General features: G+C 37.9%; 3 protein-coding genes across 7 annotated transcripts in view; 2 read left to right on the plus strand and 1 right to left on the minus strand.

Annotated features, from left to right (window-relative positions):
- Window positions 1-15,603: 15,603 nt before the first annotated feature.
- On the minus strand, window positions 15,604-138,641 carry PDGFC (platelet derived growth factor C). The gene is made up of 6 exons (XM_071431948.1): window positions 137,989-138,641; window positions 68,691-68,886; window positions 49,256-49,436; window positions 23,523-23,730; window positions 17,907-18,124; window positions 15,604-17,252 (listed from the first exon to the last, which is right to left on the minus strand). The coding sequence occupies exons 1-6, from the start codon at window positions 138,104-138,106 to the stop codon at window positions 17,136-17,138; spliced, it is 1,038 nt and encodes a 345-aa protein (XP_071288049.1). The 5' UTR covers window positions 138,107-138,641; the 3' UTR covers window positions 15,604-17,135.
- Window positions 138,642-181,896: 43,255 nt separating this feature from the next.
- GLRB (glycine receptor beta) lies at window positions 181,897-228,315 on the plus strand. Of its 2 annotated transcripts, none has more exons than XM_071431954.1 (10): window positions 181,897-182,045; window positions 183,486-183,639; window positions 194,750-194,856; window positions 197,386-197,453; window positions 203,948-204,177; window positions 207,449-207,531; window positions 210,185-210,325; window positions 213,591-213,743; window positions 216,079-216,371; window positions 225,649-228,315. In XM_071431954.1, the coding sequence occupies exons 2-10, from the start codon at window positions 183,518-183,520 to the stop codon at window positions 225,943-225,945; spliced, it is 1,494 nt and encodes a 497-aa protein (XP_071288055.1). In that variant the 5' UTR covers window positions 181,897-182,045; window positions 183,486-183,517; the 3' UTR covers window positions 225,946-228,315. The 2 variants fall into 2 exon arrangements, with proteins under 2 accessions (XP_071288055.1, XP_071288054.1); XM_071431953.1 differs by having other exon boundaries at window positions 182,009-182,167.
- A 17,098-nt stretch (window positions 228,316-245,413) lies between these two features.
- Window positions 245,414-288,358, plus strand: part of GRIA2 (glutamate ionotropic receptor AMPA type subunit 2) — an 88,400-nt gene continuing 45,455 nt past the window's right edge. For all 4 annotated transcript variants that reach the window (XR_011679956.1, XM_071431952.1, XM_071431951.1 and 1 more), the window contains exons 1-3: window positions 245,414-245,548; window positions 245,871-246,011; window positions 285,729-285,968. Coding sequence is in view for 3 of the 4 variants with exons in the window: in XM_071431952.1 (XP_071288053.1) it covers window positions 245,461-245,548; window positions 245,871-246,011; window positions 285,729-285,968 (469 nt within the window). In the remaining variant the exon portion in view is untranslated. The remainder of the gene's footprint in view (window positions 245,549-245,870; window positions 246,012-285,728; window positions 285,969-288,358) is intronic.

The raw sequence follows: 288,358 nt of genomic DNA on the forward strand, positions 1-288,358 counted from the left end.
TAAAATTTGTCCTATGTTTTACTGTAATTGAACATTTCTCTCAGTTTCCTTGAGGTATCAATCTCCTCTGTCCCCTCAACTCATTATTTTCTGTTCCAAAGAAGGCAAACATAAATAGAAAGAAAATCTGCCATATGCATTATTCAGTCAGCTTCCTGTGTTATTTTTCCCTTGAAGTGGTTCACTGAAATATGCTCCACAGGGCATATGAGGGTTATAGCACCTAGTCAAAGGAAGGAATACATTTCATAATAACTATTATTTCTTTCCTGAACTTCCCACTGTGAGCTTTCTTCACCTGAAATAGTTTGCATGTCTAGATTCTATCTTTTTAGTTTGATTGCCTATAAATTTCCTGAAATGCAGACAGATGAACAATCAGCCTTGAGAAACCTGACACTATGGCACTTGGACAGACCACAGATACAAGACATCAGTGACAGTCTCTGAAGAGGGTGGTCTTCAGTAGCTTGAAGGGTACCATTATAATATCCCTGTATTTATTAACAAACTGAATACATCAATTGGAGACACTGTGTGACCTTCAAGCTTTAGCACACATTAAACCAAGACTACATATTTTACTACTGCTCCCTGAAATTTCAGGAGTACCATATTAGCAGTTGAAATAGAGAATGGGCACAAATGCCCATGGAAATTTACTTACTGGATATTTTGATGGTTATTATTTCTTCACAGGGCAATCCTATCATTCATGTTACTTATGGTGCACTTTCATTGTTCTGTGCCTGTGCACATAAATGGGAAAGGGATGTGTATTATGGGATGGTGAAAGGAATACTGTACTTGCCAATTTGAACATGAGCAACTCAGTGAGCTAAAGATGGCCTGCATGTACCACTCATAAATTGTCAGCTGTCTGTTCCTAATTAAATACAGCCAGCTCTCACAGCTTGGCTTGACCTGCTTCAGTATCAGACCACTCATTTAAACATCTACACCTTCTTCCCTCTACTTCTATCCTAAGTGGAAAAGAATGTTATTTATAGCTCAATACTTCCTAAGCCATTTCCTGGAATAACTGCTAAAAAGGAGATGCTGGGAAGTAAATGCAGCAAGCAGACTTCTCATTGAAGAGAGAAATTTATTATGGTCTTACTCATGACAGTAATTTGTTCCACTGTCACCCAGTGCTGCATTTAGCATCAGACCTCCCCTTGTCTCCTGCTAGGGTTGTCACCACAGCCATAACATACTTTTGGGTCCATTAAAGAACATCCAACAGTTGCTCGGACTTAACATCTTCTCTTGTCCACTTGATATATCTGATTCCATGTAGATGTTTGAATAACTTCAAGGACACCCAATACTTTCAGAAGAAGAGTTGGAGTTTTTGTGATTTATACATCTAAAATTCACAGTTTCTTAACAGAAATTGCATACATAACTAAATACCCATACAAGAACATTAAAACCTGTCTTTCTGGACCTTTCTGCTGCTGTTTGTGAGATGCCTGAGGACTTATTCACATTTTTTTGGTGAAGATTCGGGTTATTTTATAGAAATGTGTGTATATACAATACAATACAACCTCTCCTATAGCTGGCTCCAGTCTGACAATCAAAATGAACCCACAGAATAATATGAGGGAATCAAAATATTCTGTTCAGTCTCTTTCCTGTAATGCAAAGTATAGCATATTTTTTATATGTTCATTAATGTCTCCTATGATTTTCTGCAACTGCAGACAAGATAAGAATTAGTTACTTCTAGCAGTGACTGATACATAACATAAGGAATTAAAGCTGTACATGGGGCTAATGTGTGGGAGTTGCTTTTACACACAGTGAAATTCTTTGGGGTTGAAAATGCATATGAACCCCTCAACAAGATGGTGCACTGTGATTTATATAAGAAAGACAGCTTGCACATCTCACCTATTGGACTCAGAAAATTATAAAATATTAAAAAACATCACGCATTTGTGAGATGGATCAAAAGGTGCTATTCAGAGAAGGCTGTTGTATCTTTTTTTCCCAGATAACTAACAATAAGATGATATCAAATTGATTTTCTTTTCCAAACAAAGACAGCTTCGAACAAATCAAGTTACACTGAAGTCCCTCTGTCTGGAGAAAAGGAAAACATTCCTGAAAAAAAAAGTAACACTCCAAATCATACACTACTTTTAAGTAATAACTGTGAGGAATCTTCTGTGATAGTCTAGTAATTCTTGACTTCATTTGCTTTCCAGAGACTCCATAGTCTATAAAAGGACTGGAAATTCTTATAATGAATACTATAATAGAATTTATTATGCCAGCAGAATGAAGCCTCTGTCAACACTTCCATTATAAAGTATTGGTTTTAAGAGTTTGTAACTTATCTCTATAAACACCACATGCCCCACTGTATAAGTCAAACTATTATTTTCCCACAACGTAAAATTATTGCAATGATATCACCAATTTTAACTGAACAAAGGTCTCAATTAAAAAAGATGAAAAATAGAACATAACCTTATTACTTTATCAATAAAGTGTTTATCTTTGAAACAGTATGTCTGAATTTTAAAACATTCAACATTGGTTTATAATTGGGGTAACTGGACTGGGGATAGGAAACAGCTTTTCTATTGTCAGTGAGCGTAAGTGTAAAATATGAAGCACTGAATACATTCCATTTGCCGTAATTTTCACTTTTTACCACTCATTCTTTTGTCAATATTATGGGTTTCTGTTTGCATGAAACTGCCAACATGACAGGAATGACAACATAGCAAATTAATAAAAAATATGTGCATAAACACAAGAATGAAAGAAGACAAAGCTAATGTCATATTAAAGGTAAGAGCTGAAACAGACACATGCAACCAGGGATGTTTTCACTCTAAATGCAAAGTCTAGCCTATGAATGCACAAATAAGGAAAGACATGCATATGTATAGAAAGAAATAGCACTTGTAATTTTGAATCATTAATGCTATACCACAGAGATTTTCAACAATCCAGTGCCAATCTGGAACCACATGTTATATTTAAACTGAATGTTTTCGTCCTTTTTTAAAAGTACATTAATTTAGATACTAAGCCTCAAATTTTGTATTCTTGCTGATGAGTTTTTACATTTGTAGCTGCCAAAAGAAGTATAAATTTGGATCTCTTTCAATCTCAAAGGAGTGAGAAAGAAGAAAAAGTTCTTCAGTAAATCATTTGAACACCATAAGATGTTTTAGGTTAGAGAGAAGCATTTGCTTCTTTTTATGTATATAAAGAAGACTAAGAAGTATAAAATTCTCCCAGTTACATCAAAAATGGTCCCTAAAAACAGGATAAATACCATTACCAAATCCACCCAGAAATTAAAATTATGTTAGTGATATACTGAGCATGGATTTCTGATCTGTTGCATACATGGTAAAGGCATCTGACCTGATGAAAACAAATTTATTTCAATCATATTTATGCTCAGATGTCCAAATTTTTATCCATAGAAAGTAAAATGATTTCCATATTACCCTTCAAGCTATAGGTGATAAGAAAAAGCTGCAAGGAAGACAGGATCACTGAAAAAACAACTATTCCTGAATTCCTGGCTTTTCAAGCAATTCACACTTTAATTAAATTTAATTTGCCAGGCTAGAGTGTGTCCGAAGCAGTGCAGGCAAACACCAACCCACAAACTGTGGAATCCATTGCAACCTTAAAAGGGTGCAACACTAGTTCTGCTGGTATGGGAACAAAGTTGCACTAATGAAGATATGGTAAAAAATCCAATCAAAGCAAAAAGGTACCACGCTTCTATTTTAATGCATGTCTGGGTTACTGTGAGAAAGCGGGAGTTTCCAAATTATGAATGCTGCATGCAGCATCTCAGCACCTCATGAAATAATTGCCTGGGGAAATCACTGTCCTCCCCTTACACAGCAATTCAATTACTTGACAAAAACTGCACTTCCATTTCGCTTTCATTCTGTCTTCCCCTGGGTTCATCTACGTGGTGTTATTCCAAACCAACTTATAACAAATAAAGTTGCATTTAGCATGGCAATTCCATATTCAGAATTAAAAGTGCCTTGTAAAAAGAAGGTACCACCACCTACATTCAACAGGGTAAACTAAGGAAAGGACAGGGAGATGCTCAGCAATTCACCAAGATCAGCAATTCACCAGGCACCAAGAACATAATTCTGATTTCCAGTCTGAAAGGTTACCAGCTCAAAGGCAGAGAAGGAGATGATGTTATTACATTAAACCTGGAAGCACAATCTTTGCTTATAAAAGCACAGAATCTGTAGTTCAGAATCACAGTCTCAATTTCTCTGTTTTCTTGTAATGGAAGACATGTTTAGTGCTCTGGTCTGGAAAAAAGAGAACCTTTATCATGCAAACTGAAAGGGCAATTCATTACTATGAAATCTGCCAGTTCATTAAATGTGTTTATGGAATATCACAAGAGAGATAATAGGCACACAGTTTAGAATGTGTCTTTGCCATCAAAGAAAATTTGATTTTAAAATCGCTTGGAGCTCATAACAATCTAACTCCAACCTTGGCAGAGAGTACATTAGGCAAAAATCAGCATTCATTTGGACAATTTTTCCTTTTTCATGCTAGTAAGTAAAAAAGATTTCCATTAAGAAAATATTGTGACAAATATTCATACTTGTAGCCTTACAGCATTTGTGCACATTCATTCATTTGTGAAGGAGCTATACAGGTGTATGGTGTGATCTGCTGTACACAGCCTGTGTGTTTAGGTATTTACCTTCACTCCTGCTTCAACAGGGCCCTCCTGCTCCATACACTGTGCAGACAGAAGACCATACAGAAAACATACAGACTGTTTGATGGGCCCCTGTCCACTTCTTAAAATGAAGAAAATATGATGGTTTCAATATCTGCATATCAATATAAAGAAAAAATGTCAATATAAAGAGATAGCAAAAGCATTAAAAAAAATGGAGAAGGGAGGTCTCCAGCCTAGCTCCCCAGCTGAAGGGTGCATGGTAATAGGACTAAAATTTCACTTTGCTTCAGAGGTGTCATGCACCAGAGGTGAGGATGCACATGGGTCAGGCAGCTCTGTAAAACACACAGCCCTTCCCTCAGATATTCCCCAAAGTGCCTTTGTGCCTGCCCAGAAGGAAAGAGGGCAGGAACAAAGTTGCACTAATGAAGTGCAACTATTGAACTAGTGAACAAACACTATTTGTGTTTGTTATTGGGCAAATTAATCCCTAGTTGGACGTCTGATACAACTAACTTGACAGTCACTAAATTAACAGGCAACATATTTGGAAATAGTTTTAAGCTCTCAGGTTTTTCTGAAAGGACTAAACATGTTAGGGGGAAAAAAAAGTATACATAAAAAAGTTTTCTAACTTTAGGTAGAAAGCTGAATATCCCACTGCAAATAAAAAAAATGTTTTTAAAGATCTCTTGTAGAGTGAATGTGTCATGTTATTTTTCCATGCTTCCCACATGAAGCAATTTATTTCACCCATGGGAAACACAGGAAAATATATTTCACAGTACGTACCTCCGGTAAACAATTTTGCTGGAGCTCCAGTAAAAAGAAAAGTTTGAAATGGCAGAAAATTAAACATAATACCTCCAATTACTGAAAATACTGTACCTACAGTAAAAATGAAATCAAGCACAATAGGCTGAGAGAACACCAAGGAACTTCATACAGCAAACAGAAGACTTAGCTTTCAAAGTAAAGATATTTTTGATTGCACAGTGGGAGGAAATTTCTAAGAGATGTATCCAAGCTACTTTTTTTTAATTGATTTCCCACTTTCTAGATTTGAGTCTCAAAGTACTCATGTCACTTAAATATAAATTGCAGCAGCTCATTCCAGCTCTAAAGGTTTAGGATTTGGTGAAATAAATGCTAATAGACTGAAGCCAAAGATTACATGCCCAAATAATTAGGAAATAGCTAATATATTTAAACATTTCTTTTTTCTGTTTAGAACTAAATATTAGCCAGTTGCTTAGCCATAGTAAACCTAAATCACAGGCCTGATCCTAATTTTTTATGCATATTGAATGCTTTAATCAAATTCTCAGCCTCTTGAAGTCTTCCTCAGCCATGTGCAACCACAACCTAGCTCTTTCCATTACAGTCTCCAATGGCTTTTCAGCAAACAGCAGAAAACCTCTCCAAATCCTTACCCCTCTTTGCAATGTTTCCCTCTGTGCTTTGCAGAAAATAGGCAAACACAACATGCAATAGGAGCAGCTGAGCATTTGGCTCACCACTGGCAACTGCAGCTCAAATCAATGATATACTCTTATGGCAGAATGTCAAAGAGAACAAGGCATCCAATGAGAGGAAAAGGACTGGAAAACATTCTGACAAAAGTTTTGTCTCTTACTACTTGACAAAGTAATGACAACCAGACAGAACCTTGGGAGATGAGTTTCCTTCTACAGCCTGAGAGAAGCCACACCTCACAACACATCCAAAGAAACATCACCCAGAGCAGCACATTTCATACCCAGCTGTGAAGGAATGGCAAATCTCTCCCAGTACAGCATACCCTCTGCCTAGATGCTTTCTGCCCCTGATGGCACACCCTTGCAAAGCCAGTCAGGAGTTTTCCTGCCTTTGTGGCCTTGGAGAAGACATTTACATAGGCACCAGTGACATCCCTTCAGCCTACTGGAGTCAAGGTGCCCATTAACAGGTCTCTGTCATGCTTGTCTTTGGCATCCTGCACTTCCAGGCAGACTCAAAGCAGTGGAAAACACAACTCACCTTCCTGCAATGGAGATAGACACACCATCCCTTCAGAGCTCTTCAAACAATGAACACCACCAGTTCCCAAACACAACAGCTTCCTTTGTAAACACCATCCTTTGCCTTGTGCTTAGTTTCTTCAGTCTTCCTACACCCCAGTCTCTTTTCAAAGATTAGTTTCTGATGCCATTTTTCTTTGTTCAAAGGGGAGATTTTGAAAAGCAGTAATAAAGTCAAACTACAACCCACTGCCTTTCAAGAGATGCTTACCTTATATTTGTGTCTGTAAAGGGTTCCTCTGACTCTTCCATTTTTCATCTGTAGAGATACTAAGGTTTTGAGATTTTTTTTTGGGCATGGACTAGCTACTCTTACTAATTCTATTGCTTAACTACACTGATGCTGATCTCAAACATCCAAGAAAGACTGTTTCTACTTTCTGAGGCCCATTAGCACAGCTTATAGGCAGGAAGAATATGCACAGGCTTAGGTAGTTCTGATGCACTGCTTGCGATGCAGAAGGATGTGTGCAAAAAGAATATATGAAAGCAAATAAAGTTAAATATTAGATTACAAGATTTCTATTTTAATCTTGTTACATTTTCCTATGAGAGGGAAGAAAATTTAAGTTTTAAGAGACAAACCAGTCCTAGCTCAGGAATCTTTCTGCCAACAGAGAATGGTGTCTCAAGCCATCTTCTTGAAGCTTAAAAATAAATCTGTAGTTGACCTCTTCTCCTACATTTGAATAAGATTCCTGTAATGATCTCACTGTTTAAAACTGTTCCAAAGGTCACAAAGAAGTTTTCACTCCAGCTGTCACTCAGAGTGACCTCTGAGGATTCTGCAAGGGCAGCCAAAATTCTAAAATCCATTAAGGTTTCTTTAAAAAGTTGTGAACTGTGCTACCATATTTAAGGCAATAATTTTAACCCACCACACAAAGTGCTTTTACATGACCGGTTGTGGTTAGTATAGCAGTGATATATTAATTCATGTACTCTTATGGAGTAAATTATTTATATAGAGAACCTTGTTCACTGCTTTCACATCGGAAAGAATGCTGTCTTTACTGATCTAAATGCCACCTTGAGCATGGGCAAGGGGAACAGCAGCATTGTTGTGAAATTGTTTTTTCACATTCCCATTGGGCAAAAAGAATTTTTAACTATTAGGATAGTTTAACTAGCTCTTCATTTTTTTCCCCTTCCAGGAAGGCTAGGATGATGTCATTTGCCTTTATATATTCTCCCAAAGTAAATCAAGGACAATTCAACTTTGAAGAAGTTCATCCTTTCCACTGTTTACTCCTGGGGGTGCTGGTCCCCAGCCCTGCATCCTGTGGGTATTTACATAGTGGCCTATCTGTGAGTTGATGGTTATCATCATCCTGTGTGGCACCATTCCTGGCATTGCTGCCCCTGGACAACATGCCATAAAATTGCTCTGATGTCATTTCCCAAATGAATAGAAACTCACATTCTCCATTTGCTCCTGTGAGGTACCTTTTGTCAGGGCAAAGTACTGCTAGCAAGTACGAGGGGAAAATGTCTATGTTTTTATGTGCTACATAAAGCAAAACCAAAACACAGAGAAACTGTTAAGTAAGAAATTTGGTAAGAGTTCAAAGGCTATTGCTTATATAAGAAACTTGATCTTACTTGAAAAATAAAGGTGTGATTTCACACAGGATATTGGCCTAGATATAGGCCATTTCCTATCACATAACGTACTATTATTTCACATCCTTATCTTCAGTTTTTATCTTGAAAGCAATGATTAACAAAGCAGATATAAACTCTTAGAAGCTTTTTCGGGGAGAAACTGAAGAATTTATCAGATCATAAACATTACAAGGCAATTTGATGCCTAGGTATATCCTTTATGGCATAAGAAAGTACTTGACTCTCTTCTTATTAATTCTTTGCTCTATGATGAGTTGAATATCTCAGTGTTAAGATGAAGATTTAATTTTTGTAGAAATTATATGTGTGCTACTCACAGAAAGGCTGATGTTGGAAAGGACCCCTGGAAATCATATGGTTCCAGTCCTTTGGTCAAAGTGGGCCACCTACAGCCCGTTGGCCACATACGTGTCCAGGTGGCTTTTGAATATCTACAAGCAAGGAGACTCCAAAATCTCCCTGTGAGATTACTGAAAACTGTGTGAGTTAGTGAAAACTCTGCCAGTGCTGTGTTACCCTCACAATGAGAAAGCCTTTCCTGATGTTCAGAGGGAAACTCCTGCTTTTCAGTTTGTGTCCATTGCCTCTGGTTCTGTCAATTACTGGGCAATGCTGAAGAGAACTTTCCTTTCAGTAATTTGTACAAATTGATGAATCCTCCTCAAGCCTTTTCCTTTTCAGGCTGCACATTCACACCTCTCTGAGCCTTTTTTCATACAGGAATTTCTCCAGTCCCTTATTATCTTAGTGGACTTCAGCTGCACTCTACCCAGTATGTCCATGTCCCTCTTGTCCCAGGGAGCCCAGAATTGGACACAGCACTCCAGGTGTGCCCTCAGCTGTGCTGAGTAGAGAGGAAGGCTTGGCTCCCTTGCCCTGCTGGCAACATTCTTCCTAATGCAGCCCAGGACACTGTTAGCCTTCTTTGCCACAGGTGCACGTTGCTGGCTCATGTTCGACTTGGTCTCCACCAGGAAGGACCTTCAGATCCTGTTGTTCAAAGCAGTTTTCCAGCTGGGTGGCTCCCAGCATACATTGGTGCCTAGAGTTGTTCCTGTCCAGATGCAGGACTTTGCACTTCACTTTGCTGAACTTCATGAGGTTCCTGTAGTCTTTCTCCAGCCTGTCAAAGACCCTCTGCAGAGCAGCACAACCCTCTGGTGCATCAGCCACTCTTCCCAGTTAGGAGTCATCTACAAATTTGCTGAGGGTGCACTCACTCTGCCCCAACGTCCAGAGCATCGATGAAGATGCTGAACAGGACTGGACTCACTACTGACCCTGGGGCCCACATACTGCTCTCCCAATGGAGTTTCTTCTGGCCTGACCACTTGTCCAGTGTTCAATCCGCCTCACTGCCAGCTCATCCAGCCCACACTTCATTAGCTTCTCTAACATAGCTGTCTAATTTAGTTTCTTTGATTGAATGGCATAAATCCTTATTTTTACAAGTAGGAAAAAAGCTACATTACTTTGGTATTAACATGCAACACTGATAAACTACTGGAAATGTACAGTTGCCAAGGTGGCTGAAAGGAATTGCTCACAGTCACAGATTGTGATTTAGGCCATCATTTTGTCTCTTTGTTTGAGATGTTAACACAGCATCTCTATTTAGCAATGGCTATGCTTTAAAGGTTGCCTCCAATACTTCTTGAACTATTGCCAGCAATAGTCAAAATTTCAGCACCAAAATTTCCTAATATTTTAATTTACCTGAAAGTGATGGAAAAAAAAGAATATTCCAAATGTATTAGAAAAGATTGTTCAACCTGAGTGATGCCTTGAGTACAATAAAATGTACAGTAGAAATATATATACTAACAATGCTTTGCAAAAGAACATTTAGTAACCTTTTTCTACCCTTCCTGAAACTAATTAGTCGGTATGACACTTTCATTACTTTTATTGAACACTTCACAGTGCATACAAGAATTGCATTGCATCTCCTGTGTAAAAGAGTTACTTCAAGATCCCACTGCCTTTTTCGTAGTGAAACAGCTAATCTGTTCCTTTGGAACCTGTTCTGCCCAGGAAATCAAGTTTAAGACACTTATGATAACCATTTTCTGTGAGGCAGAACCTGTGCTGAATTTCAGCACACTGTGATTGTCGGGTTCGGCTGTCTGTCTCTGCCCCGACACGGGTAGAGTGGTTCTTGGGTGGCACGCGATGCAAAGGACGAGTCTGGACTCTTCAGCTTTTCGGTCTTCAGGTTGTTTATTATTTCTTATCTACAAAATTTTCTGTCTGCCCAACAGAGGTCTGATCTGCAAGCAGTCACAGGCACTCTCTGACTACCCACGGGGCAGTCATGTCTTTTTATACTAAAATCTACGTACACAATATTTACCTTTATTTCTCAATGTTTTTCACCCATGTTGGCAAGTGCACCTTCACCAGAAACCAATCCCCAAGTGCCAACATCATCACAGGAGATGGAGGACAAGAAGAAGAAAGAAGAAGGACGAGACACGCCCTGATCTCTCCATCTTGTCTCCATAACCCCCCTGTACCAAAAACTTTAAAGTTTATATCTCACCCTCTAAATGTGTCTCTTTTACACCTTTTACTCTAAAGTGATTCTCTTGTCCTCAAACTCTTGTTACTTCTGTGGATGGATCAAAATCAAGCCACTAAACACTCTTGGCAACATTCCAGGATTTTCGAGACCCCCAAGGGTTCTCCTGGCATCTCTGGACATCGGGAACGATGTGCTGAGATCCCACATGTGATCACATAGTGCAAAAGACACATTCACTTATTTAAATAGGCTGTGTTTTACAGCTCCTCCTGAGGATTTTATGGGCTGTAATTCATACTCTGGCTAAAGGAGACCTAAACTGATGATCTATGGAATTTGGAAAACATAGCATACTTTCAAGTATGCTTTCATCAATGATCACCATGAATAGAGACAAGAATGCTGAACTAGATGAGCACTTGGTCTAAGGCAACACAGGCCTTTCGCTTGTTTTCTTATTAATAAGAAAATGAACTCAATCCTAGTTCTGCATAACCAACAACCAGTTTTCTAAGTGGAAGCCAGCCTGTCACCAAGGACCACATGCAAACCATATCCCACATATATGTACAGACTGCTTCCCCAAGAGCCAGATGCCATAAAATTTTCAGGAAAGCATGTACTTTCAGCCAGGAGGAGGTTGTTTCTGACCATATCAGAAATTTGTGCTTAAGCTCCAAGATTTAACTACACAACATAACACAGAGTAAGATTCTTGTTATATTTATTTGCTTAAGACTCTGGATGAAAAAGATTTTATAGCTCAAATATGCTTTGTCTTTCAGCACTTACCTTCAACATGAGACATGAAAAGTAACTAAAGCAAGTCACAGGTAAACAGACTTATTTTTGAGTATTTTCTTGGTGGGGCATATCCTTTCTGGAGAACAGTGGTGGAATTGTGTTAATTTGAATTCCATACACGCTTCAGCTAGTCTGCTGTGACTTTTCTATTATGTGAAGGCACCAAAAAAGCCAATTCCTGCCTGACACCTCCTCTCTGCAAGTATACCAAAAGTCTGCTTAGCCTTCAAGCATAAAGATGCTACATGGTTCCCAGGTAACTGATTTCTCCTCACTGAAAAGTGTACTGGTCACAATAAAAGAGATGCCACCCTGAAGGCTGAAAGAATCAGGGGGTCCAGCCTTTTAAAACCTGGGGAAATAGAGACTTATGTGTTTACTGCTTTTGAAGGTAATCACTCAATTTATGACAAAAGAATACAGAATTAAAAAACTAGCAACAAGGGTGAAAAGCAGCCTCTGTTCCAAAATTGCAGAAAACCTCTAAAAGAGTGAAATCAAAGTTCAAAACATTTTCTTCTTCTCAGTCTCTAAATGAAGCCTTTTGAACAAGGTAGTGAAGTTCATTTTACTATCTTTTGAGTCTCAAAGTTTCTAATTGTTCTGATCACTGTGTGATGCTGTTTTTCCAAATAATCCTAAACATTATGGCCTTCACTCTTAAATAAGTTTTAGTTTCATGTCTGGGACAAGACCCACCCCACAGATGTGTGAAGCAGGACAAAGATAAATGAGTTTTCTTCCCAACCTTGCTAATTTAATGGGATTCTGCACAGTGAAAGGAAAGCAAGTTTACTGAGATGTGGTTTATCACTCACCCTAAACAGGAGACACACCAGATCCAAGCTGGCTTGGATCTGTCTTCATTGAAGCAGAATCTGAAGAAGGCAATAAAGGCTTGAGTCAAACTGGCACTTCTGTCTTTACTTCATTAGGCAAAAAAAAGCTGCCCAGATCAGATACATAGAAAGCCATTCCAGACTCAGAACTCCTTAAGACTCTTGGAGAAAGCAATGTTTTGTTCAGAAAACAGGCCTGTGTATGAAGTATTCCCATTGATGAACCTTACACATCTAACAGAGCTGCCTCAGCTGGGAGGGCCAGGCTTTGCCTCTGTACTTGATGAAGACAGACCAGCTCAATGAAGGCTGACACAGAGCAAGATTCAGGGCAGGAATATAGCTTATGTACTATCACAATTGCAAAAAAAGCTACCATCTTTCTCCCATGATTGAGCTGTAAACTTATCCTTATTACAACAGTCTGGGAGAATTCTAGTGAAGCAACAGGCAAACTGTCTTCTCAGAGAAGTTTGTCCAATTTATGCTGAATTAAGCAGCCATTTTTTTACAATGTGATTTTGGCAGATAAACAAAACCACTGTTCTTTGGTTTCAAATGTGCATGAAAGGGCTTTTAAAGGCAAATTGATAAAGCATCCCATGCAAAAAGTGATAAAAAGAGCAATCTTACTGAAAGAAATTTAAATATCATATCACAGAGTCAGAAAAGTTGGTCTACTTAGCTTCAGCACCTGGTTTGAACAAGAATCATGCAACCATGATTCTTCAGCATTTCTGCAGGATGTTTGTGAGAAAGCCTTGAACAGCAGCACTATTATTATATATTCGGAAGCCAAACAGAAATGTTTACAATGTAAATGTCAATGTAAATTTTTATAATTTTTATTTTCAGAATTTGAGTAAACAAAATGAGACTATTTAAGCAGATAGCATCTGAATTGCAAAATTTTAAGAATTTCAATGCAGTTCTTTGTTAGAAAGGAAATCAAGGTAACAGCTTGCATTAGCTGATGCACTAGCTAATAAAAACCAAATCTTTGTGTTTCTGTCTATCTTTTTTTCTCCACACACTCTATTCTCTCATCCACATTTTTTTTCCTCCTATTCTGCTGAAAAGGAGCTGTAAGCCTGTTCAACCAGGCAGACACAGAGCAAAAACACTTAAGAGCCAAGAGATGTGCAGTTAACGCCCTTGGTGAGTAAAGATTTGCTGCTTCTCCATGACTCCCATGCTGGCCACAGCTGACAGGAGGGTTCCAGGAATGTGAGTATCTACAGAATCCATAAAAACAAGGCTCAACATCAGTCATCAGCTCCCCCACCTATTCCTCTGGGGGAAACAATTACTTTTGACTGAAGACATTTATTGGGCATAGGATAAAACTTACAAAATCCAGACTGTGCTATTTGGATTTTGTCTGTTTACAGGAGCTACTTTATTCTACTTGGTTGTTTCTACTGTTCAGACTCATTAGAAACAGCCATTATTGCCAAACCCTGATGCTCACATTGATGCAATTCAGGAATTCATGGCTTAAAATACACAGTAACATTTTAAAAAAATCTCCACTAAGATGTAACATCAAAACTTGCAACTTCTATTCCACATTAGAAAAGGCTTACTACCTACTTATGTCAATCTATTTCCACACATCCTTGGCATTCAGCTGCCATTACCTGTAGCTGTGAAAGGCACTGTTAGCAGCTTGTTAGTAATTCACTATTGATATCTTCAGTCAGTTTTTACCACAACTTTTGCTTAGAAGCCACCCACAGCCAGGAGCAGCTGCTCTGCCTGGCAGGACCCGGGATGCAGCACCAAGCAGGAGAACTGCACTCTTCACTGCTCCCCTCAGCTGGTGCCTTTCCCACATCTCCTCCTGGAGGAGAAATGAGCCTCTCCAGACTCTCTCAGCTAGGGAGGAGGTGCAGTACCAAATCTCCTGAATGTCTGAGGAGAGGTGGAAAAACCTGGCACAAGTAGCAAGAAGACAAAGCCTGAGCATGGAGAAAAGGGGGAAGTACAGAGCTCAATGATGCCTCACAAGAGGGTGGCAAACAGAAATGGTGTGAAGGCAATACAAGGAGCAAAGGGGAAAGGAGCTCAAATACAGGTCCAAAGCAAGTAGCTGGGGAGGAAACTGGTTCAAGGAACTGGCAAGGAAGAAAGTGAGACAGAGGGGGTCAATAGGAAAAAAACTACTTGTGACATTTGGAAAACACTACTCTCCACATCCCACATGGTCCCAGAAACTCCCCATTACTCTGCTGCCACCAAATACCTACCTCAAAATTCATGACCAGCCTTTTTCTCCTAGCAAGTCTACAGAGAGGATGAGACCTCCTGCATTTCCTACAGCAGAATCTTCTGTAATGGAATTACATTTTTTTGATTCCTCTGCTGAATTATGATGCCAGAGGCTATGATTTCTGTCTTTACCTTGACCTGCTGTTCAAAAACTCTTTAAATTAAAAAAAAAAAAAAAAACAAAAAAGGGACAACATTAATGCAAAGACATCCCCAACATCCCTGCAAAACACTTCTGGTCAAAGACTCAAAACTCAAGTAAATAATGTTTCTTTGGGACCATAATTCTGTATTCTGATACAGGGTTAATATTCAGACTGGAAAATTATATGTCACATTTACACCAGAAATTTTTCTTACTGTGTAGGTGTTTGAGGGTGGGGACAAAATAAGAAGCCACCTGAATATTTTCCAGAATTGGTATCAGAAACTCATAATAACTTGCAAAAAACCCAAATTTTCATCAGAATTCATTTTCACTATGGAAACAATAACAGAAGATGCAATTTCAATCTGATGGCTTCACATCCCACACAATTTTGAACATTTTGACTGTTTCTACAAATAGCATCATATTAATTCCTTTCCTTTTTTTTTCCCTTGTGTATTTACAGTAATGCAGAATTATTAAAGCAAGTGGAAGTCTTGGCAACAGAAGACTTTTGTTTTCAGAGCTGACTTTCAAAGTGGTAAGGAGAAAATCACCATCCTATCTTTTCCCATTAAATTGTATACTGACAGGTACAAATATGCAACCACACTGAAACATTTATTCTCCCAAAATTAGCATTATTACTTTATTTTGTGATTCATTACAATCTGAAAATCCAATAGTCAAAAAAATAAACTAGGCATAATGTTAAAGCATTTTACAAGCAAAATACTTTACTGTTTCTGTTTCAATTTGCATGGGGTGGGATAAGTGTATGGGTTAAAGAATAAAACATACAGAAGAACAATACCATAGAGTTCATCAAACTGCTCTGCAGAGTGTTACATTCCTGTGAGTGAACAGTACTTAAGCAGCTGTTTCTGTCAATGGAAAACCATACACTTCATCATTGACAGGACTGCCTTCCCATGACCACGATGAATCATGACGGCTGCAAGCCACTGGTTTCTTTTCTTACATTGTAGGTCATTCTCCTTTAAAGAAATTAAAGAGTTAAACAAGCCAGAATGCATCCATCTATGCTCATTTCTTTTCTACCTGAACAAAGGACAGTATGGAGAGAGGGAATTTTTAAAGTCAACTTTTGAAACTGGTTATAGTAACCTCTGTCTCTCATATTTTTAGGCTCATGGAGCTAGCAAGCTTAGAACTTCATCCATATATCTTTGTCTACTATTACTGTGCATCCAGGTAAAAAAACCTGTAGTTTTCACTTTGTAGAAACAAACTGCAAAGAGATCATGCTTCTTTCCCACTGTAGTCACATTTCTGTTCCTCCAACTGTATAAGTCTGGCTTTAAAGTCTCACAAAACTAAAAAATAGTTGATCTAGGTTGTAATAAAAAAAAAGAATATTAAATACCTTTGGTAAAAATAGATATATTTAACAAGTTTAGAAAAGCAAATAGTTATATCGTCAAAAGGAGAGTATAAAAATGTACACGATAAAAAATAACAAACACACAAAAAAAATCATCAGCCATAGTAGTAAGAATAAAGGCACTGATCTTTTCAATGTTTGCTTCCTTAGCTCACATTATTGTCCAGTCTTCCTTCTAAAAGGCAGGAGCTTTACTAGAGCATATGGAAAAATCCAGTCCTTCCTACCAGCATTAGACAAATTAAATTTAATTCAGAAAAAGACAGTCTGATTTAACCCAAGTTTATACAACAGAGAACGCTTTGATTTAGAGTACGTAGGAGTAGCTGAACACAAAGATTTCAGGTGTTTTCAACCAGAGGCCAGATGTACTCGAGCTGTAGAAATGAGACAGCCAGCAGGATCAAGTCTCCATGATGTCAGCCTTCTAAATCTATTTTCTACTCCTAAATTATTAATCCATGTATTGCCAAGAAAATTGTGGGGAACAACAACAATACATATATTTTAAATCCCTCATTGATGCCTTTCTCCCATCCTTCCACTGGGCCTCCAAACAGAGCTGTCACACAACATATAATCCCAGTTTGGCTTCTCCTCTTTTTAGAGCTCACTGTAAATCTTCAAGATGGAAGATCCCCAAAGCAAACAACTGAGATTACAGAAGGAGATAATGCACAAGCCCCATAATAGAATCAGCCATTGATTGAATGTGCTTTGAAAGAAAACAGCACAATTATATCATGTTTATCCTTCAGTATTCCTTTTGCACACACAGTCACACTCCTCGTGGTGTTCCAAGGGTACATCTGTCAATGATTTATGCAATCCCCGGACACCAATCCTTGGCTTCAGCTGAAGAACCTGAAGGAGAAGAAGCCAAGCATCAAGAAAACAGCAAGTGCTTCATCAAATACCTAGATTATGAGCTAGATTGCACTGGAAACCCACTGGATGACAGGAAGCGTATTAAAACTGAATGTCTTCTTTAATTCTACCCACTCATTACTATTTTTGCTTTTACCTCAAGCCATTTACAAAATTGATTAAATCATGTTGAACATGATTAAATCATGTTGCTTTGCCAAAGAAGAGTCTTTCAATTTCAGATTTCTACTTAATTTTATTTAAGAGCAAACAGTAGAGTTAACCCAATTAGAAAATTCTATAATAAACAATTTTAGCTATAAATTTACAGCAATGGAAATGAACAAATATTTGTTTCTTCATAAAGTCAATATCTACCACTAGAGAAAGAACAAAAGGTATGGCTGTGATATGTCTGAACTGCACCAGCAAATACCTCAGAAATTAATAGTTACACAGAAAAGTATATTAATAAGAAAGATTTTACCTTTTTCAATGTAATACCTAATTAAAATGCTAAAAAATTATTTACTAAAAGTGCAATACATAAAATATTAAAATATTAATGGCGGTGCATTCATTTTATTAAAAATAAATGCCCTGATTGTCTTTCAGTTTTTCCAAACATGTAAATGTAAAAACAGTGCATACCTCGTGGTATTTTTTGGTGACTTTTGTTGGCACACACTGGCAGTCGTTGCAGCTCTGCTGACAGCAGGCACAGTTTCCACCACAGCGCTTCACCAGCAGACACAGCGGCCAGAAGATGGTGTCCGTTCTCTTGAGCTCCTCGCGCAGTGACACCGAGAAGTTGCGCGGGGTGCAGCTGTACAGCCGTGCCTCCTCCTTCAGGAGGTTCAGATCCACCACTGCAAACAGACAGAGAAAATTGTGCTCCTCTCATCTGCAATCCAAGCTCCTTTGTGGCAGATCAACTTCAGCGGTGCAGAACCCATGGGGAAGGTTCCCTTTTGTGTAGGCCCAGCACAGTTCCATGAACACCATGAAACTCAAATGGAATGATTGCTGCACAGTGATATTCACCCATTATTTTATAACTCTGGCAAAGTTGGTTCCATTTAAAGCAAGATTTGGCTGCTATGTTCCAGTACACGTTTTATCAAATCAACCCTAATGGAAGTCACTTTGTTCACACCAATACTCTGAGCTCCAGTGTTGTTATTCTACAGTCATTTTGGATTTGGAGAAACACACACAGAGCTATTAAGAATCCTGCACAATTTCAAAGATATTTTCAATTCACTTGCAATAAAGCACTCAAACTTCTTGTTGCAATTTCAATTATTGCTTCTTTGCTAGGGCATTGTAATTATAAGAAGAATGAAACCATTCATATCTAAGCAGAAGTCTTCTGGACTAAGAACTTCAAGGAGTTGTCATCATCAGGGAATTCTGCACTGAATAAATAACTGCACAAGATTGTATATCTATGTAACTATTAGTAGGTTCCATTTTCTCTTCCCTCTCCATAGCAGCATATATAGGAATTTCTGTTGTTCCACTAGGTTTCACTTTCTCTTGATGTGTCTTAAATAAAAGTTCGTCCTTGTAAGGAACTAACTTGAAGTGCAGGTTAAAGATATTAATATTTGGAACCAATTTCCCTATAAACTGGTTCCACTGTATCATACTAAAGTTTCACTATGTCAATGATTGAACAGCAAGGTTAATGAAAAGATCTGAAAGAACAAGCTCCTTTATGTTCATCTTAGCTGCATAGTCAAGAGCTAACAAGTCTGGAAATAAGCGGTTGAAATTCGGAAAAAAATAATAAGACTGGGGGGAAAAAAAAGTGAGAAGCAATGGAAATTGAATTTATTTCAGAAAAGTCAGACTATAGTGATCATGATCTAGGATCTTTTTTCTGAATTGTTTTTCTCAACACTCACCATTAAGGAACAGAAGTGATGTCTAATTCACAGGGATACTACTCTCTCTAGCAAAAAACCCAAAAGATAAAGAGAAAATGAAAACACTATGATAACATGGCTATTGAGATGAGTGAAACAGAGGCCCCGAATAAAGTGATAAAGACATTTAACCAAGTGGTTTTAAGCTAAATCAAGAGAAAATTAGGGGGTGGGGAAGAACCCCAGTGCATTAATATAGCTTAAAAATATTTTAATGTCATCTATTCATGAATCAAAATAAATACAATAAAGCTAAAATAAGTTTCTGGTCTGAATCACCCTCTACAGAAATATCTTTTTTCCCTCTTTACTATGTAAAGAGCCTTAAGAGGTCATCAAGAAGAACTTCAGCCTATCAAGGCAAGATAATTCTTCCTAATTCTATTTAAACACATAAGACATTAAAAAAATTTGGAAGCTGGATTTCTTTAGCAGAAATGCTCAGTGGTACTCTCCAAGGAGCAGATCTTTGGGAAGGAATTTCAATCCATGTTCCTTCAAACATTTCTTTTGCAGTCATATCCATATACTGGCATCCATAAGTAAGGATTTATTGTTGTGAAAGGTCAGTTAAACACACTGAAGCCTTTTCTTTGCTTGCACTCACAGTGAATGCCAAGCTGGGGAACTTCATTCCACCACTATCAGGTTAACATAGGCTCCTAAATAAACAAACTGAATTTTAAGAGGGAGGAGTGTGTAATAACTCCAATAATGTTACTGATAGGACACCGGCCTGCCTCCCACACTGCAAGAGCATTCCTTGGAGAAAGTTGAGGAGAGAGCGGAGGAAAAGAGAGACAAAACTTCCGGGGGAGAGATTCACTGTGAAAAACCAGAAATTATTTAAGCCCTTCTGATCAGCTAATAGCTCTAGGCTGAGTCACTTAAAAGGTGGATGTGTCTACCTCCATTAATCAAGGACTGTAGACAGGAATGGAGTATTTCTTTCTTCTGTAATGTTTTCAAACATGCAATAAGTGAGCTGTCTGAGTGAGGATAAAATGCCTGAAGCACACTGTGAGAAGTGCTAGTTCTGCTAATACTTTCTCCTGGAAGATTGTTTCTGCAGAGACTGATATGCTTGGTGCAGTGAATTTGAAGGAGCTAATCTTAAGTGCTGCTCAGCTCTTCACCATGGGATACTGAAAGTGAAAGTGAGCACTGACACCCCTTCCAGCAGGCCCACAGAGCAGTGGGAGAGAGATTCTTGTGTGGTGATGTCCTTCTCCATTGCCTTCTGCCTTCTGGCAGCAGCAGAGGAATGCATCAATTTCCCTACCTACAGCTAGCTGTACTTGTAGAGAAAAGGGCAATGCACTAAAATAAACAGCATGTTACTCACTTTGTCACAAAAAAAATTAATTTGAACTCAACCCCTCAGACCTGCAGACATTAATTTGAAAAGGGTTCTGTTGGAGAACACACAGTCAGCTCTTAGGAAATATCTTTCAGGGTGCTGTACTGTTACAACAGGCTTCAGGAGAGATGAACAAATGTCATGTTTGATCTCCATGTTTTAAAATGTACTAAGGTATATTGCTATAATACCTCACAATGAACCCTTGCCCTATCTTATGTAATTCAATTTCATTAAAAGGTCTGTGGCAAATTTATCTAGTGCTTATATAATCACTTCTTTGAAGTGTGTGAATGAAGCTGTTATTTTTTCAAAGAGTAGCTGTCTGTTCAAAATTTATTTTAACACACTGTGGGCACGAAACTAGATGAGAGAATGTATATATTCCCTTAAAAGTGTTTACTTAACCACAATAAAAGGTTATGTGGATTTCCCAAGTGCACTGAGTTACAGTACCTGTTATAATGTGAACATTTAAACACTCCTTCAACTTGGCTTCTACTCATGTATCATGTTTGACACAACATGACACAACAGTCAAGGCTCTTTTGTCTAGCACTAGCTCAGGAGGAGTGAAGGCTCTGCAGTAGCGCATAAATGGGAAACACTAAAATAAAAATAAGTGAAGGATAAAAAATCTAGATTGCAGGTAGGCCTACAGTAAAGTGCATTTCAAGAGCGTGCTGACACTGGCACACACAACTGAACTAATCCATGTTCACAGCAGCCTGAAATTACTTGTGTTATGCAACTGGCAATGCAATTTTCTGGCATCTTCTGGATGTGCATCGAGTACCACAGGAAAACTTCTTTCCCAAAACATTTTTCCAGCTGGGTTCTGCTCTCAAAGTCAATGAAACAAATTAAATTCCTGTTGGGGCACTTGTGTGTGAGCACAGATAGCAGCAGAATGGTTTTCATTCCTAAGCACTTTGGAGATGTTCCTGGGAATATAAGTTTCTTACTGGCTTCTACAATAGGAGCTGTTACAAAATCTCAAGGAAGACGTGGGGTATAAATAAAAAAAAAAAAAAGTGACATAACTGTACAAAACCCACAACTGCTAAGGACTACGTTTTCGCTGGGACTATTTTTTTCCTCCTTAAGGACATTTCAGAATATGATCTAAAGATTACATATAGATTTCAGTGGGAAGTGATGGAATAATTTTTTTTGCACAGCAAAATATATTTTCTTTTTATGCATGTTTAATGGCATGAAAGAATCTGTGACTATATTTCGACATCAAAGCCTCTGAACTTGGTTCTTCTCTTCTGACTAGAAGTTTATGGAAGCATTTTATCCAGAGAAAACATCAGAGACAGAAGTTCTCTGGATTTTAGGTTGTCTAAATATAGTTTTTCATACCAATTATTATGTAGGACTAGAGGATATTTCTCTACATAAAGTAAGATACACTTTTAATAACTTGTTTATGATAATGGGACAGGAATTTAACTTTTACACTGAAACACTGTAAAAATGAAACTGATCTAATAATGAATCAAAGAGTTTAAATAAACAAAAAAATTTCAGGATATGCCCTTCTCACAAACATTTCTTAAAAAAGTTTTGAAATACAGCAAACATTCTGCTTGAGAGAATATCAATATGGGAATAAAAAAGAATAAAAAGTTTTTGCTTTTCCTATCTATTGAATAGTGTTATGTCATTTCAACTGGACATATTTTCCACCTCAGGCTATTATATTACAGACTCAGTAATGCAGTCTGAGGGTGGTCTCTAAGACAAATGTGGCAATACCATGATATGTTTATTCAGTGAAAAAAATCTATTTCACCATCTAATTAGAAGTCTTTAAAAGATTTACTCTGATAGTTTCCTTCTAAGATATGTCTTGCAGGGAGTTTCTTTTGTCAATATAGATGTTATCCAACACCTGCATTTTGTTTTTCTCCCACTTACTGTGTGCTTATGGCATGCATTTGGCAAATACTAAATCTCTTTAATTAAGGAAGCGTTAAATGACTATCTGAGAGCTTTTAAAGATGTTTCCTCCTCTTTGGCTCATAATTTAGCTGCTCTTTGCACAGCTATAGCAATACAGATAGGGCACAAAGGCTGATTTCTGGGCTCTGATCTAAGAATTAACTGTCAAACCCTTAAATTTGAGCTGTGCAAAGTCCTACTTCCTCCCTTTTCTTGCTGTTTAGATGATAACCTTCTAGTTTACATCCACCAGCAGGGAAGTCTGTTCAGCTAGGCTCATATGTTTTCATTTTCATGCCGTATGGTGGGCAAGGAAGGTGGCACTGCCTTCACACTATCCATGTTTACCCATAAACATGAAGTAGTGGGTAGCATCTGGAGGGGATGTGGCAGGAAATTCAGGAGTGTCAGATGTAGAAGGAAGAAAATGAGTTGCTGATCAATAGATCTACAAATTTTGAAAACACAGTCTACTTAACTTCTGATGAAGTTGACAACTGCATGATCAACCCAGACATGGACACATGGTATTCCCTAAGGTGTCATCAAAGAGAAACATTTAGGTATTGCTCTCAATTCATTTAATGTAGAGACTGGAAAAATTTTAGGGAAATAAACAATCACTCACATAATACAGTAAGTATAAGATATTACCTACCTCAAATTAAAATAAAGTTTTTGCCCTCCATAAAAAAAGAAACCCACGAATTACAAATATGTTACTCCATCAAGATGCCCTGCTACTTTAGGGAAATAAAGATCTCCCAGGTTCCCTACAGCAAAGTGCTGTGTTTGCTTTTTTTTTAATTCCACTTTGCTGCCCTATCCTGCTAAATTCCTTTGAGTTTAGCTATTTCCCTTTTTCAAATAATACAATGGTGAGGGCAGTGAACAACAATGGAACCTGCTCTCTTTTTAACGTATTGCTTTCTTCGAACCAAAAATCAAGGCGAAGAACGCTCTTAATTCTTTGTCAAGAAATCATACCCACAGCAAGCTGCAAGGCCAGACAGAAGAGTAAATTACCTCTTGACTTCCTCCCATGAATGTATGCTTTCCCAAGAAGTTGCCACGTTGGCCTGTACAAATCTTCCAAATCCAGCTGCCACCGCTCTGGTTCGAGATAGCGGATAAGGTCTTCCACAGTGCTGAACCCAGCAACGGCGTTGTTTAACACATCCAAGGGCAAGGCTGATGGGGGCAGCAGGGATGGGCTGGGTGCTTCTGTGTGGTGCTGCAATCAAACCCAAGAGAAGAGCACCAGTCAGAGGGTTAATGGAGCTGGCTCTGACAAAGTGCGGTACTTTACCCAGTTACGTATCTGGGAAAGTTTATGAGTGGATAGCTTGTTTCCAAAGTACAGTTTATCTAATAAGACAAATGACAAGAGTCAAAAAGTACCTAATTATTCTTTAGCAATAATTGTAAACAAACTTCCACTGCAGAGTTCGCCTACTTCTTATATTTCCAGCCTTGCAGCTAGCATGCCACTATACCTGTCCTTCGAACATGTTCACTGAGTGATGGATGGGACTTCAGAAACAGAACAAAGGGTGATTTAAAAATATGGCCCCATTTACAGGCATTTCCAAAACCCCTCTAGAAATCTGAAACATTTCACATTCTGCTTCTCCTCAGAAACTTAGCCACAATCTTTGCCTTCTTGTCCTTCAATGCAAAATATTAATATACCCCAGTACAAAGACAGCAAATATTCTTGCTGTCATCTATAAATAAAAAAAAGAACCAGTTGTGTTTCATATAGTGCTAAGAATTATGTTTCTGGTTAAACAATAATGAACAGTGTATTAACAACATCTGGCATAACTAAAATTATTTCTCCCTTACAAAGAGAAAAAATGTTCCAAATGAAATCAAAAGTATTTAAACGTTGAAATTGAGTCCTGACAAAGTACTTTACCACAGCACAAATCTCACTGACAAGCTCAGTGGACAGGAATACTTAGTCACAGACAATTCAAGCAAAGTGAGGCATCTGTTTCTGTTCACTCTACAATCTGTTTTAAAACTATTATTTATATTTTCAAAACAATAAAAAATGGCAGGAAGGTAAGCCTTAGTAGGAAGCTGCTTCTGAAGCACCTGAAGTTTAGACTTTAGGCTTTTCTGTGCAGACATTACTACAGACATTATGGCCACAGTAATGCATCAGAGCAATTCATGGGGACCATGTAAGAAAGATGAAGAAAAATTTGAACATGCTGCTGATTTAGGGGATGGAGAAGACAAGAATATGTGTTTATATAGATATCTATATTTAAAAATCCTCATACCACTTAGTGTCAAATTGGCACTGTCAGTACTGTAATGTGAACTGTGTATATACTATATTTTTTTCCATCTATGATGTCAGATCAATGGTAGAGTGGTCATTTACCTTTTCAAAATGATCAGGGAAATTGATGAGAAATGTAGCAGTTATGCTGGAAAAGAAGATTTAGTGCAACACTCAGCAGAAGTTTTCTAAAATATAGACTCCTGTGGTAGCTGCACCCCATACCAATAATAATAATATTTTTTTCTGTCCTCTAAATTCTATTAAATATGCAGTTTTGGTTTCAGCTAAATGTGTGGTTGAAAGAGCAGCAAATGGGAATAACCACCATGGCCTTCCTATTTTGTGGTTGAAGGCTTTCTCTACAGCTTCAAAAAATACAGCCACTAGAAGGATTTGTGCTGCTTTTTAACTGGAAGTCTTACAAAAATAATACAAAACATAGATTATGTGTTCTGCTACTGTTAATTTTACAATATTTTCATCTTGCTAATCATTTCCATTAGACTTGGTGAAACAGTTGTTTCCCATCCTGGATGAATGTGGTTTTCAAAATATTAAAATATTTCTTCTTCTCTTTGCTCTACTGCCTGCATTAAAAATAGCAGTGTGTTGATCCATCTATTCCATTATGATAATAAAGCAACAGATTCTGTTCTATAATTTAAATGGCTGGTGTTACCAAAATATGTTACTTAACAAGGTACAGAAGAGTGCCGTGACACTGCAATTCAGATGGTCAAAAATATAAACATTCCAAAATTTTTCTTCCTGTTTTTCTCCACAATGCTGTAACAGCCACATTTCCTGGTTTGAAGGTGCAGGGTTTTACTAACCTTTGTTTATGAAAAACAAAATCAATGGTAGAACTTATAACTGAAGTAAAAAAAAAATTCTTCTCTTTTGTTTTCAGCTGAAGCATTTACTTCAGTGTCTTACTTCTGCTACGATTTTTGTTGCCAGAGAAACAGGTGGATTCCTGAAGAAAATGTATTGATCTAGAATCTATTTCCATATTGACAGCTTACAACATCCACACTAAAAAATACATATGTAGGAAGTAATCCTACTTCCTACATGCAGTTTATAGCATCCTAGATTCAATAGGCATTTGCCTGAGTTAAAATGTTGTGAGGATATGGTGAATCATTGCACTTAATGGGAACACAATTAAAATTGCCATCACTTTCTAGTCATTATCACAGCAGCCCAAAACAGAAAAAGAATTTGAAATAGCAAAATCATACAGCTTTCAATGTTTTAGAATAAAGTCATTAGGATCTCAGGATTAAGAATGTTTTTTTCAATAATCTTTAATGTTAGTCAATTTATATGACAATTAAAATGTACCAAAGATTAAAGATGATTGATATCATAGAGCTGTATATTGAATTTGTGACATAATAACCTTTTTGAAATCTCAATTCAATAAACTGTTCAAGATAAATGCTACTTCTAATTATACTTTACATTGTTTTTACTTGGGAGTGGATACTAATTATTTTATAATTTAAATCTTTTGGACACAACATCCAGGACAGCATAAGTGGTACTCCTTCCAGTGACTAAAACTATATACTGGAATTCTATACAATTTATAATTTCACTTGGCTTTCTCAAAGTTTTGCCATCTGTAGGCAGAGTTTACACATGCAAAAAGGTTTTACTTGCAGAGCTGAAAGCAGAAATGACTTGATGCAAGAAATTAAAACTCGACTTCATGGATGGTACACACCTTTTAGAATAAGCAAATGTGGAACTTCAGCATAACTCTGAAAATAACATCATAGCTGCACCTCAGAAATGCCGAAATGCTTCCTACCTGAAGCTTTCAGTCACTTTATAGTAGGTCTATCACTCCTGTTGCAATGTAACCTATATTTCTCTAGGCAGTCCTACCTGGATCTGGATGCCCCACTCCACCTGCATGGCTGACACTCACTGGTGATCTCAAGGCATTCCCTGTGCTGTGCCACAACACCAGCAGCCAGAGGGTGTCAGAGAGAGCAATGCCATTTCACAGCAGAATGGTGCTGGGAAAGCCTCCCAGGGGGACCACTGATGATCTCTAGCTGTTTTGCTGCTCAACATTGATGGAGATAATGACCTGATAATGAAGCAGCCATCTATCAAGTGGACATTTATTCTATAGATGGCATCACCTAATTTACTCCACAGAAATTTCTCATGTCTCCCCTAACAGGTCGCCTAAAAATAATCAACATTTGATTTAATATATATTTATTTATCTGACTGGGGAGATACAACCCAAGACCGCAGACACTTCTGCTGTCCAAATATAGCAGCTATCCAAAATATCTTTCCTGATGGAAACCATTTTCTGAGAAGTGATGTTCTCCACACTCTGCTATAATAAATACTAATTGACAGTAAACACTTATTCTGTCATAGCAACACATTCTCAACTCATGCCAATGTTTTAGGTTTGAGATCACCTTTCTTATTTTTTTTTTCCCTGAGCATGAATAATTTCTGTCAAGATAGATTTGACAAATGCATCAAGTTCTCTCTATGATTCCTCTAGTAAAAAAAAAAAAAAACAAACATGCTGTGGTTTGTTTCTGTTTTTCTGCCCAGGAAACAATTGCAAATTGCTTTAATAAGCATAAATATGCTTAGAACCAAGATAGAGACAAACAGTTGCATAGTTACTGTTAGTTAAAATGATTCAGGATGAAAACCAGAGCAGAAAACATTGAACTTCTGCTGGCCTGTACAACAGCCAAGAATGACAACTGGTGTTGGATCAAACAGAATTTTCTTCAGGTTTGTTTATGTTGTATTTCTGTATGTGCACTTAGCTCTATCAAAACAAATACCACCCAGAAATCCCCAAATTGTTTACAAACATACAAGACAGGCCAGTAGACCCATTTAGGCAACAGTTAAAGATATAGGCTTGGGAAAAACAATGGAAATAGTACAGACATGTCACAAGACCATCTAGCCCAGAACATCACACATAACAGTGCCCAGAAAAAATTCTAGTCCCCAGAAAAAATTTAGGGACTAAAATGCATCTTAGAGTGCTCACAATGTTAGTTGTGCCCTATTAAAGGAATCAAAATTACTCCATCTAGCCTCTTTCTCAAAGGGAAAAGAGTAGGACACTATTGTAAGTAGAATAAGAAGTCAATCCTCAGTGAAGCAGCAGATTTGAACAAAAGCTTCAACAAACAAATTTAAAATTATCTAGTTGAAGTTAAAGCCTAAAGTATTATTTAGTATGCAGCCTAACATGAAGAACTATGATTAATTTCTTGTTCTGACACATATTTCTTGTGTTATCTGAGCACAGTATTTAGGTCAAACCTTCATAATGTAAAGCATCTGGAGGTAGTATCTCCTTGCTACGCCAGCATGACTGTGTATGTGGCTGAATAATAAACAAGAGGCAAACTTCTGAAAAAGAAGAATATACCTGCAACAGCAAAGCCATCACAACTGAAAGCACAGCAGCTGCTAACACAAATACACAGTTTTAGATTCACTCTGCCACCAGGAATTTCACAGCACACAGGTTTGTAACCTTATCAAATTTGTAAAATGAACATAAAGGCAATTCCTTGACCTCACAAATTCTGTGAGAGGATGAATAGAACCAATTTTTGTTAGATACTCATTATTGGTTTACCTGAAGAATACAGAAGTGTGTTAGACAGATACCAGGTATAAATTTGGATACGAGACTGGATATTAGAACCTTTCCTGTCCTTTCCTGTTTGCCACTTTCTGTCTGTTCTTTCCTTGCACTCTACCTGCTCCAAGGATAAACAATTCAGAACACAACAGCACTGACCTACAATCTACACAAGGTCAGCTCTTAATAGCTCTATTATGACCTAAGAAAAGCCTTTCTTATGCTCCTGGTTCTCAGGATAAGAGTACTAACACCCTAAAGGTACTAACACTACCCTCTTCCAGTTAAAAAAGAGGCAAAAAATACTAATGCTAGATTGCTGCCGCCAGGAGTAAGGAATTTCACGTTTAATAACACAAGCACTAAGTTAAGACTGGAAAAACAATAACAAGTGAGTCAAATACTTGGCATGACAGGACACTTACAAGTACTGAATACTATGTCTAAAATAATTATCTCCCCACAAAAGAAATCCCCACTTTTTCTTTTTGCTTTCTTGTCTTGAAGAAAATATTGTCAAGCAGTTTCTGAGTTATGACCCAATCATCAGTTGGCACAGTTCAAAGAAAATAATAAACATCAGTGTAGTTTAATCAAACTAGAAGGGACTCTAAAAAAGCCTCAAAGGAATCTAGTCTCCACTGAAACACAACTGGGATCTGTAATTTGAAAGAAATAACATTTCTCTTAATGAAACATCTGTAGATTTTGTAGGGTTTTTTTTTTTTTTAATTATTATACAGGAACACTCCAAGTCCTGCTCAGATTTAAAGATATGCTTTTGAAATCTATAGTACATGCACATTCTTGTAACACGCACTAAGAACCTGTTTTCTTCCTTTATAATCACAGGTAACCCTCCTAATAGCATCATTAGAATCTCTGAGAGAAAGCAGATCTCCAACTCTTTCGAGTTTGCCCTGAGGACACAAATTTCTCCACATAACAATAGCTCTTTGTTTTCTCCCAGAAGTACATGCAGTAATAGGTGTGAAGAGCCTCTAGAAATCCTGACCTGCCTGAAAAAGCACGCACTTTTAATTGCTTGCATCTAAGCAGTACAAAGGAAAAAGCACTAGTGAAAGTCTCTCATTTATAAAGACATCTTCTCTGTGCAACATTAACGAACACTGCTAAGAAAGTGTTAGTCCTGTTCAAGCTTTCAAGCTTCAAGGCAGAAGTAAGTGAGATAATCTGTAGTTGGGCCTGTGTGCAAATAACCAAGTTGAGAAATCAAGCTCCAGGATCCTCTTCTTATGCCTTATGCAAAAGAAATGAAAAAAAAAAAAAAAAAAAAAAAAAAAAAAAAAAAAAAGAAGAAGCCACAGAGGCAGATAATCAATTTAGGTTGCCAAAACCCAGAATAAGGTGAGGATGTTTACTGAACATGGTACAGATGGAACTCAGGAAGGCTGCCACAGCTCCCATCCACTGCAGCACCTTTTCCTGCTTTGGATTAAGTTACTGTCACAGCAGCAAGGGTGGCTGCATGAGAGACATCACCCTGGAGATGCTGAGCAGATAAGTCTGGTGAAATAAGATGCAGTGGCACTGAGTTAAACATCCCTCTCTTTCAGCTGGCCTCCTTTCAGGGATGCAACCTCTGTCAGTCAAGTGACACACAGGTAAGAGGGTACCAGCCCTCCTCAATTTAATGCTTCTGCAAATGAGAACCACACTGCAGGATGTCAGCACCCCTCTTTCCTGGGCCTCCAGCTCTCTGCCTTTCACAGGCTCCCCAAATTTTCTGTTTCTATAGAGTGCTACAACCTCTTATCAAAAGCTTGTTCAGGCTCTCTTCATGTGTGTGCAGAGTTTTCCTTTCATCTCACTGAGGACCTCATTTGCTGAGTATCTAAGCATACCCTTGCACCAATTTACACCTTAAAGCCAGAGATGGCTTCCCAAACTCTACATCCATATTTTTGCTACTGCAGTTTGAGGATTGCTTTCTGAATAGTGTGTAACCTCTACTCTCCATAACCACCAACAGGAGGAACATCACAGAGATCACAAGGGAAAATGAACACATTTGCTCCTTTCTGGTTTTGCCTGTCACAGGTGGGAATAAAAGAATAAAGATGTGCAAAAGTAGCAGTGGATAACAGTCTTATAGCTTAACCAACAGCATAACACTACCTCAGGCTAAATTTTTGAGATAAAATGTTTTTTGAAAATGTTGAAATATTCCCTTAAACAGAGTTTCTGTGCACTTCACAGAGAAGGCCTGGAATTCTAACTGTGCTGGAAACAATTGCAAGATGCTCCCAAGGAAGCTAGCAGCATGAAAATAGCACAGGATGTCACTAATCATCAGTGTTCCTCTGGCAAATTGCAGCTTTTCCCTGAAGTCTATGCACACTGACACCTTTTGAAATAGACAGTACAGGTGTGAGAGACAGAGCTGACACATTTAGAGTTAGCTCATTAACTCTCAGAGGATGCCATCAATTGCAATAAGCTCTGGAACCTATTTTCAAAAAACCTTTCTGGATTGGTTAGTTATCATAAATATCTCTAATAATGTATGTGTACATAAATGGTTGTGTTTATATATGCATAAAATACAGCTTGATTTTTCTGTGATCACATGTATCAGTAATAAAACACACTAATTCATTTTAAAGGCAAAAAGCAGAAAACTGACGATTAGCCCTGTATTGTATGGGAAAACTTATTGTCAATACACTTCACCATGATAGTGTTAGAGGTTTCTATTCCTAGGAGATATATACACAGACACAACTATATTTCTTGGATGCAGTTGCAGGTCATTGATTTTTTTTCAGTGCATCTGGTAAGACTCATTGAAGCAGCACATGCTACTTCATGAGTATTTCATAGGCACTACAAAACTACCTGCCTCTCCTTTACTGGAAGTATTTGTTTTTTTAAAAATGACCCAGTGATTCTTGTATTCTTTTGGGTAAGAACTTTCATTCACTCATTTATTCTTTCAGCTAGTTAAGGAGAGAAGAATTGTATAAACAACTCTGCTTGAAAGCTGTGTTGCCAGCATCTTTGGCAACTCCAGAGATCTCAGGCCATGAAGCATACAACCCCTGCAAGCCCCAGAATCCAGAAACCTGGCAGATTCAGCCAGATACCTGCAATGGAAATCAAATTCTGATGCCTTTTCTTCTACCTTTCTAATTGGTTTTTAAATTGCATTTGCCTGCATTAGGAATCTGTGGACATGGTAGTGAACAGGATTCTAGATAGAAGACTCAAAGAAATGTGAGACATCTCTTGACTTGGACACATTTTGACCCAGCAGGCAAAGACCCAGCCTGACTATTCTGAAAGCAGGACCTGATGAAGTTGAAATTCACTGAGTTGAACAGGAAGCATTTAAAAGCAAACAGCCTGTGATAATCATATAGAACAAGTTATGGCATAGATTATCTCCAAGACAAGAAACTTCAAAGTCAAATCAGTATGTCAGTTTGAATCTCAAGTTACTTCCTGAAATAATTTGTCTTTTTTTATCATTTTCAATTTACCGTAGATATACAAACTAATTTTAGGTTTATTATCCCAGAGTCAGGGTTCCTATTAAGCATACTTGTGGCAGAGTGACATATAAACCATAAATACCTCCAAAATCTTGATTTTTAGTGAGAACTCTCTGCTTTTTTATACATTTCTCTCTTTTAAATGAGACTTTAAAAGAAAATTTAGAGTGAGCTTTCCCCATACCATACAATTATATATATATGCCATAAGAAAAAGACTATGTATCCTAGTAACAACTGCTAAATATTTTGATTTCTGAACCTCAGAGTAACTTTCATTATAACATTTTCAAAACAAATTTATGAAATGCATTCAAAACTATCTGGCTTTTCCTGTCCCATGCATAAGCACATGGGAGGACCATAACTGCAACTTTAAAAAGCTATAACCCAGTAGATCATGTTATATCTTGTACAATTTAAATGTACAATAAAAATATTTAGTCTAATTCAGACCATGGGCAATACTAACATCTATATACACATTTCAAAGGGTATGAAGTGGGTTTGTGTGTTTATACAGATAAAGTACCTGCTGAAAATGACTGAAAGTAGACTGCATGTAGACAAAATGAAGTACCAAAATAATTTACTGAAGTATAGTTTCTCTCATCACAATCTCATAAAATCTTTCTTTGGAGAAAGATACTGTCATGTGCTTGCAGCAAGGTGCTAAAACAGGCAAATCCCCCAGTGTCTGAGAAATCATAACCTTCATGTCTGATAGCATTTTCTTTTTTATATTCACAGGACTGTCCTAAACAAATTAGCAGCTGCAGTGAATCCTTACAATGTGTGGAACGTGTGAGGGAACGTGCAGGACAGGTGGTCAGCTGTTCACATCTCATGGGACTGCTGCTGATTGCTGCAGGTTAAGTTTTGGAAACACGAAATATTTTCCTAAGTAGTTACTCTGTCCTCCCTGTCTTAGTGCCTTCCTTTCAACTCTCCCTTATTAACTACTCATCACACATTTAAGGACATTTAAAGTTCATTCCCTGCTTAATCTAGCTCATTGTTAAGAGATCATTGCAGTCTTGTACCCATTTGCAGAGCAGAACTCTCTATTGATTGCTTGCTGACTTTTCAAAAAAATGGGATATTTTCTCCTCATACTGCTCTCACTGAGGAGTTAAAGGAGAACTCTACAGAGACCCTTCCAAAACTACATCAATATTTCATTGCTTGATGACTAACTGAATATACCCACAATTAACTTTTGATGTTTCAACCCCAAGCTCTTAAGGTAGCTTCATTTTTGTTTTGCTTGAACTGACCTTGTGATTAAAGCAGTAGGGTATTTAATGACTGTTTTAAACAGTAGTGACATCACTCTGCACTAAAATATTCCTTCATGGACATTCAAATGCATGAGTTGACAGCTAAATAAGAAGTGTTTTTTCCAAATGCTGCTATAAATAAACCCTTTACCTTCATTTTGTGAATATAAAGTTAAATGTAATTTTCTAGGTTGTCCTGTTTTGATTAATGTTGTATTATGCCTGCGATTCCCTTCTAGAAGGGAAACCTTATCAAGATTTATATATCAAATACTGGGAACAAGAAAGAGAATATCTCTTCTCAATATTCACAATGATATCCTCACATCTTTTTTTACAGCTTATATTTATTGTACAGAGACCCTGGCTCCAAGATTTAGCTGAACTTTTGCAGAATAGGATTCCACCAAAGCTTAGCTTCTTTCCCTGACACTCGGATACTATGCAAGTCCAGTATACATACCTGAAGGCTGAATTGTGGAACCTGAATTATGCTTACAATATGAAATTATCATCAAAAAGGAGGAATAACATTGTAGTTGAACTGACAGCAAATAAAGTGCCCAAGTGAATCAATGCAAAGGAGATTCCTGCAATCAGATGGCAGTGAGCATGTAGTCTTATGAATGTTTGCTCAGATCTTAATGCAAATGGGGTTACTGTGACTATTAATCACTACATTTATAGACACACCTAAAATTCAAGCAGGAAAAAGTTGTGGATGCTATACTTATGATTTACAGTAGCCTTTTTTAAGTTTTCTGTACACAAAGCTCTAGTTTAGTTGACTGACAGTAGCTGATAAGGAATAAACAGCCAACATAAGTGCAGCTGTTCTGAATAGAAAAAAAGTTTTTGTACATTCTTCTGCGACAGGGGACATGACCAGCCATAGTTAGAGGACACCATGTCTGCAAACCTTTTCTAAAATTACTCATTTTACTCAAAACAAATATAACAGCTTAATCAAATTAAACAACAGTAAGAGTTTGGAGTCAGTGAATGAACTGCTCTTTAAGTTCCCTCTAGGAACTTCCTTACTGGAAATGGGTAGGTGTTCTTAAGAAAATATTTACTTATCCCAGTATGCTCACAGGAGGTTCATCAAACATTAAACACCAGGAATAAGCATTTGTTACAACTGGAAAGTGTATTTGTGAAAGACAATGAAAATTATTTCTACACCGAAGACTATTTTAATTTGATCCTTCAGTATACATGTTAAATTGCATTCCACAACAGCTTTCTGTTCATTTCATATCACAATAAAATGAACACACCCAACATTCCTGTACAGCAGACATTGCAAATCAGAGCTTGTCCTGCCTTGAAGGTATAAAGTCCTTGAACAAAGCATTACTTTGCAGGGAAAGAACCTCATCTCTGTCCTAATATATCCATTCTCAGTGTCATCAAACATTTCATGTTACCTTATTATACTTTGATATGTATTACACAAGTAATGTGATTGCACAACAAAAGTCAAGATTAATTGGGATAGTATGCTTAATAAGAGAAATTGAAGAAAAAGTATTTTAAAATCCCTTGCATTTAGGAGTAAAATATTAAAAGCATAATATACAAAATCACAAGTAGAGTCTGAAGCAGAATAAACAGTGTTACAGAGGAGACCTAAGCCTGAAGAGGTGATGGGATTCTGTTCTAAAAAATCAAATCTCATTCATACATTTTCAGAATAACATCATAAAAACAGATATTGAGCTGCTTGAGAGGTCTCAGCTGAAATACAGTGTTCAGATTTATCTCCAGCACTTGTGAGATACAGGCAGAGAGAAACAGGATATTCACATGAAAGAGCAAGATGAAAACAAAAGAATGAACCATGATAAAAGATTAAGTGATACAACTTTCTTTCATCAGAAAGGAGATAACAAACATGCAAAAGAGCATCAGATGATCAGCTGTTCCCTAGTCCATCAATGACAAGAATTATTTATGTTAAGTGTTTGAAAAAAGTTTTACACAATGTAAAAGTGTGCAACAGATGACATGGGGAATCTCTGAAATCTTCATCCCTGGACTTCAGGAACAGCACTAAAATCTAGCAAGAATGAGCTTAGTGTATCTGCTCCCCCTTAGAGCAGGACAATTGCTCAGAAAAGGTCCAGTCCCACTGAGTTCTCTTCCAGCCTTGCATCTCTGGGACTGTATTGCACAGCATCTACCCGGTGACCTTGATCTTTCTGGAAGAGCCATGAAATTATGCTGAGGGACATGCTGAATTTTAGAAAGTAATTAATTCTAAATAATTTTAAAATCTCTTTGGACTAACTGAGCCAGAAGCTCTTCTGAATACATAACCAAACACTTTTTTCCCTCAGCTACTCTGTCCATTTGTACATTTTAACCCTTTGGATTTAGAAAACTAATGGTACATATAAAAATAATAATTGCATGCCAGTATGCCTAAATATAGAATATATGGTAGAAAAATGCATTCTTTTTTTAGCTGAATGTCAAACCATAAACCTTTAACTAAAATGAGAGTGAAACTACTTCAGTTTTGGACTTTAATTTAGCTACTATCTCTTGAAGAAAATTAGGGAGTCACAGGTTTTTTATTAAAAGTTGGTTCCCCGGGAGTAGCAGAAGTTCCTTTGGCAGGATTATTTACAATTTCTTTGAAACCTCAAAATAGTATGTAATATAACACACTTGAGAAGATGGTTTTAGTATCAGCTGTAAAATAAAAGTAGCTGCATTTCTGCCATGCTCTACTTTTTCAAAGCCATTTAAAATTGATCCTTCAAAGACAGTTTGAAAGCAGAGTGTTTCATTCTATTTCTAATAGTCTCCCATGAAATTTGGTGCTGCTTACAGCATGAACAAATCCATTAAAATAGAATGAGGTTGAATTTTAAGGCACCACTATAAACAACTGCCTCAGCCTGATTCTTGGTGTTATTAAAAATGAAATAAATCTTTGAAACAGTCAAATTAATTTTAGTATAATGAATAAATACACATTTTCCTTTGTACATGCAATTCCTTTTTAGCCATTTCCTTGACAAAAAAGGAAAAGAAGGAAATACGACCTCTGCCAAGTAATAAACTCATAGTATTAACAAATCCAATATTTTGGAGAGAAAATCCATTCTCTTGAGGACTGATAATTAATCAGCTGTCTTCCTTTAAGCCTGATATCTTCAGTTATAACAACGTCACTGTCCACAGATGTGACCAAATTCTCTCTAATTAATCTGATGGTTAACTAGATCAAGTATCTTGATATGGATGGATGGATAATAGATAGACAGATAGATACCCAGACAGACATACAATTATATTCAGTTGGGCCTGCTATCACATCATGGGTATAGGTACTGTTTTTAACAGAAATGATAGGAAATTATGCTGCTTTATGTCCACAACCAGGCCAATAATCTTCCTTGTAGCATTTTAAACAAGTCTATTCAGGCATCAGTTGTGGTGCCAGTCCTGCCACCAGGCTGTTCATAGCAGTGACACTGACTGAAAGGGATGTCCCCATGTGCACAGACCTTCATCTGGTTTTCTCCTTTCACACTGCTCTGGTTTTGCACGATCACTCTGCTGCAAAGCTACCAAGTCAAAGCACCTGCCCAGGAAAGGAAGTGCTGCACATTGACACTGCACCAACCATAACCCATTTATGAACTGCTGCTCTCTGCTGTGCCTTTTGAAAGAGGTGAAGGTTTTCTTCAACTTTGTATTTCAAAAACATAACTTTAGAAGAGTTGCAAAGCCTTTTAAAGAGGCACCTTTCATTCTATTATCCTTATGTACCCTTTTTAACAGCCATTTGAAAAATTAGTATTTATGCTCTGAAGCATACTTTTCTGCTTGTATACGTGCTTAAAATATCCCTGTGTCTCTTATTTTTCCATTCACTGATTCAGCAATACTGTCAATTTCTGATGATTTAATGTAGAATATATGGAGCTAATTACAGAACACGACATCAAAAACTGTGGTTTTCCAAACTTTAGTTAATTGTGGTTTCACAAGCTGCTATTCAATGCAATCTAGGAAGTGGTTAGATGTAGGGCTTATTATCAGTCTAAGTAAAAAGTCAAAGTGTGAGGCACTGGTTGCACCTGAATTTTCCATGCTCATAAGAAATATGACTTTCTGTGAACTGCTGACATTGTGGGGTTCAACACAGAGAAAACAGTGACTTGCTCCCTTAGCTTACAGGACTGAAAGATACTGGCTAGCCACAAGTTTACCTTTTGACTAAGTCAGAAAATCTATTTCACAGCCATATCAGTGAAAATGCCCTTCTGCATCCCCAACAAAGCACCATCTCACAAACAAGCCAAACAAGAAGATAATTTAAGATTATATTAAAAAGGCATTATTTACAAGCAATGATCACTGAATACATATTGTGGTATGTTGTTTGTTTTTTCCAGGGCATGATGGACACTGCAAGAAGAGGGCAAAAAAAAATGAGAGGGGAGCGGGGGGGGAGGGAAGCAACTTTACAAGGAAAACACCAGTCAAGAACAGTCATTGAAGAGATCTGCATGGCTAATTCTGGTAGGATTTCTCCCACCTGCCCTAAACAGTGAAGCCCTGTGAGATCATCTATTTGTTTAAATAAGGATAAAAACACATTCTGAAGGTTATCAATACCAAAAATGAAACATAATTGAGATGTTCTGCATGAATTACACTTACAAAGCAACGTTAAACAAGTTGAGTAAAATGACTGTGGTGACTGCCATGCTTTGCTGAAGAAAGACTCAGTCTTGTATTTGGAGAAACTATTTTCTGTTTCTGTAAATGTTTATACATTTGAGATACCTAATTGCTGAAAAGATAGTATTACCATGTTCTTAGCCTTCTTTCATTATTTACTATTTAATTTGAAGCTATTTTGCATCTCTCAGATTATCTGTGCAGTCCCAGTGGACAAACAATGATTTGAATGAACAAATTAGGATGCCAGAGCACTAACCACTTGGGGAATGGGAGGGAAGACAAATTGTCATTTCAGGTACATCACCAGAAACGTAATGTAAATTGCCTGAATTTAGATGAGCATAAATTCCCTTTGTAAGGCTATATTTCAGTTAAGAAGTCAGAAGAGGACACTTTGCTATTTAACAATTCAGGTTATATTCTCTTCTCAAACAATATACTAGTATTAGATATGAGTTACCTTAGCAACTATTATGTTTTCAGAGAATTCTGAGAAACTAGGATGCCTCAGTAGGCAGCTAAAACACTGACAACTTTCTTCTTGTTTATCTCCTACAGTTCAGCTTCTCTCAAAGAAAATTAAACCAATTTTTTGGGATAACCACTTTAATCTCAGAATGAAAGCATCAATACTGTTTTTAACCTGATTAGCATAAAAGTTTAATTCTTCCAAGCAATCTTTACTTCATTACTGAATCTGGTCCATGGTGTATATAATTCACTTAATTAGGAGATTAGAAGAATACATAGATGTTGGGCAGAATATTAATCTCAGTGTAATAAATATGTATAGGGAAACAGTTATTTGTCAATAAGTATAAATTAATATATACTTTAAAAAAATTAAAACCCCACCAAAATCTATTTAGGATTGAATAATGTGACCATTATTGTGATGGTGTGGTCATTGTTTTTCAGACTCACAATACCCAATAGTTCCTGTTAAAGGCAATGGGAACTGCATGTTTAAAAATCTGTCACCAGCCAGACTGTAAATAACAAAAAAACTAGAATCAAAATTCCAAAGATTTCAAGCCTATAAGTTGGAAAGTATATGATTCTTATTGAAATTTCAGTAGTGTTGCCTATGAATAGAAATAATATTAAAATCTCATGGAATAATAAATTCAAGTTGGTGCTTTGTTAAAATAACTTTAAAATACGTTTATTCACCTGATAAAGCCCGCAGGAATACCATTTGTAAACAAAATGACCTAACCATGACAATTTGGCTCTATAGCAATTGCCAGTTATCACCCCTTGGGTAACTTGACTATTGTTTTCACTTTCTCCTCTGAACCTCAATACTTGGCAGAAACAAGCTGCCATCCTTTTCCTGCAGAAAGAAAAATAGTGGAAATTGCAGGAAGCCATGGCCCATGGCAGACTCTAACTGGGGACAGAACACTGAGCATGACAAAGTCAGAGCAGGGTATAAGAGGTCTAAACTGAAAAATTCCCATGCTGTACCCCATGCAAGATGTGTTGCTTCCTCCTTCTCTTGGGGGATTCTCTAATTGCTTCATTACTGATTCTCTAATTGCTCAATTAGAAGATTACCTTTGTAAGTATTTAACTAAGGACAATGGAGAAGTCTTTCAAAAGTAATTGTACTCTTATAATTTATTAGGGAATCAAATTCAGAGAAAAAGGTGTTATTAAATCACTTTTCTCTGGTTTCAGATTTTCATTATGACTACACCTTAATATTTTGTTAGTCTTTGAAATATGAACCACAAAATTTAGGCCAGTTCTATCTATAAAGTATCCATTAGCATTTTTGTATAGCACTGGGTTAGTAAATTGTCTTTGTATGACTTGTTTAATGATGCTCCTTAGATGGGCACAAGTGTTTCAAAATTATCAACAACTTATTTGAAGTGGCCTGCACAGTAAAGTTGGTCCTGTTCACACTTTGATACCTTTTAATGGATTGATTTTCAAAATACCTTTGTGATTTCTAAGTTTCAGGTGATGAAATATCAAACTTTATAATGGAAATTTTAAGATTTTTTTTTTCCTCTTTAACAGCAAGTGTCTTTCTCAATTTAAAGAATTGAAACATTTTCTGAAAAATTTTAGTTGTCTTTGTACTCTTAACTTGACCATTTATCTTTGATTTTTGGTGAAAAGCTGAGCTATATTCCGAAGTTTTTATACCAGTAAACAGTTTCAAAACACTCTTATGAACCTAAATTCCACATTAATTTTGCATTAAAGATATACTGCTGTTTAAGGCACCAAATTGAAAAGGGTTTTTTTCCTACATGAAAGGTGCCTATGACTTTATTAAGCAGAAAGGCAATTAAAAGTAAAAAGTAAAGTAAAGTAAATACAGTATTTTAAGATATATATATATTGACAGAGTGCAAACAGGAGCAGATCAATGACAGAACTTAGTTAAACTAAAAGACAAGCATTCCAAGCCAAAAAGGCATTACACAGATGAGTTAAGAGCAGGAAGTATTTTATTACTAACTTTTGATTACCCAGAACACGTCACATTGAAAAGCCCAAAGACAAATATGCACACACAAATCAGAAGAGTTCAGCAGATCAGAATGATTTTAGAAGATAAGCAAGGGCAACCCTATTAACAGCTTATATATTAAAAGCTTACACATATGTGGCTAACTGTCCTTCCAGTTAGAAAGTTAAAAGTTATTTTTAATAGGAAATATAGATGATGACCCCTCAAGAAATACAGATGATGACTGAGAGGGTTTGATGATTTGGCTCAACTAAGTTATTTTACTCTCCATGGCTACTTAGTTGTTTTGGTTCTGTCAGTCAGAAGGGAAATTCAGGGTTGGTTGCACAGCTAGCAAAAATTAGTTTTCAAATATATTTTAAATTTAGGGGTTTTCAAGCTTCAGAGACAGTGGCCTTTTAAACACTCACATGCAGACACAGTAAGAAAAACAGTGAAAATAAAACACTTGAACATTCAAATTCAAGAATTGCATTTACTATGCCAGCAATTCACTAAAATATGAAGATAGTGATTTCTAAAAAAAATTCCTTAGCACTGCAACTGTCTTTTTAAAGATGGTCATGATTTCTAAAGGGTGCTTGTCATACTATTAGAAGACTATTTAGAATAAGAGATGTCTACTGACAAACTCTGAAGCCCAGTGCTACCAAAAGACACCAGAGCTAGACTCTGAACAGTAAATCACCGTATTGATTGAATTATTGACACTACACTGAAAATCCCCTATCTTCCTAACACACTCAGATGAGAGCAAGAAGTGCTATAAGGCATGTCAGGGTGGAGTTATTAAGTTATTAGAGAGTTCCCCCAAGAAACCCTTTTGCAGCTGAAAGGGAAAGGCTATTAGAATCCACCAACATCCACAGTGCCTGTAGGATTATATGCAGAATTTCTTGGAAAGGCTGGGCCATCTGCTTTTACACCTCCACCTTTCAAGTGCCTTTAAACCTGGTCTTTCGTGCATTAAAGCACGCCCTTCAACATGAAGCGTTCTATTCCTCCTCCTAAATGACCTTTACTTTTTTTTTCCCTGTGATTTATTGCTCAGCTCAAAAGCAGAGTGAAATTAATAGTCAGGCCTCTGGAAATGTTTTTGGTCAAACAAACTGCCTTCCATCGCAACATGCTAGGTTCTTTAAATTTAGTTTTGTTTTTAAACAATTACAGTTCCTCAACAACATCAGCCAGCTAGGAGCAAACATGGAAGCAGCCTTCCTGAATTCCTTGGCTACTACCCTAGCCTGAGATAATTGCAAGAACAGATGTGACAGCTTTGTGATTTCCTAGACTTTCCCACGAAAACAAAACTGAAAGCTTTTCAACAACAATCCTGGCTTCTTCAGCCAAACCTTTCATCACCATCATTAAAAAGGTTTTGAGCACTTATAGAAGCTAACAAATGACAGCTCATAATCCCCATCTGTAACACCAGAGGCCAGGTACTGCAAAGAAAAGACAGGTGCAAATTTTGGTATTCCCATAGTGCTTATTAACTACCCCTTTTTAGAAAGAAAAGGATTTGTCTTAACACCACTACCAATATCCCACATTAATCTTCCCACAAACAAACTCTTACCCTGAAGCTACTATACAGTGTTATTACTCTGTCAAGAATTCTCCTGAATTTAAAGAGGTGCCTCTACCAACCTGTGGAGCTAGATTGTGCTGTAAGCCATCTACAGAAGCTACCCCACAGGTGAGTTTATCTCAAATGTCTAGAGCTGCCCCCTTCAGAGCTCTAGGATGTGAAAGTTAAATAAAATAAAATAAATTGAGAAGTTGCACTCTTCTATACCAACTTCTTTAAATTCATTTCTCTCTTGCCTTTTTCTATCAGAATTGTAGTAAGAAAATTCAGCACAGTACACACCACCACAGTTACTGCCTGTTTTGCTGGGGTGAGGCAATGGATAGGACTGTGGCATGACTAAGACATTTATATTGAATAGGGACAGAACAGGAATGCACCTAAATGGCATAACTAAAAACTATGGTGGTGCCTGAAACCTAGTATCAAATGTACATTTGCTTACCTTTTTTTCAGTTAGCAACCATGTCAGACACAATGTCTCAATGTGATTTGGAAAAAAAAAGAAATCAGGACTGTGCCAGTTACACAGGGGTTTACTTTAAGAATGGGATAGAATCACTTTGCTTTGGAATTTGTAGAGAAGCCATCACCATGCTTTCTCAAAAATGTTGATCCTGAAAATTGGAGAAGGGATAGTCAACTAGGTGATTTTGGAATACTTAAAGTATAAAAAATTATGTATTGCTAAAAAAACTTTGGGGAAGAGGAAGATGGTGTTGGGAGTTGTTTATGTTTTTTGTTTGGGCTTTTTTGGGATACTTTTTGTGTGTGGACATTTTGTTGTCTTATTTTTGTTCAGGGTTTTTGGAGGGAGGATGGTTTAGGTTTTTTTAAACCAAACATATCAAGTGAAAAGTAGCTTATAAAATATTTAGCAAAGGATTAAATAAAAAATTACCAATAATTGATACACTGCATTCTTTAGGATAGATATGATCAATTACATTGAACAAATAAACTTGAACCATGACTACAGAATAATCTTGCAAGACTAAAGGAACATTTGAACATCATTGTGAAATATTTCTGTGAAGTAGCATTCAAAGCTCCAATTTCATGACATCATTGAGTTTACAGCTGAAGAGTGGCATTTTTATCTATATACAGATTGCTCTGAAGTCACAGCCTTGCTTAAAGTTTTTTTTTTTTTTGTTTGAGGACCCTCATATAAAACTTATAAATTTTTGAAAACAGCAGAGCACACCACATTAAAATTTACACTAGAACGCTACAAACAAGTAAATGATAGACCACGTAAAACTCATTTCCAAGTTAAATATGCATACATAAACTTCTCTGCTGAAATGCTATGAGGCACTAATAAAGTTTTCAAATACTAAAAAAGAGTCCCTGACAATATAAATATTCATTACTAAATGGCAATTTAATAGAAGCCTTTGGGTAATTTACAGAGAATGAAGAAAAGGGATTGTCTCATGTATTTGAAATACTTTTCCAATACATTTTCTAAACTTTTCACTTTTTAGGGTATTTAATTGTTTCCACTGAATCATTCTATGATCTGCTTTCATCTGGGAGGAGAGGGTTAATATGTGATCAAAGACATTATTTGGGACAAGGAGCAATAAAGGTTGCCTGCTTATCCTTGACAGATGCATTACCCCATCTCTTGTAATAATTTCTGCTTGAAACAAGTTGACAGAGAGTGATCTAACTTGAACATAATGCTCTAGACAACTAAAAGGAGAGTGGTTTTCATGAGTTCTCATCCATGTCACTTGTTGTCATTGCTCCTCAATACTTTATTTCAAAAAAATGCTCCCACACTCAAAAGTGAAAGAGTTTTAAGACATATTAATGTTCCATTAAAAAACCACTTTGATATTTGCTGAACACTCCTGAATTTTTCAGGAAGAAAACCTGTACAGAATTTTTTGTAAAGAACAAAACATCAAAGCATGACATTTGTGATGATGCAATTGCATTTAATTTTGAAATTACTGCTAGTTATTTAGAAATAAGGAAATTAGCTGATTTTTCATCTCTTGCCTCAGTGATACAGGATGTGATATTCAATAAATTTCCCAAATCTATGAACTTAAATCTTAGTCAAATATATGATAAATTTGTAAAAAGGTTTAATCCAAGGAATCGAAATTACTTTCCCACAAACAATGAAACAATTTGTGATTCTTTTCAGCCTCAGCCACTGTAAGACTAACATCACAGAAAAATATGAAACAAATGGTTTATACCTTATGTCCTACATGAGAAACTGCATTCAGATTTTGGCTAAAGGGAAAGGAACCTTGTCCTTCAAAGAACAAAACTTGCTATCAGATAAGTATACTCATTCTGTTTAAGAACTAAATGTCAACACCAAAATGGTTCAAAATGTCCCTCTTCCTTTTAGAGTCTCAGAAAATCCTCACTGACACCTCAGATTGTGAAGGTGAAGGATACACTACTATGGACTTTGGTGCAGGTCCATAATCTTGCTAGATTCCTGTCTAACCTTGTCTCTCTGCAAGTCTGCTTCACACACACAGATCTTTAAACTTTTTATGATGTCTGTGGGACAGAATGAGATATGGTCACAGGAAAAAAAGGCATTATGATTTAATTAGACAGTATATTTCAGAGGTTCTTTTGCCTCCAAGTTTTTTTCCCCCATCACTCATTTTACTCCCATGGATAATAGCCACTCTCAGATTGTACTTTTTTCATTTTTTTTTCTTAATTGAAACATTTCACTCTCACCTATGTATTTTGGGGTAATATTTAATGTCTCATCTAAGAAATTATCTCATCTAAGATGTTAAGCAAAAATTTAATCCAAAGTGGAATCTCCAAGAAAGAATTCATTCGAAAACATCTTTGATTTACAATGAATTTTTGCCACACAAAAGAAAATTAATACATGGAATTTGCACACTGGAGCATCTTTAGTAGCCTGTTCAATTATCTAGACTGAGGTTTCACTCTACCTAATCAGTGGAAACTCTGAACACAGAGGTTTTGTTTTAGAGTCCTTCCCACCACATGAAGGGTTTTCACAGTTTTTCCCTACATGCAGAATTTCAAATTGCTACACAACACTCATCCACTCCCCCCATTCTTCCTACCACCTTGGCTTAACCCTGAAATAATTTTATTTCTAAAACCTTTTGACCACTTCTAAAGAGAGTGCAGAAAAAACCTTATTTAGGAGATAAATCATGTTCTTTATGATATTTTTGGATGGATTTCCAGTTATTGCAGGCACAGTTGAGCATCTCTTGGGCTTCAGCACAAACACATGAGAAACACACCTGATTGCTGTAAAACCTGTAGACTTGTGAGAGAAGTGTAATTAGGCTATGAGCTTTCCTCTCTGTTCTAGTTTTATGCACTTTTTCTATTAGTATTTTAATTTATTTGCCTGTTTCAATCAACAAGCTAAATTAAAAAGGTTCCACAAAAAAAATGTAATACGCTCAATCTTTAAAGAGCAAAGCTTAGCCAACTTGGATGAAATAAGGGAAGTATAATTACATAGTTCTAAAAAGAGCATCATTTTAACTTGCATTACTGCTACAAGCACAGGCAATACTAGCAAAATACCTGCATCAAAAGGGGAAAAAAAGAAAAGCAATCCAAACCAGACCACTCTCTTGGATTGACACCCATGTAGCCAAACAGGTACTGCACTGAAATCCCAAACCACCCAAAGTCACTTTTAAGTCAGGTCAGGCTTTAGACAGCTTCTTGGAGTTTCATCTTTGCTTGCATAAAAGAGGGTTAAGTCTGTTCTTTTCAAAGATCTTTGGCATGATCTTTGATGACAAATGACATGCTACCATATGCCAAAAAAGAAGGGGAATACAGTCACCCCCAGCTTCAACTTTAACTGGAGCTGCTTTGTTCTGAGTGCCCTGAATAATTAATAACTACTTTGGCAATCAGTCATGCATTCCTTAATGGCACCTCAGGCATCAAGTATCCCATTCACCCGCTCCCCAACTAACAATGGACTTTATTACATCAAGTTTTCTCTGCCAAACTTGTAACTGACATAGTTTAAACTAAACAAGTCACTAGGAAGACTGAGGCCCAAATGTATATTTTAAGAGTTTATAAGATTTCCCCCAATTTCATGTGGCTGCTATACAAAGCAAGTGAGAAGAGGAAAAGAAATGAGATATGGATTGTTTTTGCAATAAAGTTCTAGGAGGGTTTAGGTGGCACAGTGCTGCCAAAATCATGACTTTTAATAAATGGATAGCTGGTCAAAACTGAGAACCACCACCAGGCAGCCTTTACTGAATAAAGCAGCTCACCAGTAAGCACAGAGTAAGTGACAGGGCAGAGCATGAAAGAGTGACTGAGAATAACAGCTGTGCTGAAAGGAGCACAATAATTTTGGAATAACATAAACTATGTTTGCTTAATAGGAATGAACTTTTTCAACACTTACTTCCACTTCACGCATCGCAGACAAAATTAACTTGTAACTATAAAATAGAGGAAAGAAAGTGGGAGCAAGACCAGAATTACAAAAAGTTCCAGATGCAGCCAGGATAGTCAATTTAAAATGGAAATTAAAATTAAGATCTAATTAATTAAAATCTGAAGACAAGCATTGTGTTTTTCTTGGGGAACATTCTGCATGTATACAGTATCTGCAATGCTTTTATTCAGTGTCTTCCAATCCCACATCAAACCTCTTTAGAGATGATGTTGGATCCACTGACATTGGAATGGCTGTGAGTCCTTTCTTTAGAGAAATAAAGTATCAGATCAATAAGCATTCTCCTACTACTCATCATGTGAGAAGTTGGTTTGAAATATAATATACAAAGTGAAAAAAAATTAAACTAAAAAAATTATATATATATATATATATACACACACACACAATAAATTACAGCAGATCTAAACAAAGCCATTTCTCTTGCTCTTTAAAAGACCTGAAAATGTGTCCAGTGCCCCTCTCCGTGTGTGGCCTTCAAATACAGAAACAAGCTTGCACTGTTTTATTTCAGTTTTGCTTCATTTCTCCCCAAACAATCTCTCACTTCTAGTCTACCAGGAATCTCCCCCTTCCTACTACTTGTCAAAAAAAAGAGGAAAAAAAAATTAACTGTTTAGGACCAATTCATTGAACTGAATCTCTTAGTGAATTGCAAGAATCATTTAAAATTTAAGCTCATTCCTATAGGTGACCTCTTTTTTGTGGAGATGTGGGAGGGGGGCTGTAAATTTTATTTTCTCTTGAAAAGCTGGATAAGATAACGTTATAGCTGTAAAGCAAGCTACTCTGTTTTTGGCATGGGTTTTCAATTGCTTTAGGTACAAGAAGAAGGTTTAATCCTGGAACTAAACAATATCTATTTAATTTAAAATCTGCTGTCTGAAATGTGTAATTGTATTCTGCATGTCTGAAACGTGCAATTGTGTTTTGCATTCTGAAAAAAATCCATATTTTTTGTTGAAAATGATCACAGCTCTTTTAGTGGTAAATATAGAAAATAACTGATAAGAAGTAGCTATACTGCACATTTAGGGACTCATTCCAAATTCTTATGACAGCAAGTGGGCTGCTCTTGCCCCTTGCACGTGTTAGGTATAACTATTTTGAACATTAAACCATTTTTTTTGTGAGTGCTGGTAATTTAAACTTTCTAACTGTTTTTCCCCATCAAATATGAAGGAATAAACTCAGTCTATTTGTACAGCATGACACAAAAATAATTATACATATACTCCTATTTTCAGGTGCCTTTGTTTAATCGCTTCCACAGAAATAGGATCACACATGAGTTAGATAGATACACAGCAGGTAGGGTGTAACACTAGAGCTGTGACAATGGAATTTGGCACCAGCCTCACAAATAGATGTATTTGTTGCTTTTCTTTTATAATTTTCTAAAAGAAAACACACTTATTACATTCTGCCCTTGGGTGCACTGATGTTTAAACCTGGCCTCATTTCAAGTTTGGAGACTGAAATTTTATTTAAAGTTTACCACTATCAGGTCATAACAGTCTACTAACAGAAGTTATTCTAACTCATAAAAGAGTGAAATATGCAGATCAAACCTTTAGTCACTCCAGAAGTAGTTCTTCCTTAGGCACAAGTAGTTAAAAATATTTATAGAAAAACAACACACACAAATATATATATATATATACACACACAAACATTGCACCCCCACTACACTACACTGACACCATCATCAGCATGCTAAATATATTCTTCTCAATAACTCAAATTTTGCCAATGAGGAGAAGGAGCAAAAATAGCAGAAAAATAAAGCCAGCCAAGTGTATTCTGAGTGAAGCACTATTCAGTGGGGTTACAACATGGATTCTTTTGATCAGGTTTTTTTTTGACCTTGGAGATGTTTTCCACCAACCATATACCACAGACCACGAGACTACTAAGGAGATTGAAAGTGAATTATGAGGAATTTAACAAAAAATAGTCCTTACTCTCTTTAAATATGGAATACCTACTTAAAAAAAAAATAACCTCCTGTTATCCTCCATTTTAATGTTTCAGGACATTATCTCACCCTTAAGATTCCGTAAATATTTTTTTGTCTTTCATTTCATTAAAATAGGAACAGAAAACTGTTGACATTGAAATTAGTCACATTTAGACAATGATCAGTTTAATATCTGTGACTTACAAGCTTTAAGCAACATTCAAGAGAAGTCCAAAGTACAGATTACAAGGAAAATAGGAAAATGCAGTGAAAAATGAATATTATGGATTGTCTGCTTTGTCTCTATAATAAAATTACCTAGAATCATAAGAACTCTTCTGTTTGGGAACTAGGTATAATCATCAGATTGAGTATGTCTAACAGCAGCTGACTAATAAGAACATTAATCTCCTCAGTTTCTTTTTTGTAACTTCCCAATTCCCTTTCAACATCACACTACTGATTCATAAATTGATCTGTCTTCTTCTCAAGGCTGGAATTCTTTTTTTTCCCCACAGCACAGTATTAGGAATGCAAACATTTTACTGAATTTTCCACACAACCGAGCCCACAACTTCCTAGTTCAAAGCCATCCAAAAAGAACCACAGGAACACTCAGTTAAAAACAGAAACAAAATGTACAATTCAGGAAGACAGATTGCACACTGCTATTATTATTAAGAAATAAACAGTAATTAACCTTACCCTATTAAAATATTCTTTTGAGCTACTACTTCAAAGATTTTGTATCCTGAAATGCTTCGATCTGCAACACGTTACTTACTGGCATAAGAAGTGTATAATGGATGCAGAATCCAGGTTCAGAAGGAAAATATTCATCAGACACAAATCTTATTCTGATCTGGTTTCCTTTGGAGATTTGTCTGCTTGGCACAGTACTGGAACCACACCAGCGTCCTAAAACTGTGCCATCACTAGGCTCTTCAACTTCTACAAAGTCATACCTGAAAAGAAAATAAAATATTTATTTACTGACAAAAAATTCTATAAACTTCCTAATTTAACCAATAAACTGACTCTGCAATTTTTTATTTTTTTAAATGCTAAAAGTACGCAGCCAGCTATTTTAAACTTAGCTCCCAAGTTGCTACTGATTTACATACATAATAAAATCATGCAGTGAGGTTAAGAAAATAAAAGCAGTTAGCATTTTGAAGAGACCCAAGTGTATGGTTTTGCTTCTTGTACAGAAAGCAATTACCACATGTGTGACAGGGCAGAATAAAATCAGAGAAGAAAAAAGGCTGTAATTGCCTGAGTGGCACAGTAATTCGTGCTGCAATGTCACCAGCACTACCCTGCATGCCACCAGGGAAAGTTCAGGGGGTTTTTGGTACTGAAAACCTGCTTTCCTGGAATATCAGAGGTGAATAACTTCCTAAAGGTTAAGTTAGGGCTTAGAGAAACTTGGAAGAAATTGATGCATATCCCAAGAAGACATTTGTTGAGCAAAGACATAGACCTCACTGCATGTGAGAAAGAATATTTTGGAAATATTGACAAGAAACACATGGGTAGGGAACCTTGAGAGAATGAAACATATTAAGTTTGATTTAGTTTCATTGCTTTTAACATGTGGTGTATGTATCCCTGGGGATTGGTGAACAACTTCAACCAGATCCATGGATGGTAACTAAGACATGCCAGTCAACCATCAATAAGCTTCAGTGTGCCATACAAAAGCCCTCGTTTTCACTGGAAACGTTTAGTGGGTTCCCAAGTCATAAAACCATGGAAAGCCACTGCTCTAGAAGGTACATCTGGTTTCAGTGCTTTAACCTGCTTCATGTCAGCTCCCCAGCCGCCCACTGACAGATTAAACACTGAGCATTTCAGCTGCATTTTCCCTGCTCCAGCTTGAGTCCCCAGTGGCAGCACAGCCCGGTGGGTTGGGAAGGTGAGTGTGTGCTGGTTAAAGCAGGGCAAGCACTCAGCTGTTTTCAGTTCCAGCTTCCCCAGCCAAGTTTTTACTTTTAAACCACAATTTGTATCCTAAGCATGAGCATAACAAACCTCTGAGAAAGGTTTGAGGTTTCTGATATTTTTATGTCCTCTTGCATGTGCAGTCATATATTAAATACATCTCACATAAATCTAAATTCGTAAATAGCAGAGTCCTTTTCAAGGGTACAAATGGTCCTACCTCTGATGACAACAAAGGCTCATATTTTAAAAAACATGCACACAAACACTCTCTACCAAATATGCCAAGCTATAGTTAATGTGAAAATTATTACCTCATAAACATTTTCTACTAAATATTTTTCTGGATTTTTTTTTTTCAGTAAATCTAATCTTTATAATGATTCCCAGTTCCCTAGTTAGACAGCAGGCAATAAATTCTTGTGTTGCATGCTTGTGCAAGACTGACTAGCACATTTATTATCTCCATTTAAAGGACCACTATATTTTCCACTTAATTAAAAATGAATGCAATGAATATGCTCATTAACTGTGTTCAAAATCCATTACTGCCATGTACCACAGTTTTAAATCTTTGTTGAACTTATGATACTAATTACTTTATCATTATCTTTTTTCCCCCCAAACACAAACTAATTCCTTTACCAGATCCACCAGTGTTTTTACTTTATGATCAAGTATACAACTTATTACAAAGGCAATGTGTACATTAATTGTACTAAGGCCTCAGGGCTCAATACATTTATCAAATTTATTTGGAGTGCTGAGGTTTTTTTCTTTTCAAGATCAGCTTTTGAAATTTCTAAAGATAACCTTTTTATTTTTCAGTTAAGGATATGAAATAATTACCTACCTTCCTGATTTTTAAAGAGTGAAATAAGCTAATATTTACATTTATTGACTTAGGTTTAAGCTGTTGAGGGGAGTCAGGGGGCTTAGTGCCTCTACATAACTTGCAGTACTTTTTATTGCACTCTTTGGTCTTCTGGTACACCTGAAGTAAAAGAGAAACTCAAATTCCACAGTTTAAATCCTAGACCCTTCAAATAAAAGCTAATTAATTCCATTAATAGAGAGGTAAACTTAAGGGAAATAAGTATCCTGAAAAACCAAATAAAATTCAGCTTGGATAATGACATTTTTAGCCAATAACTTTATTCCTGTCAGTTATCTAGGCTAAATGTGCTACAAGAGCCTGCTAAAAAGCCTTCTGTGAGACTAAAATTCCTCTCATCACACATCTGGATTCATGTCTGAACTTTCTGTAAAAATAACACAACAAAGCTGTTCAGATGCTTCAGCATTTACATTATTGCGCTTCATAATTTTGCAGCTGATGTCACGGGGCTAAGGAGGAGCAGGGACAATAGCACAGCCATGGAAAATTATTTCTCCATCAAGAGAAGCTTGTACTTGAAACACAAGAGAACTAGGATAAATAACCAAGAACTGAGATGCCATTTTATAACTGGGATGAAATAAGGAAATGTTAAAATGCATGTTGAACTTACCAACGCAAAAACCTTCTTTTCTTTGCAGTATGCAAAGGAGCAAACACAAGCCTCTTTCAAAATGGCTAAAGAAATGCTCTGGTGCTGTATCTGTAATATTTTTTAAATATTGCTAAGTAAAAGTTATGGCAAAAAGGCAGTCCAGTCTCCTTTCCTGGGACTCAAGATGCTCTGGCCTTTAGGCATGATGCCTTCAATGCCTTCCGTTGTACCTGTTGCAGACGTTCTACTGCCCTCCCCTAAGGCCTGGGTGCCTGGAACATGGATTGAATCAACAACCTGAGCAAAGACAATTTACTGGAAAGGAGCAAGGAAGTAACATAAGCAGCTCAAAGCTTCAACAACTTTCCAACCAGGAAATGTTTTTTTCCAAGAGTGTATGTTTTCCTCTCCTTTCTTTATGTTTTTTCTGTGGTTTATACTGTCATTTCCTAAACATATTCTGACAGGCTGTTTATCTTGGCTTGAAGTTTTGTGACCTTTCTATGGCTTCTCTCTGCCTCCAGAATTCCACAAATATATCAAAAAACGTAAGAAGCAAAAATCCACCAGGTAAAACCATTTTTCATATCAGTGGTGTTGGACCTTTTCATGTGTATACAGCTGCATACTAGACAAAACTCTAGAAAGCCCATTAACACAGTTTGTGACAGGTGAAATTTATTCTTCCTTCCCCTTTTGATCAAAACAAGTTTCTTTTTCTTTAGTTAAGAAACAAGAAGTTGTTAACAATCCCTATTGATTTTTTTTATAGCATTTTGTGGGGCAATATAATATTTCCATTACAACTTGTTTTAAAGCACATAGAATTCTGAGGTTTTCCTGGTTGGCATAGCACACCCACCTGCAGACCCAAAACATCCAAGGTCCTCTGGCAGTTCACCAGACAAACAGTTGTAAAATAGCACTGAAATGGTTTGGACAGCTTCAATTTTGGAAACACTGGAAATTATTAAAAACTGTCATAATGAAAATACAACTTTGGTATTTTACTAATAAGAATTTTAGCACCATCATTCTAAAGAAAACTATACTTCCTTCTTTCACCTCTATTTGAAATAATTTTAATTTCTGCTATTGCAATATTTATATTTGCTGTGAAACAATAGTCTTGGTTTCCATCATTTGGCACAACTGTGCTTTTGTATAGACAGAAGTGTGAGGTACTGGTGGTACCTTACATAGTCTTCACTTCTTAGATCACTTTCAAATCACACCTGTAAGTAACAATATAGCTTTTTGTAAAGTAAACATATCTGCCTATAGAGGAAACCAAGGCCAAACATTTAGCTCAACAACATTTTTTTCAAAGCTTGGCAGATTCACGTTTATCTGAGTGGAAAAGGGAACAGTGAAGCATGACAGAGGCACTCAGATCCATGGTACCTGATTGCAGCTTTTTTATTCCCTGGAGGCCAATATACAGCAAAGATGTGTGACAGGACAAGAGAAATGAAGAGTTTATGAGAAAGGGTAGAGGGAAAATAGGAGGACCTCAAGAAGGAAGAAAAGCACAGAGTAGCATGCTGGATTTCAGAGAAAAATCTATTCCAGGTAAGCAACAAGCCTACAGACATAGCAATACAGTTGTAAAAAGAAAAGCATACTTCATCATCCATTCAACAGATGGAGAACTTTCTTTTTTTAATACAAATTCTATCCCTCTCACTGAGACAAAATTACATTTTCCTCAAAGACAAAAGCACAGACCCAAAAGACGTATCACGCGAGATTCAAACCAAGTGACACAAAATTTAAGTCATTGGTAATAATGAAACTGCAGGTACTTGGCACTACTTTTCAGATTATGTAACATGAAATTTTAACTCGGGTATTATTTTTTGTTGTCTTATATATCAAGAGTTCTATTATCATTATAGTGGAAGGATTCCATATCACCAGAGTTTCATACATCCTCGATATTTCTCATAGGCAGCTCCTCTAAGCACTGACTGTTCCTGGTCCTTGCAGTAGTCATCTGACTCCAGATCCCACCATTCCAATCTTTTATACCACTTGTTCTTATTGGCTACAGATGTGGCCTGTTAACATTAGGCCTGCTCCTAGTCTTTAGTGATTGGTCCGGCTGCAACTCACTGGGGGCTAAGATTACATTCTATACCACCTTCATTTACCCATACCGTAGCCCCCTACAATTTTTTTTCTTGACAATGTGACCAGGTCAGGCAGCACAACCACCTAATGCTCAAGTTTGTAAGCCTCAGAGGAGCTATTTAATTCCATTGCCTTTCATATGCATTAATTTACACCACACTCTTCTCCATTTGCTGCCAGACAGAAATATCTATATTAATGTCAGACTGGTCTGTTCGGTCCAGTCCCCCATTCAGTGCAGTAGATACAAGATTCCTGGAATTGACAACCACTAGCAGTGCACATTGGTAAAAGTTAGCTATAAATAATGTCACTTGCCAGATAGGCAGCAGAGAAAAACAGATTTCCTGGAGGGACAGAAGGGAGATTGCACCTTGACTTAAATGGTGGTGGCTCTGTGACAGCACCAGAAAATACTCCATACAGGGTAAAAGTTCAGTAAAATTATACTGCTCAATATCACCAGAAATATTTAACTGGGGCTGCTTTGAGTGACACTAAAGCCAGGATACCGGAACAAAACATTTTTCAAAAACTAGCCAATACCAAATTTTAATTATTTTAAATATTCCCTCTGGATTTTTTTTTCTGATATCAATTTCCAAACAAAGTTATCCAGAGTCATTTGACTGCAGCTCCTGAGGCTCACAACGTAGGTGATTTACCCCTAAGACTCACCCTCTAGAAGGACTTGGCAGTGTCTTCTCCTGCAATAGGAAACTCCTTTGGATATCATTACAGATCATCCAACAATTAAAAAAAAAACTTACAGTCTATGATTTCTGTCATGAAATCATCATGCTTGATGTTTTAACATATAAACAGAGAAAAAATGATGGAACACCAGTGATTTGATGAGAAATAAATTTCCATAGTAGTTTCTGTATTTGCTGATCTTACACACACTGTGTCATAACAGTCACTGGAAAGAAACAACAAACCCAGATATAATCCAAATAAATAACTGATGAGGTCAGTTTTTGTACTTAGAAAATGATGTTTAATTATATACAAACATCACATCTAGCAGTAGACATCACTTCCAGCCAACGAATGAGCATAAAACCCCCAAGTATCCTGGCATGTCTACATTTTCCATGAAATAAAGATACTCAAGGTATAAACAGAGAACATTTCTAACTGCCATTCCCCAAATATGGATTGTAGTTTCTCTGCCAACCTACTTTGAATACATCTATTTTAGAATATGCAGTACTGCACATTAGGAACTGCCTTATGGAAACACAGATTCATTCACAAATGTTACATGGTTGCCATGGTTCTCCCTGTTTAATCTTTTCTCACACTGATTAATAACAGCCTGAGGCTTCTAACACAACCACACAGCTCTCTCTGTATTTCTACCTTGTTATTTAGAATACATGGGGGGAAAAAAAAGTTTAATCCTTAGATTTCAATTCTCTTTCATTCATTGCAAGCCACTTTGATCATAAATATACACTTAACCACACTACAAGTGGAAAGGAAAAACAAGACAGAGTTAAAGCCCCCAAATTCTACTCTTCAAACATTAAAACCCTTTTTATTAAAAGGATGCACTGATTGTTTGATTTGGAGAAATTACCTGCTGCATTACCACACTCTAGTCTACCAGAAAATATATTTTCCATTTTCTGTGGGTCAGTACCATGTGAACGTGAGAAATACACATTTTGCAAAGCAGCTTTTGTCCCTTGGTGAATGCATTTTGGCACTGCATGCAAAAATAAGAAACTCAAAGAAATGTGTCTCTTTTCCTAAAATCTCCCACTTATATCAAAAGTTTGCTTCAGTGCCAATTAATAAACTGTATTGCTGAAAACATTTCCCTGATGACTTGGAAGCTGACACACAACTTTATCTAGGAAATAAATCCTCATGATTGATATCTAGGCGCACTGATAAACACTTATGTTCCCCAACCATGAGCACATGAATATCCCATAGCCTCTGAAAGTGACATCTGCCTTGTGGGGACAAAGGGTCAAGAATGCAAACCTGCAAACTAGGTACATTTGTAAGGGTACTTCAGGCTCTGAAACAAAATCAATTCTAGCTTGTTCAAACTGCAAGCTTTCAACTATTTAAGCATATATTACACTACTGATATGGATTAAGCACATAAACAAGTAATTTCAGGAATACAGAACCACAGAATTCAGCCTGTGCTACAAACTAATTTATACCCATACAACTTCTATTCATACAGCATTTCAAGCATTTGAATAAGTACCTTATAGAAAGAGACAGTATAATCCTACAGATCAGAATTGGAGGTAAGAAAAGAACATGGTTTCCCAAACTCTTTCTTTTAAAACACCGATTGTCAAATTTCTTAGAAGCTACTTACACTTATCTTCATTGTATTACAGAATGGCAGTATTCCCAATGCCAGTCAGAAATATGTTTAGCTTTTTTTAAACACAGATTAAATTTGGTCCAAAAATGGCCTTTAATGAGTACAACAGACATATAAACCAAATAATGGCATTTCATACCATCACTATTACTTTATATCAAAGAAGAATTTGGGAAAAAGGGTGAACTTGGAAAAAATATACACATACGAATAAGCCCGCAAATGATGCTACAGTCCATGTACTTACTTTGGCCCTTATCTTTAAATACAAAGAATTAAGTTCTGTGTAGATGAAGATCCCAAGGATTTCCAACACTCACTGTTAATATGCTACACTTACCTTTTTCCTATCTGACTACAGATTCTCCTGTAGTCTTATAAAATACAGTGTTGTAGTGCGTTTTTATACTTTGTAATACTTTGAAGTAGTTTTGTTTTGTATCCCCATATTTTTCCCAAATGGTTTATCCCAGACTGTACCCCCCTCCCTTTACCTGTGTTATCCCTCTCCTGGGATGAGATCATCCCCAAACCCCCACCCTGGCTCTCTGTCAATCACTCAGCATCCCATCCCCTCCATCCAGAAGTTTCGGTCCAGGTTGTCGAGTGATGAGCCAGAGGCCAGGGGTCAGCCCCCCAAGCCTTGTCCCATACGCTGTCCTATATGTCTATCCCCCAGTACCCATCCCTTAGGGTCACTCATTGGTGGGTAAAATGTTATCTGCTTTTGGTTTCCACCTCCCTTTAAATGTAACCTTGGCACATCTCCCGGGGCTCTCGGCAGGAGGCCCCTGAGGTGCAGGAGCTCCTTTGGGATCCTAATAAAACCTTGGATTAACCCCTGCTAAGAGTCGGCCCTTTCTCTTCTACCGATGTCTCTGGTGTCTCTTGTGCTGCACAGGCGCCCAGCCCAGGTGCCCTCAGCACCCTCGGGGCACACACAGACAGTGTCTCCCTGCCAGCCCAGGTGCCCTCAGCACCCTCGGGGCACACACAGACAGTGTCTCCCTGCTGTCAGCCCAGGTGCCCTCAGTACCCTCGGGGCACACACAGACAGTGTCTCCCTGCCAGCCCAGGTGCCCTCAGCACCCTCAGGGCACACACAGACAGTGTCTCCCTGCCAGCCCAGGTGCCCTCAGTACCCTCGGGGCACACACAGACAGTGTCTCCCTGCTGTCAGCCCAGGTGCCCTCAGCACCCTCGGGGCACACACAGACAGTGTCTCCCCGCTGTCGGCCGTGTCGGGGCTGCCCCCCGGTGTCTGCCAACTCGGGACTGGCCCAGGGTTCCTGAGAGGCTCCCAGAGGGACCGAGACAATACAGTAAATAAAAAAGATTTTCCACAAAATTAGAAGTTACTTGGACAGGTTATTTTTCAAGGACTAAAGATGAGTAACATTACAAGAAACCCTTTCCTGTACCATTTCACCTCCAACTGTCTACTTTGTGCTATTCACTGGGCCTCCTTAGTATTCTGCACCAGTTACGAACTAAATAATAACACACACAACAAAAAATGGTAATTGGACAAAGTATTTTACTGTTTTGTACAGCAGTGCTTCTATTATTTGCTTTGTCTTCTGCTATGCAAGATATTACCTGCATTATAATTATTATTATTATTATTATGTTACATTAAAACATTTTGTGGAAATGAACACCAAAGTTCAGGGTGTCCTGCTGCACTGGACACTACACTCTCCAAAGCACTTTTGCCTTCATAAAGATGCAGCTGCTGTCTCTCCTCACAGAGTGAATCAGCTTAATAAGTATCCTTATTACTGTATACAGTACTTCACATTCCAGATTTTGGAGAACTAAATGCCTCACCAAACTTTTCCCAGGACTCCTCTGTAAAGTCTGGTATATTTTATCTTGGGAATTACAGCAATCATAATAAATCACATTTTCCTACTGTACGGATCAACATTTTGTAGAAGACCAAAAACTCTAATGGACCTTAGAGTTCCCATTTAGAGCCAAGGCTGTAAAGCACTATTTCTAAGCCACTGTAATAGTTCTTCCTCTAGTCACACTATTCACAGTGGTCAATGCATCTGTTCCAGCTTCTGTGAATCCACAAACACATATTATGCCATTGTTTTTCAAGCAGCATTAGAAATATTTATTCTAGTATCCCAACGAGTCATTTCTTCTTTATGCACTCTCCAAGACATTCCAGGATATAAATCCTGGAATGCAGGAATGGCTCCATTCAATGAAGTGCAAACTACTGGCTAAGCAATATTCAAAAGTATAGTTTTTGGTGAAAAAAACCATAAGGAGCATAAGGGGCATTTTTATCAATGTGAAGATTCTGCCAGGGCAGTGCAGGCTGCTTCCCTTCCCCTCCAGCAGCCTCTGATATTAGAACACCATTACATGCCTGGCTAAGTTCCTCACATTCCCTTCCCCTCCTCCTGCCTACTTCAGGGGAGGCTGGGGCTCTATCTATGTTCATTTAAATGAAAATACCTTTATTTTCCTTAGCTCACAATAACATATGGCCTCTTGGCAGCTACACCTGCACACAGGACAACCAATCCAGGACAGAGCAGTTGTCACAAAGTCCGATATCCCGCTTCAGGACAGGCTAGTAATTGCTACTTAAATAGAAGGTGAAAAAACCCTGTAATGTTACAGACCAGTCTGCATGAGCGAGAAAAAAATGTATTCCCAATCCTAGCAGGAGATCACTTTTCACCTAAGGAGTGTAAGAAGTTTGCTCTCACTTCAGTTTTACTAGTTAGAAATTGATGGTCAAAGAATTATGCAAATCTATTTTCAGTCCAGCCACAGTATATGAATCAAAGCCTAGCCTGAAGAGAAATGTCTTAATAATTGGCGCAAAAGTGCTGGTCTCCCTCTTCACATGCTACTTCAGAAAATGAGATGATCTAGTAATTTTATCTTATAAAACCCCTATAATACTCCCATATGACCACCTAATATTTTTTACAATAATGCATCTTTCTTTCCACAGTTTCTGATGCACATGCATCTTCTCAGACGTCCTGGTGATCAGACTGATGTAAATTGCATTACATTTTACATCTACTTTATCCTAATGGAGCATCATTGAGTGCAAGACTGGATTTGTTACTAACTTGTCTGGCTGAAAATATTTGCTGGTAACGCTGACTACAATTGCATGTGAAAAACATACTTTGTTAAAATGTTGATTATACACTTAAAGAAGCAAGGACAGTGTTTAGGAAGAGAGCAAGTGGAGAAAGGTAAAAGGAAAAGCTGCCCAATAGGTGAAGAAACACACTGTCCATCTAGGAACAGGAGAGTTGGAATGTCTGCTATTCCTGTTTAATCCTGCTTATACACTTGATGGTGAGTCTAATATTGTAACTGTACTTAGACTTTCAGTAATCAGAAAACATCAGGAAGGGAGTGTATGCTATGCTTAAACTGACATATTTAGACACTACATGGGCTAACTTTAGATTATTTTGCTGGTCCTGACTCTGCAGCTTGCAGAGTCTCATCATCAGGGGCTAAACTGAGCCTCAGCAGAAACCACAGGTGGCTACAGGGTCTGTCTGTGTCCCTGAGCTCAGGTGGTGGTGGCTCACAGTATGTTCTTCTGCCCCTGCAAATAGAGATTTCCTTCTGTATTTTAATTAGTGGAAGGGTGAGAGCAGGAGAACTCCATCAATAACAACTGCTGCCAAACACCTTAGAAAGAAGCAAGACCCATCAGTTCCACATTCAAAGAAAATAATTTCAGTCTCCACCATTAGAAACACTGCCAACAACGGTAACATAAAACAATTTCAGAAGCAATAAATTAGGATTAGGGTCATTTACAAAAATATTTTGATAGAGGGGGCACAGTTTACTTTATTCAAACAGCTTGCTTGAGATTGAAAGGACCAGGAAGAAATTTTAAGAAGCCTAAATTTTTTTTAAGTCAATGACTGTAGTCTCTGGTGTGAAAAAGGAGTAAGGGATTATGTCAACTGCCACTTATCAGCAATCATTCTCCTACACAGTCATCCAGGCTGTGAAAACAGGCATCAAATTACTGCCAAAATAATATCTATTATAGTGTCCTCTAGAAACAGTGGATACTAAAAATGAATGCTGCATTTACAGAAATTAAGGGGAAAAAAAGTGGGTGGTGAGAATGCAGTCTCTAGGTTTGTGCAGAGTGCCCTTCTGATCACCTGTGCTCTGCTGTCCTCCCATTCCACCCAGAGAAGCATCTCTCTCACTTTTCCTTTCTTATGTTCTGTGCTGATTTGCTTAGAGAATACAGTTTTGCAGCTTTAAGCCCTTTCTGTACAGTAGAAGAGTTTACTCTTGTTGAAGCCTCAGAAATGTGTGTTACAGAGTAGCCTCAGTTATAATCACTCTGAGCTTTGCTTTCCTGATTTGATTTTATCCTCTTTTATTGCCTGTGATATCTGCTTTGTCACACTTATAAATCCCTTATCATGAGATAAGCAGCTTTTAATAAGCAGTAGAGAACCCAAAATAAAGGATATTCTTCTGGATACTGTACACACCTCTGCCACACTGGAAACAGTGGACAGCAGCTAAACCAAAAGTATGGGACCAGCTGAAAGATGAGTTAATATTTGAACTATGTGGAATGTTTTTTCTGGAATCATGCAATATCCAAAAGGAAGGTATTTCTAAAAAAACCACAAATAAGCCAAACCACCAAAACCCAACAACAAAACAACAACAATAAAGTCCCACTATAGTTCTGATCAATGAATTCAGAATAGAGAAGAAACAGATCCAGATATTTTTTTTATGAAAAAAAAAAAATCCACTCTTTTTTTTCTTTAAAACACTAAGAAAGCAGGAAGCATGAGTTTGTTGGATTCTTCATTAGAATTCTATTCATTAAACTGAAATAATATTGTTACATTGCAACTCACATGAGAGAAATAACTTTTGTAGTATAAAACTATTTTCTTTACATATAAAAGAAGAACTTTTAGATAATCAGAGGACTCTGCTCCTAAATCAATATAACTTCTAACAAATTTTGATCCCCATCCCCATTCTTATCCATTTAGCATCCAAACTTCTCTTGCACTGGCACTACTTTTTAGTTCTCTTGCAAATGGATCAAACAATTAAAAATCAAAACCATAAAAAACCACTCCACAAACATCAGAAGAAATTACTCCATCAGCCTATATTGACACAAGTTTTACGTAATTTTCTACACACTGTTCCTAAAATGCCACCTTTCTGCCACTGATAAAACATCAATGCTGCTACAAAGGACTTCAGATTAAATTAGGTACTTCATGCTAATTCTCTGCCATCAGTATTTCAATAAAACCAAGGCACTTGAATGCTAGAACTCATCCCAACCATTTAAATTATATGTCCCCCTTTCAGACTTTGAATAAAAATGATTAACAAGTTATTTATGTGTTGGGAAAAAAATTAAATATTTTGTATTGAGGAATGAGAGTTCATATGCTTTTTATAACCCTGTATATTACTGAATCATTCATTTCCAAATGGATCTGAGTCACAGAACAGAGTTATAATAAATTTTAACTCAGTTATTTTTGCAGAAGTTACAGCCAATTATGAGACACTTCAGTATGACTTATATGTAGAGTCACCTAAACAGAGCCCAGCCCACCCACATGTCAAATCTCACAGAATTACAGAATGTTCTGAGTTGGAAGAGACCCACAAAGGTCATAGAGTCCAACTCCTGGCCCTGCACAGGATCATCCCTAAGAGTCACATCCTGTGCCCACGTGCATTGTCCAAACACTTACTGAGCTCTGCCAGGCTGGTGCTGTGACCACTTCCCTGGGGAGCTGCTCCAGTGCCTGATCACCCTCTGGGTGAGGAACCTTTTCCTGATATCCAACCTAAACCTTCCCTGACACAACTTCAGGCCATCCCCTTGGGTCCCATGGTTGGTCACCACAGAGAGAGATCAGTGTCTGCACCCCTTCTGCTCACGAGGTAGTTGTAACTGCAATGAGGTCTCCTCTTCTCCAGGCTGAACAGGCCAAGTGACCTCAGCAGCTCCGCACACAGCTTCCCCTCCAGAGCCTTCCCCATCCTTATGGCCCTCTTCTGGACACTCACTAATAGCTTTTTTATTTTTTTTTTAATTTTATATTGTGGCACCCAAAACTGCCACGATGTTCAAGGTGAGGTTGCCCCAGAGCAGAGCAGAGCAGGACAATCCCCTCCTTTGCCCAGCTGGTGATGCTGTGCCTGATGCCCCCCAGGACAGGGCTGGCCCTCCTGGCTGCCAGGGCACTGCTGACTCAGGTTTAACTTCAACCAGCATCCCCAGCTCCCTTTCCATGGCACTGCTCTCCAGCATCTCAATCCCCAGTCTGTCTGTACATCCAGAGTTGCCACACCTCAGGTGCAGAATCCAGCACTTGCCCTTGTTGAACATCAAATCATTGGAGATTATCTCATAAAAAAGCAGGTAGTTAAAATTGAACATACTGTAATTCTAAGGCAACAGCTGTAAGAAAAGAGTTTTAAGGGTTAGTCTTCACTATAACTTTCATATCTGCTTTCAGGATTCTGTGGGTTTTGGTACTCAGTGTTTTGGAGGTTTTCCCAGTTTGAAGCCTTAAAATTTCTGGGGACTCTTTTCTGAATTCTCAAATAAAGGTGGCAGCAGCAACCCTTTCACTTTCAGAAATATGTGAGGAAGCAGTAAAAATCCCAGCAGCCCAGCTACTTAGCAACATGAGTCACCATGAACATTGCATCAATTCCACTTTAAATAGAGAGTTCACTTAAAGGTCCTTATCCAGTTATTCAAAGCCAACTTGAACTTTGTACTTTGGAGATAACTTCACCCTCTGTAACCACAGTCAATGAGAAGAATTTTAACACTGATAGTAAAGTCAGCCCATCAATTGTGTCCAGAAAACAATTTTCTTGGGAACTAGATTTTGATAAGGAACTTGTTGCCCTTAAAAGCCCCAGAAGTAATAATTGCTTTATGTGAAGAGTTATATTTCTTTCACAAATCTGTGCTTGATATTGGTGTGGTCTTCACACATACACCAACATTGACTCTACAATGCACCAAGGTAGAACAAGAAAAACAACCTGCCCTAGGGGGCAGGGTGTGGGATGGAGTTTCTTCTGAATAGATGCTGATGCTGATATTATCCTTTCATGCATGCACTCTCTTGATGCTGCAAGGTGCTTCCATACAAAGGAGCAAAACAGAAGCAAATTTTTTTTACTGAAGCATTAGAAAGTCACTGTTACACATCCATATTTTACTCCACATATTAGACACTGTAATAATAACAAGAAACAAAGTTCCATATGGTGCAAGTAACTCATTGTGTCTTATATTACACAGAAAGCTCTGTTTGGAAAATTACATTAAAAATGTTTAGTCTTTTTATTGTGTTTACTGTAAATTATCACTGTCTAGCATTAATTTGAAACAAATTATGCAAAAAAAAAGGTAAAAAACACTGCTAAGCAAACATTTTCCTTCTTCACAGGCACAGAAGAAAGACAGTGTGTGTATGTTTCCTCTTTAATACACCTTTTTCCGTGTTGTCAGACTAAGTCAAATCTTCTAATTCTTTAATTATTATAAACAATTTCCTAACAACACATTCATTAGGAACCTATATGACTGTTGAAGCAGTCTGTATTACAGCTTCTACCACAGAATCTTGATGTTCCATGAATAGAAGGCAATAACTCAGTCACAACAGATGTGCAGTGAAGGAAAGCAGCCTAAGGATACACAGAAAGGGGAGGTCGTGAATTTAATACATGTGGCACTGAATAATAAAGCATCATCCCAAGAATCCTCAGAGGAAGAATATTCCCAGGATTAAAAAATTAAGTATTGAATTTGACAGGAAGAGGAAAACCAAGTCATACAGATTTTACCCTATGTTAGCACTGATGGCTGCCTTCAGCTTAACTAATTTGCTGCAGGAAAAAGTTCCACAAATTACACATATCAAGCAGACAAGCTTTTAAGTCTCCTTCAAAACATTGTAGGTTAATGCTTTACTTATACATGTAAATGAACAGACTCACATCTGCAGCTGCTAAATGCCTCCCTTCCCCCTAAACTATAGTTGATAATTTAAATTACTAGAGGGCTAAAGAGAGTTGGAAATTAGTGTAACCATCCTAAAATGAAGATGTTGCTAAAATGGTATTTATTATTCTACTAGCAGTTAGTTCCACAGCCTTTTACTTGTGCATTTTATTCTTATCACCTTATCTACAGTAATTGCACTTGGGATTTGTGACACATTTCTGTGTTTTATTATATCTAATAAAATTCAGACTGTAATCATCAGATGATTAGAAAGAACAGCTGCAACCACTACTCAGATGAACAACTAGAGCCACTCCATGCACAGGGAGAGAGCAAGTTTGAGACATGCTCCTGATGGAAGAAAGATTCTTTCCTCTCCCTTTCCTATTCGTGCCTTGCACTGTAATGCTCCAACCAACTCACATCATCAGACTTCCCTTCAAGGTCAAGTGTAATATCTGTGCTCTCGCTGGAAGAAAGCTAAATCTATGTCTTCCTGTCACAGAGGAGTTAATCATAAAGCTGTTATCACTTCATGTTCTTATTGACAGAAAGTAACGAATTTGAACAACAAGCAACAGCTGAGCAGAAGTCAGTTTTTGGTCAAGAAGAGTTATGGCAGCTCCCTGGCAATAGGAGCTGTCTGGCACAGGAGTCTAATGGCTTTATGATTAAAACAGGATTGAGGGGATACGAGCATGAAAATAATGACCTGTCATATCAGCTACCATATCAACAGCAGAAAAACTGTATTTTCATTTCAGGAGAAAGGGCAGGCATACGCAATCCAAATTCTCAATGCCTCTGCTAGAAATTCACTGCCACTTTTATCATGTAAACAGTACTGCACAGAACACCCAAGAGTTACATCCTTCTCCTTTTTGTTTGGCTGGTTTGAAGGGGGATTTTTTTGCTTGTAACATTTTTCTTTTGCAAGTCACAACTGAAATTATTGTAATATTGTAGAGATTTATATATCCCTACTGTCAACCAATGACCTACACCTCTTCTAGACACATGTATGGATCTAGTTTCCAAAAATAAGTGGAGTTTGTTGTAGTTCCCTTTGGAAAGGACACAGTGGGATTCTTAACATTTTGTCCATAGGAAGGATGAAGTGCAGATGAAGTAGAACTATTGTGATAAAAAAAAAAAAAAAACAAAAATCAAAAAACATTGACTATTTTTAAAGGAATGAAAACATAATGTGCCTGAATTTCAAGTACATCACCATTGTAAACCGGTATAAAAATCACCTGGTTAAATACAGGCAAAATACCAGAATTTTATTCTAAAAACCCTATAATTTAAATTTACACAGCAATCATACTTAAGACTGCTGAGGATTAGCAGAATGCACTTTAGTGCACTTTAATACAGATGAGGCTGAGTCAGAAGGGCTGGCATTAACAGAATTTTTTGTAAAGCAAATTTGCTACATTAGTAAATACTAGAAGTTGAATTGCAAGTAAAAAGTGAGTGGGAAAAAAAAAAAAGCCATGCAGGATCACTTTGATTTGCATTTAGGAAAATATTTGAAGTAGAGCCTAGACTGGTACCTGCAAAAGTCTGTAAAATGTGATATTTGCTCTAGATTAAAAGACTTCACTGAATAGCCTGAAATGTCAGAACTGACTTTGAAGAAATCCAAGGTCAGGTAGAGAAAAAAACTTGCCATAGCTTCAGGATACATCTATGACATTTTTTAGTCACCACTACTATTTTATTCCTGTTATAGAACTATATTAAGCAAAAAGCACTTGTAACAACTGGATATGCTTGAGTTTCATTTTTCTCCAAATTATGAGCAATATTTGAATTATGAGATGTAAAAACTGCTAATTATCTTAAGCTGATATACTCCAGAACATTCTCTCATTGGCTCTATGAGCTGACACCACAAGGCACCACAGTCTGCAGAGATGATGGAGAAAGTTCTGGCATTACCCAGAATGAGCAGCTTAAGAAACAGGTGAGAGAGAGACTGAAAACTGTGACAATGACCACAGCTGGTAAGTCATGATGTTGTCTCATACACTACAGAAGGGAGAAAATGATATCCTGATACACACTGTACGCTGCATAGAAAGTCTAATGTTTCCTGGCTGCAGTTTTTACTTAGTTTCAGTCATATGTCAGAGCCAAAGGTATAGAATTATAAGAGATTAAACTTCATGATGTTTCATTCTGTCCTTTGTCATATAAACTTGCTTTTGGAGAAATGGTTGAGCACTCTACATCAACAGCACTGATTTGTGTGTTTCAAGATGGCAGAAACACAGTATAGTAATAAATATGTGAGATATAGTCAATAAAAAAAACCCTTAGTTTTTCTACAGAAAGTATTGGAAGAAGTATAAATAATAACTCATAAAGAGATATTACTCAGGTGACTGGTAACTTATTTGACCTGTGTAGAATTATTTTACATATTTAATCTGTCTCTTAGTGATTTCCTCAACTTGTTAGTTATTTATACTCCCTTTACATCAAACAAGGCGCAATTTCTCTTCCTTTACTGAACTTGCTATTGAAATTAAAGTTCAGAGGAATCCTAGAGTTAAAATCAAAAATATAAATTTTTTCCAGAGAGAAATATATCTCTCCTTTTAATCTTCCAAGCCCAAAAGCCCAGCATTTTTTCAGCAGGACACATATCAGGAATTGCAGTCATACAACTTCCTGGTATCCCTGCACAAATATGGGCATGATAAGATTCTGAGTGACTTGCTACTGTTTCTTAATTTGTCAGTCCTTTTGTATTTAGCATTTGTTTACTTTAAATAAATCTACTCACAATTAAAATACTATTCTAGTTATTATAAAATATTTTAACTTATCTTCTCTTTTTGCAAGTGGATGAATGAGTCACCCTACCTGGATTTTCTTTTACTTGCCACTTCACTCTGCCATATGCAAAGAAAAGAAAAAGCAAGCTAAGTTTTTACTTGAAGAAAAGACTTAATGTGCAAAGGGAGTGCACTCATTCAAGCAAACCTATGTTTATAGTTGTTAGTATAGTACTGATATGGCCTTGGTAATTACTTCCTTTAGAATTATGAGAAAAAGATATTTATCTATCTGTTATAAACACCTTCTCACAAACTAAGGAAAAGTGCAAAAATAACCTCTAAAAAATTCAAATTTGTTATTAAAAGTTGATACATGTAAAACCAATGGAATAACAGTTAATTAGAAAAACTGAAAACAAGAATCAAGTCAAATGTGTGTATGATGCACACAAAAATAAAAAACAAACCAGAAAAACAAAAACAACCCAAAAAATTACTTTGAAACAAAAATCTTGCGTGAAGTACTTCTCCAGGAAGACATCAAAGGAGAAAATGCCATTTAAATAACATACTTTATTTAATTTACTGAAGAGTCCAGACAATGTACCACTATTCACACATCAGGACTTTTTATGATGTGTTGCTGAGATGTCAGACAAATATAGGATACAAGAGTTTAGGGTCTCTCCTCTTTCGCCCTCCCACAGGAAATATCATTCCTACTGCCTCACAAAGCATCCAAAACTTTATCAACCACATGGCTTGGTTCAGAACTACATCTGTGCTGATGCCTGTTATGTCACAACTGTTTCTCTCCCAAATTACAAAGCTTTCAGCTGAGAATCCTGGAAGGAAACAAGTCCTACAGAAACCTTTGCCAGTGACCGAGCATGCAGATGCTTATTGAAGTCAGGAGAAAAACAGTACCCCTGAAGAATGTCAATTAGCACAGTACTTTATGTGCTGTTTTTCATAGATAACTTGACAACTTAAGGCCATTAAAATATTGTAGAGTAGTGTGTGGGGGTGTCTTAAGCAGCGGTGTAGTACTTTTTGTCATGACCTTAATTCTGCTTCAGGTAACTTACTCACCAGAATTTATTCTGTAAAAATTAGACATTCATCATTCTAACACTCTGTCAATAATATTTTCCCAGATGTCAAAACTTTCACTTGAGAGGGAGATTAAATATATCGCATTTTTGTGTTGTAATATATCTATGGCCTAGATACTGAATGCAGAAGTAAAAATGGGAGCACCACAGAGCTTTCAAGCATGAAAACCTCCCCTAGCACTATAAAAGAAAATAATAAACCAATACTTGAAAAAATCCATTTTATACATAAATTAACATGCAAGTGTCGATTTTGCAAAACTCAAACAATATTTTTCTTTTCTCCAGTCACATCCTTTCAGAACTTCCTAAGTAAAAGGGAAAGTAACTTACTTGCAAATGTCATCTTCTGGGTCCTCAAGCCCAAATCTTTCATCAAAAGTAAGTTGTATCCATACGTTTTCATCAAGTGCTACCAATCTCCACACTAGCACAGTGTTGCGTGGGTATGTGTGTGGAAACTTGGGGCTGTGAATACTCCCATTAGTAGTCACAGTAATTATCTTCTCATGGTGAGGGTCCTGCACACCTACAGGAAGGACAGAAAACAAAGGCATCAATACTCATTCCTTCTCCTTTTCCCAAAGTATCAGTACAGTATGCACAGATAAAGACGTTTTTGTCTTGTTTGTTTTTCTTCATCTGGCAAGAAGTTCTGCTTGAAAAGTCATATAATAACAATAAGACAAGAGTTTTTCTAAAACCTGTATGCTGTCAAATTGGTACTTCAGTCAGTAAATTATAGGAATTCTCAGAGGTAGCTATTAATAAATTTTGTAACAAAATAAGGTCATAATTTTATACTGGAGATTTTATATTACTTTCTTTTCAGCTATTCATTGGGTTTTTTTCAGTTAGACATTTTACCTTATTTTTCTGACTTTCTTTATAAACAGCATTCTCATGAACATTCATTTGAATTTATAAAAGGCATACATACTTCAATCTACTATGAAAATACACACTGCAATTGTATACCTCAATATAGCCATATATAAGGGTTGACAGCTAAATGAATGTAGTGCAAGAAAAGAAGGCTACAGACACACACTGCTATTTTAAAAGAATTAATCTATAATTAAATATAATTTAAAGTGTGATGAACTTTTGCCTTCTATTATTCTGGACTTGTGCCTTGTACTTTTGGTATGAAAATGGCAAATTTTCTTTTAAGTAGAATAGCTGCTTATATCGAGCTAATGGAGTGTGGTCTTGCCAACATCCACATACACTTGCAAAGGACTGACTGCATGTAATGCAGTAATAAGAAAAAAAGGCAAGAAACCAGAATTCCTAATTTAGATACTTCATTGGGTTTTTGTTAACTGAGTCACAAACATTTTTGTATAATGTACAGTCTGTCAGCTGAGAGCTGCTTGCTAAACACAGGAGCCAACAATAATAAAAATTACTTTCCCAGAGATTAGTGCACCAGAGTGCTATTTCCAAAGCATTCAAAGGACCACCATTTCAGATAAACATGTCAAAGTGTGGTATCTGATGACATTATACTTAGTGGTACTTTTTGTTCTTAAAAACATAAACAGAATTAAAAAACATTATATATTTCACAACATATTAAAAAGTGTTTTCTTTTGCATCATCAGGGCACTGATAATAACAGCACTGCAAGTAAGGACTGTAAATAGTCCAGTATCATGAATGAGAAGTCAATAAAAAAGGGGAAAGGAATGAAGACATATCTATTATTTAGTGAACTTCATCTCCAGTACCTTCAAGCTCCTCCATTTGTAATCGAAAAATATCTATTTGCTTTATACACAACAGTGTTACATGAACATATCAAATTTACACACACACCACTTATTCCATTTCAAATATTTGCTTTCACACAGTGGAATTTCTTCTCTTACAAAAGAATTATTTTGTATGACTACAAAGACAAGTAATTGCTGTCACTGGAGAAGGAAGCTTGTTATTTCTCTTCAGATAAGCTGCAATATTCCTTTTTATCTGCTCTACAAAATTTTTACCAGTGTACTTCAAAACTCTAGCTTTTTTCTACTGAGTTCATGCATGGTCTGAAAATTGCTTTTGAGTAGACTGAAAATAACAGCTACCTGTGCATGGTTAAAATGAGACTATGGTTTTTGATCTTTGGGGAATGACTTTGCTATTCCCAGCTTTATTTTAGGTATAAATCAGTCCAAGTTACACTAAAAAGGCAGTAACAAGCTCACTCAGATTTACAGCAGTCAGCTGCAGAATTCCAAATCTATATACATTGCTGTTGTGGGCTCTCTGCCTTTCTATGAACAACCATGCTCATCCTGATGACCCTCCACTGTTAAAAAAAAAAAAGAAAAAAAAAGAAAAAAATTATTACTGTAGAAACAGCATTGAAAAACTCTGAAGCATCAGTTTAGGTGAGGATTGAGGTAGACAAGGCACCATCTCAGCCAGGAAACAACTGGGAAATGGGGACCGACAAGGACCAGAACAATGCATTTGCATCTTCAGTAAAAAGCTTCAGCAGACGATGAGCAACTGAGATCAGCTTCAGGAGAAAGTCCTGGAAATGAGTCAAAGTAGACAGGAAAAATCCCTGAGCTGACCTAGAGATACGACACGGTTACACGGTTATTAGGAAAGGACGGCACACACTTAACACAGCCTGAAGTTGAAGAATGAGTCGCTGCAGTCGTCTTTGAAGTGGTACAAGATGCTATCACCAGATTTATACATCCATCAGTGCAGAAAGTCTGCCCCTGAAATTACAAGATTCCAGGCATTCTGAAAGCACGGCAGTGCCTAACCCTTCCACCCATGTAGTAATGCAGATGAAAAACCACAGTATCACCAAACAGATCAGTAGATGCCACTGTAAACTGAAATTAAACCCACCGACTAGACAAGCTCATTCCTGCCTACTTCAAAGTAAGTCTCTTCCCCCATGGGCACAACACATTTCACAAAGATCAGCACTGACACTTTTTAAATATAGCAAATACCTCTTTCTTAGTACATTGTAATCTCTACATTTTAGCAAGGGTCATGGTTAAAACTCAGACAAATTGCATGCAGTTCAGGAGACAGAAGAGGAACTGCAGAAGAAGAGAGGAGCACCATGGGTGGAATAATGACCTCAGCACTGATTCACTTAAAGGGCCACACAGTACTGGAAAAATTAGTTTTTAAATCCTTTTGTTAAAACTACACTTTTTCCACAACAGGACAACTTATCACAGTTGCTAATCAATAGTACTGCTAATCACACAGTCTTAATATGTATTATTTGGTTAATTTCATCCGATAGCCCTAAATTATGAAAAACAACTTTTAGGCCCTCAGTAAGAACATTAGCTCATGGGTGGTTATCACTGCTTAAAAAAAATAAAGCCAAATCCAAACATAAAAAAGCCTGAACTCCAAATATTTACCAATAAATATTAGAAATTTTTCAGATATACAGAAATGTTGCAGTTTGTGAATCTTCTCTTTTAAAACTGAGAAACAAAATGTTCCAGTAACTATTTGGTCATTACCACAGAACTTGAGTGGGAAACAGGGTTTTTTTAATTAATTGAAAGGCTTTCCAGACAGCATTCCCATATAATTTTTACAACACACCCATCTGTACAGAAACTGAGATTTTGTAAAAGAAATTCTTTAAAATTTAACATAACATGCTATTTCTTCCTCTTTCACCAGAATCTCAAGAAGCACTAAGCCTGCATTCAAAAGCAGTAACTCAAGCCATGCAGGGGTACCTCTTTCTGTCCTGTCTCTGATTCAGTTGCCTCCAGGCACTTCTTAGCTATTATTTGAATACAACAGTCAAAAGAAATTTAACTCTTTTTGCCAGGCACAAAAGAAAAACTGGAAAATCATCTGTTACTGGCAGAAATTGAAGACCAATACCTCTGTTCTATATTGTATGCACATAAAAAGGCTATCAGGGCAAAGTCACTCAAAGCCATACAAATGCTGCTATGCAGAGACCTCTGGAGACCCCCAGTCCCAGCTCCTGCTTAGGTCACAGCTCCTGCTCACACCAGAGCAGCTCAGTCATTGGAGGGTTGGCATTTTCTAGACAATGCTCAAAGCCCCTCACACATGGAAACTCCACAGTGCCTTGGGATAACTTGTTCCATTGCTGCACTGCCTCTCTAGGTAAGATGTTTTTTCCTAATATTAAATTTGATCCTCTCAAGCTGCAATTTCTTAGTCATGATTCTTTTGTTGGTTTGTGGGACTTTTTTGTTTAGTTGTTTTGGTTTTTTTGGGGAGGTAAAGGTTGGGTTTTTGGATTTTTTGGTTATTTTTTGTTGTCTTTTTTCTTGTTGGGGTTTTTTGTTTGGTTCTGGGATTTTTTGATGTTGCTGGTTTTGGTGGTTTTTTGGGTTTTATTTGTTTTGTTTTGGGTTTGTTTTTTTTTTTTTTTTTTTTTGTTGCCTTTTGGGTTTTTTTCAGGATTCATTCTGGTATTACCAGGAAGAGTTTAACTTGTCCATCCCTTGCAACTGCTCTTCAGGCAATTGGGGGCCTGCTATGGCTGCCTCACAACCTTCTCTTCTCCTCAGACAAAACAAGCCCAGACTCCTCACTGTCCATCACTGCCTGCCACCAGCCAGCTGAGCCTTCAAGCCTGGTCATCCAGCCAGTGTTCAACCTAACTAAGCAAGCAGTCTACTCTTTCCAAACTTTTGCTCAAGTTGCACAAGAAATGGTTTTGAAGATCACAGGGTTTGCTTTCATCATCAACTTTTCCAGTTGATGATGACTAAGAAAAAGAAAAGTTAATACTGACTTGCTATATCTCCCAAGAGAGCTTCCCTAAGCAGTGTGGTCTGCAGCTTTTCTGGGATACATTTCTTGAGTTGGATCTTCTGTGAATTTTCCATTTTCACTTGCTTCTATGATACAGCTACCTATTTTTTAAGTCTTGACATGATTCTTCAAGTATTAGCAAGAAATTAGAAAGAGAGATGAACACTACCCACAGTACACACACATGCATGATCTGTCAACATCACAGCATGATAAATTAAACCTCTAACTAGAAATCTGATCATTTGCAGTTACACGTTACCCCAAATTAGAAAATTTAAGAAATGCAATTTATAAAGTATCATATGGATATAAAGTAACAAAGTAGGAACATGTAAGATAAATATTACATTTTGTTTACATTACTCCTCCCTCTGACACATACTTAACTCACACACTTGGAAAGATGTGAAAACATTCTAGTTCACACAACTCAAGATGAATGTATAGAAGAACAGTATTTGCTTTTTTTAAATCCTACAATTTAACCTATTCCTTTTTTCTTCAGTTACTATTTTGAGTTCAAACTTGTACTGTTACCTTAGGCACTGAATATCATACACTATTTGACTGCTGGCTAAAGATCTTTCTGCCTTTCACATTATGTTAAAGACTGAACACAGATGAAGTGAGCAGAGAAGAAAAAGTTCTCTAACTGATCTTCAGGAACCCTCAGTTTTGGCAGCTGGCCCAACGGGGAAGGACAAAAGGAAGAAAAAGAAAGGGAGGACAGAGGAGTGGAGGGGGGGGAAGACATCAATGGGTGACAGAGCATGGAACTGCAGTAACAGATTTACTAAAGTTTCCACACAGCTGTGTTATTTAATGTCCTGCAGAAGATAATAATGACTAATCAGAAAGTAACAAACCTTTTTTGATTCCAAATTGCATCAAGAAACAGAAGTGAATTTATACTTTTAAGCTCATACTTTATAACCTTCAAGTATTCTGCCAGCACTTTGCCTCGTACTCTGGCTTCTGCTCAAAGAAGAGAACAGCAATTAAACAGGGGTGGTTTTTTGGTGGGGTTTTCTTGGTAGGTTTTTTTTTGGTTGGTTGGTTGGTTGGTTGGCTGGTTGTTGTTGTGGGTTTTTCTTTTTTCCTGCACAGTAAATCTCCTTGCATTAAAAGTAACCTCTTTTGAGATCTGTTTTCGGACCAAATTCTTTTGGAAGGCAGTCTTGGTCCTGAACTTCTCAATATCTTTTAAAACTAGATAAATACTACATTTTAGCCAAGATAAAGAATTCCTACTGCTAAATATTAGATGAGGTAACTTTTTGCTGTTATCACATGCTCAAAGATGTAATTATGGTAGAGTGTTTCAATAAGCATTTATTCCAATGTCCACAGGTAAAGTCTTGGCTACATTGGCATCAATATTAAAGCCCCTGCTGACTTGAATATGAAAGGAATTCCATCTATGTTAAATATATAAACCTGTTAGAATTTTTTCATAGTGGACTGATAATAATATGATCTGCTTTCTTTATCCTGAAAAAAATAGGATTATTATGAATTGCATATTCATAAGACACATAGACCGGTCATTCAAAAATTACGAAAGTAGTCTGTAATACAAAAATTAGCAGTTAAAGTTATTGTAAACATCCTTCTTTTCTCTTATGGATAAAATAAATACCAAGCTCATCCTTTTGATTTTTTTTTTTTTGCTTTTTTTCTTGTTTCAGTGGTTTTTTGTCTAGTAAAATTATTATGCAGTAACCATCACAGAACAGTCTCTAGTCAAGGATTTCTCCCTGTCTCTGTCCTCTAGCTTGAGTGACCGGAGTCGTCTTAGACAGAAGAAGCATCACTTAAGGAAAGAAAATTCTGGCCTCTTCCTAAGACCAATGCTATTAATATATTTATCAAAATAATCCACAATTACGATTTTTTATTTCTGGAGGTGCAAAGCTATAAAAAGAAAAGGATATCAAATGTCCAACAGAAAGTGTTTTAGAAGTTTTAAAGGCATATATTATAGTTACTTTCATTCCTTTTCTCTTTTTTTTTTTTTTTTACTTTGAATGATTTACAATTCATTTACATTTGTGGTCTCTGAATGTCAAAGCAGTACCTGAAAGTGTGATAAAAAAACAGAGCCACAACAAAATGAATGGAGAAAGGGTGGAAAAGAGAGAAAGAGAGGAGAAGAAGAGGGAAACAAGGTAAAAACCATCATTCTGAGTAGATCACTCCCCCTACTATGACAAGGACTGGCAGATAGTAAACAGCTCTATGATCAACAATATGCAGGGCAGACAACAAATGTAATCAGCCTAAATACCTGGCCTTCACTCTTCAACATATGAGCTCTTCATGACTTCATCTTCCTGCAACAAGACCACTCTTGACATTTTTCTTTTCTGCTATATTTCAGAGCATCAATCTGCTACATAATTTTTTTATATTTTCCTATTTTCTCTTGCCCTAAAGAAAGGGGAAGCATTTTAGGTAATCTCCACTCAAAAGTCCCTCTCTGCAAAATGATTTCAATTGAAAACTGTTGAAGCAGAAGCAAACCATAACAGTATGCAGGGACAGTTCCTTTTTCCAGCTTCATCTCATGGAAGGCTAGAACATCAGGTTCAGTCTCCTTTAATAATGAACAGGTAAAATGGGTGGTCCTGAATGGTAACAAAACTCAGGAAGGAAAAGGCTTTTGAAAACTACCCACTTTAGTTTTAACTTTTAACTTAACACTTTGTTTTAACAAAAATGGCATGGGATAGAAGGAACTGCAAATCTCCTTGGAAAAGTACAACTTGCTCTACATGAAAAATCTCAGTAGAAAAGACCTGCAGGAACATTTAATGCTGAGAGGGACTAGGAAGCAAACACAAACAGTTAACCAGGAAACCAGGAAAAGGTTTGCTCAGCTGGAGATATTTACATCTACTAAGAGATAACAAAGTTATTTATTTAGTTTATAAAGAAGAGGAAAAAAAAGTATTTTTAAACTCTCACGTGTTTGGGAGGTTTGGGTGAAGAAATATTAGTCCTTTCAAATCTGTAATCTTTCCAGTTCTGTTACTAAAAATAATTGTTTCTTTTTTTCCTATGGGAACTGATTTAGAAAAGTTTTGAAAAACATAATTTAATTCTGACATGTAAACAAACATCAACAGGAAGTACAACTATAAATAGTATCTACAGCAACAACAGAAACACGAGTGAATATGAAAATAATCACATATAAATGTTCGAGCCCAGTGCTTCCAATTTGTTTTCAATTTTATTACGACAGTGCTTAGAAGCTACATCCAAAATTAGCTTTGTTAGTACTGGAGACCACACACATGCCCACACAGAATCAGCCAGCCTGTCTTGGAAAGCTGTACATACCAGTCGAGATAGGATGGGACAGGGAAACAGAGCAGTACTTCCCTGATTTTCCAGACTGTGCAAGGCACAGAGTGGTTACAAGTGCAAGAAGATAACTTCAACAAAACAGTGAAATGAACCTGGATTTCCTTTCATCTCTGTTAAAAGCATTAGTTTCAATGCCATATATTAAAACCTGCTTGTAGCTCATTTCTTAATACTAGCTATGGCTCTTCATGTGCTTTTAAATTCATGTGATTCATGTCCTTTATAGAAAAAAATCTTTAAAAATTCTTTAAAATCCAAATAATTTGAAACTTGCACTTCTTGATCTTAAGTCAGACTTTGCTGAAAAGCAAGGCTTAATTTTATTATGCCCCTTTTCTTTATGGTGCCTTCAGTTTATATTGTGCAGCACTTGTTAAGAGCAGATACTAGTAAACATTTGGGAAAAAGATTATCCATGGTCCATGTGGAATTCAGTCTGAATAAATAGACTCTATGGATACGGAATGTGTTAAACAGCTCTCTCTCATTTTAGGTATTATTCAGAATGAAAAAAATAATCCTAGACTGATCATGTTTCAATAGGTGGAAAGATTAAAAAAGAAAAGATAAAACTACCACCCTAATCTTTAGAAACACCAGCCCTGATATGCTTTGGTTTGCTGTTTACATTGTTTTGCTATTTGTATGGATTTTATCTTTTTAATTCTTTACACAGTGGAGTATGTTATAAATACAGCAATTCATTTATGAAGATCATCAGTAATAGTCCAAGTTATGAAAAAAAAAGTGCTACCCAGTACCATATTGAAAAGCATTACTGTAAATACTTTTAGCCAGAAAACTACAGTGATGAAGTCCTGTAAGAGGAGACATAAAAGGAAACCAGAGCTTGAAGGGTTTGTGCACTACAAATGAAGGCAGGAATGCAGCACATGTAGGGCTAGTTTTACCTAGTTTACTCTTGCTAGTTTAGCAAGAGTAACTATAAGAATGAAGCCCATGTGGCATTCAGTTCACTATCAAAAATGCAGAGGGTCCTAAGCAAAACTCTTAGTACAGAAGTGACATTGCTACTGGAAACTCTAAAAACCAGCTGATAAGTCCCAGGCTTATCTCACGTACACACAATATGTATCTCCAGCATATTATTGTGTTAAAAAGGCAAGAGAAACAAAGAAAATATTATAAAGAAATCATTTGGCATCTCTTTATCTATTTTTTGAACTAGACTACACTATACTTCCAAATTCAGAGACACAAAAATGTTACATCTTTAATGTCCATTTAAGCAAAAAAATATTTTATCTGGTGTTAGCCTGTTAAAACAGAGCTTTTGGAACAATATTCTGTCTTCATCTTATTAAAATTTGATTCCTAGAAGATGATTTCACAAGAAGCAGTCATGTATTATCAATACAGATCTGCAGAGATTAATGCAATGCAACTGTTATTGAACTGGAAGAACTTCAGGCAGACAGAACTCAGTAAAAATCAAAATTGAAACATTCATTCCTGATGTCTTTGAAAGGAAGGTTAAATCATGCAACACTTAACAGTATTTGCATGTGTGGAAGAAATTGAGAAAGGAAGCACAAATCCAGGTACAGCAGACAGTCTGTTGATCAGCAAGGACAAAATGGGAAAGTTTTGTAGAGTATAAAAATACCATATGGAGAACTAATACTTTTTACAACCCTGTTATCATGCATCTCTGGTCCTGCTGGTTATTGAACTCAAGAATACGTGAAAACCAGAATCTGCCTTTATAGACAGGCCACAATGACAAGAATCTGATATTTAGACAAATTGATGAGAATTTTCCTAGGACAGAAAGATTTTCTAGTTTCAGGGAGAGAACTCTTGCCATTCTCTCTAAATAAGTAAAACACTTTTCCTTTTCAGGTAATTGCAAGTGGTACGAGCCTAACTGGTCATTCAGTCCTTACTCTGCAGGGAAGACAGATGAACAATAACATCACATTTCCAAACAATTTATCCTTATTTTCCTGTGACCTTTGCATTTTTCCAAAGACCATAAAGGCATAATGGAGTATCAATAAGAGACCTGTATTCCATAGGCTAGTGGGTATAAAATACCAAAGGCACATGGTATTTTATGTAAAAAACACTTCAAAAAGACCCTTTTGCTAATCTAGTATAGCAAGTGTCTTTAAGGAGGACTGACAGCAGGGCCCAAGCCCCATCAGTCACAATTTATGCCACTGAAAAGATTATATGCAGTGCTGCAGTCTTCTGAAGCATATTGATACACTGATTTAGGCATTACTCCCCAGAGCTGCAAACGTCCACCTATTTCCCATGTTAATTTATGATTTTATTTGTTCACAAATAATTTGGGATTTTTTTCACACAATAAAACTTTCTGTACTGACAGACACAGACTCCCTGGAAAGCACTGCATTTGACCTGAGGCCGTGGAACAGGCTTCCAAAATTGATTGATAGCACTGGGATTACAGGTGTGTAGTTGGTTAGAAGTGTGTAATATCACAGGGTGGAAACAATCCTCTCAAGTGCCTTCAATCCCAACCTCAACAGAGGTAGATAAAGGAAGCTGGAAACAGGCAGAAACCCATCCGTCCACCAATAAATAAGACCTGCTTTCCTGATAATTTATCCTAGGTGAACAGTAAACTAGGTTAGGATACTTAATGAAAACCACTTTACAATCTCTTCACTCACATTTGGAAGGGGCTTTGGATGCCAGTTTGTAATGCCATTAGAACTCCTTGGGGAGAAAGGTAGAACTATTTATTTCACAGGCAAAGAAGCACACTTTTTAAGAGCAGTTTGGACAAGTTGAATTCAAAGTTCACATCATATCACATGAGTCTCAAGACAAGATGGAAATTAAATTCCAGAACTCTGTTTACCAAAGAGAAGGTAAATAGAAATAATTTTCCCATAGTTACACTTGGAGTCACTACAGAATGATTCAAGTGTTAATCCCTGTGCTGTAATGGTAAGAGTTATTTATATTTTAAAATAGAAGAAAACAATAGTAATTTCAATTAAATGAAATTGTGCCTTATATTAATGCACTGCATTTTTCCAGGGCATAGCAGCAAGTTACTATATGAAAGAGAACAGCTTTTGTAAAGATTCACATCTCAATGCATGCTTCATTTATAATTTTATGCCTAAGAATTCCAATGCATCTCCAACAGAAGGTATTTATCAACAGCTTCAACACTAATAGGTGAAACTAGCAATTCAACTGCAAGACAAACAAGATAGGAATATCAAGCCCTCAAGCTTACGCCTTCACGTAAATTAGTAGGAACAAAACAATTAATACATGCTTAATCTAATCCAGCACTACAATTAAGGGGATGTCTGAATCACTTGGTGATAAATGCTCTGCAGTAACTAAACATATATATATTACACATGATGGCTGAAGAAGAAAGTCAATATTTCTCATATCTAATCAGTTTCCCTCTGCAGAATTTTAGCAATATCAGTGTCTACAGACTTTGATGGTCCATAATGTTGTTTACTCAGTCCACCATACCATTGCATGAAAAAGAATTACATACAATGCTTAAGATGAATCTGAAGATTGTTAATTAATAGCTTATTGAAATTTTTATCCATGCTAATATTTTTTTCTTATTTCTAGGCATGTTAGCAGAAGTCTATTTTATTAAAAATAGCACAGTTAAAAAAAATAATAAGTAGAAAGGTCCAAAGTGCTATGGCAGATGTTTTGTTTGAAATTGAAATCTTGAAGTTAAGATTATAATATGCCACAGGTAAAGTATTATCTGCACATCAAAGCATCACTGCTATAAAGAAAAATGAAGCACCAGATGCCAAGTGTTGACTACCTCCACTATGAAGCTGAAAAAGAACCAAAGACTGCTGAATGAAAATCAACTGAGAATGTTTAGGATTTGCAGGTAGGTGAGGGTGGTCTTGTTGCTTCAGTTCCTGGTTGTTTTAGAGTTTTTTGAAACAGCATATTAACATGTTTTAAATTTTTCAGGTCTTCTGTAAAAGCAGAAAAGTTACATTATCACATTAGCTAATCTGACTTGATGATTGCTGATTTCACTCTTTTAAGACTCCTTACTCACTGACTCAATTTGAGGAAAGTAATTGATTTATCTTTAGCTGGTTGCAATTTAAATTAACACCATTTGTTTTTTTAGTCTCCAGATAAAGAAGTTTTCTTCTGATAACATTATTCCTTCAGATTCCTTTAAAACATGGGCATCATATACCATTTCTTTTAAGATGCTCAAAAAAGCAAGGGTCAAGAATTATTTCTTTTAATCTAGAGATGTCTTAAGTTCACCTCACTCTAGGTTGAGGTCTTCAGAAGAAGCAGAAAGAGGAGGATTGGTATTTAATGGTATCATCTATTTGCATAGAACTGAATGCAACTGAAATACTTGATTTCACAGCAAGTTTAGGAGATTCTCTGCAATGAGGAAAGTTTTCAAAATAACTTTTAAGTTGAGGTGTTACTGTTCAAAGAATAGTGCAGGACCATGAGCACTAAAAACCCACTTTAAAACATGTCTTCTCTTTTAAACCTAACAAATACAGACTTGCTAACAGATATACATTCCTTCATAGGGTACTAACTTTATTCTGGTTTCAAATTCATTATTTTGTATATTTTAAAGAGAATTAAAGCTCGCTCTATTAAAAGTAATTAGACTAATTCCTTTTAGATTATCAGCAGGATACACCCAATACAAAGACCTGATGGTTTTAATTATTATTTTAAAAAAATACCTATGTACAGAACTTTCACCTAAACTATTTAAACATTCTTATATGAAGAGCAGGATGACTTATGAATCATCCATTATTATGAATTATGACATGCATACATACACAGGCATTTACGGAAGAACTGGTGAAAAAATATAAATTCTTCCATCACTTAAAACTATTTGTTACTTCACAGTTCAGCAGAAGTAGTTATGTGATGTCTTTTCAGATTTAATGCTGTTGTTAAAAAAAAAAAAAGAGTTTTCTTGGATGGGGATCTCATCCTAATCTTTTAATTTTTAATGGTATGTCTAATTACTGCTAAGTGCACTTCTGGAAGTAACATCAAATCTACTTGTAAGACCCAGGGAGTTAACAGCACAAGGGAAAGTGAGAAAATAATTAAAAGGAGTAACAACAAAATAAGTCATCATCTCATTTTGAAATCGGCCAAATCTGATGAAGGCTAAAGTGATCACATACTCTCAGCTCATGGGAATGCACATTTGCCTCTGGAAGATTCTTGTTGTACCAAATTGGAAGAGGAGAGCAGAAATTGTTTCTGCTATCTTTGAAGCTGCAGGCCTAAAACTCATAAAGATGAAAGTCTTTGTGCCCACTTCAGAAGGGATGGATGTGAAATATATCAAATATCAGAGGCATTAATGAAGTCAACAGTGCTAACAGCTGAATTAAAACAAGTCCATACCATTAGAATCATTACTAGCAGAAAGAAAAATTAAGGGTAGAAATTAAAAATGTGCCAGATTCAGACTAGCACAGTTCCAGGGATTTTTCAAATTACAGGCCAAGGATGTCCTCGGATCAGAACTAACCAGTCTTGGAAGGGAAAGGTCAAAAAAAAGAAAGCTCCAGTTCAACAGAGACTTTGAGAGATGTTAAACAGACGTTAAGAGTAACAAAAAGAACAGGGGAAAAAAATCTCACCACCAGCATCAGAAGTGTTTCCACACATCAGGAGAACAGAAAGTGCCCTCTTCTCCTCTCACAAGCTGGATTTCCCATTGGCTCCATTATTCTGCCCCAGCTTCCTGCAGCTGTGAGCATCCCCACAGCGGGGCCCTTCCGTGGGGTGCAGGGGGTGATGCCAGTCCCAGGACAGCCCCGCTCCTGCTGCTTCCTCTGCCATCCTCACTGCAGTCAGGCCTGGCACCAGCTGCATCCAGGGCAATTGTGGCTTTGAGGCAGTTCACATGTCTTAGCAGCACCACCTATGCACAACATCAGAGAGCCACTAATATCTTATAGCCACTGGTCAGTAACCACTGGCCAATACCTTCCTTTTCACACTCTGGTAGAGAGCAATGCCTTTAAGTTTGCTGGCTGGAGCTAACAGAAGCCCTCCTTGATACAGGCATCCATTCCCATGAGCCCAGAGTGTTTCAGCTGTTCAGGGTGCAGTTTTCCACACCATTATCATCTCACGTACTAAAAGAATGGTATTTCACTGTGAGAGAAGAGATAGAAGAATGAAGATGTATTGGGGTATTCCAGACATTTGCACTACTGATAAGGTTTCCTTTAGGAGACTTCCTACAAGGACTGGAAGTTTCCACAAGGGTCTGCATTTGCACTTTGTCCAGTGTTGCTTATTAACCTCACTACTCCTAGAGACTGGTCTAGGAAAATGTTAGGCAAAAGTTCAATTGAAACAAAGTAACCTTAGTAAATTAAAAATAGTATAGATTAATAAAGGGTCTAGAAGCACAGTTTCTTTCTTTATTTTGGCAATTCTTCATATACAACTGCCTCCAACCGCCAACAGCTGGAAGACTGGGTTTTCATTCTGTTTCCTAGTACATCCTGCAGACGACAATAAACCCACTCTATCCATTTGCAAAACCACTTGCTTTCCTTGTGGCTGCTGTTAAAATTCAAGCTGATAACAAAACCATCCTCCTCCTCAAGGAGACAGCATTCCCCAGCACACACCCCTCAAGCACTAACACCTGGTGCAGAATGGGATTACTAGGGATCAGAAGTTGGCAAGTCTGGGTATCTACTCACAGCTAAGCCCAAAGCCATTCACAAACACAATATTCGGGGTCTCACTGAAGACATTTAGCTATAGCTATTCTTGTTTTCAATTCTAATAATTCCCTTCACAGAACAACATGTTTTGTTAGTGTTACTAAAAAGAGTACCACATAAATTTTGAACAAAGTCAATGCTTTTCAGCAATTCCCAATTAAATGTCCCAAGGACTTGTTTAATTCATCCCCTAAAGCTTTTACAGTTACTGTATGAAGAGGAAAGCAAAAGCTACTTCCTTTTGTGTTATAAATTTCTATTTAATAATATTTATTCTAATTCTGGTTACAAGCCAAAATAATTGTGCATCATTGTGAAAAAGCAGGAGTTAAAATAACAATTATAAATTAACAAAAGCAACTAATGATAAATACTTACTGTGCTTGTCTACTCATGGAGATAAATCCTGAAAGATGATGAGAACCCCATCCCCTTTTCCAACAGAGCATGTAATTATCTTTTCACCCAGCTCATATTACCAACCAGTCTGGGCTGGAAGACCAGTCTTATATTGCTAACATAATAAAATCTTACACCTTTAGTACAATGGAATTTATCCTAAGTCAAAGCAAAAAAACCCAAAACCTGAAAACATTTACTGACTTCCAAAGCTAAAGAAAACAGCTTATTTTCTTTAAGTGCACTAAACAGTTCACTGTTAATGTCTAGATTTTAGTACTACCTTAACATGAGAACACAAGAACTTCATTTCATCCTCCTTTACCACTATCATTTATTTCTGTCATTACTGGGGAGTCAAAGCAGGTAGAATTTTGCTTTTTTTCCCTTTAAATTCCGAGTACTGTACCACTATTAATACCTAAATGTTTAAATTAGTCATAGTCATTTGATGACACAATCTACTGGAATCCTTCTCTTCTCTTTCCCTCTTTTATTCCATGTACATTACAGCTGGTAACGTGGATGAAATCCAGATGTTATGTAAAACAGCTGCAAATATGTGCTTCTATTTAAGCCTCCAGTACTTTTACTCATATACAGAAAATGCTTATACACTCAATGTCTGTGAGATCACTTCACTGGAAAAAAAAAATTAAGTCAGCTGCTATGCCTTGTTAACTGAAGTCAAAAAGAACCCTCAGCCAAACTCAGTTCTTAAAGCTGAATACCACTTAGCTGATCAACTTATTCATTCAATGACAAAGCATACTATTTTGTGTAAAATTTCTGTCCACTTTTTTCCCCCATAAGCTCACTATTCATCCCATTTTATTTTTTATTTTCATCCACATGTACATAACAGCACTACATTAAAGCTGATTACCTGTTCTCTTCCAAGGTTTGCCAAAGTTTTATCTGAATCTGCAGTCCTAGTTCATTAAGGCAAATGAAAGCTCTTATTTTTCTCCCATTTGTTGTTTTAACATAGAATCATATTGTTTCTATTCATAACACACTTTATAGGTAAATTAAGTGAGGAAGGAAATATAGATTAATCACAGCAAAAAAAAACAAATAAAAAACCCAATAAATTTCCAGTTCTAATACATGCATAGAATAATACCACATTAAGAACCATTTAGAGAGGAAAAAAGAAAGAAGATGACATTGATGAATTTTATTTTAATCTGAAGTAAATATCAGATTTGTGAAGTTCAATGTGAAATTATAAAATATCAGTGTTTGTATACTTGCAAATATATCAGCAAGAAAAGAAGGGCCATGGAGAATCTCCATTTTTATGGATGCATGGGGAAACATAATGAAAAAGGATAAAGAACATGTAATTGTTAGTCATCATGCCAGACTGTTTCCCAAGACTGGCCTCTTTAACAAGGAAAGGACAGAAAGCAACCAGGAAACATTTTCTGCCTTTTACTATGCAGAACCCAATAAAATACTTGGGCCAAAGTAAGATATATTATTTTTATTTATCCATGCATACATACACACACAAAAACACCCTATGCACAATTCTAAATTATCATGTTTGTGAGGAGGCCTGTGGATATTTTCTCTGTAAGCACAGAGTTCTGTCTAAATAGCTCAGAAAGGATCACCTACCTGCCTGTGGCACACTTGGCCCCCAGATGAAATTCTGAGTGAGGTATCATGCAGGGACTCTGAACAACAAAGCAGCTAGATGCCCAAGTCTATATCACAAATTCCCAATTTTTAATGCAGAGTGATCTTGCAGAATTTTAGCATAAGTATGCAGCTGAGCATAGTCTGAGACAGCTGAATAATAAAGAGGGGAGCATAAACTCGAGGAATGGTGAACCAGTTGCCCTGTGTGAGGCTACAGAGAAGTTCTGAATCCCAGAACTGGTCTAAGTTTAAGGAACAAACTGTCCAAACCATTTTTACAAATGCAGTCCTGCAGTATCCTTCTGCAAGATCAGATAGTGCATTCAAGAAAACTTTAATAGGTTACCATCTCCTGACTAGTGAGTATCTAAGACAAAGTGAATAAAGATAAACAATGTGCGTCACAACAGAGAGAGCAGTTCAACAGCCAGGGCAGCAAACACCAACAAACACCTTCCCCATTTCCACATGTTGCCATGCAGTAGTTCTGTGCACAAAAACCTCAGATGTAATCTCTCTCAAGTTTTTTCCTTTTTTTTCCTTTGTCAGATCATAATTTTACTGCATTTGTTTGCGTTTGGAACAGTAGATTGCAAAGGTTTTCCAATTGGAAAACTATTTCATGGATAATGAGAGCTCTCAATTTTGCCACTACAGTACTGACTGACAACATGGCTGGTTATAGACAGGATTTTTATTGTTATTGTTAGCTATTATTATTATTATTATTATTATTATTGTATTTTACACTGAAATGTAGGTGAGATTATCAAAATGGCCACCTGCTTAGTTTAGGGAGTAATAGTTTACTGACTATTGTATTCAGAAAATAAATGTAGAAGCGTGAAAATGTAACACAAAATTCCTAAGATTCTGAATTCATGATTGTTCACCAGTTTGAACTGGGAAAAAGCAACTTGCAATTTAATTCTATATTATCCTACACTTTTTGGTTCTCGGTTTTTTTGAACAAAATACCATTTTTACAAGACATAATTCAGTATCAACTGCAGTCAGTCACTGACAGTAGTGGGTGAAACTTTTCAATACATTAATTTTTAATAAAAGGCCTTTCTTCTCCCTGAATTATACTCTTTCATATCCCATTACTCATACTTTCCATTTCCATTTCCAAAAGCAGGAGTTTAAATTTCTTACTTAACAAAGATGAAGCTTTACTCTTTCTCCTTATTTTAGTGTTTATGATTTACATCTCCTTTCAATTTTGAAAAAGGTTGAAGTGAATGAGATGGGGAAAAAAGTCAGTTGGAAAAAGAACTCTTTGCTTTCTCTTATGGGGAAAAATAATTTAGAAAATGTTTTCACCACACATTTTTTATTCTTCCTTTCCCATCAAATGAATAGGAAAATAAGTATAAATATTTTAATTAGTAATTAACAACTTTTACAAATTGAAACATTTCTGGTTTGTAAGGCCACAGTTTTAAAAATTAAGCTTAAAACTAATTTTCTATTTTCCACTGACATGTGCAAACTAAGTTTCATACATGGGAAGAAACCATGGAAAGCACGGATGTTCTAATTTATGAAAAGAAGTTAAAGGCTTTGTAAAATTTACCCAAATTACACAGAAAACATGAGAGTTCTACTACCCTACTTTTTGCAGAGTAACTCTATTTTCCAAAATAAGACCTCCCTCAAGTAGCTTTCCATTGTTTTAGCAGATTCATTTAAGCTACTTTCATCTCTCTTAAAAGATAAACATCTAGTCAATAGCAGAATATAGATCAAAAAGCCTTTGCCTTCAAAGGCAAACAACTTCAAATTATGGCTCATAAAAGAATAACACTCCAAGTTTATTCACTGCATCTCTGTTTCAGAAAGGTGGTTTAGGTATTCTTCCTACAAGTTCACCTTCTTTTCTCCTTCTACATAACTACCCTCATCACTAGTTAGTCGAAAAATGCAGTGAAACCAAAGTATTCCTGGGACTTGGAAAAATCAGGATGGAGGATTACTACACACATACAGGTGTACAGGTGTTTAATAATTCCTAATTTAAATTAGCACTCCCTGGCTGCTTCTGCAGCCACCAAAAAGGTGCTGGGAGTGCTTTTTGATCAGATACTAAGATGAAACATTTCCATACCAGCTGCCTCCCTCCAGAAGGCCATGTGTGTAGTTAGGAAGCAGGCAAGCTAAACAAACTATTTTTGCAGCTTATTCTTGCAGCTGCCCTCATTCTCTTAATACAGCTGTGCAAGACATGAAAAGTCTACGTCATAATTAACTACTATGTTTTCACTTTTCATCTCCTCTATAAAAGGCATGTAATCAGTCACTTTTATGCTGAACCTCCTAATATATATCAGTATAATTACTGCTATAGTATTTAAACAAAACTTAACAAGTGCAATTTAGTCAGAACCATGGTGGAACTTACAGTGTTAACTACTGGCTGCTGCTAGTGACAAATTACTCTCAGTAGATACTTTATACAGTAAATGTCCTTTCTCTTTTGGCTGCATTACTATCAGATAATGAGATTACTTGTGCTTTTTGGGTTTTGTTTTTTTTGTTTATTTAAATAACTCCCAGGAGAAAAACTCCTAAAATTTCAAGATTAAGTATAGGATTATAAGATCACGTCCTGTACTGCTTTGGTGCTGTTCCTATACTCTAACAAGGATAGTTTGGCAGGATTGTAACATTCTGCTGTTACCTAATTTTCTGTCAGACCTATTTTTACCTATTTTTATAGGTAAAAATTAATTATTTTTGATATAGCTGTATTATATAAATATACTTTTTTTTTAAAGTCTGTTTAAAATATCTGAGAGCTTTTCCAGTCTAAATATTTATTCTCACTACTACTTTTGAGGTCTCCAGTTTCTGTAGTCACTCTCACAACTTTCACCAAGGTCTCACTGATGCACAGTCAGCTTCTGTCATCTCCCTGGGGATTACTCTCAGACTAACACATTCTTCACAATGATTAAATCCAGTGGGATGGGCTCCTCAGGAACATCAGACGGTCTGAATTAGCAGCATCTTCAAAGAAAAAAGGTCTTCAGAGTAAAATTACTTTTTCAGACTACATCTACCCGAAGCCCAGCATAAGTCTAACAAAATTAGATAAAAAAATCTGTGTTCACAAATGGCAAGAGCCAATCTTTGTCTCACAGAACCCAAGCTGCAGTCAGGAACATTATTATAAGCACACTTGCCATCTGTACTCAAATGCTAATGGCACAACTGGATTGACTGTATATGGACAGAAATGGTCTCAGAAAGATTTGGATTACAAAACAGATAAAATATAACAGATGTGCCCATCAGCAGGCAGGCTGGCATTCGCTCTGCAGCAGCTGAAGCTTCCAAGAGTAAGCATACTGGAGTAATTCATCTCTTTCAAGCTTTCAAGTCACAAAAAGCACAAGTTCAAAAGTACCCTAAATACATAAGAGAAGAAAAAAAAGAAAAAAGTAAAAAAGATGACTTGTTCCTTGAACCATGGATTGATTATAAACAAGCTCTAGCTCCAAGCCCTGTAGTGCTGTTCTGCTCTGGATCCAGCCTCAGCCAAGCCATTCTGCAATTCCTGAGTGCGCCTCAGCTCCCTGGTGTGACAGGCATAGCAGCTCCCTGCCCACAGGGACTCTGGGCGCACCAGAAATGGGGTGAGAGGAGTAAACACCACGGTGCAAACCTGCAACAAGCACTCTGGCACTGCCCACTTGACCCAAGCAGGTTCCAGCACAGCAATGCCCACAGTCCCAGTGCATCCATGCTGAGCAGCAGGCTGGAGAGCAAAGCAGAGTGTTTGGGGGAGCTCTCCCCCATGGCGAGGGCACTGCCTAGAGCTGGCTAAGGAGGGCACAGATTGCACCAGCACACAGCCAGCTTTGGGCTCCTGCTTCAGCTGAAGGTCAGCACCACACACTTTTAGTGGCATCTAAGGGCCACCTTCCTCATGGGAAATTGGAGATGTCTGAAAATCTTGGGAAAATCTCTTCGGGCTAGGAACTGATCCGTTTCCTAAATCCCATGCAAGTTTGTTAAGGGAAAGGGAAGGGAACAGCCAGCATCTCTTCGTGTAATCTTGCTGCTAAATTACCAAAGCCAGTGACAGATTTACACCAAAATTTTTTTGACAGTATGTTCAGATGGTGTTCCACTTTCAAAGACCATAATTTATTGTGTATGTCACCATGTTCAAGGGGGGAAAAATTTAAAAATCCATCTTTTAATATTTGCCAAGCTTCCACCAGACTGGCAGGCACATCTGACAGTTTTATCCTACTTTACTACTTTTGGAAAAAAAATGCAACACATAGAAGTACTGTTTCCAAACTGAAAGACAGAATTTTGGAAGAATCCCAACTTTTTTCCACTCCACTGATCTGAAAATGACATAATGACCTGATGAAGTCAACTGCCATATACTTCTGAGGCAGACTTCAGGAGCTCCAGATGGCATTATTCAGAAGTTCTTATAACACTCATCCTACCGGCTGGCTCAACAGCATTAAAAAATTGTTATTTTCCATATGAAATCCTACTTCTGACCACAGTAATATTTCCACAACAAAAAGGATACCTGCTTAGAGATGACATAAGGCAGATTGGAGTTTGTCTAATATATCTCCGGCCTTCAAATAAAATCAGTATGTCATTAGATGGCATCATTAGTTAACATTAAAATTATTATTGTATCTATATTAAAATTCTAAACAAGTACACAATTGAAAATCAGATGTTAAAGATCATACACATTCCAACCTTGTCTTGCCAGTTCCAATTCTGGAAAATTCAAGTTCTCAGATGATTCAGGTTGGTGCCAGCATTGCTTTCAGTTTTTTATAAGAACACTTTATTATACCTCTATAAAGGATTCTCCAAAGGTTATCAGAAGTACTGTCTGGAGAGGACCTGAATGTCAGAGTCTAAAGTCAGAATTCAAGTACTATAGAAATTGGCATTAAAAGCAGCACAGGTCTCAGTTTTCAAGACATAACCAAGCTGGTGTTAATATCTTATTATGAGGTATTTTCAAAGTTTTTCTTCTCTCTTCTCAATACCAAATGAAATATCAGCATAATTCACTTTGCTGGAAGTGAAACTGGGCTGGCAAATGGCTGGCGAGGTAAAGGAGCTTCAGCATGTGATTTTATGTGGTTTTCTTATGAGATCTGGTCATTTACTCAGGAAAAAAGTTGAAGACTAAGAGCTAATAATGCTGTTGGCTACTACGACTCCATCCCAAGGACTGATGTCCTGCTGGACATTATCTTTGAGAATCAATACATAATTATGCAGAATAAGAATGCAAGTGATTTACAAGAGTAATCATCTAGCAGTTATTTTTAAATGAACCTGTTAGGCAAAAAGAAAGGCTAATGACAATACTCTGTCTGTGAAATAGTTCACCTCCTATTCCTCTTTCTCTTCCCCCTTCCACTTGAATGAAAATTTTTGTTTGACCTTCCAGCAATTCTACTCTCATGGCTACAAAATCTGCTTCATTTCAACATTCCTAACTTCTCTTTGTTCAGATCTCGAGTGGCCATTTGTGAAACAGCAGAGATCAACAGTACAGATGAGAATTAGCAAAGTGAACAACATGAAAATATCTCCTTGCACATGGTCTCCAGGAGGCCGCACGTGAACACAACTGCCACTCCCCAGAGGGACCAGTGGGACACGAGGCAGATTGCACTTCCATCAGCAGCCCAACATCAGACCCTTCAGAGGAAAATCAGAGGTGTAACCACTCCACTACAAGACAATGGTGACAAGGAGACCAAAACACCAACACAGAGCAGTTTGAGAAAAAGTATTCCTGGAGATATTTCACCTTTTTATATGAAATACCCAACAAAGAAAGGTACTGAAATAAATGAATACTGAAGGCATGCAGCAGCTAGGGTAGTCTGGTATTTAGTAAGGGATCCTCATTTGCAGGTCTTATTTTTCTGAAGTCAGCATAAGCAAAAAGTAGTGCAAGTTTTTTTCTTTGAAGATTATTCTGTTCTTTTAATTTTGATCATTCTGAAATAAGAAAACACTGTTGCAATACCTTGGTATGTTAATGGTGACCTTAATAAGGTATTTACGTGAACTGTAAATTTACAAAGTCTTTCAAACAAACAAACAAAAACCCACATCAATGAGACATATTTCTCCCTGTAAAACAGCTTATTATTTACAACCTCAATTTTGAAAACACTTATTCATGTACTCAATGTTAAAGACGGCTGTTAGTACCGCAAAGGTCAGTGGAATCATGCAAGTAAATTTAGATCTTCACAAAAAGCAGGCACATAAATGAATAAAGTGGTTTCAATGGAAATTATTGTTTTGATAGAATTTATGTAGAAACCTTTATTTTTTATTATTTTTAGATGACATTTATAAGAGTGACTTAGGTCAGAAGTGGTTTCCCTAAAGACTCATAACTAGCAAAATCCAGAAAATGAAGGGCTGGTATTTGAGGGGCTTGAGAGGGATAATTTGTTACTTGTTCGGGGGGTTTTTTAGTTGGTTTTTTTTTTTTAATTTAAAGACAACCATGTGGTCCCTCAAGAAACAGTGCTGAAACTATCATTGCTGATCTATTAGTGAATTTTTTAAATAGACCAGAGCAGGCAGGGGCAGCCACTGATAAGGTGGTGGCTCTGCAAGGAATGTCCTGGGCATCGTGGTGGGCAGCAAAAATGAACAAGTGAGCACCCTTGCAGCAACAAGGGCCAAACACCCACCTGGCTGCACCTGAGGGTGGGACTGCTCAAAGTGCTCCTGTGTTTGCAGCAAGTGATAAAGGAGGAAAGACTGAAGGACCTGGGTTTGTTAAGCTTGGAGAAAAGAAAGGAAAGGATGCATCTCATAGCAGTCATCCACAACCTAAACAAGGCTCATGGAGGTGTAACCTGGGACACGAGTAACAGGACAAAAGCCAGTGGTGGCCAGCTACAGGAAGACAAGGTCTGGCAGAACATGGGAACAATGAGGATTCTCAGAAAGCTGTCAAGCATTGTGACAGGTAGCCATGAAGGCTGTGAATCTTCATCCTTAGAGAATTTGAAAATTCAGCTGCATAAGATCCTGAGCTACCCCATCTAACTTCCCCTTGATGCAAGAAGGAGGCTGGACAAGGTGACCTGCAGAGTTCCCCAGCTAAAACTTCAGAAAAACTGGTATGGAACAGCTTCATTATGCTTCAGTAAAGCTGGAACACAGTCAAATTGCAAGACCAAAGCCTACAAACGAACTTGTTAAATCTATTACATAGTGATTTCTTTAAACTCCAAATACTCCAAACAAAGAACCTCAAGCATGATCACACCTGAAGTCTGTTCTTGGTCTACATTCTGCAGCACATCTTAGCTGCATGCAGACACAGGCTGGCTCCTGACAAACTCAGTGCTCCAGGCACAGGCACAAAGACTGCAGCAGTTGATGGTCAAGTGAACTTTAAGTCACATCAGGTATTTCTCATGTACTTCTTTAACTACCTAGAACACTGAGGGTAACCCAGAACACAAAAAGAACCTTCAGAAATTTCATTTTTGCATGTGTGTAGAACTACCAGGAAAGATATGTTTAAAATAATCTTTAACATAGTTAAAGATTAACATAGAGCTTATAGAGATTGACATTATTCCTGAGAACTTTCAATAGGTTTCAACTTCAAATTATATAATTTCCTTATACAACATAATACAACAAAAAGCAGAACTCCTTGATAAGTTTTATGCTATCCTAAAATACTAAGATAACTTCACTACAAAAAGAAAACATATTTTTAACAGGTGATTCTAAACCCCACAGGAAATCCAAGTAGTGAATTCCAAAAGCCAAGGTACCAAAAAGATCATGTTCCATGGGTACCAATCACTCCATCCTTATCAGCAATATTAAGACGTAGTTGCTGCATATTAACAGAAAACACATGCCTAGGTATTAATGTATACACTAGCAACTATCAAATGTAATTTCTTTCCAGGAACAAAGGTTCCAACTTCTCACTCTACAGGCAGATTGAAGAGAACACAAATAATTTTCTGATGTATGCAACAACATTATGTACATTAAAAAAAAAAAGACAAAAATCTCACAATTTGCGCCCATACTAAAAGCAATCTGCCAGAATCATTATGTGTTCGTGAGAGAAATTTTACATCTTTAATAGAGCTGCAGTTATCATAAAACCTCATGTCCAGTTTTGGAAAAAAAATCCACAACTTCATTTGGGGAAAAGCAATAATTAAAAAAAAACAAGTAAACAAAAATTTAGGGCTACTTTCTTTCAAAAATTCAAATCAAATTCTTCTTCCCTCTCTATTTTAGAACCCTATGCAGTGATAATTTTTTTCATGTTTTGGAACTAAATTAAGGATAGGAAGGTTCTTTTGCTAAATCTATATATATATATTAATATTTATATACATACACACATATATTTATATATACACACAATATATATGAACATATTTAGATATTTACATATTACATATATATGTACATATACATTAATATGTATGTGTATATATATATATATATATATATATATATATATATATAAAGTAACTATACCTGTCCACTTAAGAAAAGCAGGCACTGCTTATGCTATGTTAAAGACAGTGGAATGACTTTCCCTGCATTAATAGCATTTTGCTTAATTGTTGGTGTCCTTAATTTTGCACAAACAGGATTTACAATAGGACCAAATATTGAAAAAGGTAGAAAGAGATGTAATAGTAAGAAAACTTCTAAAACTGCAAGTACAACACAGTTCTTCCCATTTAAGATGATATTTCATGCAGCAACATGCAGGAATGTCCTGCAAGTCAGTAAGTAAAGTTCCCTGTAATAGTAAAGAAACAGACAAAACACTCATTATTGAAAAAGCAACAGCTTTCAAATCTGCTTCAGAAGCTGAAATAGGTAGCAAAAAACTTAAACACAGGGAGGTAAAAGAAGAGTAAGAAAACGTTTCCCATGGAATTTCTCCTTTAAAATCTCTAGAATATATTCCTGGAATTTCACACACAGGCTTTGCTATGCACATTAAATATAAAAGTGAACAGAAGCCTCATGATTAAACCTCACAGAATTTTTAATTAACCAATATTCTGTGATTCAGAATTATGACCAGTTCTGTCAACCAACACACTCATCAGTGTCAAAAACTGCAAGTTGCAAGAAATAAGTGTTCCTTGCACCAGCAATGTCCTACAGCATGTTGCTTAAAAATGAAAAAGGCACATTCATGAAGCATTTACAGCAAGGACAAAGAGGAAAAGCTCCACATTGTATGGATTTCATAAATCAATGTGCTTTAGAAATATTTCAGTGAAACAAAAGAACAAATGAAAAAAATTGGTTCCACCAATTACCAGCCAAAAAACTTGTACCTACACAAAAATACTAAAACATTTCCTAAATAGGGATACAGTAGGACTCCAGAAGAGATAAATTTCCGTCACTTGGCCTTATCTACCACTGGACCAGTTCCACCCAAAAGAACAACTATGTGACTGATTTTATTTTTAACATGTAATGTGATCTAATGATCTTTTTCTTTACTTTTAAGCTATTGTATTTTTGTACTCACTCAACACATGTCTTTTGCATTTAACTGGGCCTGAGTACAAAAATGGATCATTTCTCTGCATCCAAAAGCATATAAGAGGAGACAGAATAGCTCCATTTCTCTCTTTCCTCATTAGGTATGCCACTTTTTGAGCTGAAATGACACAGGGGGAATCTTAATTTGCATAAGCTGTCATCATTCTAGGCTCAAATTTTTGTTGAAAATTTGGAAAGTGACATTACAGGGCAGATAATAGCTTATTTCATATGGCCTCTAGCAATGACCAAAGTGTCTGTGCAATTTAGTAGATTCTAAGTGAAAAATCCACAAAACTCAACTGTTCAATCAGTGTCTTGAACTTACCTTGTCTCTCTCATTCCATTTATCTTATTCCCTCCAATCACTGATACAGTATCTAATTTTACACCTACCACCATAAGTATTTACTGCCATAAATTGTCACAGCATGATAAATTGTAAAGTAATTGTATACTGCCACAAACTTTATGACTCTCTAGGCAATGTTAGGAAAGATCAGTAAATGAGTGATCACGAGACTCATCAAAGGCACTGAAAATACATAAAACTGGACTGGAGAAAGATGAAAATGGCTATAATAATATTGAGTAACAAAGATTCTCTTTGCTAATTCTGAGGATTTTATATTGATGGTGGCTTGGGAAGTCCTTGAGATTTGCCATATTAAATTAAATCCTGTGCAATCCCAACCAGAAATTCAATCACTCCTTGGACTCGTCTCTTTTCCTACACTATGCCCAGCTAGATGGCAGTAAAGCAGATTTATAGAATAAAAACAAACTGTTATTATTTCTTCCTGACTCTTGTTTTCTTCTGATTATCTTCTGAAAGCTTTGTAATAGAGCCAAAGGTAATTTATAGCCAAATTTAAATGAAGTGAATAACAAGCAACTGCAAAGTATTAGATTTCTTTACAGGGTAGCACTCCAAAGAGCAGACAAAACAAGCTGGCCTAGGGAGGCAGGAATAGTAAATTATGCTTCATTAAACACATGAAGGCTTTAATTCTGTTCAATAAGCTTTTGTTAAATTTCTGCTTCCTTGAAATTAAAATGGTCATAAAAAAGGAAAAGCGAGGTAACTTTAAAGGACTGTAGCAGGAAGGCATCTGTTGTCCCACAGACATTCAGTGCATTCATACTCTATTAGTTAAAGGGCTGAGAAAAGTGATGGAAGTGCCAGCACTACAAGCTATAGAGCTCTTCAAGCTGGCCTTCAGTCGGATGGTCAATGGAAGTTAATGATTCTTCCTTTGAGCATACTGCTCCAAAATTCCTGGCATCAGAACAGCAAAAAAACCCAAAACCATTTCCACCAAATTTTATGCCATGAATGACTGAAGAAATGAACCCACACATCCCTACAGTAGTCTACAAAAAAATTAATATTGTCCACTTTTAATGCATATGTATGGCAAACAAAGGAATTTGCAAAATCGCTGCTACAGTGCTTCAGCCATTCTCACTCAAGGTAAAGATGAAGTTTCAAGGATATTTACTCCTTCTCTCACCCTTTACAGCATCACCATTTGCTATTCCACAAGTGAGATTTGTTAGATTAATACATATTTTCAGTAGCTTCACATTCCTTCCCAATTAGGCACAAAAAGCATTCATTTATACTTCATGTGCAATCAGATTGACAAATAAGACAGGAGAAAAAAACCCCACACATACAGAAAAAAAAGTCAAAACAACAACACAAATGCAAAGAATGGGGTTTTTTTTCCTCTGAAGGGCCACAGTAGATCAGTCACTTGTAAGGTGGAAGTGACACAAATTTTGCAGAGCAGGGCAAGGCAAACACCACAGGAACACCAAATTGTCAGGTAAGCACATGGCAAGGTTTGTGTCCTTCAAGTATTTCCATTTCCTTAGGATAAGATTGGCATATAGAATGGACAGGCTTCTGTCATAGCACAAGGTTCACAGAAAAAGGTGAGTGAGGAGAGGTCCAGTCACTGAGCAGCTGCAGGTATAGGAGGCTCAAAAAAACAAAGAATGCAATTCTTTACAAAAATGCATGAATAACCTGTAAACATCTTTACCACAGAGTCCTGTGGGTGCTGAAAATATACACAGAGTGAAGCAGACAGAAGGCTGGACATGTTAACAGAATAGAAGTTCACTATGCACACAAACTGCCTCTGATTCATGAGCTATAGCCTGGGAAAGAATTCATACATGGTTTATGTTTATTCTCTTTCATATTTACTGATCTGTTTACCTTTAGCCAATTCTCAGACAGGGCATATACAGGCCTCTGAACATGCCTATGCTCATGTTTGTTTTTTTTTTTTTTAAAAAGCAAGTTATGCATGTATTTGTAGATTTTTCTTTTGATTTCTCCCAATATTTCATATTTCCATAATAATAAAAAAGATTATCCTGTGTGACAGACTAATGTAATGGCTAAGAATGGCATTGATTTTTACACTGATAATTACTTTAGATCAAATTGTATTTAAAGAGTATCTTGTCCTTATTCAGTAAAATTTGGCACAATAACATGGGAAGGTTCACAAAAATAAAAATTACTGGGTTAATAAATAATGTCTTCTAAACTGCATCACTATTAGACAAAGTGATTTAACCATGTTGCAGCTCTTCCACAAACATCAGTCTACTTGAGAATTGCAAAAATATCTTGTTTGCCCAACCTGTGCATTATTTTTTTTTAAAAACAACTATAGAATCATAGATAAGTTTGAGTTAGAAAAGACCTCCAAAATCATCCAGTTCCAACCCCTGTGCCGTGGGCAGAGACACCTTCAACCAGATCAGGTGGCTCAGAGCCCCATCCAGCCTGGCCTTGAACACTGACAGGGATGGGGCAGCCACAGCTACTCTGAGGAACCTGTTTCAGTGCCTCAACATTAACAGCCAAGAATTTCTTCCTTATTCTAATCTAAACCGACTCTCAGTTTAAAGCCATTCCCCCCTGCCCTATCACCACACACCCTTGTGAAAAGTCCCTCTCCAGCTTTCCTGTAGGCTCCCTTCAGGCCCTGAAAGGCTGCAATAAGGCCACGCTGGAGCCTCCTCTTCTCCAGGCTGAATGGCCCCAGCTCTCTCTGTCTCCACAGAGGAGAGGTGCTCCAGTCCTCTGATCATCTTGGTGATCCTTGGGGTCACACTGACAGATCCATTTCCTTCCTGTGCTGAGGACTCCAGAGCTGGATGCACTGCTCCAATGGGAAATGAATGATAAATGCAATAAAGTAACTGAAATATTTAAACCACAAAAAATTACTATGTTGCTATCAATAATAAAACAAAGAATTTGTGATACTCTGCAGCTTGGCCTACCAAACACGCATAACCAGATACTCTTCAACACTCCAAAAGAGTATTTTGAAAGAAACATCTTTCAATATAAACTTTCTAACATGAACATTGCATGTTTTAATAGCTGAGGAGGGCTCATCTCTCATACTTTGATGAATACTCCTAATAGTAAGAAACCTTTGTAAAATATGAGAGTTGGAACCACTTCTTCCAGACTTCTCCCTTTCAGGAAGAAATAAGGTACCTTGCATTTAAGGCTGCCTCATATGCCAAAGAAGGCATGCAATTATTGCTAAATTTTATATAGAATACAATATTTAGAAGGTCAAGGAACTAGGTTTTTTTCGTGTGTGAGAAAGGAGATCAGGAACAGTAAAGAAATAACTGTTTGGTCCTATTTTTACCCAGACAGGCCAGACATTGTGCCTTTTCCTTTCCAGCTTGATGAAGATAACTAAGTACGTATTTTTTGCTGCCTATGGTGAAAAAACCACATTACTTAATCAACGCAAAATCACATTCAGTGTTGACAAGATATTGAGATACAATTTACAAATAAAATGCAATACACATGACTGGCTTTCTTCACTGACATTTAGCTGCCATATATGAAAAGGGCCTGAGAACAAACTAGAGAAATTGTAGGCTAAGAAACATCTGCTTAAAGAATCACTTTATTTATAGCCTATTAATTTTAGGCAGATGTCCCCAAATCAATATTTATAGTATTTTTAACCAAGAGTTGTTTAAAATAAATTATTTGATTCAAAACCTATTAAAAATAAATCCCACAAGGTTGCAACCTCTGCAGTTTCATTACTGCAGCAGTAACCATTGATGGCAGTGTGAGGAATGCAGGTGGTGAAGAAGAGTGCAGACGGAAATACAGCCCTTCAGAGAGTTTGCCTCAAATCTATTTCAAGCTTTGAAGATAAGAGTATTTCATTTCTCCTCCAAATGGGGGAAGGGGGACAACAAACAGTCTTAACTCTTCTCTTTCAACAAGTGTTTGACTAATAGGGGCAGTGGTCTCCTGTGCAAACAATATTTGAGCCTGGGTTCAAAGTATTCTCAGGAATACATGGGCTCCTTTTATTAAGGACAGACCAGGTCTGCTCTGTAGTTAAGCACACAGAGCCCTGTATCAGCTTCTCAAAAAGGCAATCTAACCCATGCAGAAAAATCCTGGTCCTGAGATTCCTGGATAAAGCTGTACAGGGCAGAAAAAAAGCCCTTGTAAGTCTACTGAAGTGCACCATAGAATCACATCACTTTAAAACAAAACAAAGACCCCCAAAACTTTTCTGCCATCCAACTACACTTAACTCTGCCAACATGCATGGGGAGTTGTGCTTTCTCAGCTTTAATTTTCTCCTTAAAAGGAGATTTTGCCTCAAAGGACATTATCTCCACATTCCCCAAGAAGTCACCAGAAGAAACCAGAGCAAAATGTTATTTTGGATGTTAATCTATTATTTTACTTTCTAATTTAAACAGTTATAAGAAGCGCCAAGTTCAGATTTGGTTTACATGCATTGCATGCTATTTAACATAAACATCTTCTTTACATCCAGTGAGGACTGCCATGTCATTTTCAAATGCATCAAATGGTCACACTGACCACAAAGAGCCTAAACTTAGCCTAAACTACTGAAGTCCTCCTTTCCAATGTAGTAATGACCACATTACCACACTCTCTTTGAGCAGCAAGCTTGTCCATCTCAGACACTTCTAATTAGAGGACAAAACTAAGCTGCTGTCTAAATTTAACAAGGAAGGCTAGAGCTGGGGATCATAATTCTGGTCTCAAGGACATTCCAGTCATGTCCACTGCCTTTAGCCAGAATCCACAACTCTCACATCCTCCAGCTAAGTCAGTAACACAATTTTAGAAAGCTCTGTCTCCTCTGTCTGCAAGGCACCATTCTGCAGAAAAAACCGTTCTCATCAGCTCTGAGACAAGCCATAGGAAGCCAAGTCACTAGAACTCCTATCTGCAATTTTCCTTGTCATCCCCAATTATCTGTAAATTCCTGAGAGAATCCCTGCAGAAGGAGTTCTCAAGAAGTGTGATTTGCTCTACCCACCACATACACACATATAATTCAGAAAACATTGAATGGGAAGCATTGAGTTTCCTTCCCCACCCCCTTTATCCTCAGATACAGCAAAATATGGACAGAACTTAAAAAAAAAAAAAAAAATTGTCCCCAAAAAAAGCAAATAGTGGCAATCCCTGCATCTTACTTCAGATGATTTGCAACCTACCTGAAAGGCAGAATTTCTCAGAAACATTTGTTAGTGGGTAATGCTAAAACACTGAGCTTATGCCCTATCAGCACAATTTGTGATATACAACTGTTAAGAACCATGGCCTAATTGCCACTGTATCACTCACCACATAGCAGACAATGTATTACATAAAAAGAAAAAAAGAATTTATATCACAGAGCTTTCCAGAATAAGAAATAAAGAGCATGTCTGCAAAACATGTAGGTCTCAACAAAAAACAAATATGCTTGAAAAAGACTGACTGCATGAGTCAGGCAGGGCACTTGAAACATGGTTGTTACAGACAAATCAAAGACCAGAAACATAGTCTCACCAGAAGATTCAGAGTTGGATTATCCATTTTGAACTATGTACCATCACAAAGTTCTCAATTCACTACCTTTTAAACTGCTTGTTTCCACACTGTCTTCTTGATCTGCTTATAGCCCAGAATCATTTTGTTATCAGTCACATTGTTTATCAATATGATTTCATCTACATTTTAATAAATGCCCCTCAAAATATGCAATTTTGCAAGAGAAAGGTGTATTATTCATTTGTATTAAAAGAAAAAGTTGCCAAGAATTAGAATCACAAGTATGTTAAGAGAGAGTAAAAATTTTCCTTACATTTTTTTGTTTAAAAGTCTTACCTTTATTTTTCAAAATATTTTTTTTAAATTCTACATATTCTAAAATAGAAGGAGCCATTCACAATAACCCAGGTTTTGCCCAAACTGGACACAACCATAACACACTTCTAAATGGAAAAGGTAAGAAGCAAGGTAAATTTCCTGAACTGAATTGCATTATAATTAAACAAGGTGAGAAGTTGTGAGAAAAATATTGGAAAGACAGATTGATTTATATTTATTAAAGCCTGAGAGGAGGACAAAGGTTGTTCTTTGAAGTTTTAGGGAGGCAGGTATCATTTCAATGTTGACTTCAATAACTCCTGCTTTGCAATTAGAAGTCATATTTCTCACAAGTCAGTCTTAGCATATCTGAGCGTTTTACTGATAAAAGGTAGGATAACCTGAAATCATTCAAATTAAATTTGAATGGTCCACTGAACCCTTAATGATGTCTAATCCCTTCCTTTCTGAGATTGTGGAAAAGGCTGTTGAAAGGACTATCTTCAAACAAGCCTGAGAAGCTTCTTAAGCCTCAAAGAGATTCAAACAAGCCAGTGAGCAGATCCAATGTACAACCAGGAAAAACTGCAGTGAAAAAACCTACCTGAAGCTCGTATAAAACAGAATAAAATATGTCATGAATATTAAACAGTGTCGTTCACACACATTTCAAACAGTTATTTTACAAAATTTCCCCCGTGCAACATCTTCATAATTATTAATTAGTATAACCACAATCTGAACATCTGGTATAAGTATCAAAAATTCTTTTGGATTGCAGACCTTTGGGATAATTTTGATGACTACTATGTCAAATAGTCACCAAACCCTCTTACTTCAAGTCACAATTATCTTGGCATTAGTTATTTACCTGCTTGTTTAGAAAACTTCACACTTCAAAAATAGAAAACCATTAATTTGTAGATGGATTAGAATCCAAGATTTTGTTTGTGTATGGAGCATAAGCAATAAGCTAAACACAGCTTTAAAGGCCAAAATTTTCTCCACCAGTTAACAGCTCATGAGACTAAAAAGCACAGAACTAAATTAATCCAACATATGTGTTTTTCTACTTAGTAGTGTTACACGATAGCATCCAAGAAACTCCTGTTTTATGTTCTTGGAGAGGCATTTAAAGGCAGCATTGCACAAAAGAAGAAAATACTGTTATTCCCTCTGCATATTTGGGGGCTGAAATAATAAACACAAGAGAATATATTCCAATATTCCAAATTACCAGGAACTCAACTATTCCTGAAAAGAAAAAAAAAAAAAAGAAGCAGAAGAAACAAATATTGATATATTGATGGTTGCTATTATAGTTGCAATGAAGTTTCCTAGAAAGGAATTTTCATTAGGATACTGACACAAATCCCTTTACTGAAAGCTTCAGCTTACTTAGCAGACACTAAGAGAATCATCTTATACTTCAGGTAATTAAATTCTAATTCATATCTACCTACCTGAGCTTTTTAGGGTAACTCTATTACTTAGTTCACTCTTTTTAAAGGATTGTGCTTTTAATAATGTTCTACATGCAGTAATGAATATATTTATAATTTTTATTTTTTGCTATCGGAAAAATGGCCAATTCTAGTCAGATTTTAAACATGCAGTGATTTATCCTATGACTTTTGAAAATGTGTTTGTGTAAATCACCTCAGTTACTGCTGAACTTTCTCAAGATAAATATATTATTGACACTTCAAAAATTGCTGAAATCATTTTACAGGCTAGAAAATGGGACTGTCACTAGCCACTTTCTCTAGGGGAATACACTGGCGTAATTTTAGCATAATTACATTCAATAAGCAGCTCAAATACACCTTACATTTGGTTTTCAGTGCCATGTGGAGAAAGGTTGGATGCACATCAGTGCATTCTCCTTGCTGCCAGTTTCCCTAGAAAAGACAATGTCCAGCTTGCTCAGATCATGCCCAGCAATATCAGCTGGTGACTACTGCAATAGCAGCAACCACGACAACAGGTACATCTCACATTACTTTTGTGAAAATTTGATGATTTACCATGAATAAGGGATGAATACCAAAAGCAGCAGCAGAGTATATGCATGTTCTAACTAACTGTGGTTTTAACATTCAGAGTGACATGAGCTTAAAGCAAAAATATAATAGCAATTCTTTCATAGTGCCCTAGGGACCAAGGCCTCAACAGACATGATTTTACTACTAGAAAAGCTGTTGATTCTTCAGATATTGAGCTTGCTGCTGTTGATTTTCCTTTTTTTTTAATATTATTTTTAATATTTGGTCATTCTACAACATCTTTCATTAGACTCTAAAAGGGATGCTTAAACAGATGCTCAGCTTCCAGTACTGCTTACACTGTACATGGAAATACCATTCTGAACTGTGTTTAATATGAGATATAGTTCAGATTTTCCTCACTCTAGGAAGAAAATGCTTAAAACATCCACCTTAGAACAGATTCTGCAACGCTGCTGCTCAAAGAACTCAGAGTGACTGTGTACAGGTTTGCATTCATGAAAGACCATCCTCCCACTCTGCATTTCAAAATGTTACACCAATGTGGAAAGCTAGGCAATTTCAACTGTTAGTGGGAATCTCAAGAGAATAATATAAATCACTAATCTCTCAGATGACACACCCCCATCCTGCTATTAAATCCTCAAATAGTTACCAGCAGCTTCACCAGAAGCAGCAATTGATAAAAAGGGAAAGCTGATATAAAGCCATGGAATTTACAGTGGGAATAAATTCTCTCTGTTAAGTCATGTTACAATCTTCATTTTAAATCACTCTTGAAAAAAATGGCATTCACAATTTTCACCATCAGCTTACTATTTGTTTAAATTATTTTAAAAGAATTTTATTGGAGCAGGACTTCCTAAACTTTCAAAGAATAGGAGACAACCGTGAGAAAATGGATAATTTTCCCCTTTTAAACATATGTTTGTGTAAGCTTTTCTTAAGGGAGTTGTTTGCAACTCCCTTAGTTCTCCTACTGCAGCTCCCCAGGAACTTTCAACAGTCAACCCCTGCAATGCTGATCCAAGGGGTTAAACCAAAGCTTACACTGGAGAACTGAAGAGAGAATTGTCTGTTGTGCCTCTCGCTGCCTCAGGAGCAATTCTGAGCAGCACACATGGGAGGAGAAAACAGCATTATAGGAACAAACATGCACGTGGGGATGCTCAAAGCTTTCACAGAGCTGCTGCTGTGGAGTTTGAAAAAATACATGCAGTTTTATTTGGCAGTCTTGTGAGTGGAATGGAACCTGCATCTCCAACCCATCACTTGACAACCTCAGCTCTTCCCAGGTGCACTCAGCAAATGAGCAGGACAATTTGTCACTTTTTTCTAGCTGCTGTACACTGACAGCATGAACTGCATTTGTTTAAGAGGTCTCAAGTTCTCTAGGCCTTTTTAAATAGCTGTGGATTATTCTGCAGACTTAGAAGGTGAAGTGCCAAGTATTAATACATCATTATATTTTGAGATAAAGACAACTGAACTTGTCCCTCTGCAAGTTCAGATGGCAGAACAGCAGCTGCCCTCCTTTTTTTTTTTCAGGCAAAATGGAAACAAGGAGAAAAAGCAGGAGAAAAGCATGTGTGGCTGCAAATTTCTCCAGTAAATAGATTTTCCACTTCACTTGGAAAACTACCACATAATTTCATGTATTTTTTCAATCTGCATTTTATCCCTCATAATAATGTCTCATTTTTTTTCTTTCTTCCTGTCTGTCTAGCTACCATTTCTTCTCACACCCACCTAAATAAATTTCCTTTTTGCCCAGAACTGAAGCAATTTCAATTGTTCTAAGGTTTATTACATTTGCCTTAGGTATTGCTTAGCTAAAATACACATATTCAGCTCATAATTTGCTATAAATAACTCTGCAACTTTCCTTTGAGCTTTATCCAAGTCATAACAGCATCTAGCTCCAAAACTAATCTCACTGGAGTCCCATACTTTAGATGAGGGAAGTTACAACTGCCCAGCATCTCTGCAAGTTGAAAAAGTCTCTCTTTGCTACCACGTGGCTTCACAGTCCTCTCTGGCACCACTGTTTTCACTAGTTCTTCCTTGGATTAAATTTCTGTGCTCCAGTGCTATCAAAGTGATCTTTTCATCTATATTTATTGCTTGGTTCTTGGCTATCAGGTAGTCATTTTTCTTTATCTGTCTATGAAAAAATATTCAGAGAAATTCTTCACTTTTGATTCTACTCTAAGTATTGCTTTTGTGGTCTTCGCAGTTTGCAGCACACGTTTTCCACCTCTTTTTCTGATAACAATACCAGGAAACCATAATGCAATCTTACCACTGTGCTTCAGCCTTACCCTTCTCAGATCTAAGTGAAGTCAGCACTTCTGAATTTGAATTCCCTCCTAATTTGATATTGCATGTAGTAAACTCAGCAGCAAACATCTACTCTATTTCATTATGTGCCTATTCACCTCCTTCATACTTTTCATCTCCCTCTGGTCTGTTAAAGGAATTTCAGAGATCAAAAAAACAAAAATAAACCAAAAAAAATCTTGAGTTGGATTGATTTATCAAAAAGATCATGCAACCTAAAAAGAACAAGCTGAGGCATCAAATTCCTTACTTCTATAAAAATAAGCTACTTTTTAACCACTAAAAGTCACAATGGTAGAATACTCAACACAGAGACACAGAACATCCAGTCACAGAGATGGTGAGGAGCTGTGTGACTAAAAATAATTTTTCAACTGCTCTATACCACAATGAGAGTTAAGGATCCATCCTAAAAGTCATCATGGGTAAGCCTCAAAAAAGCTCAAATTTAAGGTAGAGGCTCTGAGGGTTTATGTGGACACTTGACATTTAAAACTCAAGAATCCACAGCACACACAAGAAAAAAATGTATTTTTTTCTCTTTTTCCCAATTTGCATTCTCTCTTCCAATCCACTGTCTAAAACTAATTGAAACTTTTAAAGAGTATGAATTTGTGGGGATGTTTGACTTATCCTTCCATTATAGACCCACTGCAAAATAAAGCAAAAATGCATGCAGCATGGCTTTAGGGCTGAGCACTACTTCAATGCTCACAGTTTTAAAACTCTGTATTTAAAACAGCTGGATGTGACACTTAGTGCTATGGTCTAGTTGACAAGGTGGTGACCAGTCAAGGGTGGAACTTACCCTTAGAGGTTTTTTTCCAACCTACATGATTCTGTGATTGCTTCTTCATAAGAAGCCTACACAGAATTTCTTGTTATACATATTGTATGAACATATAGCAATAACATGACACTCTTAATAGGAGTTACTGCTTTGAAAGAAAATTCATCCTATGGAAAAATAACTTTCCTTAAGGAAGACTTTAGATATAAATGTACCTCCAAATATATATATTTTTTTATATGTGTGTATATATACATATATATACACGTATGTAATATCTCCCAAATCCATCTTTTGCATATAAATGCTTCAGCAAAAGGTTTTGCCCTAGTAAACTAGATGATTAATTTACATTAGATGAACATTGGAGCCTTTCAAGACTAAAAACATACATGAATGGATGCTTACTCTGAGGTAACATTTTGCCAAAATCTACGATTGGGACATGGAAGATACAATCTTTAATACCTCAGAAGCTTGCTCAAGTCTCCACATTCTTCTACTGCAGTCAAGTACTACTTCATTATCAACTGTCCTATTGTTGTTACTTTTGTAATCTCTAAATTGTGGACCTAACCCATGGAAAGAAAAATAATTATTAACATAGTAGAGAAAAGCCAAATCACACAATCCCCTCACAGTGTGGTCATTCACAGGGTTTCCAAAAGAAAAAAAAGGTTGTTAAAATAATGTGAGCACTGGAAAAAAGCAGCTAACCTCACAAGAAATATCACTGCTACTTCAGGTGTGTTTCCCAGTATCCCATATTCCCAGAGATGTCCAAAAAAAATGCAGATCAATTAAAATGTTTTCAAAAAACAACTGTGCCTCAAACAGCAGCCATGAAAGGAAGGAAGCTTAAATTTGCCATGGCACACAATGCAAACTACACAAGCACATTTCCCCCTCACACCAAGTATATCTAGGAAAGATACAGATACATCAGAATAGCAGGTGGTCTGCATTAGGGAAACTTTACAGATACGTTGCAGTGCCAAAAAGCCACATTTTCTTACTATTGAGAATAACTGGTTTGTACTTGATATTCTGAGAAAATTATAAACTATATTCTGCTTTAGAAATCTGTGTTATACAGAAAACCTCTGTATGTCCTACAACACAGAGTAAATAACATTGTTTAAAAATATCAAATATAATATTAATAAAGTAACTGATGCACATGTCAAATCAGTCATAGTTCTTAATTGGTATTTAATTTCTGAAAAAAGGTCTAAATAGAAGAGAAAAAGCAGGCTTAATAGTATTTGTAATATGAAGACATTGAAATATTAAACAATGTCTAAAATGTCTTTTTAGCACAGCAGTCTATTTCATCTTCTCAAAACCATCCCTGAAAATGGGCTGCTGTGCAGTACAGCAACATATCTGCTTTTTCCAGATAAAATTTTTTGACCTACAGTAATCACAGGTTGAGTGACACCGAATTATTTCAATCAATTGCAATTTTTTCCTAGTCATCCCAGTTTATCCAGTATTTTGCCTTTCCCAAGAAGATGTATTTATCATCTTCTGCATCTGTGCTTCTTTATCTCCCATTTATTTCATTTTGCCATTCCTCCACAGTAAAGGAACTGAAATCTCTTTTCTCATGCTCCTGATTAGTTCTTACATTCCTTTCCAAATCAGTTTCTCACATATTCCTTATCTGTCTATATCCTTCCATACAGGAAGCCATAGGGACCAAACTCAAACACCACAGCACCGCTTGCTAACACATTTTTATCTAGAAAAATTTCTGTGAATTCAGCCTAAATCATTTTAAGCACTTTGGGATTCAGAACCAAACCTCTGGTAAGCAACCTCATAAATTCTCCAAGTGACCATGCTACTGTGCACCAACACTGCCCAGTATATTACTCGAGAAAAGTAATTTATGGGGTGAAGGGGTGAAGACAAAGATATCCTCCAAATCCTGTGCTATTGGCTGTTGGAAAAGAGTAATGAGCAGCTGGAACAAGGGTGGATGAAAATACAGTGTTATGGAGAAACAGAACACATTATTCTGCAGCTTAACACTGCACCTCTGACCAAGCTAAGGGGGAGCACCACAGGCACACCTGGCTGCTGAAGCAGAGTGAGAGAACCCTCTGTTTGCAGGAGGAGAGCACAGAGCTGGAGCTAAGCTGAAACGCTTATCTACAGGACTCCACATTTATGCAGAGATTAAATCCATTACTTCAGAGCACTCAACCACTGCATCTCCTGGGGGGCCTGGTACTGAAACGTGTGTGGTGGGTCCCTGCTGTGGGAACAGCTGATTACTGGGGTCAAAGAAGTCACCTCCAACACACTGAACAAGAGAACTGAGCACCACTGCCTATCTAAGGCTACCCAACACATGCACAGATTAAATGCCAACTTTATCCTTTTAGCTTTGTTTAACAAAAAAAGACCCCTTAGGATTTTTGAGGGGAAAGTGTTTTCAAGAAACATATTCTTTGTTTCCTGAGGTGTACACAAGCAGGGACTCCTTGCTCAGAGCAATGTTCTGAGGCCTAAAGAAGTGTAAGGAGGATCACTGGTTCTCTGGGGCCAAGCAGAAGATTCCCAGTGATTTCAGCAGGCACCAAGGTGTATTTTCTATGTCCACAACCACTGTACACAGCTGACAAGGATTTATTTATTTATTTATTATTTGTTTTTTTAATTACTAGTCTGAAGTTACTTGTGGTTTAAAAAAAACCCAAACAAAAACCCCACAACTAACCAAAAAACTGGGTCTTCCATAGGTGTAAGGTAGGAAAGAAAATGCTTCACATCCAGTGAAGCAGTTTCTCAGACCAACACATTCACATGCTACTACATCTTTCAGTAAAAGAATTAACTCCAATTTCACATGAACATGTGAACTAATACATGAAATGCAGGCTAAGATCAAGAAGGGTATATGTTTCAATAGTCAGGAGTTTACCATTAATACAATAGTCAAGTATACAGATTCCAAATCTTTTTATCCTTAGTGGAAGATATAGTACAGGCACTGTTACAGTGAGTGACACTGAAATTATCACATGTATTCATTTCAGGAGAAAGCAAAATCATTACAAAAAATAATAAAGAAAAACAAAGCACTGCCACTATGTCCTTGCAACAAGCCTGAAACTCTGTCACCAGGTTTAACTCTAATATGGCCAAAAAAAAAGAAGCTTTAAAGCAGGATACTCATGCCATGTTTTATTCTGCAAGGGTCACGAGGATGCTGTTTGTTCACTGCAGGTTTCTGAGACAGCAAGGCTAAGCCAGGTGTCCCACACACTGCTTCTGGCCTTTGTCAGGGGAAGTCTTCAAAAAGGGCTCCTGAGGAGCTAGAGCAGCTACAAAAGCACCAGCTCAAAAAAGAAAAATACCCATTATTATACCTGTAGTACTTTGCAGATTTTATGTCACAGACACTAATTAGGGGACTGATACTTCTCAGGGCATCTAATAGAGCCTGAAAATTAACAAGTCCATTGGGATGATTATCTGACAATGAAGCAGGTATTCTGAGGTCATTAGGATGATTTTCATGCAGTTAAAGCATCCTCACAGAACCCATAGGTAATGTAGCTGCAGCCACTACACAGAGTGGAAGAACTGATCACTGCAGCTATTGGCAAGAAAATCAGCTTTACATATAATACCTAGCAGACCTGTAACTCTTTTTTTTGCTTCCTGTGGCTAATGAGACTACTTGTGTCAGGTCAGACACAGCCACAGAGCTACAGGATTTATCCAGGTAAATGCTGGAAATGCTGCTTTGTGACTGCAGCAATCTCACCCAAGCACAGTAGAGGACAAAGAAAAAAAACAAAACCCTACCCTTTTATTTCCTGGGAAAGAGCCATCTCTATGTTTTCCACATCATATCAGTATGGGATCTAAATCCTAAGTAATGGAGTACATAATGCAACAATGGCACTTCAGTGAAAGCTGAGATTAATACTGACATATAAAAATTTAAAACCAGTTCAAAATATTCTTAACAAACCTTTCACTATTCTGCTGGATTTTGTGGGTTTGGTGTCCTTTTTTTCCCTTAAAAAAAAGGCTCAGTAAGCCTTCTCATATATTAGCTTTTAGGAAAAATGTTTATGGGATTCAATGTTTGCTGTCCAGTGTGAAGTTTTGAATAGCACAATGTTAAGATGATAAATGTGTGACTAATTCATGGATTATTTAAATAGCATGCACAATATTACACGGACACCGCTCAGATTTCTAGAGCTAAAGATTTGCCCATGTTCCTTCAGTAAATTCCTGCTTTTACAGGGATAGAGATTAGTATTTTGTAACCAATCTGGAATGGAATGGTTTACAATATTTAATTTCAAAAGGCTTGCTAGTTTTGCATTAACAAACATACAGAACCAAAGATTCAACCATATGCATAAATATAGGCATCCCAAAATTTGTAGCACCTTGTACATAACCTTTCACTTCACCACATTTATTTCTAAAAACTAAGTTTGATTCTAGACAAGTTCAAAGGTTTTCCTTCAAAATCATCATCTAAGCACCAAGTTTTGCTGTTACAGCATTCCACATGAAAATATTTCATACACATATGTTCAAATGCATATTTCATATGCTTTTTATATATATAAACATGTATATCAACACATATCCTCAAGGAAAAAAAAATCCAGTCCTTCTGTTATGACATTTTTGCCCAAAACCCAAGTTGTATTCATAGTAACAAACTAAAAAATAGCTTTTTTTTTTTTTCAGGTCAATTGAAAAACACACACTTTGGAGTGTTTGATTTTATTTTTGGTTGGGCATTAGCTTAAAAACTAATCTGTATCTCTCAACACCCACTGGAGTCAGGCAACTGCAACAGTGCCTCTGGATGGGCCAACAATCAAAACAAGAAGCTGTGCATAAAACAAAGTAGCAAGATCTTTCACTGTTGCCAGTTTCATGGACTTTCAGAGTCTGCAACTACTATTTTTGATGTTTCATTCATCCACCCTATTCCACACTGCAAGACCATTCCATCAGCACAGTTTCTTAATTTCCCATTATTTTTAGCACATATGAAGAACAGTTTTCAGAATGTGTCTATTTAAAAAAAAATATTATACTTCATGACAGCAAAAAGTAGAAACACAAAATATCAGATTTTAAATTCATGAGCCACAGAATACACATATTATAAATGTGTCCCATGCATTCACTTTGTACAGTTGCTTTAATTAGTAACACGCTTAACATATCTCCACAAGTAATTTTTTTTTTTCCTTTTAAGCCAGCAAAGCTATGGGCTGGAAGCAGAACTCCGTCAGCCACTGGTCACATGATCCTGAGGACTGTTCAACAAACTTTACCCCCAAAAATAATATGTAAAGTAAACTATCCCCATTACTAAGGGGTAAACAGGAAAGATTGATGAACCAATTTGCCAGATACCTTAGAAACATAGAACTCATGGGAAAATTTTTGCTGCTGACTGATCTTGTATCCCATGCGTATCCCAGAATGTTTTACAAGTTACATATAATTTATTGCTCTCTTGCATAAATCCTGTGTAAGGGTTTCTAAGCAAGATCAGTCCTAAATGTAAAAACCAGCATTATTCAGGCAGTCTCTTTATATTGGTCAAGCAACTACTTTTATAGTCTGACAGGACCACCTGTGTGAGCTTAAGTAATAAAAGTTGCACTAAAAAAGGGAAAAAGAAAAATAGGAAGCATGAAGGGACAGGACAGACACAAGAGGAAAGATGAGAGTTCTAAGATTTATTTTGTAGATGCAAAAACATTGTACAATTTGTAAACAGCTCTACTTATTTAGTGGTTTCTCACCAAAGCAAGAGATAGTGTTTCAGGACTCCAGCCACACTGCAAAGCCTACTAACTTAGAAAAGGTAACAGTCAAGTCAACAGGAAGCACCAAACATAACAATTCAGTTGTATTCACTTTCCTGTGGAGAAAAAGAAACTCACTCCATTCTTAACATCACACCTTTTAAGATAGGCAGGTGTTCTGTTCTGAACTGTTTCTTCACTTCCCACCCGACCTGGTAGGGTAGGCGTGACCTCACAGAGCACAGCAGACAAGATGTCTTCTAGATTCCCAGATCTAGAACATAACCACAATTTACCAGCTTAGCAATAACATGTGAAGACTGATCCTATGAGCTCTTAGCCAGACATTTCACTGGGACTGACTCCATAGGCTTTGAATGATCCCACTAGCTGTGTAAAGCTGTCTTCAGGAGATCAGAGGCTGGTCCTGCCAAGAAATGCATGCCCAACAGGGTTTCCTTCCTCTTTTATTACAGAGGAGATCAAAGACTGAACAGAACAGTGCTGCACTGCTTCACATGCAGGGGGACAACATTCACCTTTCTCTCATGCCAACTCAGTATTTTAATGCTGACAGCATGTCTTAGATGATAAATTCAAAAGCTTTTAAATTCTACACCTATCTCTCTGGTTTAACTTCTCCTCAATTTAAAGCAAAATAACTCTCCTTTTATGGTATGATACAATGGGTTTCTGCAATAGATGGCTTCCATAAGAATTCAGATATAATGGCCTTCATCAAGCTGATTATGTGAAAATTCATTTTTTTCCATATACTTGCCAAGAAATTAGAATTTTGTGGACATTGAAAATCTACATATGCTCCAGTACTTAATAGGACCACCATAGTAACAGTCTACTTTTCTACTTACAAAACAGACCAAACAAGACAACAGTGTTGGTACAAACTTGTATGTTGAAAAAAAAAAAAAAAGAAAAGGCCCATGTGAAATATCTCAGACGTCAGTGATATTTGCATCAAAGAAACCTCAACAACATGAAAGCAACAACTGGAAATTGAAGCTACCCATCACCTTTATGAGAAGCTGCAAAACCCTCTTATTTATATATACACTGAGCTTTCAAAATTTGTAGCAACTAAATTCAGTTTTAAGTTGGGATAACACTATGACAGTCAACCTTAACCTTGAGTTCAGCTGAACTGGTTGCATTTCTAACATCACATTAAGTACAAAATTAGAATCTCAAAAGCCACAATTCAGAACTGCCTCAGTTAACTTTCCTCCCACTTAGATGGGCCAAGAATGCTTTTATTTTTTTAGAATAAAAACAGAAAAGACACCAAGTCACAACATTCAAAGTATTCATTTTATAGGTCTGTCCACCAGCTGCTATGAATACTGAAATTGATAAGGTATAATACTGTTTATTCACATTTAAATTTGTGAGTTTACAAGACTCGCACTCAATATTACATTATGTTCATACAACAGAAAAATAAGACTACATTTGTTGCTTTATCTCCACTAGATCTCTAAACAAGAGGATTTCATTATTTTGCATTCAAATCTATAATACCTTTTTTAAAAAGTATCAATAAAGCCTAATAAGTACAGAACAATTATTTCACACTCTCACAGTATCATCCGACTATGATAAATACTCGATTTCATAGATTTGTTTTGCTTGCTTGTTTCCAGAAACCAAAGCTGTATCAAATTCTCTTGTAAATTTGATGAGTTCTTGAAACTTGAAATACCTGAGTCTTTGAAGATATTAAAATACTTCAAGGATTAAGCTTTAATTATATTTATTACCTGTTATGCAGGCAAAATTCTCTAAGTTTTGTATTTTAGCTTTACTCTTAATAAAGCACAAAAGGTCAGCTGCAAAACAGATTTCTGGAAATCTCACAGTCAATGGGCCTCAAGTTACACTTCACTGTAGGCTTTATGCAAACAAGAAGGGGGGAAAAAGAGGCTAGAGGGGGAGAGAATAATGGTGAAATGAAGTCTAGAAGCTGAAGTGACTGACAATCTCTGAATAGAGTACATTATTTCTATTTTCTTATGTTTGTATTTAGCAAATGGAATAAAATGAAAACAAATGCATCTCACCAACAGCAGTACTTACTATCTACTGATATTGAAATGTGGATTATCAAAGACTAATGTTTAAAATACTACAAACCTATCAATGTGACTGCATTTTCATAAGATCCTTGAAAACTGAGATCTTAAAACCATGTTTTGCAGATCTGTGATTTTTTTCCCTCACTACAGACTATTCTTTCCGCAGATTAGCATTCATTTATAGAACAACCTAAATCAAAAGTGTAAATTTTACTTTTACCAAAAATAATGCCAGAAAAATGCATGTGCTTTGTTTTTTGGGGTGATAGGGTATGTTCATTGGTTTTGTTTGCTGATTGGCTTGGGTTTTTCAAAAAAAATGAAACTATCAATTTTTATAAGGACCATATAAAAATCATACATTCAAAGTATGAAAATGTGAAAGGAGAGTTACAAGAAAAGAAAAAAATCTCACAAGCACTGGAGCACTGTCATACTTAAACATTTGGCACATGGTCTGGTTTCCAAACAAATCTGAAAACCTGTATTAGGATCCTGGAAAGAAAAACTTTAAATAAAGAACAACAAACCACACACTCATCCCAGTTCAAATCAGTATGTGTACCATGAAAAGACTTAAAGCAGACTCAAGGGAAAAAAAAAACACCATAGTGGGAAGAAGATGTGCTTTTTGGGAGTTTTGCTTTGAAAGAAGCCCCTCTTCTCTCAAAGACATCAGTGCTCCACTCAAAGCTGATCTACTCAGATCTGCAAGTCAAAAATTCCTCCTGAAAGTCTTAAAGTATTTAAGGACTATTTAAGTCATATTTTAATTCTACTCAGTCAGAGATGTGTTCAAATTTATGAAATTATATACTCCTGAAGGGATCCTGAAATGCCATGCTACAACTTTTCTCCAGGAAAAACAGACAAAGGGTTTGAAATCCCTCTGATAAAGGAAAAGTCCTTTATCTGTCTCATCATGTGCTAAGCTTGAGCAAAGAACATCAGATTTCTTTACAGCAAGAAAGAGGCATTACCATTGTAGCTTTCTAAGAGCACACGTATTTAAATGTGAATAAAGTACAGACTAATACTTAATTAAAAGCCAGCTGGAAAGTTCAGCAAAAAAATGTCATCTACATTTGGAGACAGCTGATATGATGAAAAATCATCAGCTCAGCTTACCAGGAGCAGAGTATTTCTGGATATACACTGGAGCCAAGCTTTTTGGGTAGTCAGCAACTACTAACAAGAGTATCAAGACACATTAGCTTTTTTCTACTCTCCCATCTCACCAGCAAAGATAGGACAGTCCTTTTGTGATGGCATAGAGGATATGCACAAATGACAATAATTACCTAGGCCAGAACTGCTGGACAAAAATCCTGGAAAACCTTGAGACTGAAGTAACCCTTCCAGCCAAGGTCAAATACCTTAAAATACAACAAAAACTTACCTTTCCTCATGCCTATTCTGTAAACTGCAGGCACTTTAACAACAGAAGACAAAGAAAATGCCACCATCAATTACTTCAGCTTTGAATTATGTCAGCTCCAAAATATTCTTGTGTTTCATTACAATTTTAATAAATGAACAACCTTAGTCCTGAACTTGAGCAGTAACTGAGGATACTATTACAAATATAAAATTGGCAATAAAATCAACTTTAGCTGAGTCTAACTTAGTAATACCACACTCAGTGTCACATTCCCTGCCTCATCAGTGTAAAAACAGGACTTCCATTTTCCTGTCCAAAACCTTTAAAATCCTATTTTCATACAATTTTTCTGCATCCCATTATAAACCCCACACATAGTAAGAGAAAAAGCCCACCCACACCACAAAAACCCAAACCAATCACTATCTGGTGGGAATGCAGAAGAGGTTGACTCTAAACAGACAAAACTGAAAGGAACTGTGAAAGCAGAGGATGCAACAGCTTCACAGTTTTGACCTTTAGAAGGACCCAGCTTTTCAGCAAACATGAATTCTTTTGTATTGGAGGTGAAATGGCAAATATTTCCTGTTATTAAGGAAGGTTTTGGATTACCTTCTCCTCACTCAAATACAAGACTTCTGATAGCTAACCACAATGACAATAAAAAGACTGTTAAGACTATCCTGAAGCTGTACTTAAAAGCAGATCACATTTCTATGGGGAAGAACAATAACACTGCATACATGGCCATCACAAAAATTGCATTAAGCTTTTTTGATGGCGCAAACCATTCTAGGGCTCTGACAGCTAGGAATTATTCCTCTCCTAATTTCAGATATAAAACCAACAACCATGGAACATAAAAACTAATGACCTGCTGCTTTAAAGGTGAGGATATCTGAAAATAAAGACCGAAATTTAACCCTTTGGTGCCATCACAACCACAGCTCCCACAAATATCCCAGGCTTACAAATATAGCTTTCCTGTCAGCTTAGATTGGAAAGAGCCACCAGAATTTTTTAACAAGGCTTTGAATCACAGAAAGGTTTTGTCTTTGGCACTTTTCATTGATGATTCCACAACTGCAGAGTTTTGTTCCTTTATTCCCTCCATACCATGTTTTCAGCTTCAATGGTAATAGAGGATGCTATCTGGTTTGCTATCATTCAAAGCAAGAGGTAGCCTTTAAGCAACCAAACAAATTTTTGTGTAGTTCAGTGCAAAACCTGATGTTGATGCTACATGCACAGAGTCCATTAAAAAAACCAATGATAAGACGCAGAACAACATGGCTCTTCAGTTTAATATGAAATCTGATACTTTACATGGGTAGTCAGGTTCAAATTACTATTTTGTAGCCAAATTTGAGTATGCAGTTATAAGGCTGTTACATCAAAACACCTTATTTGATCATACCTTTACAGTTTAACTACCACTAGTCACTAAAGCAGAAGAAATAGGTCTGAATCTACAAGATACTTCTCACTCTGACCCCAATCTAGCAATGCACTGAAGCAGCAGCTGATCTTTCAGCACAGAGTCCCTCTGAAGAGGTTCCTGCTCAGGATCAAAGAACTCACATCATATCTAACACAGGAGAATCAGCTCCTCTCCAGAAAGTCATGCATGAGATTCACACCTGAAACATGAATCGGCTCCATGATACTGAGTATGGTTAACTGATGAACAAGTTTAATGTGCAATCACAGGAAAGAGAGGTCAATAAGACCTTTGAGAAGTCACCTAGGTCATGCCTTCAGCAATGACATCACTAACCAACATCAACTACAAAAATCACACAAGGAGAAAATAAGCCACACCATATGATACCAATAACAACCATAGGCAGCTAGAAATAGGAAAACAGCACAAAGGTAATTAAACTGGTATGAGGAAGCAAGAGAAACAAAAACTAAAGAAGACAGGAAAATAAAAAGACAGTGTCCTGGTTTCTAGAGTAATACTTCATAGAAAACATAGTCTAGCCTAACATCAAAAGGCAGCTTTAACTCAAAAATTTGTGGATTAGTTATTTGTAACTCCAGCTAATTGCACATGGCATGCCCTGTGAATCGAGAGATAATTAAACACATTAAGTGACAACAATTGAATTCTAAGAATACACTTGATCCCCTTGAGGCCCAATTTTCTCTGTTTTAATCCTGCTCACTTATTTCCACTTAAATAATAGCTTTGCTTGCCTCTGGCTGAGCAAAGTTCAGGATTACACCACTAATTAACTAGTGGCACTGGGATTTCTAGGCCTACACAAAGTAGTGAAGACTTTAGTTGAGCAAGCGCCCTAGAAACTCTGCTATGCCACTGATTTTTACTTCTTTGGAACAGGAATTACTTTCTTGGTTCATCTGTGGTAGGTTACATATTTTCAAAGATTACATAGCACCAGTCAATGCAAGAACACGACCTTGGAGAGAAAGCTCCCTATATTATGAAAGCCTCTGCAAAGTAATCTTAATTGTATGAATTTCTACTTGTATGGACTGATTCTGAGAACTTACACACAGCCCACTTGCAAATTTTTAAGCCAAATTCTTCATGAATGTCTCCACTGACTGCAAATTTAGATCTCTATGAACTTAATGGCAGCAAATCTGCCTTTGCAGAATGGTATGACCAAAGGAGCCTAAATTAAAGGGAACTGGCTATTACAAGCAATTCATCTTTTCTGAGTAGAAAAAAACCCTGAGCTTCCCAAGGACTTTATCTTGATATGAAGCTGAATATTTAAAACACCTAAACCCACTGTAATTGAAAATACCTTCTTAGCACATATGACACATACATTATTACAATGTTCAGCTTGTTGTCATTAAAATGTTCAGCTTGTTGTCATTTTACTTTGACCTAATTGAACAGTCCTGAAATAAAAAACACTTCTATGGTAACTCTCACATCTCGCTGTACAAAGATACACATGGTACAATGCATCTTTGGGAAACTGAGTGGGAATTTTGAAACCTACTCCTTTTAGTATTCAAAAGTGATTACTGTTCTTCCTGTAGGCATTTTTTCCAGAAGGTACCAAAGGGTTTTTTTCTGATTAAACTGAAGACAACAAGTAACCACTTTTAAGAAAATCTATTTAAAACTTTTTAGTATAAAAGCTAGAGTGGAGTACTGTGTGCATCATGGCATAAGAACTAAAAAACTGTTTCAATAGCTAAAAAAACCTCTAGCTCTTGTAGCATATTTCAAGTGTTTTCAACTGTCCTATAGCTTCAGACTATTTACAGTTTCCAAAACAGCTGATGGAAAATTAAACCCCACCTGGACACATTTTGTAGGGCATATTACAGGTTCCCTAAAACACTTTACCATTTCACATAAAAGAAACAACATATTTATTATGCTCTCTGCAGCTAAATTACTACACAAGTAAATTATTTTATTTGTGCCTTCTCAAGACAATGATACTTTTTGACAGTGACATTTAAGTGTGCTGCATTCATCTTACAGAGCTGGAGATCACTCAAATGGAATCAAAATCTCTTTGATAGGTGAAATAGGCCTGCAAGCAACTACTATTTTTGAAATATTTCCATTTCATCAAGGAGAATTTGTGTTCGTTTGTGAGGTGTTTTTCCCCTAGGAATATTATTGCTAGGTACTATTGTTCCATTATGATCAACTGACTCTGAGTATCTAGAAAGAGTTTTAGGTATTTTAAAAAGATATTATCAACTGAATCTCTTGATAAATAGACATTTTGAAAAGAGGACACACAGTCATGAGAGCTTGATTTAAGTGCTATTTTTATAAGTAAACCTGAATGAGGCAAATTAGGTCAGCAAAAAACATCAATTGCAAAACCTATCTGTTTATCTTAAAGTATTTTACTTCTGGAAAAAAGAAAAATATTACTCTTTTTTTGGCCTTTAATCCCCCAAACTTCTTTATTTAAAGTGAAGTTTACAAAGTATTAGCAGTAAGTTTCTGCACTGCATACTTGGAAATGTGTAGTTCTCTGGGCAGCTCACAGACAGAGGGAAACACCCCTTCCTGACCATAAAAGGTCCGAGTGCCTGTTCTCAAGTGGAAAATGTGTGGGATCTTATTTACAAACGTATAAATACATGCCATTCCTTTGCGCTCACAGGCACACTTGAAAGTGAGCCAGAAAAGGAAGTACTAGCAATCTGAGATTTCTATTACATTTTGTCTGGCAGGGTACCACTTCAGCCTGTATTTTCATAAATGTCTAATTATTGCAGTGAATAAAGTCAGAAAATATTGCCCAAATATGAATCGTGGTTTTCAGTCTGTGCTCCAAACATCTATTTCTCCTCATTCCTCCCCCAACACCTTTACACCCACCTAAGGCAGAGTCAGGAGACCTGGGAAAAGGCTCAAGAGATCAATACTGGATCCAGCAGCAAGGAAGAAATGAATCTCACAGCAAGCAGCTTTTCCCTTGGGAAGGGTTTGCAGCAGACAAGAGCCCCTGGCAAGCAGCGTGGCACTGGCACCGTCCCCAGGGACACCAGGCCCTGCTCTTAGCACTGCCCACCAAGGACCAGGCTTGGTTCACTACAGGCTTCACTACACAGGGTCATCCAAATTTCAGCAGAGCATGCATTAGGCTGTTGATGATTGCAGAATTCGTTCATTCTCCCAAAATCCATAGGAGAGAAAAAACCAAAACAAATAATAGTTCAATTGCTAGTCTCTCTCTAAATATAAAAGGCAATCCTGAAAATTATTCTTCTAAATTATCTCAAAATAAATTACAAATAATTTTCCAGTGTAAATTTAAAGGTGACTTTCAATTTGACAATTTAAACAAAATAGTGCCATGTCATTTTTTAGAACTGCAAATTTTAAAAATACTACTAGAAAATAAGTACCTAATTCTTATCTTGTCATCTCTACCTGATGAGGTTAGGGAGGATTATCATCTGAGTAGGTGTTATTTATTCCATGCATAAGAACTGGAACTTCAGAGCACAGAACAAATCAGACGTACGCAAGTTCTCTAATAATTTACTTTTCTAAATATATTTTTAATTTTGGTTGCAGTCAAAAACCCCTTTCCTAAATGCAGAATGGCATTCAAATGTTGACTCAAGTGAAAATTGAAAGACAGTTAGGTGAAGCATCTGGTATTCTAAAGTATGTTTTTCTTCATGTAAGAGACCCTAGAAAATATTCTGTTTAAAGAGGAAGGGGGAGTGGAAATCAATCACTATTCACACACAAGGTATACAAAGGTGGGGCTACCTCATGAGAGAAACTCAATAGTAAACAAATAAAATTCAAGTCTAAAATAGGGCAAGGAACAGGATGGGAGACCAGCAACTCCTTTGCAATATCTTAACATCACTGGCCACACTGAAGAACCAGCTTACCCCCAGGGGCAAGTTCTCCTTCAAACTAGGATCTAAAATTATCAGCAAGGACTAAAAAAACCCCAAACCCTTAAGTCTCTGCTTTTCATAGGCAGAGGCATAATGGAGGAATAGATTCTGGTCATGAAGATTTACAAATGAAAAAAATGTCTATGGGAAGAAAACCAAGGCCAAAACAAACAGAACACCACTTGACACTACAACCTAACACTAGGAAAGAACACTTGAGAAAGTTTACTTTCCATTTTTACAGTCACTACCTGATTTACAGCATCTTTTATCCATATTAACAATGATATACTTGAAGTGGAACATTGAAATGTCTTGATCCTGTGAAATTTATAGCTTTGACTCACAGCAGTCTCTATCACTTCCAGATCTGAGTGCAACACAAAGCAATTTCTGAGCATCTTTCCCATGTGCAGAGCTGCTGTCTGTCCTGCTGGAACAGGATTACATGTCTGAGAGGAAAACCTGAATATTAGGAACTTGAGGCAAAAGCATGGAAAACTAGAGAAAACACTATTACTGTGTAAATCTAGAGTCTTCTCATATCTTGAATACTGCTTCCCAGTATCTTTTGTACTTGAAATACCAGAAGATACATGCTTTATGTGCATTTTTGCACATACACATGCATATTTGCTACAAGCAAACACATAAACACCATGCAGGAGAACAAGGATTGGAGCAGCTAGTAGCTGAGGTTCACAATAGCTGGTCAAATCCAAAAATCATAGGCAAAACCAAAAAGCAAGATGATACTGAATAAAATGATCCAACAGTGTGCATGAAACAACCAAAATAAGATATTTGCCAGTTATGTGGTTAAACTTTCTCACTAGAAACTGTAAATAGAAAAGATTTTCAAGATGTAAAAAATCCCTTGGGCTACCAAACACCCAAATTCTGCTTGCAATTTATACAAATTTCTGACTCCTACAACACTGGAAGGCAGGAGAATAGTCCAGGGAATCATTGTTACATTCCTTACTGGGTATTGTGAAGCAAAACACACTGAGCCAACTATACCTTTAATTTGGCCTGGAATAGCTCCTATTACCTTCTAGAACTTTCTCAGGGAATTGCCTTGGTACACTGGTTTCATTACTAGTGCTTTCTTCTAATCTACAGTCTTGAGATCACAGCATTATACCTAACCTTATCTCTTCCTTTTGGCCTCATTACCATTTGATGATATTCAAAATTCACATATTATTCCATATCTTTAATTACCTTGCCTTGCCTACCTTTAATAAAATTGTTTCATCTCAAATACAAAGCACTTCTTTTTGAGTACAATCAACAATATTTTTTCTTAAATTCTCCTCAGCCTAATATTAATTATAAAAGCTACCTACCACTAAGTTTTACTTCTTTAAAAATATCCATATTTACAAGGTAAACTGATAATTTTTATTTAATTTTTTTCTTGGTAAAGAGGAGTCATGTCTGAGTGTACTTTGCAATTTTTTTCTGCCCATGATTCTGTTCCATTTCTCTTCTCCTTCTCAAATATTTTAGTTCTGTTTCAAGCCCTGATTCCTACAATCTCCCCAAGGTAAAAATGGAATTTAACAGATCTACTATTTAGTCACATCTTCCATGTAAATATCTCAAAAAAATACTAAAAACGGATCCAAAGTTGTATAAAGGTGGGCAACAGAACAGCAACTGCATTCTTAACAGATGCAAATGGTAGATAAGAACCTCAAAGTATTTAATAAAAGGTTGCTCTAATTACAGACATTATTGTAGAGCAAGAAAATTTAGTGTTTACAAAGGAATTTATGGGGACCAAAAGCAATTCTCCAATTTCATTTTGGTCAAACAGTGTGCTAACCTGCAGCAAGTGATAGGGGATATCAGTCACTGTCTCAACCCTCCAGCATGAATGGGGAAAGGCAAAAACATAACAAACCAAGCAACAAAATCCTCACAAACAATTAAAGAAGAGCCTTCATGTCCCCTCCAGTACCAACAAAGATGGAAGACCAGCACATCTAAGATGGAAAACCCTCTTCATCTAACACTCTGTATTTCTCTGAAAGCCCACTCAGGTAGTAGCTAAACCTAATTTCAACTAAGGTACAAGAACAGAAGCTCAGCCTTGTGTTTTCAACTGCTAACTGCTCATGCTTTGTTACTACACGAGTGATGCCATCATACCAAGAAATACAACAGTGTTACACACAGAGACCGTCATTAAATGAAGTCCCTGGCAACATTTTTGCCTCAAGGCAGTAATAGAAAGGTTTTCACGATCCTGGAAGATTTCTGCAAGTGCTTCAACAAAGTTGTTGACACTACCTTAGGCCTAATACGCAGCTACAGCTTGAAAAGTTTATATTTAAATCGCATATGAATACAACTGTTGGAGGTGGCATCTTCATCATTAGATAACCCTCTAAAGAGAGATCAAGATGTTAAAATTCTAAAGCAAATTATGAGAAAGCTATGAAAAGAAAGCAGAATTATTCATAACCTCAGAAATTAACAACATAGAAATATTTACCTTAAAAAAGACAAGTAACTATCTGAAGCTATTTAGAGAGTTATTTTCTGGAAATCCTTTTGAATGTAATGTTGCTTATTTGAACTGGTATTTGTAAATAGAGGTTTGATGGAGTAGGGAAAATATTGCACCTAGAACCAATGTACAAGTTACTCTATCAATAAATGAATAAAATTCAGAGAAGCTGAATTACATGCAGAAGGCTTCAGTTGTGGAGCTGAAGAAAATTTCAGAGCAGGAAAAATTTTGAGAACAAGGGTACCCACCTTAAAAACAAGACACAGACCTTTCATTTTCAGAGAATGAAAGTAGTTTCTTTGAATTAGAGTTTGTTTGCTTACAGACATTCTTAAAATCTGTATAGTATTACTACTTTTTAAACACAGAATTTATGGAACTGCAAAAGATAACATCTTAGCAGCATCTCCTCCTCTACTGAAGAGAAAGCATTTATTCCCATTACCTGGCTAAAAGCCATCAGTATCTTTCATGGAAAAGATCTAGAGAAAAATTATTTACCAGACATAGTATTTTAGTGGGTGCCCTTTTTTTTTAAACCATCTTTCTTATGGTGCTTCTCTACTGTTTGCTACCAAAGGTAGCAGTAACATAAACATCTTGGTCCTTTGAGCAAACAATCCCATTGTGTTTATGGGGCATTCTTTGTTATCAAGTCATCTTGAACAGAAGAACTGATGACTTTTTGTTTTGCTCAGTCTTCAGGAACTGCACCCCAGAGAACCCCAGTAGGATGCAAGATCTTTCCTTCTAGCCCCTTCTAACTGTGACAAAACAGATGCCAGCTGAGCACTCAATGCCCAATGCCCACCATTATAATTCTTAATTCTGCTAAAGGTGGTTCCAGAGGCTCCAGGGCTGTTCACAGGCAGAGAAATTACTAAAGCTCCTCTTCCTGCTGTTTTCCCCATCCATATATAAATACACATTTCTGATCAAAATGTTTTTGCCAGGTGCAAGATGCTGACCTTTCTAATCAAAAAGGAACCCTCTCACCACTGTCTGGTTTGCACACTTTTTCCTTAGGGCTCAGTTTATTTTAAAAAAACTTCCAAAACACACACATCCACAAATACCAAAAAAAAAAAAAAAAACCAGAAGAAGGGAAGAAGGGAAGCCTTGGATGCAATTTTATTTATTCTCAGAAACATTTCAGGCATTATGAAATCATTTGTTTAAAAAAGTGTCAGGAATAACAAAAAAAAAAAAAAAGGTTGCAGTGAATCTATATTGGCACCAAGGTACCACTGAGCAGTTTGTTACATTCTATCCTCTGGCTTTCAGGATCAAGTTCCCTGTAGCAGCATAAGCACATGCCAGAAAAGTAAATATATTGATAATTTTCAGAGAGACCTATGATTTCCTAATTGCCATGAGGCTTCATTTTCTAAATGCTTTGGTCTTGATTTTTAGAAGTATTATAATTTCCTCTTGTTTAAAATAATGACAAGTATTGGTACAAAGCCATTCCTGAAAGCCACACTTACTGGCCACACAGAAGACAAGCAATTTGAAAGGCCATGTCTGATCTCTTAATTTTGGTGCACCAGAAAAAAAACCACAGGAAAATAGAGATTGCTCATGTTATGAATCCAATATTGATAAAAAGCCTAAGCATCTGCTACTTTATTTGTAGTTCATCAGACATATAAATGCTTACATGACACTGAAAAATGTTTTAGCATGAAAAAATTGTAACAGCTGAAAAAAAGTTTCTCTCTTCACTCCCTGGGATATGAGCCTTGATGACCTACATGTTTAAAGCACCACCACCATACCCACCCTATGTTTTGGGGAACAGTCCATTAAAAAGAGCTGCCATTAATGCTGAGGACAAACCAAGCCAGTATATTGCAGTGTTTATCAACTGATCACTGTCTTTGCTGTTTACAGCTTCATGTCCTATACCAGTAAAAAAATCTTCCAAACTCCTCTTTTAAATACCTCTACCTGATGGAAGAATCAGGTGATAACAATCTAGAAGTATCAAACAGGTTCCTCATGCACAACAGGATGAAAAAAATAATTAACCTCATTCAGTAATCATCAAAGAAGAGCTGCAATGATGGAGCCCTTTTGTTCATTCTTCTACTACAGAAAGGAAAAAAAGATACAGAGAAAAACAATTTCCATGCAGTGTTGTCCCAGCATCTTGGTTTCTTCTCTTGTTAACTTTCATTACAGACTTCTGTCACAGTTTTGTCTTTACCTCTTGACATATACCATTTCCTTATGCTTTAAGGCACTTGATGTTGTTCAACTATTCTGCAAACTGCAAAATAGAGCATTTCTCCCTTGCCACAAAGGCAGAAGCATGGGGGTTTTGTTACAGTTTTTATCAAATTTTTAACAAGAGCACAGATATTCATATCTGTCCATTAGCATTTTTTACTGTAAATGGAGTAGAAATCCTGTTGTTCAGCATACAGCTTGGATTAGCTTACTGAGTATAAGAGAGCTATAAAAGAAAGTAAAACTTAAAATATGAAAGCATGACTAGCTTTTATCTTTCTAATACTATTTTACATAAATAAACTTTATTACACTTTAACCATTATTAGTTGGGATTTTTTTCAGATAAGAAGTAATTCAGATGCAGTAAATGATTTTTATAGCTAGACAGGCACAGCCACCATAGCAAACATGAACACAATTGCTGAGTTTTATTTCGCATTTAATGGACACAATCAAAAATCTGAAAAAGTCATCAAGATGTTTCCCTTTTCCAGGCTTTGAATTAAAGACAAGGTCTTGATCTTGCAAACTTGCATCATGTAATTTTTTCATTCTAACTAGATCAAATCACTTGAAACTTCAATGGAATTCCTCATTCAAGGTCAAGCTGTTTTGTGTATCTTAGGGAACAACTCCACAATACATCTTTGCATCTTTTACATCTATCCAATCCAAAGTACTGTCAGTGGGGAAGTTCAGGTATTAGAGTTAGTCAGCTGGTAACACACTATTTATATAAAAAATAATATACACATAATAAATTGCTAGTAGATATAATAGCATACTTTATAGCAATTAGCAACTTTAGAACTGCTTTTATATTAAGGATTTGACTAAAGCAGGGACAGAAATTAGTATTTTTGATAACAGCTTGCTTTTATTTAAGTATGTTACAAGCTATCTTTTAGAGTATACTTTGAGCTTGAAAGTAGTGAATATTCAGCAAAACAATGGAAAGGAAAAATGCAACTGAGAAAAACCAGCTACCTCTGAAAATAATTATATTTTAGTTGACTCCGAAGTCTTAAATCAGCCAAGGGATTGCAGTAGAGACAGCAATAAAAAATTGTTTTTAATAAATTAGTTATTAATAAACATGAGCATGCACTTGAAAAATTAAAAAAAAAAAACCACTAAAAAAGCCAAACAAAAAAACTCCTACCTATTAAAAAGTTCTTTTTGAAGATCCTAGAGTAGGGCTAAGGAATCAGGACCGAGAAACCAATAGTGCCTACATTCTGCACTCAGTAGCAACATCTGGGTACACACAAATTCCAAAACCAGATGCTGTGAACCCTCTGCAGCCACACATTATCCCTCTGTGGAGCAGAGAGTTCAATGGGCAGCTTGGCTGGGGCTGATGATACACATGTTCAACAGCCACTATTGCCTGGAATTAAATTATTTTAAGAACCGTTGACATGCAGAACAACAGAGAAGATTCCATTCTTCCCAAACCCAAAAACATGAAAATAAAATGTAAATATTTTCATGTTACCCAGCATTAGTTGATCTCCATGTAAACATAAAAGATTACTATTTAAACTCTACATCATTTATTGAATGTTTTAGGACCTATTAACACACTGATAGCCCACCTTAAATTCATTCAAAATACTTTTAGCTCCAATATTCATCATTGCTTGCCCAAGCCAACTTAAAACAAGAGGTTCCCGGATTCCTGCTTTCTTTCAAACTACAGAGTTTTCATTTCATTTCTTTTAATTATGTTGAAAGCAATAACAATTTGGAAACATTTCACTGCTACTTCATTGGGTATTACCCCTACACCAACCTCCACACGCATCTTGACAAATGAGGCCCCTCAGAGTTTTGTAAGATTCTTGCTGATAAGGCAGGCACACGCTTTAGAAACATGCTTATCTTTCTACTTGACAACCATACAAAACCATCTTTTTCCCCACAAGCAATATGAAAATTTTGCAAATCGGGTAGGTATTTAAGCAACAGAGCTCTCTTTACTGTCATACTCTGCCGAGGTGTGGCATTCTTGAGGTGTTAGGTAATATCAAAGACAATCTCAGTAGTCTCTCTCCAAATGAAAATTATCGAACTCAAACTCTATGCCAGAACTACACACATACCAGTTCTTGCAGGTACTGAGAACAGGTATAGAATAAAGATTCCCAAGGAAGAAACAAAAGGAAAAATAGGCTGTTCACAGCCTCTTAGGCCAATTTTTAGAAAGGCTCTTTTGCAGATAGATAAGGATTGCTGAAAGACTCAAATGACACAAATTCAATCTCCATTTCAAAAGGAACTCAAGGCTGCATTAGCACTATGGGCAAGTACTTTGGGACTTCTCATAAGTACTCATACAGCAAGTACTGTGAGAAATATAGTGAATGCTTAGCAGAAATTTTTAGAGTATTTAAAGTTTTAGACTCCATTCTGCCTACAAAAAATGCAGAGCACCTTGGGCCTGGGATTTTTGAATGGCACAAAGAAAGCAAGGCTATCAAGAGTCTTTAGCCATATTTTAAAATAATAGGCAAGGTCAAATCCAGTTGTTTAATATCCTTTTATAGAGATCATGTTTGTTTTGGAGCCATTACTTGTTAGCTGCCAGTTAAGAGGTTTTACCTCCCTTTCAGATCCATTATACTTTCACAAGCAACAGAAATGTTGGTAGGTATGAACCTCCCTGTGTAACAACAGACCGACTAAGTAGTAAGACTAAGTAGATGGAAGCCTTAAAATAGTAAGATATTTACTTTTGAAACACGAATTGTCAATAATATACATATAAACCTTTTACACTTGACACTGTCTGATGCAACATTAATTCAAATCACTTTCTGAAGGACTTCTTCAAATGCTGCATAACCACACATACACATTTTCCAGGTAAGAGCTGTTAGTGTCGCAGGTACATTATCAAGCACAAAAGAGATACATCAACAGTTCATTATTTAGCACTGTACATACACATAGGGAGCTTCACTCCAGACTTGTGCTTAGCAAAGTTATGCTGAAATGATCTGCAGATTTGAGTGCATGAAGAGTTATGAAAGATAACTGAAGTTGCTTTGGGAGTCAGAGAGCAAGCTCATCTCATGAGAAGCACCCCACAATAGCTTGCACCAATATCCCTCCCCCAAATGTGAGAAAATAGTCCATCCTTAGGCTTGTATTTATATCAAAACAAATAAATGACCCACAGAATGCATCTTCAATTGTAGTTATCACATTTTTCACTCCTCTCCAACAAGTGATAAAATCAGAAGGGCCTTGTGAGGTGACACACCATGGATAAGATATTCAGTGCTTCAATGAGATACGACACACGTTTCTGTGACTAACACAGCTTAGCTTGGATCACAGTCACTGCTGTTCTGGGCAAACCTATTTATACTGACAGAGCAGAGAGCCAAAATGGTTGCTTTGTAATTAGTTCAGGCATGTTTGAATCCAGAAGGGAAACTCTTTTAGTTGATTTTCCCTGGGAATACTACAAAGTTCCACTACAGCTTCACAGCGTAACCATGAAGATTAAGAAAGGCTCCCCATTCACCTAGAAAAAATAACAAATCACAGTACTGAATTGTTCTCCTACATCTTGGCTTTACTCTGAATGCACTGAAATGTTTGAAAACACTTTTTCTGAAAATTTGTCATCTGCAGTGTCAAAGGCATTCCTGACAGAAAAAGAAAATCTTGTTTAGGGCAAAATTCAGTCAAAAGGACTGTAAAAACCTAATCCACACCTTTGAATTTGGACTGAATATCCATCACTTAAACATCTTGTAAATGACCCAATTTGTTTACATGGCTCTGTAGCTTTTTATGACTTTTCCATAAAGAAGTTATTACATCCATTCCTTTTATTTTGTTTTAGAGCATTTGAATGAGCCCCAGAACCACAAGCAAGTGAAACAGATTCTCTGCAGATGGAAGTGGCCTCATATAACTCTCCACTACCGGTGGAATAGTTAGAACAACACTTCCAGTTTGGAAATGCCATACCTTCACACACAGCAAAAGAATTTCCTGAGCCATACGTCTTTTTTAATGTTTAACTATTGCATAAAGTGAGTGCTGGTTTCCTTGTCAATCCAAGGAGGAACTCAGAGCCCCTAGGACTGATGCTTTGGATTGTTTGGAACAAGGGTGAGCACAGCTGGGTGGTTACGCAGAGAATTACACTGGGGGAGAAAAAGTAATGAAATAGAAAATATAATCAAACTTAGATATTCCAGCTGCTATCATACAATAGCTCATCCAATGAAGCTCCCTAGATAACAGTTTAGTAAAAGACTGGGCAACTGAGTTTTGTGAAAAAGATTAACTAAAGATAACAACTGAAACAAGTGATACTGCGCATTTATTCAGAAATAAGTACCTCTTCCAGCAAGGTCACTTTCCACTTCAAGTGCTTCTAAACAAATAATGCTGAAAAGAGGCATGGAGAAATTAGGAGCTACAGATTGACAGGGAAGGTGTGCTAAGAGCATCTCCAAAATCATTTTTCCAGTGTAAACTACTCTTCAAACATGACACTCCCTAGTATTTTACACACACAGAAACTTACAACTTTGCTGATATGTGCCAAGCTGAATAATGGTTTGAAGATGTACAATATTGAAACTATGAAAAGGGCACCACTCTTTTACCTTTTACTGTTTGAACCTAGTTTGAAACCCATTTATCAGATTACAGGACCAATTCCCTAATTAACTGCAGCATTTAACTCCTTGCCCCCCCACCCACCTTCTTACATGATTTATTGCCAATTCATAATAAGAATACTACAGCAGCAGCAATGTAAAAATGAATTAACTGTACAGAAAACACAAGCAGCATTGTTTCCTCTTCCCAAGACAACCTTTGCTTTTTCTGAGACAGACAGATTAAGGTTCCAATAAAAGACAGATATGGGTGATAAGGAATCCAGTAGCCAAAATTATCACTGGCTATGCCAGATATGTGCTGAAACTAGGAAGACCTCCCCTGCTTTCCTTTAGTAGTACTGTTGTATCCAGGGAACATATTAGCATAGGTACCCAATCAACAGCACTGCTCATCTAGGAACACCAAGCCCTAAAAAATTAAAACCAAAGATTTTTAATTCCAGCCATAATGCATGACCAAAGGAATGCCCCGGCCCGCCTGCCTTTAGCAAGCTTTGTTCAGGATCAGTGGTACCCTCCACTTCATGGGGAGAAATCAGCACAACAGTGATCAAACTAAGCCATGCCTGCATGCTGTTTTAATGCAGTTAATAACCAGTTTTAACTAATTCAATGAGAAATTTCAGTGTTTTGGGCTTTTAGGGAGGTAGGAACAGAAGTGACCTTCAGCCTAGAAGAATCTCCTTAAAACACCCATGTTTATAATGATACCTTGAATGAATTTACCACAAAATGGCAAGTTTAATGAATAATTTATGAGGATTAATTCACTAAAAGGCACATTGCCGAAGGAAAAAAAGAAGATGTTATTGATTATTCCCTTGTAAATCTCATTCTCAGTAGTACAAAAGGAGGCCACTTCATGGAAAATAACCTTTGAAAATTTTCTTATTTTGTTTCCCTTTCTGCCTGTACTGTATTAAGGGGAGTTAAATTGATATCCTCTTTCCCCAGCTCCAAACACCTGCATGTAAAAATGGCAGAAAGAAAATAAAATTCTGAAAACAAAAGCAGCAACCATCACTGTGAAGGTCCTCACTGCAGAGTTAACCTGCATAGTCTTAAATTGGCTGAGAGAGAGAATGAGAATAATAATCCAGTGGCTCAAAGAGACTTAGCTAAACAGCTGAGGAGTTCTTTTAACATCAGCTGCAGCCAGCTCACATGAGGGTCTGGTCAGCAAAGGTGAGAGCACGTTGCCATGGCTTGGGGGTGGCAGACACGCACAGCACTTGTGGCAAGAGGCCAAGCAGGCTCTGAGCCCAGGGCAAACATGAGGTCATGCCTATGCAGGGAGAACACCAAAGTCCAACACTGAGGGCATGCTCAGCAAAGATGGAATAGCTGGAAGAAAACTAATTAAGATCAGAAAAAAACCAGCACTTGCAAACCCTAATGCAGAAGGCTTGCAGGAGATTGAGGAATTAGCTGGGCTTTCTCCTTTGTTTATACTAGTTTTTTAATAGTTCTTATACTCTGTGTGTAAGACTTTCTCCCAGAGCATCCAGAACACTGCCTTTTGTCACCCAGCCAAACAACTGCTGTGGAAACTGAATAAGTCATGGAAATGTAGTGAATTATTATTGTACACGTGCTTTGTAAAGATGAGATATCTTCACACACAAGAAGACTGCTTGGTATGCTGTAGAATCATTAAAATAAACACAAATAGCCCAATGTAACACTGAAGATTTCTTTGAAAAATCTCAGTAGAATGATGCCAAAAAGAGGTGATCAGAAGACAGATGAATCCTAAGGCTAGGACGGACAGAGTCAGGAACAAATTTTCCAGGCATTGTCACCTTAAAATAACATCCTACAGTCTAAGAAAGCCCCTTCAAAACACCAATTGATATTTTAGCTTCACAATAACACATTACGAATTTTCACTTACCTACTTAAATAAAAGTATTTCACATTCAAACACAAGCTGAAAAAGTTCTTCCCAAAAGGGAATGACAGGGCTGAGAAAGTCTTAACATGCAATTCATTTCTCAGAAACTCTGAAATAACAAAGCACTCATACAGATACTTAAGTACCACTAAAATAACTATGTTTCTATGTGTAAGCTCTGTTTCCTTTCTGTTCCAGTAACTTTTTCTAAATCACACTGGTTTCTACTAAAAGACTACATGTGTACAGGCCAATTCTTAAGGCGCTTACACACCAAGAAGCGTATTTCCCATGGTGTGCTCTTTGGGACTAAAAAGCAAAGGCAGGGCTCTCTCTCAAAGCTAAGAGCTATCTACAAAGCAATTGAAGAGGCTCATTTCCCAATAAGGGAAGTGGGCTTGCTCAGCACATCCTCTTTCTAGTAACCAGGAACTGCCAGACATAGCAAAAACCAAAAGCAGCAACCACCCAACAGAGACAGAAACCCCCAAAACCGCTGCTATAATTCACAACCCCTGCTGTATGATGTAAACCAGTACTTTGCTATTACATGTCAACTATGTAAATATTAAGACTCAAAGGGTCTGGAAAAAGCTCTAAGATATAAAAGACATTATGTTTATGGGAAGACAAAGTTGAACATAAGCTCTTTGGCAATACAGCTGTCCCCTACTCAAGGTATGCCTCGTGTTTCTTCTCCATTATAAAACTCTGACTGACAGACAAACTAAAAAGCCCCCAAACAACATGACATAAAGCTTTGAAGTCCAATCTACAAACTTAATAAGAACTAGTTAATGCAAAAATAAGATTTTACACTAAATTCCATTCAATAATTTATTTAACACTAAATTCCATTCCAGCCCTAAAGAAATATATGGACAGGTTGGAATGACTACATATTTGGGACAAGGCGTAAAAAGTCTGTGCTTTTAAAACCCTTATTTTACCTAACAGTAGAAACTGAGAGAAGCAACAGGCCTAAGGAGAAGTCCCAAGCATCACTCTGCTGAATGGGAAACAATATGCCAGAAGTCAACTACAAACACAAAAAAACCCGTTTTAAAAACTTTCTTCCTCTGCAATTTGTTGTTATGTTGAACAGCTTCTCTAATTTGCCACAATCTTCTGCTTAAAGTCACAAGAGGATGTGCTGTAACTCATTACTTTCCAGGAAAACAGCTTTAAAACATTTCAAAACAAGCCTTGGACTAGGCAGAAATAACTTTGACTCGAAAAAAATTGCATCGCTATCAAGCTTCCCTTTAGATGACACATAGAATAATAGATGATATCTATTATTCTTCCTTATCTTCTCAAAACTATGATATCTATTATTCTTCCTTATCTTCTCAAAACTAAGACAATTTTTGCCAGCCAGCAGTAGTCAATAGGCTGTGCTGGCACTCTTCACTTCAACATGAGCCAGTGGAAATGGCATCAAACCATGACAAAGTATCTTCTGTTGTAAGAGAAAATTTTGCAATCAAATTTTATTTCTGCTTTCAAGCAAAAGGCAATACAGCTGTTACCTGGATATCCAAGTGATGCAGCACATTACACTCCTGTCTGTAAGGATTCAATGTGCTGCATCACTTGGACATCCAGACATTTTCCTGATGTTCGGCCCAAGTTAAAGGAACTTAATCAGAATCCCTTTTTTGTGATGCTGTCCCGCTCCCTGGATTAACTGGGAGCTCTCTTTGGACACAGACAAATCAGGGAATCCTCTCTGTGGTTCAGAGTAGGTGTGGCAGGCCACACACACATCGAGGTGATGAGAAAATCTTCCTCTGGCACTTCAGCTACTCACTCAGTTCCAGCTGCATCCACCAACTTTTCCCAAGGATGGCCTGAAATATGCAAGTTTCAAACTCTGTCTCAAGGACACACTTTTGGGTTTGGTTTTTTTAAGCTACATGAATCTTTCCCATTTCAGAAGATTTAAGAAATAGATTATGAAGTGTTCAGTTCGTGAAACTTATTATTAGAGGTTTCCATTCATGTGAAGGAAGAAGAAAACCAACTTAATTCCTTTTGAGATCTGTGAAAAGACAGATCATGACTGACACATTACCTGTGCTGCAGAATTTGCAGAAATGAAGTGCTTCAGTTTTCTAAGATGTTCTTCACCAATTCTGTTTACTGCAGTTCATTCATACTTGGAACTGACTGCAGGAAAATCAGTCCTGGTGAGTTTCTAACTGACCTCAGGTTCTCGGCCTGCTGAAGTCATTCAGTACCACACTTGAAATGTACACACCACATAAAATGTACACATTATTGCTTATGGCATCCAACAGTAGTTTTTACATTATTTTCTATAGATACATTCATATTTCTCATAGAAAACATAACAGCTGATAGTTTAGCAAAATTACTTTAAACATTTATTGCACCTTGTTCTAAGGCAGCCAAGAAAATAGATTCTCCTGCCATCTCATGTTGTAATCAAATCCAGATTAAGCTAATAACATCACATAAGCAGGTGCACTCAAGACTAACAGGGTTAAGTCACTAGAATTAAGTCATTCACAGTACTCAACCTACCAACAGCCCCCTCAGACATTTCTGAAGCTACAGAAACACCATGAAATACTATGTCAAAAGTAGATAGAAATGAAGAAACTAGAAGTTAACCATCCAATTAATCAAATTCAATATAAGACATTCAGTTTTGTGATTTAAAAGAAACTGAGCATTCAAGTTTTCTTGATTCTTTGCTTCAATATGGAAAATTTGTGATAAATACCTCGAAGAGCCATAAGAGAAACGATAAAGCCACCTAAGTATGAAAAACATTTCAAAGCACAATCTAACAAAGAATTGTAGAAATGAAATCCACCCAGATAAACGGGAGCCCTCACTACATGCACCATTTACTACTACTTTACTTTCCAGAAAACTGTTGCATAAACTTCTTTGATCCTCCAGATGATTATTTACTCAGTGGAATAAAATAAAAACATTAAATATAAATAAGAGTTTTTCACAGGAATCACATAAAATCCCTTGCTGTCAGGCAGAGTTACAAATAAAACCTGTTAAAAGAAAATCTCACTATAACAGAGGGCAGGCAAATAAAAACATGGAGGTAGTTTTTAGTGGTTTCAAATGGAGCTACACTGGCCCCACAACAACCAACACAGTGAATTTCCAGGAGGTACCAGCGAAACACTGTGTTCTAAAATATTTAATTTACAATTGCAAAAAATATTTATACTAGGAAATTGCTTCCCAAAATAATATTCACTATGCAGCAAAACTAAGAGAGCTTCTTATGCAATCCATTAGTAAATGAGTCAAAATGCAATTTTGAAGTTAATATAATTCAGCTATTAAATAAGTAAATATTAGTTAATCCTTAAGCACATGCTTCATCCTTTGAAACACAAGTAGTCCCACTGAATTAATAACTGGTCACAGGCATCTTCAGCATCACCTTGAAGCAACAGCTATAGCACCCTTGTGTGCAGCTGAGTAACACTGTAATCCATTCCACTGCAAAACTTCTTGGCCACTTAGCAGTTTTACAAGTTGAGGACAGATTTTTATTTGTAGACTGTGTGGGTAAAAAAATCTCCCTTTCTCCTGACCAGAGATTATTTGGCACATGAACAGCAATATCTCATTCTCATACTCCAGGGAGTTTTAACCTGCCTCTAGCTAAAAGCTATACAATCTTTAGATTGCAGCAGAGTGTAAAAATCACTCTAATTAAATCAAGTAAGAACTGGTTGGACTAGTGTTACTGATCCCCCAAATAATTAAAATCAGTTAAAAAAAGTCAGAGGTTGGTACTTAGCTATACCTAAACTTGTGCTAATTTTTTTAAGTTTTGCAATTCAACAACTGTAAAGCAAACTTAAAGTAAGCTACAAGAGGAATCTGGACAGTTCTGAGTATAAACTAGCACATAATACAGTTTCAGGGCACTTTTTTTTTCAATAAAATTTCCCCTGGCTTTGCAGTTGTTCTAAGTTGTTCTAAGACATAGTGAGTGTATCTTAGAGCATGCCAAATTTCATTGCAAATCAGTTGAAGCCTGACTTAAGGCAGCTGCATTTCTGATATATGTAAACAGAATCTAGCTTGCACTGTCACATATACTTACACCTATTTACACCACTTTTGCTTCCGTGCTGTGTGATCTACTTTTTACACTGTTGTGCTCCCATTGTTGCACCCTGGAGGCCTTTCAGGGCCCAGCTGCATTATCCTGGAATCCTGGAACAAACCTTTTAGAGGAGACTGACAGCATAGCAGGTTTCTTGCCAGTCCTGACAAAGTTAAAGCAAAGCAATGACAATACTCTGAGTGTTGATAAGCTCCATATGCACACCATGCAAATTTAAGAGAAGGCAGCATAACAGCACGACACATTGGTATATAATTGCCAAGCCCATTTTGTCACAAACTGGTGCCCTAAAGCCTCTAAACACCAGGTAGGATAGGAAGGGGGAGAAAGTAAGTGATTTCTCACACAGAGCAGATAATTTCCTGTACTGTGCACAAAGTCTGATTGGTTTCCTGTCAGAATAGCCCGGTCTCTAAGTCTTTTGATCACTTTCCTCTGGCCCTTCACAGTTGCTCTGATTAGAGATTGATCCCCACACTGCTCTTTGATCAGCAGCTCCGGCAGTCTGCAGGTGCCATATATCATCACATTAACAGGCCACAGCAGTATTAATCTCCCCCTTTTAAATTTGTTAGTGCACTGCATATTCTACCCACTCAAAGAACACTCGCAGAGGTCTCTGAAACTTTGCTTCTATTAGAAGATATAACATAGAATACTTTTATCTAGGGAGTCCCAAGTTCAAAGTTGAGAGAATTGAATTAGCCTTGAATCTGCGTTTCTGCTTTATTTCATTACAGTTCAGAGAGTTTTGAGAGCTCCCAGCTTGGCCTTTTGTGTTGGTTTGTGCCCAGGGAGAAAGCTTGTTCTAGCTGACATGCTAAGTACTAAATTTTTCAAACACACCGCCCCCCGCCCCGTACATTAAACACCAGGGTTTCCACGAATGTATGCAAACAGCCTTAATTTCAGATATTCTACAGTAAGTGTGGTTTCATGCAGTATATAACGTTACAGTTTGTAAAGTATTCTTAAAAATGACTTCATAATAGCAGATCAAGAGGAAAGGCGCTTAAAAATCTGAATAATGTAAATCATATGGAGTTCAGAGGCTAAGCAAATTACACACCCCGAAGCTGCCCTTGCTGTATGAAAGGAGTCTTTCTCCAGCTCTGCGCAGCCCCAGCCCAGGGGAACTTGCATTTGAGAGTTTTCTAAACATTTCAGGTACACTTGAAAGTTGAAAGTAATTCTCATTTCCTATGCAGGATTAGCTCGTTTCCAGCCCGTACAAAACACCACTCATTCACGCGCAGACACAAAAACCCACCCCCAGAGAGCGAAGCATTTGGGGTACAAAGGTGCGCGGGTCTTTGCTGGGTTTAGCTTGCTGTTTTTCAGTTTGTTTGGTTTTTTAGCAGGGCGAGGCGGCGGACGGGAAGGGGACACGTTTTGCACCTCAAGCACCGCAGAAGAGGGAGCCGCCGGGCTCCCCCCGCGGCCGCCGAGCCGCTGCCCTTTCACCCGGAGCCGGCGGGCAGAGCCGCGCTGCCCCCGCGCCCACCGCCCCGAGGGGGAGAGGAGCCGGGAGGAGAGGAGCCGAGCGGGGTGCTCCGCTCCGCTCCGCGCCGGCCGGGCGCCCGCCCCCGCCCTGCCCCGGGCTGCGCAGCGGCGGGCGCTGCGGCTCCTTACCGTTCTGCTCCTTGGCGCCGGAGAAGGCGAACTTGCTGCTGAGATCGGACTCGGCGACGGCCCCCTGCCTCCGGCCGGCCAGGGCAGATGTCAGCAGGAGCAGCCCGAGGAGGAGCATTGGGCCGGCGGGGCGAGGGGCTCCGGCACAGCAGGCACTGGCGGCGCGGCACCGAGGCCCGGGCGTCTCTCAGCAGCGCCCGGCGCGGGCTGCGCCGCTGGGGAGAAGGCAGCACTGAGCCTGCTCTGGCAGCGGAGAATTGCAGGGTAGTTTCCACATAATCCCATCCAAAACTTTTTCCTAGAGCCCTTTTCTGTGTCTCCAGGTTTTGTTTTCCTTTGGCTTTTTTTTTCCCCCCTCTCTCTTAAAAAGAAAAAAAAAAAAAAAAAAAGAAAAAAAGGATCAAAGGAAAATCTGGACCCAGACCAACTTCCCAAGGACTAAACAATCCGTGGCCGCGGCGGACGGGGGTCGGCGGAGCCGGGGCCGGTGCGGGGCCGGCGCGGAGGAGCGCGCACCTGTCAGGCGGCAGCGGGGGCGGGCGGGGGGCGGGCAGCCCGCGCTCTCGCTCCAGCGCTGCCCTCCTCGCCCGCAGCTCGGCACCAGCGCTGCCAGCCCGGGCCCTGCCTGCCGGCTCCCCCTCCCTCTCTCTCTCTCTCCCTCCCACGCCCGCCGTCCCATCACGGCGAGGGCGGCACCTGGCGCGGCCGTTTACGCCCCGGGAAGTTGTCGGTGGGAAGAAGGAGGCCGGCGGGCGGCCCCCGCCGCTGCCCCCTCTGCAGCGGCCAAGTGGCGGCGCAACAGGTGCTGGGGAGGGAACCGGGGGAGGGGGGCTCCTCCTGCCCCGTGTGCCCCACCAAGGGGGCTCCCTCCGCCGTCCCCCCAGCAGGACCTGAGGTCACCACCGCGGTCCGGACTCAGTTTGTGTGTTTGGCAATCAGGGCGAGATGCTGACTTACCCGTATTTGTTCACTAGGATGTTATTATGGTAATTGGGTTTGTGCTTGAAAACTTGGTGCTTGGTTAAACATTTCGTCTAAAGGATGCCTTTGGTAGTGGGAACTAAAACACTGAGAGGGGGGTTTTAAAAGTCTCTGAATACTTCTTTTTTTTTTTTTTTCTTTGCTTCTTTGGGTTTGTTTGTTTTGGGTTTTTTGTACTAGAAGTTGTTTTGGTTACCCTGAACTGGGACATCTAACAGTTACATAAGCAGATGGAAACATAGGTTCAACTCTTTGTAACTGTCTCTGGCTTGTTGCATGCCTTGTGGTACTGCAACAAGCCAGGGACAGTTACAAAGTAAAGTTACTGCAGTAAAGCAGATAGGATTGGGTTCCTTTTTGCTGTTTCACCAGAAACCAGAAGTGAGATTATGTTAGGGAGTATTCCCTGTTAATGTTGGTGAGGACTAAAAGGACTGATGATGTTCAGCACTCATATACATCTTTGCTAGAGATGGCATTTCTAGTTTGCTACAGGACTGGAAATGTGGCTATATGGCGGGTCTGGGTAACAACACTGAATGCTAACTGGATATCAGGAGGGCAAAAGAAATAATTTAAACAAATCTCGTTTTTTGATTGAGAAGTTTTGGGAGAGTTTCTTAAATTTTTGACTTCAGCCCCCGTAGTTCTAAGGTTGTTTTGGGGATGAATGGGGGACCTATACAGCCATATATATATTTTTTTGGAGGGCTATATAACCATGATATGCTCAAGACATACAAGAGAGAAACTGAGTCTGCATTGCCAGAATCTCGAGCACACACTACATAAATTTCTTATCCTTTGACCCAGCTCTTTCCATTATATAACTGAGCTGATTCCTTGCCTCAGCCAAAGTAACCCTTGAGACAGTGATAAACAACCCCTCTGTTCCTAATAAGTGACATATTTCCAGTAGCAACTGAAAGCTGTCCAGCCAAGCTGGGCTGTCTTCTGAGAAGCAGACTTGGAGCATACTGTAAATAGCAACCCTTCACTTACAGAGCGTGAAGACAGAAATGTACTGCACAAGGCAGACTGTGCAGTTACTTTTATTATTGTTATCCTTATAATTTTTTTGGCTTCACTGTTGTTATTTTAAAATGGAAATAAAAATAACATGTCCAACTTTCTAGGTCTCCTACCCTGATGATTACAAGCAGTGTCTTGGGGTTTTTTAAATTGAATAAATGAAGTATTACACTGTAGCTTAACCTTCATTGCCTGAGGATTTTGTGGGATTCTTTTTGTATTTTGGAGAACTGATGGCAAGTTCACTCTGAAAAACATGGACCTAATGTCTTATGTTGTGTACATGAAAAATAAACTATCCATTGAAAAATCTAGGCTGCATCAGACCAGGGTTTCTGGAGGTGCTGGAGCATGCCCAGAGAAGGGCAGTGGAGCTGGGGAAGGATCTGGCACACAACCCTTATGAGGAGTGGCTGAGAGATGTAGGGTTGTTTGGCCTGGAGAAAAGGAAGCTCGGGGGAAAGACTCTATTGCACTCTTCAGCTGCTTGAAAAGGAGGCTATAACAGGGTAGGGATTGGTCTCTTCTCCCAAGTAAAAGCAACAGGACAAGGTGAAACAGCATCAAGTTAGGTCAGGGGACGTTTAGATTGGATATTAGGAAAAACCTCTTCACAGAAAGGGTTCTGAAGCATTGGAAAAAGCTGCCTGGAGAAGTGGTGATTCCTGAAAGTGCCTAAAAGATATGTAGATATCACATAGGAAGATGGTTTAGTGGTGGACTTGGCAGTGCTGGATTTGTAGTTGTACTTGTTCATTTTGGTATTTTCCAGCCTAAATGATTCCACAATTCTGTCCTGGCTCAGGCTTTCCAAAGGAAAATGCAAGAACCCACATAGTGGATGAATATGGAATAACACTGCCTAGGGTGGAAGCTTCCATTCTAAACCTCCTGTAATTAAAGGTCAGGGTATATTTTGATCATTGAGGCTTTACTACTCTAAAAAATGCTTTTGTTGCAAATTCCACGCAAAATATCATGTGAGATAATCTCTATCCTTAAATATGTCCAATCTTCTCTGAAATTCATGCTAAGCATTTATCACCAGCTATGTTTATTTTTAATGTTATTGCTCTCCAGTTTCATCAGGTATATCTATGTGCTTGGGTTATGAAAATAAATTATTTATGTTTGCCTCCTTTAACCTCTTCATCTCCTGTGTAACAGCTGCATCACATCCTTTCCCAGATTGGCATTTTTACTGTGGTTTTCACATGAAACCTCTATACTTCTAAGGCCTCTCAAGTGCCATCTGTTTTTGTTGTGTTTTATTTGGGGTGGGACAAACAGAACACAACATTCCAAGTGAAGGCCTAATCTAATATCATATAGTGAATGAAAATATAATGTTTCATTGTATATAGTATCTGTTGTTCATACCTTTAAGTTTTTATATGATATACTCATGTAATAACCCATGGAAGTATTGGCATTAAAAAAGTGAATGTCTAGGTAATTGTGACATATTAATGCATATGTAATTCAGATAACTCCTGCCACTGCATATTGTGTTGCCCATACTGAATTTCACTGGGGACCAAAGTGCCAATGCAGCTAAGAGTTCTGGTGACTCAATTCTGGTGACCCAGTAAAAATTTCTCTGGATATCATTTTTTAATACATACATTATAAATATTTTTAACTACATAGGAGCTTTATGTTCCTAATTTTTCTCCATTATTAGAATTGCACTTTAGTTTTTGTCTTATTATCAGTCACCTCACCATAACTCATCTCAAAATTATTTAGTCAACACTGTAGTCTTTCAAAGACTTTTTTTCCCCTAAATGTTTTGTAATGTAGTCTATAAAGTGTGCCTCAAGTATTTTTAAACTTAAATATTTAAACAGATTTTTCTCTGTAAATTGGGATATTCAAATTGTCTGAGATGCCAACTTTATTCTGTAGAATAGTCTCACTGATTTGACATATTTTCAGATTGTTTTATGACTCTGTTTTTTATGATCCTCATTGAGAACTATCTTTGAAGGAGTAATTCTTTTACTTGAATAAAATTTGAACTATCTGGATTATCCCACAGGAATTTATTGTGTTGAGACTTAGCCACCATAGAAGGCAACAGAAATTTGGCCTGTTAGGATATCAGAGACTTACTGTGATGCTGTATAGCCTTCCTGAACTATAAATATCCTTGTAATGAAAAGGCATTCTCTGTGATTATTATTAACTGAAAGGGTTGCTATTAAAACATACATTCATCACACAATCTTCAAAACCTTCGCTTATATCAGCAAATATTTCCCCACACCAAAGTAAAAACAATATGATCACAGTGCCAACAGATGTGGACAGTCACAGACACGTGCTCCACACCTTGTTCCTTCATCACTTTGCAAGGAGAAAGGCTCCCCATTCTTTTGGAAGTGGGCTGGAACTGGCAAGGTGCACAGATGTTCACTGACTTCCCTTTATGGTTTGAGCTGATGCCAAGAGATATGGGCTGCTTTCAGGGAAATCTAAATATGCCAAGTTAGTTCTGTGAGGAAGTGTACTATTTCCTTTTCCTAATATGCTGTTTTAGACTTTTTTCCCCTCCAAAAGCTTTGCAATGACATAAGCATTTCTCTCATGAGAAGGAATAGGATGACAAATACAGTGTTTGGGGGGAAAATAGCAAAAGGTTGAGATACAAACCCATTTTTAGGCATGATGAACTAAAGGAAAATATTTCTGGAGATGTATAACTCCAGAAATGCAGTAACTTCTACCAAATTCATTCTCACAAGAGTGAGACATGAATGTACAGACATTTATGTACCTTTGCAAGACTGCAACCCACTGTTGGGAAAAAGAAGATGGATTGATTCACATTTCTCTCCAAAGCTTGTTTCACTGCTAAATAAAAATAGGAAAAAGAATTAATTAATACATATGCACTTAGAATATATTCCCATATATTCTAAATGTACCTGTATAATCCTTGTAAGCTCATACTAAAGGCAAAACAGTATCTAGCAAAATTTAGAATATAATTTAGAACTAATAAATATCTGCTCATCCAGACACACAGGCAAGTGTCCACTTTTGTGAAAAGTGCTCCTGAATTCAGTGTAGTTGAATTACTTACTGGTATAAAGTAAGTAATTTAACATTAATTACTTACTGGTATAAAAGGGCTGAGCTTTAAATGCTTATGTTCATATTATGGAATTATTTTTAATTATTAAATTAGTTATTAAATATTATGTTTTGTTAAAATCTTTTTATGAATGAGTGATAAATATGAAAATAGAAATGGCATTACATACATTGATTGCCTTTTAGAAAAACAATAATAAAATTTTCTACTCTCATGATCACTGAGCAATTGGAAAAGAGGCATTTGTACAAATAAACATGACTCTTCTAATCTTATTTATGAGGTGCAAAGGCTCTGCATGGAATTGAATCATACCTGTGTTAGAAAGTACTGCTGTAAATAAGGTAATGATAAATTTTAGTGGTTTAGTCTTATCTGTTCCTACTGAATTTGTAAATGAGCTGAAGATTTGTTGTCCCATTTCCATGCTTCATTCGAAAATATAATAAAGAAAAATGTGAAGTCCAAAGAGGCTTCAATTCTATTGATGCTTGTGTGGTATGGACTGCTCAGACATGAACAGAGGAGAAGGAACTCCAAACATAGTCTGGTCACCTACAAATAAGCCTTTGAAAACAGATTTCTAAGCATATTAGTGTTATTCTGCTCAATGGTGCATAGCTTAATAAATTTTCAAAATGTCTCAAACATTTGGGATCAAAGTCCTCATTGTACTTTTGTGTGGTTTCCACTTATAAGCATTGTTTTAGAGCAGTCACATATAAGAATTCCAATGATTCAGTCAATTACATAGACATATATAGTCCAAGTTACAATGCAACTTTATGTAGGCTGTGGGAGCTACACCAGGAGACAAGGACAGAGGCCCACTAGAGGTCTCCCAAACTGTGTGAAAGAACACTACCCACTTCTGGCACCTGCTAGCTCAGTTGGGTCTTGATGGGCTTCCAAAGTCAGCATGTAAAATGTGGGATGTGGAGGTCACTTTTGCCATGTAACATGTTTGCTAAACTTCAATATGGACTAAACCCAGCCTGAAAGCATCAGGCCCATGTTGGTCTGAAAGTCAGTGTTTCCCCATGGGATACGTAGGAGTGTTCTGGGTGTGAAGGTGTCTCTCTCAAAGCATTCACTTTCCTCTGTATGCTTTCAGGGTAGACGTTCCTGTGATTTTACACCCCTGTTCAGATGTACCTCAGTATTCAAATGGCTTGTGCTCTTAGGCACATGCTTGAGCAAGTGCATAAGGACTTGACCAAGACAACAGGCTTGCTCAGGTACTCATGAATGTTTGACTGTTTATGACTATGTGTGTGATGACTTTGGTTATTTATGTCAGAAGTAAGCTTTCTGTCTCCTTTTCAATCAGATGGCATCACTTATTGATCACTAACATCTTTGGTTCTATCAACATGCACGGAATCCTGTCATGATCAATACTGAAGATGGCCTGTCTCTTTAGAGCTGTGTCAGCTATTGAATTCTGCATAACTATTGGTCTTCCTTCTTGTCTTCCTCTCACTGAGCATTGCAAGATACAGATATGCAATCAGAATACAAATTCTGGTTAGTACTTTAAGCGTTACTAACCACTGCTATTTGAAAAAATAGTATGTGTCATGTAGTAATAAAGTCACATTGCTATGTCCAGGCTCAGTAAAATTAAGGGTAAACTGTATTATTCAAAACACATATAAACCGATTATTTCAAACACTGATAAAACCCACTTATAGCATTACAAGATTTTTTTTTTTATACTGAAATAATTCTAAGCTATTTATATATATATATTCAATGGCTTTGAAACTGCTCTTCAGAAAAAATGAAACTCAGCTGAGAGTATTTGTGGCACAGCAGCATAATTTTGCTACCAATATTTGCAATTTATCTAGAACTTAACAGCCTGAATGCAGATTGTCTATCAAACAGTTATACTACATCTGTCACATTTATTTGCATGGAAATTTATATCTATTGAGTTTGAAACAGAAAAATGACATGTCTTGATTTACTCTATGTTGCAGGAATTTTATGTTTATAATATTTAGAATAGTATTAATACCAAGAATTTTGGTTGTTGAGCATGTTTAATTGAACCAGATTTTTTTTGAATAACTGTTGCACTTCAGCTTTAGTCTTCTAGTACTTCAGTCCAGACAGAGCAGGAGTAATGCTGAGACAATTACAAAGCTATGAGCCTTCATTGAAGCACTAAGTCAGCTGAAGAGGACAGGAATTGTATTGACAACATCAGCTTCCAAACAGCATTGTTTAAAGGCTGCATTGAGGTTACAGTTTAATTGGTTAATGAGATCCATCTAAGAAGATATGGAAAACAAATCCAAGTCCATAGGTTAGAGAACATTAGGAATCTAACAGGAGTAGAGGAATAAAGGTGAACTGAAGAGCAGGAACAACCACTCAGGAATGATGAGGCACTGGAGCAAAATTTCTGCTACATATGGAGTGCCTGTCTTCCCTAACCCTGATTTGCCACTTTACATTTCCTCTCATTTGTCCTTTCCCTGTCTCTTCCCTGGTCTTCCTCTCTTTCACCTCCTCCCTTTCATCCTTCTCAATTAATTAGTTACTACTTCTACTGCACTCATTATTTAATTAAAGTCTTGTCCTCCTAATCTTCTCTCTCCGCTCTTGATTTAAGTCCTATCTTTCTTAATCCACCTCCTTTCCTTCATAGCTGGTCCACTGATACTCTCTAGCACTCAGATTTGTTTCTTCTTTGTAGTTTGCCCGGTTTTATTTCCTGTCAATCTCAAGGCCAGATTTGCTTACCACAGCAAATATTTTTATCCCCATTTTCATCTCACAGAAGGATTTACCACAGCTTTACTGAGGCCTTCATTGCATTGATTTGTTCAACATGGGCTAGTGGAGTGAATCAATTGGTGCTGCAGATCCAGCACCAGCACCATGGATATGTTGAAGATCTTTCAATATGCTTCCATAAGAAAATTCTAATTCTGCAAGACAGCTATGAGATGATAATCAGTGGTAAGATATGTCTCAGAAGGTGTCTTTCTTCTCAAAACTAAATTCCAGTGTAAATGACCTGCTATTCTATCTTTCCCAACTCTCATGACACCTTTCTGAGGTCCCTCTTATTTTAACTTGCAGTACATACATCTCCTTATTGATGGAGTGTCTCTGCCTCTGAACAGCTTCCCTGTTCCATGCTGCACAGAGTCAACTGGAGAGAACATGTTCTAACAATTCACCTGAATCTAGGCTTGGCATCATCCACAGCAGCACACCAGAGTGTTATTTAGGCTATCTGGAGCTTTTCCAGAGAAGAGGGGAAGAGCTTCCAAGGAACTGATCTGTAATACTTAAGAATATACAGATCAGATGCAAAGTTTAATTTTCCAAGTTTCTTAAAATTTATTAATTTATGTTAAAAAAAGAAAAAAAAAGCATCAGGCCCATGTTCAAAGTAGTTAATATCACTTCCTAAAACATTAACTCATCAGAAACTTTAAAAAATAGCTTTAACATGGGAGACATACAAAATCACAAACTCTGAGTTTCTCATCAGTTGCTTCATTCACAGAACTATCTAAGCTATTTTGGCAGAAATAAAGTTCAAAATGGAACATGAAGGCTTTAATCCCATGTATTTTTCCAAAGTCAGAAATAGTAAGAGTCTTTTAAAATATCAGGTCACTTTAGTAAAAAGCAACTGTCTCTATATTTTCAGATTTTTTTAAAAGATCTCATTTAACCCCTTCATTCAATAATATGTTTTAAAAGCAGACATAGATTCTACAATTTTTTTTCCATAAGATAAAATGTTATTGTGAAGGGCTGAGCAGCTTAATGCTACCAAATTTTTTTCTACCCCTTCCTACATAAATATAGGTAGAATTTCTTCATATTATAAATATATTAATCTGAGATAGTGAAGAGCGGTTAAATTATTACTTAGCTATACTGCAAAAGAACACAGAGTAAAGCCTACTTCAGTTTTATTATTTCAAATCATACATTGTTTTTTGTATCTGGAAATCCAGGTAATTCTGCAGCAACTGGACTGCCAGCTGGACAAGAGTATGAAGAATATACAAATGATGCATTATTCATACCAATATATTCTCATTGTTATTTTCTTGCCAATTCACTGAATGGAAATACACTACAAAGGAAAATAATTGTAAAGCTTTTTCCAGTAATTTTTCAAAGCCATCCCGCGACGATTCACTGGTGTTCATGTCATCCAGTTAAGAATGCACAATATTCCAGAGTATTGCCAACATTTTTCTTTATTGATCACACACTAGCATCAGTCTCTCATTCCCATAGCACCATAAAAACTGAGAACTTCAGCTTCACAGCCATGTGGATCACAGATCATCCCATAAAATATGTTTAGGTTGACAGTAGGTCTTTGAACCACAGATTTCATATTATGTTTCTAATACTGTTGTATGTTGTGCCCTGTCACAATCCATTTTGAAAAGAATACCACTCCATTAATATTGAAATTTATATAAAATACTCTTTTCTCCTTAGACTATGTGTCTAGTTAGGTATTTAGAGTGGATTTGTGGACGTAAATATTGTCATTCCCTAGTGCTCCTTCAGCATGCTAGTTACTGTCAATAGCCCAAAATTTAACATTGGCTAAAGGAAATAGAGGAGCTGAAGCTGCTGAGGTTTTCAGCATCATTTTGGGTGGAGCTCAGTACCTCTCAGGATCATGCCTTCCTTCAGAAAGCACATCAGCAATGCCCAGAATGAATAGTGTGAATAGGGTTGGACCTGAAGAAGCTCTTAATCAATGCAAAATATGAATGTTATTACAAGGACATATTTTGAAAGAGTAAACAAATTTTGAGATGATAGTTCCTTATTTACACAAGGGCTCCTGATCTAAATGGATTTGTAGGACCAGATTCCTAGTCCTCACCCACTATACTATTGGACATGAGCCTAAAAACTCTTCTGCACGAGGAGTCCTGTCACACACATAGAAAGAGTAAGCCTGTTCATGCCTGAATAAAGCAAATATGACTTGATCCTTTGTAGCTCAACACATTTCTGCTCAATCCTGTGAACCACTGAACTGAGTAATCTTAATTCCATTATATTCATTAAAAAATCAAAAACAAAGCTAAGAAAGAGTGCTCAGTCCCTCATGTAATTGGAAATTAATGAGAAAGATAGTTCAATAGTGGGTTCCCTGCATTCAATTCAGCTGTCCTGTTTACAGCCTGATGAATGGATTTTGATCTTTTTTGATGCAGGAAATAATGAAAGCTCTATTTTCAGTGCCACACCTGGTCATGACCAGCTAAGTCATACTGAAGCAAAATGATCTCTAAGAGAGGGTAAAGCTACAGAAACTGAGTTATTACCTCTTTGATTGTCCAGTTCGTGTTCCCCTCCTCAGTTTTCAGGAGTCTGGCATATCTATTATTTTCCACCCATTCCATAATTAATCGCTTGTGTACTTACTGCTACCTACAAAAATATTTTGTCACATAAAATTAGTTGTTATGGTTGTATATTTCAAGCAGAAAATTTTTGTGTGCAGTAAGTTTTAACAAGTGATTATAGTAATAGCTTTGTTATGCCTGTTGAATATCTTATGAAAGGAGAAGGAATTTTACTTTGGCAAAGACAGCAGATGATGGCCAGTAGACTGTCCTTTTTTTTCTTCTGGTCTAATACAGCAGAATTCTGCTTATGGACAGATAAATCAATTCTGGTTTTGTAGTGGAGGCTAGTTTTTATTTTAAGGGCATTATAAATATGGACCATACTTATTTTTTCAGCAATTTCCTGGAAAGCTGTTTGTGAGAATCATTCCATCAAGCTGGGACTACTCTAGCCACTGAAAGATGATCATTCAGTCACCATGCCCCTTCATTCCACAAACTATGAGCAGACAAATATCCTTGTACTCACAAATACCAAGCTATTGTAAATGTACTTTTGACATCTGCAGTTTTAGTTAAGACTAATATATGGCTTTAGGTAATTTAGAGAAATTAATGCTAATTGAATAGATGAGAAGAATGTTATTCATTGCACAAACTAATTCAAAACTGCAAATGCAGTTATCAGATGGAAGTCAGATTTGTCCTATCAGTTAATTCTTATATGAATATTATGGCATTAAGAATAGCTGCTACATGTTGAGACAGTGGAAAACTCTAAATGCTTTTTACATTCCTGTTCCATTTCTTTTTCCAAGGTTGTTAGCTTTGATTTGTAGTTCTTTATCTTATACTGAGTGAATTTTTTTCATGCAGGACCAAGTGCATTAATAGCTTAGGGCAATATTATGAGTTGTTTTAGGTAAATCTGCCCATAGAACAATGTTTACAGCTGCTAAATAATACCATTTTGGTTCTCAAGGTTATTAAATCAGGTTCTAACTTGTAAAACACTACTAAAGGAAAATAAATAATATAATAAACTATATAATATTTTGGAAATTAATGAGTTTAAGATTCTGTCAAGTATCCAGTGTATAAAATAAACATTCATGGCTCACTTTGCAGATGTGAACTTGTTCATTTTACTGTATAGCAGAGTACAACATCCAGAAGGAAAAAAGAAAAAAAAATCCCAAAGCCTTCCAGCAACACATTCCCTTTTCTGTAGTCACTCATCACTCATCTCTGGTATATCAGGGACAGAAAGCAAAGGGAGTAAAGTATAGGAATCATCAAGTGACATCTGACATTTATTCAATGGAACTGCTGAAACAGCTACAAAAAATGAAAGCAGAATGGAAAATTTCCCTACAGAGAAATCACTATGGGGATTAAGTAAGGTCTAACCGATTTGCATGCAAAGTTGTGCTAGCATGATCGTGCTACTTTTTGAATGTCAGCTTGTGTATTTTTGCAGTGCTGCATTCTGCCTTCAGGAGGTATCAGTCCTCTCAAAGAGCTAGAGATTTTTCATCTGGCGCAGCTCAACTTAAATCCAGCCTAGTCTTGTTCCTGCCCATGACAGGTTTGTCTGGATCCTCAGTTTGACAGCACCATTGTGGGGCAGTCCACAGGCCCCCCTGGTACGTGGCAGCACTGTGTGGGCAGGTAGCAGCTTATTTGCAACCAACTTAATCAACACAACTTTTTGTAGCATTATGATATTATCTAAAATTCTGGGGAAAATAGACTTGGGCCAACTCAGCACTTTGCTTGAGATGGAAACCATTCCTGCACTGAGACCACTGTGCTCATAGGATGTACCTGGTAATTTGTGTAGCTGACTTTCTTGGCTCTAATTTAGGCTTTCCTATATGATGCTCTGTTAACAGGATTTTAGAATAATACATTTTGTACGTTTGATTGTAAGTTTACTTTACTATCACCTAAGTTATCCTTTAGAATACTTATATTCCAGCCTACTGAATTCTCCTGATATTCACACCAGCTGAAAAATAAATGCTTCTGCAGATATGGAAAAGTCTTTGTTAGTACAGCATCAAAAGTGAAAACTATGCTCTTTCTATTCCCAAAGTAACTGAGGAGACTGGCAAGCAGCAGCAACTAAAAATAACCATCTAAATCTTACTGACTGGTGCCCAACCCAAGAAACTTGTCTCAAGGGAATTTCAATATTTTTGTGAATTTTGCTTAAGCCTGGACTAATAGAGGAGATTTATAAAACTGGAAAAAGCAAGTGGTTATGGTTCTACCTTGATGGGAGTAGGATATAAAATAATCATTGCCACATCATGGCCTGTGGCAAATTAAAGTCTGAAGTTATCTGTAAATCTTGAGTTCCTTAAAAAGGGGATGAATGTGAAGTTAGAATGATCCAAGTCAGAAGAAATGTGTTAGCTTGACTTTGATAAATTAATAGAGAACTGAGGGTGATTATATTTTTATCCGTTAATTGAAATCATTCAGCACTGTTTATGGCAGGAAGGATTTGATGCCTTTTTATTTTTTAGTAAGAATACATACTTTGTTGCTAAAAGTAATAGTGTTGATAGTGTTGATGTAAAATGCCTCATAGAAATTTGTGTATGATGTGGTACAACATAACATCTTGATTAAAAGACTGGAATGTAAAATCAACAAGGAATGGAAGGAAGAGCTGTTTGGAGCCCTAGGGGCTGAAGGCAAGAACAGTATCTCAGAGTAAGTTCTCATTATTCTGAATCTTCATGATTCAGCTCAGAAAAGCAATGCTACATGATGCCATTTAAAATCTCAGCCAGGACACATGATCCAAACTGACCAAAGGGATATTCCAGACCAAATGGCATCATGCTCAGTATATAAAGGTGGGGAAGATGAAGGAGGGGAAGATTTGGAGTGATGACATTCATCTTCCCAAGTCACTGTCACAGGTGATGCGGCTCTGCTCTCCTAGAGACAGCTGAACAGGGAAGCAGTGAATTTATTCCTAGTTTTGCTCTGCTTGTGTCCATGACTTCTGCTTTTCCCTAATAAACTGTCTGTATATCTCAACCCATGAGTTCTCTCGCTTTTGTTCTTCCAATTCTCTCCCCAGTCCCATTGGTGGGAGAGTGAGCAAGGGGAGCTGTGGGGGATTTGGTGGCTGGCTGGCATTAAACCACGACACTGGTGGTAAAGACCACCAGAGGACAGAACATCTAAATAAGGTGTTGTAATTCTCAATTCTGTTACACATCTTCTAAAAATAGTGCTTTCTTTGATTGCCAGGTCATTTTAAGTTACATCACAATGTGACCATGGAGATCAGACATCATGTACTTATTAAAGCTGACATCTGAAGGCTTTTCCAAAAATAAATTCTCCCTTTGCAGAGAGGATTTCTCAATCACCTTAATCTTCTGCAGTATTTGAGGATAAAGAGACTCTCCAATTACTGGAAAATTTCCAAAAGGATGTCTGGAAAATTGCGAAATAAAGACCTATATGTGAATCATCAACTGGCCATTCATTTATGAGATTGTCCTATCATACATTCTAGCTGAGGACTGAAAGAAACAGACACTGCATTATTCAACTTTCAGGTTCTATGTCTCCATGTATTAGATCCTTTCCTGATACATCAGGAGGTGTTCTTCTACCATGTGAATCACCCATAAAGGATGTGCCTGCCCCATAGGGAATCCCCTCCACTGCTGGCTCAGTCGTTTGAGTACTTAGGAAACAGAAAATCTATGTTTAATTACCTTTTCAACCTGATGGTGACCTAATCACACCTATCCCTCTGAGAGACTTTGCGGAAAGAGATGTTCTCTAAGTGACCTGGTTAAGTGAGGTTTGTGTTCAGGAGCAGATCCCAGTTTCACTGGATGACAGGAAGAAAGCATTGGTCCCTAAGTCTAGCTAATATTGCTTAGTGTGGGTGGGGCAATACTGAACCTTTACTTGAATATTTCTTGTTAGAATTTAGTGGAAACTACAAACACCAAACTAGGATTTTCCAACTCTGTTTTCTCTTTTCAGTACTGTAACAAGTAGATAATAGAATCATGGTTGTTATTTGGGGTTTTTTTCTCTCTCTTCTAATCTTGTATCGTTTGCACAGTAATATTTATTCAACAGGAAAGGCTTTAGATATTTCTGTTGTTTTTTACTGGAAAGGACTCATATTTTGTGTATAGAATGGGAATTCCAGGAAACTGTTCTATGTACTCTGCTCCAGTTTTGCTAAAGAAACACTTAATCTCCTGAATGTTCTGGAAGCCTGGGAATCTTCCCAGTCCTCATTGATTCTGAACAGAAACAGAACACTGGGCATCTAAAGAAATTCAAGGGCTCATAAAAGGAGATAACAGCAAGTTTAGGTGCTGCTAGTGTGTACATTAAAGCTACATGGTTTTGTTTTCTTTAGTTGTACTAGAAGGTAGAGTCACAAGTTGTGGTATTGGACAGAGGCAGAGAAAAGGGCTTCATTAATCATTCAAGCTAATGAGTATTTAATTAGCTGAATTATGTTTATAAAACTGGGTAAGTAACTTCATCGTTTCTCAAATGTGGAAGCTGATACATAAGGAAAATAAGGACATGTTTTAATATAAGTGTTCTCTGGTCCTAGCTCAAATCAGAAGGCCAAATGTATTTTTCCCTGCTTTTTCTGGTCAGGCTTTTAGTGAATATTAAATAATTAAATTATACAGTGAAGTTTGCCAAGAGGCACAAAAATTACTACCTAGAAGAGACTTCCTGCACCATTGACAGTTCCCATACCCGATAGCTTAGTTTTAGAATTGTTTTCCTAGAACATTGCCTACAGTATTCCAAATGAGATTTCCACTTGCTTTAATACTTCTTCATCACTGCTTGAAATACTAAATATAGTTGGAAAACACTAGTCCTCAATGCCAGTAATGTATTCCAATCTTTTCTACATTGGAAATCCTAATAGGCATAATTCTTACAGTTTCTTCCATAGCAGAAATTCTTAGTAGCATCTTTTTCTCTGAGTTTAAATTAATATTATTTTCCATTTCACTATTTTTTTACTAAACCTCATAATCATTCCTTGTGTATAATAAGCTATTCTCCCATTTCTTCATGATTGTCCTCATCTTCAATGTCAGAAAATTTTGCTAACACGAAGTCATTAAGGAAATAAACATCACTTAAGGGAAAGACAAATTAAAAATCTAAATGGAACACACCTCCAAAGTTAGTTTAAGACAGTGTAGAACAAATAATTATCTCTTTAACCTTTTGCTTTCATCAGAATATATTCCAATTGTGGGGTGGATTTAATGAGGGTGGTTACAACCAAATCTTGGAATCTTGAAATAAGCTACATATAATTAATATTCCAGAAGATCCATGCTGCTGTGTGCTTCTTGTTTGGGGAAAAAACCAAACGGAAAAACAACAGCTTAAACCAGATTATTATTATTTATTATTATTATTATGTAAAAATCCCACTTGTAACTCCAAATACAGAAAAAGAAAAAATTGTTGGTTCTTAATAGTAAGCAAAACTGAGTTAGAAAAAAGTCTGGAAAAGTAGTGTCATAACTAATGCATGATACAGTCATTCTTAAAAAACCAAGCCAGTAATGAACTCATCTGCCAAACTAACAGCTCACTGCTTATGCTACTAAAAAGTTGTTTCAGGGAAAACTGAAAGAAGCAGAGGGAAAAGTTCTGAGGGACCTTTTTTTTTTTTTTTCTTTTTAAGGAAGGTGCAAATGGGATTTAGGTACTTAACTTTCATTTAAGATGGGTTAATATTTCTCACCCAAACGAATCAATTTTTCCTAACTTCTTTATGATGTAACTATATACACTTTACTGAACTTTAATCAAGCAGGTAGAGTTAATTGAGTTCCTACAGGGCTTCCAGGCAGGCAGATTGGCAGCAGCAATAGCTATCCCTGATGTTTTCACTAGGAGTTTGGGTTCTTGTGGCCCAGAGATCTGAAGCAGATCTGGCCAGGCTGTGTTTATGTGCTGCAGAGCCACATCTATTAACATCTTAGCTTGAAAGAGGGAAGTGGAAAGCTGTGTCTCACCAATGCAGGCAGGTTACATTGCAAAACAGTGCCAGCTTGGGTTCGCCTGCAGTTTTCATCTGCAGCAGGTCAGGAGCAGCTCTGCATTAGGGTTCAGCCTCTCTGCCTGTGTGGAACTGAGGGGTGGGTGGGCACCTTAGGAGAAAGAGACTCTGTTACCTCTGCCTGTAAGCAGCCATTCTGAAAGCTCAATCCTACATGTGGGCTCAGCCAAGGTACAAAAAGTGGAGGGAGTGCAACTGGCTCGCCACACATGGTGTTCACTCAAACACTGCAAATGCAGTTTCTAGTAGGGAACTTTCCTGGAATTTCTAGTTGCAGGTCCCTGGAATGACATTAAAGTTACAAAATATTGGAATTTCCCAGTTTTACTCACAGTATGAGTCAAAAGCAGATTCCAGTTTCAAATTGCAGTTTGAAAGAAACCCCTTTTGCAGGAATTGTTAGTAAGAGATAACTTTCCACCCCACAGCCCCTAGAATGTCAGTAAATAAAAATGCTACGCAGAGACATAGAGCTTAGAGAGAGTTAGGGTCTCATCATTGGCATCTACATGGTGTATTTTGACAAAGCTCAGCCTTGAAATGGCATTGTTTCGTGTAAGATAAATCTCCATTTCTTCTCTTGATGTTTTCAATGCTTCTTATTTCTCTAAACTAAAAGAGGTTTTTGTTTGGTTTGGTTTGGTTTGGTTTGGACAGGATAATGTGAAATACAACACATACCTCCACAGAATATGTAATTTAAGCTTATTTGACAACATTGTGAGGTAATGTGTTTGAGGATGTAACCTGCATTTCTACACCTGTTCTCATCACACACCCTCACGCTTATTTCAGAATGACTAAAAGCAAAAGATAAATACACAGATAAATAGATAGATAGATAGATAGATAGATACATATGTCCAGAACTAAATTTGCTTAATAATGCTTATCTATCTCTGCTCTTAAAAGCTTTTTTTTGCCTTTTTTCCTTCTTATTAAACATATCTAGGTTTCCATTTCCTTTTGAACTGAGATCCAAGTTAGTACCAGAGCTGCAAACAGAATACATAAATCCTATACATTGTTTCTGTGGTGCTGTAGCCAGAAAAAAAAAAAATTGTAATTGATTAAACAGAAAGAGCATATGTTGGTAATCACATCACTTAAACTCTGAAATCTAAACAATAAGGCTACAAGGATATACTTTAAATAAAATACTTTAAAAATATTTTCTGTGTTCCTCTCTCTCATTGAGACCTTTCCTAAGTTCTTTTAAAGATTGCAGACAAGAGACAATAATTGGATTTCCAGACCTGTCTTTATTACTTGAACTATAAAGAGAGGTCCAGAATGAATGGTCTAACTTTTTGCCAGAATGGATTCATAACTTATATGAGCTGACTCTGGTTTTGCTCATCTAGGAAAAGGGCCCTATCACATTTATGCATTTAGAGGAAGTCTGCTGCTCAGTCTTTGGAGATGTAACAAGCAAATTACTAGTTTTAATTGCATACTGATCTGCAACATTTATGTAGATGCTCATTCTAAAACTAAAGCAAAAAAAACCCCGCCAAATCAAAACCAGAAAAGGAGAAAGAGAATCAAACAAGAATTAATAACTTTTTAAAGTGTTTAATTTTTTTGTTGTTGTTGTTTTTTACATTATGTCTTCCTAAGCTAGAAATTTTATCTGCAAAAGCATACTCAGTTTGAAATTCTGGTACATTATTTTTGTAGCAGAAATCTGTCTTGTTCATTTTCCATCAGAGATTTCTTGAGTTATTCCTAAGAGCTAGGAATTCATTTTGCACAGAAAACACCAGTTCCATTAAAAAAAAAAATTAAAAGGATGAAGAAGTATTTTTTTATGTATACAAAATAAATTACTTTCTTAGATTTCCAGTAGACTTGACTGATACATATAAGTGATTTTTAACAATGCACTGCTGAATGTTACATGTTCCTTCCTGTATTGAGAACAAAGCACCTTTTCAGACTGAGCTTGTAATCCTCACTCAGGGAGTTTCCACTATCTCTGCTCTAGTCCCTGACCCTCAAGGGGAATGGCTCTGATATTTCCATGATTCTGTAGAGCTGGACACCTGAATGGACTCCAAAATATGTCAGTGAAGTGCTATGTCAGTGGCTTCACATTCAAACTCTTTGCTAATATGGGAATTTCCCAATTCAGCCTCTCATCAGATCCTACTGACTGAAGCTGAGTGGTATTTTTAGTTCAGACATCATGATTAGAGCATGAAGCAGAAATATCTCCCTGTTTAAAGTGTTAGTAAATATGATTATACCGTTAAACTAATTCTATACATCCAATAGGTGTCAGAGGAAAATCTAATTTACTCTCTTAAATTGGTCTGTTATATTAACCAGATGAACATGCAGACAGAGCAGTAAATGTATGTTTTAATTCTGATTGCACTGGGGGATACATCTTCATAGCATTTGGTGCCAACTTTATATGACTGGAAATAACCTCTGAAATTATGGATGGGCATAATATTGTTTTCAAATCTTTTTTTTTATGCCTTCTTTATACCTTTTTTCATATCCACCCCTAGATTAGAAATATATTTTTTAACCCTGGAAAGCCTTAGGAAAGACATACTCTAATTGTGGCAGTGAAATGTGGCATAAATGCTGGACAAATAATGAAAGGTTTTCAAAGGTTTCTAGCCCACATCAATTTGATGGTCTTCGACTAATTCAAGTAAGCTTCAAACAAACCTCCTTTTTCAAATTAAATGTAAACTTCAAACCTCCTTAGAATTGCCTGGAAAAAATATCCTGGAAATTATTACTGCATGAACTTCTATGTGATGGTATTATTTGCATCGACCAATATCTAGGGAAAGGACTTTTAATCTTCTTTGCTCCAAATCAAATGTAACTACATTGAATGAATTGCACTCACAACAACTTGAAGTTAGCATGGTAGGTTAAAAATATCTTAAGACTTCCTTCCTTTTTCCACCCATAGCTATGAACCTGATTATAGTGTCCTTAAATCCTGTCTGAATCTCTGCTAATTTTGCCAAAAGTACTGATTATGAAGCAATATTAAACACTCTTTATATCTAAGAAGCTGTTAAATATGGACACAGTTATGTGCTGACCCCTTGGTGAAAGAATATGGCCATATAGAAAATGTAAGATGTTATCAAAACTTAAAAACCAATGCACTAAAACAGAGGTGGCAATAATTATTTTTTTCTTTCTTGAAAATTACTAGAAAATGCATTTTCTTTTCTTTGGAATGTGTCTGAATGATGTCTGTGAATTAATTGTGCTGGGAAAGAGAAACTTGACTGGGATATGACAATCTTCAGATAGTTTACCTAATTTAAAAATAAATTTATAAGCTATCTTGATGATGCCTTTCATCCTCTCTCAATCTAGTTTCATTTTTAATCTCTTTCCTATTTTTCAACTTCACCAGGTGAAGAGTCTCTTTGCATTATGGAATAATTTAGACTACCCAGAATGAATGTTTCTGGGGACAGCTGTAGACAGGTTCACCAGCAGAAACAAACACTGCCGACCATAAGGGGTTTGGTATCAGATCTTAGCTCCAGTGGCCTGTTTTTAGTTGTTCAAAAAGAAGATTCTATTCCAAAAAGAAATTAATGAAAAAGAAGGATGTTAGTGACTCAGCAGATATTAACATTCCTTATAGGAATTCCTGGCTAACGAAACTGAACCTGTTCAGCCTTTGTCATGCCCTTGAACTGAAAGAAAAAAGGAGAGGGACATGTATCAGTACAAAGCCTTGCATTTCTAATACCAGGCCTGAGCTGAAATTCTCTAAGCAAGAACAGGTTTTTTTATATGAGAGAATGATTATGAGTCCTCAGCTCCCATACTGGCATTTGTTCTTCTCTATTTAAGACAATTTTATTCTTTCTGCAGTGTTTTATTGTACTCTGTCAGGTTTTTTTAATTCAAATCCTCAAAGGGTCTCGAGTCTGCAACAGAATACTGTAAAACTACAAAAAATTAATTCCCTGACTAATTAAAACTTCTGCAGGGAATATTTTACCTCATTATAGAATAAGGCTTGCTATTCAGTCTATCACTGTTAAAAGAAAGCCCTGGTCTTTCCCTGATTCATTGCTCCCTATTCAAACCAGGACTGTTCTTTTTGGAATTAACTGAATTTTTGTCCTCCCTTGCTTCTTCAGAGATCACCCTTGAACAAATCTCCCCAAGCAAGAGGCCTGTGTGACAGCAACCTGGAACTGACCCCTGAATGAAATGACATTTAAAATTAAATTATGTATTTGTTTACAGAAATGTTGCCTGACTAAACACCTTAGGACTGCCAAGGTTCTCCTGCATTGCTAAAATGATTTTAGAAAAATTCTGCTTGCTCCTGCTCATTCATGTCCAGTCTGTTCTACCTGGAAATCCCTCCATGACCTCCTGCAGCCAGTGCTGCCCCTCTGATTTTGTCACTTCCTTCATCTGTCAAGGATGCCCTGGTTCAGAACAAACACACAAGGGAGATATCATAGCACAGGAAGGAGCATGGCTGCTGGTGACAGACATGGCACCAGAGGAATCTTTGTGGCCCTTGGCAACAGTCACTTCCAGCCAGGAAAACAATTTTTTCTTCCTTCATCTTACAACTCCCAGCTTTCAGGGCAGGAATTTCATTATACTTTTCATGGGAGGAAAAGCTACAGAAAAATGCCTGTGGCAGGTAGACAGGAAGATTGCTATAGGGTGTCAAAGCAGAAGAAACAAAAAAAAAAAAAAAAACACCTTAAGGTTTCCAGGAAAACAAAAATTTTTCAAAGAGTGTTTTACAAAGCAGCATCTATTCTAGCTCACTCAGCACTGTCAGGGTTGATGACTCTGCAGCCATCCCTGCTGTCAGGAGAGAAATGAGAAGTCAGAAAGAGCCACTATGTCTATTGTGAAACACCAGGAATAAATTGCTTTGTATTTTGAAACCACAATGTCAAATAATGTTTCAATGAAAATTTAGAAAAAGTGAGTGGAAGGCTTGCTCCTCATAAGTAATCTAGTAATCTAATTAAAGTCTTCTAAGCATACCTAACAGTTTGTAACTGTTAAACCCAGTGGGAATCAGGACAGGACATGTACTTTAATAGAAATGCAACATCAGACTTCAGTTTGGTCTGAAAGCTTCTCATAGGGTCTAGCCTGACATTTATCTTAATTAATCTTTTCTGTCCTTACAAACACCATAACTTTTCTCTCATCAAAATAATAGGCAGCAAACTTGAAACAAAAGGGGAAAAAATGAAACACAAGAGCAATTGGGAACATTTTGTTGAAAGTATTTCTGCACTTGCTCGTATATGGCTTTGAGCAGGGAGCCAAGAGCAGGACTGATGCTTTTTCACATCAGCATTCTCAGAGATAAGCCTCTGGAGCAGAAGGAAGTTCTGCATCATGCTCTCTCAGCTTTCCATCAAGCCCACTAGAGGCTCTTGTGTAATCCTTCCAAAAACCTCCTAAAATAGAAAAAGACAAAACAAAAGATACTTGGTCTTCATTAGACCTTCAGTACAGTATGATGGTGCATTTTCTATCCCATTCCTATACAACATGGTGGAGAACTCTTCCATGACTGCAAGTCTATAAGCCTCTGCTGAAAGAAAATAATGCTCTTGTAGATATTTTTGGGTAACAAGCACTTCTAATGGCAAGTTTTATTTTATAAACTTTTTCTTTTGTAAAGTCAGATTTCAGTTGGTTGAGTTGATAGTCTTGAAATCTTGAAATCAGAACATGTGAGTTGCCAGTTTTCATTAAAAAATGGGAAAACTTCCAAAAGTAATTTACATATTTTAACCTAAAGGTAACTTCTCTCTCTTGTTCCATATAGACACTGTACCTCATAAGACCTAGGTCTGAAATTATAGATATAATTATATATCTATATATTATGTGTATATATATGTATATGTGTGTGTATATATATATATGTATACATATGTATATGTGTGTATATATATATATATATATAATAACGTTCCTTAAAGCACAGAAGATAGACTGTACGAGCTGTCCAAGTTTCTATGCAAACAAAAATATAACAGCAACATTTTTAAGATGGGAGCCCAACTTTATCATTTAATCCTTAACAGTCCTCTGGACAATTCTTTGTTAATTTCTGTCTCTCCTTGAAATCTGAATCACTAACTATAGCTAGGAGTGAGATGGGGATGTGTTTCTCACAGACTCATAGTACAGCCTAAAACTGATGTGTATGTGAACTGGTTCATGTAAGCAATCCCATCAAAGTCACTACTGAGGACAGGAATATGCTAACAGCAGTAAATGCATAGCAAAGGTATTTTCACAAAATACCTTCCCTTTCTGATTTGAATGCACTTACTAAAAGTGCGCTTCATGCTTTTACATAGAGAATCACTGTTACAAGTTAAAATAGTCACAATTGTAAATATATTACTCAGTTAGAGAAGGAATAGTCATGACCCAAACTTTCATGAAGAAATAACATTTTCAGTCTGAAATCTTACTCCTACTTTATACCCTTGAGTTTCTCTGAAGCCCGTACTTAAAATAAAAATAATAAAAAAAATGCATTGCAACACCTTTTCTTCCAATACAGAAAAAACAAATATTCAAAAAATATCTGAATATTCTTTCAAGGTGATAGTCTAAAGAGGTAGTTTCCAACAAGCTTTCTTGTCTGCTTATTTGCCTTTATTGCTCTAAGGTGATAAACTGGTTTACTTTTAGTAACATTTACAATTGTTTAGTCTGACTTCTAATGAAGTAATTCAGTCTTCAGGAAATTAATTTAAACCAATGGGGGTTTTTTTTGCTTTGTTTTGTTTTGTTTGCTTTTTCCATAAAGCTTCTGAAAAATCTTGTTGATCAGGAAATTTCTGAAGGGTTGGGTAAGGTTATGAAGTCAATAGCCCAAAGAGGAAACTGCAGCTGGCAGTTTTGGGTATATTGAGCAATTGCATTTTCAAGAAATCCTTGTTTGTTTTTAGCTTTTATGGTAACCATTCATGAGGCTTCATGTGGCTGGTGTTCCTTGTTTAAGGAAAAACCTGCCTGAGAGATTTATTTTTGATGCTTTCTTCTTTTGTGACTGGAAAGTAAATAATAATTACTTTTGTAAACAGAACAATGCAGTAGTTCAATACTAAAAGTAGGGAAGTGCAGAGTACTCATGGAATATATGCATTTTAAGAAAGTAGTTATGGGAATTTGGAAAATACTTTTCATTTTTCTCACATACTTCTCCTTTCATTATATTCCTTTGGGACTTGTTCATAAAGAACTCCAGGCAAAATTTTATTGAAGCCCCTCTGGGACTTTCTCTGAATTTTGGTTCAGACTAAAACTGGGGAACAAGGGAACAAGAGGTTGGAGCAGCGCTGCAGAAAGGGAGCTGGGGGTCCTGGTCCATGGCATTGAATGGGAGTCACTGAGCCCTGGCAGCCAGGAGGGCCAGCCCTGTCCTGGGGGGCAGCAGGCACAGCCAGGCAAGGGAGGGGATTGTCCTGCTCTGCTCTGAGCTGGGGCAGCCTCAGCTCCAGTGCTGGGGGCAGCTCTGGGTGACACAACATAAAAAAGATACAAAGCTATTGGAGTGTCCAAAATAGTGCAACAAAGATGGTGAAGGGCCTTGAGGAGAAGCCATATGAGGAGTGGCTGAGGTCACTGGGGCTGTTCAGCCTGGAGGAGACTGAGGAGAGACCTCACTGCAGTTACAGCTTCCTTGTGAGGGGCACAGGAGGGGCAGACACTGATCTCTTCTCTGTGGTCCCCAGTGACAGGACCTGAGGGAATGGCCTGAAGTTGTGTCAGGGGCAGTTTAGGTTGGCTATCAGGAAAAGGCTCTTCACCAAAATGGTGGTTGGGCATTCCCAGGAAAGTAGTCACAGCACCTGGATGACCACAGACAGAATTCAAGAAGCATTTGGACAATGCTCTCAGGCTCATGGTGTGATTCTTGGGGCCATCCTGTCCAGAGGCAGGAGTTGAACTTCAGTGATCCTTGTGGGTCCTTTCCAACTCAGCATATTCTATGATACTGTGCTCAAGACCAATCATGAATACTAGGATGGACTGCTCTACAGACACTGCTATTTATCTAAGTTACAAAGTCAGCTAGGCTCTAATATAACAAAAATCTGAGATTGTACTTTTATCTACCAGTTTCAATTAATATAAATTCATAGATTATGGGAAGGATGACCTCTAAAATGTGTGTGAGAGAAGTGACCTTGGTTTTTTATTTAAAAAATAACTAATTCTAATAGAATTTAAGCATCAAATAGTTATCAAATAGTTCTTTTTTTCTTTTTCTTCTTTTCTTTTTTTTTTTTTTTTTTTTTTTTAGTGTGATCTAAACTAAAGATCATCTGGAAAATAGATACAAAAAGACACTTTGAATACCCATATCAACAGAAGCCATTTTTCAGAATTCTTAAGCTTTTGAATAAAGAAAATAATCCAGTGATGTTAAATAAAAAACCATATCATAAGATATATGTCACAATGCAATCTTTAAAAAAATCAAAGATATCTAGCCAAAAAGTTACCTCATATCTTAGAAAGCACTGGAACGCATTAGTATTTCCATACGGAAAAGTTCTGTCACTGGTGGGGCCTTGCATTATTCATCACTTTCTTTTTTTTTTCCATTGAAAGCAAGAGGTAAGGAGGGTTAATTATGAGGAAAGAATAAGTGTAATGCTCCAAATAAGAAAGAGGTGGAGCATATGTTGATAAAATCTGTACTGTGTATTAAATATGTGTACCAAACTCACGTCTGGCAACAAGTGAAATGATTTAGCTTTGAGCAAAAGAAAGAGGTTAAAAATACAGTTAGAAAATAATAAAAAAAAAATCAACCCAACAAAAAAAACACTACTAAAAAGTGTATTGAGTTAAATGCATTAAATTGTTACTGGAAGAATTAAACTAGCTGATTAAACATAACTCCTGTATGTGAGAAAATCCATCGGCCAACATGACAGGACACAAAATAGTGCTTTCTGCCTAAGTAGGACTTCTCTCTAATTGGGGTCTACTTGCTCTTGAATTCCATTCAAGATAGAATATTTGGTAACTTGAGCAGGTAAACTCTCATTTTGGAGGTCAATGACATATCACCATCATGACAACTGCCTGAGAATGTCTCCCTCAGCCTGCAGTGCTCTAGCTAGGTATTCTGGAAAGTATTTCTAAACTGTGCTTCTGTCTTTTTCTCATTCTCTTCCTGGAAAAGGTATGTATTCTGTACTCCTTAAGGTTTATCTAACTAGTGATTAATACCCAAGGAGGAAAAACTAATCCTATAATTGATTTTGTATTGATTAGACTGATGTTTGTGTTGCTTATTTAATCATCATAGCCTTTGAAACAGAACTAAAAAACATTTCCAGGAACTTTGTCAAACATGCTTTGACCAAAGCATTCCAGCAGAGCATCTTGCACAGTCACATTTTCCAAAAGATTAAAATGTGGCTGTGTTTGTATCTGAAATGATGCACTTGTGTCCACTGGAGCCTGGAAGTTTGGAACTGAAGCTAAGCAGAAGAGGGGGACTGCACACTGGCCAAGGCAGTGCCAGGTGGCACCAGTGAAAGGCATTGTGAGCAGGCATGGATTTCTTTAAAAATATCTGTTCTTCTAAAAGGATGACTGAGGTTGTAAAAGGTTGTGTACTCTTTCTCGTTGCTCTACTAATAAGACTCCTATGGACATCAACAGGAATTATGTCTTTGGCTCACAAAACAGAGTAGTGGTGGAAGAATTAGGGGGTTAGTTTCATTTAATCTGTTCCTGCTTGAAAATGGGACTTTATCATATTTTTTTTGAGAACACTTTAACACATAAATGCAGGTAGAATCTGTTGGTAGTCATATGTCCTTAAGGATGGAAAGAGGTATTTTCTTGTGCTCTTTGCCAAGTGAAAGGATGGCAAGATTAATCAGTGCCTACCTGCCTGCCTGCCTTGGAGGCCTACTCTTCTCTGTCTGCTCATCTGCCACACCAGTTTGCATTTTAGCTGTGATTTTGACCATATTCTACTTGCTGTAGATGGTGGTTTCTTTAAACTCTTGACCATTCTTCTTTGTATAAGCTACGCATTATGCAAGACACAGGCAAAAAGGATCTCTTTTTCTTCATATATGGTAGAGACTTAACAAAACAGAGTGCATAAGTGCCATTATTTTTCCTGTGAAGCATTAGAGGTTTTTATAGCAATCACACTCCTTTTCAAAGAGAAACCCAGAGAATGAAGGAGAGGTATTGAAACTACATCTTATCTGTCTGCTGCGAATGATTTAATCTTATAAAGTTTATAAAGCAGAGAAAGTTATTATTAAACTTTCCAGATCTAAAACATGAGAGCTAAACATTTCCTAACTATAAGAAGCGATTTTGGCAGAGAATAGAGGAGAAAGGAAATGTTACCAGGTGCTGCACTGTCTTTTCCTATTTTTTGAGGTAACCCTAGTGAGATCATTGGCAACCATGTTCTCAACCACACAGGGTTTTCTGCCATTTTTTATGTGTGAGGAATTGTTTAGAAAACTGCCATTATTTGAAAACTAAGCAGAGTGTCATTCTTGCTTTTAAAGCTCTCTGCTGTTTAAGCCATTGTCATAATCCACCTGTATGTCAAATTCAGGGATTGTGTTATATCTTTACATACATAGAGGTGCCAGAGACTGTGCAAAAATCTCTTTACTTTGCCAAAGCAAATAAATGAAGAAAGTCTCCAAGAACAAGAGGTGGTTGGAACAGATGTGAGAGCTGTACTTTACATTTGCCTGCCTCATACATAGGTGCAACTTAAGAAATACTGTTGGAGTGTTGTTATACTCAGCCAATAGTCAGCAATATTAAAGGCTTTTAGTATGTGGACAGCCACACTTAAGTCATGTCAACCCTAAAACTGCTGCAAATTATTCAAGATGCTGAAATTTGGATAATTTACAAATCCCCTTCTGAGCCGAGGCATTCAGATCAAGTGTTACACCACTTGAAAAGGGAATTGAATTTTCATCCTTGTAATCTTGTGCTTCTACCTTTTTCACGCTAATAAAGTGGAATTTTTTTTCCTATTGCAAAACAAAAAAGAGAAGGAAAGAAAAAAGAAGTTGCCAACTGGCTGATTTCCAGTTTGCATGGGTATAACTGAATACAAAATCAGCCCAGTGTTTGGCTTTATTTAGAAACATGGGCCCTTTTCCAGATCCCATTAAGACTGATGAAAAATGCACTTCATTGATTTTGCTGACAGTGGATTGAGTCCATTAAGAAAAATGAGTTTGGTGTCAAGGATAGTGACAGTTTCTGTGTAAAACAGAAAGAATGTAATCATTTGTGGACCAAAGGAACATATTTTCACTTTAATACGAATTCCAAACAAAATCTTTCAAATTTAATTCAAAATTAGGCTAGTGCCTGTGCACAGCAAGGTTGTTCTTACTGAGAAACACTCCTGGAGGACTTTAATATGTCTCCTGATTATCTATCAAGAAGACAAATATTCATAAAGACTATCTTCCCAACATATCATTCAGTGTGGCTGCAGAAACTTTAAAGAGAAAACCATTAGCTGTGGCACACTTCAAGGAACCATTTAGGCTGGGAAGGATCTCTGAGGTTATTGAATCCAGCCATTAACTCAGCACTTCCAAGTTCACTGCTGAACATCCATGCATCTTTTCAATACCCTCCAGGGAACCATTCCCTGGGCAGCTTCACAACCCTTCCTATGAAGAAAATTTCCTAATTTCCAATCTAGACCTCCCCTGACACAACCTGAGACTGTTTCTTCTTGTCCTGTTGCTTTTTATTTGAGAGAAGAGACCAACCCTAACCTGGCTACAGCCTCCTTCAGGTGGTTGTAGAGGGTAATAGGTCACGCTGAACCTCCTCTGCTATGGGCTTAACATCCGCGGCTCCCTCAGTTGCTCCTCATAAGACTTGTGCTCCAGACCCTTCACCAGCTCAATTGCCCTTCTCTAGACCTGCTCCAGCACCTCCAAGTCCTTCCTGTAGTGAGCACCCAAAACTGGGAACAGGACTTAAAGTGTGACCTCACCAGTGCCAAGGGGATCAGTCACTGCCCTGGTCCTGCTGGCCACACTACTGCTGATCGAAGCCAGGATGCCATTGGTCTTTTTGGCCAGTGTCCTTTTCCACTGGCCAGAGTCCTTTTCCACTGGCCAGCTCTCTAGCCACTCTGCTCCCAGTCTGTAGCCCTGCACAGAGTGGTTGTGACTCAGAAGCCAGAACTTGGCCTTGTTGAATCTCATAAAATTGGCCTTGGCCCACGATCCAGCTTGCCCATAACCCTCTGCATATCCTTCCCACCTTCCAGCAGATGAACACTCCCACCCAACATGGTGTCATCTGTGAACTGACTGAGGGTGCTCTCAATCCCCTTGTCCAGGTCATCAATAAAGACATTACAGAGGGCTGGCCCCAGTACTGAGCCCTGGAGAGCACCACTGGTGACTGGCTGCCAGCTGGATGGAACTCCATTCACCACCACTCTCTGGGCCTGGCCACCAAGCCAGTTTTTTACCCAGAGAACACTACACCCATCCAAGCTGTAAACAGACAGATTCTCCAGGAGAATGCTGTGGGAAACATCTGAGGCTTTACTGAGTTCCAGGTAAACAACATTCAGGGCCTTTCTTTCATCTACCACTTTGCCAGAGAAGGAGATCAGGCTGGTCAAGCAAGACCTGCCTTTCATAAATCCATGCTGGCTGGATGCTAATAGGTTACTCGTATCCCATAGTCTTGGGAGAAACAGATGAAGAGCTGGTATACTGACACTAAATGGCTAATGTGAAGTTAACTCGAAATGACTGTTTTGCTCTGGGGAAAGAATAGCTGCACATTTTTTATTTTGAGTACCAGAGGGGTTGAATATGCCTTGCACTTACAACTGGAGTCTTGCAGGATGTGCCAGAGCGTGTGACTGCCGTGCTGGAAAATGGTTTCTCCCCTGATGGAGCCAAGGTTGAAGCCACTTATCGTAGTGCCCTTGGCTCACCTCACTTGTAATATTACCTCCTCATGCCTGTGCAGTGCATGTCTATGGTCAAATGTTTGCAGAAATACAATTTTTCTTAAAAACACATACCCAGTCCTAAGACCATACATAAATACAAGACATCTGCACCACTTAGTAATGTCAGTGCAACACCTTTGTGTCCTTTAAAATAGGATTTTCACTTCAGCCACCAGACAGGAGCCACATGTCTAAAGAATGTCTCCAATTTGCAGCAGCCTAACAGAGAAGCCCAAATCACAGCCTAGTTCATGCCCATGAATGGAGATCTATACTTTGTCAGAATCAAGGAAATGCTTGAGTTTCTTAAGGAGAGCAAGAATCTATGGACAGAGGTATTATGGGGAAAGTAAGATTTTAATTTTTTTTTCTCCAGCAACACAATCTTCTCATGACACACAGACAATAATAGTTTTGAAGACTTAATGCTCACAAAGGCAGTGAAAACAAGGTGAGTCTCATGGAAGTCCTGAGGAGATTTTAGCAAAGAAAATGCTAATAGGAACTTCACTGCTAACTCATCTCAGAAAACAAACAAACAAACAAACAAACAGGTTTAGGGAGCCTCTCTTCCCACTGATGTGGATAGCCTTAGTTATCAAGTCAAGGGAAAAAAGTCATGTATGGGGGCTCCACTTATATTCCAGGTTCTTATCTAGGAAGACTGATTATTTTCCTCTTGCCCCTTTCCCCTTTGTTTCCATTTTTCCTTTTTTCTCCTTTTTTCTCCTTTTATTTTTTTTCCTTTTATTTTCTCCCCTCTCCCTCACCCTGCACACCATAATTACTCTTTTGTTGGTTTGGTTTTTTTGGTTTTTTTTTCCTTTTTTCTTTACTGTCTAAATCAGATCCCAGGCAGAGTTTGAGTTCATTCAGGAAATGACAAAACCTGACCTCACTTCTGAGCTGAAATCAGTGCTGGGATATATGAGGATTGCAACTCTGTCCCAAGGCAAAGTCAAACAGCTTAGCTTTGTGTGGCTTTCCCCTTTGACAGAGGAAGAAAGCAGTGCTCTCAGAGCTGAGAATCATCCCTTGCTAAACATCAGTGGCCAGGAACACTGTCTCCCAGTAGATCTAGATGGGAGATCCCTGGGTGGACAGAGTTGGGTCTGCTTTGGATGGCTGGATCTCCTTCCACACAATTACCATTTGGTCAGAGCAGGCCAAGCTGTGGGCTGTTTCATCAATCAAATTGCACATGCAACTCATATTTGGACTGAATCATCAGTAAATATCAGTGCCTAGTTTTACAAAAAAGATAAATTTTCTAAATTAAGATTTTTTTGTGGCCTTTTTTTTCTGGCTAAGCTAATAAAATGTTTTGGTTATATTTCCTTACACGTTAATGTTTGCATTTGTTTATTTTCCACCACTTAAATAACAGAACTGTTACTCTGAACTTGTACTGTAAATATCTGACTGGCAACAAAGTTGTTTTGAAAGACAAGAAAAACAATTTAAAAATCCTTTCATCTACACCAACAAAGATATTCCATAACTAGAACACAAAATCCTGGTTCCCATGTACCAAAAGGGAATTTTTTTATTAACTGTGTCTGAGCAAGGGCTTTCCATACTTTTGAACAAGTTGTCAGGTTGCTTTTTTTGTTTGGTTTGTTCAAAAAGTTCACTGGAGCATTTCAGAGATAGTGATAATGTGTTGCATAGAGTGATATCAGTTATATTATATGACTTTTTCACTCTCAGTAAATCACAGTGAGCATCTCAAGATTTTCATGTTTTGCTGTGATCTGTATCTCTGCAAAGCTCCAAGCCAAGTTACTTATTAAAGGGAACTGTTCAGTTAATTTTGAAATATTTAATAAAATAAACAGTGGAGTTATGCATTGTTAAGTAGCCTTATATCCATTTTATGCAAAGGATCCAGTAGTTGAAGAAGATTCAATAAAAGGAGGAAAAAGGAAGTCACTTCACTTTTGGAGTGACTAACATAGCTACTGATCTGAAAATCCAGAGAATTGGTACTAATCAGATTTTTAGTATTTTTTAAGTTAGCCACATATTTAAAGACAGGAAACAAAACATTGCTGGGACTGCGAACCAGGTGCTGGTTCAATTCTATTCAACAATCATGAGAAGAGAGCAAAAGAAGAATGTGAAATTCTAGAAAGGAACAGGGCATACCATATTTGTTTCATCAAATTGTATACATCTAAAAGATGAGGTGCTAAGAAGGATGCAATAAGGGCTTGTCAAAACACACCGTGGCAACCATTCCCTGGCAGCACCCTAGCCTGCACTGGAAGTGAATAAAGCAGGAGTGAAAGAATTTGACTTTAGTAAGGTTGGGCTGTTGTGTATCTCAGCATAAAAAACCAAGGAGATGCGGTCTAGTTCAAACCTTATTAGCGCTAATCCAATGTCCTTATAGATCCTACCTCAGCAGAACACCAGAATTTGTTCCCTCTCCCCTAGGCAGGGTTTCTAATGCCCAGTGCTGTTTGGTCATCATTCAACTGGAGACCTTCCTAGCTTGTGACTGCCACCTAAACATGTAACTTAAGCAGTGCAACTCATCTCCTTTATGCCAGTTGTCTAAAACTGTTTTATCTAGAGGTCCTTAATTCCAATCAAGGCTTCTGGTGAGCTGATGAGCCCACCCAGGCAGTTTGGAACTGAGTCCCCCATGCTGGCAATGAGTGAGAGAGCCCTGATATCTCCCACATGCTCTATGTTAGTTTCAGGCCCTCAAGCAAGACTCAGAGAGTGGGATTGGATAGGCTGACAGTAGTCATTAAGATTAGATTAGAGTGGGTGCTGAGAGGCTGGACTGGGAAACTCCATAATAGGAAATGAGAGGGGAATAGAGTGACTGAAGCAGAAAGTAAAGCAAGGACAGCTTGTGTGGTAGACTAGGTCCAAGCAATCTGAGGTCAGACAGCTTGGGATGTGTGCCTGAGATCTGTAGATGGAAAGGCTGGAAACTGCTCTGGACAGCAAGCTGCTATGTTTGCATCACACCATACTGCCGCATGCCACTGCAGCATGGCAAAACATTCAAAAGGAGACTGAGCAGCAGCAAAGTGTCTCTTGTAATCTATTTTTTCCTGAGTTTCATAGTTGAAGAGTGCAACTGCAACATCGATCATATTTATTCCTTGTATGATTTTGAAACCGTCTGCCTTGGATACATTTTATTTATACTATCACTTTTCCACCAGAAAACATCACCCTCAGCATCTAGGCCATTAAGTAACTAGTAAATAATGTCAATAATTAAGAGCCCCCAGATTGTCACTGACTGTAGGGAGCTTGATGAAAGAAAAGAGGCCTCCCTGGATATTAGAGAATGTTGATGGGACTTACAAATGTTGCAAAACCCATTAGAGATACATTTCTGCTATCCTTGCTGCTACCAGCTATATGTAGCGACTATAGCAGCTGTTCCTAAAGTCACTGTCCAGTTTGCTGACATCTTTACTGGTTCATTATGGTACATGATATCATGACTTGGTCTCATCTTTTGGTTCACATGCCAGTCAAAAAGAGATTGACCAGGTCCTTTGTTAGTGTGGTCTCAGCAGACTCTGTAGCCTTTTGCTGATCAGCTGCACTTCCAGCAGCAAGGGACTCTAACAAAATGGAAAACAGCTTCTGAAGGCTCCTCTCTAAGATGTGCTCAGGGAAGATTCAGAGTCACATTCTCCTAGTCGCTGGACTGGAAAGCAGAATAGTTACTGCCTGGTCTGTCTTCACTGGAAGTCTATATGTTTGGATCCAGATGCTGGCATGCTAACCTAAGATCTTGCTTCACAAACTTAATGGCCAGACCACAGGAGACCAAGGATCAGAATGAATATTGAAAACCACTTCTGGTTGTGAATCTGAGTTGGGTCTGGGTTATGAAACAAGAAAAATGGGGAAAAAATAGAAAAACTGGGGCAAATACTTACACATATGTACCGCAAATGAGAAGCAAACAATGTCATAAAGACCCTGGTGTTTCTAGCTCTTATTTACCTGGTTTTTCTGCCCTATGGGAATTTATTTCTTGGAGCAGAGCCATAATGCTGGACTGGACAGTTGCAGCAGCCAGTCTCAGACTATTTCTCTGCAGTCTGACAATTCCTCTGTGCACCCAAGCTTTCCCATATTCTTCTTTTCCTAACTTGGAGTGGCAGGGCAGCAGTGCCTCTTGCTCTAATTCACTAAGGTCTGTGTACTTGCAAAATGGTATTAAGAAATCCCCTGAGTAGAAAATAGTTGGAGTCTGGAAAGATATTTGGGTAAAAAGTAACATCTGCTGGTCCTGTTCATACTCTTCCTTAGGCATCTGCCTGTAGCCACTGGTGCAGACAAAATGTTGGTTTATGGGGTCCAGTGGCCTGAAGTAGCAAGGCTGCTTTTATGAAGTCATTTGATAATCTTCATCAAATATTTAATGACTGCATGGTCTTCATAGGAACACAACTGAATTCATACTGCATACAAAATAACTGACTGGTACTTGGACAAAACAGATCAATCTGGGCAGACAAACCCCAGTCCTAATCTTTCAAGTGTTAAAAAATTGAATATTTCCATTGAGTTTGGCATCTAAAATCACTGCAGGATCTATGATTTTAGCTATGTTCAAGAAAAGTGCTAACACAAAATACAGATCTTTAATCAAAAAAAGCATTTCAACACACACTTAAGGATGTGAATAATTACAAAAAGGTAATGGCTCTGCTGACTGGCCTGAGTTGATACTAAAGTGAACCTATATGAAGGCAGAAATATAACAATCAGATGTAATTTGAAAATGAGAATGTATTTTTTTCTAGCATAAAAATTGTTCTCTCCAGCAACACTGATGTCAGATCCATTAGCATGGATAAGTCTCTCCTAGTTCAAGACAGGAAGGATGATGTCTTAGACAAGAGAAAATTATGCTAAGGATGCATTCAGAGTTCAGTATGTTCTTTAATATTGAATGACCACCCATTCTCTAGCACCTATGTTTACAGATTTTATAAAAAAAAATAGCAGCACAAGAACTTTCACCACAGTTTCTTGAAGTTTCAGTGCTAGATTTATTTTTAATGTTGCTGTAAGGGATGTAATTTACCCTGTACATTTCAGGCATAATGTGTAAACTACTTGTTTCCATAACAAGCTGTCATTTTAGGATGAATGGACTTTCTACAGGGATTTCTGGGTAGTATATTTTTGGAGGTTTCTATTTTGTAAATTATTAGTTGCTATTATAATTTCTGAAAAACCATGTAGTGTAATAACTAGGCACCAAGTATATAATTATTATTACTCTGAAGTGTGTTTTTCAAACTAAAAGGACATGGCCTTTCTTGCATGGTTAATTGTATTCAAGCCTCTGAGAAGTATGCTCAGTCAAGAGGGTTCATATAACAGTTATCGTTCCAACCCCTAATTTTGTCCAACATTCCTATTCTTGAAAAATATCTCCTTAAATAGTGTCACATACCTGTGATGGTGCCTCAGGCAGCTGTTCTTTTTTTTGAGTTTATTCATTCTCCAAGACTTCCACTGCTGTATAGGTCATGATTCTACTGCATTTCAGAATCCTCATTTCACTCCTTATCCAAATAATTAGCATTCAGACATTGCTACTTCTCCTGGTTTTCTGGGAAAAAAAAAAAAAAAAAAAAGTAGCAGGGCTTTAATTTCAGGGTAAATTTAACAATGTCTTTTGGGATCTCCTAAGGCAGATCCTTTAACATGCATGGATCATTCACAGTGGTGTGAAAACCCAGACTTTCTCTCAATTATTATGATGGTGTCCCTTTTCTGAATTGCTAAATTTGAATGAAGGGACAGATTTTAAATTTCAGACTGATATATATTTGCACAAATATAGAGAATATAAATATTTTAGACTAAGAACCAAACTAAGACCTTAAAGTAAGATTCTGCTGAAATAGCTCTGTTAAAGTTAGAAAGGATCTGTTTTCTTTAGGTAAAAATTTTGGGGCTCAGGTCCAGTTTGGAATTTGAGCCTGGGATAGGCGCAATTCATTATAACACCATGCCAGTGTGCTAAAAGTGTTCCAAAGACTGCAACTGAGCATCTTGTGGGTTGTAAGAAATTTTCCCTGTGGGCCTTGGGCACCATATGTCTAGCAGGTAGCTGACAGCTGTTCAGACTGAGTGCAAATCAAAAAGAATTTAAGTAAAGAGCAACTACTACAGTAAAGCACCTCAGCAGTGTGATTTATGTATAATACATGTGCTACAATGGCAAAAAGGAAATTTGAATGTGATGTTGCATGTTGTCCTCACTTTTGTCCTCAGGAACATCTAGATACCTTTCCAAAATAGTCAGCCAGGAGGAATACTGAATCATGCTTAAAACTCTTATTAGATGGAATTGCCTTGACTTGTCCAACAAGGCATCTGTCTCTTCTTTTTATTATGTAAGTAGAGGAAATAAAGACAGGTACTTAATTCTGTATTAATTCACTTTGCATGCAATAAGTGCCTTTAGAAAGAGTCTATATGGCAGAAAGTATAGGTGTTATTAAATGACATTTCAACAATTACTGTCTTCCTGATTCTTTTCAAGGTTAAGCTATATTCTTTATTGATTTGTATAGATATAGCTGTGGCACAGTTATTCATGAGACATGCAGTTCATGCCTGTAGCTTGCTGATAACAATTACTAATCATGCATTAACTCTTCACAAGTCATTTACATCTACCATTTATGCATGAACAAACACTGCCTTTAAGAACTTTGAAGCTGACAGGCTAATCCTTTCCACCACTGACTTGTATCTCAATTCCTCAATGACATAATAATCCAGAAAAGAATCCAAAATGGCACTAAATGCATTCAGTCAATTAATTACACCATTTTATTGAGACTTAGGGGTTAAATGAGAGCATATGAGTTAAATGTGGATGCAGACAAATGGGTATATTTTGATTTAATTGTAATTTTTTTTCTCACAAAACTGGTGAGACAGTATTTCTCAACTTTCTAAAATATTATCTTACAGGAAGAAAATGAGTCTTTGTAATTTTCAAGAGATGTTTAGTTGGGTTTTTTTAACACTATTATAAGTATATGACTGTATTCAAAACTCTTTGTTTAAGGTATTACCACTGTGACTGTTATAATGTCAAACATTGTGAGTGTAGTAATGTTCAACAAGAGTTTAAAGTCTTTAAACAATAAAGTTTAGGGGAGGAGGTTGGGAAGGAAAAGGATAGGAAAGGGTAAAGGTGAAGAAGAATACAGAAGACCCTACTCTTGAGTCACAAGGTTCAGAGTAGACCCTTGTGCTAAACTGAGCCTTCCTTTACCAACAGTTTATGCCTGAAAGCTCAACAGCCATTAACCTTAACAACACTTAAATTTAATAGCACTTAGTCCATAACTTAGGATCGACAGTTTAGCAGAGAACTCATATAGAATTTGCTATAGCACAACAGTAACTCACAGGCCTAACTTAACTTTCAAACCTAAAGTACTTAAGAATCTAGGAGAGCAACATTCCTACTAATTTTCACACTTGCTCAAACAGACATAAAGAGTCTGTAAAATGTACCTGTGATAAATTACTCTTGAGTTCAGCAATGTGATCACTTCATATGCCTTTACTTCTTCTCAACAGGCACAGGGTTGAGCCTTGAGGAGTTGGGGTATCAGCCCAGAAACATCATTATCATTCAGCGATCCTCTGAGCAGAGCAAACTCGAGAGTTCATTGGCTCTGAGAGGTGTCCCAGGCAGAGAGAGGTTGCTTGTTGCAGTTGCTGTGGTCTGGGAGAGCTCAGAGGGTCTCACTTTGGGCTGCTGTTTTTAGAACCACAAGAGAGGTGGCTTTAGTCATAGTAATCTTCCATCCTGGCCACAATTCAGGTCAGAAAATTTCTTTGAAAATTTCATAATTAAAATATTATTTCACTTTGGGCTGTTGCTCAGTCAGAAAAAATGAGTTTCCAAGGCTGTTTGCTGAAGTCCAGGTGGTCAGTAGATTGTAGTAGTTGCTGGGAGCAGACAGTGCTCCTGACAAGCTTCAAGTGCATCTTCTCAAGGCCTAGGAATTCCAGGATTGTAGTGTGGCAGGGGCTGGGTGACTGGTGTGTGCACCACTGCATGGGGCAAAAAATCATAAAGTCATACAAACAGCTTGCCAGTGGTTTGCACACGGAGATCTGTCAGCAAAGGCATAGCTACATAGTGAATGTAAGCAATAAAATGCATAAGGCTGCAAGGAACATATGTTTTCAGCATCTTGTATGATCTCAATTTTCTATAAATCCATGACATCAATTAGACATGGCTGCTTCCTGTATTCATAATATTCATATGTAGTATTCATACTAATGAATATGCTTCCATATTCATATTATGAATACAGTCATGTCTATTATGATCAATGTATCCAATTGCTTTTTTGACAAGCTCTTTATCTATCAGATACATAAAGCCTAACATATATAGAAATACATGTATACACAGGCTTTAAGGGGCACAGGGTTCTAATAATTTTCTCATTTAATTCTAATAAATGAGACACTTCATTGTGTGTGCAGGTCTCTTAAAAGTCTTAATTTTAGAGCATCCACCAAGGCATAATATTCTGAATTTTCCAGTCAGATTTGCCACATTGACCCTGTAAGGATCATCTGTCATACTCAGTATCTGTAAAGGAGAGAGAGATGAGAGAACTGGAACATTAAGGAGGACAGACTATAATTTTCTTCATCTGATGGTTCATCTGTTTGCTATTTTTTTTTGCTGATGGGTTTGCTACTTCAAATTTCTGTATTTCAAAATGAAAGGAAAATCATTAGTCTTCATTTCAAAGAAATAAAATCAGGTTACTTCCACTGTTCTGGTCATTTGTGCCAGATGGGAGAAACCTTGTATACCAAATTCCTATTATGTCTGTGTTTCCTACAAAGACCTGAGGATGTATACCTATTATACAATAGTATGTATACCCTATTACAATAGTAGAGTAGGGAAGAAAAAGAAAGAGCTTTCATCGTCCTTTGGAAATCAGTCTTTCTTAGGTGCTCTGTAAATCTCTAAGTCTTCTGGATGCTCAACATAGCCATCAAGATGTGACGCGTGATTGAAATAAATCATTTATAATTACAAAGCTTGGAGAACATTAAATCTTTTCTGAAACTGTGTTTTTCAATTGTGTGAATAAATCAACTCAATTTATAAGAAAGACAACTTTGGTGAGCATTGAAACTAATGAAATATGATTTCCATTTGATTTGGATCTTCTGTCTGCCTCGATTTTTCACTGAATTAGTCTGAAAACCAAGGCATGGGTCCTTGTGTTAATAGAAATTTAAAAATATGTATTTGCTTTCCTGAAAAAGCCTTGGCAAAGGTTTTAATAAAATTTGGTCAGCTATTTGACATTAGAAGTTTGTTTTTCAGTCATAATTCATCCTCTAGCAAAGTAGATTCTTTATGAATTACACAGGTTTGTGGCTAAAGAACTTGTAATCACTTTTTTCTAGGGTTTTTTTTTTTGATTTCTAGTGACCACTCAGGCCAGTCTGCTTGCTCTCTGATTTTTCTTCCTTCTGCAGGAACATAATCTGATTTTAATCCAGGTCCCTTTACAGAACACACAGGACTACTCTCTGAGTCCTCTGCCTTTTCTTTTTTTTTTTAAGTTATTGTTATTATTTTAAATGTGATATAAATCACTTCAAAAAATCAAAAGTTTGAAACAATCTGTTTGAAATATATGCACATGCAGTGTTATTGCACAAAATTCAATACCTTAATGAGACTAAAAAGAGCAATAAACCCAAAGAAATTCTATCATCTACAGCTGCAAAGTATCTTTTGTGGAATTGAACAGCAGAGCTGGACCTTCAGATGTCCATGTTCTACTACTGCAAACCAGAGAAACAACTAATGTCCCTGGACTGATCACTAGGAAATGTCTTGTTATATTTTGCATTTGGTTTACATAAGAATTTTCTAGTGAATATTACCTAAGATCAGGAATTTATGGGAATTATTCCTGGATTAGACAATTTAACATGGTTAGATATTCCCAGCTCTTGACAAGGCAGCAATTGCAAGCAGAGGAAAAATAGTTTAGTCTACCACTGCACCCTGAAATACAATGAATATTGAGACAGACATGTGCCTTCCCCTATACATTCATTTACCAGTAAAACGTGTGTTTTAGTCACTTATTTTCAGTAGGATCTCTAAAATACAAACCAATATGACCAACACCAATCAGCAGAAGCTGGACCTTTACTCAGGATCAACTGGCTTCAGTGTATAAGGCTTTCTCATGAGGCTGTTTTCTCCATTTCTTCCTGTTTGGGCATTGCCAGCATGGCTGGCTCTGCAATAGGACATCTGAAAGGTGTGCAGGCTGTCCTCCAGAGCCTTGCACGCAGTACAGCTCTGGCTTCCTCTTGCAAGTGTGCAGTGAGGAGATGGAGTGATTATTCTGTCTCTGCTGGACTGCCAAGAAGGTGCTGCCAGGCAGGAAAGCAGTTGTCTGTGACCTTGGGCTGCTTTTATAGGATGAGAAGCAGAAGAAGAGGCCTTTTCTTACAGAATCTTCACTGCATTGCCCTGACCAGGAAGCTCTTGCCAATGCCTGTACCTGATGGATTGAGATGGATCCTGCTGCCCAAAGCAAGCCTTCTTCCTCGCTCCCTTCTGAGTTAGATTTGCCCCAGTCTTAGTTTTCCTGAGTCTGTAGCAAGTGCTCTAAGATGACAGCATTAGGAGGACTGTAACTTAAGAAGAACTGAAATAGTAGTCAAACATCTGGGTCATGAGAAGTGATGGAGTACCAGTTTGGGTAGAGATCTGCTGAAAAGGCAAATGAACAGAAGCGGCAAGGAGGGAGGGAGCAAGTGAAAAGTGGAATTAAATGTTTCTGGAGATAAATGGAAGCAGCTCTGTGTCCCCAGCAATGGGGAGTAAAAGAAATTATAAGGAAATGCAGGCAGCAATTAAGAAAGAATCCATGTGCCCTGGGGGCAGTTGAAATCTGGCAGGGCAAGTCAGTGGGATGAGCACCCTGTGGGTCAGGCTTTCCAAGCTTCTGAAAAGCATTCTGTGGGCTGGGAAGGGATGGAAGGGAAGGGATTGCCCTTAGCAGTGGGATGGAAGCTCCAGGACCTGCTCCATGGTGCCACCATGTCTGGCTGGCAATGGATGAGGGCCATGGTGGGGCAAGGGCAGCCAGGCCAGGGCAGTTGGCAGAGGCAGATCAGGCTCTCAGCAAGTCAGGACAAAAAGCTGGTGCCCCTGCTGAGGCAAGTGGAGGGTATCCAGCCAAAATATCTAACTCTGGTTGTTGCCAAAAGTGGAAAACTCTTGCGCGAAACTTCCTCAAGGAGAATAGAGAAACTAATTCTCTCCTTTTTCTTTTTAAAATTTATTTTCTCGATGCATTCCTCTGCCAGGAAATATGCCTATGGAAGTTTGGGGCTGGCCTGCTTTTTATTCCCCTTTCTTCATGGGAAAGCCTATCTCAGGATGAGCAGCCCCTGTGGGACTTAATCAGGTTGGGCTGAAATAGGAACTGTTCTGGTTTGGGCTGCAACACATACTGTTGTTTCTTTTTTTAAATGTGGTTTCTTGGTATTAGAGAACAACCAGTTGTGCAGCCCAGCATGTGCTGTGGTTGATTGCTGGAGGAGTGATTCCTTTGCTGAAGCTCACATGGAATGCTGTGAACTGAGGGGGTTTTATTACTTTGGGGTACTAACTGCCACAGAACAGGTCCTGGGATATTCCCTACCAGCAGGGCTGGGGCTCTGCACCTTCTGGGACATGCCAGCTTCTCCTGTGTGTCCCCAGCCAGGCTTGCTGTAGTTGGAGGAAGAAGTTGGAGTTTTCTAATAGAAAATAGTTCTGAATTTAATCATCAGCCTTCTCCACTGCCATCTGCTTCTGCTGCCATGTTCCCCTCTTCAGGTGTGTGGGTGAGGCATGGATATGGAACTGAGAGGCACTCCTCTAGGCACTCCCCAGCTTGCAGGTGAATTATGACCTGGAAGTGGTGCCAAGCCCAGCACATGTGGAAAAGGACAGCAAAACTGAGATGGAGGGGAGGAGATTTCTTTGGGGTGTGAGCTGGTGGGTGCCATGGGCTCGCAGAGGCTGGGGAGCTGGCAGGGACCCCAGGGGCTGCTGCCCACAACTGGTCCTGGCCTTGCCCCAGCATCAGGTGTTACAACATGTGCTGCTTCAAAGAAGCTGCAATATAAAAATGCTTCTGCTAAGCCTTTCCAGGTAAAAGGAACTGTCTTTGAACAAAGTCATGGAAGAAAGTTTACTGGCAAGTGCGGCATAGAGCCATAGAGCCTTATCTGTCCCTTGGGGAAATTTTTGTTTTGGAGAGGTAACACTTCCAGAGGAGAGGATGATATGAACTGTGGCAATTGCTGACTTTCAAGTTCCTGCTATTTTATTTGGTGGGTTTATACCTAGAAAACAAAGACCTTGCCTGTGAGTTGAGCTGTGCTGGGACTTACAGGCACTCTAATGTGGACACAGCAGCACATACAGCAACATCATAGGAGTCCAGGACAGAGTCTAACCTTCCCATACTCAGCAGCCATTGGGTGGAGTGCCCATTCCAATCCTCCTGGTACTGCTGTCTTTGTCTCCAGACAGCTGGAGCCAAACCTTAACATTTGTGGGCAGGGAGCTCATTGGAAACAGCTCAAAACCAGCTGCTTCTTTCTGTCTGTCTGTGACAGCTCAGGAACATGGGGAGAGGGAATGAGCAAAGAAGAACTGCTCCCTGCAGCAAGGCCAGATTGGTTTTCTTCCTTTCCAAGAGCAGCAAGAAGATGCTGCCATTGGGAGAACCCTTTTTCTTTCCTGGGAACCCTGGATGTGAGATCAGGACATTGGCTTCCAAGGCTGGTTCCCTGGGGATGCAGCAGCCATCTTTCCCCTCATCTGCCTCTGTGGCACATGCACTTCCTGGCCTTTTTTCCCACCACCCTGAAAACCATCAGACCATAGCCACATCCCAGGGTAAAAGGCGTCTGGGGTAGCCCAAGCAAATTGGAAGGGAGGGCAAGCTTCTAGTAGGAAAATGCCCGAGGTGATGGAGAAGTGCTGCTGCATGCACAAAGTGTGCATACAAATGTCTGAGTTCAACCATCCTGAAATTTTAAAAATCACACTTAAACAAGGCAGTCCTCACTACAAGCTGATGGCAGCCATATCTTGTTCTTTCCTTGCTAGCTTTCCATGTGTGTTGTGTGAAGGTTCTCACACAGGCTCACAATGTGACATGCCAAGTTGGAGCACATGGCAACTCAGCCATATCCTACTGTCACCTGCATCTAGAGGCCAGACAGGAATGACTTCCACCTTTATGGCTATATCTAAACAGGAGAGCACCAGCAATGCTAGAGTTATCTCTCTGGCTGCTTGTGGGACAATAAAAGAGCAAAGGAGGTGGTTCTCATCCCAGGGAGCTGAGTCTATGCCCCGGCCCTACATCAGCCTAGACCTGGTTGATGCATCCACACTGTAACCAAGATAAGGTAGTGCAGAGTGGAAGGTGGGCTGGCAAGTTCTCCCTGCCCACCCTGGTATCCTGGGCTGCCTCCTGCCCCTTCCCCAGGCAGGAGGGACTGCTGGAAAAATAATCTATCCTCACCTTATACAATTTCTTTTCAGTTGTCGAGAGCAGAAAAGTCTTGTCTGAGCCTTCTTTTCTCCAGGCTAAACATGCCCACCTCTCAGCTGCTCTCCATAGGACTTACCATCCAGACCCTCCATCAGAGTCTGGTCTTCGGTCCAGAGTTCTCTGGACTCTCTACAGCACTTCAATGTCCTTCCTTTCGTGAGGGGCCCAAAACTGAACATAGAATGTGAGGTGCGGCCTCACCAGTGCCGAGTACAGAAGGACAATCACTGCCCTGGTCCTGCTGGCCACACTATTGCTGATCCAGGCCAGGATGCCCTTGGCCTTCCTGGCCTCCTGGGCACACACTGGCCCATGTTCAGATGGCTGTTGATCAGCAGCCCCAGAGTCCTTTGGGCAGCTTTGCAGTCACTCTCCCCCAGCCTGTAGCCCTGCAAGGGCAGGATGCTGCGCTTGGCCTTGTTGAACCTGATACAATTGGCCTCGGCCCATGGATCCACCATTCCACTAACCTGTGTAAGCCTGCACTCCCTCTTCCTCTCATCCTACTCAGTCCCCCTCCGCTAATATTCTCTTGTTCCTGCCAACTCTGTTAGGTATCTCCCAACACCACTATCGAACGCATTTTCCTCCCGCCAGAGACCAGAGGATGCTTCGTCTCGCCACCCCCTTCCCCACGTCCCACCGCCCCGCCGGTGCCCCGTGTCCAGCGGAGGCAGGGCCGGGGGTCCGGGCCGGCGGCCCCGCCGCCCCTCCCGGCGCGCAGTGCCCGCGTGTGGGCGGGCTCCGGGACGTGCTCGCTGGGGAGCGCCGCGGCGCCGCACATGCTCACTGGCCGCGGAGGCACCGCCGGAGGTAGGGGCTCGCTCCGCCGCCGGAGGAGCCGCGCTGTCGCTGCGGCCGGGCCGCGGCATGGCCCGCCCGCTCCCGGGCCGCCGCCGCCGCCGCTGAGCGCGGGGGGATCGCAGCGTCCGGCGGTGAGCGCGGGGCGCGGGCGGCGGCGGGGCCGCGTGTGCGGGCGGGGCCCGCTCCCCGGTGGGGCGGGCGGGGATCGAGGGTCCGGCCCGAGGGCCCCGTTCCTCCGGGCGGCACGGCCGAGCCCGTCAGCACCTCGGCCAGCGCCGGTGGGGCGGCGGCGGGCGGTGCTGGGGCACGGCCCGGGAGGGAGGGGGTGCTGCCGGGGCCGCCAGAGGAGCCCCGCTCGTCTCGTCCTCCCGCTCCCCGCGGAGCGCTCGGCAGCGCGGAGGGGAGGCCGCTCCCTCCCCGGTGCCGGGGCCGGTGGGAGGCCTCGGGCCGGGAGGCCAGGAGAGGGGCCGGTGGCGGCAGGGGCAGATCCGCGACCTTTGCCGGCCGGGCCGGGGGGGTGGCGATGCCGCGGCTCCCGGGGAAGGGGCAGCCGAAGCATCCTGGTACCTCCCGGAGGTGGGGGAAAAGAGGGAGAGGCGCAGCTCTTTGGAAACAGTGCGGGGAAAAATCCAAATAAATAAAAGTGGAAAATGCAGCAGGTTCCGAGGCATCTGCGAGATTTCTGTTGGCCCAAGGAAGTGCATGGGAATTATCTGTGCAATGGCAAACAAATGGAAAAAGCCTTGGGTGCCGCAGTGCTGTGGCCAGGGGCAGGTGGGGCTGCCTCTGGCCGAACACAGACTCATCTCCTGGCCTTTGGGGTACGTGCTTTTGCCCCAGACAAGTTTAAATATTACGCTGAGCACGATGCAATAAAGCATAGTATTGCGGGTTGTGTTTAGTCATCTTTGCAAGGCCCTGTCACTGCTGGCTCTGCAGTGGAAATCCTTCATACAAAATTATTGTGTTTAAATTCTGTACATAAAACTGTATTTATAACCTCTTGTCATAACCAGCGTTGAAATGATTGCTATTTTATCTGTGCAAGGTCACAGAGAGCTTGCAGTTCCTCACCTTGCTACATGACTGGTTGACATTGTATTTAATGCAGTTGATACATTTCTGGTGAGGAGCCCCTTTCCAAGCTTCTGAATATTTTTGGTTAGGCAGTCTTTGAAAGACATCACATTTCTTAAACACACTGAAGCAGATCTGCATTTAAACATGTTCCTTACTGTCAGTTTCAACTTTGGGAAGCTCCTTGACTCTCTGGAAATTGCCTAAGTCAGTTTCATGTCAGGGATACATGTGAACAGATTCTCTCTCCCAGGACGACGAAGGACAACAAAAAACACAATTCCCATGAAATATTTGTTTACTTTTTGCAGGTATGTATTTCCTTTTGCCATATGCAACCCTACTAACATAAGCTGCTTTCTTTTACCACAGACTGAAGATTTCTCTGAAGCGTAACCTTCAAGATGAAGTTCTTACTAGCAGTTTTATGTTTCATCTCATTCTCTTTATGGGTTGAAGAAGTCTATTCCAAAGAGAAGTCTTCAAAGAAAGGAAAAGGGAAAAAGAAGCAATATCTATGTCCATCGTATGTTCCTGCTTTCTTTTATGCTTTTGTATGATGGTGATCCTGCCCTGTTTTTAACAGTGGAAATTATGTGGCAATTGAAGTAGAATTGGAATGGGTTTGACCAGCATCATAGCTAAGTTCTGTCATTGTATTCCTTCTGCAGCAAGTCTTCTGTTTTAGTGCAAGGGAAAATCTAAGCCACAGTAATTGTTCCTTTTCTTGTGGTGGATTTCAACCCAGTGCCTTGCTATTAATGGGTTCACAGGAGCATGGTCCCATAGTGCTGTGCTGTCTAGCATGATGTTGCAGGTGTATTGGGTAAAGCAAGGAGGATTCAAAACTGTCATGATGAAATTCAGCTTCTGGTTAGCTAGTTCTGTAAGAGAAGGCTTGTCCTACACATATTCTTGTTGCATGTTGAATAGAACTAAAGTCTTCAGCATCTTTCATCAATCATGTATAATTCTATAACTTTTCTGGAGGTATCTGTATTGATTGTTGCTATTAAGTATGTGCTTATGGAATAGTCTCCCTGTAAAAATACAGAAATTATAATCTGTGATTGCCCAATTGAATAGAGGATGTGTTCTGGACACCTATGATTAATTGAAGCTAAAAATACTACCTCTTTCTAATGCCTACCACACTTTACATTGTGATCCATAGGACAATATTTTATTTGTGAGCGATATTTTTTTAATTTTCTTGGCCAGCCTTACTCATTTTTTAGTGTTACATTGTAAATATCTGAGGAAAAGATTGATGGACTATGATAAGTTGCCAGTAAGTGTAGAAAATTGCTATGACTGAAATATTAAAATTGTTTAGACAAAGTTAAAACATATTTCTTCTTTGACCATGAAAGAAGAGGTACAGAATGTTAGACTGGTGATTTAACATTAATCAACTTGTTCCAAAGAAAAAACAAAGTAAAAGTGGAATAATCAGACAGATACATTGTTCAAGTAATACTTTTTAAAGTTTCCATTCTTTTCAAATATTGACAGTGATGTTTATTTGTAGCCTCAAATTTTAGAATGTTTCTACATATGATGCATGTCTTCCTTCTCTTTTTTTTAATATCAAACCAAAAAAATTATATTTGTCATTAGATTTGAATACATTAAGGTATGTCTCAAATGTGATCATGACTCATCTGAAATGACCCCTACCTGTTCTTTCCCTTTTAAAAGTTAAGTTGAGTTCTGGATAAGGCTTTTGGTCTGAGCTACTGTGAGAGTTTATAGCAAGGAGAGAAATGTCAGGGTTCCCAGGACAGTCATCAGAACAGAAGCCCTTGGAAAGTGAGTTAGGCAGCTGGGAACTGAATCCAGGTCTTCCATGGTCTTGTTTAAATAGCCAGCATTTCCCCCTGTTCTTGACTTAGTCTTATCAGAATTCAAAACAGCAGTGTCATTTTATCTTTGTAAGTGAGTAGATTTTTCTTGTTTATTTTTATTTTAAGCCCTGTATTTCTTGGTACCATTAAATATGATGTCATTTGTCACCAATACACTTGAAAAATCATTGAATACATGCAATGTATTGAATCTGTCTGCAAAAATCTGGTGAATCCAGTACTTGTTGATCCATTGTGCAGTGCTGCTGGCAAGATTTGCTGGAGCAATGAGTCCTGTTTGATCTCCTGAATAATGACCAAGTTGTCACTTGGCTGAAGTTCACAGCTTGAGAGACAACCACTTGTAATAGTGGGGTTGCTGTTTCTGTGGCTGGCATCTAGAAGACCTGTCATGTGAATGAGCAATGAAAATCAACTCTGTCTGGCAGAGAAACTGCCCAATGCTCTCTTAACTCAGGCTGCTGTTGGCAAACTTCCAATCATCAGCATTTTTTAAATGATCTTTCACAAAACTTCTTGATTTGGTGGCACTCGGTGTTGTAAAAAAGGTTGCCTACTAGGAGTAATTTTTTATTTGTGAAAAAAGCAAACAATCTTTCCTCAAAATCTAACCAAAACAATGCAGTGGAGAGGGAATCAAGTGACACTATAAGGGTTGGCTAAAACTACTGAAGGAAGTGTCTAAATGAAAAATTTCCTAGTAATCATGAAAGAAATATTTTAGAAGAATGCATTTTATTTTTTAACAAAAAAAATTGTACTATTTATAAAATTGAATGGTACAAATTCCTAATGTAAATGTACATTTATAAGTTAAACTCTCAATCCACCTTTAATTTGCATTGGTTACTGCTGCAATAAAGTTTAAAGTTTAATTGTAACAAATTATTGCCTTTTATCTCCTTGCAGCATGTGAAAAGCTAAATTTTAATTCTTCAAGAGAACAAAAAACTGCCTTAGTAGTTGTATATGGAGCAGTCTTGCAAACTTTATAATGAAATCCAAATCTATGCAAATCATTATTTAGGAAAAACTTATATTGAATCTCATATTAGTGCCTGAGTTTCTTAATTTGATGTTAAGAAATGGATGGCTACAAGACTGGCTTGGGACTTTATCATGAATTTGTTTGGATAAAAATTAAGCATACTTTAACTTTTCCTTTTATGGCTCTCCAGCATACAAGCCTTTTGCCAAATACACCCCTCTGGCATAAAATAAACTACTCTCAGGATAAGATGAAAAAAAGCTGATTAGAAACCCCATAAAAAGTTAATTATTTTCTCATAAACAGATATTTGCTTCCTTAAATCAGGAAAATTCTATTTTGTGTCTTAGAGAAAACCCTGGTGAATATTCATGATGCTGTACTTCTCAGTGCATTGTGTGATAGTGATTGATTTGCCATCTTATTTTCATTTATTCCTGAAACTATTTTTCCCAGGTTTTTATTGAAGAGTTTCTTGAAACTCATGCTTAATCATTTGGTTCTTACTTTGATTTAATACTTTCTCAGAACAGATGTAAGATTTCACATCCTACATTTAGATCATTTTCCTTCTTACCTCAGGCTTTCCAAGTGAAACATAGAATAATTATACTTCTGTCTGATTCCTGAATCTTTGTTGATTAACAAAGAAATTGACATATTGGGCCTAAAATGTTATAATAGGGAGTTTTATACCATAAATCTGAGAAACTGGCTTCCACAGATACAAAGTGCAATGAAATACAAAGCTTTAGTAACAAAACTTTTGCCTTTTGTTTCCATGGAAAATGTTTAAAAAAAAAATCAGGCCTACCCCTTCGAGAAAAAAAAAAAAGTGTATTACTGTTTACTAAGCTTATTTTGAAATTTCATTATGATTTTTATACAGCTGCAGATGGATTAAATTACTTGATCTCTTTCCTGCTCACAGACTTCGTTACTTAGCTTTTATTAACTTCATAATTCCTCATAATACCTTGCTTCTCTTAAACATGTGGGACAGTTAGCTGTGACTTAGAGCACTGCTGAAAAATGTTTTTCCTTCTGTTATACCATAATAAACACTTCAGTTATTTTATGGTGTTTGAGCTGCTACTGTTATCTCCACAATCCTTAGCAGCCTGGAAGGTCTCTACTCAAAACTACTCAAGATCTCTAGACAAATGAAATTATAAGGAAAGGGAAGCTTGGTTATTACAGTACTAGAGAAGGAATAGGTAAGTAAGAGTGTCAGATAGCAGCTAACAAAACCAGTAATGACTGTGGTCATCATCACAGCTATCCCTGTTAATTATAGTTTAAGATGACTCAGCTGTTCACTTGCACAGCTTTCACTTCTGAAGATCTCTCAGTGTCCCTAATGCCACAGCAATGCTGAGAGCAAAACCTCAGTCCCTAAATATCATTCTTTTTTCTGGATGGCAGGACTGTGGTTTGAAAACAGCATCTCTCTTTACCTTTATGCATTTGTCCACATGGAGATTTATATCCTTGAGGATGATTTACTAAATACTGTGTAATATCTACAGAGACCTTTTTTATGCACAAAGCAGGAGTACAAATCATATTTGGCTTGTATTGAACAAAGCATATCAGCTACTTCAGAAACTGTGAAATGGCCCTCTAAGCCCTCCAGAAAACATGGCTTGTGCCATCTGCCAGGGCAGAAGCTTAGAAAGGTCACAGATGCAAAGGTTCAATAAACAGCTTCTTTTAAAAAACAGCAACAAAAGACTGTGGAACTAGGGAAAAAAGGCTTTGATGTGTTTAAAGCAGAGTTGTATGAAACTCTGTCCTCAAATCTCTCTTGGTTAACTTTAGGCTTCTGACATGCTCTTCCTACTAAAACTAAAGTAAAAGTTCAAAATATATTTTACACTGTGGCTCCTCTCCACTTCTTCACGAACTGTAACTTTTTTATCAAGTGTTTGGGTATACATCACCTCTCTATCTGTATCTGATCAAGCCCAAAATGTAATTGCTGGGAAAGTGGCATCATGTCTCTCTTCATTCCCATCATCTAGAAGGCACTGTTGATAGTCTATGAACATTTTCATTTGTAGGTGTGGTGGAAGGGTTTGTACACTTTGTGGGAGGAGGTAGAATGAAGTTGAAAGGAAAGCCTGAATTTGATTGTGGAAGAAGTTACATCTGACAGTCATTCCAATGATAAGTACTTCGCAGAGCCCAGGCCTTGTTCCTATAAAAATTATTCTGCCCTTTAGTAACAGCAGTTGGTGAATGCTTTTATTAATCTGTATCATGTAACTCTCATAGAAAGCTGTGATCCCAGACAGATAGGGCCACATTCCAGAAGGTTTGTGAATTTGTTTTCAAAATGGTTAAATGTGGTGGGCAATAAAAGGTAAAGCTGTATAAGCAAAACCCAAGCTGTCTTGTAAAACAGTAGTTAAGCATGATAGGCTGGTTCTCATTCAGTAACTTTCCCTCTCGGTGAGCAACGTTCGGTCCGTTCTCAACACTGGAGTGGCGAGGCACCAAAATTGTGTGGAAAAGCTACAGACTTTGTATTTCATATACAACCTCCAGACTGAAAAAAAACTTGGATCTGTGGGTTGAATTGCACCATCTTTACCCGAGCCCAAGCAAAACCATAGGTCTAAATTCTGTTGTCAAGGCAAATTATATAGAATGTATCTCGACTTATATTTTCCTCTTATATCTCCACTTATACCACCATGCAGGTGGTTAGATTTTACCAAGGTCTTTCTATTGTCTCCATACTTAGAGCATTTGTAAAGAAAATATTGGGGTATGGAACTGATGTAGATAAATTAATTCCAAAATGTTGCTTAAACGTTTGGATGCTTATCCTGTTTTACATCTGTGTGCTATATCAAGCACCACAAGACACCCATTATGCACAAGGGTCACAGGTGGTGGCTTTGGTGGGATGCAGAGAAGCAAGGTAACTTCAGCAAAAAACCACATTGCTGAGAGCAGTGCTAGTTCAGGCTGGGTGAAACAGAGCCATGCTAACCTGGCTCTGTTGGTTTGGGGGCTGACAGCTCTGTGGCAGGCAGATGAACCAGCTTGCTTTTCTCAAGTGTAGTGAATAATAAGGCACTTCAGATTCCCGTATAAACGCTCCTTAAGGTGTCTAACCCTGGGAATGTTGAATTATGAAACCAAAGCTGGATTTAAGAGGTTTCTGCAAGACAAAGACTGAAGTAGTGACACTAACAGCTATTGACACTACCTAACTGCAGGAAGTTTGTCTGCATGTCCACATTAGGAGACTATTTGGTCTGTCTACAACATGAGATGAAAGACAAGCTGTTTCACCCCCTCAACTCGCAGTTCAAAATTCAGGGTGCCTAATCTGGGTTTCTGTTTCAAAATTAGCTATGAAGGAACCTTTCTCTTTTTTTCACCACACTGCACTACCTCCAAATTTCAGTACTGAAGCTACCTCAGAGTTCCATAGTTTTAGTGTAATTAGTGATACTACTTTTCACTGGAATAATGGTAATGAATTTTCTTAAGAATAGACAGGTCACCTTGCACAGTTTGAAAATGTAGCTATTAAGTATACTAGAGATTACAGAGATCACTCAGAAGAGTTATATAGTATGTCATTGATATGTATTCACTTGTTTTTATGCTTAGAGTTATTGCACTCAAAAAATCAAATGCCTGCAAATCAGAACACTGATAGTTTATATCAGGAAAATTGTACTTAAAATATACAGTGGGATAATAAATAGATACTATGTTTCCCATACTTATTTTTATCTTTCTCACATGTACACAGCCATTTTACATGACTCAAATGTCAGTTTTCATCATCAGTTTCCATCATGTATTTTTATCTGTCAGTAATTTAGAACTATGAAAATGCTTTCCCTCCTGCTTGTGTAGAATATTGTTTATATTCTTTCCTCCTGTAGCACTGCATGTGGAAAGGACTCCTTGTAACTTCAGTGAGCTCTGAGAGAATAAATGTCATGATGACCTATAGAGATATAATGTCTTCTGACACATTTGTCTAACACGAATGTAAAGCTATATATAATTTCAAACCATGCTTCCTTTTGTCATGCATATCTGCTTATCTTAAATTCTGGATTTTGATTAGTGAATTATGAAAATAATTACCTGTTGCCATCAACTTAAAATGTTGGTCATGATCTTCAAAGGCAGTGATAAAATGTGTAGAGCTGCATTTTGGAAGAGGAGATGAACACCTTACTGCAGGTCCTGTGAAATACAGTACGTAAAGCAATTCTTTGATTCAGATGTAACCTCTGAAAGATCAGGCATTTCACACAGGGATGTTATAGCAAAAGCCTAACTGTACCTTGTTTTCTCTCTGGATTGTGAGGACACTGTTTGAAGAAGTGAAGATACTTCTGTGTATACAAGAATGTCGGTTGCTTTCCTTTTCATTTATACAGAGACAGAAAAATCAGTTTGGGTTTGGGTATTTTGTATGGTGGTTGTGTGGGCTTTTTTAATTGCTACTTAGGTAAAAATTTTTGGTAGGGAAAGTTCTAGCTTTACAATTACTTGCTTTTAAATTTTCTTCATAGCAACTCTGAGGCTTCTGTTGCCTTATCCTTTGGTATTTACTGCATCTTGCTTAGAACTCATGAATTACTGTGAAGAGTGCTACATTTCTGTTTCTAAATGCTTTCCATCAGCTCCACATGCATTCAACACAGGTTGGAATAAATGCATTAAAATTAAAATGCATGCTGCAACTAGTGGAAATCGAAGTTACCAGCTTTTTATAAGTGGGAAAATTGGAGGCTGCATTAGAAAAAATGGTAAATAACTTCTCAGTTGGTGTGGTGTTATGTGGGACTCAGCCTTTAGCACACTGAAGTATGATTCTTCTAGAAAGGCAGATCTCAGCTCAAATCCTTTTTGTATTATGTAATATACAAATATGCTTCTCATTAATTCCATAATGGCGAATTAAGCAGGGGTGGTTGTGGCTGTAGGTAAATGTCTCACATTAATAGTTCCAACCTCTTTTTCCAAGCACCTAACACATCCCATTAACTCTCTCATTAGTTCGTTTTGCTCATCTGTCACTCTGAAAGTATGGTTAACTTCTTAACTCACCCCAAGGAACACATCTGATGTATTGATTTGCAGGTGAAATTTAGGCATTTTTGTCAGCAAGGACCTCAGAAGGAAATCCAGTTATTGTGGTGAAGTTTTCTTTTGTGCTGTTCAATGATGGTAGTTTAATGACAGCATGCTGTAAAAGAACCATAGTGAAAATATGACTGATACTCAGCAGAGCTTTTTTTTCCCAGTAGCTATTTCAACGACTTCATTCGAAGTGACCTTTAAAAGTAGCAATTACTGAATCTCAGTGCTTGTCCTCCTAACTCAAAGCAGCCACTGTCATTGTATTTTACTTGGTTCTTAGATAAGGAAGGACAAATGCACTTATACACTTCTGTAAGTTCAAAACACAACCCAAGGACTTGTGGAAGATGTGATTCTGGTGTTCTTTACCAGCAAGCTATGCTGTCATTGTTCTTCCCACCACTGTCTTCCTTTGCCCAATTTTTATATGGCTTTTGAACAAACAACCTGAAAGATATTTCTATTAATATACTTCTGCAGTGCAGCTCAGATCTCACAAAGCTACCACTTTATTCCCTTACTCGAAGAGACAAATAAACCTGTCAGCTGTATTTGGCTTTCTTTTGCTGTTTGTTGCTCACTCATTTAATTTCCCAAACTTTTTTCTCTTTTCCTCATTGCTTTTTATGAGCATCTGTGTTTCATTTATATGCCCATGTTATCCTGTGTAGTTCAGATTACTGTTTTCACTATTTAATGAACTTTTTTGTATAACCCATGACAAAAATAAAAAAAAAAATTATTTGTTTGTTCATTAGTTGTTGCTTGGATTTCTTTTCATATTGCATTGTACTGGACATACATAATTTAGAAAGAAATTTATTTTCAGTATTAAGGAGATTATTTTATAAATGTAGTTTTTGTAGACATCTGATGTACATGTTTTAGATGTTAATATGTGAGACTTGCAAGGAAGCAGTGGCATGAACCTTTCTGTATCTGATAAAACACAGCATACAGAGTGCTTGCCTGCCTTTTTAATAGCTAAATGAACATTCTTTTCTGAACTGCTCTTTTTAGAAAATGGAAAATAATCTTTATCTTTTATTTTCCTTCTGTCCAGCTAGTGGTAACAGCACAAAAAGCATACAAAGCTGGTTTATGATATTTCTGTAGGAACATCTTCATTGGTAAGGTCATCACTGAAAACCAAACATCTCAAAATTGCAGAATTGGAATGGAATGGAATGGAATAGAATAGAATAGAATAGAATAGAATAGAATAGAATAGAATAGAACATTTCATTTCAGCTGGAAGGGCCCTACAATGATCATCTAGTCCAGCTGCCTGACCAAATGAGGAAATAATTCTTTTGCATAATGATCCAATTCTAAGTAAAATATAAAAACCTACAAACTCAGCCCTGGGAGGATTGTTTGAAAGAGAATTTGTCAATTATTAAGAAAAGTGTTAGAGCACATATTCCTTTTTTAATTGCTCTAATATTAAATTAGCAGAGGCTTATTGTATACAGAACATGCAGATCTGTATGCATAACAGGAAGTTAATATATGTTGCTAAAAGTAAATGCTTTCTTTTTTTATTAGAAGACCAATTATCTCTGGAGAAGTTCTGCTGGAACAGTTGGTTGTGGTTGTTAAAGATCACAGAGGTTATAGTGTGTTTACTGCAAGAGATGGGTGGGGAATTATATACTGCAGTCGTTTAATGCTGCTCCACAGCTCTTTTCTCTTCCTGTATGTTATAGTTTAAGATATCCTCCTGGATACATATTTCTTGGTAGGTACATCTCTGTGTAGTTTTTGAATGAATACTTATCCTGCTAATTACTGTTTAGTAGTCAAAATTTCAAGGAGGATTTATCGCCATTTTATTGCCATAATTTTTTCCTCATTTATAACATCAAGCAAATACAAGAAAAGCTAAGCTAAGGTGGCTAGCTAAGCAGATATGCAGCTTTAGGTTTCAGAAATATCCTGAATACAACAAAGAAAACAGAAATCTGATTATTTTTTCCTGCACAATAAAATGCTCAATGGGTATCAAGGAGACTATAATATAATAAAATGCATTTATTTTTTCATACTGGTTGACATGTTTTTAATAATAGGGAACTCCTTCATAGTTTTATTTATAAATGTTTTAGTTGTTAAATGTTAACTGAGAAGATTAAATCTCTTTGGGAAGGCATAGCGAGTGCTACCAAGTCAGCAAATCTGATTTCCTTTGCCCTTATGGTTTGAGTTAAACCAGTTGTTTTTAAAGATAAGGTTATTAATAAAAGCTCTTCAAGGGCTAGGCTCTGGTATCATCTCCACTTTTCAATCAAATGCCAATGTCATGCTATGCTGACATTTATCAATTAATTAATTTCTCAGTAATCAATAAAGAAAATGCTGAACAGGAGCTACCATAGTTGGACATTTTAAAATCAGGAGGTCTAATACATTAATGTGGTTTTTTTGTTGTTGTTTTTTTTTTTAAACTGGTCAAAAGCATTCTGTAGAGTTAATGTTTTCTTCAAAAATGTTTGAATAAGGCAGAAATCCCAGAGGACATGATGGAAACTGAAAGATGAGAAGAAAAAAAACTTAACTGAGCAGTTATATAGAATAACCTGTAGGTCTGTCAAACTGACATTGGTAGAGGAGACAATAATGAAAAAAAGAAACTACGGGGTGAAGAAGGCAACAGCAGCTGATGCTGATTATGAAAAACATTAAGGAAATAAACTTGATCAATTTTTAAAATACCTTTGTTTGCAAGAGATATAATGTTGATGCATATGAATTATACCTGTGTAGGGTGTTTCTCTTATCTTTTCATGGCATCCTGGTTACTGAATTATAATGACAGAAAGACAGCAAAGTAATCATAAAAGGGATGGAAAAGTGATTATGAGACAGAATTCAAAACTGGAAACAGTCACTGAACAGGTTCTGGAAACTTAGAAATTCATTTGCATACAATTATGAGCCTGCTTGGTGTTTAAAATACCTAGGGAGGGCACTGATGCACCCATATTGCTTTTTATTACACTCAATTTCGTGTACTCTTGAAGCTGCAATTACCTGTCACGGGTTCTTTTTGGTTGCAGCAATGGTTTTCATTTAACACCCAGCACAATAATGGCAAGGTAATGAAGATGTTCAAATTCCCTCTGCAAAACCGGAGAGTCCAAGGCCTTGTTTTCTGTAGTAAAGCTTTTATTAGCACTTGACAAAGAGATTATGCAACCTCCAGCTCTGGGTGGAATAGCTGGCATGTGAGAACAGGAGACTGCCAAAAGCCTCTGCATGCTTTGGCACCTACAAAGTGGCTGTGAATTTACTAAGGTTCCTAATCTGACAGTCACTAAAAATAGTTCAGGTGGCTGCTTTCTACTGATGAAGAAATCATGTCCCTCTGCATATTTTTGTTAGGAGGGAAGGGAACAATTTGTGAATTGCAGTTTATTTGCTTCCAAGTTTACAGTTAAGAGTGTGTCAGAGAGCATTTGTGTTTATTACACAAGTAGTTTCTTGAAAAATACTGAAACTTCTCAAGGAAAGGGAGACTATACAGTATGGCACCTGAAAAAAATGAACATTTTTCTGCTTGTGAAATGGCATTTATGGCATTACTGTAAAATCACTTCAGTTTAAGCATGCAATTGTTTCTGTCTTGGTAGTAACTAATGAACTTTTTTTTACAGGCAGCAATCAGCTGAAGACCTTGCAAGAGTACCTGCTAATTCTACCAGCAATATCTTGAATAGACTATTGCTCAGCTATGATCCCAGGATAAGGCCTAATTTCAAAGGTTTGTCAGATATTTCAGCCTCCTTTTTAATCTTTGGATTTTAATTTTTTCTCTTTTCACACAGAGAAAAATTATGTTGATATAATACTCACAAGCTAAATATCTGTTGCTGAATGGAAGCCTCCCTAGATAGTGTGAAGCTGCAGAAGATATTTATCCTTTTGAAATGAAAGATAATATGTTAGGATTTCATTATCATAATAGTATGTGATGCTTTATAACTATTGGTCTTATTTTATAAAAGACTTTTTAAGTGTAGAAATAGAATTTGTAGAATAATTTTTAAAATATATTCTTATCCCTACATTTTAGTTAGACTCTGCTTTACAGCACTTCAAACCACCAGATTTCTCTATAGACATCCTTTAAGATGACTATAAAAAGTTGGGGTCAGCAGTATGACTGTTAGCAAACTATGGAATTATTAAATCCTTATTAAAGATATTTTAGTTATAAAGCTTCACACTTCAGGAATCCATATGGGTAATGCATTGAAACACATTTTCTGCCATTAAAACATCTCCCTGGTAGTCAGATGTTGCAGGATTCTTCTGTGTAGAGTGTGTGAATCCTTACACGAGAAGAAAAAGTTGAAATACATTTTCTCTGAGAATGTATTCAACCTCTAAGAATTCACACAAGTTAGGCTGTAAATTAGACTTTTCAGGAATTAGATTATTTACCTTCTGTAAATAATGCACTACTAAAAAGATGTAGGCAATTTTATTACATATAGGCAATGCAGTTTACATAAAACAGCTCTTTCATTTTAAAGCTCCTCGTATAATTATATGAGCATTAAGAGATATATTAACATGAATATCACTAGTATGAAAAATTTGGAAATCTTAAATGTTTATTGTGCTTTTGAAGAGGCTATTTTCAGTTCTATTTAACAGTTATATAAACGTATTAAACTCAGTTCTCAGCAAGTGTACTGCTTCTTTCTTATTCTCTGTAGAACCATATTTATATGTTTTCAGCACTGAGTCTTGTCACAAAGAATAAATGTCCAGCCTCTTCTCTACCTGTTTTTCAGCATAATCAGCTTGTAATCACAAAGCATGGTGCAGATTTCTTTATATTTTTGATAACCCTTCTGGCAGTCTGGTAAGAATCAAGATAGAAGGGAAAGGGAGGACATGTAATGTTAACTCAGAGGGAGGTGGAAGAAAAAGAACATTTTCTGACAAGTGCTTTGCCTACGTTAAAATGTTCCTCACACATGAGTGATTTTCTTGGATGGCACATCCTATTCAAATCTGGAAGAGAGAGTACACTCTTGGCTACTAGTGATGTGATGGGTGCTCTGTCACATGCATCAGGCATTAAAGGAAGTATTGTGCTTACTGCATAACCGAAAACCTCACACTTTAATAGTCTGATTTAAAAACCAAACCAAACAAATTGGTTTAACTGAAGAAGTGAAATTTTATCTTCATAAATTTCTGTTGACCGAGAGAATGAGTTTGAATTTATATATTAAATGTACATAAAAATATTTTATGCAAACAAACATGCTATTGGAAGAAACATATGTTATTTAGCACTGTATTTGCTTAGTCTGTCAAAACAGTATTCATATATTCTTTTATCTCTTTTGCTGCTGAAAGTAGGAAGAAACCCACTGACTATGTGTAACAGTGTAAATTATATACCTGCATCTAGTGGACATCCTGACATTCATACCATAGAGGTACTAAATAAAAGTAGTGGTCCATAATTAGTTCTCTCAATTATCAGGCCACTTCTCCTTGCTCTGTGATAAGTCTCTGTTAACACCAGATTAAATGACTGCCAATCAATTCCCGCAGGGTGACAGGAGGCAGATGTAGCAGCTGTCATACCATCCCTCTTCAACTACAGGAATCCTGGCTGTGGAAAAGAGAAAAAAATCCAGACCATCTTAATATCTTCACAGCTGCTGACTTCTAGAAATTTTTCTTGGTTAATTGATAACCATTTCCAACTCTTTCACACCAAGGCTATAAAGCTGTGAAAGATGCATGCAATAATTTTACCTGCCTGTATTCATATTTTACAGGCAGGTAAAGGCTTATGTATTTTACTTGCACAAAGAGGTATCCTCTTAAAGCATAAGGGAAATATCTCATCATAAATCATTAACAGGTAATTTGGGATGATAGTGTCATTATGACCTTGACAGTTAAAAGTGTCTGCTGCTAGAAATACGAATTGCCTCTATCCATTACACTGTGTGCAAAAGGAATACTGGCTTACTCATTCTGAGATAACAGAAAATCATGGAATTCAAACACTATTAATTTAGATATATGGTCAGTGGAATTCTGTAAGATTAGCTCTCTGGACTAAGGATTTTTTTTCCCTTTTTCTTCTAGGTTAAAAAGAGGTTTCGTGATTTCTATTCACTTTGATAACTGTATATATACTAACTTAAAAAGATAAAGTTACATTGTGAAATTGTGGTACCAGTATAAAGGAGCTTTAAATGAAGGATAATGTACCTTTACTGGATTGTATAGCTCACTAGAATTATTTTTTTTTAAGGAATTCCAGTCGATGTTGCAGTTAACATCTTCATTAACAGCTTTGGGTCAATTCAAGAGACAACTATGGTAAGAGTGAAATTAAATTCATGTAGTACACATGGAGATTTTCTTACTAAATTAAACTTCAGACTGAGGATTATGAACTATAAAATAGAAATATTTTTTGTGGTTGCAGACACTGAGAATTAAGTTAATGGGGTTAGTTACTGTCTGACTGTGCTTTATATTGTAAACCTAAACCTATTAATGTATTTCACTTTATATATGTCCACAGATTTAGAATCTGTAGCTCTAGAATCTGATTTACATGAAAGGAAATCCATGGTTTCTAAGATGCAAGAGCTAGACTAATTTCTGTAAGTTACTATGTTCATTGGAAGAACCCATTTGACAGTATGAGTTGAAGATCTTCCTGAGAGTTATTACATTGGTTGCTTGGTATGTTATTCAAAAGACCCCAAACTAAGACTGTATATGAGAGAAAAAGAACAGAGGTGCATAAGGATGAAATGTATAGGTTCTTTATTTTATGTGGGTCTGAAGATGTAAATAAATTGTGATGGAATACAAGGAGCAGTAGTAAAGGAATAGGCTATCAATTACCATAGCCTTCCTGCTGTTTATTTACTGCATGGGAAAGATAAACTGGGGAGTGAAGTTTATAAAAATGTGTTTGCAGTTCAGCCAGAAAATTTCAGCATGTCAATAACAGGATGAAATAACCCTCATTGCAATTTTGACTTCTTTTGTTTCTTTGGGAAATATAATCAATTTCAAAATATGAGTTACTTCAGCAAAGCACTTTCTGATATTTTGGGACTTGCAGATCTTGTTTTGTCATGTTTTCTCCAACAAATACTATCAAAAAGATTGCCAAAAAATGCATTTAGCAATTGAAGATGTTCTGACCTGATCAGGTTTTCCTTTTGTGTAAAAAAGAGGGGAGTGTACCGTGTTGTGCCAGTACATGGAAGCCTCAGCCAAGACATGCACTGAGTGGGAGTTCTGAGGCATTCCCTGATCTCTTTGGTGACCTGTTGCATCTAAGGCATTGAGGCAGTTCCCAAAATCAAGTTGCTTTTTTAATGCTGTGACTAAGGCATCATTCTGACACATAATGAGAGAGAAGCAATAAACCACAGTATCACTAATAAGCAATAAAGCACATTTTTGTTGTTGTTGGAAATAAGTGCCCACTTAAAACTCAGAACCAGCTTACATGTCACCCTAATGAAATTTCAATAGGACTGCAGAGCCACTCCAAGTTGAACATAAATGGTGACTGGAGCAGTTTTGAGCAGCTTGGCCAAAAATTTCTGTTTCTTTAGCTAGCAGAGATTTATGTCTGATTGCAAATGATAGTAAGTCAACTAACGGCATTAGTGGGAAGTGACATTAAAACGAAAAAATGTAAGTTTGCCCAAAGGTCACAAGATTTATTTCTGAAAACAAAAAGAGGACTTGAATTTAAAGAGGGGCAGGGAGGAAGAGCAGGAAAGTAGGACTGAGATAAGTGTCTTAAGATATCCAATATATTTGGCCAGATGGCCCTTTCAAGTTTCTGAAATTAGTTGCATGCTTTAAAAAATTACTTTTAAAGGCTCTTTTTTACAATTCGCCAAGATTCAGATAGTAACAAAACATGAATGTGAGAGATTTACTTCCACCAGCCCCTCCAAAAAATAAAAGTATGCTCTCCACAGCCATGTATGTATGCCTGTCTGTGCCTTCCTGATATGGTCACTCACAAATTTACTAGGATGTGCTGTATGATAAGTCATGCTCTCCTCTGTAATTCAGAATATCAGACACCATCCTTACTTTATTTTAAGCTTTCATTTAGATTTCTATGTCTAGTTGATCACCATGATAGCTAAGCATGTTGATGTCAAATTTGGGTTACTTCTTGATTGACTTAATCTAATACAAGAAGCACTGACAAAATTAACAGTCAATCTGTTTTTCCATGTGTTATTTGGAAAAGCCTTCCTGCTAGAGTGGGCATTGGATATTCAGGAATCACTTCTCTCTTGAGGATAGGTTTGTACTTGGTCTGGGTAATACACTGGACAGTAGAAATGGATCGCTTAGAATAGGAAAAGATTTGTACTTCTGGAATCACAGGAAAAAATATTTCCTGGAGGTGAGGCACCAAAAATATTTCCTGGAGGTGAAGGATCAGAGGGGTCTCTTATGTTCAGAAAGTAGACATTTCCAGAAGTACCAGAACTGCTGCAAAGGTTCCTTGGTGTTGGAGAAGAGAGTGGCTGGCTGCATCTCTACTTTCTCTGCTGTTGGTGAGAATCATGAGGAGTACTGATTATATATATAGACTGTCTCTAAAATTACCAGGAGCTATTAAACTGGTTGGAGTGATATCAGAATCTTTGAAATAATATATTTCTGAGTTTTTCAGTCAATGAATTATTGTGATGGTGCTTTGCTTTCTAGCCACTGCTGGCTGTAATAATTGAAACTCATCAATTTTTGCAAAATCTACGTCGGGGTAAAGCTATGCTAAAGCAATGATTCCTTGTTTTGTGTGATGGAAGTGTGGGGAAAAATAACAATGGGTACCAGGTGACTGGAAGACAAGTAATGGTAGAAGGCCCAACAAACAAATGTATAGAGTGACAGTGAGAGAAGACCTTGCTTGCTGTCCTTCTGGTCCTGTGATAATTATATTCTTAGCTATCCAGTTAGCTCTTCCTCTAGAGTTGCGATTTGCTCCTTCTGAGGTAGAGTCCTATTAGATTTAAGAAAGGAGGGAATTTATTTATAGAAAATCATTGAAGTTACTTTGTTTCAAAGCCAAAGAGTACTCACTTTTGTGGGTCCTATGCCCAGAATCCTGTATCACTTTAATCAAGCCTTTGTGAAGAATTTGAATGGCAAATGCTTGCTCTGTCTTTAGAAAGGATAGTGTTCATGTTGTGTTTTCAATATTGAAGAGAACTGCAGTGCTTCCACACTTATCAAGCAAGTCTCTTGGAAAAAAACTAAGCAAAAGTACTTGTGAACTACATAGAGAATCAGAATTTGTACAGATAAAAAGGAGAAGAGCTTACACCAGAGCTGCTACCTTCCAGTAGCTTCCTTTATCTTGAATCTGTAATTTGTTTCCTTCTCTATCGTTAGACCACTTGTCAAGGATTCCATGTTAACTCTGCTCCTGAGTTTTCACACATTTTTTTGAGACTGCAGAATTGTGGTATAATAGGGTGATTATGTCACATTTAGAAAGTGGTTTAAACTGGATGACCAGTCAAGGATTCCTAGGGATAGGGAGTTTCTGGTATAAATACCCATAGGGCTATAATTTTTTTTTCTGTGATGATGATCTGTCTTTCTGTCTACAGAATCTATGTTCAAGGTTTTTGCTTGCAGTGTGACCTTTCTTCACTGATTCAAGCAACAAAACACCAGTTCTTCCTTCTCCTTTACTTTAAAATCTTACAGAAAGGTCTTTTTAATATTCATGACTGTAAAAAACATTCAGTTTCCTTATTTTAATCTTAAAAATGGCATTTTTTACTTCATTAAAAGGAAACACTGTTATGTTGCCTTTCTTTGTATGAGTGCATTTCGTGATCGTCAATGTGCTCTGTTTTGCAGAGATATGTATAGGCTATGCTTGCTTTCTGGCCTGAGGTGGTTTTCTGGCCACATGCACACTGTTTAGTAGACTTCTGAAATATTTCCTAGAATGCCTCCCAAGCTCCCTGAAAACGACTTGCCTTCTGTTGGAGTTACATGGGAAAACAAAGCCCTGTAGAATACTTCTGTGTTTCCTTCTACCTGGCAGGTCCTCCTAGCTCTGATGTTGATGGATATCTCTTCCATCCTCTTCCCCTACTTTCAGCCTTTTTAGTTGCTATTTGACTCTCCTTTATTATAAAATGCCAATCACTCTGGAAATTCAAAAAAACATTTGTAAAATGTACACCAGGAAGACCATGTGCTCCATGCAGATTGCTTCTTCAGCTCCTGTTCAACCTAATTCTAATACACTTCCTGAATCTTAAAATTCATTGTGCAAATTTGAGAGGACTGGTCACAGTCTTCTTTCAAAATAAATTTATCCCAGCTCATAGTCTTTACTGCTGCCAGATGCTGTAAGGGTGCATGCTCTTCTAAGAAGCAGCCCTTTTGCACATTGTTGTCTGGCTAGCCACAGTTTTGTATTGTGACATCTCTTTGCTTTTTTTTACATTCTCTGTATTGCCTCAAGTATGTGGTGGCCTTCCTGTCCAAGTATCCCTGTCAATGTCTCTACTTTGGGCCTGAACCTCCCCATTTTTGATTAATGAGATTTTTCTTTCTCTGAGTTAAATGGGAACAGACTCAAGTTCTTAAAATGTCAAAACATCTGATTGTTTGGTGTTTAAGTTCATTTGTAATAGAGCAAGGAAGGAAATAAAATAGCATCCACCTGATCTTACTTCCAATTCTTATTTTGCCAGTGCATTCTGCTTTTCAGTGATGTAAGCATCTCCTTCTACTGAATGGGTAAGCTGAAGGCAAGTGTTGCACAGTGCTTATCATTTGCCTATGGCTTTGAGAAGGCATCTTACTTTGTTTGAAATTAGGGTAATGCACTTGTTTATGGGGAAATTGAATTCAGTGTAACAACGGTGTAATGCTTGTGAGCATGAATGGTATGCAGTATTTATCTCATATGGTTTAGAGTATTTTTTTTCACTGAGAGAAGAGAAGATGTGCATATGGAATGGGAACTTCAGCAAGAAGCAAGTAAAGGAAATTTTCAATTATATACATATAATTGAAAAGATGCTTTCTGAGATAATGACCTGAATTCCCTCCAATTACAAAGCTTCTCTATGAGAGCCTTCCAGTACAAATTCACTTCATATTAACCATTTTTTGCTTCTTCTTTACCTTGGCAAGACAACATAGGTCTTTGTATAAATAAGACTCAGACTATGTATATTTTTTCCAAAACCAACTACCAGCAAATAACAAGTACTGAGTTTTGATGCTTTGCTTTTCCTTACAATGCAGTCAGGAAAAATATTACACAGTATAGTGTAATAAAGAAATACTTGGGCTAATTTAACTGGTGGACTGGACATGGGAAAGTGGGCATTGTATTTAACTATACAGAGCAAATCAGAATAAATTATTTTGCATGAGGGCTTAGCCAAGTGGACTCCTTCTGGTTGAAGTTAGGATGACTGTCTCAACATGGCACCTGCTCTGGACTGTAAATGCAGTAAGTACGGCAGAAGATAATTCAGTTGTATCAACAAAAAAATGCATGAGAGTCATTGACACAGAGAGTAAAAAACTTTATAAAATTTGTTTGCATGCAGAATCCATTAACAAACCAAAAATATGTTGAGAATCTTCACTCCCATATTTCTAGCATTTTGGTATAATTGTAGAGCAGTAGCAGTGTTTTCACTGCTCTGAAAGACACAGCCTTTATCTCAGGAGGCTTTCTACCTAATAGACAATTATGAAAAAGCAAAGCACACTATAGAAGGCAACTGTGAAGACTGGAGATAGAAATGATCTTACATACAGAATTTGTTTGGGTTAGTTTAACTTCTTTTCAACAATAACTTTATTCTTTCTCTGTATGTGGTCTGCCTAGTTTACATATACATCAAAAAGAGGCGCTGGCTTAAATGTAAATGTAAAAAACAAAAAGGCTTAAGAGATAAGACTGAAAAATCCTAGCTGACATTCTAGGTCAGATTCTTCCTTTGGATGCACACAGCTTTCACTAAGCACAGAACACGTGCAGGGTATCATTTTGCCCTGAGACACATGCTACTCCAGCTCCCAAAAGCAAAATTAGGTTCTCATTGAGCATGGCTCTACTACTGTCCTTCCTTCAGCCAGATTCCTACTGATTTCAGGAGGAGATTTCCTCTGTAAAGCCTTGATTTTTGTCTCTTTGAGACTGATTCTGTTTCTCCTTTAGTACCTGCTACCTCAGTACTTATGTTGCAAGCTGTCATCAGTTTTTCTATTACCAAGATAGTCCCAGATCACTGGTAGAAGGTTTGAAGCTGTATTCTGTGTGTCTAGTATAAAATCTATTACCTACCTGGTCTGTTAGCTGCTTTTATAATATGATATTTTGCCATCAGTGTGCCACAACCAAACGGAGAGTAAACTGGAATTGGCACTCACAGGATATCCTGAAAGATGTGATATCATGCCTGCTGCCTGCAGCCATTTAGTGCAGTCAAGCTATGGCCTCTCTCTGCCCTGCTGCATGCTTTTCTCTATGCCTGGGTAACAGGAGCTTTTACTGAGGGAATGCAAAAATTACTCTGGAGTGGCAATTTGATCCTTTGTTTAAGGAAAGTTGCTGTATTCAGAACCATGAGTGAGATGTAATCTGTTTGTACTAAAGTCTGTTAAACATAATACTTCGTAATGTAATTTGAATAGTGATTACTGTCTTTGTGATAGAAAAATCAGGGCAAAATTTTTTCTCTTCCAAGTCTGGTGGAATGGTTTTATTTCTCTGTGGTGTTTTTGCTAGACTTTTGGCTAGTCTAATGTTTGTTTATTCTTCCGATCAGGATTATAGAGTCAACATCTTTCTAAGACAGAAGTGGAATGACCCCAGACTCAAACTGCCCAATGACTGGAGAGGTTCAGATACACTGACAGTGGACCCAACTATGTTTAAGTGTCTTTGGAAGCCAGACTTATTCTTTGCAAATGAAAAAAATGCTAACTTCCATGATGTCACACAAGAAAATATCCTCCTTTTTATATTTCGGGATGGAGATGTCCTAGTCAGCATGAGGTATTTTATTTAAATGTTTCCACTGGTTTTTTAAAATGAATTTATGTGAAGTATATATTCTGTATTAGCCTTAGTATTGTAATACAATTTATTACTAACATTTAAATTTATATGAGACAGTTTCTAAACAATGCTGCAATAACTTATGTGTAAAGAAATCAGATGATAGCACTACAAGTGTGAGAAATTTGATGTCTATATACATGATAACCTAACACACTGAACTAACTAAATTTAAACCCTTTTTATAATTTCTTAGGTTCCTAGAAGCATAGTGGAGTGGATAATATATCTGAAATGTAGCCTTCAATAAAACAGTATATGTTGCACGCTACTTGAATTTTTACAGCAACTAAAGTAAACGATGATTACTTGCTAAAGATATAGGGAAAGCAGATATTATAAAATTTGTGAATATGTATGTTTTGTAAAAGTGCTGCGAAAAAAATCCTGATTAATTTCTATGCCTTACTGCATATAACTTTTTTCAGAAGCCTCCAAATTGCTGTTTGATTGAATTGCAATTAACATATACCTTTTTGGTGGTTTAACTTGGTTTATCAAAGGTATACACAAAAATAGTCATCCACTTAAGCCAGCAAATTAGTTGATTAAAAGGGAGGTGATAGTGAATTACAGATATGGAGAGTTTATAGTTTACAGTTTGTAGAGATTAGGCTAAATTTTCTAACAGGAAGTGAATTTTCTTCTGGTGTGTGCTGTAACATATTGCCCTGATAGACATGAGAATGATTATCTGAATATACTGCAACATTACCTTTAAGAGGGAACCACTTGAGAAGCTAGGTTCACATGAGCTATTGCTTCCTGGAGTAGAAATGGATAGAAAAAAGGAGAAACAATATGAAAGAGTTTGGGTTCTTTTTTTACCATTTCAAAACAGGGTGAGAAAAATCAGTCTCAAGACTATTGCTGGCAGTGATCAGAAAAGAAAATACATTGGGCAATCAAAGCATTTCATTTTGATTGCTCTGAAGGTCTTGGTTTTGATGTCAGCTGCTTCTGTAGTTTTGAAGTGTGTAGAAATTAATATTTCAAAGTAGAAAATAACTTCCAGCTATGAAAGAAGTTTCCCTTTTGAAAGAGCAAATGTTAAATGAAACGCTGAAATATTTTTCAAATATTTTTGCTGGGTTGCAGGTATTTATAAAGGAGCTCAATAGGAATGGTTAATGATTAGTGAATATTGAGTGAATAATAATGGAAGTGTTTTGGATAGAAAAGCTATCTCTGAAAATGTGCAAAAAAGAAAACCAGGTTCAATAAAGTTAAAAATTATTGCCATCTTCTAAAAATACTCTGTTTATTTTAATAGCATACTATGTTCTTACATTATATGTATGCAGGTAAGATAAATTATTTTAGGGACAGTGGTTTGATGACATTTTTAAAATATATAATTTCTATGTCTTGTTTTTCTAGTTTACAGAAGTATTATCATGTATAAATGAAAGACTCTCCAGTTATCAAAATACTTTATGGCAAAATTTGTATGAGAGAAAGCTCTTGCACAAATAGTTAAGAATTCGGAAACCAACTGCAGGAATAAACAGCTACTGCTCACACCAGGGGAAGTAAAAGAATTGACACCTCCCCCAAAAATAAATCTATTCTGTGTTCTGTGCTTTTCAACATAAATCATCTGAAAAACTGAATTTGCAAGTGCATTTGATGATACCAAAACATGCAGAACAGTAAAGATAAGAGACAACAGTGGGAACCACAAATCAATCTAATGACTAAGCAACAAAGTATGGGATGAAATTCAATGTAAACAACTAGAAATTATGCATGAGAGAAAAAAAATTATTTTAACTTCACATAAAGCCTGATTGATCTAGAGTTGGTTATTTCCAGCCAAAAAAATAGCTTTGAGTAGTAGTGGATAGTTCTCTGAAAATGTCAGCTAATAGCTCAGTACTATTTGAGAAAGTAAATTGAATTCTTGGAAGTATTAGGGATTAAAGTTATGCCAGTGCATAAAAGTATGCTATACTTACATTCTGAATTCAATTCTGGTCTTCCAGCTCTAGGAGGGGAGGCAAGGACAGTCAAAGGTGTGGAACAGCTGAGAAAGGCTGAACTTTTCACACTGGAAAAAGCAAAATAATTGAGGTGGTGCCATAGAGGTCTCTAAATCACAAATGGCACAGAGAGAATGGATCAGCATTGATTTTTTGCCTTCTTTTACAGTGAAAGAACTATGAGACAGACTGAGGATAGATAAAAAGGCATGATTAGAGTGTGTGCAGGTTAACTATGGCATTCTTTGCTGCAAGATGCTGTGCATATCAAGCTTTATGTGGTGTCAGGGCAGGGCTTAACCCCAGCTGGACACTAAGTACCATTCACTCACTTCCTCCTGGCCTCAGTGGGATGGGAAGGAGAAGCAGGAAAGTAAAAGTCATAGAAGTTATGGGTTGAGAACAGCTTAAAAATTGCAGCAAAGTAGAACAAAATATTAATGCTAACACTAATTGTAACAAGAGGAATGGGGGAGAGACATAAAACCAAGAGAAACAAGTGATGCAAAATAGAATTGCTCACTACCTGCTGACAGCTGCCCATCCCTTCCCTGCTGCCTTCTGTACCTTCTCACTGCCAGAGTATGGAAAACTGAAAAGTCCTTGATTTAGGCTAAACACTGCTCAGCACCACCAAATACATCAGTGTGTTGTCCATGTTACACTGAATCCAGAACACAGCACTGTGCCAGCTACTAGGGAAAAAACTAACTGTCCCAGGTGAAACCAGGACACCTAGATTCCAGAAAGCAGCTGAAACCAAAACAACTCCTTGGAGACAAAAAAATCTGTTTATTTCCCTTAAATACTGAAGAATCTCTCCTGGCTTGGGAAGCCATTGAGGTGCAACTTTTGGATGCTGCTGGATATCTGACAAAATAACACTTCCAGATTGCTGTAGTGTCATATTCTTCTTTAGAAGTCTGTCGTTGGCCAATGCTGGAGACAGGACTCTAGTCTGTATGGACATTTGGTTTGGTTATTCTATGACCTATATGTATTTTGTCTTGTATTAGTAGTTCTATAATTTGTGAGCTTCTATATGTGTAAAATCACCTATAAAATTTTATTGTCTTATTTTATACTAGAGAGATCTCCATTGCAAACTGCTAATTATGACTTCTAAACTTTGTTTCTGCTCTTTTACGAAGACAAATATCAAAAACCTGTGATTTTTTTGTTTCTCATGGCCATCTACTGCTTAAATTCCCTTTCTGTATTTTCAGATTGTCTATTACACTGTCATGCCCTTTGGACTTGACCTTGTTTCCTATGGATACACAGCGCTGCAAGATGCAATTGGAAAGCTGTATGTAAATCACTCTCTCCATAAAAAAAGTTCTCTTCTAGGCATGCATGAGAATCAAACAAAAATTATTAATTCTGTTTACTTCATCTCAACATTTTTAATGAATCATGAAATTGATACTCACTGGTTCCTACCAATGTACATTTCCCTATTTAAGATGTTTCTTACTGTTATGGCACTGTGCACTCTTAGTTTTAGCTTTTGCTATCAACCAGACTGATAGTTGATGCCTTTTATAAAAGCATTTACAATAAACTCAGATAAATGGAAACATATCATTTGGAAAAAAGAATGGTTTTGTCAGATGGTTTTAACTTCCACAACTGCTGCTTTTTAGGTTTGGGGGCCAAATTTTTCCCCTTGCATTGATGAAACATTGGTATTGTTTGGAACTGCTTTGATACAGTACCAAAGGAAAAGTATTTGATGCCAAAGCAGTGAGATCATTTAGTATCAAACCTTTTGAAACTGGCTTCAGGATGTGTTGTGGATGTAGTCAGGAATCTATTCCTGGTCTCCAGGTGATTTAATCTTACAACAGGGCAAACAGGTCACATCTCTGAAGGGCTTCCAGCGCATGCCATGCTGGAAGTTGCAGACAAATGTTTCTGAAATCCATCTCCCTTTCCATGCCCCAAATATGTAGGTGTCTACTCAACTACAGCTTTTTCCAACAGCTTAATCCTTGGTGATCCCACTTTCATGGTAATTCTGTTTTCCAAAATAAAGATGAGCATGAAGCAGAGAGAAGGAAGGTGACCTGTTCCAGTCTGCTCCTGCTGTAACATAGAAACTTGTTCAGCTCTTACTCCAGCAGGTCTGGTGGGAAAGGTGAGGTTAGGGAAAAGAAGTCACAAGTGAAGAAATAGTAATGTTAGCCAAAGTTGGGCAGGTTATCACAATATGGACAAGGATAATAATAGTAGTAGTAGTAGTAATAATAATAATAATAATAATAATAATAATAATAGAGTTTTACAATTTAGGTTTTGATTGTCAGCATTTATCTTTAGAATTTTAGTATGTCCATAGTAATTTTGTTCATTACTACTATGTATGTACATTAGCTGGAGTAAGCTGTTATGGAAAAACCCAAGTCAGTTTGGGATTAAACTGGAATTAGTAATACTAATAGAAATTCACTTAAGGTTTCTCAGTCCAGCAAGTCCACTTACTTTACAAGAGTTGAAAGGTATGGTCATACAAGCAGAAACTACTCATTAAAAAAAATCATGCTAAGATGGTATAATCAAATGCAATGAATTTGCTTCTTTGAAAAGACTGTGCATTAAACTTTCTTCTACCTTTTAATTCAGTTATCAAAAGTAAGAAAGGTACCCATGACTTCCTATCTGTCCTTCCAGTTTTCCCTGCTAGCAATTGGCAGTTTTATTCTTAGGTTATTTTCAAATCAATATTTTGGTTTTACTTGCTAAATTTCAAAATCAAAAAAGGCCAGCAGTTGTTACTACGATGTTCTCATATCCACAGTTATAATCCTCAGTTCTACATATTCTCTATAGACACAATTTTCACTCTCCAGTAATTGTTATCATAAAGGATCTTGGCAGTTTTGTGATGTGCTATGTGTTGGAATGGGGTGAAAATGATTTTATGAGTGAAACATTAAAACAATCTTTTATAGTGTATTAGATTATGAAGCTTTGAAACATTGTGATTTTTATTAAATTATTGTGAATCATAAAGACATAATTTATAAACAGTTTCTCTTTCTTAATCACAGCTGGTTTTCAAAAATTAAAAGGAATAATCTAATGCCTCCAGAAAAATAATGGCTGTTTAAACGTTTTTCTCAGGCTTTGAACTGCAAAATGATGCATTCCAACTCCATCTTTTTTATGTTTCCTCATCTGTGTTTCCATCTAACACACATTATCTCTGTTTGAATTAAGTTAATCTTTAATGAACAGAAGGTAGCAAAAAAATGGCTTGTAAATCATGATTCTGATTATGCATCTTTAATCAATACTGCTTTATTCTTGAATATTGTGAATCTAACTTGCACTGCCTCTCACTTGGTGCTGGTGTATATAATATGATTTGGGTGCTCAGAGGTTTGCTGAGGTCTGTCTGTCCTCAGTGGGTCAGGAAGGCACTGAGCTGATTTCTGTAGGACTGCACATCTGCTCTAATTCCTGGGCAAATATTTCCTGAATGGCAATGTTGCCATGAATCAGGGCTTTTAGTCCAAGAAAATAAGCAGTGTGGTTGTTTTACACAAAACCAAGATTCATCACAGTAATTAAGTTGTTAAATTCTTTTGAAGTTACTCAGACTCATTAAAATTCATCTTTTTCATATTTTTGCTGAAGTAGAGTATGAATGAGGATGGAGGCTTGAAAGCTGTGGAAAGTACAGCTTTGCTTTCTTTGTTTGAAAAGTACACCCTGTAACAAATACCTCTTAGTCATCCTAATATTGCTGATAATGTAATGTTTCACCCACTAAGTCCCAACTTCAGCCCACATAAAAATGCAGCTGCAGATTATTTAATTTTTGTATTTATTTATTTGAGCAGGAAATAAAAAGACTGAAAGATATAGAATACATATATGCTAGGTTTTCTTGCAGAGTTTGCTGTGATTGAGGTGGATCTTTAGACAATTATTATTATTATTCTTTTGTCTTGCAGTTGGTTACACAACTGATGACTTACGGTTTATCTGGCAGTCTGGAGATCCTGTACAGCTTGAGAAAATTGCTCTGCCTCAGTTTGATATTAAAAAGGAGGATATTGAATATGGTAACTGTACCAAGTATTACAAAGGCACAGGTAGGTAATATAAGTTATTTCCTTGGTAAAAAACTCTAAGCTTCCTTCAATTACTGTTTATAGTTAATGGTTAATATTCCAGTCCACATCTTACATTTCCTGGGATAAAATAGATTACTTTTAACTAATGAGTGGTTCATATAGTGGTAAGTTTAATATGTGAAAATAACAGTTCAGTAATTGTTATGATAATAGTTCAATAATTTGAACTATTATTCTAGTTCAAATATAGAAATATCCAAGTTGAAGAAGAGATTAAATGTTTGCCTTGGCTTTACTTACGGATATCATGGTCTTATTATCACCATTTTATTTCTATGGTCCTAATAACTGTTTATGCTTGTAAATGTCAAACTTTTCTGAAATATTGTTCATGCAGAATCATGCCAGTTGCAGCAAAGTGGGTAAATTTTGATTTTCTGGTTAGATGTTTTTTCCATAAGTGGATAGTACTAGAGTGTAATTCCAAATGCTTCACCCTACGGATTCTTCCTTTTTCTAAATGTTCTGGAAATTCTGTCATTTTTGAAAGCTGCTTCCAATCCTCAACCCTCTATTTATTTATTCCCATGATTATTTTTTTAGTGTTGGCACAAACTTTTCCAATGGTTTCTGCTTTCTGGCTTTTAATGATTTACCTTTTTCACCTTGATTGATTCCTGCTAACCATTATATCCAAACGACTCATGCTGTGACAACCACAAGTCTTTCTACAAGAGCAGCTGTATTTTAGTCTGTGCTTTTACATCATGGGAACAAATCTATTAAAACTCAGTTGGGAAGTCTGTGGTGCTGCAGTTTCTGAAGACCCTCTGAAAGTTTCCTGTTGGCTATTCAGCTGAAGTGGAGGCTCTGTTACTTGCAGTTGCTCCTGTGGTAGATTCCAAGCCTGGAGAGATCTCAGGGAATCTTAGCAGATCTCAGAGTTAAGAATTTAATTTGAAAAGATAATGAAAATAAAAGTAGGCTTTGGTTCTTAACTGCAAAATGAGTGAGATCTCATGCTAAGAACATAATTCATCCACTCTTCACAGGTGATTTATAATTTGTAAATAATAAGAAATTATCTCTCTTCAGAAAAATTCTGATTTTTTGAAAGCATATCTAGCAGCTAGCAGTGATGGCATTCAGGATATGGCAAAACCTTTCTTAGCAGCGAGATAAATATTTTGTTCCTATTTAAAAAATGAAATTACTGAAAAAAATAGTCCATAAAGTAGTAAAAACTAAAGGAATGGATCTTGCATTTCCCGAATGAAATCCATACGAATGGGAAAAATGTAAAACTTGTGTACTATTGTGATTATTTTGGGGTATGACCTAAATCTGAAACTAAATGTCTAAAAAACTTTAGATAGGAATCCTATTTTAGGAAGAAAAAATATTTAAGAATTTTACACAAAGAAAATTATTGGTGTTTTCCCAAGTTTCAGCAGCTTGTGACCGCAAATGACATGGTGCAAAATGTTCAGTAAAATATTCACATTCTGTGCGTGTGTGCTTTGAACATTAAAGAAAGACCATGAGAGAACCATTTTGAAAAGTTTTTGCAATTCTTTTCCTGCAAATCCATTCTGTAAAGAACCTCCATTTAATCTCATAACCAAAATCATAATTAATATTTCAGTAATGTGAATCAAATATATAGTATGATTAAATATTTTTAAAGGCTGTTTTCAATGCTCCCTTTTTTTATTTACTTGAAAATTCTTATGCTGAAGGTATTTTTTAACAGCAGATTTCACACACAGAGCTAAATAATTTTGTCAGATAATCAAGAGAACTTTTGCTTCAAGGAGCAGATTTTCAAAATTATGTCTTTTGTAGGAGTTCCCTGACAATTGCAAAAACCCTTAATCTTCACTGCCTATTTCTGTCAACTAATATTTTATCATACTTACCTAAGTTGAAAGAGGATCAGCAAATCTGGGCTTCTTTTGCAGCAATACACTGAATATTTATATTTGCAAATTTCCTGTTACTTATCAATTTTATGACAGATCAAATAGGTCCTTTTGAGCTGAATGGTGAGGGCAATAGATACCATACTCTGTCTGATGAAATATTATTCAAATGAAGACAAACAGAATGAATTTCCTACATAACACAAACAAATGATGATTTTGAAGGTCATCTGTTATTTGAAAACAAAACCTAAAAGTGTCTGGAATCCATTCATAAATTATAGAGGGAAAATTTCTCAGCCAAGTGATCACTGAAGATGATGGAATGAGCTATAAAATTCAGTATAGTGTCTTCTACACAATGATGTTTGTCCTTAATGTTTTATACTTTTGCTGTTGTGGTGTCTGTATGCCCAAACAGCACTTTTACAATGACATATCATTGTACAGCACTTAACTGATGGAATATGGAAGGTAAATGGAGAACTTTTTGACACATTTTATCTTCTAAATAAGTATCTCACCAATTGGATCGATAATTACAGTCTCATTTCAATTTTGAAGTTTATGTAATATAACATAGAAATGACTTTTTCTTGTGATAGAATAGTTTTTGAAGTTTTCAGGCTTTTCCCAACACTGTTGTGTTATTATTAACATAGAAATTCCAGTTCTTCTAATTGAGTGAAAATATGGACATTAATTATTTTCTGGTTATCAGACTTCTTGATACATTTGTTATCTCCAGCAAAACATCTAGTAACTGCAACTTTGTTTTGGGTTGAATTCATTTTAAACAATGTCTGAAGTTTGTATGCTTTAGATACATTCTTCCTTGTTTACAAAATTTGCAGCTTTTCTAGAATCTTTTTAAGAATGTCTTTACTAATTTTAGAAGTCATTTGTACCGACTTTCAGTACTGAGGAAATCTCTGGTTAGTCACATTCATTCACCTCATTCCATTCTAAACCTGCTGGACTAATATTTCTTAATTCATCTTTTGTACAAAATAATGCTAAGTAGGATTTTCAGATGAGCTTAAACTAGTAGGACTGCTAGACTCCATTGGTTCTGTCTGAACTGCATCTTGAAGCTGGGAGTCACTTCACCCTCCTGCTGCTTTGAAAAATGGAAGAGTTCCTTACACAAAGTACCACACCCTAACCACACTTGGTGCTTAAGTAAATCTGTGGTTTGATTTTATTTTTTTTTTCAAAATTAAAGTCTTTACCTTTATAAAGAAAATCAAAGCATTGACCTTTTGCTTTTAAGCAGAAAAAGACCTGGAAGATATTTTCACCTGCAAAGATATTTTCATCTGCAAAACACATTAAACATTAATGCATTTATTTCTTTAAAGGTTATTACACTTGTGTAGAAGTAATCTTCACTTTAAGAAGACAAGTTGGATTTTACATGATGGGTGTTTATGCTCCTACACTGCTAATTGTTGTTCTATCCTGGCTGTCATTTTGGATCAATCCTGATGCAAGTGCTGCAAGAGTCCCACTGGGTAACCTGTGTTTTCACGTGCTGTCACAATCCACTGTAACACCATTGAGCCATTCTCAGTTGCTTTGGCTACATGACACTGGACCCTGAAAGCAACTTCACTTCCATTATCCACTTACCATTTTCACTGAACTCTGCTCATTCCAAGTCCTGTAAACTCCACCTTGGCATTAAGACTTCACTTGATTGTAGTTCCAGCATTTGGGTGAAGAGCACACTGTCTCCACTCCTCTCAGCCTGGAAAAATCTGATCCATCTATGCATGGGTGATGCTGCAAACACAGGCAATATGCATTTTACAGGAATTTCAACATTTGAATAGTGAGGAAGAAAGCAGGATAGTAAGTAAGGCTCTTAATAGCTACCTATTGGAAAAGTCTTTCTGAAGATTAATAGAAACGATCTTTGGAAAAGAACTAGCATCTTTGCTACAAGAACTAGCATCTTGTAGTTCTTTGGAAAAGAAGTTCTCTTCTTTTGAAAAAGAACTTTTTCTTTTCTTTTTCTTTGGAAAAGAACTACAAGAACTAGCCAGTCACTTCTTACCTGACTGGCTTTATTTCATTAGGGACTCATTTCATGAAAGTACTTCAAGCTCATACAGTCATGCTGCTCAGCCCAACATAGTAGGCAGGCCCTCCATTTATTATGAAATAGCCGGACACAGAGTTAATAGTAACAATATTATCTTGGCTAATTTGGTTGTACACAGGACTACAGCTCTGGCATGGCCTGCTGACCCCAAGAGCTCAGTAACATGCAGAGCTGTTTGATGTGCATACATTGTTTGCATGTGAATGCTTCAAACAAGGTACAGTAGATGGAAAGCAAGTGTACACTGAGGATTCAGTTTATACTGATTTGCTGTATCGTTCTGTTCTGAGATAACACATCTGATCATTCTTTACTATCCCCATGGACAAAAAAAAATTCCAGGTTTGCAGTGGTACATTGATACCACATATTTCTAAATAAAACATCATAAAATTTTGTGGTTTAAAATCACATTACCATAAATATTTCTTTATGCTTCAGTGTTCTAAGAGCTAGTGAATTGTTCATTTGAGATTAATGCTAAATAAAATACCATATCAATCTCACTGAAATCCAAATGGGAACACTAGCTAAAGAATGCGTTGCTTGTGATCAAGTAGAAATTAATATTTTCATAGGCCAATACAGATAGTTTTATTTTAGTTTACATTTTCACATCCTCAGTTACTTAAAATGGATTTGAAGCAAATAATCTCTTTGTGAATGAAAAAAAAATCATGCACTATAAGAAACATAGTTGAGACTCCTTTTGGCCAATTTTTTATAGACATCAATTCTATTTCATTAAGCCTCCCACTCATAAATAAAGATTTTTATCATTAGCATTCACAAAACCAAAATGAGACATTCTGAACATGGTGATTGAACTAATTTTTCCCTACATGACAGCCATTTCTAAAGTTGGCTTTTTCCAAATGTAGCTCTTCATGCTACTATTTTCACAGGAGCCTGTGAGAAATCTTTCTTTGGCGTCAAACTTGTATTTGTCTCTTGTGATATGAATCCAGTGTTGATGGTGATATTTGGAAGCCTTATTAGGGGAAATGCTTGGTGAAATCCATAATGAGTGTGACCTTCTAACAGCCTCTGCACATGTGGGCTTTTTTCATGATAAGGGCTTCATGAAATGGCCTTTATCTAGAAAGCTTCTTCTTGATCCTAGAAGCTCAAATAGGAAATGACTGTGACCCTCAGCCACCTCCATGTTTTCATCTTCTCAGTGAATTGGGAACAAAGGCTTTTTGATCTGCTCATACAGCTTTGCTCATCAGCAAAAACTTCCCTTTTACCTATGATCTGAATATCACACTTGTGAACAGCTCATTCAGAGAATTGCTCCTGCTATAGCACAGTTTAGATTTCTGGGACAACTTTAAAGGATTACATTTTTTGGTTTAAGTATCATATTTTTCTCTTCCACCTTCCCAGAATTAGATGTACATTGTAAGATAAGCCTTTGGAAACCCCATTTCCCAACTGTGTGATGTGTGATGGGACAAGAAACCATAACGACCAGTTTAGCCTCACTTGTTTGTTTCTCTGTTTATAAAATGAAGGTAATCATTATTAGTAATTCATCATTAACTGCACTACTTAAGTGTTTAACTTGTTCATTAGCTGAAGGCATGTGCACTTTGTACTCCTCCTGCACTGACCACATTGTGAAGTCCCATTCACTGTTGCAAAACATCATTCACTATTGTCTATTTCAGATGAAGAGCACAGCCAGTGTCATTAAAGGCAAGTTTTCTTATTCAATATATTGTTTTCTCTTTTTGTAGGTATTTTCTCAGTGCTCAGCTTGGCATCTGAATGTACCACTCTTGCTGCTGAACTTCCCAAAGTGTCTTATGTGAAGGCCTTAGATGTCTGGCTGATTGTTTGCCTTCTCTTTGGGTTTGCATCACTGGTGGAATATGCTGTGGTTCAGGTAATGCTAAACAATCCAAAGAGAATTGAAGCTGAAAAAGCAAAGATTGCCAAGGCAGAGCAAGCAGAAGGGAAGGGTGGAAATGCTGCCAAGAAGAACACTGTGAATGGCACAGGGACTCCTGTTCACATCAGCACTTTACAGGTAGGAGCTACAAAGCTTTGTATGCAAAATCAGCATTCTCTATTAACCCAATTCCAGGAATATAGTGTTTGTAATAATTTTGAATAGTGCTTAATCTTGGAAGGGGTCAAGACATTAAAAACATGCTGGTAACTAATGGCCAGCAGCCTGACCAATTGGTCCCTAGTGATTTGGGGTCAGAAGTTCTAAGTGAAAAATTTATCTTTTAATATCGTAGCAGCATGCTTGCTGCTTAGCTTCAGGTAAATAAAGTAGCAAGCTGCTTTACAGTTGCTGTTTTTCTCATAATAAATAGCAGCTGTCAAACTGGAACTATTCAGAGGACAGAACTCCCAGACTGTATTTGCTGAGAGCATACTCAAATAACACCCAGCTCATTGCTTTCCCTGGGATGGCCACAGCTGCACTGCATTGCATGCCTGTGAAGCCAGGAATCCAGAAGTCGAGGCATTTGTAGACAAAAGACCTGTCTGTTTGTGTCAAATAGTTCTTGCATTTCTTTCATTGCCAGATGGAGTTTATGTGTAAATCAGTCAGATTTCACTATATGGTTAAAGATGACATGTACATCTTCACTCAGGTTGAAGTTTTCCATCATATTGCTAAATTCCTAATATTTTAGAAGTCCCTGTTTGTGCTCCAAGAGTTTTCAGACATCCCAGTCCAACTGCCTTCAGTCCTAAGTGATATTTACTTGACATTTATTCTGCAGAAGAAAATATGTTATTGTACAACATGTCTAATATGAATTTGGCTTGTCCTTTTCAATGAGTCAGCAATTCTGTTGTATAAAATAAAGCTGCTAGGCTAGATTCAAGTGGTAATATTGGTACACAGTGACTTCAATGTTTCTTTAAGAAAGGAGTAGTTTATGCAAAAATGGCTGAAATCCTGTCTTAGTATCAAGCTGAGATTATCCCAGCTTGACTAACTAATTGCCCCCAGTCCAGAAGAACTGCAGGTAGCTGCACTGTTCTGCAATACCTGCAGCTCAATGCACTTAATTACCATAATTCTCATCTGGTAGAAGAATCTTTGGGAAATGTTTTGGTAGGCAACTAGTCTCAACTTAGAGTAACCCCATGACTGCTTTGACTTGTGTCATGAGTAATTCCCCAAGCCCAGGCAACATGAGAAAGAAAATGGCTCTGCTGTAGTTTTGCTTTCCCTGAACTGAATGGGATAATTTTGTGTTCAGCAATCTGCAGGTCCCAAATCCAGCTGTTTCTTCTGACAGAATAGTTGCAAAAATCCAGCAATGCAGCATATATTTTTCCTATTTCCAGTACTTAAAAAGTGTTAAGTGTTCAGCTTGATAAATTACAAGTTTAACAAAAATTTACAGTTTTTCAGTAGTGTGAACAAAACCAATTGCTAAATTACTGATTCTCCTTGGTATGCATATCCTCTGAGGTACATGCCATTGTCATATCCAAGTGGAAAATGAAATTATCTATTATCACCTATGTTGTGCTTTCATATTTCAATTTTTTTTCAAGAAGGCACTGGTATACAGTGTATTTTAAGACTTAGAAGAGTAATCATTATCCACAGAAGTTAAGCAATGTTCCCCATAAGTGTGTCTAGCAACAGGCTGAAGGTTTTTAGAATTCAGAATTCAGTCTGCCCTCCTATTGTAGCATCTCCCCTCCACGATCTTGAAACACCAGCCTCAGCTTCTCATGTTTAACCTGAACTTTTCAGGGTCCTCCCAGCCTTCCCAATTTGTTATGAGGGACCTTAAACATTCCAGTAGCTTCTGATGATCTTTATACAGAGATTTACAAAAAAAAATATTTTATAAGCCATAGTGGAAATATGTATTCCTTGCTGTAAAAGTTGGTCATGTGGCTGAGTAGCTCATGGCTAATGATCCAACTTGAATACTCCACCTGCTTTGAAACACAACCTACCAGAGGAAATGTATCCTGGGCTGGTAATTTCTGGAAAGATGACCAGGTTGAGATAGAAAAAGGTCCCAGACCAATGAATTATTTGACATCAGGATGTGGCAGGACAGTAAAGCTAGATTTTATATATTTGAAAGCTATAAATCTGCCTCGCTGAAAACTCCCTTTCTGAACCTGCTGCTGCGTCAGAGTACTTTGGAAGTTCTTGGCCCTGGAAAAGCATGTACTAAAGTCCTAAATCAGAACAGGTGTAAATCTTTTGGTAGCTCTGACTTCTAATCCAAAAGTAGGCCTGCCTCACAAAATTTGGATTGCTCCCATACAGACCTAGTAATGATCAAGTAGAGAATGCATTTGTCATATGGAAAATACGCAAGGGAGAGAAACATTAAAGAAGCAGGTAATGGAAAAAAACTGTATGTTGAAAGGCATAAAGAATACAAAACAAAAAGAGGCCAGAGTGCTGTCCCAGAACTTCAGGAGCTGTTTCTCATCAGGGAATAGGATTGTGTGGGATGCAAGAGTGCTCACAATTTGCCAATCACCCAAAGATGGAGAAAGGCATCCATGGATGTATAGCTACTTCACCAGATCCTGGGAAATGGCTGATATAAAAGCTGCATGCTGCTAGCATACACCAACCCCTCAAGTCCAAGCTTTATGAGTCATGCTCCCTCCAACAAAAACCCTTGAAATGTCAGTGCCATTTTAAACCCAGGGGTTTATCAATATGACTGTCTGATTAAAGTCGAGTGGTCTGTCTGTCAAGATCACCCTGAATCTGTAGGAAAAAGAAGAGAAAATAAGCACTTCTGATGTGTTTTTCTAGGAGAAGCAGTGGCTGTGCACTTAGAGGCAAAAAGCCATGAGAAAATACAGCTTGGCTCCCTCAGCTCATAGAGGCTGCAAGTAGATGCTGTTCTAAGCAGAGGAGAAAATTATGCAATCTGGTGATAACTGCTTGCACTGGCTTTTTATTGGGAATCCTCAGCAGGAGTTTGCATGTGTTTCCTAGCAATGAAACATCATACAGTGAGAAAAACAAGCAAAAAGGGAAATGTTTTGAAGATGATTCATTTTTTTTGCTTTCATTGCTGACGTGATTACAGTGAGAGATTGCACTGTTAACTATAACAACACCCCTCAATTTGAAAAGTCACATTTTCATCAAGCCCATTTTTAGAAGCTGTCCCCCACAGATAATGTGCTAATGACTGGAGAGAACATTTGCTAAAAGAATGGTTCTGGCAGATGATGAATAGCACTATGCAAGTGGTGGTAATAGCTCTAATGCCAGTTATTTTTAAAAAGTGGTGCTATTGCTTGCTTTATCTTGTCAGAGCCACATCTAGGCTCTGAAACCAGAGATGGGTTATGTTCTTCTCTACTGAGTTGCGATGTACTTGACCACTGGTGGTGACCTGGTCTTCCCAGGTTTTTTTCCCCTCACATGGAACTCCAGACTCAATTTTTTTTATTGTAGAACCACCAAAAACCCAGCTTACATTTTACCTTGTACACAAAACCACAGGCTGCAGCCTATTTTAATAGTTCCTGACAGCATTTCAGGTACAGAGTAGGTACTTTCTGCTCCAGTGACTCCTGTATTCATCCTTGGAGATAATTCAAACATGACTGTAAAAAGGCCCCAGGCAGTCTGCTTTGAGCAGGGGGTTGGACTAGATGATCTCCAGAGGTCCCTGCCAACCTCAGCTGTGCTGTAATACTGTGATATTTTATGCATTAATATTTTTTGTCCCGTATTTTGGAATGTGGTAGCATATTCCTGCTGATCTGCACCAGAAAATATACCCAGTGTGAATACAGACTAATGCTAAATAATCACTACTTTATTGATGATCTACATCTATCATTATGGCAAGAACAAGAGAAGAGCACAAAACTAGTGCAAGAGTGATGAACAACAGAGCTTGTTAAAAAACTCCCCCTTCATCTTGTATGGAAGCCCCTTCCAGAGCTGGCAGCACTGGGGACAGATGTGCATGCCAACAGGAGGCTGGGAGCAGGGCAGCAGAGGGGGTTTTGTGGCAAGGAGGATGTGCTGTGTTGGACAGGGAACACAGCATTCCAGTGGGGAAGCTCCTCAGCCTGAGGGACACGTGCTGGGCTTGAGAAGCTGCCAGTGCTGTAGCATGTTTGAAGCCTTGCTAGGAGTTATGGATAATAAATTTCTGCTCTCAAAAATGATGGCTTTTATATTGCACTTCATCCTGATGGATAAAGAGGACTTGATCACAGGATGAACAGTCAATTGAAAAGGATCTTTATTCTATTTGCACAAAACAAATTGAATCAAGTCCATGATATTTTTGGCTCTGTGAAAGGTCAGATTTCACAAATTTGACAACTGTCTAATCTGGATGGAAGAATTTAAACAAAAAGTGTAAATGGGGCTGGTGAGCTAATAATGTTCAAACCAGAAGTAAAGCTACACTAATTTAAGAAAAAATACAAAACCTTACAAATAGCACAATTGAAAACAAATCCCCAAAGATTTAAAACTAATCCAGCTTCAAGCATTTCTCTTTTCTCCTCACTGGCAAGTGGGAGGTGATAGCTATTAATGTAAGCTGAACTCAATAAAATAATTGTGTAAGTAAGAAAAGAGATATATGCTTAGCATAACTGGGGGCAATAGGAAGTTACTTTGCATATACAGCAAGAATAAAAAACCTTGTAAGATGAGTAATGGTACTATACTAGGTAGAGGTAGAGGTACTGTAAGTATCACGAATTAACTGAAAAGAGAAAAGCATTGAACAAATACTCTGCTCCATGTCTGGGGAAAAGCCAGATATATTCAATGTGAGGATGAAATAGCTCTCATTCACAGTAGCTGATGAGAATATTAAACAGTGTCTATTAAAGTTAGACATTTTACAATCAAGATTTCAGCCTAAGTTGCATTTAGAATTTTTTTACAGAGCTGGTCTGTGAGTGCTGTGGAACATTAATGTCGATTTTTTAATAAATCATTTAAATCTGGGAAGGTTTCAAAATACAGCAAGAAGCTAACTTTGTGCCAGAACTTTTAAAGCTAAGTGGCATAACATGAATAATTATAAGCCTGACATTAATCAGTGGAGAATATTGCATAGCTTACAGGACTCTGACTAATAATTATTGTTTGTAAGTATTAATTATCTTTAATATTACTCATCATTTAGCCCCATGTTAACTAATAAATGGCTCAGTGAAATTAATCTGTCTGTTTATTGATTTAATCAAACTGAATATAACTTTTTAAGTATTATCAATTAGGTTGACAGAGGTAATGATATGAAGGTAAGAAACTCTTTAAGAACATTTTTCTTGGCTTCATGTGTCAGCCTGGTTACATCATCTAAATTATGCAAAATCAAGGTTGGATTTGTTACCATCTCTGTACCAGCAGTTAATCAGACTAACTATAGTCATGCCTCGTGTCTGAACATTGAAGCCAAATAAATTCAGATTAGAAATAAGGTACATATGTTTCTGAGGAACAAAGTCATGGAAAAAATTCTCCATCCTGGATGTTTTTAAAGGAAAATCTAGTGTAACTAGTTTGGGCAGTAAATGTGGAAAGTGAGGAGGAGCACCAGAAGCAGCAGAGGCAGAATTGGGGAGTTAGTTGCTCCTCCCTGCCAGTCTGCATGCATGGGCAGCACTTATTCTTTCATCTCTTTCCTCATTTTCTTCTCACATTATTCCCCTAATTCTGCAACCAAAGGCATTCTGCAGAGGCACACGTGCTGCAGCTCTGGAGCAGCAGCAGGTGTTGAGCTTGGCAACGAGCACCAGTCAGCCTGAATTATTTAAAAGGTGAGAGAGGATATCACAAGGGGCCTTATGGATTCTAGGAGGCATTTTTTGGTACTTCTGAGCTGTTCATGAAAAAACAGGTGGTCTGTCCATCCTACCAAACGTAGACAAGGTGGTCCAGTCCTGGAAGAAACAGGGAACTAGGTCTGTGTTTTGGGCCAAGCCCCAAGTGCTGTCACCTTCCCCTGTGGTCTCCCTAGCCCCCCCCCAAATCCATGTCAGAGAGACAAGGAGTCACTGCCCAGCTCCCTAGGAATGCAGGGTGTCCCTACACTATCCCAGAAGCCTTCCCTTCCCAAACAGCTGGGGAAAAGCCATAAATCTGGTGGAAGCTTCCTGTGGGTTGGGTCTGGCTGATGCTGGGCAGGATAAGGCAAGTGACATCAAATATTTTCTGTGTCAGGATGAAGTCAAAAGGATATAACTTTTAACATTTTACTTTTCTTTACACATCTTCAGTATAGTACTCTAAAATCAAGCCCTACAATATTTTTTGCACAGAAAAAGTTCCTGTAGCCTTTGGTAAATTCTTTGTGCAGTAAATTTGGAAAGTGAGGAGGAGCAGAGACATTGCTAGGATTATTGTTACACTTCTAGCACAAACCAAGGCAAAATTAATAAAAAGAAGATAATCATATATACTTTATATTATCTAACATTGTTTAGAGGAAGCTGTAGGTCAGCTGGAGTGAATTTAGATTAAAACAACAGAAACATTGGAGAGGTGAAGAGATATATGAGAAAAAATTTAAAAATGTGTTTATGCAGCAGCTGAGTGCAGTAAGTAGAAGAATGTCAGATTTGTAAAGCCAAAGAAAGAGATGAAATTATTTTCAAAAGTAACATATACTTATTAAAGAAAAATTTGGGCCAGATTGCTCATACAATGAAAACTGTGTCACCCTGATAAATCAGTACTCCAGCTGACACTGAACTAAGCAAAGCTCTGTGTGAACATGCTGTGAACAGTTCTCTGCTTATAAGGCAGAGGTGACCTAGAATCCACTCTCAGTCCTGAATGGGAATGAGAACCGACTTGTAACAGCCTTTAGGGGAGCACTCTAGATACTGCAGTTGGAACAGGAATATTCTCTGCTGTAAATGAGAGAATTTAGGCTACAATTAGTGTCACTGAATTTTTACGTGTTACTGGTAGTGTGAGGAATGGACTACAAGTTTTCAAATCCAAAAGGAGGCCTATAATTTCATACATGATTCTAGTCCTTGTAGTGGTCTTACTAAATCTTGCTAGGTTTGACCATGGAAAAAATCTTCTATTTCTATGACTCTTCAGTTAACACGCACCCCACTCCTGCAAGCTCATTTTTCATTGCACAAGGGTCCGCTTTATATCTTCATTACCTGTGTCATTGGATATGATCTGATTGGAAGGAATGTCTCAGATTGGTGAATGATAGCATCCTGTCACCCAGGGTCATATAATCAAGTTTATCTGTGTCTTAGTCACCACCTTACTAGACAGCTTGCCCCTGCTATTGCAGTAATGAACACTGTCTTAGGCAGTCAGGTCCTTGAGGACTGGGAGACAGTTACAAGAGATTTGTATGTATAGTTTTGTCCTGCCATCAGGGAACACCTGTCTTGTTTCTCTTTTTTATGACCTGGAATCTTGACTTTGTGATGGTTTAGAAATGGTATTCTCCAATTTAGTACTCCCACTAAAACCATGCACTGCTGCATCTCCTTGCTCCAAGTGGAGGCACAAAAGGTAAAGAACATGGTTTGAGATAAGAAAAATTTACTGAAAATGGCAATGAGATAAGAAAATGAGCAGTTAACAGCAATAATATTAACAACAAATGGTGTAGGAAAATAAATAATTCACACAGAAAAATTCCCTGACAATAGGCAATACCGGATGGCTCCCTATGCATGTTTTGTCAACCAGAAGAAAAGTCTTTGTGCCAGAAGAGAATCCCTTTCCCCTGCCCTGGCAATGACATGAGGTGATATAGAATAACCTCTGTGCCCTGGCCATGCCTCCTCCTGGCTACTGCAAAAATTAACCCTCTCCTGGCTGGAGCCAGGACAAACCTGCACCTCTGTTAAATGCATCAATTTCAAAATGTATTACTTTCATGAGAAGGAGATCTCTGGAAAATTTGGGAAGTTGAATCCACGTTTCTCAGAAGAAATAATGCCATGCTTCTTTCCCACCTTGCACAAGAATCAGTTTTGTCAATAATGGGAATAAAAGCCCCAATCAAAGTTTAAATCTCTTCCTGACTACTTCAGTTCTTTCTATGCAGGATAAGTTGTCATCATCATAGAAGAAGCTAATAATATCATTCAGAATATTTTTCATTCTTCCATAAACCTGGTACTGTATTTTATGACATAATAATAATAATAATAATAATAATAATAATAATATTTTTTTTAGTAGTTACAAAGTATGACTATGCAAATATCCCAAACTATCAGCCAAAAACTGCAGAAAACCCAAGGGTGGAGAGAGCTGAGGGTAAAATACCTGAGGTCTTTGTGGAGGAGAGACAGACTAATGGGTAAAAGGGATAGGCAGCTTTTGAAATATACATTTATGTCAGTTGCCCATGGGTATAGCCTGAAAACTAGCAGTTTTTCAACTAATGCTGAGGCTATATATGTGAACAGATTTATAGTCTGTATTCTTCTCTCTGCTTTCCTGAGTAGTCCAACTGAAGTGAAAGTTTGGGAGAGGTTTATCCAAGTCACAAAGCACAGTGCCTTGCAAGTAGTCTCTAAATCACTTCAAGCTCCCTGAACAGTGTGGGGTTGGTTCTCCTTGAGATATGTTGAATCTGAAATAAAATTTTTATAAAATCCAAGGAAGGGAATATAGGAACCTTTTTTCCCCACAGAAAAAAATTATTGCTTGACCCCCAAGAGCACTAAAGGAGCTATAGGAAACACTGGAATTCTGTAGTTGGATTTAGATTTCCCAGTTCACACTTCTTCAGTGCTGAGAACAGTGTTACGTCTGTGTTCCCTGTTTTTATAGAGGCACTAAACTCCACAGGTACAATGCAAGATGGTCACCCTAGGATGAGGCATACAATCCTGACCTGATAACTCTTTAGAACCATAAAAAACTGAAATTAATTGCATTAAACATTGAATTTTGGGGCTAATTCTGACTATGGGTTTCAGAGCTTAAATAAATGCAAGTATTGAATAGTATCAGGTCTGCAGGTTCATCAGCACAGAATCAATATCCAAAAATACTCCCCGCAAAAATATTCTCTCCCCTTCTATCATCTTAAAATGACTGAGTCTAACTATAGCAGATTGCAGAGCATGAGGCACCTTGTGCATGAAAAATTACACAATTATGAATGTTTGGATTAGTTGATATGATTGACTGATCATCCTTAAGTACTTTATAACATAACCATTCCACAAATTAGTCTGATGTAATGTATCTCTATCAACAAGTAATTTTCTGTATGTTTGTTTGCAGTGTTCTTTAGCAGCTGCATGAAGTTTGCTAATGAGTTGTGGTGAGTCGATCATGATTCCCCTCACTCTTTATTTCATAGGTTGGTGAGACCAGATGCAAAAAAGTTTGCACTTCGAAATCTGATCTGAGATCCAATGATTTCAGCATCGTTGGAAGCTTGCCAAGGGATTTTGAATTATCAAATTATGACTGTTATGGGAAGCCCATTGAAGTCAACAATGGGCTCGGGAAATCTCAAGCCAAGAACAACAAGAAGCCTCCTCCTCCCAAGCCTGTCATTCCATCAGCAGCAAAGAGAATCGATCTTTATGCAAGAGCACTGTTTCCTTTTTGCTTCTTGTTCTTCAACGTCATATACTGGTCCATATATTTATGATAAATCTTTTATTTATTTTTTTCATATGTGTAAAATATAGCCCATTTCATTATCCCTTCCCAGTCATGAAGGCCACTGTGTGAAATTATTTGCATTTGCAAAGCAATATGTTGCATCTCGATGCCGTGCGATTGTACTGAACATATGGCATCTGAAATTTGAATGAAAGCATGACACTGCAATGTCTGTGCTCTGACCAACTTTGTATATAAATGTACAGCATACATCCTGCTTTAGGAATATATATGAAGGACGATGCCTACTACATTATAAAGCTGAATAACGCTCTTCAGTTATTAGTAACATACAGAAATTTAAAGTGTTTCTGACAATGAAACTGATGTGCACGTTGAGTATTATTAAAATCAGTATTCTAGTATTTGTAGTATTTAACAGCTTTTCTGCTGGTTTCCAGAGGAAAAAGAAACACCCACCAAACATCTTGTTCATGTATAATTTCAGCTGGCACTGTTGAAGAAAAAGCTAAGGTGTAATTATTACTATTATTTAGGCTTTGTCAGTGAAGGCAGCATCAAGTAAGCAGATCTTGTCTATGTGGAGAAATAAAGATCAGAGAACTACTAATTTTGTAAAATCAGCTCATTTAGGAAAAAAACCTCAACAGCTGTGTCCATGAAGCAGGCACAGTTAAGTGTGTTAGAATATGCTGGCAAGAAAACATTGGGGCAAATTTTAACTGCTGTTTCTTTAGGCACAAACTAGATACAGTATATAAAAAACAAACAAGCCACTTTCTAGACTAAAGGTACCAGGAGTTTTGGAGAGGCATCACAAGATGCAGTTCAGTATCAAGTTTGTTATACATTTTTACATTAGTTTGTCCTCTGGCTCAGCATCTGTAGCATCTGGCAAGCCTGCAGTATGTAAGTTACAAGTTTTTTGTTGTTGTTGCATTGGACACGTCTTACTTGATTTGTTTTGTTTATCCCTTTGAAAGCTTTCATTTTAAACAAACCAATTATCAAGACAAAATCCCATTTTCACCAATGATGGTACCTTTTCTTGTTTGCGTGCTAGCTAGCACATAGGCCCCTGTAGGAGTGAAAACGTGTCCAAAGGTCTAAGGGGCTGAGACTCTCATGAGCCCTGGTGTGCCTGTGTGTTAATTAATGGCTGCCCTCACCAACTCATTGATCTGGCTGCTACATTTTGGAGAATGAGGTCCTTTGCATGAAATAGTTCTGACAGGTGACTGCTTTCCATTTTCCAGAGGAAGTTCTATGGCATGGAGACTGCCTTAACGTCAGCTCCTTGGTGTGCATAGGGCAGGGCCTTGGCTCTCCTGTGAATGCCAGGGTACATCCCCTCATGAGGGCAAGTCATGAAAAGAAATGTGGCCAAAAGAAAGCTCATGCAGGTCAGCATGTGAGTAGAGTGTGTTTCCTGAGAGCAAGGACTTGGCCTCAGCCCATGAGAGCGTGCCACACACGTCCCTGCTGGGGAGGTGGGGCACCACAGCTAGTTACAGTATGAAAAAAAGACAATTCATAAAAGGAAATCTGGACTGTTGGCCCCTCACAGGCTAGGAAGGGACTGGTTTAAATACATGAAACTTCCATAGTGTGGAAACAAACAATCCCACTTATTGTGCTACATTTCTGGCATGTCCAGGATGTGCTGAGCTAATGCAGGCCACAAGGATCACTTGGGTGCTGCCCACAAGGTGAATGTTGTCCACATACAGCGATCCTGCACAAATAAAAGTCCAGAAGTGGGAATGTAAGAAGAGGAATGGCATGGCACACTGGCCCCACTGGACATCTGGTGAACCTGCCCACCCAGAGCTTTTTGAAGCCACTGCCACTTTGTGATCAGCAGGCTGGCTGCAGCGACTCGTGCTTGGGTTGAAGAGATCTGCTCTTCATAGTATGGTCACACACACTGCACCAGCTGCCTGCCACTGTCTCATGGGGGTCTCAGGTTTTGGGTTTCTTTCTGATCTGAAGAAATGGAAGGCAAATCCCAGATGTTACTGAGCTATGTGGAATGGGGGCTGAGGGAAATGATATCTTTAAGGTCTAGTTCAAAGTTTTAGTATTTCTGTTAGTTGAAGGTAATTGCAGAATTGTCAGAGACTCTAAGAAGCAATAAGGATAAATGAAAGAGAGGAAGGATGGGAGGGGGAACTTTTATATATACAGAATGGTATATTTATAGACATTATTTATTCTCATACTTGTATTTTTTCTTACAGTACTGGAAGGCAAAAAAATAATTACCTTGTGTTGGAAATTATATGAATTTTGGAAGATAACTTTCTTGTTAGAACTCTTATTAAATGATTTATCTGTAATTAATGTCCACATTCTATCTGTAAAATCTCAATTATAGATTTTATTGTTAAATTAATCTTTGTTCCTTCTTGCTTTCCTGCTTACTTGATGGCTTTTGTGTTTTATCATAAAACACTTTATCAATAATACACTGTAATTGCTTTCCAACTCACACAAAGGGAAGCAAAAGGAATGCATATTGTTCAGATAAAGGTTTTTTTGTTCATTACAGCACAAAAACTAAGGCCAGAAGCGAAGTTTAACAGCAAATATGAAACTAAATTTAAAGTGAAACCAAGCATCAGCTATAAAGTATTAATTTTCTTTTTACTTACACTAGATAATATTGCAATATTTGTATTACCCTGGAATATATTAGCTTGTCCTACTGAGCAGTAATAATTGATTTCTTTTATTTTTCTTCTTTCTGCTAAAGGTCATCATGAGTTTTGCACACCATCTCACATTGTGGTCCACCAGCACCCTCTAGTTGTAAAATTAAGCCTGTTGACTGATTTCCAGAATAAGGTGCAAATATAAAACTCTATAGGCAAAATAGGATCCTAATTGCTAATTATAATATGAAAGAAAAAAGAATTATTAAATTAAAAATATATGGGCACAAAATCAATGTGCAGGTGTAAAAATTTTCCATGCAGTTAAAATTTCAAAGTATAGAAATGAGGACATTCAAGTAGTAGCAAAGTGAGGTTCATGAAGTGCAGCTTAGGAACTCGATTACTAGTCCTGATGTCTAAACAAACCAAATGACAGCAAAATCTGGCTTTGTAGGAGAGCCCATCTGTGTATCAGCTGACATTTGCTTCAAGTTCTGCAGTTAACTAGTAGGAGAATTACAAATATTTGTTCTACCTTTAAGATAAACCTTGGTATTTTCTTGGTTCTTAGGCATCGAGGGGTAGTCTTCAAGTAGCTAATTCTGTTCTTTTGTACTGTCATCACCCTTTAGATATCTTTCTACATTTTTTCAGGATTTTAGAACACTTTCAAACACTGCATCAGGAATTTCCATGGAGATGATTTAATCCATTTCTGAACTGCATCTACAAATTTAAGGTAGGCAATAAGTAAGGATGCAATCTGAGAAGTGTGTCAGCTGCTACGCGTTAGTTCCCTGTAGCACACAGTTCATGTTTGACACTCGATTTTAGGAGCAGCTCTTCAGTGTATAATGGCACCTCCTCTTTTCTTCCCCTAATTCTAGCTGAGATGGTGCATGTGAGCTGTTGCTCTTTTGAGGAAAGGATTTTATTTTTGTAAGTGCAGTGTAGAGAAGATTGACCACTTGGAAACTCTGCCAAGCAGCTTTCATTCTAAAAGTCTTCAGAATTATTTGGACTTGTTAACAGGGTAAAGGAAGACCCTTAAAGAGAAAGCAGTAACACTGCCTTCTGGGTTAGTGTCAATGGGCACAACCACAGTGATTGATCTGACTGTATAATGTTTTAAAGGAAATGCACTTGCAAGTAATCTTTATTTAAAAATATTTTACTCTGAAGAGAGACAATACCTTACTTAAGCAGTCTGTTATAGCTGTTAAGGGAATCTCTTAACAGACCTTATAATACAGTTATAATGCAGACCATGATCTCTGCTTCAATTAAAGCAGGTTATCCTTATGGTTACTGGGGGATTGCAATGGGGGTGTTTACAGAATAGGTAGCATGGAGTTATTTATTTCCAAGGGAGTGCAACCTGAATATATGCAGTGTCAGGTGATTTTTCAGGCTATTGAGATACTGTAGTGCTGCAGTGAGTACAAATGAGGTGTGTAGCAGATAAGGGAATGAGAGGAGGACACTGTTACTTGATGCTTTCATGTACTGATTCTGGGATTAGAGAAGGTAATGTGGAAAGAAATTCAGGTACAGATAAATTGAATAATGGTTTTGTTTGTGTCAACTGTTTAATTTGTGTCTAGAAATTTGCTTTGTATATAAATAAGTTACCTTCTTTTTATATTACTAAAAGGAATTAATAAAAAACTAGGAAAATTAAGCTCATCTGTGGTGCCCAAAAGATAAGGAAATGAATTAATTTCCTACAAAGTGCTACCCCTAAGAAAACAGTAGAATATAAAGAAAAATTTGAGGACATAAATTCCTCATCATTGTGGTTTTGTCTGTGCCATTGTATCAGATCAGTCACAGCAATCTGGGCTGCTTGCAGCACTCCCTTGCATTTTGCCTTACTCAAGAAAGTTGCCCACCCCTGTACTCCCCCTGCACCTGTCCTCCTTCCATCAGTGGGAATAGTGTCAGCATACATTTAAAATAAAGATTACCTGGCTATTTTGAAATCCTTCTGAAAGCCCTTCATTGCTACAAGTATGTCTGTGCTGCAGTCACTAAAATGTCTGCAGCTAGTGCAGGCTTATCCAAATTAGCCTTAAACTGGCTGTTTTGGGGCGGGCTGGAAACATCACCATGGTGACAGTGAGCTGTGGCTGGGAAGCCTACCTGCTGGCTAGGGCAGGGAAAAATATCCTTGGAGTTCAGCCCCACAACACTTTGTGGTGCCTTGGCTGTTGTGCTCAAGCAGTTGGTTTAAAGTTAGCTCGTGTGGGTGTTTGTCAGCTCGTGCCTGTGAACTGTAGGTGTGTGCTGGGTGACGCACGGTGTGCTAGCGCAGAGAGATCCTTCCTACGGCTGCTGGGAAAGATGGCATTGTAAAATATCCTCTCCACAGCTCTTGGTCACCTACGGCATTTCTGACATTTTTAATTTTCAGCACTGACAGGAGCATTTGGTGGCAGTGACAAAAAAAATGCCAGTTTGCTTTTTTCCTGAACCAGTGCACGTGTAAATGAATGAGTTGGATTTGCCCACCCGAGCAGGAACGAGGTTTCCTCCTGAGTCTCGGCCATAAGACTATCCCTCTTATGAGCCATTCTGTCTAAAGTCCCTACCTCTAACAGTGGATATTAGGTCACAATCTTTTGAATGAATAATGAGTCTAAAAAACTAGTGTGACTAAAAAGAATGAGTCTTTTTGGCTTCCTGGTTGTCCATGCAGGTCAATGCTAATTTTGAGGGGCACTGATTGCTTTTCAGCATGGGATTTCTCAACATGTCAGTGCCTGTCAGGTTCTGGAGACCAACACCCTGACTCCCTCTTAGCAGGGGGGTGTTTGAAGGGCCTTCAAGTTTGTTAGTCAACTCATCTTTTGAGTATTGAGATAAATCCAAATCTGCCTGGTGCCATTCGCTGTCACACAGAGGCAGCAAGTACATTGAGCACATGTCTTTTAGTACTAGAAAATTAATGGCCTTTCATCTTATTGCATGAAAATATGGTTTACTGTGACAGAGACCAACCAATAAGGCAACGTGGAGTAACATCCTGTTACTAAGGATTTTTGTCCCATCAGACGATTACTTAGGCCACATAATGTGCTTTGACAGTAAGAAATAGGAGGATTGTGGAGTATAAAGGATAAGATATTGTATAACTCTTTTCCACCTGATGAGTTCTTTGGGCTGTGGCAGTGGGAAGTGTAGGGTTTTTCATATATATCTGTGTCACTCTGTTTCTTTCTATGAATATTCACAGTGGGAGTTATTTTTTTACTTGAAGAAGCAAATTCAAAAGGTTTTTGGGCCAAGGAACCCTCCTGAGTATAGCAGGTCAAGCTGTTGTACCGTTGCCCCCTGCAAAATCCTTTCAGCTCAGAGGAAACCTTCTCTAGCAGCATAAACTGAAAAAAAACCCTCTGCTGAAACTGTGGCTGCTTCTGAGAGGAAAGTCTGTGTGTAGGCAGCCCCTGTGCTTCCACCTTCTTTTCCTGTAGCATACATCATGATAATCAATAGTACTGTTTAGCTTTTCTGTTCTGCAAAGCACTCCTTTTATCTAGCCTGAGTTATTTCCTTGGCAATAGGCTTTAGATATCCTACCTTTTATCTCTGTGCAGTCAGAGCAAAGATAGTGTGTGCCTCTACCAGAGTTCATAAAGGCAAGCCAGTGCTGATGTTCAAGAACACTTAAATGGTAATATATGAGAAGATCTAGGACCTACTTGTTTCTTTAATTTTAACATTGTGTTTGTTATGCCATTTCAGTTATGTCCCCATATCTCAAAATATTCTGATATTTGGATAAAATTTCACTAAATGCATTATAATTTTGAGTTAAGTTTATGAATTTCCTGTGAAAAGCAGAATACAAAAAAAAAAGTTGTCCATGTGACATTTTTTAAAATGTTGATTTCCTCTGTTAAACTTAAAACTTGAATTTGACCCAGAGGCTAGGGAAATACTGTTTCTTAGTGTTTAATAAGCCTTAAATTGTCATAACAGATTTATCAGTGTCTCAGGCAGGCTCATTCTTCCAGATTAATTTGTTTGTTTCTTTGACTCTCAAGGGCCAGCTCACTGGAAAATATTAATTTGGAGACTGGCTATTTCAAAGGCATTATACTGACAGGAGCTGACTGTAAAGAGTAATGGGTCTGACCAGTACCACTCCAGCATCAGCTTCTGCTGTTGACAAAGCCTGTCTTGATACCTGCTCCTGCTTCTGACAAATCCTGTTTAGCTTCAGCCTACTGGAGGGCGTAAAATCTTTGTAGGCTTTTTAAAATATTTGTCTGATTGTGTCAGCTTCTGAGACAGCCCTGCTTCCATTCCCCTTCTGGATGTGCTTCAGGACCAGACTATTACAGAAGCAATCTTTTTTCAAGCAAATACAAATGATATACAGCATCCACCATGAGATATCATCTACTTTGTGGAATTAAACTTTAGACTTTATTTAGTAATTCTTCATATTTTCTAGTTGTTTCCCCAAGGTGAAAGCTTCTTAAATACATAATTCTTATATCAATAAAACCAAATGTGCATGATGGCAGGAGAGGATCACAGTGGCCTTGCTCATTTTCTCTGGACTTAACAACTCTTATCTTGCTGTGGTCTTTAAGCCAAGGAGATTTTGGAGGATATGCTGCAGCTGAAGTCATTTTGGCTGCCCCACACAAGGCTGGACAAGGACAAGGCCCCTCCCTGCACAGGACCTGCCCTGTATTCAAAGCTGCATTCAAAGCAAATCCGCCAGAGGAAAACACAGCTTTTTCCCAAGCCCTGTGCCATTGCAATAACTTGTTCATTACATTCAACGCTTGATGAGTTCTCTTGCAACAGAGAAGCACTTTCTTGGGAAAAATAACAGTGCTGGTGCCATAATAATATTCCCAGGCTCTGCAAATTCATGGGAGTATTCTATACCACTACCTGTAGAATAGCGAATGTTACAGGTTTTATCATGGGAGATGTTAAACAGCAAGTGCATATCCAAGCTGGCAGTACTTTATTATCTGTTACCCATAAACATGGATTTATTGCTTTATTTGTCCTATGCCTCCATACTCTTCCTATTTCAGGAACAGCATTTTAAAATTGATATTTTTCTAAGCATACTAATTTTTAAAATATATTGTGGTTTACCCTATTTTTTCCCCGCAGGAACATGAGGAAGAGATAGTGTATTTTACATTACAGTGCTCTTGCAGCAATTTTGCTAGTGTCTGTTAAGAAAGTTTTGATGAAATTAAATAGGTGGAAAAAAATTTCATGGAGTGTGCAAATGAAACAGCCAGGAATAAACCCAGGAATAAACCCATTTATGCAAGACTCACACTGAGAGTCTGATGAGCTTTGACAATTGGAATAAATTATTTTGTCTGAAAGGAGATTCCAGTTGAAAAGATAGGACAGCATTTAATCTTTCAACAGTTTTCATTTCTCAGATGAAAATAAATCCCAAACCTTTATGAAATAGACCAGGTAGCCTTGTCCATATTGACCTCATACCTGCCCTCAGCCATCGTGCTCTCCTTTAATACGGTCTTTCTGCCACTTCCTGCTGCAGGAGTTCAATCAATGGAATTATTTCTCCTCTGACCCAGCAGTAGCAGGAGTGCTGTTGGCTGAGTGCACCCGGGCCCTGGCTGGGGCACGGCTCTGTGCACAGCCCAAGCCTGCCCATCACACACGGTGCTCTGTAGCTAAACACAATACCCAGCAGGCAGAGGCAAGTGTCCCTTCCCCAGGTCTCCACTGCAAATTTGGCAGATTATTTCCTCTCTTTTCTTCCATTCTGCTGCACCAAGTGACAGAGGGCAATAAAGTGGTTTTTGTTTAGATAGGATGTGGCTGGGGCAAAAAATATTACCTTGCTATATGTTGTACAATGCCTTAAGGCACTACTGTAATGCAGACAAGTAGTAATAAAAATTATTTCAGTCACTATTAATCATAGATTCAGTGGCATAAAATAGTGATATGCCTATTTGTCTTCTCCCAGTATTAACATTTCTGGAAGTCGTCTGACTGATTTCAAGTGCCTGATCTTCCCCCTCATCTACATTGGCTTTCCACTGTAGTTCTTTCTGATTTATTGTCAGAGGAGATTCCACTACATGCATGCATGCATTCTTTCCTTTAATATTATTTCTTTCTGATATCTAAAAAAGATTCTTAAAATAACCTCATGGTTCCCTACTTGCATCCAAATTCCCCAGAAGACTTTGCAGAGAAACAAAGGAAGAAGTTGTAGCTTTTGAAATGATATATTTATCCATTTATAATTTAATATGCATAAGCATCAATATCTATATTTAATATAATGGCATTCCTAGGACTAAGCCTTCTTGAAAATGGTATGTCAGGATTTAATAAATTACCAGTATTTTCCCTTTCCATTACTAATATTATTTTGTTTGGCAAGCATTTGCAAAGTGCATCCATATCAAACTATGCATTTTTCCAGTTCCCTGTAAAATAAATCATCCCCTGCCATGGCACAGAGTGAGCTATGTGAGCCATGGGATATAAGTCATGACAGAATCATAGAATATTCCACACTGGAAGGGACCCACAAAGACCATTGAGTCCAACTCTGGGCTCTGCACAGCATACCCCAAGAGTACCACCATGTGCCCTGAGAGCATTGTCCAAACCCTTCCTGAACTCTGTCAGGCTGGTGCTGGGACCCCTTCCCTGGGGAGATGTTCCAGTGCCCAACCACCCTGTCCATGAAGAAACTTTTCTTGGTATCCAAACTTAACCTTCCCTGACTCAGCTTCAGGCCATTCCATTGGGTCCTGTCACTGGTCACCAGAAAGAGATCAGTGCCCCCTCCTCCTCTTCTCCTCACAAGGAAGTTGTAACTGCAATGAGGTTCCCTCTCAGTTTCCTCTTTTGAACAGACCAAATAACCTCAGCCACTCCTCACATGGCTTTTCCTCAAGGCCCTTCACCATCCTCATGGCCCTCCTTTGGACACTCTCTAATAATGGGTGTTTTTGTATTGTGGTGCCACAAACTGCCCCTGGCACTCAAGGTGAGGCTGTCCCAGAGCAGAGCAGAGCAGGACAATCCCCTCCCTTTCCTGGCAGGTGATGCTGTGCCTGATGCTAGGACAGGGCTGGCCCTCCTGGCTGCCAGGGCACAATGGCTTGTGTTCAACTTCATCAACCAGGATCCCCACATCCCTTTCTACAGCACTTCTTTCCAGCATTTCAATCTACCTTTCATTGTCTACACACACAACCAGGGTTGCCCCATCCCAGGTGCAGAATCCAGCACTTGCCTTTAAGCTTCATACAGTTGGTGACTGCCCATCTCTCTAATTTTTCAATGTCTCTTTGCAGGGCCTCTCTGTCCTCAAGGGAGTTAACAGCTCCTCCCAATTTAGTGTCCTCAACAAACTTAGTATTTCTTTGAGTCCTGTGTCCAAGTTGTTAATTACCATGTTCAAGAGAACTGAGTTTAGGATGGAGCCCTGCAGAACCCCACTAGTGACAAGTTGCCAGCCTGATGTCTCCCCATTCACTCTAACTCTTTGTGCCTGACCCCTGAGCCAGTTGCTCATCCATCACATGATGTCTTTATCCAGCTGAATACTGGGTGTTTTGTCCAGAAGGATCCTGTGAGAGGCAATATCAAAACTTTTGTTAAATCCAAAAGGTTACATCAACTAGCTTCCCTTCATCACCTAGGTGATCATCACCTTCATCACAAGCAAGACTTCCCCATCATGAAGCCATTCTGGCTGTGCCCAATGACTGCCTTGTCCTACAAATGTTTTTCAATACTTCCAAAAATAATATTTTCCAGGATTTTACTGGACACTGAAGTCACATATTGGAGTAGCTCCTTCAATTACAAATTCGAAGCAAGTGTTGTCACATAGAATGAACAGCAAGTTCTTCCTTTAAAGAAAAAGTGTGATTAGTTGGTATCCAGTATTTTATTAATTCACCAGTGCTAGTAATGATCAATTGTAATTTATAGGTATATTAAGTGAATGACTAGTAAATGAATTAATAAAAGGGATACAGTAAAATATGGATCTGTTTCTGGAGGTTTGTTAGCTAAATCCTTGAGGTGGGAAGTTCCTGTCAGGCAATGCTATCTGCCATTTAAAGGATGTAATCCAAAAGCAGTGTAGATAGAATCGCCTGGGGACTGGTTCATACACAGGAAGTTTAAAGGGTGTGCCACATGTCTGTCTGACCCATGGACTGCTTACTGCTGGGTTGTCTTTCATGGCTGACATTCAAAAGGAAAAGTTTGCCAGAGCCCAGGGTGGTATTTTCAATCCATTTCACTTCACTGTCATTTCATGGAGTATTACTGTAATTGATTATTCAGATGTATCACACAATCATTTGTCAATAACACCAAATTGTCTGTTCATCTAATGAGGCACTGAATTGAGATGAGCTATAATTAATAAAATTATAAAATAATCAGATGATGAATGGAGAATATTCCATTCTGAAGCATAACATTTTTTCTACAGACTTTTATGTGCAGTGCTGCAAGAAGCAAGCAGAGAAGCAATATTGCAATCTGCTATCTTGTTCACCAGTCGTGCTTGGAGTGCTGGTGTGATCTGTGATTTTTCTTAACTGCCTCAAATAACTGAATGCTTCTTGCTGTGAAGAAAATCTGAACTATTGCTACCATTCTAGTATGAAAACATCAGTAAGAACTGGATGATTCTGGATACATGTTTGAGGAGATAAGTTTCTGATCTCTTTATGTTTCTCTAGCTTTTTCTAAAGGCCTTGTGTGTTTTGTGTAAGCTCATTTCATTGCCTTTGACGTTTATTTGCTACAGCTGACCAACCTCTAAAATTAAGGTCCTATTTTGTTAGTGCCACTAAAACCACAGGGAGCCCAGCAGAATAAAGGCAAATGTTTGTGAGGGTTCTCCTGCAGAAAGTGCCTTTCTGTGCTCTTATTTATGTCAGATACTATCAGCAAAGGCATTTTTATCGTTTCAGTTATAGAAAATTAATTCATTGGATCTCATCAGAAGATCTGCTTAATTTAACAGCAAAGCATTAATGCTATTTTCACAGTAGCTACACCTGGTACTGACAGGTCAGGTACAGCCAGGATTTGGGAGAGAGAGAATGTATCCTTGTCATTGCCCCACATATTCCTAGCTGTGGCATAAATCATCTCTCTGCCTGTGTTTTTCTTTGTTGCTTGTTTAGACTCATGCCAGTGACATTTCCAAGATCAAGGTTAGGTTCTTGTTGTTAACAACCATTTTTGAACTGCCCTTGAGACCCCACCAGCTCATCTCTTTCTTTTGGAGCCCTTCATGCATTCCCTCATTCATTGTGCTGTGTATGTGTGCCCTGCCGTGAAAGGAAGCCAGAAATTTGGAATTGTTCAGAACCCAGCCACGTGTGCCCATCACCTCTGTGTGTAGGTCTCATTGAGGGCAATACAATTAGCAAGGAGCAAGGTCAGTCTCAGGTTAAATGGCAACTCCACAGACCACAATAATGACTAGCAGTTAATATGCATAAGAAAGTAATGCAACACCAATGAAGTTTCAGTAAAGACAAGCAAGCATTGTTTAGGTTGTCTTCAATGTCACAAATTCTACAAGCAGAAATTTTCCTACTATTCCTTGTCTATTAAACCCTATATTAAAAGCAATTGTGCAGTTACCAGAATGTTATTTTCTGCATATTTATTATGAAGTAGATGTGTTTCTAGTCCAAAGTGTGAAATTAAGTGCCTCATAAGAATTGTTTGGTTTTCTCTTACATTTCTGGTTTGGGTTTTTTCCCTATTGTAAAAGCTTGCCCCTAACACCACACTATCACAACTAATCTCTGGGAAGGTATGCCAATGCAGAGGTGAAAGTAAAAATATCTGTGCTGTGAACTAGTTCTGGGACTGAACATCTGAAGTGGTTTTTCTAAAAATAAACTTTTGTTGAGCATAGCTCTGTACATTTCCATGCTAACTTGAGCAAGCTGTTTCTTGACACAAAAAAAAAAAAAAAAAAATTATGGGTGTCAAACAGGTAAACGGTGAACCCAAAAGAAATTTCTGTTGTGGGAAAATCAAAGATCATAATGATAAGGATAGGAGAGCTGATGTTTCAAATCATAGAAATCCTTTTAATGTTACATCCTATTTCTGATGTGGTTTTCAAAAGTATAGTGTAAAATGTCTGCAATGGGCAATTGGACAAAACAAATTTTTTATCCTTTGGATATTTCCTGAAGAAAAGAATTACTATCTTGTCTCATGCAATTCTATCTATTCCTCCAACTTAATTTATTTTTAATGTTGCTAAGTGCTTGTACTCCATAGTGTAATTTCTGAAACAATTTGTCTCTTACCTATTTGTGTCATAAAATAAATTATTTTAACATTTGCTTGATACTTTTTCTTTGATTGATTTTTTAATCAAAAACATAATAGCAACCATTTGACTGATAGGTGTTTAAACTCTTACTCACTGTAACTTAAATTTTACTCTGTTTTCCCAGTGACAGAAGCTCTGAAAAAATTATAAAACTATTAAATAAATAAAATGCACTGCAATAACATAATCATTTTAAAACAAAATCCTTATCATTAACATCTTTCTTTTAAAAGAAGGTTTGTGAGGCTTTTTCACTCTTAAAAGCAAAACTAAAAAAAAAAAGAAAAAAAGAAAAATAATAAAAAATGCAGGTGAGCACAATGTGCTTATAAATGAGTCTATGCCCTAATTCTCAGTTATGTGGGGACACATTAATACCTGTTACAATGCCAGTTTGTGTACAGCCATTGTGACTGTGACCAGTGGCAATGGGGCAAGTGGAACCTGATTGCCTGCGTGCCTTCTGATGCTGCTGTAAGGTTCTAAAGGGAAACACCCTTTTGAAGGAGAAAAAAGGAGTGTTCTCCCTTGGTGACTGCAGTGAATTTCGTTCCCCTTTGCTGTGGAGGGAGCAGCAAAGCAGCCTCTTTCCATCCTACATCTCCCCACGCTGACAGCTGGCCAAATTGTGTGTGCTCCGCTGAGCAGCCTGGAACAGGGCTCCCCAGCTCCAGGGGGTGGAAGGAGGTGACACACTGCCCTTTCCCCCTCCCCTGCTTTGGCCCTGACTGCCTTGGTCCCCAGCCCAAAAGCAGGATTAGCACTGGTGCAGGCATTGCAGCTTTCCTGCTTGTTCAAAAAGCTCTTGGCCGCAAAGCCTCGTGCAGAGGATGTGAACAAGGTCATGCAGAAACCATTCCAGACAAGGAGAGATTCACTCCTGCAACGTGGAATGTTATGAGAAGCTGTCTTCCCTGGATTAAGGAGTTTAGCAGTTAGTTCTGCTGTGGTAGAAAGCATCTTGAAAAGCTAATGTGAACACTGTCCTGAATCCTGTGTAAGGTCATAAAGCAAATTATAGTGTTGATTAGCATGGAAAAGCACTGTGAGAACTTCTATTCTCTATGCAAGTTCAGTGTTCATGAACTAATTCTACCTGTTGGGATACAAAAGGAAGTCTCTGATGCTCATCAGTTTTGCAACAGGTTCAAATTTTAAAAAGGTCAGCTGATTTCTCCAGGTTTCTGGAGGTAAATGGAGTAAGTATTTTTGTTGTGAATAGTGTGAATGAAACATTAAACTGAGAAGATATCTTTTCCATGCTGAGAATGATCATTTCCCATGGGCTGGTATTTGTTCCATGTCCTTGTTCAAAATATTACTTCTGCATACTCGCCACAATGACACAATCAGCTTCCCACAATACTCATAAATTTAAGTGCAAAGCAATATGTGACCAAGCATGTACAGAGGTTTTACTGTCACTGGCACATATTAGCCTTGGATTTCAATCTGTTTGTAATTTGTACCTCCAGAGCTGCTTCTCAGTATTATTGCCTGGGATTCTGAAGATGTGGGATTTACCCTAAGGTTCTGTGGTGGCTGAGGGAACAAACACTTAATTTTAACAGAAAAAAGGTGCAAGTCACAAGTTAGCAGAAATTAGAGACTAACACTTAAAGTGTACCCCAGATATGTCATTAGAGAGCAGACTATAACATCCTTGTCAGCTCATATATGCCTTTTAACATTTTAGCATGTTGTTTATGAATGCAGGTAAGTGAGATGGAGAGCTGATTTGACGAGTACTGGGGATTTGACAAGTACCATACCTCAGCAGGAAACAGCCCACTGGTATATGAGAACTGAGGTCCCATCCTTTGCAAAGGGCTTTTCATTCTAAATAACAAGGAATACATTTCTCACAAGTGACAGAAAAGATGCAAGGCTAAAGAGGAATTTCAGTGTTTAGGAGCTGACCTGAAATACGGGTGTAGAGTTGATACTTCAAATACAGATGCTGGCATGAAAAAAGGAATAAAAACATGATGAGAATACATAAACAACACTGAAGTCAAGGCTGGCATTGCTTGTGGAACAGATGGAAGAAGTGGTAGATGAAAAAAGAGAGGATCAAGGCTGGCCATTATGGTCTAAAGCAACAGTCCAACACATTTGAATTAGCTGTGCTCCACAGAGGGAATGGGGAGTAAAATATAAGGGTAAAATCAAAATAACTGTAGAGAAAAGGAGATTCTGATGGCAATGCATTGGGAAACCAGATGGAAATCAGCCAGGAAAGGAGATGGTGAAGAAGAAGAGAAGTAGCAGGTAGGCAGGGGAAAAAATAGGACAGGAATAAGAAATGTATCCCTTGGGTCTGAGACAAAGCCATGGAAGTTTTTTATACCACTGGAAGAAAAAGAAAGATATTTCCAGACAAGAATCAGGGATTTAGCATGTATAGTCAAATCTGGAAGAGTTCCTTTTATGTTTTTCCAGAGGTTTAATAATGTAATTTGCTATAATCTCAGTAGAAAAAAATTGAAGCAATCCAGCAGATTTTCCACACACAGTTTATTTATCATATACTTAAGTGATTTTATTGGCAAAAGAAATATAAAATTTCCTGCAAATAGAAAGAACACAAGTAGCTCGAATAAAAAAAGTAAATCCCAAATTGCTATAAATTTCTCAAAACAGCTAGCTAACATGGTAACAAGCTGCACTGTCACAGCAAAGCAAAGGGAAGTGAAAGCTATGTGGTTATTACCAATTTTTTTTCCATCAGTTGTGCCAGAAGGATCATGATGTTGCTTTTCTGCCATCAAAATCATGTAATAGAAGGGAGCCTGAGCTACTCCTTGGAAGGTGTCCTCCCTGGGTGTGGGTGCTGTTAATGGGAACAGAATGTGTTTGCTAATCAGAACAGGAGGCAGAACGAGCATGAAAGATCAGGACATACTTTTTATTTTTAAAACGACTCTTGAGATCCAGAGCAAACATATGGGACTGAACTCTTCAAAATAGATTTGGAACCTTCATTTGTATTTCCTCTTTGTTTACACTTTCTGGTATTTGAAAAAGTTCTGCAGAGTTCAAAAATCCAAAGACAATAATCCTTATTGAAGGGAAGTATTTATTGATCAACCCTGGAATCAAAGGATTCATATGCTGGTAGAGCATTTTTGGATCCTAATAAATCTGCATGCTTTAAGATTTTTTTGATAATTAAGAAATAGAAAATAGTTGTGAATATAAACCCCAAAAATTGATAGGATAAAAGTCCAGAAGGCTATAACCATTTAGTCTGAGCTCTTGCAAAGGGCCTTCTCAGAATTTAACTTTTTCAGCTAGGATTTTTAGAAAATAGTCTGGTTTTAATTGTTTTCATTAAACTGCTCAGCATATGGCTGCAAGGTCAATGACACATTATTAAAAAAGCAAAACAAAAAATAAATTTTATTTCTAATCTGAATGTGATCAACATCAGCATTGAACAACTCAGTTTTTTACTCCATCCATCTCCTCAAGTGTTTTATATTTTTTAAGTTACTTTCCTGAAGCATGTACTCCATGTCATCAAGCCATTCCTGAACTATTTTTTGGAAAGTATATGGACTGATCACTAAATGTTTCTGTTCAGTTTTCAGTTCTTCAGTCTTTTCCAAGTTTCTTACTGCATCTCATATTCAACTGATGAAACATATGAACATTTATTTGAACTGCAGCCGCTGTCTCAACCAGGATTGTGCCAGGATGAATTGCAGAGGAAATGTATTCCTGATAAATTGTACTTCTGATTAGCACATATATCAGCTCTTTTCAACTTCTTCACCAACTTCTACCTTACATTCAGAATATCCATTAGACAATATTGAATTGTTAAGTCAAGTATAGCCATGATTATTTGCAGCAAGCAGCAAACCTCTCTTGGAGTTCTATGGAATCAAGATTAAGCACTTTGGCTTTTCAAGGGTCTGACATCTTATTATTTGATATCTGGACTTCTGTCATCTGCTATTGTTTTCATTGTTACTGCAGAGCTATGTTCCTTTCAACAAGTGATGGATGCTTATTATTGTCTCCCCACTGATGCTTTGTTCACATTCTGAACTAATGCATTTTTATATGAGCTCCTTTCATAGATTCAGAGGAATGCATATTAGAATATAATCTGCTGTTTTTAAGAATACAATCTTTACTTATGTCTTGCAAGATTCTTTTCCCTTGAGAAAAAAGTATTGGATGTGATTCCCAGTAATGTAGTCTGATTTTCTCATGCACAGTGTTAATGAGTATATCTATTCTTAGTACATGGTCATAAATTACTATCACCTATAAATTTCTTTCTTCTCCTTTGCCCAATTGCATATTTTCAATTAGCATAGGATTGTTATAAAAAATAGAGAGTTGAAGAAGATTTTTTTTATGATCAACATTTTTCACTAGTACTAAATTCTGATTTAACTGTTTCCTTGGTGATTGACTCACCCATGCTGTCCTTTTGTACTTACTCATATCAGTTGAAATTTTTTATTTTTCCCTGTCATACCAACAATGGAATATGGCCACATAGTCTGACTCTTCTTTTCTACATGTTCTGATGTGATGATACAAATCTGGAGCAGTACATGCACGTACATGCTCAAAATTCTGAAATGGAAAAATATACATTAGAAAATCAACAACCATTATTTCATTTTTATATTTGACATCACCCAAATTCTTTTTATATTTTGGTTCATTATGCAGTTAAAATGTATATTGACAAATTTGATATTTTTGTTTTATTATAACATATTAAAATATAGAGATCTTGGAGATTTTTGCTTCATTTTAACCTCATTTTTTATACATAATGGAATGCTTTAGACGTCAGTGAAAAAAACCCCCATACAATATATCTATGCTTCTGTTAAAGATTGGCAGTTTTACACTGAAATATTTATTAAAAGTAAATGTCTGTACATCTCATTGTCCGGGATGCACTGGGCACGACCTGAATAGAAGCTTTCCCTTGACAGCTTCATCTGTTGCTTCTCACAGCGATGCTGCCTGCCCCTTTCACAGAATTCAACAGCAGGTTTTACCAGGCAGTGCAAAATGTGGCCTCTGGGAGACACCAGGCTGGGGGCAGAAAGTGAGGAAGGGCTGTAGCAACTCTGCCATTCCACCCAGATAAGCCCATAGGGGCTTTATGCTCAGGTTGTTAAGGCTTGCTCTCTTTTTCAGGCTCATCTCATTTTGTGGGTGAGAGAGAGAAGATGAGACAAGTACAGAAAAAAGCTTGCACAGGATTTCCTGGTGAAATGACTCAAATGAAATAAAACTCATCATGAATTAGTAATGAGTAAAGAGACTAAAATTATCAACTTCCTATGTGTTCAGGATATGTACTCATATTGACATCTGAATACCTGAAGCTTTGACCCTCTCCTCCTGGAAAGGAGAATTTAAAAAAAATTAATAACAGTAATAAAAATAAAAAGGAAGAAAAAAGAGGAAAGGTAATTAATTGCAAGATCAGTACATTTTCCTATGTGGATATTTCCCAGCATTGTTAACTAAATATAAGTTAATAAAAAATATGCCAGAAAATTATTACTTAATAGCAAATTCATTGTTATGGTCACAGAAATGCTACACTGCCTTTCCTTGTATAAAATGTGTGTGTGTGTGTGTGTGTGTGTGTATGTGTGGTGCACAGCAACAGACTTCGTGCCAAACTGAGAAATGTTAAATTTAGCTTGCAGTAAATAGCATGTCTAGCTAATACAGCTGGAACCCATCTTGGAAAAGGGAAAGAAAAAAAGAAAAAAAGATCCCCATTATGCATGAAAATGAAATATCAGAATAGCTTTAACTCTTCCTGCCTATCAAGTTCATACCGTTTGGGTATAGCAGCTGAAAAAAAACCCCACCAAAATTAGAAAAAAAAACCCAATTGCTCTTCAGGTGTGTTTGTGAGGTGGGGAAGGCCGGTAAAATAAATAAATAAATAAATAAATAAATAAATAAATAAATAAATAAATATCCAGAATATAAATAAATAAATGAGCGGCCGATCTCCCCGAAGCGATGCCGCTGTCCGCGGTGCTGGAGGTGGCCGGCCGGGCGGGCGCGCGCAGGGGCGGGGCGCGGCGCGCGGGGGGCGCGGCGGGCGCGCTCCCGCCGGGGCCGGTTCCGCGCAGGCGCCGCCGCCGCCGCCTCGCCGGGAGCGCCGCCCGCCCGTTGAGTGCGAGGAGCGCGGGCGAGCGCGTGCGAGGGCAGGGCAGGGCCGGGCCGGGCCGGGCGGCGGGAGCGCAGCGGGCACCGCCGGCACCCCCATCCCGCTCAGCGCCGGAGCCGGCAGCGGCGGCAGCAGCAGCAGCAGCTCCTCGGACAGCGGCTTCTCCCGCGCCCGCCGCAGGGCTCTTCTCGTTCCTTCCCTCCCGTGGCTCGCTTGGTCCCGCCGGCCGCTCGCCCGGAGCGCACGGGATCTAATTTGCTGACGAGCGCGCTCCGCGGAGGAGGAGGAGGAGGAAGAAGAAGAAAGGGCTGTTTCCGTGGCTTTGTGGATGCTCTACTTTTCCTGGAAATGCAAAAGATTATGCATATTTCTGTCTTCCTGGCTCCTGTGTTGTGGGGACTGATCTGGGGGGTCAATTCTAACAGCATACAGATCGGTAGGTGCCCGCATTTGGGGGGACCCCGCTCTCCTCCCGGCGGATCTTCCGATCCCTCATCCCCGCCGCTGTCACTCGGGCATTCCTGTCATGTCGCCGCGCTCCCAGTCCCACCGCGGTGCCCGCCGGGCGCCGGCGAGGTCCCCTCGCCTTTTCCCCGGCCACAGCGCCCGGTTCCCGCGCCCCCCGACACGGGACGGAGCCACGGCCGGCAGCGCTCCGGCACCCGCTCCCAGCGCAGCCCCGCGGCGGGCAGAGACCTGGCCCCGGCGCCGCTCCGCCGGGGCCCCCGCCCGCCTGACGCGTGTGTGTTTCCCTGCAGGGGGGCTGTTCCCGAGGGGCGCCGATCAGGAGTACAGCGCGTTTCGGGTAGGGATGGTTCAGTATTCCACCTCGGAGTTCAGGCTGACTCCCCACATCGACAACCTGGAGGTGGCCAACAGCTTCGCCGTCACCAACGCCTGTGAGTAGCGGGCGCTGCCAGCCTGCCGTGGCGGCGGGGGCGGGGCGGCTGCGAGCGGTGCGGCGGGGGTGTGTGTGGGGGTGTGTGTGTGTGCGGGGGTGTGCGGGGTACGTGTCTGTGTGTCTGTCTGTCTGTGTGTGTGCGGAGGTGTGTGCGGGGCGCGGTACCGGGGGGAGCCGCCCCGCCGCCGAGCAGGTGCGGGAGCGCCCGGCCCCGTGCGATCGGGGTGCGGGGTCTCCGTGCGCCCCCGCAGCCCTCCGGGAGGTGCAAAATGGTTCCCGGCGGCTCCCCCCCGCGTTATGTAAGGCTGCGCGGCCCCGGGGCTGCCCGCAGCGCTCCCCCGCCGGCCCGGGGCTGCCCGCGGGCTGCGGAGCACCTCGCTGCTGGCGCGGGCACGGCCGGGGCCCCCTCGGGCCAGCCGCCGAGGGATGCGGGGCGGGCGGCGGGGGGCGATCAGCCATTTTACGCCGCGTGGTGCTGCGGGCTCCATCTCTCCATCCCTCCATCTCTCCATCTCGTCCCCCGCACGCAGCGCTCGTGGGCGGCCGCGCTCGCCGCCCGCTCTGCCTCGCCGGGAGCCCACCGCCCCCGCGGTTCTCCTGGCGGGGCCGTGCCCGGCTCCGCCCTCGGCTCGGCGGGGCCCGGCCGCACGCGTGCCGCGGGGCGCGGAGCACATGCGGGGCGGGGCAGCGCGGCCGTGGCAGCGCCAAGAGAGGAGCCCCGGGCGGGCGGCGAGTCCCGCAGCCGTGCGCGCTTCTGCCTCCTGCCGCTCGGGCCGGCCGGGCTGGGGCTGTGGGACCCCGCGGGGCGGCGGGGCCGGCCGGGCGAAGCAGCGCCCAGGCGTGCGGCCAGGCGCGGCTGGCACTGCCCGTGCCGGGTGAGAGCGGGCAGCCGCGTTCCCAGGGCGCTGAGGCGTGCCCGCCTCTGCCCCGCAGCCCTCCCTGCCGCCCGAGCCCGGTCCCGGCGAACCGGGGCTCCCTGCAGCGAGCGGGGAGCGCGGTCGGTGCCGTGCCGCCCGCTCCCGCCCAGCGCCGCGCTCCCCCCAGGCGTTCTCCCGTCCCTCCTGGGAAAAAGACGTAAGGGACGCTGAATCTGGAGGTTAGCTGTCAGCGGGAGCTGTTTCCCTCCATTGGCGACCTTGTTTCAGTCCCCCGGTTCAGCTACCGCGTGCGGTGGTGCTGAAGAGGGGCGGCTTGGCACAGACGCTGGGATAGGTGGTGCAAGAGCTCAACGCAAGGAGCTTTCAGTGGCATGTGGGAGGGTAGGAGGATAGAGCATCCATAGCTGAAGGCAAAAAAGGTCAGAGCATGTAATCAGCCACAGTAATGCTAAATTGTTAATCTTTGCAAACTGCTTAGATAGCTCTTCCTTCCTTAGATAATGGGGGCTTGTATCAACCAGAACCGCACGTGGTCAGTCTTTGCAGATGATATTACTTGGACTGTTGATGAAGTGTAGCAGTTACGTGGCATTCTGCAAAAATGTGACAACGTGTTTCTCAAATCTGTGAAGTTAACAAAACCATGAAAACATGTTTTGCAAAACACCAGATTTTTCCTACTAGCAGTAGAGACAAGCATAGTCACCTTGTCTTTGAGAAACTAAAGGTTACATATTTTTCCCCAATACCATCAAGTGCTTTTGACCAGCATTTGTGTGCATATAACAGCCTTGTTCTTGTCTCTCGTGGAGAACTTCTACAATACTCAGATGCTATGTGTAGGCTGTAGACTGCAGTGGTGGACTTTGAGGCTTCTAACAAAAGGGAGATGGATGCTATCCATGTCTTGGATTTTCCTTTGTCTGAACATTGTCCCATGCTTCAATTTTCAAGCAGTTTGAAGAGCTCCAAATTAAGACCTGAAAATATACTTGTTTTTTCATCACCTCAGTTACCACTGATGTTGTAGTCAAGTTATCTTGTGCATTGGATTTAATCGACTAGTGAAGCATGTGCTAAAAATTTGTACAGTATCCCCTCAGTTACCTTCCTAGAAGGGTTTGATTGGAGGACAAGGAGTTCCGAAGACAGATTTTTGGCTTACAAGAAGTAGAATTTAGGAGCTGATTGCAGGGCACTGCACGCAAAATGGTTGAGAAAAATCCATCTCTTTTTGTCCCCTCTATGCTTGTTCTCATTTGAAATAGTGAACATTCTGCATGTTGGTTTTGTTAGGATTTTTTTTTGGGTGGGGAGGGGGATGTTTTTTTTAATTTCTGGAATAGTGTTCAAAGAACTTGTGCCCAAAACCAGTACTATGAAACAATGCAGGTGTAAAAGAAGGTCACAGAAATGTAGGATAATATGAATCTGAAAATGCTCCAGTATTTACCCAGGTGTTTCACTCCAACAAGGCAATTGTCCTGCACAGAAATGTAGCAGCAGGCTTATACCATAATAGAAATTACAACCTTTTGCTGCCCTAAACTGGCCACCAAAATATTTTGGCTCTTGATTTAAACCCGTGAACCAGCCGTGTTTCAGGCTTGTGTGGCAGAGGTGGGGTGCAGCCCTGCCTGCTGGTCTCAACCTGGCACCTGCAGGTGGCAGCTGGCAGTGCCTGGGGTCCCCTGTGCCACCCCAGCGGGGCTCAGCCTGCTTCCCTCCCACCCCTGGTAGCCTCAGGGCAACAGCACACTGCTCCATCTGCTTTAAAAACAAGCAAACAGAAAGCCCACTGCAAAAATGTTAAAGTCTTCACACTAATTTTTGGTGCTTGCTTAGAGTTTGTTGATGGAGCAGATGGTTTTTAGATGAACCGGTGTTGCTGGTACTACTTTGAAATTAGGTTCCTAAACTTCAGAGAGGAGGAGATGGTCACATACCCCTGAGTAATGTTCCAAGCAGTGATACTACTCAGTCATTTAATGGTGGCCAAAAAATGGGTGTAGGAGTGGACAGTCTGTGAGTAGGTAGCCTTAACTCATGTAATGACTTGTGCTTCAGTGGGAATTTCACCTCAACACCAAGAGATCGTGTCATGATGTGTTGCATGACAGCAAATTGGGCCCCAATTCTACTGACTTTGACCAAGGTGGACAGGCTACTTCATGTAACCTGGGAAAGGAACCCAGCTCAATACTGTTCAAAAAGCAGCCTTAAAAACAATCACTTCAGTTTGTTGAACTGTTGCATCTCTGCAAAGCTGTGTTGACAGGTCAGTGGGAGTAGCTGCTGGAATCTAATTGCAGTTTGACACTTAGTAAGTCAGAATCACTAGGAAGCCTGGTGGTTTAGATTGAGAGGTGGTACATGTTTTTTTCAGAATAATGCACAATTAAAAGCAGTGTTTACTGCCATGACTGCAGTTGCAGCTTTCAGGAGAAATGAGCTGGGCTTAGCACTCTGTGAGAATTCTTGGTTCATTCTAACATAAACTCTTTGGTTCTGTTTGTTTGGTTTAACAGCTGGAGCAAAGGTACAGCATTGGAGGCCATTCACAGGGCAGAATGGAACATATCCAAACCACTGGAACATATCCAGACCTCTGGACTTCATTGTCCTTCAGCACAGTATAACTGAGTCTGGTCTAATTGAAGGAGTGTGACCATCAGTGATACCAGATTTTTTAAAAGTTCTAAATTCTGTCAAAACAAGAAGGAAGGAAAGTGATGAAGATGAAATGCTTTCCTCTTAAATCTGCCTACCAACAACTTCAGGGGTAGTTGTATTGTGTTCTGACATATTTTAGAATTGAGAGGATATTGGAGTCACTTAAAGAGAGGTTTCCTATGGAGTACTATAAAACTGCCATAATGATAACAAGTTTTTTGTGTGGTAGTTTGAGCACAGAGGTTTTATATGTACAATCTTGAATGTTTAATCCTGCTGGCTCAAGAGTCAGTGTTGAGCTTTGCTGTTTTAAATCAAGTCTTACAGCTCTGCAGGGATCACTGCACCATGACATTGTGACAAGGGGATGCTGATTCATGCATAAACCTTAGATCCTTTCATTATATCTTCAACCAGCAGCTTTGAAAACCTATGAATATCTGGCATGTTGCAACTTGAGAGTCATGGCAAAGGTTTCCTCAACCATTTTGGAATATAATGCTATAGCTTTCATTCTTAAAGAAATAGCATTGAGTATAATGCTGACAAAATGCTTAAAGAATAAGCAAAAATAAATATCCTTTAATGGGAAGGATGGAAAAAATTTAGACATGTTTATTTGAACTAAAATTACTGTGGACCAAGCCTAAATGTATTTCACAATAAATTATTAGAACTGATTTTAAGGAAAGGAGGAATTTATTAGCTGCTTGTGTTTCAGTTCATTTGTATTCCTGGTCCTTCTCATTTCCTTTTCACTATAAGACATTTCTCAGGCTCAGTGAGCAGATGTGAAATAGGTTTTGTGCCTCCTTGTAATTAAAATGGTGAGGATCAGATGAGTTTCTGCAGTAAAATGATACAATAAAACCAGGATGTAGCCTCCTGTGATTTTTCTTCTCTCAAAACATTTCTCTTCTGGAAATTGATCTCTGTAGCGAACTTTAAACATTCTTCTACTCCCGAGAGTTCTTCATAAAGAAACCTGGGGTGTTTATTGTGTGTCAGAGCTGTCCCTGCTGTGCATCTTTGTGCCTGGCTCACAGACCATTTTCACACTGCCGTGATCCAAAGTGAGGGCAGGTCCAAACCCAACAGTTTTCTCTTGGCTGCTTGACTTTCCAAATTCTTATTATGTGATTATGGAAATAATTTTGTCCATAATATCTGAAAAAATTTACCGTGCAGTTTTGAATACAGTACAAATATATATTTTACTCCTACAAATCTGAAAATGAGTTATGTTTAATAGTAGTTTATGAGTAGTTTGGCAATCAAGCCTTAAATATGCCAATCAAGCTGACAAATAAACCAATGTTATCAGTCAATCTCTTCAATACATGTGTTTATATGTAATTTTATTCCCATATAATATATGAAAATGTATTAAATTTTTTTGTGCTTATGCCAACGAAAGTTTTAATTAACACTGACTTCAATAGGTGTGATTGACTGCACATAGTTGGGGATGTACTTAACTTCTTGTGTACATAACGCTTGCTTTACTATCCTGTATGTGTTATGCACCTAAACCAAGCAGCACTGCACTGGGTGATGCTGTTACTGCTGGTTTCATTGGTTCTTTTCTTCTAGCTTCTCATGATTAAAATACTTTTGAGAATTAAGGCATATTTAACAGATAAATAATTCCTTTTGAACATTCAATAATTACTAGGAAAGTATATAATACCTGGGAATGTATTAGTTTGAAAATGCATTAAACAGGTAAAGATTATTCTATTTTCATTGTTTTGAAAATTCATATGTCAGTTCATATGCCAGTTTATCTGGCATCTTCTGTGAAAGCATGATTAACTTATTAAAAACTATTTTCTTAAGGAAAATATAATTTTAAATTATTAATTGAAATTAAAATCCTAAATACTGATAGGACTAATTTTCAGGAAACTACAAAGAGGACTGAACCCACAGTAAATATAAATGTGTATATGTACATATATAGAGATAGATATGCATGTGTGTATACACACATGTATATGTAAGGGTACACAAATATATATTTAAAAGAGTGAACAGCAGTTTGTTATGGATGTCATATAAATCAAAAGCAGGACATTGGCTAAACTCTACAATTCATTTTCTGAAGAGGATTATCTGAGAGCACTTACTAGTGAGCTAATTTATCTCTTTAAATCATGTTCTTGTGCCTGTGAGCCAGGTGAATTAAAAATTTTGCATAATGAAGGCTCATGCCCACATTCTGGAAACAATGTTACAGCAGCTCAAGCCAAGGAATGTCACATCAGACTGAAAATAGCACTGAAAACATACCCAAGTAGGTGAAAAATGCAGTTGCATAGATCAAACTCTCTCTATATGTATATGTGAATGGGTTTTTTATCTGACATTTAGCTGAAATTTCTATTTCAAATATATAGGTTTGTGGAGCATCATTGTTATTTTGTCTTGAAACCTTAATGTTTTCCTTTGGTAAGTTCATAAAAAGAATTTGCATTGACTACAAATGCATATAAAGTGTAACCTTATTAAAACTGAAAAAATAGCTTTTATTTAAATTAGTAAATAATTTCAATAATGAATTTTATATGGATAAGCAATAAGGAGTGAATAAATTCATCAGATAAATGTACTGAAGGCATTCTGTGAACCAGCTCAACAGTAAGGAGTATACAAGCAGGTTTTAAATAACCACATGTTGAACAAATTCTTACTGAACCTTCTAAAATCAATAACTGTGTGTAAAATAGAGCTGTTGTCTTTAATTTGGGTGCACTTACAGAGTGGTATAGATGTCTTTTGAAATACCTCTTTTTTTTTCCTTTATCTATCTGTATATAGCACCACCACAGAACAATTTTTATTTGCTAATGCAGCACTGCTGTTCCTCCTTGCTTAACAATTATTCCACCGTAGATCTTTGATTTTTTTTTTTCTTTTTTCTTAATTGTTTTAAGAAAGGTTCTCAAGTCAGTCAGTTTATGGGGAGTTTACCTTTTCCCCCCACCAAAGTCCCCATTTGGGCAATATATATACAGAGTTAACATTCCTGTCCTGAACCTGGTTTAATGTACAAATACCTAATGCATTTTCCAATGGCTGGTCACATTATGAAAGAGTGAAAAAAATTTTAAAAGATAGATTCACAGTAAAAAAATTTTAAAAGATACATTCACAGTAATTCTACAGCAAGGTGTGGTTCAGCTCCAGCTATTACTATCTCCCACCACCTGCTCCCAAACCTGAGAAATTAATGGGATTTTTTTAAGGGTTGAAATGTTATGTACAGTTCAACTAAAGGTGACAGACTCAAGCTAAAGAAATGTCTTATTTCAACTTTAATCCACTATTTTATTTGATATCAGAGGAAAAATACTCAGATCTGTATTAATTATCTTGAATCAGTGTGGTTGGTTGGTATATTTGGGATGCTGGCTCTGTAATTGAATTGCCAGTCACTTCAGTTAGTCCATGAACAGCTTACTGGGCTTTATTGCACATGGAAATAGCTTCTTCATTACTTAACTACAGAAGATAAGTGTGTTTGCATTTCACTGTTGACAAAAAAAAATAAAAGGGTATTTTTCCATTTGTTTTAAAATGGGCATATTTTTCCCCAAGGATTCTTCCAGTGAACAAGAGTAGGGCAAAATTCTGTAAAATGTTCAAATGCCCTGACTCATAAATGCGTGGTCATACAACTGTTTGAAGAGTTTCAAAGCTCAATCAGGAACAGAGGCTGATTTTATAAAATGTTCAAAATAGGTATTTGAACATGAGTTTACTATGCTATATTACCTATTCAGTTTAATATCAAGTTCAGGTAATATTGGAAAAATATTGGAAGAAAACATAATTGATTTCATTCTGCATTTTTTCAGGCTGCTGTGGTTAAAGCTGTCATGCCACTGTAATTTCTCCTCAGTTTAAAAGAGTTTAGAAGTTTGCAAACATGGCTTGGGCTGGAAAAACTGCCTGTTTATTACAAATGCTGTGAACTGATTCTCTTTCACACACTTTGAGGATGACAAACAACAGATTGTTTCTAAGCACATGGTGTGGTAGAAAATTTAAATAGCAATCTGATAGGTAAGGCAGAGATTTTTCTCATTATCTGTATGGGGAAGACATACATAGTTTCTGTTTTTGGGGCTCATGTCAGCAGCAGGGTGAGAGAGCTCAGCAGAACAGCTTTGCACCTGCTTTGCAGCATGGAGAAGGGATTTGCTTTCTTTGCTTTTCTGCCTTTTATGAATGTATTTGGAAGTTATAGGACTCTGGTTTAGATCCATAAAATTAAAATGCTAATATGCTTTACCATTTCATGTAATGTGGATCTAAATTATTTGAATGTGTTGTATTTCTTTCTATACGTGTAAACTATCTCAGAATGTCTGCAAATGTATGCTGATGAAATAGACTGTACAGCTCTGAACAAGTCAGATTAATTTGTTAATAATCTCATAAATCTTTGAAATTGAGGTTGTTGAGGGATAGTTTGCTCAGAATGTTTCTGCCTGATACTAGTTATGAGTTTATTTTGACAAAATGTCTTCCAAGCCAAAACGCTGATTTATATTATTTTTTATTTTCCCCTCTATGAAAGTCACAAATTCCATTAGGCTGTGCTATTACAGTCTCAGAGGGGGTTCTTTGTACAAATGTGAGTTCTGGCAAGCAGCAAAATGTTCCTGCGTGACTGCACCTTGGGCAGAGACCTACTGATGTTTGGGAGTTTATTCCAGGTGTCATATTGGTAAAGCAGGGTGAATCATTTGCATGGTTGGTGCATACCAGGCATGTGCCTGAATGAGCTGCACCAGTGCTACTTAGAGCAAGAGCAGAATTGATCCACAGTGGAATTACAGGGAGTGGTTAGCAGAATCATACAGGATGTAAGTTACTTATTTGATTTCTCTTGTTCATGTCAGGCAGAAGATCTGAATTTTAGACCTTTGTCTTTCTTTTTCAAGTTGAATGCCCTTAGCATTTGTTTTGATGTCAGAATCCCTCACTGTGTCTTCTTCATTTTTCCTGCCTCAATTAAGTTTTGTTAAAAAAACCTTATTAATCCTAAATTTTGCCTGATGCAGGAAGGAAAAAGTAACTTTGAGCTTTTGGAAGCAGGAAGACAATTTCTTGCCCTTTGTTGTTATGATAAAGCATAGAGGAAAAAACCCTGATAGGAAAATTATTATTTTATAATAATTTAAACAATTGCTCAACCAACAAATATTAATGGGCCAGACTTACACACAGCTTTAAACTTTTGAAGCCATTTTAACTGAATAGTTGGAAATTTAATCATATAACTTTATTATATTGAAGGACTACATGGATTTGAGGGATCAAGAAGATGAGAAAATGAGTCACTATACATTATATATTGCAATATAAGTGGGGTTTTAATTTCACTCACAGTTTTACATCTGCTCCATCTGAAGGTGCTTTCATTTGGTGAGAGTGGAACATGCTGAAATTCTGCAGAGTCGTGACTGAGAAGTTATTCAGTGCTTTTACCCACTAATCAGATTTGTCAATGTATTCAGCAACCTGATCCAGTGATCTGGAGTCCAGACCAATAAGACCGAGCTGTTTTCACCCAACCAAACAAATGCACAAGCTTCTGCTAATGGTAGTAGATACATAACCAAATCCAAAAAATTAAATTACCTACTTTTTCTGTATAAATGTGGAAAATGGATTTGGTTCTTTTGTATGTGGAAAGAGACAGAGATTAAACAATTCCTAAAAAGGGCAATAGTATTTGAGAACCTCTCTGACCTACACAATATTTTTTGCAAACTTTCTGTTTGCAAAAATGTGTTACAAACGTGTTCATGTAGGATCCCTTGTTTGTTTGGTTGTTTGATTGGGGTTTCTTATTTATTTTATGCTTTCCTTAAGTTCTTTGTCAGGTTTCAGTATGGAAATCTAATTTAGAAAACTTTTTAGGCCACTTCAACTCAGTTTAAGTATGTAAATAAAACTGCTAGCTAAAAATGGAAGAGTTTGGCCTATGCTTCTGCTTCTTTAGGTGATGGAAAAAAGCATTATGTTTACTCCTCTCCTTTTTTTTTTTTTTGCATTTGATCTTGGATGTTATCATTTAATGAAATCTGTGCATAAACATGAGATTTTAATTTTCTCTTAACTCTTTTTTTTTACTTGTAGTGAAGTGTGTTTTACCTTGACTGTGTAAAATCAAGTAGCATACTTCTGCTGTAGAAATAAGCAAGCATCTATGGGCTGCAAATACTGATTTTGTTAGCAAGTGGAGCACTTAATGTTTCTTTGAGCTTATCTCCTTCCTTCCATTTTAATATGATAAAACCAGAATGTATTCTTCAAGGTCTCCATTTGTGGAGACACTTCTAATTCACCTGCAGTTAAAATTCCTCAAGACCCATTTTATGGTATTCATGCTGTCTTGTGTGACCTCAAGGGGCAGCTCCAGAAAATGGGAATGTCAAAAGTTCTGTGACACATCTGGCAGCCTACAAAGGTCCTTCAGGTACTCCAGTGTTTGAAATGGTGCTTGGAACATGTGCTTTGTAACATCAGTAATTTCCTCAGTTTCATAAGAAAAGGGCAAGTCTGTAAACACCCAAATAGCTTTTAGGAACTCTGACATTTTTGTAAGTTCTGTTGCAATTAGTTGGTTTTTGTAGAGGAAAGTGCAGATCGTATTAAGTCATGACTTTGACATCCAAATAAATACATGTTCAAGGATGGTATGTGCCTGTCCCAACACACTGAAGGACCTCCAGCATTATTGCATCTAGTTTTGTTCTTCTGGGGATGCAAAAAAGATTACTTCAATATTTTTGTTTGCCTTTCTGTATGGAAGTGTTTCTGGCTTCCTGTTGAAGCCATGAGTACAGTGATTCTGTCACTGTTGTGACTTCTAGCATTACTTTTTATTTTCTGGTACACAGAATCCTGATTTCATGTGCCAGTGTTTCTGGCTTTATCTTGTATTCCAGGAACTTGCAGTGTTCCATTTTTTGCCATAATTCATTGTTACACGACATCTTGAGGTGTGTATGTTGTGATACATAGGAGCCATTTTAGAAACTAAGTATCAACTGCCTTAAAAAACAAATGTGTTAGGAAAAATGTTCACTTGGCTTGTTCCTCCCTTCATATTGGTGATAAATTCAACAATGTAGATTTATTTAATTCTGAAGGGGTTTTTTTATTTCTTATTTTGTTTGTTTGGTGGGGTTTTTACATCTGTCCTCATAGTGCTTAAAAAAATTGTCCAAAACTATTGTTGCTACTTCTGGATTATTAAAAAGAGTGAAAATAAGTGTGCTAATTGTTTAACTGTGACATGTTGGTGGTTTCATAGCAAGATATTTGTGCCTTTAAATTTGCCTTATTTAGTAAATGTCCTTTGAAACTTCCTGAGGAAGCTAGCAATGTTCACATGGTTAACTTAGTCATATCACTGCAGATTGCTTAGCAACTTCTGGGTTGTGCACTGCAGTTGAAATGTATTTGCTTTTGATCTAATTTTTTCCCCTTCAAGAAAAAGTCTGCCTTATTTTTCTGTAGGGTTCTTTTTTCCTTCTTTCATTTTTCCCAACTAGCTAAATGTACCAAAAGTAGCTTTTTCAGGAGCCCTAGTCCATCTCATTAGGGTTGTCTTCTGATTTTGAGGTTTGATTTTAAGAACTCCTTGCTCAGTGACTGATTCTGCTTAGGATACAGATCCATTGGGTGGTAGGTGTAAAGCGGGTTTTTTATTTGTTTTTCTGAATGCTTGAAGTTGTAGAACTCAAGACATCTCATCTTGTCACAAAGCAGTTTTTTAACTGTGTATGACAGACCAAAGGAGAGACTGTAATTTGACAGGCCAGGAAGAGGTGTGTCACACCAGCTGATGTGCTGGGGGAGAGTTTTGACCAAAAAAATCTCATACTGTTCAGATTTATCCTTAAAATTCCTTCCAGACTTTTGAGACAGGACAGATGTGCGCATTTCAATTTATGTTGCTCCTGGGGTTTCTGTTAATTTCTCATTGTGTAATCCTTGGAGGTTTTACAGACTTTTGATGAGTCCTTACTAGCTGTGGTGTATCTCTAGTTCTCTTCCATACAGCATGCCAGGACTGACCAGTTCCCCAGGTGGTTTGGAAACTGTGGGCTGTAACACTGTCACGTTACACACGTCAAAGTGGGAACATTCAAGAGTCCAGGTATAGCTCAAAGATGGAAACATCTGTGTCACCCAGCCTCAGGGGGGTGAATCAGTTGCCTCTCAGTGAAAGTGGCAATAGCACCTAATGGAGCAGACATTGAGTCAGCCTAAGCGGCAGGAAGCTCCTGTTTAGAAGCTTCCAATTGAAAGGGTCAAAGTTGAATCTGCTTCTCTCTCTTCTGGGGTGACTGACTGCAGCTCTGGGACAGAGGAGGTGGGATTACTGAGAAGAAGCTGCTTTCTGAGCTACAATGGGTTGAAGCACTCTGGTTGTAATGGTGCTTTGGGTGCTGTGCTGATCTGCCACTTTAAGTTGGAGCAGTCCAAGGGTGGAAAAACAAGTGGGAGAGTCTGGGAGCTCAGAGAGTGGTAGAGGAGATGACTTTTTGCCTTACCTTTGCAGCAAGCTTGGGCCAGGGTTAGGAGGGTATTTTTAAACCTATGAAAAGACAAGCAGTTACACAGTCAGGTCTTCTTTTCCCTTGAATGTACTAAACTTAGTTTCTCATTAGATTGAAGTGCTTCATCTGAATTTGCCCTAGTAGACCTGTAGTTTTAAACCTGATATTGTAGCAGAAAATATGGGTTGTTGCCTCCCTTAGGAGGAATTGCACTGTAGTCTTTTTAATTAGTTCTGTATCATGCTGGAGGTACAGTTGGTAAGATCTTCTGGATATTTTAGGTGGCTGTTAAGGCTGTTTTTTTTTTAAGTTGCAGTGGCTATGTTCAACATGGTACTTGCTATTCCCATGGGTCTAGTCACTTGTTTCTAGATTACATTCAAGGCAGGGAGTTGAATCTCTAGAGGTCTGCGTATGTTTAGTTCTGGCTATGTGAGTAAAGTTCTTGTTTAGCTGTCAGGACAGCTACATTTATGGACACTTAAGATAACAGGCACTAGATTTAAAGATTAGAAACCTGTTGCCAGGTTGTTTTCTATGATGGATGCTGAACTTTCAATAGGTTTTTCATTATGTGTCAGACGGTCTGTTTCAACCAAAGTATTTGCTGAAGGATCTTGTCAGAAAATGAAAAAATGAATTATTTTTTGAATTTTATTTTCCCTTTGGACATCAGGTAAAATAAGATTACCTTGCTTTTTCCTATATAATCTTTATGCAGGGGATCATTAATTCATATCATAGTTCATCTCTCTGAAAGAGGAAGTAGGAGATAGCAGTAAAGTACTTGAATTTTTTTGCCCTCCCCTTTTCTGGATTACCGAGCACAAAGAATGGAAGTTCAATTTAGGGTTAAGTTTATAAGAAAATACGTTCCTATTGCCCTTTAGAGGCGCATAATATGTGTTATATACTATGCCTATTTTTCATTTCCTGTAAAAACAGGAAGGAACATTTCAAGGAAAAATGTGCTTACAAACAAAACAGTCTTGTCAAGGTCTGAATTACACATACATAGGATGAAAAGTGAGCAATTTAAACCTGCAAGTGTGAATAAGAGCATGAATAACTGGAGTGCTATGCTGTTAAATAGCAAACTAGGGTATCAAAAGATAAATGAACAGAATAGCCTTGTTCTGGTGTGGCAATACCTTTTTACAGGCAATGAAATAACAAGGATCACAAAATATTATGCACCCCTCAGGAATAGGTTTACTAGATTTTTCTTCAAAATCTCTATTCAACTGATGTAACTTGCTCTGACAGCTACTACAGAGCTGAATCCTGAAAGGTCCAGTGTACCTGAGCATGCCAGCAGTAGCTACCTGTGATTCACAGGACTTCTGCTAGCCTTCCCCTGCATCTGACTGTGGTTCATCCCCTTTGTTGCTCACCCAGGTAAGTATAAAAAACAAAATACATGGGAAATATTTGGCATTTTAAATTAAGAATAATCATTATACAAAGTTCACACAGGGCTGAATTAAACCATGAGTTTTCTATGACTAAATTACTACAACTGATGTCAGGTAGCAGCTGTAGTTCTAAATCTGTGACAATCTCAACTGGCTATCAGTGCACATAACCATTTTGCCTTCTGTGTGTCTGGATTTCCTTCCCACACAGAATGGTGTTTCTGAAGGGACAGTCAGTGCTCTGTCACCCTCCCAAATGTCAGAAAGAACTCTTGTCCAGACCAGAGGTGCTCTCCAGGGTTCCTGGGTCTGTTGAACACAGGCACTCAAAATTGAATAAAATGCACAGTCCTTATTAAAAGCATTCCTTTTGCTTAGGTAGCAGTACTAGCAGCTCTGAACGATTAATTTGGAATACATCAACTGCTTGGCCTTAAGAAGCTATGAATAGTAAAAAAATATAGGAATTCTGACCATTTTCCAGATGGAAATTCTGTTGAACCATTGCTTGTTCTTCAAGGCAAATATTCTTCTGCAGATTATTTGAAAACATGATGTAAGAGAAATGTTGTTGAACAGAACAGTCTAGAGTGAAGGTCTGCAGATGCACCCTTCCCTGTCCCTAAAATGATTCCTCCTGAGGAATATCTTTGAGTCTTTAGCCATATATCTTCCATCATAGTGAATGTCATGGAGTTTTTATTTTTTTGAGAAATGGTTAATTTAAATCACATCTAGTTCCAGTTCATAGTAAAATGTAATTAAATTTTTTTAAAGGAATCATTTCAAATAAATCATCAGCATTATGGTTGAGTTTCTGATAAAATGGCAGGTAGTGCTCCTCTAAAATACCACCTTTTCCTCTAAAGTATCACCTTGATGGTATTTCTTTCAAACTTTTACATTATTTTCATGAACTTTTTAACACCAAGTGAAACAAGTCGAAACAAAATGTCTCTCTCCAGGAAATACCTAGGTGTATACCATCCTGAAGTGATGATAATCTACCACATTTTAAGATTCAATCAACACATAGAGCACAGAGTGGCTTTTTTGTTCACCCTTCTGCATGGTCAAGAAAATGTGAACAAGAAGGACTTTTTTTTCTGTGACAATTGAAGTTTATAATGCAGTGGTTTGTTTTTTCTTTAATTTCTAATTTCATGTTTTGAAACTTGGGAAGGTAGTAATTTAGCAGAAATTCAACCTGTAGTCATTTTGTGACTGAAAATTAGATTGTAACAGAGAAGAGAGAGAAGAGAGCTCTTCTTCTTGCTCCCATGACCTTAGACTTCCTTCTTGTAGGCAGAAGTTGCAAGAGGTTGAGTTAAAAGTAGGGAGATGTGTCAGTTTAAAAAATTAATAAATATGATGTATATTGTGAAGGGATTGAGATTTGTTGTAACCCTTGATGTTGTGTTTTTGGAGTCCTTCAAAATAGAAGTTATTTTTAAAAGTGTAAGAAGAAACAAACAATTCAGCTTGAAAATTTGTGAAACCATTTTTCAATGGCATATAAAAGAATATTTGTTACAAAGGAATATGTCATGGTGATTATCTGTTTACCATGAGTTATTTCAGCTTTAAATAAACTTTAGTATTTATTTTCCAACGTGCAAGTACTCTTCTCTGACTTCTGGTGATGCCCTATAACTTGCTGTCATCTGATGGGTCTATATCCTTAGTTACCAGCTGTACCAGCACTCCAGGTTTGGATCTATGCCAGATGGCCACAGACAGTGCCCAGGTTTAGGAAAGTGGAGTCCAGGGCTGCTGGCAGTAGGCAATTGGATTTGGCCACCATGTTTCCAAGAGAAGGGTGAATGGCTGTTTGAATGGAAGTTTCCCAGCCAGAGGCAGTGGGGATGGGGAATGCATAGGGGCTCATCTTGTTTCCTGTATCACTCTTGTATTCACTATTTTGGGACATCAGGGTCTTGCCTGGCATATTGTAGGTGACTTTCAATCTGCTTTATGTCCTGCTCCTGTGATTTTGCAGATCCCCCCAGCAGAACAGATGATGTGTCAGAAGTCCATCACAGGCTGGAGTGAATGGGGAGTGTGTTAGGAGTGCATCCGTTTGAAATTCTTCTTTGCATAGGAGAACCAAAGGGGAAAGCCTTGTCAGTGTGGCAGAATTAAGGACAGGCTTGAGTTCACACCAGTGTTCCAGATTTCCTGCCTTCCACTCCAGGAATTATGAGTGCAGAGAGCTGTCAATAGTGTCTTTTTTTACCATTCTCCTTGTATGACTTAGCCTTTGCTCTGGAATATTTGATAATAAAAACCAATATGCTCCTACATGCATGGTTTTGGTACTGCAAAAGATGACTTCTTTTGTGCAAAAGAATATACAAAGCAAATGTTAATGACTTGCTTTACATTTAGCTTAATAGAAGGAAATCTCCAGAGAAAGGTGTAACATTGCTTTCCTAGTAATAAATTAAAATCTTTTACTCTGGTTGCAATGGTCCTTGTTTCATGTTGCATTAATTCTCAAGTTTGCTAGTTTCTAAAAATATTGACTAAAATGATGAAGAAAAAAAATGCAGTTGCTGGGCTATCAAGAAAATTCCATGCACTTTTCTGACAAAATATTCTGAATGTACTGTGGTGTGTCCTTCAGGGAAAGTGGGTGCAGTTTTTCCTATGCTTTTCTGGAATTCTTATTAATATTAACTTCTAGCAATGCATTGGAGTGGCATTACAAACCCCAGAGCCTGTTTCAGATGCTCATGCTGCCAAGTTCAATCCATGTGTAAGTTGTAGACATGATAGTTTTTCTAGGAGAAAAATACATGGCTATTTTAAGAGCACTCTTGTGCTGTTTGCTTTGCTGTGTTTTTCACCTCATGAAGCATTAACAGAAGTGAAATGTTTGATTTAAGACTGGGTCTAGTTTAGCCCTGAATATGAACAGTAGTGTTCTCATTATTCTGGAGTTCTGTTTTAACTGTCCCAGTGGTGTGTAATTCTAGTCAGGGATTTGATATTTCCCCTCAAGAAGGAACATGAATTGGACTGAAAAGTGGCTTTTTGCTACCAAGCTACAGTTTAAGGGCTTTCTTGTATCAGTCCTTCATTTACAATAGTGTTTGGTAGGTTTCAAAAGGCCTTGCAATACTTTGAAGACTGACCCTTTCTTCTAGGTTCCACTAGGCTTTAAAAATGAACTGATTTTTTAAAATGGACTTGTCTTCAAGCTTCAGTGATTCTTGAGAGATTATTTTGTGGTTTTATTTTCTGTTCACGGTTTTTGGTTTTTTTTTTCATTAAATTGTTCCCTTTAAATTATTTTCTGAAATATTTACTTCACATTATGCTCAAGTTGAACAGAATATATATGCTCTGGAATAAATGGTTTAAATATTAATCCTTAGGGAAGACAATGGAAAGGGAAATGCCTCTGCCACTCCATTTGCAGCATAGCATGAAACAGTCAGATACAAAGGTGAAGCTCCTGACTTTGAATGCAAGCTGCTGTCAGTCAGATGTAAGTTGTGTATGATCATCTCCTATAAACCCCACCACTGCAACCCCTGCCATTGTAAGTCAGTGTGCAGAAGGCTTGTGATCTGATTGTGAATCAGTGCTTTTTCTCAAGTCCTGCTATTCAGTTCAGATTATTTCATTTTCCTCAAGGGCATCATACTCTCATGCCAAAGGGAGTGTTGAAGATGGTGATAGAGATTAACAGTTCCTGTAACATTGCATTTAACCTGATGTCTATCTGTCAGTAGTTTTGGGGGGATTTGAACTCCATACCTTTTTTATTAATTATTTTTTTGCATCAGATGCTATAATATGAGATTGCTAATCTGAAATGTCTTTGTTTAGTGGTCCAAAATCCTGTAAGAAGGTACTGAAAGTGATGGCTGTATATTTAGCAACTGCTGTGATAGAGCCCCTCAGCAGCTAACTAAAAACTACCCTGTACTGCAGAGCATCATCTGCATTTATTTGCATTAGCTTTGTGTCTGGATTTCCCTGGATGTATTGCAGGGATATTGTATTAGGCATTGCACAGCTCTGTAGTAAGTGCCAGTTCTTGGCCCAAAAAGCCCAGAACTGAAGTATTTGAGGGAGACTGAAGAACTTTCTTGCTCTTTTCACATGCAGTGTGAAAGAGGGTTGGAGGGAGATTAAATTATTTACTCAAGGTCACAATGTTGTGTACAGCAGAGCTGGAAATGAGTCTAGATTTCCTAAGGGCTGGTGAGAAAGAAGAATGCTGTTTGACAGAAAAAATAATTGTTTTGACATTAGTTTCCTTTGTAATAAGTGAGGGAAAACAATCAATCAGAAATTTCTTATGGGTAAGGAAAAAAGACAAAGTTGAAGATTGGGAGAAACATAATAAGATAAAATGGACAGGGAAAAGAGAGAGAAGCATGTCAGAGCATTTTTATGAAAGGGGCAAAAAGCAAAGTCATTTTTCCTCGGCATGATTTAGGTCCTTGAACCAATGTATTGTTTTAAGTAAGTTCCAATTAGAGAACACTTGTCTTTTCTTTATACTTGTGATCCAGAATGCTATTTTAGGACTTAGGTTTTTTTTTTTTTTTTTTGCATGAGAGGGAAAGGGAAATGAGGAAAAGACAGACTACCTCCATTCAAGAATCTTAGGTCATCTCAGTTCTGTTTGTTACTGCATTACACTGCTTTCAGACAAGAATCATTATATTCCAGAAGGTGCATAGGTGCAGAATGAAAATTTAACTCCTGTATGTCCTCTATGTTGGGGAAGAGTCTTATTAAGATGCACAAAAAGTAGAAAAATCTGGTTTTTTTCAGGCATATATGCTTTAAAGGAGGTGCAAATTCCTATACATATTTTAAGTATATTTATTGTTGCCATTTAATACTAAATTTCCAGGTGATGATACTAAAAGGGCTTACATTTTAATGATAAAGTTACTACTTATTTTATGATTAATGGGAATAGTTCTTTAGAGTCCTTCCCTTGCTGACATCAGTAACTTTCATATTTTCCTGGTTGTACTGGTGGCTGTACAGAACATAAGGGAATAAGTTTAAGGAATATGATACAAGTAACAAGATTCTGGTTCCATTTCTTATTATCTAAGAGGAACTCAGATAGTTTTTGGAATTTTCATAATCTTCTTCCATAGACCTCTGACTAGGTAGCAGTAGTCTTTGATTGACCCAGTAAATTTTATGCTACTAACCTTGACTAATGAGTGTAAAGGAGAAAGCCACAGATCTGAACTGGTTCCTGTGTCAGCAACTTGGCAGTAGTTGGAGATTTATGTTCTCAAGTTTGTTACTTCAGCTACCAGATTATACTCACCCCAAAAGAAGGGGAGAAGGTTGGTTCCCTAAATGGTGAAATAATTCTTCCTGCTATTTGTTACTATTTTGTATCACTGGTGTTTATTGCAGAAAGCTTGATTAAATTATGTGCATCTGGTCTTGTGGGAAACAGAATATTCCTTAGACAATAGCGAATTGACATTTATCAAACTGAGATGGTCTTAAAGGATCAGAAACTTAAAATTCCTGCTAGTTGAAGTTGCATTTTTGGACTCAAAAAAACAAATGTTAAACTTCCACCAATAATAATTCTGTCTTAGGGAAATTTAATTTTGCTTCCTCCTTTTCAGAAAATTAAAAAATTTCTCAGGGATCAGAGCAGTCTGTAAAACAAGAAGAGTGCAATACAGAAGGCCAGTCCTATCCTCTTAGTATTGCTATTTGTAATTGAACTTGAATGAAGTGTGTCAAGTCTGTGTTCCTGGGTATCACATCAGTAATAGGTACTTCAGCTGCTGTACTTCTCTCCTAAAACTAAAAATACAATCCAAATAATTTTGACTCAATGGTCACAATTCACCCTGTGATGTTGACATGTGAAAAAGGAGCAGAAGGTGCACCTGTAAATCGCTTTAATAATCCATCTAAATCACCAGTCATTGACTTCCTCTAGGTCTAAACAGGTCAGCCGCTCATATCTTTCACAATATTTGGTCATGTTTTTCTTGGGATTTGTTTAATCTTTCCCCATTAGTTCAGCCTCTGTTCTCAATCTTTTTTCTTACATTTGAAGTACCTCAATAGCCTGGAAATGTGTTGTTTTTATTTATCACATCATTATTCTCCTCAAAGGGTTGTTTGCCTCAAGTCTCATTTATCCTGATTTTCTGCTAGTTTATTTTCAGATGCCAGCAGGTATTTTGTAATAGCAAGTACACATCTCTATAGCTGGCTTTTCTTTTTATTTGGCCTGGCTAGAAAATGGAATGACAGAATATCTCCAACAGAAATTTCTCTCCAGAATATATTTCACTTTAAGGGCATATATTTGTATCTGTAAAATCATCTACCTAAAATCTTGGCACTGAAGAAACTAGTGGTTTGCCAAGAAGGTGATCAGTAGAAATGTTGCAGAGCTGCTATGTGCATATTAATGGAATTCCTGCCAGTGAAGCAGTGGATATTTCTGGGTTTCAGTATAATGTTGCTGCATTGGTGTCAGTTTTCTCAGTGTATCAGTGGCATTCCTATCCATAAGTATGCTGCCCTAAGTCCTTCTAGCATTTGGTGCTGTTTCCTTACTGTCATTTTAATACCATACTTTGATTTAAAGGATGATACAGTCTTTAAAGTCTGAAAATCCCTGTTAGAAAAACACTATTCCAGGCTAGTCATCATTCTCCCTTTCCTTTTGACTAGTTTGTAATTTTCATAGACTCATTGCAAATTTCTTCTAATGTAAATAAGAACACTGACATTTCTTATACCTCTATATCAACCTTAAGAGGGTTGATGCTCTCAGCTGCTCTCCTGTTTCATACTGCTTGTATCTGACCTAATGACCTCTTTTTTGTGATCTGCATTTTGCTGTGATTTGGAAAAAAATGTCATTCACTGCCAGCTCACAACCTGTGTGCTGGGATTTATTTAAAGGGCTTTGATGGGTTCCTTTCTGAGACTGCCATGCACTGGACTATAATTCACAATGACTTCCTCTTCCATGGGTCCTTTCAGTGTTTAATACTCTTTCTTGGATGTAGACAATATACCAGAAAGTACCAAACTCACTGCAAGCCCTGTCTTCCCAAAGGACCATTAAAAAAAGATTGCTTTTCTCCTCTGACTGCTCTGCCAGTACTTGGATGGAGCATTCAGGACCTTAAGTGAACCTGTTAGAAGGGATCTCATCACAGGCAGTGTGTCAGGCTTTCCTGAAAACCTTGCTCCTTTGGATCCTAATTCCATTCAGGTACATTTAGCATGTTTTTTCAGTGAAGCCATTCAACAGTGTCTCCATTTTTGTAAATTGAGACTGAGATGTGCATCATGAGGATGGATCCCCACTAAAGGTTATATGGTTAATTATAATAATTGTGGCTCACTACTGCAGTTACATTTGTAAATGAGTTGATTTTCCAAAGATAAATATTCCAGGCCTTTGAACACAAAAGGAAGTATTTTTCTTTTGCAAAATTACCCCTATGAGGACTTCTGTTAATTTTAATGATTTCTTAGGTATTAGCCCTGTTGCTGGTTTCAGTGTGGCTTCAGAATCTAAAATAGCAGATTATACTCTCTTTTTTGTGCTCTCATTGCCATCTCTCTGCTTTTGGGGGCCCTAGTGGGACTCATTTGGTATCAGCTGATGGTACAGCCTCAGGTACTTCCAAATGGAGCATCACCATTCTAGGGACAAAGAACTGTAGGGCTGGGCAATTTCAGGGGCTGAAACTGAGAGTGGCTGAGGTTGTGCCATATTAAACTGAGGCAGAAAATCAGTTTATAAAGGACTTCCAGCTGGGCACCTCTGAGAATAGCAGCTTGTCAGCAATGACACAGCATTCTTTCTAGCTGTAGTACAGAAAGAGAAAAGGGACACCTTCAATGGTTAAGCTCTTTAGCATGGGAAAACAGCAAGGAATGTACACCAAAATACTTCAGCTGGATAAATTCCACTTTTCCAGTGATGATTTTGCAGTGTTCTTTCTCGTCTTTGCCTTTACTTTTCACAGAAAATAATTTTTTTAATAATAATTGTTTCATCTGTCTCCCTCTTTCCATCTACAGTTAACAATTTTGCCTTTCTTTTCTGGCTTCTCCTTTTTTATTTATAGAAATTTGTATGAGGTCATTCAATCTTTTCATATAAATTCTCATACTGTGGGGATAAGTATAAGGTACATCTAAAGGTATAGAAAAAACCCACAAAACCAGAGGTTTATGCAGTCTGCTGTGAGAACATTAGGGCACAAGTTGTCTTTGATCTATGTTTGCTGTATTGATTTAACTTTTAGTCCACTAATTAATATTATAACTGTTTGGCCTTTAGTACATGGTCTTTGAAATCAAGCCTACTATTTCAGCTATTTTCTTTTTTATAGCAAAGCCTTTGTTTCTTAAGGAATACTGCAGTGCAAGAGCATCCACAGTAGAGTTATGCTGTCATAATTAAGTGTCATTAATTCTGGTACAGTTTGTGCTGGCAATATGTCCAGAAACAAAAAAAAAAAATTAAAAACTTTTATATTTAACTGTAACCATCATTTGAAATATGTAAGAGTTGAGTTTTTTCTCACACAAAATACCTCTCTCTGAAATGTTACTGAGGGTTTCAGCATACAGCCCACTCTGTTAGATGTGCTGCTGATGCTGTGCAGTAGCTGCTGCTTAGCAGCTAGTGATGATAATGTGGGTTAAATGACATTCCTTCTGCAGTGATGGAAACTGTGAGACTGTCTGCACAGAAATACTCAACAAAGGGTAGGGTGGCCTAGCTGAAGTCATAAAGTTAATATGCATTTTAAAACCTCCCAAGAAGGTGAATTAAACCTCCTTCATTCCTGTATGCTAGAGTCCAAAGAGAATTTCAGTGTGCTTTTGGTCATGTACAGCTGTCATGGCTTAGCTCCTGAACATGAGACTCACTCGTGATGATGAGAGTTGTCTAGTTAGGAGTGGGTCAAAGACAGACAGTGACCTAGATGAGAAGATTTTTGTAGTCTTAGTCATCTCTACTGCTTGTGATTTGTGTATGAAACTATTGGGAAGTTTTTTGAATGTAGTCAAGAAGTTGGCAATGTGGACAGCTTACAACTCAACACTTGCTGCAGTGCCACCATAAAAAGGGCTTAAAAAATTAAAAAAGGCAAACAAAGAACTTGAAAGTAAAAGAAAATTAGCCATTATTCAATTCTTCAGATATATCATTCTTTAAAGCATCATTTTAATGGAGTTTCACAGTCTGAGTTGGTATTCCTGAAGAGGAATCTGAGACAGAGTAAGCTTTTTAATGGAGTAGATGTGATAAACACAGGTAAAGTTGCATTTTTTACCTAAAATATAATTAATGCTTGAGATACCCTTTGCTTAAGGTATTTAGCTCATGCTTGCTCCAGATTTTACTTTCATGATTGTCATTTGAATTTTTCAAGGAAAGCTCTGAATAGCTATGTTTATATAATTATGTTTGTAGTAATTTATCTCCCATAGTTGTGTGAAGCATGTTAAGCCTTCTGCTATCAACAGTGTTGCTTAACCTTTTGTGTGGTATCCCTGTTCAATACTGTGCTTAAGTGGTGTTAATCTACTTCAGAATTGTCATGTGGAATAAAATACTTTTTCTTTTTGAAAGCTCATGTAATTTGACCTACTTACAGCAAATAATTCATTAATTTTAAGTGCCTAGCTAGCATATTTTATGCATATTCTAACCTTTTATGCATATTCTAACCTTTTAAACTAATAAAAAAAGCACTCCAAAATATTTTACATTTTTAAGCACACAAAATACTTGTGTCCTTTGCAATTGGCAACTATATAATGGATGATATGTCTGCAGTATTTTAATATACATATTTAGCCAAGTAATTGCAAACAAATAAAAAGTAGTCTCTTTTTGAATATACAGAACATAGATTTATCTGACGCATTGCATACAGATTTAATAGTCAGGAAAACAAACTGTTTAATAGTCATGAACCTGTATGACTTGATTTTTGTGATCAGATAGCACAGTTTTCCACAATTGCTCTTGGCACAGTTTTCTACTTACATGACTTTTAAAACACTGTAAGATACTTTTAAGATACTGTATTAAGGAAGAAAGGAGGAGAGATTGTGCCTTACTTCTGATTTCCTTTGGTTTTCTCTTTTTTTTTTTTTTTTTACTTCCTTTTGATCTTTTTAGTGTCACCTTTCAAGATACTGTGTGATTTAAATTTGCAGTTTACTAAACTATATGTTTTGTTTACAATTCTTGCAATTTTTTAAACCCTGTAAATATGCATCTTTTTATGATTTGCTAGCTACATATAAAATCTTCATGCTGCTATAAAATGTTTTTTATTTGATTTGCATTTTTATTACCGTTCAAATTAAAAGCAAACAGTCCCTATATCACTCCTTTTGTTCTGGATTCAGTTCAGCAGCATGGGCTAACAGTACAAAAAAGTTCTGCTGAGAGAAAGGGTCTGCATGTACATGAATTAAGACACATGATTAAGGTGCCTTGTAAAGGTTCAAAATTTCTCCACCATTCTGGCAGCCTGTCTTCACAGCAAGAGTTGATGAAGCATTTGACTAGCATTTATTTGACAGAAGATAGCAGCAAAATGTACATTATTCCCCTCTGTTATTTATCATTGTCTAAACAAGTTTATTCTTGCTCTTACATAAAATACCTTAGTAGAGGCAAAGCCTATGAAAGCGCAGCTTTGTTCTGGGTTCATCAAAACCAAATGTACCAGATGTGGACGGAGCTGCCCTGCCTGGTGCTGTGAACTCGCAGCTGCACGGAGTCACAGTTCCAGTGAGCTGGCTGGAGAGCTGCATCCCCAGTGGCATTTACCTGGGGAAAAATAAGGGATTTGTATGGTGGGGGCTTGTGGGGAGCTTTGAGCCTGAGAGTGCCATGCACACAGAGACCCCTCGTGCAGCTCTTTGCCCAGCAGTGGCACGCTGGGGCAGGATGGATTATTCCCAGAGTTTCTGTGGCAGAAAGCTTTTCTCCCCCTGTGAAGAGTGAGCCTTCACTTTTTCCTGCACAGAGCCATTCTGTATGTTACAATGGTACCTTGAATTAATCAAGTGCTGTTTGCACAATGGTGAGTGAGCTTGGATTATTAAGCTGCTTGTGTTTGATCTGTTTCCTTTTTCAGTAAATAGCAAAACTTCCAATGACTCCAATGAGAATAAGATTAAGCTGCTACTGTATTTCACATGTTTGCATAATAAAATGGTGATTCTTGCAAATATTTTCAATGGCAATTTCAGGTACTGAAACATCAGCTCTGCTCAGGGCAATTCTCAAATTGACTTTAGCTGTTTTTCATGTTTCTTAGAGGGTGAACTGAGGTGCTTGTAGCTTTAAAGGCAAGGCATTTCACAGTATCCCCAGAGAAGTATGCTCAATGAAAAGTAAAAAAAAAACTGGGGTGAAAGGGTGAAAATTCCAGTGCTGTTTTATGTAATAAATTCAGCCAGGTGATCAACAATGTCTTTAGTGTGAGTTAATATAGCGAACAGCAAAAAAATCTTTATAGGTTTCAGCCTTTTCTGATTTATGTAGTATTAAAGGGTGCCAAACTGGCAGTGTTTGAATGCAGAAGCCTTCCTGTCTATTTGTGGTCCTTTAGGGATGAAGCCTAATTTTAAGCTCAGATTTCTTATAGTCAGGTGAAAGCAAGGGAGAAAGACTGCATTAATGGTGAGGATCAGAGGCAGAGCAGTTCTGAAATAAGAACCCTGGACTGGAGAGAACCAGCATGCTAAAATTTTCAGAATTTTTAGAATTTTTTAGAATAAATGAGATTTTGATTCCATGCTGATGCCTTTGTTTCAGAGGAAGTCGAGGAACCCATTTGCTGTTGGTCAGACACCAGACATTTTTCTTCTAAATGTATTCTTGTTCTGTGGTTTATGTAACTGTCAGTGAGTTTTAGATTAGGCTTTGTTCTCCAGAGGAAAATGTTTTTAAACAGTGGTCGATGTAGTTAAGTATTTTGCAGGTGTTATGCACAATTTCTGTTTGTTTATTATGGTAAACACTATGTAAATTTATACAACAGAAGTGACACTGAATATGGGATGAGGAGAGCTGAGTTCAGCTTTGTCTCATGGGTCATGAATTCAGGTGAAAGAATACACACCTGTGTTTTAGAGGTGCCCTGCCACCTAGGAGGAGCCATATGGTTCAATAAGTGCAATGGCACAAACTGGGTGGCATGCCTCAGCTGAGAGCTGGGCTTGCCCTTCACTTCACTGCTTTGTGTGCCATATGCTACAAAATGCTGTATTTTGTTGCATTACAATGCTGATCAGGTGTATTTATAGAAGCTATTTTAAAAGCCTGAAGCATTAGAATGCTGTATGAGCAAAAACTAATTATTCCAGGCAAACAGTGTGAGGTACTAGATTACCCTGAACAAAGTTACCATAATGGAGGTTACATTGCAGTTAAATGCAGGAAGTGTGACTTAGAAAGATAAATAACAGTTTTAGTAATCATCATTTAGACTAATCTAAATGTTGTTTCTTGGTCAAACTATGGAAAACATACAGCACTCCCCTGACCATATCACCCTCAATATGACTGTCAAGTAGGGGAAACACTAAAAAGCATATTCTTTGCTTCATTAGTAGGATAGATCAAAAAGTCTTAGCTGTTTCACTTGAACTTCAGCAACTGATCAAGCTGTGGTTTCTTAGCTATGAAAAGTGTGGTCTGATTTTCCAAAAGTAATGGAGAGTGTTAGAGCTGTCACAGAAATTTTTTTAACTGTAGGAGCTTAATTGTGTTTTATAACTCTGAAGTCTAATTATTCAAGACTGGACTACTCTCCCTGCAGTGCACAGCAACCACTCCAGCTGGCTAGTGCTAGAAATTTTAAGCAGCCACTTGTAAGTATGGCAAATTGGTCTACAAGACCTCCAGCATAATTTACTGTATTTTGCCAGTGCCTGGTGTTTACATCATGAAACTGACACCCAAATCATGACACTTGTTTGAAAGCCATGAGTTTTTAAAAATAACAGGAGAGAAGAGAGGTAATATTTCTTTGGGAAATGAGACATTTGGCTTTTTTTCCAATGAATTAGAATATAAACCAAATCACTGAGCCAGATGCTAATGACAGGGCTATGCAAGATGTCAACATGGCTAAAGAGTTTTTAATTTTTTTGTTTGTGGAAGCTGGTGCCACCTGAACATATGTGACTGTGAAAAATCAAGTAGCTCTTAAGAACAGGAAGTTAAAGAAGACTTGAAGCTTAATACTTCTGTTCTTGGTGTAAACTCCTTTTTAGCAAGTTGTCAGTGACAACCTGAAATACTCAAGGGACATTAAATTTATGCAGCCTACTGTAACCAGTTCTAGTGCTATCCCATCATATAAAATTTTACTTAGGTTCAAATGGAAATATGTTTTTCATACCATGGGAATACATGGGTGTCTCCACCTGAATAATTAAATTTGGATTAAGAGTAAAATATTTCAAGGAAGTTTCCTAATCAGCCCTGGCTCTGCTGCTTGTTTCTTATTCTGGAGTGGTTTAGGAGCCCAAGGAACACATCCTTTTTGAATCAACTGAACTGGAGGATGTGTTTCTGGAATTCCACTAATGCAATCAAACTGCTAGTGGGCATTTAGTCCACAGGGATGACCTTAAGTCAGCCCAAGGTAAAACCCCTGAAACCAATATATTCAATTTTCAATAGCAATTCTCCATTCTGCACATGTGCTCTGAGGGCAGTGCAGTGCTTGCTACCAAACTCATGGTTAAAGGCCCAGTGTGAAGGAACAGAGAGCAGTATGTGCTGTGAGTAGCTCTCCAGGTGGCTGGAGCATTCAAACCAGGTCCTTAATCTGATCTTCTGATGTGCAGTGCAGGTGGTAATATTTGCTTTCTAGTGTCAGTAATCTATTTCTAGAGGGTTTATCACCAGCTGCTTGAAGTTGATGTGTCTCCTTGAACCAACATTTTCTGGAAGGACTCTGTATTAAATATTTCTTCCTCATATTTGATACAAAGGATAAGTGAATAGGAAATTCAGGAAATAAGGATACAAAGGAGAAGTGAATTTTCATTTCTATGATGTCAATGTGCCTGGAAAAAGACAATTTTTTACTTAATATGTGCTTAGAAGCTCTTAAGAAACAAGGTCAATTTAAAGTAACTATTTGCAGGGCAAGCTGAAAAGTTTATTTGCTTTACTAGAGGAGATGTACCAAATAGTGTGGTAAATATTTTAATGTTTATTTGTCTCAGGTAAATTATGGTAAAGTTTTAAAACTTAAGAACATGTGGTGAAAGGCTCATTTTCCAAAAACAAGTTACTGATCTTATATGCATCTCCTCAGCTAAAGGAAGAAGTGTGGTTTGTAAGGCCATAAAATCTCTTTTGCTTTGTGGGGAGTTTGGTTTTTTTGGGAGGGTTTTGTTGTGGTTGTTTTGGGATTTTTTTATTGTGGTGACACTTGGGCTCACCACTGAAATGGCAGTAAGGGTGGATGAATGGGATATTTTTATAAAGCCAGATCTAGTATTCCTGTAAGCCTCTGCAAAACATATATTTAGAACATACATAATTCATATGTAAAGACAGAGAGAACATACATAATATAGCAGGAGCTTTGCAATAGAGAACTTAAAGGCCCAGATAATGTGACTCTCTGACACTATTTCAGTGCTGAGTGGGAATGTTTTTCATGCTGATTTAGATGTTGCACAAGTTTCCTCTAGAAATGATTTTATTTTTAGTCTGATGTAGTGTATATGTGTGTCTATACATAGCATGCAGTACAATGTAGGTGCTCAAATCAGCTCAGGTAATATAGGCCAAACATGAGGATAAACAGTGTAAAACGTCATTAAACCAATCGGCCCCACTTCTGGGAGATCTGAACACAGTCAGAAAACATCTGGGAGAATAATCTCAGTCACAGTGAAGCATAAGGATGAATCCTTGCTTTGTTAAAGTAACTGGTAATGATGTGCTGTATCACATCTTTGCAAGTTTCCTTAAGGAGCCAACCCTAAATAAAATAATAATAATCAGCCAACCCTAAATAAAACAGAAGAAGTTTGACTTTGAATGCATTTTGAATTGAATTTGCATTATTCATCAAGTTATTGAAGATTAAAGCAATGGACAAAGGAGAGGCAAGGAACGTTCATAATATTTCCAATGCGTGCTCATTTTACTTTATCATTTTAAAGCTCTCCTTGCTGCTTTATTATTCAATAAGTTCTCTTAATTAAATAAGTCATATAATCAGGACACACAGCTGTTCACTAGAGTGACCTAATTAAGAGGATCTTACTGCTTTTCTGATTTGTATTACTAATAATGTTTATTAAATGCTCTTTGAATACTTCCCAAATAAATTATGTTTCTCTTACTTTTACAGTAATTGAAAAATAGGGCATGCAGATAGGAAGGTGTGTGATGTGACTACTGGACCATTTCTAAATACAAATAAGGCCTGACAAATTAGGTTACAGCTGATTATCCCAATGAGTGTCATAAATCCACAAGATGTTGCAGGAAGTTAGACTATGGCTGGAAGTACTGCTAAAATGTCCCCAAAAGAACCACAGGAAGCCATCCTTTGCTGTAGGTCAGTGGTTTAGGCTGGAACAATGCTGGGTGAATGTTGTTACAGGTGGCAGAGATCCATCATTATTCCTATGAAGTGTAGAAGCTGTTAGACCTGTGACAGCATAGGAAATTGTCTTTATTACTGTTACTTTTAGTCATGAGCTTGTGTGAGATATTCCTCTCAGCAGAGTTGTGACAAAAATTTTAGTTAGATAATTTACTTGCAAATCAGGTTCAGCTGTCTGGAGACATGGGAGCTCAGGCTGGGTGTGACAGGCTGTAGTAAAGCTGCATGCTGCAATGCTGGCCATGCTGGAGTGACAAGGCATGGGCTGGCATGGGCAGGGTGAGGGAAATATGCTCCCAGCTGCAGCATTTCAGACAGAGATATGTAAGCAATAAACAGGACTAAAGTGACTTTCTCAGAATAAGATGTGTGGCAGGTCAGTAGTGGCCAGTTGAAAAATCACATTTCCTTCCTTTAAAAATGTAATATGGAGCCTTCTTCAGAAGTAATAGATCACTTTCATATCTTCTGCTGTACTTTCTCTGCCTCATGAAATCCTCTTTATTCCTTACAGCAGTTTCCTTAAGATTTGTTACAGATTTTTTTTTTATACTTATGAGGTAATGTCAGAGCCTTTTCTCATAGTTCTTCCCATCCTTCTAACAGAAGAACTCTGTGCTGAAACCATGCTTCCTTTTAGATGGTGTTAGATGGTGTTAGACAATGTGTTCAGGAGTGATGTTTGGACCTTCTAGCTCAATTAAAGAAAAACAAGTTGATAAATTGAATCCCAATCTGTCAACATTTTAACAAGATGTACTTTTGCCTACCAAGTTAATTTTATCTCTTTCCAAATCCTTTTACAATTTTTCAAAGACAGTTTTACACAGTGACATTTTCTTGGGAACTGGAATATGATTAGTTTAATGAAATGTAGAAATGGGATGCTTCCAGCAATGCTGATTAAGGGGAAGAGGAGATGATGAGTATTCTGTTGTATATAATATTTCTGGTTTGAAAATATGTGTGAAAATGGTTTTGCTAAAAATGGACAATTACATTTTTAGTTGGGATAAATTATATTGGCTCTGTTAAATTCAGTAGAGTTATGCTGATTGAACAAAGCAAGCCTGAAATAGATGACTTCTCCATGACTTGCACTGTGCTCCAAAAAGCTTATTAGCCTTTTCTTAGGTTTACTTCTACATCTAGGAGGTAATACTTTGTTGGACACTCTAAATTCTCTATTACCATAAGGTTGTAATTGTTGGGAAAGGTAGAAACATAGTCAGAATGCCAGCCAGGCATATTTGCAAAGTGAGTTCTTAGATTTGAAGGAAATTGATTGACTTAAAGTTTGTGTCATCAAATGGAAACACAATGGTTTTTATTTGGGTGGTAGGAGGAGAGAAAAAAGGGAGGGAGGGGAGAGAAACTTTTGGAGACAAGATGAAGTTATATTTCTGTTATTTAATAGCTTTCCATAGGGTTGCTATATTTGGGGTTCAGGAAACATTATCTCCTTCAGCTGGAGAAAATGGAGATTTGGACAAATGCACTAGGTTCCTAGCAGTAAAGAATTGTGTAATAATTTTGTGTAATATGAACTTTTTTTTTTTTCCTTTCATGAGGAGACTTGCATTTTAATTCCATTCCAAGAATCTTATTTGATTTGTAAAAACATAATAGCTTTAACGTGATTCTTTCCAACGGTGTTTGTAATGATTTCCTTTGCATCATGGTAATTGTCCTAGCAATGAAAAAGGTTTTCAAATGCTTTACAGTGCACAGCCAAACACTATGTAATTGAATGCAACTGTCATTGAAACAGACTGTGTTTCTGACCTGTTGTTTCATTGTGAACATGATGTTTATTTACCACCTTCATTATTGCAGCATTAGCATATAGAGAAGCTGTGCCTATCCTCATGTACTTTCCTAACAGATGGCTACTAACTTCTTGAAGGCTTTTTTGTGCTCGCTTAAAATATCCCATATTGGCACAAAGTTTCTTTCCTCAGTGTGAAGTATGATTGGCCGGTTGAAATAGATTAATCGTCCTCTCTGGCTTTTGAGCTTGTGTTCTACTGCAGCAAACCAGGTTTTGAGTCTAATTTTACAAAATGATCAAAGCTGCTTTTGTTAATAAAAGGTGTGGAAAGTTCCATTCAGTTGCATAATCTCTGAGCAAACAGTTCAGGTTGTAGCAATAACTGAAGATGGCATTTCTGCCAGGAAAGGTGCAAAAAAATCCTTTGTATCTGCTCCGCCAGAATTGTCCTCTTCAGACATTCCAGCCTCAGGATTTAAATTCTTCCTTTTTCAGTCTTTAAGGCTGAGAGAATTTTCCTGGTCAGCTCTGTGAAAAATTGAGTCCCCCTGTTCTGATGCAGACTGATGGATGGGGAACTCACTGTTTGTTGCTATAAGTCACATTTTCTGCATTAATGCTGAGTGTACAGGTGAGGAGTAGTGATGAAGTAATTTACTTCAACAATGATCTTCACACTGTTCTTTGTGTGTGAGCTCAATGATCACTTTTCCCAATGAGGTCTAGTTTGTTTTGGGGGTTTCTTAGCCATAAGATATGTGTTTGAACAATCTGCAAAGAGGAAAATACACGCTTTAGGTCAGTATTGAATGGCTATAATTTTGGGCAGCTTTTCTTAAATGCTTAAAATAAGATAAAACTCCACGTTTATCAGAGCTGGAATTAAAATTTGCAGAGATAAAAAGGAAGGTATTTTCAGTGTAATTCAGTGTTTTGTTATCCAGAAGTTTAGCGCATTTTTAGTTCTGATTGCCATTGATTTTTTTAATTGGCATTGATTGCCTCTCAGCTTTGGAAAAGGGTATCTTGGAATTTTAAAATGCCAGCCTTTATTTGGGTTCTGTGCCCTGTGTTTTATTGAATGCTACCATGCAGCTTTGGCCTGTTGTCTCTCAGATATTATGCTCTTCTTTGAGCCTTTGGGAACTGTTTTCTTCCCAGTTTCAGTTAGCCTACCATGGCCTTTAGAAAAAAGGATTTCTGTCTCAGGCTGCTTAAAGCATACTTTTTCATGGTTCTAAATATCCCTCTGGATGAACTTGGATGATTCCTTATGCCTTATTCAATCTTCCTGAAGGGAAGCTTATATCTAGGAGGCAATCATAGAATCTGAATGGGTAAAATAGACCATGCAGACTGTATCTATAATATTAACTGAAAAAAAATTATTCAGTCTAGGAAAGTGTATGCAATATGCTTCTGCTGTGCTGCAATTTTCGTAATAGCTTTGGAAGCAATCCATACTGGGTTTTATTTTCACAATGATTTCCTGATACAGTTTCAATCAGATGTGAATTCGTTCTTTTCTCTGTTGTTCCTGCTTATTTTTTGTTCCATCTATTGTTCCTTTTCACTGTCTGCTTATTCAAAGCGTGGTCTTTCAGAAGCTGAAATGATTGTGTAAACTGGGCATTCGGTTTCTACATCTTGTTCCTGGCTACTTCTGACTCATCTGTCAACTTTTCAAACCAATGAGTGTTGCCTTTGTGTTTTGGTCTCTTTTGGAGAGGCTGTGCTTGACTCTTTCTTTATGCTTATGCTATGGTTTCTTTCTCATAGAAGTAAGAGAATGATTATTCCATTGTGTGTAATTAAATTATTGCACCCAATACTTATTTCCCTATGCTAATATTAAAACAGTTTTGCTAAAACTAATAATAAACCAAGGTATTACAATAAAATAATATATAAAGCCAGATTAATACTGGACAGCATATGAAATCTAAGCACCAAATGGCAAATACTATATCATTTTAAATTTTCAGCTTTGGACAGAAATCAAGTGTCAAAATTCTTATAAATAAAAATTCAGAAATATGTTAAGAGTAATGATACCAGTGTTTGGAAATTTACCTGTAAGCAGGTAGTATTAGACATTTGTTTCAGTAAGTAATTAGCACTTTGCTAGTTTTCTTTTTCCAATTTGAATGTAAACAATTATTAGGTTCATTACTTTCCCTTTGGAGAGTACTGAAGGAAGAAAATCTTGGCTTTAGGAGAACTTAATCAGAAAGAGTTTCTAAGCATATGTATTCAAATCCAACTGTTTCTGTGTGATTTAATGATTCAGTTCTTCAACTGAAGACAAACAAACTGTCATTCCTTCACTGGAGTCACTTCACTGTGTAAAGCTTAGCATCTTTGTAATATGTTTGTATTTATAATTTGCAAGTGTACTCTTCAGTTGGCACTTCCTGAGATTTGGGTTTAGGATGATATGCATCACAGAAATATGTTCTATATGATGAGAGGCAAAGAGCGTAAAGTGCTGGATTTCATTGTTTCTGAAGAACCAGGTATTACCACAGTGGTAAATATCAGGTTATCCTGCTTATAGAGTTCATTGACTAACCAGAGTAGTGAAATGGGGAAAGTGGGAAAGAGAGAAAGTTATGACTGGCAAAAAGGAGTTGTAAGAAGCAGCAGATGTAGATAACAATGGAAGAGTTTAAGAATGGAGCAAGCAGTTTTGGCCACCCTCTGACAGGGCACATATTTCTCATTGCAGGCTTAAGCTTGATTTTGTTATTGAACAAATCTGACCCCTAGCTTTTGGAATAAAAGTCTAGGATACCTTTTTAGTGCTCTGAAAAACAAAGGCAAGCTAGGTTTGTGCCTGACTATGTTTGTAGAACAAGAAGTCAAATATAAAATACTTAAACCTTAACCATAACAAAACCTTCTGATAATTGTTCCTGCTCAAGAATCTTTATTTACCCTGTTTCTTGGAATTCACAGTTATTTGCCATTCTAGGAAAATCTCTTTAGAAAAATGTTCCAGAATGAGGTTACTATCTTCTTCCCCTCTTGTTGCTAAGTAAGCCGTAGACTGCTTCTAAAAAAGACCCCATAACGCCAAAAAAACCCCAATTCATACAGGAGAGCTTGAAAGAAATGAATCCTGGCCATTGGTTCTAATGTCATTAATGAAACAGATCTTTCATATTTCAATGGCTTATGAGTCCTAATCATCATGACTTTTTTTTACTCTAATAATTGTGAACAGCTTGTGATTCACCGTTATAAAACTAATGTCTTCCAGCAATAGCAACATGACTGTAGATTTAGTCTGAGGTGGGAACCCTGCCAAAAACAATTGCAGTTTCTGCATTATCTGCTGGGTCACCATTTTATTTGGAAACACCATCCTTTCTTTTCCCTTCTGCACCTAAAAGACAAAAAACCCCAGAAGAATTGCAAGAATTTGTCAAAGTTTAAATGCTTATTTGTAGCATGTTTTTATTACCTAGCATAGGTGCCTGCCCAGTTACCCTTAGTGGAATTTCACACAGAAAAGCACAACACTGAGGTTTTTCTGTGTGGCATTGTGACACTGATCACTGCTGATGAAAATTTATTTTTACCTGGATTATAGTTGAGCCTGATTTTTCTGGCTGACCAAGATGTGAGTTATGTCCATACTTGAAGATTTGTGTTTGAGAGATTTTCATTTCACATTAGAGTAGCCTCGGTTGAATTAAATGAGACCTTGTATCTATTTTGCAGGTTTCATAATAATTTTAAGAATATAAAATGATTTTGCTTTTACCATGTCATTTGTTGGGATTGTTTACCCCTGTGTGTATGTAATTCAGCTTTTAAACTGCAGCTCCTCTAGGCACTGAGAACTGCAGTGCCTTGACTTTCCCAGCTGGAGGTGGTGCTTTTTACTTGTCTTTCACTTTGTGCAGGAGAGGAGATCAAAATTCTTGGTTTACCAACCTTCCTCAGAAGAAGACACATGTATGTAAGGACTGATGATTTATCAGGTGTAGAGACTATGAAACAGTTGTTCACTGTGTTAATCCAAGAGTGCTTTATTTAAGTAGGTTGTGATGACACGTGGTTTGATTTTGTGCCTTGTCGGGGAGGATGTTCAGTTTGAAAGAATAGCAGCTGTCTTCTGAAGAGAGTAGAGTGGTGCATGTCTGTCCCTGAAGAGGGACAGTGGAGCACAGTGGTATTTACAGGTCTGTCCTGTCGGTGGAAAGTGGAATAACACCTTTTTCCCTGTCATGGGTTAACCCTACCAGCTGCAAAGCACTCACAGCCACTCAGTCTCCCCTCTGTCCCCAGCATACAGAGGAGAAGATGGGAAGAGAAAAAGTGAGAAAACTCATGGGTCAAGGTAAAGGTCTCCAGTGTCAGGAAGGTGAGGAGAGGATGGGTGATGATTCTGAAAAGGCATCACCTACGGTTTTCAAATTTTCTGGTTGTTGGCTGCTGTAGGGAACATTACTCCATCTGTGCCTAAAATCTCTGACTGGTGATGGAAGAAAAGCAGTGTGACAGGACAAATGCATCCCAGGTGTTGGCAGTAGTGGCATAAAGCATTTTTTATTTTTCAGTGGTCCTTTGATGAGACTGTTGTTGTCTCTGTTACCTTATAGGCAGTATTAAAATGGTTTAATTCAGGTCACAGTAGTGTACAAGTAACAGTCTTTGCAAGATTCTCATCCAGGAATCCAGAAGTAAACTGATGCTCTATTTTTATGTGCATTTTTGAAGGTGAGTTATGAGGCATTAATTCCTTTATTGTAGCAAGTTCAGATGGTATTTAGCCTTCTCTGCACATAGGAAACAATTATTCATGAGTGTGTGGGGAGGTAGTGAGTTGGTTTTGCCTCAGCGAGAGCATAATGATGTGGAATAGAACAAGGAGTTCCAGTAACTTAAACAGTAAAGCTATTCAGAAAATTCACAGCCTTTTGCAGAAATCTTTGTCCAACATGACACAGCTGCCCCGAGACAGAGCTCCCATGGGAGCATGCTGCCACACAGGTGTTGGGCTGGAGGGTGGACCCTGCTCTTAGCAGCACTGACCAGCAGCAGGGAGCACTCCTGTGGGAGCTGTGCCTGGGCAGGGGGGCTCCTCTGTGCCCAGTGACAGAGCTCTGGGAGCTGTGCCTGGGCAGGGGAGCTCCTCTGTGCCCAGTGACAGAGCTCTGGGAGGTGAGTGGCTTGAGGAGTAGCAGGGAGACAGAGAGAGAGGGACCAAAAGGTAGCTGCTTTCCCTGGCACAGGCTGGACAGGCAGACTGGATTCATGACACAGAGGATTCCCTTTCCTCTCTCTGCCTGGGTGAACACAGTGACTTAAGGGGTAGGGGGCAATGGTGATGGGTTCCTGCCTGGTGTAGCTGGTGTGTCTCCTCTGTGACTGCCCCACCTTTCCAGGTGCCTTTCCATAACAGGTATGAGGCTCTGCAAAGGAAACAACAATAGCAAGGACACTGGTTCATCCAGTATGGAGGTGTTACTGAGGTTGGCCTACACTCTGCATCAAAACTGCTTCCATAAAGAAAAAAGATGGGTCATTTCTATAGGAGAGTACCCTCTGAAGGGAACAGAGGGCACCTTATGCCAACCAGCCCTGCCTCCTTGGGGCTTGGGTTTAAGACATGAAGAGACGCCTTCCTGCCCTGAATACTGCCTTTGATTGATTATCCTTGATTGATTTTTTTTCAATCTGTAATGAAGTTGCAACAAGAAGTCTGAGCAAGTCCCTGAAGACTGTCCCAAGTCCCTGAAGTCTCTCTGAGAGCAACCAAGAGACTTCAGGGACTTGGGACAACTGATTGAGAGGAATCAGGAGCACAAGTGGCATTTGCCTCTATCCTTCCAGGTGCAGAGAAGACACAGAAAAAAATTTGATTTTTGGGGTTTTTTTGGTCATGGGTCAGTTCACTTGACATCAAGTCTGCTAGGACTGTAGAGGTCCTGTTGTCTGGGAATTAGCAAAGGTGACACCCATCTACAAGAGCTGGAAGGATAACCTGGCCTGTCAGCCAAACCTTGGTGCTGGGGAAGGTCATCTTGAATGCTGCCACAAGGCACATGTAGGTCAAACAGGGGATCAGACTCAGCCAGCACAGATTTGTGAAAGGCTCCTCATCCAGCCTGACCTCCTTCTATGGCAAGACAACCCTCTTGGTGGGTGAGGGAAAGACTGTGAATCTTGTCTGCCTGGCCTTTCACACCATTTTCCACAGCATTATCCTGGAGAAACTGACTGCTTATGGCTTGGAGGAGTAAAAAGCTGGCTGGATGGTCAGGCCCAGAGAGCAGTGATGCATGGAGTTCCATCCAGCTGGCAGGCAGTCACAAGTGGTGTCTCCCAGGACACAGTGTTGAGGCCAGCCCTGTTTGATCTATTTATCAACCATCTGGACAAGAGGATCAAGTGCACCCTTGGTCAGTTTGCAGAGGACACCAAGCTGGGTGGGAGTGTTGCTCTGCTGGAGGTAGGAAGGCTCCACAGAGGGACTGCACAGGCTGGATTGGTGGGCCGAGGCCAACTGTGTGAGGCTCAACAAGGCCAAATGCCAGATCCTGCTCTTGGCTCACAACAACCCCACACAGCATTACAGGCTGGGGGAAGAGCAGCTGGAAAACTGCCCCATGGAAAAGGACCTGGAGGTGCTGGTCAGCAGCAGCTGAACATGAGCCAGTGTGTGCCCAGGTGGCCAAGAAGGCCAATGGATCCTGGCCTGGATCAGCAATAGTGTGGCCAGCAGGACCAGGGCAGTGATTGTCCCCCTGTGCTCAGCACTGGTGAGGCCACACCTCAAACCCTGTGTCCAGTTCTGGGCCCCTCACTACAGGAAGGACATTGAGGTCTGGAGCATGTCCAGAGAAGGGAAATGGACCTGGGGAAGGGTCTGGAGCACAAGTCTTGTGAGGACCAATTGGAGAAGCTGGGGCTATTTAGCGTGGAGCAAAGGAGGCTCAGGAGAGACCTTATCACTCTCTACACTGCCTGGAAGGAGGGTGTAGCAATGTGGAAGCTGGTCTGCTCTCAGATAACAAGCAGCAGAAGAGGAAATGGCCTCAAGTTAGGATAGAGGCTATTTAGACTGGATATTAGGAAAAATTTCTTCATGAGAGGGGTTGGGAGGCATTAGAACAATTGTCCCAGGGAAGCTGTTGAATAACTATTGTGGATGTCTTTAAAAGATGTTGAGTTGTGGCACTTGGGGACATGGTTTAGTGACAGTCTTTGCAGTGCTGAGTTAATGGTTGGACTCTGATCTTAAAGGTCTTTTCCACTCAAAACAATTCTATGATTCTGTAATGATTTGTAGTTAGAATGAAAAAGGTTTGACCGTCTTGTACTTTAGCCCTGTAAAACCTGCAGCATCCTTTTATAAAGGGGTGTTACTCATCAAGTTTTTTAATCACTTGTATTTTCTCACCTGAGGCAAAATTCTGACCTAATTAAAGTTAATCGGTGAAAACTTAAAACTGGCAGCCTCAGAATTTCACTCATCCTGTTTAGGTGCTTTTAATTGGAGTAGAGGAATAATTAGGGTGTGAGAGATGAGTGGTAGCATAGATACATAGGCAAAGCCATGGAAAGAAGATAGCAATGAGTAGTAACAGGCATAAAGGGATAATATCTATTTTAAAAAAAGAAACACCATTTTAAAAATAAAGATACAATAACTTTTGAAAGATAAAAATATATTATTAGTTCAAATCTAGGAAATTCTAAAAATAAACCGACTTATTTTCACCTTTATATAAATTATATTCAAGGATTAGTGTACTAAATAGCTGGGCAAAATTAGCATCAATTACACTGTGATTTCTATCTATAAGCAGGTCAGGTGTCTCTAGAAGGATGTGTCTTGTTCAAGGTGACTCTGAAAACCAAAGAATGCATAAGTGATAAGTGTGAATTAATCAGAGATTAATATTTCCTTCTTGTACCCTGGCTTTAGAACTTAGGCTCTAGTACGCCCTACAGTCTCAAAGAAAAGGATAGCCCAGAAGAACCAGCTCTTCTGCACAGGCTGCCATGGTCAGTCACATTCATCAACTGGCTTGAATTGTCTCCAGATAAAAAGTGAATGATCAGCATGATATTTACACCTATGAGGTTATTCTTCCTGCAACATGACCACAGGTGTCAGCCAGAAGGACCAGCTTTTGCTGAGTCCTACAAAGAAAGAATTAAAATAATGCTTTGAGACAGGAGGGTGTTAAAGCAAATGGACTTCTTACTGCTCTTGATAGATCTGGGTTTAGTTTTGGCTTTGTGTTTCCACAAATGGAAAAGTATTTAAAGTATTTTGTAGAAAGCTCAGTGAGTCTTAACCTCAGAGGCAGTTTATTTTTAACATGACAAAGCATTATCTATTTCCATAATGCTATGTGTGGTCATAATGTCCCATTTTTTGAATTGCAACTGCCATTGATGTCTGTCATCACTGTTCTTTACAACATAAATTGAATTTGAGAATATGTTGGTGAGTTTTATTTCTGCATTTATCATGTAGGAGTGTGCACCACTGATACTTTCTTTTATTGTTTTTTCTAGTGTGGGTTTATATTACTGATTGATAATGCTAATAAATTATCTCCATAGCAGAGTATTACTTTTTTTGCCTGATATTTATGTGATCAGATACTTTTCAGACATACATTTCTCATAAATATATACATTAAAGACTTTTCAATAGTTTTTTTTTAAATAAATTCTCCTGCTAATTTTCTGTCTTTCTTCTTTCTAGTCTGCTCCCAGTTTTCAAGAGGAGTCTTTGCTATTTTTGGATTCTATGACAAGAAGTCTGTAAATACCATAACATCATTCTGTGGGACTCTTCATGTCTCCTTCATAACTCCCAGCTTCCCAACAGATGGAACACATCCCTTTGTCATTCAGATGAGACCTGACCTCAAGGGAGCTCTTCTTAGCTTGATTGAATACTATCAGTGGACCAAGTTTGCATATTTGTATGACAGTGATAGAGGTAAGGTGTGGTACCTTTTACCTGCACCCTGTTTGGCAGGTTATCTTGTTGAAATCTGGAATTCATATTAGATAAGTGAATAATGGAAGAAATATTTACCTCAACAAGTGTAAGTGTAATTGAATAAAGTGTTTCTTGCATTTAGAAATGAGATTTTGGGACAGAGATAAAATTGTTCAAATGAGAATGAAATTATTATGGCATGCATTAACAGAATTGCAGCTCTCAAGCAATGTGAGATTGCTTACATGTTGTAAAACAGTTTCTATGTAAAGTTTTTTCTTTTTTTGTTAAAGAAACATTTGTTAAAGAAACATTTAAAGAGAAAAATAAATCTGAGCATGAGGGGTATCTGTATCTAAGGGCTATCTGCTACCAGAGATTCACTTCACATATGCAAAATCCATGGTTGGGCACCAAGCAAGCAATAAATCTTGGATGCAGTCAGTCCCTACTTCTTTGGAGACTGCTTTTGGTATCGAGTTCCTCGCCCCTTTTGAGCTTAGATTTTGTTGTTGATGTTGATAAACCCAAACCCATTGTTCAGGATCAATTAACTCCACCATACAGCCTTCTCATGACCTTTTGTGGCTGTAGTAGTAACAATATAACAGTTTATGAACTTGAAAATGTCACTAGGAAATTGTGGTATATCAGTTAGTCTTCTAAGAAGAAGCAGGTTTATCCAGAAAAGGTGGGGTTTTTGATTGCTTTTTCTGGAATTCCATTATTATAATTCTATTTTCAGGTTGTCCTCACTTAGTAGTCTTTGGCTAACTTTCTTCTATCTTACCTGCTCCTGTTCCCTTTAAAGAGGCTATTTTGTGGCTTTTCTGCATGTTCATTGGTCAGAGTTAAATATTAAGTGCATTTTAAATTATAAAATGCTAATAGAGTTAAAGCATACCACACCATCTTTTGTTGAGTAATGGGGTGACTAAATTCCCTGCATTCTGATGTCATTTTATACATGATGTTCAGAAGCTGAAGGGGTCTCCTCCAGAGAGCTCTGTATCCCTTTTGTAAGCATTCCAGTTAGAAGAACTAATCCTGGTGTGTAACCTCCAAAGATAATGTCACATGGAACAAGGAATGCTAAGCTCATTTCTCTGGCAGTTTCTTTTCAAATTCACATTAGAATCGGAAACATTCATTGTCTTTTTAGAAAGGACAGATGTAAAACTACTTTCTCAGCCAGTACTCTGTCAATCATCTAGCAGTGGGCAGAATGTGACCTGCATGTGATTTATATTTAGAAAATACTGAAAAACACCTAGTTCTTGTGAGCTGCACTGTCTGGATCTTACCAGGAATAACAGCATCACATTGTTCTTTCTACCCACCCTTAGGTTCTTCCTTTTTTATTTACCTCTTGGTTTTAATTGTGGCAAGGCACCCTAGTGATAACAAACTCCAAGGCATGAAGCTCCTGCCCTTATGTGGAGTAAATTTTTGCTCCTCCATGCTCCCCCAGGTTGCATGAGGTCAGCCTGCAGAGTCGAGCAGTTTGTAGCCAGCTACATTGACATCAAATCCCAGATACACAAGTCCACAGTTCCTTTAAGCACTTTTGCCTGTTAATGTAGTGACAATGATGTATATTTAAGGAATGATATAAAATTGAAGATGTTAAGGCAAAGACACTTAACTTCATGGAAACTATAAAGGCTAATAAGAATTAGTCTGATGACTTATTCCTAAAGAATTGTTTACTGCTGGTGTTGGAGCACTTCTGTGTTTAGAGACTGACTGGCTGAAGTCCAGGGCAATTTGCTGTCATTCCTGTCCATAAGGAGTGAGGCCATTCAGTAGATGTGTGCCCAAGCCATTTCTGCCTTAATGCAGTAGTTATTCTCATGGAATGTGGAGTAGTGTCCCTTACCATCCTTACATCCTCTCTGCCATTACTAACACTAAGTTTTGGAAAAAGTAGTAGCATTATTGTATTATTGTAAGATTCTATCTGTAAAAGAATTGCCAAGTTATTCAGCCTCTCTTCCATCTTCCTTTTCAAAGCTCACTGCTTTAAAAGTTTGACTTAGGATAACCAAAAGAGGTTCAGGACATGAGTTTCCTGGGCAGAAGTGCTCATGCAGCATAAAAAATAGCAACTGAAGTTCTGGAGTTTTCTCCTCTGCTGAGTCTCCCACTTTTGTTACTACTCTCTAGAAAATTTCACTTTCACAAAAGTATTGCTGCAAATGCTTTCTGTTTGGTTGTTGTGTTTTTGTTTGTGATTTTGCAACATGTTATTGCTATCAGAATAAGCTAAGCTGTATGGGGATGACAAATCTGCCACCAAAAGAAAAATAAAGCAAGCAATCCAGGCAGCCATTTGATATCTCTGCAGAGAGTATGTCAAGAAAAGAGAAACCCTGGGAAAAACAGAA

The sequence above is a fragment of the Agelaius tricolor genome, unplaced genomic scaffold (genome assembly GCF_023055355.1).
Source record: "Agelaius tricolor isolate 1412-34295 unplaced genomic scaffold, bAgeTri1.0.p SCAF_8, whole genome shotgun sequence".
Taxonomy (NCBI): Eukaryota; Metazoa; Chordata; class Aves; order Passeriformes; family Icteridae; genus Agelaius; species Agelaius tricolor.

Bases quoted from the DNA above. Each gene is read 5' to 3' on its own strand.
- GLRB (XM_071431954.1), top strand. From the start codon at position 183,518: ATGAAGTTCTTACTAGCAGTTTTATGTTTCATCTCATTCTCTTTATGG. The intron at 197,454-203,947 runs GTAAGAGTGAAA...TCTTCCGATCAG, and splicing joins CAATTCAAGAGACAACTATG to GATTATAGAGTCAACATCTT. The intron at 216,372-225,648 runs GTAGGAGCTACA...TTTATTTCATAG, and splicing joins TTCACATCAGCACTTTACAG to GTTGGTGAGACCAGATGCAA.
- PDGFC (XM_071431948.1), bottom strand. From the start codon at position 138,106: ATGCTCCTCCTCGGGCTGCTCCTGCTGACATCTGCCCTGGCCGGCCGG. The intron at 68,887-137,988 runs GTAAGGAGCCGC...TCCTTCCTGTAG, and splicing joins CGGCGCCAAGGAGCAGAACG to GTGTGCAGGACCCTCACCAT. The intron at 17,253-17,906 runs GTATGCACTGTT...CTTCTCCTTCAG, and splicing joins TCACCAAAAAATACCACGAG to GTTCTTCAGCTGAAGCCAAG.